This window comes from Urocitellus parryii, chromosome 10 (assembly GCF_045843805.1).
Source record: "Urocitellus parryii isolate mUroPar1 chromosome 10, mUroPar1.hap1, whole genome shotgun sequence".
Taxonomy (NCBI): Eukaryota; Metazoa; Chordata; class Mammalia; order Rodentia; family Sciuridae; genus Urocitellus; species Urocitellus parryii.
The window spans coordinates 102,605,401-102,893,758 of NC_135540.1; the positions used below are offsets into that span (position 1 = coordinate 102,605,401).

Sequence of the window (288,358 nt, forward strand, 5' to 3'; positions counted from 1 at the left end):
TTGCCCCACTTGTGTAGCTCACTATAGTTGACAAAGCACTTTTATACCTATCACTCAACATAGCATGTGGAGCAAAAAGTAGCATCTGAAATCCTCAGGCCTCAAATCCCAGATCCTGATACCCAGTAAGAGACCCAGCATTGCATGTTATTTCTACCAGAAAAAAAAAAAATACTGGTAAAACAATCTTTAAAATAGCAACATATGGTGTCAATGAGGATGCAGGGACATTGTCATTCTCTTACACTCCTGCTGAAAATACCACATGGCACAAGCCTTCTGAAGAATAATTTGGTAATAAAAGTTTTGAAAGTTTCACAATATTTCACCCAGTACCTCTGTTTCTGGGACTCTATTTTAAAAAACAGTGAGGAATGCACAGAAATATTAATAAAAATTTATGATATTCATTGTAGGACAATGTATAAGAGCAAAAACTTGGAAAGAAACAAAAGTCTAGATACTTATCAAACTGACCAAATAGATTATAATAATAATTGTAACTGAATGCCATAATTCCTCACATATCATGTTATTAGATAATAATCAAAGTTATGCAGAGTGTTCCTAATACAATTTAAGGGAAAAGGTAAGTCGCAAAATGGTATATAAAGTGCAACTTCCCAATTTTGCTTTTAAAATGTACCTATGTATAAATGTGATCAAACATAAATGCATTTAATTTTCACAGTGGTTGTCTCTGAATGAAAAAGCTATAGGTGATGTTTAATTTCCTTTATAGTTTTCTAAATTGTCTTTACTGAATATATGTCTTTGCTAATCATAAAATGTGACTTTTAATTTCTAATATTTTGTACAGAAAAGCCTCCTCACCCATTTCTTCACAAAGGGACCCCAGTTTTCCCTTTCATATCCATTCCCCAGCCTCAGATCCAGAGTAGAGCTTAGCCCCAATTTGCACTATTATCATCATCACTCCTAGTGATCTTGAAAAAATAAAGGATCTTCAAGTCCTCTTAAAACATCTGCAAGGTTTCCCAAGATAGCAATCCCGTCCTGGTCATTCTGTACTCGTATCTCAATAAGTATGAATTAATGGCAAATAAATGACCAACATTTAGTCAAGCCAGATCATCACATTTATCACTCAGCCCCTGCTGTTTCAGTAAGATCAAGACAAATATGACCGCTACATTGCATAGGACAGCTTTGTTTCCTGGTTTTCAGAGTTTCACTTGATCCCTGCATCCAGCGATTCCTCACATCCACACCTATCCTACGTCACTCAATGAAGACACGATGGTCAAGTTAAAAAGTCCCATGCCATAAAAGCAGACATGTAGAGGGTGCATGGGAGCAGGAAAGATGGTGGAATGAGATGGACATCATTACCCTAGGTCCATGTATGACTGCACATAAGGTGTGACCTACATGGTGTACAACCATAGAAATGTAAAGTTGTGCTGCAATGAATCAAAATGCATTCTGCTGTCATATCTACCTAATTAAAATAAATTAATTAATTTTTAAAAAAACAGTCACATAGACCAATAATACAGAATAGAAGACACAGAAACAAACCCACACATCTACAGTCCTCTGATCCTTCACAACAATGCCAGAAATATACCCTGAAGAAAAGACAACTTTTTTTAAAAAATTGATGCTGGGAAGACTGGTAATCCATATGTAGAAAAAGGAAACTAGACCCTTATCCCACCCTGCACAAAAATCAACTCAAAATGGATCAAAGACATGGGAATTAGACCAGAACTGCAACCACCAGGAGAAAACAGAATCAACACTTCAGCGTATAGGCACAGGCAACGACTTTCTCAATAGGACCTCTTAAACCTCAAGAAACAATACCAATAATAAATGGGATGCCATCAAGTTAAAAAGTTTCTGCACAACAAAGGAAACAATTAGGAATGAGAAGAGAGAACCTACAGAATGGGAGAAATCTTTTGCTAGCTACTCTTCTAACAGAGGATTAATATGCAGAATATATCAAATCTCAGAAAACTTAACACCAATAAAACAAATAACCCAATTAAGGCAAATGAATTAAACAGACACTTCTCAAAAGAAGTACAAATGGCCAACAAATATATGAAAAAATGTTCAACATCATTAGCAATCAGGTAAATGCAAATCAAAACTACTGAGATTTCATCTCACTCTAATTAGATTGGCAGTCATCAAGAATACAAATAATAATAAATGCTGGAAAGGATGTAGAGAAAGGGGGATGGTTTCACACTTTGGTGGGATTGTACTTTAGTACAACCACTGTGGAAATCAGTGTGGAGTTTTCCTTAGAAGAAGGAACCACCATAGGACTCATCTATATTACTCCTTAGAAGTTATCCTAAAGAATTAAAGTCATCATGCTATAGATAAATACGCATACCTATGTTTATAGCAGCACAATTCACAATTGTGAATTGTGGAATTAACAGCTAATTCCAAACTATGGAACCAGCATAGGTATCCACCAATGCACAAATGGATAAAGAAAATATGGTGTATATACACAATGTAGTTTTATTCAGCCATTAAAAAAAAATGAAACGGGGATGTGGTTCAAGCGGTAGCATGCTCACCTGGCATGCATTCGGCCTGGGTTTGATCCTCAGCACCACATACAAGCAAAGATGTTGTGTCTGCCAAAAACTAAAAAATAAATATTAAAAATTCTCTCTCTCTCTCTCTCTCTCTCTCTCTCTCTCTCTCTCTCTCTCTCTCTCTCTCCCCCCTCTCTCTAAAAAAAATGAAACAATGTCATTTGCAGGAAAATGGATGGAACTAGAGACCATTATGTTGAACAAAATAAGCCTAACTCAGAAAGTCAAGGATCATGTGTTTTTTGTTTTTTGTTTTCTCACATGTGAAAGCTAGAGAGGGAAAAAGAAAAAATGTTGGGTGTGGAAATCTCATGAAAATCAAAGGGAGATCAGTAGAGAAAAGGGATCAGAGGTGGGAGGAGAGGGGAAGGGGAAGCGCTGGGGTTGGTACTGGCCAAATGATATTTGTTATATTGTGTACATGTACGAATATGCAATAACAAACCCCGTCATTATGTGCAACTATAATGCGCCAACAAAAAATGTGGAAAGAAAAAAAGCAAAGTAGTGTTTCTACTGAAAAAAAATTCCATTTCCTCCACCACTTGTGCTATCTCATGCTCAGCCTCACAATGAGCATGTGGCTTCTGATCCAAAGTGTGGTCAGTCATCTGTCCCCTGGACACCATACTTTATATAAAGTAACAATTCAGAATCCCAATAGCTATCCCTTCTAGTGAATTACCACAAAGGGCCAGGCCCTGGGAAGAGAAAGGGGGAACGCTCACTACTATGTACCTCTGCCAACCTTTGGCCCCGTGGAGGACAGGAGGATGGCAGAATGCCCAACCGCTCTTATTAGGTGAGCAGATGTGAGCAAACCAAGAAAAGCATGGTCAGGCAGCGACCACCTGCTCATATCACCACTGAAAATCCTCAGACCCACTAATGCTACTGCAAGAAATGTACTGCACAGAGACACTTCCACATGTACACAAAAGTATACGAAAATGTCTACTGAGCACAGCAGTGTTTTAGAAAAAAAAATCACAACTTAAATGGCAAGTAACAGGAGACCAAACCTATTATAAAATAGTGTCTAGGTATTTAAAAATAATAGCTAATCCTCACATAGCTCTCATATGACATAAACCCCAACTCTACTCGAATAGTGTTACGTGTGTTCACTCATCTAGCTTGCCTAGCATCCTATGAGGTTATTACTATTAACCCCACAGTATAGATGGAGAAACTGAGGCAGATCACTCAGCTAATACATAATAGATTCAGGGTTCAGGATGGGGTTGCTGGTACTCCCAAGTGCAGACTATTAACAACTCACACAACACCAAAACATACACAGGACCCAAATCAAATACTCGGCCAGTCCGATATGTGTCCACCAGCAAGAATGAGATCATTTTTAATATACCAATATAGAAAAAAAAAATACAGTGTAAAGTAAAAAAAAAAACAAAGTACAGAACAACTACACACTGTCATTTTTACTTTTTAAAATGTAGACAGAAATAAACCCACAGACAAAAAACACCTGAAGTGACCAGGCTGCTAAGAGGGGTTACCTCTGGGAAAGGAACTGGAAAGAGCATCTAGAGGGCAGAGGAAACGGGCACAGCTTGTCTTAGACCCTTCTTTATATTTGAAATTTATGAGCATTTATTCCTTTGGTCATTTTGAAAAGAGAAGAAAATTAATCGAAGGAAGAAGGAAGGAAGGAAGGAAGGAAGGAAGGAAGGAAGGAAGGAAGGAAGGAAGGAAGGAAGGAAGGAAGGAAGGAAGGAAAAAGGAAAAGAAAAAGAAAGTTCAGAGAGGACCCATGCCCATCAAAAAGCAGATGTGTGGGTAGGACCAGTGCAGGGGATCCAACCTCCAGGATTGGGGCTGGGCTCTTTCACAAAAATAGAGAGTCATAAAAGTCACGAGCTAAGCTGAAGGGCTCCAAGTAGAGGTGCTACTCATCATCTACACAACGGGTGATGAGCCTGACTCCAGATCCACCTCGCCCAGCAGTTTTGTGGCCTGTGGGGCCATCTGCTTTAGAAGAAAGAGTTCTGCAACCAATAAAAAAAATAATAAAAAAAAAAAAAGAAAAAAAAAAAAAAGAAAGAGTTCTGTGTTGGGGTCAGAAGACCCGGCTTTGAATTCCAGTCCTACCTCTCACAAGCAATATAACCTTGGGACACTCTGCTTTCTGAGCCTCAGTTTTGTCTTCTATAAAATATAGATAAAAACTTCCTATTTCACAATGCCATTCTGAAATTCAGTGGGATGTGCCAGGGCCAACCTTCCAGGCATGTGATTGATGCTGGTTAAAGATGACTCTGTTGGTCACAGAACAAGACCAGCACCCTAATCCAGCATTCTTCCCAGGAAGCCACACTGTCCTCTTTGCCCAGGTCAGGGCATACAATGGAAGAGGCAAAGTAAGACCTGGTCAAATGAACCATATCCACATGGGGCCACATTCAAACTGCCCATGGACTTGTGCTAATTAGGCCTCAGCCTCATAGTTACCTTGAAGCTTTTTTTTTTTTCTTTTTTTGGTACCAGGGATTGAACCCAGGGGTGCTTAACCACTGAGTCACATCCCCAGCCTTTTTTTATATATATTTAATTTAGAGACAGGGTCTCACTGAGTTGCTTAGGATCTCACTAATTTGCTGAAGCTGGCTTTGAACTCATGATCCTCCTGCCTCCGCCTCCTAAGCTGCTGGGATTCCAAGTGTATACTGCTGAAGCTTGTTCTTAAAAGGGATGATAGTCACTGGGAATTAATGTAGATAGGAAGCTTAATAATTGTTATAGTTTTATATCGTACACATCCTCCAAAAGTTCGTATTTTGAAGGCTTGGTCTCCAGCTGGTGGCACTATTGGGAGGTGGTGGAACCTCCAGGAGGTGGGGCCAAGCAGCCAATTGCTTGCCAATACGATGTGTTGTGGTCCCCCAAAAGCTCCTGGTTTATGCAGGAATATTCAGAAGTGAAATGATTAGATTATAAGAACTGTCACCTAATTGGAAAAGATTAGTGTACCAGGTGGTACCTTAGGCAGGTACGGTGTGCCTGGAAGAAGTTGGCCACAGGAGGCGTGACTTTGGGATTTATATTTTGTCCCTTGTGCTTCCCCCTCTCTCTGCTTCATGACTGCCCTAATAAGGTAAGCAGCTTTGCTCAGCCACACCCTTCTGCCATAATGCTCTGCCTCACCTCTGCCCACAGCAATGGATTCAGCCGACCATGAATCAAACCTCTGAAACCATAAGCTCAAAACAAACCTTCCCTCCTCTAAGTTGTTCTGGCCAAGTACTTTGGTCACCGTGACGTAAGGCTGCCTAACATGCAATGCAAAGAGACGTGATATCTGCAACTCCCAGGTCATGCCCTTAGAAGCAAGCTGTTTTCTCCTACTTTCCCCTTTTCATCTTCCTGCCAGTTGGAAGTTGGTGGTGGGTCATTTTGACCCTAAAGGATATTAGATGAAGAAAATATGAGGTGTCTGCATCCTACACAATCTCAAGAAACAGAGCCACCTACCACCCCTAGGTCACTCACCAGCTCAGACTTCTATGAGAGGAAGAATTAATCCTCTTATTTTATTAAATCCACTGTTACTTTGTCCTTTGCTATAGCATCTGAGCCACTATCTTAAAGCATTGCAACATCCTTTGAATGTATAAATGGCTGTGCCAAGAGTGATACGGTGCTCATTGTTAATTGCATCTGCCGCCTTGAGTTGACACTCCATGTTGTCACACAGGAGTCACCATTTTATTCACCGAACCACAATTTCTGCTTCTGCACATCGCATGGGTAATGCAGCTGCACCTTCAGACGTCTTCACACCAAGCAGACTGGGAGGATTGCTCCCAGCACCCCTCTGGCATAGTTCCTTCTGTCTCTATGCCGAGAGTCCCTGACAGCCTGCTGTCTTTAACACTGAACCTTTCGCAGAGCATCAGAAAGCTTGGCAGATACCAGGTCACAGCCTCTGTGATAAGTGGCCTGCGTGTGCTCTTTTCCCAGTTCTGACTTGGAGCAAGCAAAGAGACCATCCGTTTCCCTTCCAAATAACCTTCAACCAGGCAAACAAAACATTTGAATTGAAAAGTTTACTGAGGATGCATTGGGGTTTTTTTGTTTTGGTTTGTTTCCTTTTTAATACACACACACACACACACACCTGCCACACTCAGGGAAGGAGTGCAGGGGAAAATAAGTAGGAGGCGATATCATCAAGAAACTTAAATCCTCCATGTCATTTCTCACCAGACCCTCCCTGCAGTCTACCACCCACTGCCCTAGCATTCCTGCAGTTTCCAAACTGACATGCTCCCCATCCCACACCCTGGGACTTGCCCACTTTACCATCCCCCCACAATCACCTGTTAGCTCCTACACATCCTCTGGGTCAAAGTTCTAACACCCACCCTGAGTATACCCCCCACTGGATCAAGAGGACAGATTGCATCTGCATTTGTCTGTGTCCCCATCTGGAACATGGGCATCCATGACATAGGAACTGTGTCTCATCTACATCAATATCTCTGGCACACAGTTGAGTGCCTGGCACGAAAGAGACACAATAAAAAAATTTTTACTGGATGGAGAAGGCATCCTACCCCCCAACAAATGCCTTCATCATTCTTGCTCATGAGAGGATCACACCATGTCTCCCACGATAGCCACACATAGTGTGTTGCAGAAAACAGTGAAGGTCTCAAACCAGGCCCCGAAACTTTAGGAACAAACTATCCCTGATGGATGCTATCATGGGATGAGAAAAACCTGGCCAGCTGGATTGAGCAGGGTCCACATCTGCCAGGTTCACTTGAAAAGGAATTTATCCCCTTTAGGCAAAGTGTATCCCACCTACTGCTCCAGGGTGGTAGTGGCCCTGTTAAGAGATTTACTCTGACATGTTTAAGATCTATAGAGTCATTTTTGCTGACTGCACTGCATCTAGATGCCGGATGGCTAGGCATGTTTAACAAGCACTGTTCCACTGGGGGGTGGGTTTGCAAATGTGCTACTTTAATGGCTATTCATATTAGCTCTGCGTTCAAAGGTCCCGGGTTATGTCTCCATCTAGTCTGGTGTTTGTTTAGCTCTCTGTGTTAGAATGAGTAATAAGCCCCTTAGCTTTGTGACAAATTATTCTTTAAACGCAAGACCCATCAGCACTCTGCCCTCAAGTTCCTGCTAAGCAGAGAAGATTCCCAGGGGGTAACTCCTCAGCCCCATGGGAGCTTGTAAAATGTAAAATTGGAAGTTGGTGGCAGCATAAACGAATCCGAAAATAGCTCTTGTGAAAACTCTGCCTCCGTAGTGTAGAACCCATTTCAGCTAGGGCTGGATGGACCTTCCATGGGTCCCAGGTCCCTCCCACTGAGGTTAGCGGAGGTAGGATGAGATGTAGATTTAGCGCTTGCAGTTAACTTGCAAACACCAAATTTGGATACAAGTAATTCTTTATTCTTGTTTTGCTTTGTTTTTGTTTTTTAATTCCACACCTCTGAAAAGACAGAAATAGATCAAATATTCTGACTCTTGTTTAGCAATGGAGAAAGAAAAGCATAGAGAAATTGCCGGCCCAATGTATGCAGAAGGGGTTACCTGGTCAGTCAGAGCAGTGAGGAGTCTGGAACCAAACACATGATTTGATCATGTGCTCATATGCCTGACCCAGTGCCCGGCACATAGCAAGCAGGAACACTCTAAGCATTGACTGAGTGAATGAGTGAACCATTCATGAACAAATGCAAGCAACTAAACCAGTGTCTTTCAAATTTGAATAATGTATAAGGCCCTCTTTTGGAGAAATAATAGGCTCTTGACCCCAGAGATTGACTCCAAAAATCCCAATTTGAATAATATGGTCATAAGAAATTATATTTTTATTCTTTGAAAATGCCTCTCAGTAGCAATTTTCATGACAAAATAAAATTTCCACATTTATAACTGATAAGAATGTTTTGCGGTTACTGAAGGAAAAACCCAATTCTAAAAAAATTCTCACTGAATCCAAAACCTCAGGTACTACCGGCCATTCCAAATTGAAAAAGAAGAGGAAGGAAGAAAGGAAGGAAGGAAGGAAGGAAGGAAGGAAGGAAGGAAGGAAGGAAGGAAGGAAGGGAGGGAGGGAGGGAGGGAAACAGACTAGATAGCAAGCCCTTGACTGAGGAGACAGAGTGTATTACACTTAGCTCCTTGACTTGGGGACCTGGGGACCTCTCTCCAGTTACTTGAGGATGATGCTGGTGATATAATCATGCCAACCTCCTATCCTGAAGAGGAAGGGACAATGGGATGGCAGCCAGGGAGGGCCAGCCCCACAGGAGAACTCTGGAGCCTGCAGGTTGACTGCAGGGCAGCTAAGCAGAGCTCAAGCCCAGCCGGGTGCTCAAGCAGATTCCACGGAGAAAATGGGACCTGGAACAGGAAAAGAACTTGAAGGCCCAGAAGAAAAGCAGGAGAACTTCACCCAAGAAGGAAAGGAAGTCTTTTCCTTTCCTGTTGATTTGCCACCTCATCTTAAATTGAGTTTGCCAACAAAGGCCCCAAGGTCATGCATGAGACGTCTGCCCAAACCTTAAAGTCTGGATGAGTCTTGAGTCATGCCTAACCAGGCAGGAATCACTAGAAAGATCTTTGAAAGCCAAGACACCCTAATTCCTCAAAGCAAAAAGCATCCCAGGAAACTTCAAGAAAATGTCTTCTCTACCACTCTCTCTTTCCTCCCTAGTTCTAGTATAAAAACTCCCTTGGGCCACCCAGATCCTGTCCTCTCAAAGTATGAAGTTTGCCTTTCAGGCTCTGAAGCTCCCCTTTCCATAATTATAATGCCTTCACCTACAGCCCATCAATGAGATCTTGTCTTTTTCATGGTTTTTCCCATATCCAACGGCCAGGCATACCCCAGCATTCAGGAAAAAAAAAAAAAAAAACAGTTCCCCTGTTGCTCTGTCCCTTCTCCCACACCAAAATTTACTCACAAGAAAGCAGCTGATCAATACAGCCACGTTAAGGTCTAACTAACAACGCTTAGCGTTGGCCTACTCGGGGGGTTACTTTAGCTCCAATGAAAACAGGATTGGGAGAATTTTCACAAACAGAACTAGGAGAGCACCCAAGGCTACAGAGGACATGTTCTTCATTTGACGCAAACAGGTGTATCTTATGAAGCTAACTTTGAGGCCAGTTCTTATCAAAAAGATAAAGTGAGATTTGGGCACGCTCAGACAAGGGCAGTAGAGTTGGTCCTGTGATGACAGATAGGAACTGCAAAGAGCAGCCTTTAAAAAAGAAAAGAAATAAAAGAAAAACTATAATCTACAGCCTAGGAACACTTATTAAGATGAGATTTAACCAAAGACTATAAAATCTTAAATGGTAGATAATAAGGTCAAGCCAAGTTACTATTTTCAGCCCAGCACAGATGACGAGACAGGAGGACATAAATGGAAATTAAAAGAAAAAGAGATTCAGAACAGATCAGAAGGTTAGCAAAAATAATCAATGGCTGAAATGACTTTCTGGACTCATTCACTTGTGCTGAAAATATTGGGTCATTGAAAAAGTAATGAGATGATATTCTTGGGAAATGGAATAGTTAAAATGAATGAGTCCAGATGGATCCAAAGACTTTAATCATTCTAAAGAGAAACACTTGCTGGGCAGTTCTCTCCCAAACCAAGTCGGAATTTCATTCCGGGGAGATTGGTAGGTGTAGGGTAAGAGACCCTCAGTTTTCACATTCTGTGGGCATCTGCAGCTCTTTCGAAGGTATAATGGTGTTTAATACTAAGGAATTTTTATGAATAGTGCCTCCTACAGGATCCTAACAAGAAAAATGGGGTAGGGGGGAGAAAAGGCACCCTGGAGTTTATCTCAGCCAGGCTCCCATCAAAGCCAACCTCTCTCCAGTGTTCTCACAAATCATGCATATTCCAATGCATAATTCCAGGACATGACAATCCAGGGGTAACCTAATCTACAGCTCTAATTGTTAGACAGCTACAATTTTTCTGCAGTCTTGCCTCCTACCCTTTCCCCATTGGATCTAGTCATGTCCTTCAGAGCTACACAATGTGGGTCTATTTCTATTTGTATATGGTAACTCCACAAAGGTTTTTTTTTTAATTTGTTCTTTTTAGTTATACATGTCAATAGAATCTATTTTGATATATTTATACAAACATGGCCTGCCAATGTTTAAAGAAAGCTCACACTAAGCTTTCTCTTTTACAACTAAATATTCCCATTTCCTTCATATGATATGATTTCCAGACTCTTCATCTTTCTGACCAGCATCCTTGAAAAGATACTAAATATCCATCATGCACACACGTGCGCACATACACACACACACATACACACACACACACTGGACCAAGTGCCTCACCTGGAACCTGATTCCCCAAATACCTTCTTTGATCTAGAAACAATGACTGTAGGTGCAACCAAATCTTATCAACAATGACTACTCCTCCTCCCGGCCTACGATACACCAAGTGCTGAACTAGCCACTTTACACACAAAATTGCTAATCCTAACCATGGCTCATTTAAATATTTCCATTATACAGGTGAAAAAAAATGGAACTTAGAAAGCAAATAACCTGTTCAAGATCACAGAGCTAGGAAATAGCTAAGTGGGGATTAGAGTTCAGCTCCATTTGGCCCCAACACTGTCACCCTTCCCAGAATACCATGCTGTCCAATATTTTCTTAATGATGGTCTCCCTGCTCATTCACCTCTACCTGTGGTGGAATCCCCCTGTCATTTTCGCCTTCACATATGTTAAAGGTTTGCACCCAGCATGAGAATGATATACTTTACAACATAGTGGCATTCATCTCAAGGCATGCTGGGAGAAAGGGGCTAGACCAGGGCCAGGAGGAGTTCAGGACTATGTGAGCAGAGCCACAATTCCAGGATAGGCCATTAGTGGCCCCAACCCTAATCCAAGCAAGTACCCAGACAAGATAGCCCATTTCCGGGAGTCTCAGGAAGACCTGTGAGGAGCAGGCACACAGCGCAGAGGTATGAAATATTGGCTATGAGAATGTCAAGCTAATCCAAGGTTCTACATGAAGTCCTACCTCCAACAGAGCCTCGTGGCCCCACAAGTGTGTAAGCCATGAGAAGAACAGGGATTAGCCTGCCTGGCTCAGGCCCCATGATCCAGAAAAGGGTAAAAAAAAAAAAAAAAACAGGAAAAATTATGTACCCAAGAGATACAGACAGAAGGGAGCTTGGCTTAAACTCTCAGCTCTTCTCCTGTGCAGGCACCAAGTGCTTTAACACTGCACGGTCCAAAGAAAGGGCTGGCCCTTGACTGGATCCTGGGAGATAACCGTAAGCCCTTGGAATGCCCTGCCTGAGGAGGACTTGGTATACTGGCGTCAAAGCACAGTGTTTGTGCTATCAATGCCCTATGTGGCCCTGACCATGGTCTATCTGCTTCATCTCTCTGGAGGCAGAAGACTTAGCAGCTAAAATCAGCCACTCTGAGCCCACAAGACTGAGCCCCAGACAGCACTGGAATACTCCTTCACCTGTGCTCCCAGACATCATCACTGGGGGAGTGAACTGCCGTCCACGTGATACACTGTGGGTGGTGTAGCAACTGGAAGGTCATGGCTGACTTCTCCTGGAATCCATCTATATGAGCTTTCTTCCTTTGTGGATTTTAATCCGTGTCCTGCAGCTGTATAAACTGTAACTGAGAGCACAATCGTCTTTCTGCCTTCTGTGAGTCCTTTCAATGAATCAACCTTGGGAACCCCATACACACCTCCCAACAGCAGTCTTGGGAGGGGATGGCTGTGACCAGCAACCTCGCTGGAGGACCTGTGGATTATTTCTCAACCTCTTAGTGTGTGGCCGTATGGAACCCTCGCACAACACACCCGCTGGCCCCTCGCTGGTTCCAGATCTGCCTGTAGAGAATAGGATTGTCCCTTGGAACAGCTGGGATGGATCTAAGACAACAGCAAAAATTCACACAGACCTCCCCCATGTGGTATCCATTTAAATGAGCGGGGGTTTTTTAAATAAGTTTGTTGGCAAGATCTGTGGTTCTAATTGTGAAAGTGATACATATTCATTGTCAAAATTCTGGAAAACATAACAAAATATAGAAAAAAAGAAAACAGTTCATTGGAATCTCACCACCCAAAGGTGAGCATGGCTAATATTGTACTACAGATCGGGCTAGTCAATTTCTTTTTCATGAATATGTAGCTGTGTCCCTGATGGAGACAGAATTTGATAATTTTTTTTGTTAGCAAGAAAATCTGCAAGTTAAAAGTCGCCAGCCACTTTCATGTCTAACAAGTCATCTTGGGACACATTTTTTTTTTCCATTCTGGAAACAATCATATAGGCAGTTTCTTTTAGTTTTGCAGATTTAAAACAGAGGCACTCAGCATCCAGAAGCGAGAATATTGGTCATGGGATAATATTTTGTTTTGCTCTGTTCTGTTTTGTCTTTAACAAAGTCTGCCCATCTCTTCCCCCTGGTACCAAAGTCATATGTCTTTGGGAGAAGTGGGGGCCCAAAGGTCTCCTGGGTGGAAAGAAATCAAGAGCCCCTAACTACATCTTCTGGTTTACTGGTTTTCAGCCCTCCCTGATGAGCTCAGCTGATCTTGTGCAGGAACCTGGATTACTGAATCATCAGTGTTGGGGAGATGTTTTAGACATAGCACACTGCTGAAACTAGAACCTTCCACCACGGCAGCAGCACCTGGGGACAATTTAAAAAAAAAAAAATGTGTACAAAGGCAAACTAAGAAGCTGAAACAATGGGAACCCAGGACATTGTTGGCACAAAACAGTGAGAAGAAATCTCTTCCCGGCCCCCTGAGAACTATCCTCTGAACAGCTGTGACCACCCAGACAGTGATAGTTCATCGGAAACATGTGACCATATCTTATACCCCAAGCAGATAAAGCAGAAGACCTAAACTTCACAAACTCACAATCTGCAACAAAATCGGATTACACCGCATGCTGCTGTACGTTTTTCCCTACGTAACAGTATATACCAAGCATTTCCAATGACATTAAACATACTTGAAAACATAATAGAAAATAATAACAGCTAATGCTCATGCAGTGCTTAGGTAGTGTTTACATTGTGACATAATATTATTAATACTATAATCTAGAGAAAGAAACTGAGGCCCAAAGAGTTTATGTTAAATGTCCAACAACATATGGCTAGGAAAAAAAGATGCTAGTGCTTGAAGCCAAGCAGTAGGACTTTTGGTATTAATGTTCTCAATTTTGTAAACACAGGGCACTTAATCATTGTCCCACAGTTAGGTATTTTATTTTTCCCATTTTTTCACTGTTAAAACTATGTGGTGATAAATATCCTTATGCATAACATTTTGAAAGTCAATTAAATTTTTAACCTAAATGTAGAATTTCACATTTGTTTAACTCGATCACTTTTAATTAAATCACTTTCAATTTAGACCTGTGAAGTTTTGTTGGATCTTGATTCTGCAGTTCAAATTTTTCACTCTCTCCCCCCACCCTCCAGCTGTGTCATTCAGACTTAATTGGCCTGTACTCCTCAAAGAAATCCTCTAAGGTTTGATCTGACAAGACAAGGTCCTGTGGCTTGCTTAGCGTCGCTCTCACCAGCTCATCTTACTTATTCTCTTTCAATGCATGGCCAGAGTCTTCCAGTTCCTCAACCACACCGTGCTTGCTCAGACCACAAGGCCTTTGAACATTCTGTTGCCTCTCCTACAATCCCCTCCCCTGACCTGGTGAACTTCAAGCAGTACTACACTTCTCAGATTCTTTGTTATATAGTCTCAGACTGCATTCTTCCCTTCCAAGAGGAAAATTTACACAACAGGTCATGAAAATGTTTGCTTAATAGCTGTCTCCCTAGCTCACTAACACATTCCATGACAATTAGGACCCATGTGGATTTTCTCACGATGCTATCCCAGCACCAGCATTACTCTGGACTCACAGTGAAACATCCAATAAATATTTGCTGAATGAATGGACGCATGCATGCATGGATATAATACCCTATCACACAGAACTAGAACCACTGACACTCTGTGTTGATGTGTGCATCAGGCTCCTTGAGGGTAGTGCTCCAAATAGTTAAGATGTAACATCTGCCCCTCGACCTATTTTAAGATCAACTCTCCATATTTTAACCAGAACATTCTTTTCAATTTACCAGTCCCAAAATGTCAACAGAAGACTCTAATGGGCCCATGGCTGAGTTTTTGGTCTTTGGTCAGGCCTCCTGCCTTGGCCAGGGCTAGCAAAAGGGGCTCTGGCTAGGTGACCAAGCATGAACCCCTCAGCAGGGATGGAAATACAATGGTGATTAGGTTCAGGGATGGCATCTTTAAGAAGCTCTTAGGTAAGAACACTTTTTTTTTTTTTTTTTTTTTAGCTTGGGGAAGGCTTGAGAGAGAAGCCGCAGCTGGATGGAACTGAAGAACTATTATTTAAAACTTTGCTTGATGGAAGACATTACTATTCTTCTCAATGTAACAGCCCTGAGACCATGGCTACTTTCTAAGCACTATTTCCAAGCAGCCCTTATTAGCCTGGCAAAGGGAATCAATGGGTCTGTTGCTCAAAAGAGAATCTTGGACTGGAGATTAAAAGCCAATTACGGATTTGTGATGGGTGGAGTAGTCAGAGGAGGGCGGTGGGTTGCCTCTCCACTGACACAAAGCAGTTCAAAAAGGAAGCGGGTAGAGTGGAAAAGTGGGTTGAGGAAGTTGGCCAACCAAGAACTTGGAAGTGGAGATTTTGAGAGGAGTGGACGGTCTTAGAGGAATGGATCCTCTAAGACTTAGGGTCTTAGAGGTTTCACCCAAGATGAGGTTTACTAGAAAAGATATTTAAAAGCTGATGGAAATAAGCCAGAGATGGGAAGCAGAAGAAAAAGGAAAATGGGTGAAGTGAGATCTCTATGGGAATGAGGTCCAGAGAATCATGAAAAATCCCAGAGTTCAGAAGAGGAAATGTCCCCGCCACAGGCAGCCTGGGGTCCCAAGGTCGTGCGTAGGACACGGACCTCGCAAGACCAGCCCGCCGCCTTCCTGGGTCAGCTTCCAGCGCAGCGCGTGACGACTGTGCCCCCTACCGGCGACAGCCAGCATCACAGGGCTCGCGGAGTCCCTTTCCGCGGGATCCAGGGAGCAAAAGCGGCGGGCTGATTGGGGAGGTCTTCGAAGACAACGGTCATCGCACAAAAGGAGCCTGGGAAGGAAGTCATTTGGATGGGTGCGGTTATTCTCCTCTGACCTTCTCTTTGGTGAAGGGGAAAAATTAAAAGTCAAGTAAACTAACTAGCAACGGTTACGCCTGTACCCACAAAAACACCCAAGTCTGAGTCAGCCCCATGCTGTGGATTCAGATCTGTTGTGACCTGCCAGGCGCAGACCAAATGCAGAAGGTTCGGCGTCGCAGGCACCCGGGAAGCTCCAGGACCGGAGCCTCTCTGCTGAGCACCGGGGCGGGGGAGGGAAAGAAAAAGTGAGGTTGGAGCTGAAGAGGAGGCATTGGCTGCACAATGCTGCCATCTACCGGAAAGGCCCGGGAACGCTCTACCTGTCGGTCGCTCCGCGGGGCAGCCAGGCCTGACTGCAGAGCACAGGCCATCTCAAGGCTCTGCAATAGCGGCGGTGGCTCAGACCTAGCGATGCTGGGCATCACTAGCTCACATAGCAACTCAGGATGTGTTTGGGGGTTCTGAACATTGATTTTGGATTCTTTTCCCCAACTGTAAACATTAAAGAAGCTTCTAGAAAAGAAGTTATCTCGGACAAATGAATTGAAGTCTCGGATAAGTGTAAAAAACAAAGAGCAGACCAATCTCTGGAGTCTGGAGTACAGAGGTGGGGGCAGGGCCCATGGTCACACTTGGCTTTACAGATGACAGAAGTGCATGGAAATCGGATTCAGGTCTTAACTCAAGTTAGCTTCTCTGGACTCAATTTCTTTATCGATAATATCACAATAAAGTTAGCTTTCCAAGAATACTTTGAAGATCAGATACACTAATACTTGAAAAGCTTGGAGAAGTTTGAAGGTACATGTATCACTAGATGTGATCAAGTGTGACCTCTTGTTCCAATCAGAGGTGACAAAGCAAGATGGCCAGCCCTCTTTCAAAAGTTTCTGGTATTGAGGGGAGAACCTGAGTATCATGAGTCCATTTTTCAGATACTGTTTCAATAAAACCTGACCTTCCTGAATGTTACTCTTCTGCCATACCCAGGAATGTCGTGAGGGACAATTAAATCACTTTAATTAGAAACCTACCTCTGTCCTTGGAGAACAGCTACTAGAGAATGATGAGGGCGTTTGAATTTTGGAGTTGTGTTTGAAGAACTGATAGGTGTGTCAGTCTTATTTTTAACAGTTAAGCAGAGCATAAGCTAGACATTTTTGCAGTGAGCATGATTCTCCCCATCTTACTAGGTTTTAGTCAGCTTTTTCACTGCTGTGACCAAAAGACCTGACAAGAACAACTTTAGAGGAGGAAAAGTTTGTGGGGGTTCAGTTTCAGAAACAGAGTTCCATAGACAGCCTACTCTATTCCTCAAGGCTCTAAGGAGACAGAATATCATGACAGAAAGTTGCTCAGAACCCTAAAGGCATGCCCCCAATGACCCACCTCCGCCAGCCACACCTACCTGCCTTCAGTTACCACTCAGTTAATCCCTATCAGGGCTTTAATTCACTGGTTGGGTTAAGGCTCTCATAACCCAATCATTTCATCTCTAAACCTTCTTGCATTGTTGCACACATGAGATTTGCCGGGGCAACTAAGATCTAAACCATAACATAGTGTTTTAAGGACAACTTAAGACAAATCAAATTTAACAGCGTAGTTGAGCAAAGGAATGATTTATGAACTGGGCAGCACTCAAAATTAGTCAGGGTTCCAAGAGCTCTGGTCAGCCAATGTGAGCAATGAGCTTATACAGACTGAATGTAGAAGCTAAATTGAGACATCATCTGATTGGCTACAGCTAGGCAGCTGCCTTATTTGAGCACAGTGTGATGAGTTGGCTATCTGTGATTGGCTGACTGCATATGTCAATAATAAAGAGACAACCCAACTTTAAAATGGGCAAAGCTGAATGAGATTCCTCCAAAGAGGATAAACAAATGTCCAATAAGTATATGAAAAGATGTTCAGCATCATTAGCCACAATTATATAGCATTTCACACCATCTAGGATTGCTGTAATTTTTTAAAAGCAGACATTAATAACAAGTGCTAGCAAGGATGTGCAGAAACTGGACTTCTCATACACTGCTGATGAAAATGTAAAATGGTGCTGCTGCTTTGACCCCTGAGGTAAAACTGGTAAAGGCCTAGGGGGACATTTTTCCATTCTGAATCAGACTTAGGGTATAGACCAGAGAGGGTCACTACTTGACATGTGGACCTAAGAGGGTGACCAAATTGTGGAAGATGATCCAGTGGACCAGACTCTGTGGGGAAGGCCAGAACCAAAGGGAACATGAGGATATCTAGACCAGCCTCTAGATATTTCCATATCCTTCACCACACAACTATGCCCTCCATGCAATAGCTACACAATTTTTCAGTATATAAACTGTTTATTTACTGTCTATAGTAGTCAGAGTTCTCCAGGGAAACAGGAATTATAGAAGATAAACAGATAGTAGATATATAAAAATATACATATATACATACATACATATGAGAGACAAATTATTATGCGGAATTATCTCACATGATTGTGGAGGCTGAGAAATCCTAAGATTTTCAGTGGACAAACTCAGGCCCAGGAAAGTTAATAATGTAGTTCTGGTCCAAGGGCAGAAGACTAATGTCCCAGTTTGAACAGTTCAGCCTCTGAATTTCTCTCTTACTCATTCTTTTTGTTCACTTCAGGCCTTCAACTGATCAGATGAAGACCACACTTATCTAGTACATCTGCTTTGTGCAGTCTACCAATTCAAATTGATATTTCATCCGAAAGAACCCTCACAGATACACTTAGAAAATGTTTAATCAAATACACTGGGTGCCCCATAGCCCAATCAAGTTGACACATAAAAATCACCATCACTGAGGAGAATGGTACTGAGGAATGAAATTGATCAAAAATTTTGTTACTTACATATACAAATACATCGCAATGGATCCCACTATTATAATTATAATTCACCAATAAAAAAGAGTAATAAAATTATCAACCTGCACAGTATCCATTGCTCCTACCAAACTACAAATTCCTCAAGACCACTACTACTTTCTTGATCCCAGACCATCATAAAGAAGATGCTACATAAATATTTGTTGAATGAATGAGGCATTGGGGTTAAACTGTAAGACTCCTGTGAGTACCCAATTATGACTATGCTCACATGAGTGTTAAATAACTCTCATGCTGGGAAGTACCTCTTAAATTTCAAGGTCCAAAGCAGGTGACCTACCTAGTCCCCACCAGGAACAATAAATCAAATGAAGAAGCAGACACCAAAAATAGAGTAAAGGTATTCAGGAACTTAAGTGAACCCAGAGTCATTCTTTGGAAATACCATGCAAATCATGTGAATATTTTAAATTTACTAAGAGCCATAATTTTAAAAGTAAAAAGAAGCGAATGAAAATATTTCATCACATAGTTTATATTGTTAGAAATATGTAATTGCTAAATATAATTCTTACTTAATATATCCAAAATTTTATTTCAACATATACTCAACATAAAAATCATTAATGCTTGCCTTCTTTTTTCATCCTAAGCTTTTGAAATTCACCCCACACATCTCTGTTGCAGGAGCCACATTCCAAGTGCTCAGTAGCTGCATGTGGCTAGTGGTCCTCACAGTCTGGAGAACAGCAGCACTGTCCTGATTACTTGCCAAGAAGGACAAGTGGCATCCCCTGAAGCCCTGATTACTGAATGGCACTGATCTGAGATTCCATGGGATTAAGTGTCTTTGTCCCCACATTTTCTCTAATTTGAGAAATGTCAGAACCAGGGTCTCCAAGTACTTGAAGACTACAGAGCCAGGTGAAAGCGAGACCTCCGCATCTGCCCTGCTATTTACAATGGTGAGACCTTGGGCAAGCCACTCAATCTCTCCAAGAGCTGGCGTCCTCACAAATCGAATGGAGAATTGTTGGGAAAATCGTCTCGGAGCACAGTAAAACCCTGTACTACTCATTTCTTACACAGGGCACTTCAGGATTCCAAGCTGAACTCATCAGACATGGAACTCCAAGAGGGTCCTGCTATTAGCTTTTCTGCAGAATGACTGAGCCTTTAAAATGGGGTTTAAAAAGGATTTTTTTCTAGGTCCTCCTGAGTCCCATGAAGGAAGCTAGACCATGGAGGCCACCATACAATGGATTTTATGTTTATCATGTGTTGAAGGGTCTGACAAGGTTTTCCAGTCCCTGACCTAGACTTCTAGGTCAGCCAGACACAAGAGATTCCACACAGGACACAGATTCCATGGTGCTAATTGTAAGAGGGAAGATACTCACGAAATATCCGCATGAGATGAAAATAATGCACACCCTTGGTCTCTCTGTCATTTTTTAACATCTCATTATTCATAGACCGACATACCAGGACACCTATAGATTCTGGCATCTCCATGGAATCAGTCATATGAGGAAGACACTCACAAACTCATTTGGGGCCCTTATGGTTGCTTTAGATCCTCTGCCCATGGTCTGGTTTCCTGCCGCCTACTAAATTTCAAATTTTCTTTTAAGAGCAGTGTTAAGGTTTGGATCTGGAATTGACCCCCCCAAAAGAATCACATTTTGAAATCATGGTCCCCAGGGCAGCAAAGTCCAAAAATGGGGCTTTTAGGCAAAGATTGGATGATGAGAGCTGTAACATCATCAGTGGATTAATCCACTGAATGAATTAATCATCTGAATGGATTATTGGGTAGTAACTGTAGGCAGATGAGCATGGCTCCAAACCTGGACTAAACATCTGAAACCATGAGCCTAAAATAAACTTTTCCTCCTCTAAGTGGTTCTAGCCAGGTATTTGATCACGGCAATGATAAACTGACTAACCCAAGCAGCTTCTGAATGCTATAAACATTTAGAAATCTACCGTGTTTTTGTATTCTGTAATTTGTACATTGGTTTCCCTGGCACTAACCCCTCCCAAGTGTTATCAAATTCATGTCCCCATTCATGATCTGTCAGCCTCCATCTCTCAAAAGTTAACAAAGGAAGAAGAGACTAGCCCACATGGCTCTTTGGGCTGCCCATAATGTTCTTGGAAATCTGTTAGTGAGGCATGTGAAGCCTCGTCTCCTATTGTTGGTACCAGCTGGCAGGCACGGGCTGACAATGCATTTACCAGCATCTGTTTTATTCTGTGGAATAAAGCCTGACTGTTTTCTTCCCTCTACCAACGTAAAGAGGAGTTATGGGTAACTCGTGAAGTATCTGCATGAGATGAAAATCTGTAAAATGCTTCCTGCCGAAATGGGACTGTTGGAAACAGCAGCTGAACAGGCATCACCTCTAGGGCCCTGCGGTGTGGTGACAAGCTCTCAGCACTGAGCTGAGCAGCAAGAGAAGAAGTCAGACAGAGAGTGGAAAGAAGGTGGAAAAAAGATTAAAACAAGAGAATAGTTCCGTGACATGGAGGAGACAGGCTGCTGAAGGCCTGTGTGGTAGACATGAGGATGAGCCACGCAGACTGTCCTTAGGAAGGGCCTCCTGTCCAGTTGCAGGACTGTGGCCAGCAGATGGTCTCCAGATATCAGCTCAGCTCTGCCTCTGCTGCTGAGCTGCAGAGCTGCCTCACTCAAGAGCTTGCCCTTCCTGGTGCAGTCATGGTGACAGAGAGACAGAGATAAAAGACTGACCATCTCAGGCTTCCCGGGGACAACTCAGACAGGCAATATACTCTGTGGGGCTCCTCGGATTGGCCCCGACTTCACATGACCTGCACTGTAGCTCAACTTGCCCCTTTTCTTAGTTCTATTTCCTCCTCTTTCTGTTCACAGGGGCTGAGCCCTAGTAAAGTCTTGCACTTGTACCCCATACTCCATCTCAGCATCAACTTCCAAAAACCCCAAGCTTCGATGTCCTAGATTCGATTATACTGGATACTTGACATATATCACTTCTTGTAATCTGCACTAGTATGTGATTTAGATATGGTTAGAGAAGACAGAGACTATGGTGGAGGTAGACATAGGAATAGAGAGAGAATTAGTCCTGTCTTAGTCCAGTCCCGTTGCTAAACAGAATACCTGAGGGTGGGTAATTTATAGAAAAGAAATGTATTTCTCCTGGTCCTGGAGGCTGTGATGACCAAGATTCAGAGGCTGTCATTGTCGAGGATGTCTTTGCTTGTGGGGACTTTAGGCAGAGTCCAGAGACCATGCAAGATATCATAGAGCAAGACAGAACAAGTATGCTAAAGAGAGCTTGCTTTTATAACAAATGATCCTGTGATAACCCATTAATCTCAAGTGGATAAATTCACACGAGAAGGCAGGACTCTCATGACCCTGTCCCCTCCCAAAGGTCCCACCTCCAAATACCATTAATATATGACCAACATGTGAATTCTAGGGAAAAAACATTACAATCAAAATAAGTCCCCTTTTACAACTGAGGAAACCAAGGCTCTAGGGGTTTAGTGCCTTGGCCTTGGGTTCCAGGGCAGCAGAACCAAGAATGAACTCAGCCAAAGAAGCACAGTGTGTGCTACGCCCTTTCTCCTGCACCCTACCCCCTGGGGTGGCTGATCAAAAGACCCTCCAAATGGACTGCCAATGACCTGGAGGGTACCAGAAAGTCAAGAAGGAGTGAGTCCCTCTAGAGAACAACAAAGACGGAGGAGATACAGTAAGGCCACCTTCTGGTGAGATTTCAAGTTTTCTTGAAAGGTCCCCAGCACCGAAAATATTCCTTCTACCTGGCCAGTTGCGGACTATAATCCCTTGCCTTCTAAAATCAGAGAGAAAGTTCATTTATCAATACTAAGAAGAGCATCATATTCCGTGGGCGGGTGTCAGGGCTCCTTTCTGAGTTCTTCCTATCAACCAGCCTCTGTCTGAACTCCCTATACCCAGGCTGCCTCAGTTACCTCCTGATAAACCAGCTCCTTGGGAGTGATGAAGTGTGTTTATATTTTGCAGACAATTCAAAAGGGGAGGAGGTTTAGCCCAAGTGCCAGGCCCCAGATTGGGAGGATATATTAAGGCAGTGACCTCAACACTTTCTGTCACTTGGTAGATTTGCATGTACAAGGCCAAGCACCCCTCAAAGCTGTTTATTTCTTCCTGGTTATGTTGCCCATAATTGGGATAAAGTAGATAATAGTCCTTTAGTAATTGTCTAGTGATAAAAATAGCTATTCTTTACACAGGCATGGTTAACATAGATATTTTCTAAAAGCCAAAATAGAATTCCTCATTAAGCAGTATCGTTAAGTACTAGACTCTAAAAATATAATACACAGTTAAGGTTAAGTTTTTAATAAAAAAAAAATAAAGTTATTTGAAATCTAATTTCACTGGGCCCTTCATAAAGTGTGTGATGGAGGTTTGGTTTCCCTTGGGCTGGTAGAGCATCACCCTGACTCTCACCCTGGAACACCAGCAAGGTGCTTTCGTGAGCATCGGGGTGTCACCAGCCATCATGTTTGCAAGTTTGAACCCTCTAGCCAGTGAAAGGATCCAGAATGTGCCACCCCAAAATATGCCCCCTTGTCATAAAGGTTATTTTTGAGCTGGACAGGGAGAGGAACATCAGGACAAGTTGGCATAAATAAGAGGCCTCGTGAAAACTACTTAGCTTCATCATCACTGGGCACTAACCAGCTCCTTCCTTATTATTTGTCCTCCCTTAAAGCCCAAGCCACCCTTCCTTTGTTAATACTCTAGCCCTGGAGTCTAACCACTTGTTGTTTAGCTTCCCCCTCCCCCCTCCTCCCCATCCCCCTCCCCCCTTCTCCCCTCCCCCTCCCCCTCTCCTCCTCCTCCTTCTTCTTCTTTAACGAACTCCCATACACCTAAAATATTCATATAACTGGGCTGGGGGTATAGCTCAGTGGAACAGCACTTGCCTAGAATGTGTGAGGCCCTTGAGCTCAATCCCCAGCTCCACGGGAAGGAAAAAAATAATAATGAAATAGTTTGTTCTTTTTCCTCCTGTTAGTCATCTATGTTAGCTTAATATGCAGATATCCAGGCACTAAATCTAAGAGGGTAGAGGAAAAGTTTTACAGGCACCTCTTTTTCCAAGTCATAGAGTCTTTTACTTATTGTTGGCAGTGTCCCTCTGTCATGGGGCTCAGGAGTCACTCTGCCTAACAGTGAAGACTCTCCTTGTTCTCTGCTTCAGAAGGAAACTCTTTGAAGGATCTGGTTCCTGAAAGAGAACCCCACAACCCCCTGGTGCATTGCTTCTCTCTCTAGGAGACCTGGGGAGAAAGCACCAAGACACCAAGATTCTTTCCCGATCCTGCTCCATGACCTTGGCAATAACAAATCTGGATCTCGGTTTCCTCCCTGAGAGAAGTGAGAGGAGAGAAGGGGCAGGGGAGGAAGAGGGCAGAGAGGGAAGCAGAGAAGCCAGGGAAAGAGCCAGAAGAGTTGATTCTGGCCCCAGTTCCTCTGATGGAGAGACTCTCAGAGTATCTTGCTAACTTCAAGAAACTGAAAATAAAATTTGCATTTAGTCATTTCCATAGCAACCTTAACAAAACCATTAAGATGCTTTTGTTCTTTAATACATCTGTTGTTGTTTTTTTTTTTTTAGATACTACCTTTCTTTCTCAGCTATGAATCTAATCTTATCTAAGGATAACCCTTAAAAGCCATTCAGTGTTACATAATTATAGTTCCAACCAACAATGCAAAGGATGTCGTTTAAGTGTTCCCACCTAATTGGTCCTCTATGGCAACTCTCCTGCAGACCCACTCTCAGGATGGAACTAAACCTAAGCATTTGAAACCAAGGAAGGAAACTGCCTCCACAGTGCTCCGCCCACCTGTACTGATTTCACATCCTATGCATTGACTCTACTTCCACAAATAGCTGCCAACTTCAAATTGTGAGCAATCCTGCCCACTCTCAGCCCATGTCATTCTGATGTAACAGCCAGCTTCTAGATTTGGCCATGAAAATCCTGTGAGGCCCTAGATACTAACTGGTTCAGAGATGAGTACATGTCCCATCAAAGCCAATGAGACACTGACTGAAATTTATGGGGCATGATCATGGGATATTCCTCATGGAAGAGGACCTGAAGTCATGAAGCCTAAACCTCCACAGTTGTTTCAGTATCAGGAAAAGGACCAAAGAGATGAAGCTACCAAAGAGGAAGTAAAGCTGACAGGCCAGGAGAGAGAAACCAGAGTCAGACAACCTGGTTTCTGAGCCTGTATTCAGCCATGCCTGAAACCAGGAACCCTCTGTACCTTTCAGATCAAGACCCATTAACTTTCCTTTCTCAACTCTGAGTTGACTTTCCTCCCACTGACCCCCAAAACACTTTAAATTGGTGATGCTCTTCCAAGCAGAAGCTCACTTGCCAGTCTCAGTGAAAGTATCATTTATGGTGCTGTTGGGGTTCAAATCTATGCCAACAATTGGCCTTGCCAGCAATCTCATAACCACGCAGCTCTGGTTATGAGTACAAATTGCTGCCGCTTTTAGTTGGCAACTGGTCAGTGTCTATAAAAACTTTTTTTCATGTGCATAACTCTTGTTCTAGAAATCCTACTTCCAGAAATATATTCTTCAGAAATAACTCTCACAATTATGGAAATATATGCATACAATCAAGAAGTCCATTAAAGTATTGTTTGCCACAGCGAAGGATTGGAAACAACCTGATGTCATTCAAGAGAGAAATGGATTAATAAATCATGCTACATCAGTAACATGGGATATTAAGAAATATCCCGTCTGACATAAAAAAGTCAGATTCCTATTAAAAGTAAAAATAATCAGCCTCAAACTATATTTCTAATACTATATCTGATGTAGTAGGGATGCATGCAGGAATTGAAAAGGTCTGAGAGAATCAAATCATCACCAGAGGTCATTTCTCTGAAATGGGATGAAGGAATGTAACTTGTAAATCATTTTTATATTGTCGAATTTTTTACTTCAACCATAAATTACTTTGACAATTAACAAAACCCAAAAAAGAACAAAAAGACAAAATGCTACAATACCTCTGAGTAGTGCTTGAAGCAGTAAGCCTGCGATTAGTGCCACTGAGTGCCAGGCTGTATGCCAGACACTGGGAATGCAAAGACAAATTGTGGGGCAAAGACAATCCCCAGGAAGTGCACCTGGGGCCATAAGGTCACTGTGCCCATGATGGATCACAGAATTCACTGATCTCTTTATTTATTTATTTTTCAAATTAATATGTTAGAGATACACATAAAGGTGACACTTACTATGGTATATTCATATATACATATAGGACTGTTTGGTCAATTTCATTCTACCGTTTTTCCCTTTTCCATCAGTCCTCCCTCCTCATTGAGCCCCTTTCTCAACTGCACTAATCTCTCTTCTATTTTCATGGGATTCCCACCCACTCATTCCCCCTACTCCCTTTATTTCTTTTTTTATTTCTTTCCTTTTTTTTTCTTTTTTTTTTTTTTTTTTTGGTCTAGCTTCTACATGTGAGAGAAAACACTTGACCCTTGACTTTCTGGGTCTGACTTATTTTGTTTAGAATGATGCTCTCCAGTTTCAACCATTTACCAGCAAATGCCATCATTTCATTCTTCTTTATGGCTTAGTAAAACTCCATTGGGTATACCCACCACACACCATATTTTCCTTATCCATTCATGTGTTGATAGGCATCTGGGCTATTCTATAACTTGGCTGTTATAAACATGGATGTGCCTGTACCTCTATAGTATGCTGATTTACTTTTAGATATACAACATGGTGTAGGATAGCTGGGTCATATGGGAATTCACCAATTTCTTAAAAGTGAAATCATGGATTTTAGAACAATGTGGGGTCAATTTAGTGCCACCAAGTTACCATTAATGCTATCAGGAAAAGTTTTTGGTTTCCTTTCATATAACTTAACTAGTCTTGCATGAGCTCCTAAAAACCCCAGAGCTGCGTGGTTATGAGATTGCTGGCAAGGCCAATTGTTGGCATAGATTTGAACCCCAATAGCACCATAAATGATACTTTCACTGAGACTGGCAAGTGAGCTTTTGCTTGGAAGAGCATCATCAATCAATGGGACTACCTGTGCTGGGCTGAGACACCCTCTAAAAATTTACCTGAGACCACCAACTCACATCCCAGATACCGTGAAACACCACTTGTGAGGCAAGAGTGTGCAGTGGACTCCAGGGAACGCTGGATCCATTCCCACAATGGGGAGGCCACAGCACCCCGTACTAGTGCCACTCCAGAACAACCCAGTTTGTATAAAGTGTGTGACATCTACCACTTTCTTGATTATTTATCCAGTCATTTATTTAATTATGGCCTTTTCACTGCAATGCAAATGCAAGAGGAGGACTCTGTTTCCCCTTATATCCCCATCTCTAGCACAAGGCCTGATCCATAACAGGGGCTCAATGGGCATTGTTGAATGCATCAACTAGTTCTTTAGAAAAACAAACTTTTACTGTGAGATGAACAGTGCTTTCACTTTCCTTCTCAGCGGTACTACAAGACTAAGAATTACAGATTAAGGAAGAAGCAAAGGAGATGGTGTTGTAGAAGCTTCAAGAAGTGTGGTTTAGAGAACTACATAAATGTTAGCCATCATCATTACCACAGTCCTGAACAGTGCTCAGGATACTGGTTCATTACTGAGGAATGGCCCTCTTTATATTCCCAACTTGGTTAATAATTTCAAAAAAAAATAGGCAGCAGTTATCACTTCAATAAATGGATTAAAGTATATTTGTGTTTTGGGGGGTATGTGTTTGTTTGGAATACATCCAGAGGTGCCTTACCACTGAACTACATCTCCAGCCCTTTTTATTTTGTATTTTGAGTCAGGAGCTCACTTAGTTGCTAAGGCTGGCTTCGAACTTGCAATCCTCCTGCCTCAGCTTCCCAAGTCACTGGGATTACAGGCGTGTGCCACCATGCCTAGCTGTGTTTATGCTTTTTAGAAACCTACATCATTTTACGAATTTATAAAAATTCAGAGCAAAACACAATCCTAATAATAGACTCAAAGACCTTAGACCTAGAAGGGACCTCAGGTCAATACTCTGTCTTTTCTCCTTACAGAAACAAAAACTAAAGACCTAAGAGGTAAAGTAACTTGGCTAGTGTTGCACAACTAATTCTTCAAAGATCCAGGACAAGATTCTTTGTCTCCTGGAAGGCTCTTTTCCTCTACATCATGCTAGGTCTGAAATTCTGATTGTACCAGTCATTGTTAATGACTGGTGTCTGGCTTTTCATTGTAAAGTCAATACCCCCAATGCTAAAGTTAAATTAACATTGCACTCAGTGTTAATGATAACAAGTTAAGCTGTTTCAAGCTAACAAAATTAGCCTTTCTTTCTTTTCTTTTCTTTTTTTTCCTTTCCCTTCCCTCCACTCTCCTTCCCTTCCTTCACAAACTCACATTTGTCCCATACACCCCAATGCAAAATGGCCGTTCTGAAAACTCTAGCAACTAAATGCCAGCAGAGCCAAGCCCTGTTCTCAGCTACAGTAGCACACAGTTGAAAACTTGCTGTGCATTCAAGTCACCAAAGGTATGATTTCTGCCTGAGAATGTCCGATAACAGAAATGAATAATGGTTCTTTACCTGAAAATACATATTGATTGTTGGCTGTGAACTTCACCATGGATAATGCTGAAGTCACCATCCTTCAAATGCGCGTGAATTGGAGTTAATGTTACCTGATCTTTGCAGGATGATTTGCAGCAAGAGACAAGACAAGGCAGGAGAAATGTCTCCATCCAGTTCAAGCTGGATGTTCTCCAGCTAATATTCCATCCTGGATTATTTGATCGTCACACCTAAGGCCCCAGTTTATAGCACACAAAGGACAGAATGATTGCCAGCATTTGACTAAGATGAAGGCACCTCCTTGCTCTTTAATCTTGCACAGAACTGAATCCTTCAAAGATCACCCCATCATCCCAGGCCCGAACAGCTTGAGTCTCTGATGACTCATCCTACCCAGGATGTACTCACTTTCTGCTTGCTGTGAATGGCTCTACATGGAAAGCAGCACATATACCAGGTGTCATCGTCCCTCCACAAACCAGACCAAGCTTTATCCTAGCTCCTAAAATGTAGCAATGATTGTCTTTTTCACTTTCTGATGTTTAAAGCATTAAGCATTATTACCTAATTTGACTATGAGAATATTCTTAAATCCTGCAGGCAGAAGGTGGTTGGTTGGTTGTTGGTTAACAGTGGAAGAGAACAGTGTGCCTGAGAATTGACTTTGTGCTACATTAAAGCCCTGGCAACAGGACATCAAGTCTGGTGACCTCAGAAATTCTAAGTATGAAGCTTCTTACAAGGTAGAATTCAAGGTACACCTAAAAGTTTCTGATATCCACAAACACTTCCCCAGCATCCAATTTGAATACCTAAAATATCACCCTTAAAGATTTGTTTCAGTCAAGCTCAGCTTGGGTTCTCTAAATAGCCCTCACAAAATCCATATAGAAAATTCTATAGAACCACTGAGAGGGCTAGATATTACCTCCACCTTAGCAGAGATGATGTCTCCAGGGTTGTCGGGCAATGAGCACAAGGCTTCAAGAAAAACAGAATCAGATGAGGGAGAGAACAGGAGGGTCACAGAAGAGAAGGAAGGACAAAACAGGGGCCACATCCCCAGTTGGCCCAGAATGGGCTCGAGGAGAACACCAATCCAGGTGAGAAGAGAAACGGGTCCCAGAGAAGCATCCAAGAACACAAGTGGTACAATTCCACACCATGTTCCTAGAAGCAGAATCCGTTTTTCCTGCCTATTCAGTCCCAGAACTCACATCATCAGTGCCACCAGGAGCTGATCAGGGAAACATAAACACACTTGAGGCTTGGAGGACTTGAGAGAAGAAATGTACCACTCAACCTAATTGAGTGTCATTAAAAAGATTTTTAATGCTTTATATAGTCAAGCAAGACAAATCAGCTGACTTCACCTTCTTTTATTTTTTTAAATTATAAAATATTATCATTAGACCTGCACACAAAAAAAAAATCCCCTTGGATGTACCAATGCTTTATCATTGTCGCCAGCTTGTGCATTGTCTAATGACTTAATCATCTTTCTTCCTCCAACTTAATCATCTTTCCCCTTCTCCCAAGTTACAGCAGAGTCGATATCCTTGTGCTCAATGGATTCTTAGACCTCAAGCATAATCCTGGCCTCTTTACTTCTCTTCTCAAGAAGGTTTCCACTGACAAATTCTACTCTAAATGGATCCTGTCATCTCCCAGACATCCCATACTCTCAACCTTTTTTTTTCTGGTTTGCCTTACGTAACTTCTATAGATAAAGGTGATACTGTGCCTTCCCTCTCCCATCTCCACGTGTATCTATTTTACTCCCTACAAGTACTACTTCCCTCTGATTCTAATGGACTCGCTCCTCGGCCTTCCAGCTGTGTCTGAAGTAGGACAGCATAGTGGAAAGGGCACAGCAGGCAGATCTGAGTGTCTGTATAAGTCAGCTTGACATCACTATAATGAAATACCTGACGCATGAGTTACTTACGAAGAAAAGAGAAATTTGTTTTGGCTCATGGTTCTGGAGGTTTCAGTCCAAGAACAGCCAGCCCCACCAGGCCTCTGGTGAGGGTGGCATATAATGGTGGGAGCACAGGTTGGAGCATGTGCACACTGACAAGCCGGGAGGCAGAGAGGATGAGCAGCATTCAGAAGTCCCTTAGGGTACGCCCCTAATGACCTAAGAACTTCCCACTAGACCTTTTAAAGATCCATATCACCCCCCATAGCACCACCCTGGGACCAAGTCTTTAACATATAGACCTTTGGGGACACTCCCCATACTCAAACCATAGCAGTGTCCTTCCCAGCTCCCCCCGCCCTTCCACCTGATCTATAAATACTGTGTGCAGTTGACAACATAATGGGATTCTGCACAGAGAACCAATGGGACTTTTCTCTCTCCCACCTTCAAGGATAGGAGCCATGACCCCGAACATCTTCGAATCAATCTCTAGTGCTATGAGAAATGCTTGAAAATATAATCCATGTTTGTGAAACTAACATGCAATGGAGATAACTGAAGATAATATGCAAGGTAACATTAGACCACCAGGGAGGTAGAGGCCAGAGGACGGAAGTGTCAAGTCATCCCAGGAAGTCAAAATGGATAAGAGGGAATGGTTAAGGAGGGAGAAACAGTAATCACCATGGGAAAAAAGGCAAGAAACAGACATTGCCAGAACAAGGGACTCTGACATTTGGTTCTGTAGTCCTTTTTAAAGAGGGATACTTCATTTTTTTGTTTTGTTTTGTTTTTTAAGGAATGATTCTACCGTATTCATATGGGCCTTTTTAGTCATAAAATGTTTCTTAAGTCAATTCTCTCTCTTATCAATAAAGCAGCAGGGCTGGAGATGTGGCTCAGCGGTAGCGCGCTCGCCTGGCATGCGTGCGGCCCGGGTTCGATCCTCAGCACCACATACCAACAAAGATGTTGTGTCCGCCAAGAACTAAAAAATAAATATTAAAAATAAATAAATAAATAAATAAATTAAAAAAAAAAAATAAAAAATAAAAAAAAAAAATAAAAAAATAAAGCAGCAAAAGGGGCTGGGGTCGTGGCTCAGTGGGAGAGCACTCGCCTAGCACATGTGAGACACTGGGTTTGATCCTCAGCACCATATAAAAATAAATAAGTAAAATAAAGGTATCGTGTCCATCTACAACTGAAAAGAATTTTTTTTTTTTATTTTTTAGTAAGCAGCAAAAAAGCTAGGCACAGTGGTACAAGCCTATAATCCCAGCAATTTAGGAGGCTGAGGCAGGAGGATTGCAAGTTCAAAGCCAGCCTCAGCAACTTAGCAAGGCCCTATTTATAAGTAAAATATAAGAAGGGCTGGAGATGAGGCTCAGTGGTAAAGAACCTCTGGGTTCAATTCCCCAGTACCAAAAAAAAAAAAAAAAAAAAAAAGCAATGAGAATTTTCAAATTATTTGGGTTAGGTGCAAGGAGAAGAGAAGGAGTAAATTTGGAGAAGGGGTTAATCATCTGAAAGAACATCACAGAAATGCATCAGGCATGGAATTCCAGAAATTGAAGGCATTTCTCCATGGGTCCAAACAGGAAGGAATGCGCTTCCAAAGGAGAGGTTTCTTCCAACCCTTTCAAAAGAAATTCAAGGAGAAACTGCCACTATTATAGCCTTTCATGTTTAAAATCATATAGAATTTTAAACTCCAAAAAGTTTGTGAAATATTTATTTTGGTGAAAAAGACTTTAGAGAACCACCCAAAGGAACTCATACATGATTTGGAACTAGAAGTTCACAATCATTTCAACTAAAGATGTTTGATCAATTCTCTGGGTAATAAGGAGTTCCCTCTCACAGGACAAAAGGGAGGTTTTAGCCTCTGGAGATCTCTGAGATAGTACCTAAAGCATCAACCACAAGTTTCAAACACCAGAAAGCTTTTAGCAGAAGCATCATGGAAGAGGCTAATGTGGTGGTAACACTGCTATCAAGAGAGGCCAACAGCTAGTCCTTGTCTGCTTGGAAAGATCACCCTGTGCTTTCTGACATGCCTCTGGCAATCAATGAATGTTAAATACTATCTTTACCATGTTTTCAAACCTAATATACTCCAAAAGTGGGCTTATGTAATTTTAGAATTTTCTTCTTCTTTTCTTTTTTTCTTTTTTTTTTTTTTTTTTTTTGGTACCAGGATTGAACTCAGGGCCACTCCACCATTGAGCCACATCTCCAGCCCTTTTTGTGTTTTATTTAAAGACAAGGGCTCACTGAGTTGCTTAACACTTCACTAAGTTGTTGAGACTGGCTTTGAACTCAAATCCTCCTGCCTCAGCCTCCTGTGCCACTAGGATTACAGGTATGAACCACCGTACTCGGCTAATATTTTCTTCTTTACAAGCTAATTAAAACTGGGTATTTTATAGTAAATCTCAACCCAGACTTGCTTTTAAAACATCCAAAGTCCAAAAGAAACCACTGAAAAGTAATTTACATATTTACAAAATTCTTCTGATGAGAGTGGGAAGAGGTCTTTGATGGCATGATGCTTGGGAAAATATCATTAAAATCTTTATGGGTCTTTTGTGGTCCTGGGGATCAAACCCAGAGTCTGGTGCATGCTAGGCATGTGCTCTACCACTGAGCTACCCGCCCAGCCAAAATTTTTGTTTTGGTATTTCTCTCTCAGTCTCATGTGGGCAGCTCCAAACAAAATTCCATCCTTGGATCTGGAGACTATCATGCTAAGTGAAGTAAGCCAAACACAAAAATCTAAAGGTCAAATGTTCTCTCTGATATGCAGAAGCTAACACACAATGGAGGTGGGGGGATAAAAGTTCATTGGATAAGCCAAAGGGGAATGAAGGGCCCAGAGGGGGAATAGGAATAGGAAAGACAGTGGAACAAATTGGACATCACTTTCTTATGTTCATATATGAATACACGACCAATATAACTCCACAGTGTGCACAACCACAACAATGGGATCCTAATTAGGATAAGTTATATTCCATGTATGAAAATGTCATAGTGAGCCCTCGTGAACAGACAGAAACTACCACAAACATGACATTGACTCTCCTTGTTGCTGCATCTACAATATCCACCATCCTCTTATACTACTTTATTTTTCTTCAAAGTGTTTATCCTACCTGCCATGATATTATGGACTTGATTTTTTTTAATAATAATTTAAAAAAAAAAACTCCTTCCTTCTTCCTGCTCCTTCCCCAGCAGCCTGCTGTGGGATTTATTCTGTTTTTCCAATTTCTCTTGGCTCTTTTGACTAAAAAAAAAAAAAAAAAATCAGCCCAGTCTCTCTTTCTTGCAGTTTCATAGCCTCACATTTTCTCAATTAACATAGCAAAAATGAAATCCTATCTTCCTTAGAAAGCTGTGATTATGTAAACATTAATACTTTTCAATGTTATAGATTCCATATTTGTACTTTCTAAGTTTTTAATAAACACACACAAATTTTCAATCAGAAAAAAAGTCATATGTCCTTTTTTCAATAAAATAAAATATAAAGCATCTTTAAAACGTACTTTAAAACATTAAGTACAAATTTTAAAATCTGGATACCAGATGTTAGAATTTTATAAACAAGTACAATTTTAATAAAAAAAATATTGCACACTAAAGCAGGGCTAATAATTTTATAAGTTATTCAGAAAAGGGATTTTTAATAGCAATTACCATAATTTCATAAGAGGAGGAATACTGAGACAACTCTAAAAGTAAGGCAGGGCTGGGGATATAGCTTAGTGGTAGAGGACTTGCTTAGCATGTACGAGGCCCTGGGTTCCATTTCCAGCACCAAAAGAAAAATAAATAGGCAAACATAATCTCATAATAAAACAAAGTGATTTACATAGAATAAATTTGACTTTCAAAATCTCACTTAATTGCGCTTATGTTTTCTTCTACCAATCACCATCTAGGACTATGAACTTCACTAGGGACAGGTGTCCCCCTGAATACTGGCTTCGAGAATCACCAGCTTCCGGGCAGTCAAAAAGCCAAGAATGGAATGAGAGTAGTCCAGGGAATACAGAGAGATGAAGGTTAGGAGTCTTGGGACAATGACCCAATAGAACAGTGGTGTTCAAATCACTCCATTAAAGATGCTCCAAAGGAACTACAAGGACTGGGGAAAAGATCAGAGGGTGAGCACAGATCAGGAGGAGGCAGGAGGGGAGGGCAGGTAAGTACTAGGAATGAGGTTGATCACACTATGCTGTGTGCACGTTTGAATCCCTCTATTATGCATGATTATAACATGCCAATAAAAAAAATTTTAATAAAAAATAAAGATCTGAATCCCAAGAAAACAAAGGCCAAATCCTCTCTCTGATATGCAGATGCTAATATATGATAAGGGGGTGAGGGAAGAACAGAAGTACTTTGAATTTGACAAAGGAGAATGAAGGGAAGGGAGAGGGGATGGGAATAGGAAAGACAGTGGAATGAATCGGACATCACTTTCCTGTGTTCATATATGAATTCAGGACCAGTGTAACTCCACATCATGTACAACCACAAAAATGGGAAGCTATATTTCATATGTGTATAATATGTCAAAATACATCCTACTGTCATGTATAACTAAAAAGAAAAAAAATTAAATGAAACAAAATAAATAAAGCTCTGAGGATGTGGATCCCTGAGTTCTTACTTCAACCAGAGGGGCCCTACTCTTATTCAACATTATAATGGAATTCCACGTAGTCAGCCTCGTTTGAGGCACATGGATACTCTAGCTGATAGTTTGTGCCAATTCTTTAAATATTGATTCAACATCATTTAGTGAGAGTGCAGAGAAACCAACCGACTTCTATTGACAAGAATTATATGTCTCTTTCTTTATGTGCAGAACAAGAGATAATTGCATACACCTATCATTAGCATAGTTTTTAACTTATTTGTAATTGTCTTTCGTTTCACTGATTTCCCATTATTCCTAACTACAAAGCACCATTCACTCAGTCTCAGTCTCTCAGCGTCAATGTGCCTTACGTGGCTTTTTTTCAGTGTGCTTTCTTTGTGTTTGCTTTTGTCTCTCTGTTAACAAAACATTCTCTCTTTTCGGAAATGTGTGTTCTTATTTAAGATGTTCAAGACTTTCCAAATCACATACATTTGAGGAGACCAATTAAAAGATTTTAAGTTTATATGATAAAATAAACCATTTGTTCTGAGTAAGCAGGACTATGATGCACTGTGGGGTTTCAGAATTTCAGCTGACTGCAACTGCCAACCTCAGGCTGCAGTCGCTGGCTTGCTGGGGTTGGGGCAGACTGAACCGCATGCCTGCTGGACTCATCAAACCTTCAGATAAAATTGGCCGCCACCATCAGAGAGCATTCTGTTTTTGTTTCTTTTTCCACATAAAGGCCTTACTTCATTAGGGCTAGAAACTCTATATATTTTGATGCTTTCGAAAATAATAACAGGTGGAAACCTGAGCTTAAAAGCACCATATTTCTGAGTTATTCCAACATCCCTTAGAGTCACCTCCCTAAGAGTAGCTCAGATGACCTGCTGCTTAACCAGATCTACAAAATTCACTTGTCTAAGGATTTGACTTTCATGTAAAATCTAAAGACCACAAAAGAATAAGCATGTGCATCAGAGACCACCAGAGGGTTACAATACAGAGCTGTAAAATGAAGAGTGTCTTTGAAGTCTCACATAGTTATTGACTACCAACCTATTTCTCTGATGACACATCATCCAGCCCAAACTGATAGCAGTTGCTTTGCTTTTGAAGGTCAGCTTTGATTGCGGCCAGACAGAGAAAGGAAAGGGGAAGTGAAGGGAGGGGAGACACCAGGTGATGACTGACAGTATATCCTCTCTTCACCCCATTCCCAAGCACGTGCAGAGAGATCAGACTCATCCCTGTCCTCTACCATTTCCCCATTATCGATAGAAAAAAAAGTTCCCTTGCAATTTATGGGCCCCAGAGCAGTCCCTTTCCTCTTCCCCTCACCAATCTGTACCCAATTTTTTTTGCATATGGACATAGACAGCTCATTTAGTGTGCGGCGGAGAAGCCCAGCTCCATGGGGCAGCTGGCAGCACACGCACACGGAGGACGGGAGATCCGGGCCGGCAGGACTTGGCATTCCCTGAACTGTCCTCAGAAGCTCATCCAACAATCCACCCCTCTGAATGCAGGAGGTGTGGAGATAATGACTATTTCCTGAATATCACGCTGTTTAAACAGCCCTGCTGTGGTGTTTGGAGAAATTCAGGATGTTTTTGCATCCCAGGTGCTGCTGGAGCTGCCTCGCTAAGCTAAACACCCCACACAGGCGCTGAGAACAGGTGGTGGCTGGCCAGATTGCTGGCAGCCTGGGCGGTGGTTGTTTTTCTTGTTCCAGCCGTTGGCAGAGGAATGCAGGCTTCAGTGCAATCAGTAGCTTTCCATCCTCAAAAAAAAAAGGAATGTGTTTTCCCTGACACCAGAGCAGGAAGACACTCCACACTGCTCCTGAGCCCTCTCTGAGACAGATCAAAGCCCAACACCATCCCTCAGAAACTTCCTCAGTTTATCCCTGGTTTTAAGCACTCTGGCATGCAAAACTCAAGACTCATCAAGCTAGCTCCAGAGGGTGTGTGTGAGAGAGAGAGAGAAAGAGAGATCAAAAGAACACAAGGGAAGAAATAACTCTGAGACTCAAAAGAACGAGAAATCAACCAAGAATCTCCTGGGGCTCTCTAAAAAATCTCTCAAGATCTCTCAAGAATGCAACTCCTCCATCTCCAGTTTTTTTCATGATCTCAGCCCCCTCGCCAACTATTTTCCTATTCGTTGGGCTTGGCCCTCATCCCACTAGCCTCTGTCACCTTCTTGGAATGGCCCTTTCCTCCTTTGATGAAATCAGTTCCAACTATACTCCATCAAATGGCTCTCTTCACCCATGGCCTTGTTAACCTGGAAATGTTCTCCCATATCTACTTGTTCATTTCATACTCTAACATAAGCTCCATGGGAGTAGGACTGTGTCTTGTAGGTCACCACCACCAGGGGCCCCAGAACAGCACAAAACAGATGTCAGCACTGAGTAAATGCATGATCCTTCACACCCAGTGCCCTCTACTAGGAAATGTCTGTGGTTCTTGGTTGGAATTTCCAAGACAGGTCATCTGACTGGTTCTCTAGCCAACAAATGGATTTGTGTCTTTAGCTTCAGCAATTGTCCTCAGTCCAGTCTGCCAGGTCATAGGCTTTGCCCTTTCTAAGAATTATTGGTGGCTCTGAGTCTTTCTAGGGATTTAAAGATAAAGAAGACTCTGAAGCATGTCTCAGAGTGGACTCAGCAGTCTTTGCAGCTACCTCCTCCTACACACGTGTGGGCCACATACCCACTACCCCATTCGTGTGAACCCCTCTCCATCAAGACATCTGGCTCGTGTTAGACTGAATCCTGAAATAGGCTATAACACCTGTAGACTGATAGTGTGGATGGCACAAGGTGGGGGTGAGCCTTTCTGGAAGAAGGGGAACAGCATGAGGCAAGACCTGGAAGCAGGGAACCCCTCCTACTATTGTTTTCAGAAATCAGTCCAGTCTTTACTCCCTGCCCAGATTCTGCCATTTTGAATTAGTCGTTCGTTTCTCCAAATTCAGAGACCACCTTAGTTAATCATCTGGGGACTAACCCTAGGCTTGTTTTTTTAAGAAAAAGCTAAGAATCAGACAATAAAATGCCACACAAAGACGCTAGCAGTGAGAACCCAAAGTTTTATTCACAGTAAGACAGAGCTAAAGCACAACATCCATGCCAGGTGCAAGAGGCATGTGGAGCAGGCTCACATGGAGAACGCAGGCTCTTGGGGAAGACCAAGAAGTGTGCCATGCAGCACAGGACAACAGAGTGACGAAATGAGAGTGATGAGGACAGACTTGGCCCACCCAGCAACCAGGAGAAACCAACTCTACTTCAATACAGACTGTTTCGAAAGTTTACCTAAGGCCAGTGGTTCTGTCTGGGCTGTGTGTTAACATTACCTATGGTACTTTTGAAAAATACTCATGTCCTTGGAGGAAATACAGATCCACTTTGCAAAGTAGAAGAAACCAATCTTTAAAGACTCTATACTGTATGATTCCAACTCTAGGAAGTTCTAGAAACCGCAAAAGTGTCAGCTGTTGACGAGGGTTAGTGGGGAAAGAGGGTAAATAGAGTGCAGAAGGTTTTTCAATGTAGTGAAACTACTCTGTATGATGCTATCATGGTGACACATGTCATCATGCACTTGTCCAAACCCACAAAGTGTCTGTCCAACACCAAGAGTGGACCCTGATATAAAAATGGACTCCAGGTGGTGTGCCAACGCAGGCTCATCGATTATAACAAACATACCCCTCTGGTGAAAGATGTTGATGATGGGGTACTTTATGCTTAATCTAGCTGTGAACTGCTCTAAAAATAAAGTCTATAAATATAGCTCTATGTCCAGAGCCCACCTCAGGATTGTGACTAAATTGCTCTGGGATGGGGGACTCAGGTACTGAGAACTATATCATTGAAGCTATATCAAAATGCATAGCATAAGAGAAAGATGAGGGCCTGGGTCCCAAAGCAGCCCAAGGGCAAATCCCAACTACACCATTTCCCAACCTGGCCATCTTCTGAGAGTCATTTAAAATCTCTGAGCCCTGGTTGGGCTGGAGGTGTAGCTCAGTGGTAGGGCACTTGCTTAGCCTGTGCAAAGCCCTGAGTTCAATCCCCAGCACCTCACTAAATAAATAAATAAATCTCTGAGCCTTTCACTTCCAAACAAGTTCATGTGTTAACAATTCCTGCCTTGCACAAATTTATTGTAAGGATCAGGGAAAATATGGAGGAAAATAGTCACTTGGCAGGCAGATATAACTACACTCCTCTGAAAACTAACAGACTCCAGACTTTTCATCAAGGCAATAGCTTCTTAATAAGTGTCATTCATGTCAGCAACTTTAGACCAGGAGGTAGTGAATCTGCAACTGATATAGAAGTCAGTAGCTGCACTTGAATGAGAATGCTGTGTCCGCAGAAGGCAAAGGCACCGCAGACACATCACGTGAGTGTGGGGTCAGGCACTTTTCAAGCATCTTTGTATGAGAGAAAAACTATCATCATGCTCAAAAGACAAGGAGAAATATCTTTCCAATTTTTTATTAGCAAAATAATAGTATCCGGTTTCCAAATCCCATTAAACAAATGCTTCTCGGCTTTTTCACTGAACTTGACCCTCTTCTCACCGAAAACTGGAACTAAATCAAAAATGTAATAGTATCAAGATGAGAATTTGCAATTTGGCCTAACTTAAGTCAAGTTTGTGTGAAAGATTAAATGTGTTGCAGTCAGAGTCTGAACCACCAAAGAGAAAAACAGCAAATTTTAATTAGGATAATTATTTGACAACTTAATTTAGACTGTGGAAATGTTGATGAGCCTGAATCCCTAGTTTAAAAATAGAAGATGTGTGAAAAAATCCTAAGGTGGGAATTAATTCATATAAAATATTGTAAGACAAACAAAAATATATATTTATAGTAACATAAGTATATTCAGGACCCTAATTCACCAATTGACCTGTTGACTTTTCTCAGCCATAAACATTACCTGGCATTTGTTCATTATCCTTGATAATAACAGTTACCAAACTACAGCCCATGGGTCAAACATAGCCCACTGCCTGTTTTATTACCTATAAATAAAAATATTATTAGAAGGAAGACAAACCTGATTGTTTATGTATCATCAATAGCTGCTTGGATTTTCCAAAAGCAGGGTTGTGTAGTTGTGAGAGGATGGCCCAAAAGTTGAAAATATTTACTATCTGACCCTTTACAAAGAGTTTGCCAAGTCCTACGCTATAGAAACATGGCATAATATCATTTCTCTACCATAAATACTTAAGCTAAACCTGATAGCAAGAGTAAAAATGTATCTAAATATGTATTTGAAGATGTATGCTTTATATAAAGTACATGGAATCACAAGACCGTGTTTATTATTTGTTACTTACCATTTGAGAAAAATTACTAAGTAAAAATAGCTTATACTACTGTCTATTTTTATATAGATAGATAAGAGTTACACTGAAAGTAAAGATTTCATTTCAGTCTTTATTAGCAGTCACTTGATGGTTAGTTATTTTCACAAATCCGAGAAACCTGGAAAAGAAATACAAGTCATATTATTTCTGTATTAGTTATTCCACATATTAAATGTAAAAGGAAATGGAACTGGCGTGTTTAATTCAACTCAGCACTTTCTAACAGAGATGAAATAGTGTCAATTACATGCACTGCAGTTGTTTTAAAGCAAACTGAAACATAAAATATACTCAATTTAATTAAAGCATAAAAATGAAATGAGGTATCAATAGTAAAATAGTGAGAACAGCAGTATTGGTGTGGTAATCTTATTTATGCATCTCGATTTACTGCATTCAAAATTGTGTGGGTTTTAAACAGTCATTAATGGGAATCCAGTTAAAATAGAGCAACAAAGGAGGGGGAAAAACAATTTAAATAAGTGACATTTTTCTTTTTTGCGTTTAGCCATCTCCTAGAGAAGGGGCTATTAAATTTTTAAATCAGTTTTTAATCAAAGTTTAGTGGTACAATATTTAATTGAAAACAACAGCAGATGTTCTTTATCAAAACATCTTTCATAATGGTTAAATCAAGGTCTGAGGAGTTATTTAATGAGATAACTGTTGGCCTGCGAATGCAGCAGCAATTTTATATATATTTGTGACTTTAAAAAACGCAGGTTTGGGATTGGCTGGGTTCTTTCGGCCATTTTCTTCTTCTCCTACCATTCATTGTGTGGTCCACACAAAGATGAGTGTTTCAAATACTGAACAGGTTTTGGGCTCAAATTAGACCCAAGGATGAAGAAGATAAGCAACAGAAAGCCTACCAGTGGGAAATGTATAGAGAAATCACTCATTCATTCATTCATTCATTCATGATCACTTAAGATGAGTGTCAGAGATACAGCCATGCTAAATCAGTGTTTTAAGTGAGTCACTATTCTTGAGATCTCACTGCCTGGTGATTGGATACAGTGCAGTAAAACTAAGATGGAGAATGTACCAAGGGGGTGCCAGACCTGAGGGCCAGACAGGACTCTTCCAATAAACAGAGGTGTCTGCTCTGAGCCCTGAAGGTGAGCAAGGATGCTCTGGGAGCCAAAGCAGATTGTCTTTGCCCTTTGGGAAAGGTTTTTGCTTCCTATTGGCCCTGAATGATTTTTAAATAGACCTCAAAGAGAGAGAGAACAGGATAACCATATTCCAAATGAGCTTTGTCATAGGGTTTATTTTCCCTCCTAGACTAAAAGCCCCTAGGGAAAGAGAAGAGACTTGGCAAAGGCAGAATATGGCCAGCCATGTGGATGGATTGGGAAAGGCTGGAAGCAGGAATTTGATGGGCTCCAAATAAGGAAGGGAGAGAGGGAGGGAGGGAGACCCAGTCTAGAAGTGGGCGAGCACAGCCTGGCATGTGGACAGGTATTGGAGGACATGACTGGAGACAAGTGCCCACCGTCCAAGCATCAGTCAAACGCAGGCGGCCCAGCAAGAGGAGCTGACTTCCTGAGCAGACGCTTGCAGACCAGGCAGGCATCCACAAGTGTGGGAGTGGAGTCAGGCGGGATTCCAGGCTTGGCCCGGGTTCACAAGCAAGATTCCCAGAAGGGAAACAGGCAAAGGAGGCAGGGTTCCGGTGGTAAAGAAAACAGGGCCTGAGGATGAGGTAAATGCTCAGTTTCTCCAGGGAATGCCACACAGAAGAAACGGCATATGAGAACTGTAGAGAGGGGCAGATCAGGGAGGTCCACTGGGAATCCAGCCATGCGACCAGAGGATAGGTTTTTTACCCCTTTATTTTAAAAACTGTAAGAAACCTGGATTTATCTGGATATTGTCAAACCCAAACAAAAATAGAAAGATGAATCTCCAAAGTTAAGAAATTTTGTTTGGGAATAAAACACAGTTAAGATTTCACACATTCACATTGGCTCAAGACAGACCTGGAAACAGGTTTGCTTTGAACCCCAATGAGCTTCAAAAACACTAATGGTATAAAATGTGACCAAAAATATTTAGCAAGATGGTTTCTGAGAGGCACAAGAAGCTGGAAAGTGTCATTTTCCCATAGTAAGTTCATTTCCTAGATTTAAGAGTGCTCATCACCTCATTTCATGGCCAAAGAGGTAGAAGGTTTTCCCAGACAGGTGTCATTGCCGCCACATAGCCCCTCCTGAAACCTCTGCAAAAGACCTCACAGAATACCTCTGTGGTCTACATCCTACCTGTTCAGTCCTCCACTAGAAGCCCCCTCCAATCCCCTGGTTGTACACTAACCTGCCCCATGGGTTCCTAAAACCAAGCCCACACAGGACTCTAGAGATTACACTGAGCCCCCAAGGAGTAATTAGTTTATTCAGTTCATTCCTCTTGGAGCTGTATCTTCTCTCCCCCTTCTTGAATACCTCATCCTCAAATCACCTTGCCTACAGTAAGAAAGCTACTGGGCAACCTGCCCACCCCTGAAGACCTTGACATTGAAGCCAATTAGCATCTCTATGGAGGCTTCACGTGGGCTTTCCGGACCAAAGATTAAGTGCCATGAGGACAAAATGTCACCTCTGAACCTTGGAGAAAGTTTAAAGATGTTGCCTCTTCAATAAAACATAATGCATCCCCATGACCTGTGAGAACGCCACTGAACACGTATCAAAAAGAAGAGGGGCTTAAAATTCTCCAACATTCCCTTTATTCTGACATGTCAGCATTTCTCTTTCAAAGCAAGCGTTTTAGTAACCAGTGCTATGAGAAGGCAGTGCTGAGGCAGGTAGGTTGGCATTAAGGGATGGATCTGAAGCGTGATGGCGTGAGAGTCGTCGGAGTCAAAATGGAGACACTTCCAGTAGCACAGAGGAAGGGGACAAAGGGGAGGCAGGCCGGGAGAGAAAGAGGCAGCACTGGGGACTGAAATGGGGCAAATTACATTTCATGCATGTCTGTGTCAAAATGAGTCCCACTGTTATATCCAATTACTATGCACAAAAAGAAAAATGCTATTTTTTAAAAATGGAGTCACTTGTGTCAAGTCCTAACAAAATTAATTAATTGATTGATTGATTAATCGAAGAAAAGCTGATTGTGAAAGAGAAGATCTCATGATTAATGAGAACTGTCACCAAAGACTGCCAGAAGCACAATCTTACACAAAGGCTATTGCAAACTTACACACACACACACACACACACACACACACACACACTTCTGCAAGGACATCTGCCCAACAACTAACTGTTTATTCTTGGACTGACGCCACCCTATTATTGTTCCTTGTAGCCAAGGATTATTGTTTCAAAATATCTTATGTAATCCTCCTCACTTGGCCTTTAATACTTCCCCCTGCCTTAGCCCCCTTGAACAACTCATGGTGTTCACTGCAGAGCTCCCCTGTTCCCAAGCAGACGTCATTACTCTTTAGAGAGCCTCCCTCTGCTTGTTATTTAGGATGACAATAGCTATAGACTGTGACAATGCTGGAATTAGCTTGTTATTCACCTAAGAGGCTGACACACCAGCCAGGTAGCTACACCTCAGAAGCTGATAAAGTAACATCTGTGTCACTCTCCTATCAGTGAATCTTTTTTTAAAGGTGAATCTTTAGCATCAGTTAAATAAATGTTACTATTGCAGCACTTTAACAAGCTTCCAAACAAACGGCATTGGTGAAGGAATGCTGTGACTCAACATCTCGCCCTCCCAGCTGATCCTCTGCTCAGAAGGGACAGAATCAATGCTTTCTGGATAAACACCTTCACAAACTTGCAAAGGCATATGAGAAAACCCTTCTTGGGCACATTTCACTCACAGTTAAGTTTGTGACTGAACCACTGAAATATTTTATTCATCCTGATTTGATGTTCTGCCAGACTTCTTACAATGATAAGAACATTTTTTTTTTTAATTTTTCTATTTGGCCAAGGTGAATTACAGAATCCAGCAACTGGGAGATTAATACAGGGCACTGCCTCACTTACCACCAAATGATCACATCCTTCCCCCATAACAAAAGAAGGATGGAGTCTAATTATGGAATAGCCCAGTCACATTTTTTTTAAACTTGTTGTCACAAAAAGAAATGCTTTCCAATTTATTTGATAGGGGAATGAGAAAGTGAAATCTGTGCTAATTCAAAGTTAAAGTGTAAAATAATGAATTTTAAGCCAGGAAATGAAGCTCTCAGAGGTTTAACAGCCTCACATGATATATGCAGTATAGTGAAGGTTAGAGTTTAGAATCTAAATTTTCTTTGCAACTGTATATATTTGGAAGTTGGCTATTATGCAGTGACCTTCTGAAATCCTCCTGGTGTGAAAGGCTGTCATATAATGAAGCAGAATACAAGGCAGACCACATGCACACACAAAAATCTTCCTTGATGATCCCTAAGAGTTCTTCAGGTATTTCTGTGACGTTGATGTTTTAGGATCAGAGCTCATGGCATGCTCCAGTGTCACTTAGCTCTAAATGACCTCTAGAGAGTCCTTCAAGTCCTCTAATATTGAATTTTATAGGCTATTAATGCCTTTTCAATTATATCATTAGCTATTTCCCAGCATGGCAGGAGCTCTTTTAAAAGAGCAGATACAGAATACTGATAAGAAATCAGCTTCTGTCCTTTATGACGCAATGAGAATTTATCATTGAGGGACTTTAAGAACAGGGAGAGAACAAACATCAAGGGCTTACTCTGCCCTGCCACGTCTCTACAGCCATGTGATATGATCTCTAGGGAGGTCCTCTCTCTTCCCACTTCAGAATTGTATCAAGGGACAGACTTGATTTTTTTTTTAATTAAAAAAAGAGTACAAAAGTCAGGTTTGACATCTCCCCCCAGCACAAACTGGCTTGAGCAGCTCTCTCCCCCAGCCCCCAAGATAAGAAATTTCAGGGTTCTCTTGACTCCTTCTCACAGCCAGTGACCTTTTTAAGGTCTGCATATTCAACTTTCTTAAAATCCCTTCTCCATGTCTTCTCCTTTGTTTAGGGTGTTCTATTTATTGACCAGGGCAATCCATGCCTATTGGCCCAGCATAATTAGGAACAGTTTCCCCTCCACTCACAAAACTGTCTGGGTATGGACAACGCATGAGATGATCTCTGCCTACATTCCCACTGCTGATACTGGCTTCAGGCTTGCACTGATTCCTACCGGGGGGCGGGGGGGGGGGGGGGTGCTGGAGGTTGGCAGGTCTAGCTGTCCAGCTAATATTCTCTTTTTTTTTCCATTTACTTTTAAACTTTATAATTATGTATCAATTCTTTTTTATGACCATTGCTTCTTTTATTTTTTTTTATTTGTAAAGTTTAAGAATTTGGGTGGGGAGAGGGGTAGTAGGGAATTGAGTGTCAATTCTGTATTCAATACAATGCTGGCACAAGGTGATGCTTCCCTGTAGGGTTGTGCCATTTGTATAGCGCACAAGGGCACCGGGCCCAGGGAATGAGTGAGCCTATAATTCAACCCTGTATCTATCTGCTAGACCATGTTTTCTGGTGCAGGCGAGGTCCACTTCCCAGCAGGAAGAGGTGGCTTTTTCCTTGCATGAAAGCACAGCCTGCTTGCCAAGTCTTGAACCCTCTGTGTGGCATCTACCCAGTGGAGGTGCTTTTTGCTAACTCCCATAGAGGTACTGCACAAGCTGTGGAAATTGCCCTTCTTCTTCAAATCTATCCCTATCTGAATTCATTCCCCTCTTACTTCTGTGATGACCTTCCTACACTACAAACCTCATCTTGCCTCTCCCCTGAATCCTTCCCTAGCTCATTCTCCTCTATTAAGACCCAGTCCAAAGTCCTAGGCAGGGTGTGCAAGACCCTTGAACACAGGGCCTTTGCCCTTCCTCAGACACTGCTTATCTGGGCTGAGATGATCACCACACCACACCCACCACTCAACAATCTCCTAATCACTATTGATGAGGATGAAGATGATGATGATGAAGGACACAGGGAGGAAAAAATGAAATGATGATAAAGATGACATGTAACTAGTAAATACTATAACAGACCATTAAACACAACATTTTCCTTGCCTTAAAAAATGGCACTAGGAACCACAATCCAAAACCACAGGTGCTGTGTGTCCTTATATTCTAAAAACAGCCGTCAAGAATTGGACCCAAACTGGGCATGATAGTGCCTGCCCCACTTGGGAGGCTGAGGCAGGAGGTTGGAAGTTTGAGGCTAGCCTCAGCAACTTAGCAAGACCCTAAGCAACTTAGGGCTGGGGATGTAGCTCAGTGGTAAAACACCCCTGGGTTCAATACCCAGTACCAAAAAAGATGAAGAGGAAGAGGGAAAAGAAGATAAAGAATTAGACTGGAATATCCCTAGTGCTACATGTCCCTGTCACAATCAACCCCAGCCCACACACTACACACACACACACACACACACACACACACACACCAAGAAGGATGCTCATGAAGTACAAGGACTCATCAGTGTGCTATGGGTTGGGGTGGGACAAAGATGAGCTGACTTAGGATAGAATGCTGAAACTGGAGGGCAGATTTCTCATGTGCCCTTCAGTCAAAGATCACCAGGAACACACCCAAAGTTGAATAAGTCAAGTTTATTACTCATAGCCAGGGAGAATGGATACCGTATAGAACCATGGGGTTTCTCTGAAAAAAAAAAAATGTTAGGAAAAAAATTGTTACAGTATTTTTTACTTTGGCTGAGAAATTTGGGGGAAGGTCTAAGGAAGCAGTAGGTTGCCGTGGATTGGATGCAGTCAAAGATCAAAGACAAGAATGGTGGTGCATACCTGTAATCCCAGCAACCCAGGAGGCCAAAGCAGGAAGATCAGAAGTTCAAGGCCAGCCTCAGCAACTTGGCAAAATCCTCAGCAAGTTAGTGAGACCCTGTCTCAAAATTTTAAAAAAATTAAAAAGGACTGGGGATGTAGCTCTGTGGTAAAGTGCCCCTAGGTTCAATCCTCCAGTGTGAGAGAAAGAAAGACAATTCCATGACTGAGCACAGTCTGCCATCTGCAGATTTGCTTTGTACAGTTTCAGATACCACAGTCAACCAACGTCTAAAAATATGAAATGGAAATTCCAGAGATAAACAAGTCATAAGGTTTACTATCGAATATAGTTACAATTATTCTATTTTATTAATATTACTATTCTCTTACTGTGCCTAACTTACAAATTAAACTTTATTGTCAGTAAAAACATGGTATATGGAGGGTTTGGTACTAACTGAGGATTCCGGCATCCACTGAGGGTCCTGCAGTGCATCCCCTGTGGTTAAAGGGACAACCATTTCTCTTACGTAGAGAGAAGGCAGAATGGAACAAAATACAGCTGTACCTGACAAAGCCACAGCCTTATGTGAGAAGGGAAGCAGGTACTTGGTGTTTGGTGGTGGCACAGTGACCTTGTCTAAACTAGATGTTCTGTGAGATTGTTCATGTCCAACAGGCAAACAGCATGGCTTAGCTGTAAGCATCAGATGCATTTGCAATAACACTGAGACCTAGCTGTTAATGTCAGGTCAATTTTCAGTAGCACTGTGGTCCAGCTGTGAGATTGGATCAGTTCCTGGACATCAGGGGCTGCTTTTGTCCTTTCCCATGTACAGGGAACTGTGCGGTGAAGTAGTTCCAAAAGATCCTTCAAGGAATCGACTCTTGAGCCCTACAAGAGAGTTAGTCTTTGGAGATCAGCTTCACACCAATTACCCACAACGAGTCAGATGAACCAGAAGAACAACAACAACAACCAATAGCACATAAGTGTCACTTCCTTTCCTCCCCAGTCCTCCTCGGCCCTAACTTTGAAATTAGGCAAGGGAAGATGGGATGATGTGGGGAGAAAGAACAGGCTCTTTATAGCTCCCTAAAGTCACTAGGCTGGCAGGTTAGGAGGTGGGTATATTAGTTGCTTAGGGATGCTATAACAAAATACCACAGACTGAGTGGCTTAAACATCAAAAATTTATTCTGTCACAGTTCAGAAGGCTAGAAATCCAAACTCAAGGTGCAGCAGGTTTGGTTCCCCTGAGGATTCTCTCCTTGGCCTTCAGATGACTGCCTTCTCACTGTGTCCTCACTGGCCTTTCCTCTGGGTGCACATCTTAACGACCTCCTCTCTTCTTGAAGAGTCTTCAATATGAAACCAGTCATATTGGACTAGGGCCCCACCCTGATGACCTCATTTTAACTTGAATATCCCTTTTAAAACTCTGTCCAAATGAAGTCATATTTTGAGGTACTGGGGATTAGGACTTCAACAGATGAATTTAGGAAGTGAGGGACACAATTCAACCCACAACAGGTATCTTCATATTTTCTATTTCTTCTTGAGTCAGAATCAGTGATTTGTGCATGCACAAAGGATGACCATATGAACAGGCAGCAAGAGGATGACCATGTGCAAACCAAGGAGAGAAACCTAGAATAGATCTTTCCCTAGGGCCCTCCAAGGAAACTAACAACTGCCAGCACCTTGGTCTTGGACTTCTAGCCTCCAGAACTGTGAGAAAATAAAGTCCTATCATTCAAGCCACCCAAACTGTAGTATTTCATATACAGACTCATAACTGTAGTAGTTCATATGTGAATACAGACTCATAAGAGATTAAATCAATAACCAAAACCTTCCCACGGAGGAAAGTCCACAACCAGATGGCATTGCTGGTGAAATCTACCAAACATTTAAAGAAGAATTAATACTAATTTTTCACCATCTCTTTCCAAAATGGAAACAAAGGAAATATTTCCTAACTCATTGTATAGGCTTTACCCTGATATCAACATCAAAGATACGACAGGAAACTAGAGACCAATATTTCCTACGCATATAGGTACAAAAATTATCAACAAAATACCAGCAAACCAAATTCAGAGACATACAAAAAGGATTATACATTATAATTAAGTGAGATTTATCCAAGGAATGCAAGTTGGGTATAATATTCAAAATAAATTAATGAGATATGCTATATCAATAGAATAAAATGCATTTTTAGTGATCATCTCAATAAGTCAGAAAAGGCATTTGACAAAACTCCACCCTTCATGATAAAAACACTCATCAAACTGCAGATAGAAAAGTATTTCCTCAACCTGATAAAACCATCTGTAAAAACCTTACACTCGGCCCGGAACAGGCCCAGCGACCTGCTGGCGTGGTAGTCACGTCACCCCAATTGGAGTAGGGGCAGAGCAGAGCCACCGCCTGTACCCAGAACAGGCCCAGAGAGCCGCTGGCGTGGTAGACAGATCACCCCAATTGGAGGAGGAGCACAGCTGCCGCCTGCCCCTGCAAGGGAGACTCTTCAACTACACAAGAGCAATATAAAAATATAGGGGGAAAATTTCAAAAACACAACAGTTTCACCAAGCAGAAAGAAACGCGAGCAGTATGAAAAGACAAGGAAAGAAAGGACCACAAGCAATGCAGGTCAACTCAACTTATAGAAGAGGTAATACCTGCAGCAGATGGAATGTCAGATAAAGAATTCAGGATATACATGCTTCAGATGATCTGGAGTCTCAAGGAAGACATTAGACAGCAAAATCAGACAATGAAAGATCTCTTCAACAATGAATTACATAAACAAATCCAAGAAGCAAAAGATCAACTATACAGGGAGATAGAGGTTATAAAAAACAAACAAACAGAAATCCTAGAAATGCAGGAAGCAATAAACCAACTTAAAAACTCAATTGAGAATACTACCAGCAGAGTAGAACACTTAGAAGATAGAACATCAGACAATGAAGACAAAGTATTTCAACTTGAAAAGAACATAGACAGCTCAGCAAGACTGTTAAGAAACCATGAGCAGAACATCCAAGAAATATGGGATAATATCAAAAGACCAAACTTAAGAGTCATTGGGATACAGGAAGGCACAGAGCTCCAAACCAAAGGAATAAACAATCTATTCAGTGAAATAATACGAGAAAACTTCCCAGACTTGCAGAATGAGACAGAATCCCAAATCCTAGAAGCCTACAGGACGCCAAATGTGCAAAATCATAAGAGATCCACACCTAGACACATTATAATGAAGATGCTCAATATACAGAATAAGGAGAGAATTTTAAAAGCTACAAGATAAAGGAAGCAGATTACATTTAGGGGTAAACCAATCAGGATAACAGCTGATCTTTCAACACAGACTCTGAAAGCTAGAAGATCCTGGAATAACATATTTCAAACACTGAAAGAAAATGGGTTCCAACCAAGAATTGTGTATCCAGCGAAATTAAGCTTCAGGATGGAAGATGAAATTAAAACCTTCCACGATAAACAAAAGTTAAAAGAATTTGCAGCTAGAAAACCATCTCTTCAAAACATCCTCAGCAAAATATTACAGGAAGAGGAAATGGAAAATAACAATGAAAACCAACAGTGGGAGGTAGGACAGTAAAGGGGGGAAAAATAATCAAAGAGGAAAACAAACCATGTTTAGTAACATAAATAAACAAATATAGCTGGAAGAACAACCCATATCTCAATAATAACCCTAAATGTTAATGGCTTAAACTCACCAATTAAGAGACACAGGCTAGTAGAATGGATCACAAAACAAGACCCAACAATATGCTGCCTACAGGAGACGCATTTGATAGGAAAAGACATACATAGACTGAAGGTGAAAGGTTGGGAAAAATCATATCACTCATATGGACTTCGGAAACAAGCAGGGGTGTCCATACTCATATCAAATAAAATAGATTTCAATCCAAAGTTAATCAAAAGGGATAAAGAGGGACACTACATACTGTTCAAGGGAACCATACACCAACAAGACATAACAATCATAAATATATATGCCCCAAACAATGGTGCAGCTATGTTCATCAAACAAATTCTTCTCAAGTTCAAGAGTCTAATAGACCACCATACAATAATCATGGGAGACTTCAACACACCTCTCTCACCACTGGACAGATCTTCCAAACAAAAGTTGAATAAGGAAACTATAGAACTCAATAACACAATTAATAACCTAGACTTAATTGACATATATAGAATATACCACCCAACATCAAGCAGTTACACTTTTTTCTCAGCAGCACATGGATCCTTCTCAAAAATAGATCATATATTATGTCACAGGGCAACTCTTAGACAATATAAAGGAGTAGAGATAATACCATGCACCTTATCTGATCATAATGGAATGAAACTGAAAATCAATGATAAAAGAAGGAAGGAAAAATCATGCATCACTTGGAGAATGAACAATAGGTTACTGAATGATCAATGGGTTATAGAAGACATCAAGGAGGAAATTAAAAAATTCTTAGAGATAAATGAAAACACAGACACAACATATCGGAATCTATGGGACACATTGAAAGCAGCTCAAAGAGGAAAATTCATTCCTTGGAGTTCATTCCTAAAAAAAAGGAAAAACCAACAAATAAATGATCTCATACTTCATCTCAAAATCCTAGAAGAAGAGCAAAACAACACCAAAAGAAGTAGAAGGCAAGAAATAATTAAAATCAGAGCTGAAATTAATGAAATTGAAACAAAAGAAACAATTGAAAAAATTGACAAAACTAAAAGTTGGTTCTTTGAAAAAATAAATAAGATCGACAGCCCCTTAGCCATGTTAATGAAGAGAAGAAGAGAGAGAACTCAAATTACTAGCTTACGGGATGAAAAAGGCAATATCACAACAGACACTTCAGAAATACAGAAGATAATCAGAAATTATTTTGAATCCCTATACTCCAATAAAATAGAATATAGTGAAGGCATCGATAAATTTCTTAAGTCATATGATCTGCCCAGATTGAGTCAGGGGGATATAGACAACCTAAACAGACCAATATCAATTGAGGAAATAGAAGAAACCATCAAAAGACTACCAACTAAGAAAAGCCCAGGACCAGATGTGTATACAGCAGAGTTTTACAAAACCTTTAAAGAGGAACTAATACCAATATTTTCAAGCTATTTCAGGAAATAGAAAAAGAGGGAGAACTTCCAAATTCATTCTACGAGGCCAACATCACCCTGATTCCTAAACCAGAAAAAGACATTTCAAAGAAAGAAAACTACAGACCAATATTTCTAATGAACCTAGATGCAAAAATCCTCAATAAAATTCTGGCGAATCAGATACAAAAACATATCAAAAAAATTGTGCACCATGATCAAGTAGGATTCATCCCTGGGATGCAAGGCTGGTTCAATATATGGAAATCAATAAATGTTATTCACCACATCAATAGACTTAAAAATAAGAACCATATGATCATCTTGATAGATGCAGAAAAAGTATTCGACAAAGTACAGCATCCCTTTATGTTCAAAACTCTAGAAAAACTAGGGATAACAGGAACATACCTCAATATTGTAAAAGCAATCTATGCTAAGCCTCAGGCTAGCATCATTCTGAATTTAGAAAAATTGAAGGCATTCCCTCTAAAATCTGGAACAAGACAGGGATGCCCTCTCTCACCACTTCTGTTCAACATAGTTCTCGAAACACTGGCCAGAGCAATTAGACAGACGAAAGAAATTAAAGGCATAAAAATAGGAAAAGAAGAACTCAAATTATCACTATTTGCAGATGACATGATTCTATACCTAGCAGACCCAAAAGGGTCTACAAAGAAACTATTAGAGCTAATAAATGAATTCAGCAAAGTGGCAGGATATAAAATCAACACGCATAAATCAAAGGCATTCCTGTATATCAGCGACAAATCCTCTGAAATGGAAATGAGGACAACCACTCCATTCACAATATCCTCAAAAAAAAAAAAAATACTTGGGAATCAACCTAACAAAAGAGGTGAAAGACTTATACAATGAAAACTACAGAACCCTAAAGAGAGAAATAGAAGAAGATCTTAGAAGATGGAAAAATATACCCTGTTCATGGATAGGCAGAACTAACATCATCAAAATGGCGATATTACCAAAAGTTCTCTATAGGTTTAATGCAATGCCAATCAAAATCCCAACGGCATTTCTTGTAGAAATAGAGAAAGCAATTATGAAATTCATATGGAAAAATAAAAGACCCAGAATAGCAAAAACAATGCTAAGCAGGAAGTGTGAATCAGGCGGTATAGCGATACCAGACTTCAAACTATACTACAGAGCAATAGTAACAAAAACAGCATGGTACTGGTACCAAAACAGGCGGGTGGACCAATGGTACAGGATAGAGGACACAGAAACCAATCCACAAAACTACAACTATCTTATATTTGATAAAGGGGCTAAAAGCATGCAATGGAGGAAGGATAGCATCTTCAACAAATGGTGCTGGGAAAACTGGAAATCCATATGCAACAAAATGAAACTGAATCTCTTTCTCTCGCCATGCACAAAAGTTAACTCAAAATGGATCAAGGAGCTTGATATCAAATCAGAGACACGGCATCTGATAGAAGAAAAAGTTGGCTACGATCTACATACTGTGGGGTAGGGTTCCAAATTCCTTAATAGGACACCCATAGCACAAGAGTTAATAACAAGAATCAACAAATGGGACTTACTCAAACTAAAAAGTTTTTTCTCAGCAAAAGAAACAATAAGAGAGGTAAATAGGGAGCCTACATCCTGGGAACAAATCTTACTCCTCACACTTCAGATAGAGCCCTAATATCCAGAGTATACAAAGAACTCAAAAAATTAGACAATAACAAATAACCCAATCAACAAATGGGCCAAGGACCTGAACAGACACTTCTCAGAGGAGGACATACAATCAATCAACAAGTACATGAAAAAATGCTCACCATCTCTAGCAGTCAGAGAAATGCAAATCAAAACCACCCTAAGATACCATCTCACTCAGTAAGATTGGCAACCATTAGGAAGTCAAACAACAACAAGTGCTGGCGAGGATGTGGGGAAAAGGGTACACTTGTACATTGCTGGTGGGACTGCAAATTGGTGCAGCCAATTTGGAAAGCAGTATGGAGATTTCTTGGAAAGCTGGGAATGGAACCACCATTTGACCCAGCTATTCCCCTTCTCGGTCTATTCCCTAAAGACCTAAAAAGAGCATACTATAGGGAAACTGCTACATCAATGTTCATAGCAGCACAATTCACAATAGCAAGACTGTGGAACCAACCTAGATGCCCTTTAATAGACGAATGGATAAAAAAAATGTGGCATTTACAAACAATGGAGTATTACTCTGCATTAAAAAATGACAAAATCATAGAATTTGCAGGGAAATGGATGGCATTAGAGCAGATTATGCTAAGTGAAGCTAGCCAATCCCTAAAAAACAAATGCCAAATGTCTCCTTTGATATAAGGAGAGTAACTCAGAACAGAGTAGGGACGAAGAACATGAGAAGAAGATTAACATTAAACAGGGATGAGAGGTGGGAGGGAAAGGGAGAGAGAAGGGAAATTGCATGGAAATGGAAGGAGACCCTCAGGGGTATACAAAATTACATACAAGAGGAAGTGAGGGGAAAGGGAAAAAAATACAAGGGGGAGAAATGAATTTCAGTAGAGGGGGTAGAGAGAGAAGAGGGGAGGGGAGGGGAGGGGAGGGGGGTTAGTAGAGGATAGGAAAGGCAGCAGAATACAACAGACACTAGTATGGCAATATGTAAATCAATGGTTGTGTAACCGATGTGATTCTGCAAACTGTATAAGGGGTAAAAATGGGAGTTCATAACCCACTTGAATCAAAGTGTGAAATATGATATATCAAGAACTATGTAATGTTTTGAACAATCAACAATAAAAATTAAAAAAAAAAAAACCTATACTCAACCTCATACTCAGTGGACAAAGACTAAAGTTTCTCTCTAAGGTTGAGACCAGGACAAGGATGTCCATTCTTACTGCTTCTATTTAACATAGTACTGGAGGAGCTAACCAGAGTAATTAAGCAAGAAAAAGAAATAAAAGGCACCAAATTAAACAGGAAGTGCCGGGTTTCTGTTCTCTCAACTAAAAGGCTCAGGGTTTACTCCAGTTGAACTGGGCTAACTGGGCTGCACAAAATAACTACACAAGAGACACAAATACCTTTTTCTTTGGGGTCGCTGTGAAGGATCCTCTGACCTTAAGGGTCCACAGGAAGAGAGAGAGCGAGAGCATGCGCTGACCCCTTTTATTGAGGAGAAGCTATTCAAATGAGGCAAGGGGTCAGGTTTCAGGGGGCTGAGTATCTTCATGATATCCACTGTCAGCAGGTTGACGGACACCTGGGTAGGCCACACCCAAGGGCACCGTAAGAGAAGGGGTCACACACAAGGCACATGGAAGATTCTATCCTAAACAGGGCAAGGGGTTATATTACAAAGGAACATGTGAGCAGAGCTCCACCCATGGGGCTGTAGCAAGACACACCCATGCACAAGACACAGACCCTCGACCCTCGAACCCAAGAAAGGTGGGGAAAGCTCTGCCACATTTCTGTGTCTGAGCGCCTCAGCACCCAGCCAGGGACCCTGTGTGACTCAGTCACGTGTAAGGTTGGTCTCCCACAAGGAAGAAATAAAATCATATATATTTACAGATGACAGAATCCCGTCTCTACCTCCAGGCTCTTCATCTCACCAAAACTAAAGTTGAGTATGTGACAACATATTCTTTCCTGTAAGAAAGAAGTTGTCAGATTTCTCTTTAATTTCCCTTTTCCTACTCTTTCTCCTATAACTACTTCTCTTTCTGTTTTCAAGTCCTCCAGCTTAACTGACACTATCCAGACTAGGTAAAGGGAACCTTGACTGCTGCTTTTGCTTACTTCACAGTGAGGGCTTGACTGTCCTACAACCTTGAATTTTCACTCCTGGCTCCAATGCATGCTTTAGCACACCATGCAGGACAGTAGTGATAGGTTCAGCTGCTCTCAGAGCCTGTTCACCTGCCCTGCACACACAGGCAACTTGTGAAGCCTGAGGGTTTCATCCAGCTGCCAGTATAAGCACCTTGATTTGGCCTCTTTCCATCCTGCTCAACTCACATTCATTCCAGTCCCAAGAGGAATGTCCTGATGTGACCACTCAGATAAACTACTTGTCCTGGAATCCTTGTCTCAAGGGCTGCTGCTGGAGAACCTAAAACTATGTAAGAAATTATAGTAGATGTGCAATCAATTTAGTGGATCCTGACTGTTGAATTAATAAAACTGAAATAAAATAGTTAACAAGGTACTCTCTGCAATTGTTTCAATTAGGACTGTTATCTCTTACTTTGAGACAAAGGCAAGAATATTTTTGTTTTTGTTTTTGTTTTTGTTTTGCCACCAGGGATTGAACCCAGAAGTACTTAACTACTGAGCCACATTCCCAGCCCTTTTTCTTTCTTTCTTTCTTTGTTTTTTTTTTTTTTTTTTTTTTTTTTTTTTGAGACAAGGTCTCACTAAGTTATCTAGGATCTTGCTGAGTTGCTGAGCCAGCTTTGAACTTGCAATCCTCCAGCCTCAGCCTCCTGAGCCACTGGGATTACAGGCATGCCCCCATTATATCCAGATCATTGTTTTTTAAACAATGTAATGTCAACATATGACCTTTTTCAAAAGGTGCCAATTTTCCAGAATACACTAAATAGAAGACAAAAAGCAGAATCAGGTTTTCTAGATAGAAAGGTGTTTGTCCCCACCCCCACCCCCCAATTTTGTGATTAATTTTCAAAAAGCTTTACAATAATAATCCCAGGATGACTACCAGAGTGAGTTCTATACATTGCTGATGGCATTGTGAAACAAATTTGTCTTCTCACTTTCGGTTAGCAAACCTACATATTCTTGGATTTATGCCAAGAAAAAAAGAATACAAAAGAACTAACATGTGACAAGCAGAATGATGTCCTCTACAATGTTATAGATTCAATTTAAAAATGAAAACTACTTCAATATCTGCAGAGAAGGGGTTCTAAGGGCCAACATTCTTGAAAAGCCTTAAAGTTGAGTTTGCAGAGCCCTTCACAGAAAGATTAAAGAATCATTCAGGTCTCACCCCTCATGAGAACGCTGGAGAAAACTGGGGGTGCTTTAGGTGCTTCAGTGGCACCTCCCCTGATGAGCTGGGCTCCCTAGTACCCCAGCTCAGAGAGGTTTGATGGAGGTCCAACGTAATGTAGTGTGAATTTAAGACATGACACGCCTCTCATGGATTCCAGCATCAGATTTAAAACTTAACATAAGACAGTAGAATGAATGGGGCATAACTTTCCTATGTTCATATATGAATACATGCCCAGTATAACTCCACGTCATGTACAACCACAAGAATGGGAAGTCACACTTTATATTTAAAAATCCATCCTACTGTCATGTATAACTAACAAGAATAAATTTTTTTTGGGGGGGGACTAAGAAAGTATAGGGTTTTGTGCAGTATGAGAGGTGGACGACTCTAAAGAGCCTAAAAGAAAAGTAGTGGGCAAAGATTTGTCCTTTCAGCTTGTCACCCAAGACCACAGTGAGGACACAAAATAGGCATTTTTCTACTTTTTCTTAATGGCTTGTTCTTAAAAGAGCTTCCCACGCCACAGAATAATCAACACTCAGGCAACCCAGGACGATGGCGAATTTATTAGATCCTAGGTCATCTCAAAGTTTTCGTTGTAGTTTAAAAGTGTAACTATCTGGACCAGGAAGGTGAGGCATCAGCGGGTGAGGGAGCCATTCGCTCCGAAACGCCAGCACAGAAGGGCTGGGGAGGCCCCGCGGGGACGGCGGCTGGGGACTGAGCGGGAGCCAGCGGGGTGCTGCGGGGCGAAGCTGAAGCCCTGCTGGGCAGGCTGGAGACCGAGCGCCGCCCGGGCCTGCGCGGACGCTGGGGGCGACGCCAGCACCCGCCGAGCGCCCCACCGCGCCCCGCCAGCAGGAGCGCGCGCTGGCCCCACGGGCCGGGAGGGGCGGGGCGGGGTTCCTGCGGTCCGGCCGAGCGGGCGGGGCGGCGGGTTTAAGGCGCCGGACGGCCAGACCCGGCTCACTCGAGCTCCCGCCGCCGCCACCCCACCATGGAGCGGCCGCCGCTGCGCGCCCTACTCCTCGGCGCAGCCGGGCTGCTGCTCCTGCTCCTGCCCCTCTCCTCTTCCTCCTCTTCGGACGCCTGCGGCCCCTGCGAGCCGGCCACCTGCCCGCCCCTGCCCCCGCGGGGCTGCCCGCTGGGAGAGACCCGCGACGCGTGCGGATGCTGCCCGGTGTGCGCCCGCGGCGAGGGCGAGCCGTGCGGGGGCGGGGGCGCCGGCAGGGGGCACTGCGCGCCGGGCATGGAGTGCGTGAAGAGCCGCAAGAGGCGGAAGGGTAAAGCCGGGGCAGCAGCCGGCGGCCCGGCAGTGAGCGGCGTGTGCGTGTGCAAGAGCCGCTACCCGGTGTGCGGCAGCGACGGCACCACCTACTCCAGCGGGTGCCAGCTGCGCGCCGCCAGCCTGAGAGCCGAGAGCCGCGGGGAGACGGCCATCACCCAGGTCAGCAAGGGCACCTGCGAGCAAGGTGGGCACGAGCGCTTTCCCCGCCTACCCGGTGCGCGCGGGCTGACCAGACCCGGCGCCCGGCTGGTACCCATGACTCCACTGGAGGGCATCCCTGGAGAAAGAAGGGAGGGGAGGAGTTGGCAGCCGCGGGATGCCAGGAGCCTTGGGCGACGCCTCCCTTCCCTTTTTTTGGTGGTTTTGAATTTAGTGCGTGAGCCAAGAAAATGAGAACTCCCAGTACCGGGTGTATATATAGAAAAGATTTTCCGAGACCTCAGGCTCCTGCATCCCCAACGCTCTCCAACTCTTACCAACAGCTGGCAAGTCCATTAGCAAGAGATGGTCCCACTCCTTTGGGAACCCATTTTCTCGTCATTCTTTCTTGGCTGGGGTGTGTAAAGAAGTGACATGGAGAAAGGAGAGGGAGTTTGACAAATTTGAAAGTAAGGACTTTCAGAAAATTGTTTGTTTCCTCCTTAATTGGCTACATTGTAAGAAGTTTTTAATGGGATTTCATATTTTTAATGTTCACTTACTGGAATTTATCAATTTTCAAACAGTAATCTGGCTGACTAATTATTATATGGGCAAAAATAAAACACAAACTCTTTGAAGAAACTTTTTATGATGTAATTTATATTGTGAGGCTTATGACAATTTTTTTTCATGATTTGTCCCAGCATGCACTACATTCAGCAGAAATATTTCTAAGATTATGTTTGTTTATTTTATTCCACACAAGTTCAAGATTGCCATAAATGAAGTGGGGAAAATAAAGTCCGGACTTGCAAAAATAAATAAATAAAAGAACAGATTTTAACTCTAATGCCTGAAATAACATTTTCCATGGGCAGTAGTTTCAAGGGAAAGTTAGAAGTCCAATGGTTGGCAGCTCCTCTCCTGGTCCCAGCCAAGGTAGAAAAGGGAGGGGAGACTATTCTACCAAGATCTCAGAAGCCATTTGCTTCTTTAATGCAGTTCATACTTTCTCCAAAATTTCTGAATAATATTTCTTTCCTTAGAGATTTTTCCAGAAGTCCATATACTAATAGGTTGTATATCATTAATTTCAAAGTTTACTGTGGAAAGTCTTAAATCTGTAATTCATTGTTAACTATTTATAGTATTATCACCTTAAGCTTAGAAATTAGGACCTATATAATCTATATATGTTTCTCACTGAAACAGCCATTGTTTCTTTGGATCTCATTTGTCATTTACATCATGAAAATAAAAATGTACATCATTGAAGAATTCATTTCAAATATTGAGATTTTCTTATAAACATTCCCAGGGAAATTTTCCCCCCAGAGTCTTTCAAAATGACTGATACTTTCCTTAGAGATGAAGATTGGCCTGGTGATTCTTCAAATGTGATTTTCTAGTTTGTAGCTAGTTTTATCCTTTTCTCTCCTGTTACTTACTTCTCTCAATAGTCACACAGGATATGGTAAAATATTGAGACTAAGGGTCAAGCAGAACCAGTCTTCCTCATTACTCTGGACACTCCATTCCTTGGTACTTCTCTAGACGGCAAACCCCTTGAAGGTACAAACCTGACTTTTCTTTATGTTTGGGAAAATGTTAGGAGAAATAGCATCTAAAATTATAAATCCTGACATAAGCTAGCCTTTCTTCTCAACCTCAACTAAGAGGTACCAGGTCTGATTCCTGAGAGGGAAAATGCCCAGAGAAAACAGAAGAGAATACGAGGATGCTGCCCGGTGTGCGCCCGCGGCGAGGGCGAGCCGTGCGGGGGCGGGGGCGCCGGCAGGGCACTTTTCATAGCAGAGATGGAAAGGATGAAAACCAAGTCTCCTGATATATTATTTCTTCTCACTTATGCATGTGTTTTGACAATTATAGAAACAAATGGGACAGAGTACCCTTTATTTTTGTACCAAAACATAGGAAATGCATTTTCTAGCTTTCTCTAGTCATTTCTGTCCTCAAAAGAAACTTGAATAATGCTTGAGTACTGAAGGTGAAGAGGCATTGTGGAACTTAGCCTCAATGATCTGGTTCAGTCTGCACTCTGTTCTTTTGTTCTTATTTAATGAGCAGCTAGCTACAGTCCATATTGTGCTATGTGCTGTGGTGCACAGAACAAATCTCATCTTGTTGATCAAAAATAAATAAATAGGTAGATAAATAAAAGGTCGCATAAAGGCTAGGGGTGTGTAGCTCAATGGTAGAACACTTGGCTAGCACAGGCCCTGGGTTCAATCCCCAGCACTGTCAAGAATAATATTGATGATGATGATTAAATAGAAAGTATGAGTACAAGTTGCAAACTTCCAGAGCACTTTCCCTGACACCCTGGAGCCACTCCCAATCTTTAGTGAAACCACTTCACTCACCCTCTTGGAGAGATCTTGTTCAGCTTATTTTCTGGTCCTCTGCAAAAGAAGTCAAAGCCATCTGCTTGAAAATCTGACAGATTATGAGCTAATAATCCCAAATCTGAGAACTGTCATCATGGATTTAGTGACATCACATCTTTTTGAGGCTCCTGCAATCCTGGGTAATTGGAAAGTGGAACTTGACAGTTCCATTTAATAAAAAGAAGTTAATAAAGAGAAGCAGAGGTGTATAATGAAATCTCGCTGTTGGAAGAGAACCTGGTATTCCTCTATTCCAATTCCTAGTTACCCCTTTTATTGGTGATCCTTTAAGTCAGGTCCTTGGCAGTCCTATTTTGGTCACCGTGATCCTGCTGGTTACTGTTCCCTCTTTTCCCTCAGAGGAATCAGTCACTCTTAAGATTCTTCCTTCTCAGTGCATTTAAGACCAAGTTCAGACTGCCCACCAGGGAGGGTCAGGAGGCTCTGCATGGTGTGACTCAGTCTGCTGTTTTGGCCCCTTCTCTCCAAAGTCCTTGATGCTCTAGCCACAGCACATGGTTTCTGCTGTTCTGTTTTCAAGGCATCCTATTTCTTCGGCCTCCCATCTCTGTAGATGTTGTTCTTTTGCCTGGAATGCATAATCACTCTCCCTGGCTTATCTTTTCACCCTTTGAACTCTTATCTGCCCTTCAAGGACCTTTCCACTTTCTCTGTGAAGCACCCTGACTCTCCCCTGCCCCACCATGATGTTCTTGTTCTCCTAGCGTGTTCAGCAGAACCAGACTCCCTGGGTGTGGAGCTTAAGCTACCACTTACAAAGGATAGCCTTGAGCAAGTTACTTTGCCCAGGAGTTTCTGCATTTGTAAAATGGGGATGAGCACATACCTAATTAGGGTTGGTGTGAGGATTAAATGGCACAAAGATTATCCATAGAAGGCACTTGATAGATATTAATCGTACTCATTATTCAACCAGAAAGTGAGCTCCAAGAGGGAAGAGAGTTTTGTTCCCTCTTATCCCCATGGGGATAAGTGCCTGGAGTATAGTACTCACACATCAGGTGAATGAATGAATGAGCATGTGAATGGGCCAGCACTCTTCTAGTCTCAGGGTCAGCAGCCTTGAATAAAACAGACAAAGCTTTAGACTGAAACAAGTAGAAGATATTTTCCCATGATTGAAGATGCTGTGAAAGAATTTAAAACAGGGAAGTGGGGGAGAGGCTCGAGATGAATAAGCAGTATTCATTGAGGTTGGCAGAGCCATGCCAAAATGCCAAGAACATGGGTGAGGACTTCAGAAAGGGACCAGCAAGACCACGGACCTGAGAGGAGAACAAGCCCCACTGGTGTAGACCTTCCCCACTCTCCAAAAGGCTCCCTGACTATCTCTCTTCCCCATTGGACTGTGAGCATCACAAAAGAGGGACTCTATCTTATAATTCCTTACACATACAACAGCTGGCTAATAGTTAGGCATTTTGTAAATATTTGTTGATTAAACAAAGGAGTCTTCTTAAGAAAGTGCCTTGCCATGTAGAAATGCAGGCAGCTGACCCTCTGGCCTGTCTTCTCTTGTTACATATTCTGCCTTCCTGAAGTCTCAGCCAGGAGACTCATCTGGCATTGACTCACCTTCCGAACCCAGCTGTCCCACACTCTGATAGTCACCTTTCCACCCAAATCCCAACATTTCCACACTCTGTTGCTGGCTAGATTTAGATCCAGAAGTCTCTTTGCAATTGCAAAAAGCTTCAATAAAAGATTTTGATTTTCAGAAAACCTATTTGATGAATTTTAAATATTCATTCTTTCAGAAGATCATTTTAGACTCATTTTTAAGTTTGATAAAATGTCATTTAAGTGTCCATACCTATCAATATCCTTCAGTGAATCTATGAGCTTCATTGAAAGTTAAAACAGGGGAGTTCCAAAATTAAATGAAATTGTTAATGGTCTGTTTTATCTCGGGGAATGTCAAGTCAGAGCTAAACTCAATCCCACCATGAAAACAGGGGGCCCAGAAGAGGGGATCCAGAGCTGTGGAGGAAGAGCCAGGAATGACTTCAAGGAAGAGTGATGTCCAGACTGAGGCAGGGACAGAATGAATTGGCAGGAGAAGTGGTGCTACTCTGGCTGTTGGCATGGAATTTTAAGAAAGAGGAAAAGAAAATGTAGCACATACACACAATGGAGTACTATTCAGCCTTTAAAAAGAAGGAAGTCCTGTCATTTGTAATGACACAGATGAACCTGGAAGATATAAGTGAAATAAGCCTGACACAGAAAAACAGACGCCACATGATCTCACTTATACCTGAAACCTAAAAAAGTCCAAATCATAGGAGATAGTGAAATGGTAGTTATCAGAAGCTGGGGTTGGGGAGATGTTGGTCAAAGGACACCAAATTTCAATTAGGAGAAAAAGTCCAAGAGAGCTGTGGCACATCATGGTGCCTATAATTAATAATATACTAAATCTCAAAAGCTGCTAAGACAGTTGATGCTAAATGTTCTCACCACACACACACACACACACACACACACACACAAACAGTGTTATGAGAGGGAACTGGTATGCTACATAGCCTGCTTCAGCCATTCCACAGTGCACACATACATCAAAACGTCATGTTGTATACCATTAATACATACAGCTTTACTTGTCAGTTAAAAATAAAGGTTCTTTAAAAGATGGGAGATAAGCAGAGCATTGTAAGCAGAAGGAACAGCCTGTGGTTCCCCAGAGCCGCCTCGCAGCAGGAGGGCAGAGGCGGCAGCAGAACACTGCACAGAGCCAGTGAGGGTGGACCTTCCAGCCACTAGGGTATGGAGACGCCAGCACCAGGGCAGTGGGAGCCACCAAGTGATATAATTGGATTTGTGCCTTTAGGAAACCTCGGGAAGGGGCAAGACTGCAGAGATTCCCACCCGGAGCTGTCACCATAACCCAGTAGAGAGGTCTAGGTTCCTTCTTGACAAGACCTTCAGTGTTTCTCAGGTCTCAGACCCATGACAAGTACAGGTCCTTGTTCATTTCAGGAGATAGATTCTTTCCCCACTCTGACCACCCACTATTCAGATCAAAGAAGGGCGGGGGGACATATTCCTAAGAGTCTGCCCCAGCGCAGTAAAATGTTTTTGAAACTTTTCTGACCTCACTTGCCCATCTTGAGCATAGAAACGTCTAGAATGGTAAATGACTCACCTGTTCCTTATTATCACTTTACCCAGATTTTTTCCCCACATTTTCTTACTGATGCATTGTAGTTGCAGGTACTGATGGGATGTTACATATTCATACATGCGCTCGATGTAACAATATAAATTGGCCAATATCACCCCCTCCCTCCCTGCTTCCCACCACTTGGTCCCATCCCTGTACCGATCTCCCTTTGATTTTCATGAGATCCACTCCCACCTTTGTTTTCCTTTTTCCTCTCTAGTTTCCACATGTAAGATGAAACAGACGACCCTTGGCCTTCTGAGTTTGACATATTTTGCTTCACATGATGGTCTCTACTTCCATCCATTTTCCTAAAAATGCTATGATTTCATTTTAATTTATGGCTAAATACAACTCCATTGTGTATCTACACCACATTTTCTTTATCCATTCACTCATTGGTGGGCACCTAGGCTGGTTCCATAGTTTGGCTCTTGTGAACTATGCTGCTGTCAACATGTTACCCAGTTTTAATCTCCACATTGTAGGGGGAAGATTTGAGAACCTGAAGAGGCTTTAGAAAAGAAGAAAATGGGCAGCCTTGAGGCAGGGTCTTAAAGGACCAGATCCTTTCAGAGAAAAGTAATCCAAAGAATGAATGAATGTTCCTTCATTGTTCAGAAATTAGTTATTGAATCACCATTCTTCAGGGAACTAGAATTTTAAAGTCTGGAATTAAATAGACCCCAAAGCACATTTGAATTATACACCAGGAAGAACTTTTTAGTAAAAACTGTCAAATACTTTAACAGGGTCATGTGGGAGTCAGCAGAATCTCAGCAGAAGAGCTGAGAAATATGCCTGTGGGGGAGGGGGAGGGAAGCAAGAGGATTTTAAAACTTGGAGTCTTCTGCACCGTACTGGGTGACAAAGCGGAGCATTTTCTGACATCCTTAACTGTGATTCCCCTCCTGTCCCTAGAGCCTGCCCTCAGGGTCCACTGCAGCCTTGCCTTCTAGAAGAAACTGCCTTATAAGGTTCTCTTTTGGATAGTTCAATGACAAAACACCCTTGGGTGATGTCCAAGGCCAGCCGGCCTCTCTCACTCTAGATTCCTCCTCCCAGCGGATAAGATCGGGGCGCTTCCTTCCCCCTCAGCTACCCCACACATCTGACCTCAGCTGTGCTTTTAACTATAGAACAAACAACATTTTGTTCTTCATAACTGGTAGAAAGGGAAACCTAAGTTATTGTTGGTATTTTTTTTAACTATTAAGCCAGAGGATTTATGAATGCAATTTTATTTTGTAATTTAGGAGTGTCACAGTTAGAAAGCTTTGAAAGGGAAGGAGACTTAAGTGTACGTAAATCAATGAGCCTGTTTATTTTATTAAAGATTTCCTTGTACTGTGTATGGGTGGGGGACACTAGAAATGTCCATGAAAATCTTCCTAAGCAGGTTCTACATGGATCTTCCAGGTCAAGCAAGGCCATCCTCTCCACACTCCACCCGCAGGCCTTGGAGAGAATGTGGGGTTATCATGAGCAGAAAGCAGAGTTGATAAAGTAGGGGGGGGAAACTGTTTATTTTTTATTAAAATTGATGTGTTAAAGAGCTGTTTTATCCCCAAAGTTAGATTAATGGCAAATAATGTATCCTTTGAACAAGCATAATTTATGGAACTGCCTTTTCCATTCTATTAAGGAAGGCAGGGCGAGGTTAATTCGAAACAGCTGGAGCTAACAGCCCTGTCCCTTCAATGTCCCCACCAGGCACAGAGGGTTACCCTGGAATGTCCAGGAAACCCAGGGAGGGGACCCTGTTCCCCAAAGCAGGCCAAGGCTGCAGAGAAGTTTTGCTTCTGAAAAATAAGACAGTTCAGACCAGGTAAAATAGACCTAGTAACCCAGTGTTGACAAAGCCCCATTTATAGAAGATGAAGTTACCCACGGTAAGTGCTGAGAAGGCCAAGGGCAAGCCAACAGGTTCAAAGAAGACTTGACCACTACGAAAAAACACTGCTCACAACTTCAGGAAAATGTTTGTAATAAATGAAGGGGAATGTAGTCTGCCCGCAAAAGATCATTGCCAAGGTCAAATCACATAACAGATAGGAAAGCACTGTTCAAACTATAGGGCAACAGATGCCTGTGAACTCCTCAGGGGCAAGGACTCTGTCTACATTGTCTGCCTTGCAGTGACAATGGTAGCTGACAGAGTGCTTTACAGTGCTTTAGAGTTTGCCAAGGGCTCTGTTAGATGGTCCTGGACTTGCCGTGCACAACAACCCCGGAAGGTAAGAGGGATGTATCCCAGTGTCCAGAGATGGAAACTACAAGTCAGCCATCACACAGACATATATACACTTCTGCTACTTGAATCTCAGTTTTTTTGACAGCCTTGCTGTTCTGCGTGTTACAGAGACCAGTAGAGTTGGCTATCTGTCATGTTTTTCTCTTCTATGAATCTGAAATCACTTCAAAATAAAATGTTTTTTAAAAAAGTGATTCAGCCAGGCGTGGTGGTACATACCTATAATCCCAGCAACTTGGGTGACTGAGGCAGGAAGATCACAAGCTCAAAGCCAGACTCAGCAACTTAACAAGGCCCTAAGCAACTTAGCAAGATCCTGTCTCAACATAAAAAATATAAGGAGGGCTGGGGACATGGCTCAGTGGTTAAGCACCCTTGGGTTCAATTCCTGATACAAAAAAAAAAAAAAAGTAATTCCAAAGTCAAACCCTTAGATATGAAAGTTTTGGTAATACCTTTATGATTTATTTTGCACTTTTTTTCTCATGAATTGACAAGGCGGATATGATACCTTCATGTCTAAATAGGTCTAAAAAAAAGCTCTTGCACTGAACATAAAATAGAAACCCTGTACAAGAACAAAATTTAAGTCAGTTTAATTGACTTTGTGTACACGTGGTACACCTTATAATAATGCCATGCTACATTCAGTGGAGGACAGTATTTCTTAAATGAATGAATGTGTCCCATGGAGGGGTGGATGTGGTCTGACTTCTTCATACAGGTCCCTTTTTCATACAGTCTAACATCAGGCTTTCTGGGGCCATACTGGAAACTGGTGCCCACCTCCACAATTGTAATCAGGAAGCACATAAAGGATCAGTGTGCTGGGGCAGATAATAAGTATTAGGATCCTCTTGGAGCCTAATACTTCTGTGAGCTCTTTGATCAAATGTGGGGCCTTTCCATTAGCTCTTAGCTGTGGAGGAGAGAAATCGCTAGCTGTCCACATGCGGGAGGTATTCACTTTCACCAAGGTTTTAACCTTGAGTATTGACCTTGACCTCTGATCCCAGCACTGCTCTAGGTCAGCCAACAGGTTCGAAGAAGCCTTGCTTTCCCAGCTTTAATGTTTATACTAAGGTGTAGTAAACATGGTAAGGTCTAGACCATGGTAGGGCTTCTCTCTTGAAGAAATTTGAATTTTTAGTAATTGAAACAGCCTCTTTTTTGTTGTTGTTGTTGGCCACATGAAAACTTGCAGAAGAAAAATCCACGTAGGGATCTGAGAACTCAGTTAAGGATAATACATTTTGACTTTCTGGGAGGGGAAAAGAAGAGCACTTTAATGTCCTAACAGGCAGAGACAGACGCAGCTGACTGCAATCACCCTGTCCTTTCATGGCATTTTGCTTGAAGAAGAGACTTGACAGGGGCTTGTCTTTTCCCCTGAGTAAAAAAAGGTTCAAAGGCATTTCATTTGCATCACCTTAGATTAGCAGGCCGGTGGTCAAGTGGCAGGACTGGGAAAGCTTTAGATCTGACATCTGCTCTGTTCTCTTCTGGCTTGACCCCAAGCCAGGAAGAGAAAAATCATCAACAAATAGATCTCCTGGAACTGGCAGAAGGTTTTGAAAGAGACCACACAAAAAATGAGGCTTCAGGATTGTGTCAGGGTAGCCTGAGCCTGCAGGATGCAATGCCCGTTCCTTCTCCATGGGAGCTTTCAGAACTTTCTGCTCAGGGATCCAAAAGTGCATTTCAATGTCTGCTTCAGCAATTACATAGCAACCTTGGCTTCCAAAGGACCCACCTCAGGAAGCCATCCAGCTTTTGATGGAGAATGGAACGCACACACAGCACCACTGCTCTGAGTTAGACACGAGGGATCCATGCAGTGTGGCTGCTTATTAGAGATGCTCAGCCCAGCTGGAGAGGGCAGCTGGGGCAGAGATCAAGACGCTGCCAAATATTTGACAGGCCAGGGCTTCAGGTCCTCTCTGCCCAGGTGTACCTCAGATCAGAGGCTCAGAGCAGGAGGGAAAAGTTGATCTGACTTGGCTCTTTCTGCACCACAGAGCCTTTGGTTCACTAGGAGATAACTGGCAGGGCAGGACAGGCCTTCCCAGAACCAGTCATGATGAGGTAAAGTTAACAGCCCCCTTCTTCACTCCTGCCTCCTGATGCGTTCTCATCTGAGGCCTCTTTCTCTTTGCCCATCCTGCCTGACCTATCATTGCATGCTGCCGCTTTTTCTGATCTGGCTGAGCTCAAAAGAAATCTGGTGTTCTTTCTCCACCCCCTAACCTTTGTGAGGTACAGAGCTGAACCAGCAGCTGTATAAATGGCAAGTTCTGTTCAAGGCAAACCCTCACTGCATCCTCAGACTCGTGAGCTGCACCTGCCATATCCCCATCAGAGCACAAATAAACAAAAACTTGACGTGCTCCCTCTGAAAGGTAGCCAACTCAGTCCATGTCATCCAGGAAAGGTGGCTGTCCCTTTTCGTGACACGATATTAGGATGAAGTTTTTTCACATATCTTAGTTTCATCCACTTCACACATCAGCCCAAACTTATTGCCCCACTCAGGACAAGCCTAAAGGATATCTATCCCATGGTGACCTTGGGCTGGATGGTTCCCCAAGGCCGATCCCAGCCCATCCCTACCAACGGCCTTCACTTTTGTGGTGTGTTGGGTCCACCAGCTACCAAGACTTAGCTGCTGTAGGTGAGGAAACAGAGCACAGTTGTTCCAGATGTACAGTTGAAGACAGATTACCATTCGGCCACTTAACTATTTGTATGACCTTAACTATAGTTTTCTTATCTGCAAAGCTGGTATAATAATAATGTCTGCTGCTTAGAGTTGTTGAGAAGCATGATAATTCATGAACAACATTGGGACCCAGTATTTAGAAAGGTCTCATTAAATTCTGTTTCATTTCAATTTTTATAATTAGCACTATAAAACCAAGTATGAGTTAGTTTATAAATACCTTTACTTTGATATGTTTATGTCTTACTTCAACCAATCCAAACACAGTATTGCCCCGTGTGTCTCCTGGTTGGAGCTAAAGCCTGTGTTTAGGTCTATGCAAAACAATTGCAGGTAATGTTCTTATAAATAAATTCCTGGAACCCTCCACCTTGCTCTGCAAGGATTCTAGGGCAAGAAGTTCTACCCTGTCTCCTGGGAGATCCCAGGGCACAGCACAGTCTATTGGGATCTATCCAGGAAGCTGAACAGACAGTATGTTTTGCTTTGCAGCGTAGAATATTTCCATCTCCAGGCTTAATGTCACATATGCTATTTTCTAATAGTACCTTTTAGAGGTGTTCAGATACAGAGGTCACTCACATTCAGTAATTATTGTCCTATCTCTATCCTGCATATTCTCTCTGTATTTTGTACATTGGAATGATCAGTCATTTTTTGGTTGGTTAGTACATTTAAAACAAAGTATTGGCTCTGAAGAGAAATGTGAATCAAAATCATAGTTTGGAAAAAGAAGAATATAATTAGTACCCAGTAGGGACATGTTAAGTATTATCTTTGGCTGGTGGAGTCTTATTGATGGAAGTAATAATTTCTTTGCTGCAATCCATGTGTCTGTTCTTTGGCTTACATGTGTAGCCTCAGCTTAGCAGGAACTCATTTTAAAAATCAAAACACTTAACTATAATGGGCAAATTTAGACTCAGGAGGTACCCACTTAGGTTGGCTCTTTGCATCGGAGAGATGATAATGTTCACCTCTCAGTATTGGATGGAGAGTAAAAGAAATGAGGGCACAGAAAGCAGGTTCAAGAAAACGAATTAATTTTCAGATCTACCAGCATCAGCAAGTTTGAGTGAAATTGGCAGAACATTGGGACTAACAACTGTCCACTCACGAGGCACTCCATCACCCTTTACAGCAGTGTTTCTCCACCTTGACTGTACATCAGAATCACCAGGGGAGTTTTACAAAATGCTAATGCCCACTTCCACTCAGCATTTTGATTTAATCAAACTGGATGTGACCTGGGCAGCAGGATTTCTGACGCTTTCCTGATGATTTAATGTCCTACCCAGGTACAGAACTGCTGTTTTAAAAGAATTTCCAGGGACTCTGGGGGTGTCACATTCCCTAGGGACTTTTCTAATAATGATGGGGCAATGTTTGCCCAGTTTATTCAACATCTAGTACTTTGCAGCAGGAAGACTTTTCAGAATATTGAGTTCACCTAAAGCTCAGGAAATAATGCCAAGAATTAATAAGTGTGACAGCATCCAATTAAAAAGCTTCAGCACAGCAAAGGAAACAGTGTGAAAAGAGAATGGGAGAAAATCTTTGCTAGCTAATATTTTAACAAAGGAGGAATATCCAGAATATATAAAAAACTCAAAAATCTTACCACCAAAACAACAATACAAAACAAATAACCAAGTCAGTAAAAGGGCAAATGAACTAAATAGACACTGTTCAGAAGTACAAATGGCCAACAAATATATGAAAAATTGTTCAACATATTTAGCAATTAGGAAAATGTAAATCAAAACTATATGGAGATTTCAACTCATTCCAGTTAGAATGGCATCCATCAAGAATACAAATAACAATAAACTCTGGCGAGAATGTGTGCGGAAAGGAACACTTTTACACTGTTGTGTTGCAAATAAGTACAACCACTACAGGAAATCGGTATGGAAGTTCCTCAAAAAAACAGGAATGGAACCACCATATGACCCAGCTATGGCCAGGCATAGTGCTACATCCCAGCGACTCTGGAGGCTGAGGCAGGAGGATCACAAGTTCAAAGACAATCTCAGCAATTTAGCGAGGCCCTAAGCAACTTAGCAAAACCCTGCTTCAAATAAAAACTAAAAAAATAAAAAGGGCTGGGTTATAGCTCAGTAGTTAAGCACCCCTGGCTTCAATCCCCTGTACCAAAAACAAACAAACAAACAAATAAAATTTAAGACAGAATACTATGACAATACATGCATATCCCTGTGTATACCAGCACAATTTACAATAGCAAAATTATAGTACCAATCTAAGTGTTTGTCAGTGGATGAATGGATAAAGAAAATGTGCTATATATACATAATGAAGGTTTTTTTGGAGGGTACCTGGAATTGAACTCAGAGGTGCTCAGCCACTGAGCCACATCCCAGGACTATTTCGTATTTAGTTAAAGACAAGATCTCACTGAGTTGCTTAGTGCATTGCTAAGTTGCTGAGGCTGGCTTTGAACTAGCAATTCTCTGCCTCTGCCTCCCGAGCTGCTGGGATTACAGGTTTATGCCACTGTGCCCAGCTCACAATGAAGTTTTATTCAGCTATAGAGCAGACTGAAAAAAATATGTCATTCGCTGGTAAATGGATGAAGCTGGAGAACACCATGTTAAGTGAAATAAGCCAAAGTTGGAGGTCATATATTCTCTCATGTGAAAAAGAGAGGAAAAAAAAAAGGACTAAAAAAAGAAGGGAGATCATGAAAATAGAAGGAAGATCAGTAAAATAGAGGAAGGGGACCAAAGGGAGGGAAGATGGGGAGGAAAAAGGTAAACAAGGATGAAATGGACCGAGTGTACTGTTACCTTGTCTGCATGTACAAATGTAACAGTGAATCCCACTGTTGTGTATAATTATGATGCACTAATAAAAAGGGAAAAAAGAATATGAAGTCCACCACCCAAAGTGGATGTCCTGGAACACAGGATGGCTTCATGTCAGGCAGGCAGTGTGATGATCTGGCTACTTTTTTGTTTGTTTGTTTGTTTTAAGGTACTGGTGATTGAGCCCAGGGGCACTTAACCACTGAGCCATATCCCCAGTTCTTTTTAGTTGTTTTTTTTTTTTATTTTGAGACAGGGTTTTGCTAAATTGCCTAGGGCCTCACAAGTTGCTGAGGCTGGTCTCAAACTTGTGGTTCTCCTGCCTCAGCCTCCCAATTTACTGGGATTACAGGCATGCACCACCATGCCTGGCTCTAGTCTGGCTACCTCTTAACTCCTTGGCCATTTCAGAGATCTTACCTACATCAGGCAAAATAAAAGTATGTTTACATCTATCAGTATTGTTGGTATTTTTAAATTTTGAGAAAACACAGCACTTTGAGAAAAAATATTTACCTAAAGCCACATGATCCATTCTTTCAGTTATTTCTCCAGAGCACACATTCCTTGAGCCTAGTGTCTTTATCTGTTGTTCACCACTAAATCCCCAGTGTCAAACAGTCCCTGGGCCTGGGAGGTACTTAATGCACACTTTCTGAGTAAATAAATGAACAGTTAAAGGTGTACTTATTATGTGCCCCGTTGGAACCTTCACAGTGATAGGAGGCCACCTTTCTCTGTCACCTTTCTGGAATCCTAATAGGATGAAGATGCTCTGTTCAGCTTATAGGTCCCTTAACCTAAAGGAGAATCTCTTAGCACTCAGCTGATACCTTTCGTATTGGCATTTTCTCAAATTCTCCCTCGCACTTACTTTCTATTGCCAAAAAACTCTGAAGGGGGTGCATTGGCACACACCTGTAATCTCAGTGACTCGGGAGGCTGAGACAGGAGGATCACAAGTTCAAGACCAGCCTCAGCAACTTAGCAAAGCTCCAAGCAACTTAGTGAGACCCTGACTCAAAATTTTAAAAGCTAGGGATGCGGTTTAATGGTGCAACACCCCTGGGTTAAATTCTCAGTACAACAACAACAACAACAAAATTAAAAAACCTCTGAGACTGAGAACGATGTTCCATTCAATTTTATCATTCCCGAGTATTTCCCAGGCAGTGTGTATGATGTTCTACCACAGCCACAGGCTGTGTGAGGTTGGGAAATTTACCTAACCTCCCTGTGCATCAGTTTTCTCATCTCTGTGAAGTCAAAGTGGTACCAGCCTCACCGGCAGATTTGGGAGATACATAAGTTAACTTTTTTTAAATGCTTACCATAGTGTTAGGCCACCACTGGCCTTCAATAAAAGTTAGTCTAGTCTGCTTTCCCTTTCAGTTAAATAGTTGTGGAGGAAACCCGAGTATGGTGCATTCTTGTTATCTGCGGTAGTTATATTCTGGAAGTCTCTGTGAGCGCTGAATTAACAAACACTGAACCACGGCTCCTGGGGTGATACAGTTAGAACCCCAGGGGCCTCTGACCACAATTTCATCAACCTGTCAGACCTAACTTTGTTTCGTGTTTCTGTTTAAAGACACCTCATTTAATATATGTTAGGATTCTCATTCACATTGAACTCACAGCCAGCAGCACCAGAGCATGCCTGGATGAGGCTTATCAGACACATTCTCTGTAAGGCACATCCCAGCCTTCTTGTTCCTGGGGACACTACACAGCACTTCAGCACAGCACTTGGAGGCCATTCCAAACAGCTAAATTGCCAATAGAAAGCAAATACACACAATATAAGTGGCACTAAATAGATTGCAAAAGGGACACCTGTTCACAGTGAGACCTGAAGCCAGGAGGCAAAATGGCACCTCAACTGGAAACTGCACTTTGAGTGACTCGAATTTCTGGATGTCTTGCAAATGATCCGGTATGGGGTTTGCAAATAAGTGTTAGCAAGTGGGAGAATTGCAAATGTAGAACCTGCCAATGAGGATTGACTGGGTTTGGAAAGGGCCAGGGGATCCACAACCAGCTTTAGGGGACTTCCTAAGCTTGAAGGCAGAACCCATGTGTGGACTGTGCTTCCTGGGTCTGCCCCAAGACATATGACATTGTTCTGGGCACAGCGCAGGTCTTCAGGGAATAATTCATGCATCGACTCTTGCTTCAACTTAAAAACACATATGCTATCCCTGTTTGGGCTAGCCCATTACAAATCTTTTTTGCCCTCACCTCCTGCAAACAGGACTCCCGGGGCATTTCCTGGGTGCCCGTAGGGAAGGTTCATGGGATGACGCCCAGCTGCTTTCCCTCCCCAGCCTTCCCCCGCAGCTAGCTGAGGAAACGAGGTGACCGTGGATTTCAATACCAGTGGAAAATTCTCAGAGTTCCCCTTCATTCCCATCAAGTGCCTGCTGTTTGCAAAGCTGTGCTGGGTCCATAAGGAAATTTAATCTGATGAAAAGATAGTGGTTCCTTCTAAGTGGTTCCTTCGAATCCGGTGGTCCATGTGTGTGATCTGTGAAGTGTGAAAAGACAAAACAGGCCGTTGCTCCTGGGTAAGTCAACTCAAGAGAAGGGCTCAGGAGCAAAGGACGGACAGTTAAAACACACACGCGTGCAGCTCTCAACCCTTTATTTTTAATCACTGGAAGCATATTTTCTGTGCAATTTCTACTGAAAGAGAAAAAAATGAACAAAGGTACTTTCACAGTTGTGGCCTATGAATACATTATGATGTGATTACAGATCGTAGGAGCTTATAAATAATGTAACTCTGGCTAGATGTCAGTGAATTAGTTATTACTTCGCCCAAAGTGACATTCTAGAATGGAGATGAGTGAATCTTAGGTTTGTTTGCTCCAAATTGAACTCAGAAGAGAAATATTGCTCCAAAGGAATCTTACAGCCATGTTTAATAACCTCAATATCTGCTAAGAAAAAAAATTCACAGTTGAATTCATGTCTCGATACCTAGTTCCCTAGCAAAGGAGTAAAAGCAAAATTTTCAGTAGGTGCAGTGACATTGAAATGATAAGGATACCATATTCCAGTTAGGAATCCACAATTCATTGTCAAATGTTTCACATTTTGTACAAACCATGATGAATTTTCAATTCTAGACTTAAAAATCCATGTTCATTTAATTTCAGCTGCCATGGGCCTTCTGTGTGTCCTGGGAATGTAAGCTAATATAATTTCACTTTTTTTTTTTTTTTTTAGTTACAGTTGGACACAAAACTTTTATTTATTTTTATGTTGCTGAGAATTGAACCCAGCGCCTTGCCCATGCTAGGCTAGTGCTTTACCGCTGAGCCACAGCCACAGCCCCTTTTATAACTAGTTGTTCCCACCTGATGAAAGGAAAATAGATTTTATAAGTATTATTCCTAATTCTGCATAATTTAAGTGAACCATAATTTACTCATGTTTTTCTCTGACATAAACAAACTTTCTACTCACATCTTCAGACCTAAAGTTCTTTCCTCTAAGTGTCTCTTTAGAATAAGTTGCAAATGAGAATTACTCATTCAAAGATACAAATGTTTCTTAAAATTTTTGAAGTGTATTGACACTGGTAATTCCAGTTTAAAAAACAATTTAAACACATTTTTCCCATAAAAGCAAAAGGCTAAACGCAAAACTTCCAATACACAGCAGAAATTACCTTTCAGTTATGATCAGATTTGTTTTGAGAGTGACTATCATCAATAGAGACTGTTGATGGTTGTACCTGCATCCCAGTTCCTATTTATAAAATCGCAGCTACTGGTCAGAAGTCCAAGAGTCCTGCCAAGTTATCTAGTTTGCATGTAAGATTGCCAGACACTGGCAATTTCTATCTTAAATCATGTAGAGTTCTTCCAGCAAAAGCAGAAAGAAAGATACCTGTTTGCTGTAATACTTTTCTTTTATTAGAATTAAATTTGGCCAATCAAATATTTAAAAATAATAAGAAGATGGTAAGAATATTCCTTTGTACATAATTGGATTGAGGTCAAAAAAAAAAAAAAACTGCATCCCTAGTAGGATAGTTGAAAAGGTCTGTTATGTCAGCAGCCACGTATGTCGAATGTAAACAGTAAAAATTGAGTGAAGCTGGACGAGATGGTGCATGCCTATAATCCCAGCAGTTTGGGAGGCTGAGGCAGGAGGATCACAAGTTCAGCAACTTAGCGAGAACCTAAGCAACTCAGTGAGGCCCTCTCTCTAAATACAATATAAAAAAGAGGTGGGCATGTGGCTCAGGGGTTAATCTCCCTGGATTCAATCCCCAGTACCAAAAAAAAAAGAAAAGAAAACTGAGTGAAATTTGGAGATGTCTTTGATGTTTCTTATGGAAGGGAAAAAAAGTCTTTACTATTCTATTTAATTACAATGCATGGTATACAGTAGTCTTCTTATCCTTGGTTTTGCTTTCCAAGATTTCAGTAACCTGCAGTCAATTATAGTTTCAAAAAACTAAGTGGAAAATTCCAGAAGTAAACAATTTATAAGCTTTAAATAGCTCTTATTACAGAATATTGTCATATTTCTTGTGTCAGTCATGTCTTGCTGTAAATTATAATCTAAACTTTTTCATAATTATGTATGTATAAGAAAAAGCATAGAATATACATAGGGTTTGGCACTATTCAGTTTCAAGCACCCCCAGGAGGTCTTGGAACATAGCTCCTACAGATAAGAGGGGGACTGCCTCACATCCATGATTCTCAGCATCTCTTTGACTACTAGTTCTGTACATATCACCAAGACCATGGTTGACCACTGTGTCATCTATTTGTGAACGGTACTGTTACCCTCCACCTCTCAGGGAGAGCCTGTGCACTGCTCGATTATTAAAACCATCAAAGAATCTCTTTGCAACACTTTACCCCACACGTGCTTGGAGCCCTCCTTCAGTCCTCAAAGAGGCTGGGGAAGCCTTGCTTCTCTCTTTCTCAAGGGCTTTCACTTCCAGCATATTCAGCAACAATGGTCCTTAGGCAGGCAGCTATCCCTGTTCCTACAGTAAACAGTGCTGAGAATGTATTTACAAAATAGAGAAGCTGCATGTGATTTGGGGGTAGAAGTTTTCTCATATTTGAAGGAGAGAGAATACATCAGCACAATGTCGTTTATAAGAATTTTCACATACATGCGTAGACGTATCACCTTTTTAATTCTTAGAAGAACCTATGGGGAAGTATTGCCCCACATTACAAATTAGGCGACCAGTGCTGAGTGTGTTTGAGTGCCCATGCAGAGCTCCTGATTACTTGTGTTCCAGTGTACCTGGAATAGCAAACTGGCGTACACACAGGCACACACACATACCCACACCTCAACCCACAGGAAGCTAAACGTGGTGTCAGAGCGGTTGAACATAACAGATGATTCACTCATTCATTCATTCACAGCTCTTAGTCTGTGCATTTCCGTTTCCATTCCTAACCTTGTATCTTCCTTTAGATTTCTTGCACGGTTAATATTCTGCATTTCCACAACCTCTAATTACTCTGATTCCAGTGTGTAGAAATACATAGGCTTATGCTTGTTTTGTTAAATCATGTGTGTGGTTTTAAAGAAAAATGTCCAGAGAATCCACAGCTGTTGTTTTAGTCAATTAAAATAACTTATATCCACCTTTTGGCCATGGCAGTTTTCTAACAGCATGATAAATTTATTCCCCAAGTTCCCATGGTCAGCCTGGCTAATTGCAGGTGATCCAATTCCTAACGAGTACACACTGCCTGGGTCTGTTAGTTCTGCAAAACTAAAATAAATAACCAGTGTGTATCGTTTCATTCCCTGAGAAAAATGCAAAATAAATTAGAATAGGTAATCAGATAAATCACCACTTTCGCTTGCATTTTCTAAAAATAAAACCTATATCACTGAAGAGCATAAGAACTCTGTGAAGAACAAATTACGTTTTCAATCAGCTCAAATAAAATTGAGTCCTCTGGGGAGATGTGCTCTTTGTGTGTATGGGCACGTGTGCACAAGCATATTTCAGCTCTACAGAATAAGAATGGGACCACTGAGTGCTTAAAAACAGCAGGGTGTATCATAAGAACTGGAAGACCTAACTTCATACACTGCCAGAAAAAGCAGAAAGTAGTGGATTTCTCATGGAAGCATGACATTTATCTCAGACTCAAGAAATTCTTAGGAGAATGAGGTGAAGGAATATTTCATGACAATTTTCTGAATCCGTTGTATGATGATATTTTGGTTCATCAATGCTTTTTAGGTATATAAGTATGTACCTGATGTAAAGGTACTGTATAGTTTACTCGGTATATATAAAGAGATGATTGCATTTGGGAAAGGGGAAGAAAATAAGGATGGCCAAAAAGAACAATAGCTGGTCTATTCATAAGGAATATGTTTGGCACAAATAAAAGGAAACCTGGTTCCAGTGGCTTGTCCCAAAGGGGGTTTATTTGCTTGCAGAGCAGAAGTTCAGGAGTGGATAGCCACTGGTATGGGTTTAACTGCTCAGCAATGCCCTCAGGGACCTGGTTCTTTCTGTCTTTTTGCTTTACAATCTTTTGCATGTTGATTTTTGTCTTCCTACTTCATGGTTGCAAGAAGGATGCTGTGTGTCCAATCATCAAGCCCTCAGTAGAGACAAAGGGATGGTGAAAAGGGAAATGCCAGCCATGCATCCCATTCTATCTGGTGAGAAAATGTTTCTCAGAAACCCCCTACTCTGCAATTTTCTGCCCACTCTCATTGGCCAGGGAAAGGTCACTTGGCAAGACAGAGAACAGGGGTGGCGAGGACTGGGGTGGTATCTGCCTACCTGGTATCTCCTTAGCTGGAGGATAGTTCCTCTTTTTAGTATTCCATTTCAGACAGAGTGGCTGAAGGTGAATTGAAAGGGTGACTAGAAGTTTAGTGTTTAGAGACCACGGACCCCACCAGATGTCAGTGAACTACAACCATTCACTTTTGAAAACCAGGTGATCAATTAGGTCATGGTGGGTGAGGGGGTTGGTAAAAAGTTTTGTAGCAAAATACAACATTCCCAAAATTCAGTGGGAAGAAGTCCAATCCAAAAGATGTCATAGATCTGCCTAGACAGTGTTCTCAAAGGAATGACATTTCACTCTTCAACAGTTTTCTTCACCAAAATGATGGCTAACAGTTTGCCATGAAAAAAAAAAAAAAAAGTGGTTCACTTTCATATGTGGAAAGAGATGATTTTTTAAAATAACCTAAGGCCTGGAGACGTAGCTCCGTGACTAGCACTTGTCTAGCGGGCTTGAGGCCTTGGTTCAATCCCCAGCCCCCCCCCCAAAAAAAAACCTCAAGCTTTTGTGGACACAAGCTGTGAAAATGCTTAGAAAATAGCATACTTTGATTCTCCCATATCTTATAAACTTTCTTTTTTTTTTTTAAGAGTGAGAGAGGAGAGAGAGAGAATTTTTTTTTAATATTTATTTTTTAGTTCTCGGCGGACACAACATCTTTGTTGGTATGTGGTGCTGAGGATCGAACCCGGGCCGCACGCATGCCAGGCGAGCGCGCTACCTCTTGAGCCACATCCCCAGCCCTCTTATAAACTTTCATTCATCCTCTAACCTAAGTATGGTGGTGTTTTCTGTTCATTTAAAGCATACATATTGCACAGATTAATGTTGAGGAGAGTATGGGGTTCAAATCACCACTCCCCAACCCAGTGATTGCATGATCTTGGAAAATGACTTCTCTGAACCTCAGCTTTGTCATCTGTAAATTGGGATTAATATTTCTACTCAAAGGGTTGGTGACAGTATTAACTGATAGGAGACTTCAAACATGGTCCCTGGCACTTGGTGGGACCTCTCAGTCTGGTCATTGACTTTATCATTAGTAGTAGTGGCTAATGCTTCTGGGACTGCCCCCAAATGTGCCCTGGTAGTGTTAGCTTCATTTCTCCCTCGTCCTGCAGCTACCCAGAGACATGGAGACACGAATGAAGGCAGAAACAGAAAGTGGTAGCAGTGACTTGGGGGACTGTGTAGAGAAAATGAGGGCTGTTCTTGCCCAAGCGAGTCCTGAACTTCTATGTTTTTGTGTATTTGTACTCCATGTCCTGCCTTCTTCCAACATGGGATTTGAGCAGTTCATGTCACCACACCTCTTCAAATTATAGAAACATTGCCAAAAGCACTAACTTGGAAGAGTCTGAGCATAGATTAAGAGTGATCAGGAGCACATGACTTAAACTCTCCTCCCGTCCCTTCCTTCACCTGTGAAATGGAGCCATCAGGGCCTGCATTAAAGGGTCAGGATTAGGGTTATAGAAGAAGTAATGGATGTGAGAAGTAATGGGTGTGAAAACCTTAGAGACTATGAACCCTGTGTGAACGAAGTCCTTATTCTTTTGACTTTGCCCATTATGAGAACAACTCTCCATATGCTCGTTTCATTAGCCACATTCTGTACGTCATATCAAACGTTTACTTTTAAGTAGACCACCCAGGGTACATCTAGGCTGCCCCCTCCCTTCAAATCACTACAGCAAGTAGAACCCAGGACCCTCATCACCTTAGCCTGAACCAAACAATTAGTAAGGAAATCTTCTACAACGTGTTCATATGTAGCAAACTATAAGTACTTGAACGTCAGCATCATTTGAGCTAGTCTGTTCCTCTCCTGCCCTTCATTAGCTGGGTAACAAGAGCTGGCAGCCTTCTCCCATCTGGAAGCTCCTGTGGCACACTGACCTGGAAGGTATACCAATGGCAGCCTTTATGTTACCCACCAATCACTTCAGTGAGTACAAGAAACCATCCTATCACCTGCCAAAGGCATAGGAATTAAAAATGTCTCATTCCTCAGTTAGGTACGGGGGCTGTTTCCTGTGAGTCCGGTGCCACATGGGCACGGTGGGGCACAGAAGACACACTCCAGTCTCTGGGGAAGTCCAGTTTAATAGAGTTGTAGCAGCCACAGTTTGTCCATCTCCCTCGATTCAGTTCCCTCATAAAAACAGGGCCACTAGAAGCGTGATTGCCAGCATGGGGAAAGCAGGGGGGGGAGTTGTTTAATGAGTCTAGAGTTTTAGTTTTGCAATATGAAAAGATTTCTGGAGATCAGTTGTACAAGAATGTGAATATACAGGAGCTTCTCAACTGACAGCTGGGTCACATCCTGGTGAATATAACATTACGTGTATATATATATATATATATATATATATATATATACACACACACACACACACACACAAAGCATATATATGTGTATATATGTATGTATATAAACATTATAAATTATATTTTATATATATATATATATATCTCCTTTGTACTAATATATCATCTATACTGGTATAGGGGAATTTAATCCAGGGGTGGATTGTCACTGGGCTACATCTCCAGCTTTTTTCCTTTTTTTCTTTTCTTTTTTTTAAATTTTGAGACAAGCTTTCACTAAGTTGCTGAGGGCCTTGCTAAATTGCCCAGGCTGGCCTTCAACTTGCAATCCTCCTGCCTCCATCTCCTGAGTTGCTAGGATTACAAAAAAAGTAAAACTAATAAGAGAGTTACTCTGATAACTGAGAAATCATAAAGGAAAATATTGATACACTTAGCTACATTAATTTGTGTGTGTGTGTGTGTGTGTGTGTGTGTGTGTGTGTGTGTGTGGAGTGCTAGGGATTGAACCCAGGGCCTCAAGCATGATAAATAAGAGCTCTACCACTGAGCTACATCCCCTCCAAGCTACATTGAATTTTAAAGCTTTTATACTCATTCATTCATCCACTCATTAAGCAATTGTTTTATTGAGAACATACCATGTGCTTGGCACTGTTCTTTTTTTTTTTTTTTTTTTTTTTTTTTTTTGTACCAGGGATTGAACCCAAGGGCACTTAAACATTGAGCCACATCTCCAGCCATTTTTTGTTGTATTTAGAGACAAGGTCTCACTGAATTGCTTAGGGCCTCGCTAAGTTGCCAAGGATGGGTTTGAATTCACAGTCCTGCTGCCTCAGTCTCCTGAGTTGCTGGGATTACTGGCATGCGACACTAGACCTGGATGGGAATGTTCGTGATGCTGGGGATACAGCAGTGTATGTACCAAGTAGCCTTGCTACTCTTATGGAGCTTATATGCTAAACGGCAAAACTGAAAGACAGTGCTATCCTGGAGAAATTTGCAAAATGTGTGGTAAACAGAGTAAATATCTGTAAAGAACAGAGCTCATATAAATTGACAAATAACACAATAGGAAAGTGAGGAAAAAATATAAACAGTGAATAAAAACAGGAGCAACTTCAAATGGCCAATAAACATGTGAAGAGTTGCTCAGCCTCACAGATAGTCCTAGAATGCAATTAGAACAACAGTAATCGACAATGTGTCCCCCTTCAGCTTGGCCTAATTTTGGAAAACGACTAACTCCCACTGCTGGGAACTGTATGAGAAAATGAGAACCCTCAGCCTCTACTGCCACGACTATGAATTCCTAACGAGCTTTGTGAAAGTCATCTAGCATTCTCATACCCTTTGACCCAGCAATCTCACTTCTTGGAACCTATCACAGAAACAGAAGCATTACTACATAAGGACTTGTGTGCAAGAATATTTATTTCATTATAGTCTGTATATAGAAAAAAATGGAAACATCCTGAATGTTCTTAAAGAAGAACATTCTTCATGTTATAGAACATTTTGCAGCTATTAAAAATGAATTTGGCCTACATGCTTTGACCCATGAGTCTATACTCTTATAGATCTAATAAGATCATGCATTGACCTAATAAGATCAACATATGATATAGTTCTTGTTCAGTGAGAAAAGGCAATTTGCAGAGTAATATGTTTAACATTCTTCATTTTAAAAGAAAGAAAATGAAAAAAAATGAATGCATATACAGTTATATAAGTTATTAGTGGTAGGATTATCATGGAATCAAAATAGGCAATTTACTGCCATTTTACATACTTTTATATTGTTTGAATCACTACAATGAGCATGTACTTTTGTATATTTTTAATACCAAAAAAATTTTTTAAAGAATACATTCCTATTACATCATTGCTATTCCCCACATAACGTGATAAATGCTGCTAAAAATATGAAAGAATTTTCTCTTCCTCCTTTATTTTAAAAATACTTTTTTAGTTGTTGATAGACCTTTATTTTATTTATTCATATGCAGTGCTGAGAATTGAACCCAGTGCCTCACACATGCCAGACAAGTGTGCTAGCACCAAGCCCCAGCCCCAGCTCTATCTCCTTTTAATTGCCAGCAGGTTAATTAAAAAGTAGAGTGTAGCCCAGCATAGTGGTGCATGCCTGTAATCCCAGTGGCTCAAGAGGCTATGGCAGGAGGATCAAGAGTTCAAAGCCAGCCTCAGCAAAAGCAAGGAGCTAAGCAACTCAGTGAGACCCTGTCTCTAAATAAAACACAAAACGGGGCTGGGGATGTGGCTCAGTGGGTAAGAACCTCTGGGGTCAATCCCTGGTTTAAAAAAAAAAAAAACAGTTAAGAGTATAGACTCTAGAATGATTCTGGAGTGATGTTTTAATTCACCGTTAACCTTCCTCAGCCCACTTCCCTTATGTTCTGTCAGTCTAGGAAGCTTCACACATGACAGCTCTTCTGGACACCAGAAGAGTTTCTCTCAGACCTCATTTTGAGACCCATACTGATGTGGAGAGGAAAATTCTAGAACATTCTTTGCAAACTCAGGCTTACTCTCAGGAAAGTCTGTGACGGATATCTCCTGGGCTGAAACTTACACCTATTACCTCCACTTCAGATACCAAGACAAAGAATCCAAAAGAATTCCAGACCCCCAAAGGACCTCCTAGATCACTGCTTCAATCTTCCCATTTTAATGATGAAATAACTGAGAACCAAGTGAATATAGTGAGAATTGAAGCCAAAGCCCACTCACCCAGCTGCCAGCCAGTGCCCTTCTGATGCTCTTGCCTAACTCTCTGACACACCAGCGTCACCTCATTGGCTCGACATACAGATTCTTTTACACTCCATCCACAGTCTGTTGGATGCAAACTACTTACATAGAAACCCCAAGTGAACTAATTTATCAATGTCAAAGGACCAGGAAGGCAAAGTGATTTGATTACAACCCCCAAAAAGAGCTTTTCGGAGTTGGGATAAAACTCTGCTTAGTCCCTTGTTTTGTGCTGAGGACCTGGAACTTCCAACTTTTTCCCCCTCTGGATCCAGGTTTCAAGATCCCACAGAATTAGAGACTAAGAGGCATCCCCCTGCCACCCGGAAGCCAAGGTCTTCATCAGCTTCTGCTTTTATTTCAGCTCAAGGAAAATCCCTGGGTGGTAGTTGACACTTCCAGCCAATTGGTTTCTGCACAGGGTCCAAGCATTCCTCATGGCCCCATCAGAGGGTCACACCACACACCAAGAAGGATGTGACTAATAAAGAATGTGACTTCAGAGACTCCACAAGTCCAGACAGCTTCTGATAAACATTGAAACACAGGTCAGGAATGTTTTCCTTTCTGAGGGGAAAATATGTGGTCTATGGTGTGAGTGGGAGCGGGGAGAAGGGAATTAATCTAAACATCAGCTTCCTCCCTTCATAATTCTTAAGCATCTGAGCAGCCATCATTTTCAATACCTTGCCAACTTTCATATGCAGAGCCCAGAACTGAGTAGGGCTAAAAGAGAAGACCGACTAGGAGCTGTGAACAGCAGGCAATTCCAAAGTGATTACCAACCAAGTTCAAAACTAATGTGGAGGGGGGTGGTTTCCCAGCCCAAGGTCAGGAATTTCCCAGAAGGTATCCACTCAAGGTCTACTTTAAGTACCCACGTTGGGATTCTCACTTCCTGTTCTGACAAAAGGGGGAAGCCCTGTAGAGGAAATGGGCCTTGACTTCCAGGAGAGGAAAGTTGAGATGGATCAGATGGGCATCTCCCAGCATCCTCAGCCACCCAGGGGATTCCTGGAGCTTTGGCAGGGGAAAGAAGGAGGGACTGAAGAGTAGGGCGTTGGCATTGACATCCCCTTGACAGGAAAAGAGTGCAGCAGATAGTTTTTGTAACCAAAAGCACGTTCCTTGGTGCGCTGCTCCGACGAATGTCGTGTAGCACTCTCCTCCGGGTTGTCTGTCTGGTTTGTCTTCTCACATCTCCTGAACCTGAGTGTGTTGAGGGGAAGGAGTTACAGGGAAGGCTGTCATCCCCTCAGATCAGTGCTAAATCAAAAGTAAGGAAAATAAATGTCACTCAGAAATCTTCCCATAAATGACAGGGGTGGGAGGGTCAATATTGATAAAGTTTTGATATTAATACTTCATGTTTCTAAAATTGAGATTCTTTTGAACATTTCATTTGTGCCAACCATTACCACATAGCCTGGAGCACTCAGGACAAATGTGGGTAGAATGGAGTCAGTAAGTAATGTTCTTCCTTGAATCTTAGGCAGGTCTAGAAATGATCTTATTTTGAAACCAGAAGGATTCCCATACTCGGTTTTGGATGTTTGTGTTAGGCAGATTTCCATCAGTGTGACAAATGCTTGAGATAACCAATTTATAAAGAAAAAGGATTTTTTTTTTTTGACTCACAGTTATGAAGGGTTCAGTCCATGGTAGGTTGGGCCCATTGCTTATGGGTCTGTGGTGGAGAAACACATAAAAGGAACAAAGCCACTCACCTTAGGATTAGGATATCAAGAGAAAAAAAAAAAAAGAAGAGGAAGGTGGTGGGGTTCCATTACACCATTCAAGGGCACGCCCCCATTGACTGGAAGACCTCTTAAAGTTTGTACAACCTCCCAGTAGTACCACAAGCTGGAGACCAAGCCTGTAACACGTGAGCTTTGGGGGAATACTTAAAATCCAAACTATAGCAACATTTCTTGCTTTTGCCACTGAGATAAAGTATGGTATTTTGAAAATCTGGTCTTCAGAAAGCACATTCTCTTTGTTTGTTGGTTCTTTCATTCTTGTAGTCACTCATTCATTCAGGTGTCCACCAAGCCCTATGGTGGACTCTGAGGGAGTGGAAAAGGCCATGTCAAAGGACCATAACTCAGAAAACTAGCCAGGTACAATGGCCCATACCTATAATCCGGGCAACTTGGGGAGGCTGAGCAAGAGCTCTATCACTAAGCGACATCCCCAGTGGACTGGCAAGGCTGAGGCAGGAGGATCACAAGTTCAAAACCAGCCTCAGCAACTTAAAAAAAAAACTCTGTTGCAAAATAAAAAATAAAAAGGGCTGGATATGTAGCTCAGTAATAGAGCACCCCAGTTCAATCCCCAGAACCATAAGGGGGAATAAAAGAGAGAGATTATTTAGAAAACTCTGGGAATCCTCGTCAAGATGGATGTTTTAGGATCATACCTACCCTGGAATCCTGGCCTGCTGCTGCTGAGCTCCATGAATCTGTCTAAGTTATTCAAACTCTCAGAGTTTCCAATTCCTCATCTGTAAAATGTGCCTAATAATATCTCATTAGATTCTTATGAGTATGAAACTGAGACACCCTATGGAAGAGCTTGCACTTTGCCTGGGAGATAGTCAGCTCAGTAATTGGCAGTAGAAGCAATGCTAATGGTGGTGGTAAGGGCAATGGTCATTCTTATTATTAAAAGTTATTATTATTAATGAGAAAAATAACGATGATAAAGGTAAATGAGATGCTGTTAGAGGTCAGCAGCAGGGAGATTTTCTGGGTAGAAGGCACCTATGAATATTTCACACTGAACTTGCTAGCTCCTTCCCTGAGCTCTTTTGTTTATCATTATTTTTTAATTACAGCTTAGTGGAGAAATTGGGAAATTCCCCTTCCTTTTGCACTTAGTTTCTATTTCATCCCTGAAGATTGAAGCTTCAGTATAGAATTCATCTGAAGCTGCATCCCAGCATTTACATTGGCCTTGAAGTGCCAGAGTAATTATTCTGTCAATTATTTGACTTTTTGCAGTACGCCTACCTTGAAGAACCTGGCAAAGGAGGAACTTGTTAATGTGTAACATGGAGATAAGCAAGGCTCTGCTCTTTTTTTATTATTATTCTTTTTTCATGGCTGTTCAACTGGAAAACTGAAATGGTTCTATTTGCATCTCATCAAGCAGTGTTGAAAGGTGGGGGAGAAAGGGCTTTTGCTAATGAAGTACATGGGAAATTTTAGCAACACTAAATGCAATGAATCACCTGCAATTTGTAGTTTAAAGAAAAAAAGAAATCACAAGACAATGTAAAGCTGCTTGAAGAAATGATGATATTTAAAAAGAAGACAGCAAAGAGGACCGCTTTTGAGTTGAGAGGAGTAGATAGGGATTGCTTTTGTGGGTGGAGTGAATGCTACTAGCTTGCATAGACAGCGCCTCATTTGCATAGACACAATGGAAGGCATTTACCATCAGCCCTAGAGAATCTCATCCAGAACACTCAAAAAATGAGCACCTGCAGCAGGAGGCATTAAATAAGGCCAGGACGAGAGGTGACCCCAAAGCAGGAACCAGCTCTGCCCAAGTAGCAGCTCCCATGTTGACAGAGGTGGGTGGTGGCCGGACCGGTCCTCTCCACCCTAGCAGCTGGACTGGGAACTTTCCATTGTGAAAAAGACCTCCTAGTTATCATCCAAGCGCATTTCTGAAATGCCTGACTGTGCTGGGAGCTCCAGCCCTCCCTGGACTCAGTCTGCATTGAAAGCAAAGATCAAAAGATCATGGTAGAGCCATATATTTTTAAAACCCTAAGCTCACAAGTGAATGAGAAATACATATTTATATCTCTGGCCCATCAAAGGTAAGGGTGTCTTGTGAAAGGTGAGGAAGAGGAATCAATAAGTGGGAATGAAGCTCTTAGAATTGGTGCTAGAGGAACAGCATGGAAGGCTGAGACGGAAAGCAAACACTGGATCTTTTACCACTTTCCCATCAGCTCCAAGGAGTTTACTTGTCCGTTATTTAGTTGTTGAGGCAGAATTTGAGGTCACCTACGAGATACATTGGCACAGTGGTTAGGATCCGGGATTCTAGAACCACACTGCTAAGTTTTTTATCCCAGTTACATCTTGTGGCTTTGGGCAAGTTACTCAACCTCTCTGTGCTTCAGTTTTCTCCTCTGTGAAAAGGGAGGCAGCCCCAACCCCACAGGGTTATTGAGAAGGATGAATTGGTTCCACACGTGAGTGCCCATAGTGAGCAATCAGGGAACAGGTTTTGCATTTGGTTTTGTTAGGTGGGCACTGGTGGGGATGGGAGCAGGAGTCAGTTGAGGGTGGAAAAAGCAACATGGAACAGGATAATAGAATAGGATGGCTTATAGGGACCATGAATGTCATCTAGTCCAGCCTCCCCTCACCAGGGAAACAAATCCTGTGGCATTTTTAAATAATTCTTTTTGAAATCCTAAGGAACAGTGGCTGTTTATTGAGTGCTCCCTGGGTGCAAGGCAGCATGGGAAGCCCTGTGCTTGCATTGAAAATCACTCTGCAAAACCAAGTGCTGTCATTATCTTGTTTTATAAATGAATAAACTGAGGCTCCAAATGGTAAGTAGCTTGCCCTGGGTCACCTGGATTTGAACCTAGATCTGTTTGAGTCCAGAGATTTTTTTATTAACATGTCACATCTTTGCCTTTGCATTCCATTCTCTATTACATTCCTAAAGACAAAGGCATCAGTGCAGAATTCAGCTGAAGGACAGGTACACAATATTTGCACTGGATCTGCACTGCCAGAGTGATTGTTCTGTCAATTATTTGCCCTTTTAATGTGTACTTGCCTTGAGGAATCTGTGCAAAGGAAGGACTATTTTAATCCTTTCATTTTTTATTTTGAGGCATGGTCTTGCTAAATTGCCACGACTGGCCTCAAACTTGAGATCCTCCTGCCCAGCCTCCCTTACAGCTGGGATTACACGGGCTTGCCACCACACCTAAGAAAGTCTGCATTTTATTTTTCTTTCTTTTTTGAGAAGGGTTCTCATCAAGCAAATATATAATACCTATCATATCAGTATGGGCCTTATTCTTCTTTTATTTCTTTCATTCGGATCCAGAACACCATATTTTGAAAACTATTTTAATCCTGTTGATCTTGAATAAATCATTTTCCAATACTAATGAGGTTAGCTGTTTAAAAGTAATCATAATAACATTAAGTAATTTTTAAAATTATCTTTAGAATCATCCCATCGCTTGATTCGATTTGATTGAAATTGTGAATAAATGAAAAGATACATCCCTGATAACTCTCATCTTTCACTCATGTCACCCCTGCATTGGGTTCATCTTGAACAGACCCAGTGCCGCAAGACTGGTCAGGTCAGAACAGGACGCAATGGAACCTCATATGTTCACACAACGCAGACCAAGAGGGCTGGATTCTCAGCCTCATTGAAGTCAGGGAGGTTCCACAGTTAAACATGAAGCAAAGGGACAAGTGGAAGCCAAGGAAAGAACTCCCCCAACTGTTTCAGAATGGTCCATGGTAGAGACTTCATGCCGTGGTACTGGTTGCATTTCATATTGGGTCTAATAAAGAGATCTGTGATGGGCTACATGTTTGTTTACCCAAAATTTATATTTTCAAGCCTTACTCCCCAGTGTGATGATATTCATGTGGGGCCCTTAAAAGATGATTAGATCATGAGGGTGGAGCCTTCATGATTGGGATTAGTGCCCTTATAAGAGGAGTCACAGAGAAACCATGTCTCTCTGTACCATATGCAGACACAGCAATAAGGCAGCAGTAAGCTAAGAAGCAGGCCTTTACCAGAACCCAGCTATGATGGTGGCCTGATCTTGGACTTCCCACCACTTGCCTGAATGAGAAATAAGTTTCTTTTTTTTTTTTTAAGTTTTTAAGTTTTTTAAGTTTTCAATTTTTTAAGTTTGTCAAGTGTCTGGTATTTATTACAACCGCCCAGGCTGAAAGACCAGGTCCTCAATATTCAAGATTTTTCTATGAAATTTCTGAATTCTCAGATAGAAAGAAATTTCACAAATAAAGAGCTGCTTCTTCTTTTCAAGATAGAGCCCATTTGAAGTTATGTGTACAACAATTCCGTGTTCCAAACAGACAAACATGAGAGGAAAGGGAGATTTTTAAAGTCAGATATTGAAACATTCAGGTGGTTTCATTATGACCTGCCTCCTAGAATATTCCGCCTGTGTCTGCCCTTTTTCTCACATGTGAATATTATTGGGACTTGATATTCTTGCTTGTCAGTTCTCTCGAGCCTTTTTAGCTGCTGCATTGACCTTTTCTCTCCTTTAGAGGCATTTGGTTATTTTTTTTTAAATGTATTTGCTTCACTGAAGCTTAGTGTGCTTTTTTATGGTTTTATAGTTACCTTGCAGAAATCTCGTTAGGAAAGCACTTTAATATATTACTTGGCAACCAGACATCTGACAATGTTCTAGTTCATTAGTTAGGAAACCTCCCTGAGCTTGGAGGAATAGACATTCCTCAGTGAATGGGGAAGCTTGGGTCCCTCCTGCAGGGTCCAGGATTTATTTTCATGCATTTTAGGGAAGGAGGAGGAAGTATCCTGCACCTGGCAAAATAAAAATAACACTGATTAAGAAACCAGTGAAACATCCTTGAAAAAGAAACGCACTTAGGTGACTATTATTCTATTCTATCTCCTGAGTCCTTTGAAGAAAGTGTTCGTATTAGAAAACGGGTCTCCTTTCCTGGGCAAGAGGTTAGTTAAGCAGCGTCACACCAGATCACAGATTACATTCGGATGATCCTAATAAGGATAGACTCTTCAAAGCTAGATTCATGTTACCGTGAATAAATGGATTCAGGTCTTATTCGTGGCTCTTTAATTTTCAACTTTGAATTTGCAAACTATCAAATTCCTTCAAAGCTGTGGTGTGCAGCGAAGGCTCTGAGTAATAGGATTGCTTATTTCTAAAGGAAGATGCCCCTCAGCAAAAGCACTAGGCTTTGAAATGTGATCAGTCAAGGGTCTGATGGGCCTGGATTTCCCCACATGAGGCTGTTTTTTTTGTTGATTTCCAACCAGATTTAATATCTCTCCCACAAAACCCAACTCTACCCTGAGGGTACCTAGTGCATCTGAAGTAAACATAATGCTGAATTGTTTTAACACAGATTATGCCAAATGAAGTATAATTTAAATTCTTGAAGCATGACAGTACTTGGGTGTTGGTGGGTTTTTTGTTTGCTGTTGGTTTTTCTTAAAACAAGCAAACTGTCCGGTGCGGGGGCGGGGGGTGTTTAAAAAGAGCTCAGTTGTTAGGGTGGTATACATAGGACCCAAAGCAAGGGGTTTATAAAGGAAGGACCTTCGTCCAACTCTAAGAGGTAGAAAAAAAAGGCGGTGCAGAGTTTGGCAGAGTGACTTTAGCTCCTGATGTGAGTCTGGAGAGTCAGTGGGCGCCTCCTGTGGAGAGTAATGAAGAGTGGGCCTGCGTGAATTACTTACAGATTCACCTGAAAAAGAAGCAGAACCCAAGCGCCAGTAATGGCTTATTTTTATTTTTTTAACACATTCAGAGGCAGGAAGGAGAGAGGAAGGGAGCATGACTTAGCTCCTTTTAGCTAATAATATAATATCACCGACTGGTACATTATAAAGCAAAGAGGGTCAAGGTCAAGGGGCCACATTTGGCGATGAAGTTCTTGCTGGCTAATGTCCCAATGCAGGGCACGTGGAAAAAGACAGCACCTGAGAGACCTGGCCAGATTGGCTTTTATAGTAGATCCAATCTCCTGACGACCCATTAACCCACTAATCCATTAATCACAGGAGTGGGATGAACCCATTCATGAGGGCAGAGCCCTCGTCACCTCTTAAAAGTCCCACCTGGTCCTGCTTCTTCATATCTCATAATGGAGATTAAATTTCAACCCAGGTTTCAGAGCAAATCATATTCAAACCATAACAGAAGGGGGGAAAAAAAAAACGATAAAATGATTTTGCTCTGGAGTAGAGATGTATTTTTCAAAGAGGAAACAGAAAGAGCATTTTGGAGACTTGCTTTCTCCTGCCAGGACAGCTGCTGTGTGGGCTGCCTGAGCTGCTGGCCTTGGGCAAGTTACCAGGCCTTCAGTTCTGCCTTTTCCTCACCTTTGTGCAATGGAGATCACCACAGCCCCCAGCAACTCCCCAGGGCTCTGCTGAGGGCTGGTGCCTCGACACTCAGAGCCTCTCCAGGTGCTGTGTAATTGCGGAAGCTTAGGAGAGTGTCCTTTTGGATATTGGGCAGCCCAGGTCTGACCTCATGAACCACAGACCCTGGTAATCTTGGGCAGTTCTGGGACAGTCTTACAACCTCCTCCCTTCCTGGAGCCAGAATTTGTAATCCTCTGTGGGAAAAATGCTACTGAAGACAAATGCTCCAAAGCAGACCAAATATTTTGAAAGCAGGTGTGGACCTGCTGTCTTTCTTGGCCAGGTCTGCCACAGGGTACCAATGTGACTCCCAGGGACCTGCTGTGAGACTGACCAAGGCCAGCCCCTCTGCTGGGCTAAGTACGGGGACTAGGGCCAGGGACCTAATGTTTCCACACATGCTGTTGGAGGACCTCATCCTCACAGTGACCACCCAGGGAGAAATAAAGAGACACCATCTTTCCTTCTGTGCTACAGCTTGGCCAGTGCTGGGGAGGCAGGGCTGCTTAGTCTACAGCTAAGGAACTGAGAAAAAACTACAGTGCCAGATTGAAAGCAAAGGTTGGTCAGCACAGAAGAAAGGGGGAAACAGACATGCTAGATATGCAGGACCCTAGTAGGCCTCCTGCTGATGGATCCTCTCCTTACACAAGCAGGATGTTCCTGATGTGATGACACATGAGTGCTCAGTGGCAGCACAGAATGGAGTGTTCGACTAGAATCAGCTTTCCAGAGGCTGTAGCAGGAGAAACATTCTTTGTGAATACCAAGCTAGTCCTTCATACCCCAAATATATCAAAAACGGTGCCTTCAGTAAGACCGAGAAGAAAAATGCTTTAATGGGTGTCATTTGGGGCCAAAATATACTCATGCTGTACCATCTAGCAATTCACACACAAAGACTCTTGTAACTTCATTAATCTGGGGGCCAGGTATGTTCAAAGCAAGACAAATAGGAAATAGTATACAATTAACAGATACAAAGAGACTCCATCCTCAAATGAACTGCCTTTTTAATTAGCAGCTTAATTTCTATAAATGCATTGAGATTTCTATCATGCATGGAAATGAGTGTGTTGTACCATCCAACAATGCCACACAAGACTATTTCCATTAGTCAATCAAATTAGGAAAATACCCCAAGTCTCCCCTGTGCATTGAGTGCTTATCACCTCTTCTCGAAAATCGTGAACTGGCTGTTTTCTAGACATTCAAAAGAGAAAAGCAAAGGTTTTCTTATTTAAGGTTTTGGTTTTGTCTTTTGCATGTATGATTCTCGAGAACAATTATGGTTCAGCCCTACAGTAAGAGATTGAAAATGCGACATCATTATAAATGTGGCCTGGAGTGCCCACCTCATTTAACTGGATAATACAGAGGAGTGATTTGGGACTGACTTCTCCCCATAAACTAATCTTTTTAAAGGGCTTGCACTTTTTTCTGTCCCCAAAGCAATTTGTTAAATGTGATTTTTTGGCAGGAAATATACTTTTTTTGATTTGTTAGCCATAATGGAAATGCATAGATAAACAGAATCTGTGTTAATATAATGAGACAACCTGATTTTTTTTTTCTTGAGTTAGGGGGTTGGGGAGGCAGGCTAAAGGAAACAGAAAAAGTTCATCAAGCATGAAATGAGCTCTTTGGCTTTATTTTTATTCCGTCCCCTCATAAAAAATTACCTTTCCTCCCCTTCCCTTTTTTTTTTTTTTTTTTGTCAGGTGGGGGGTTACCAGGAATTGAACTCAGGGGCTCTAGGCCACTGAGCCACTTCCCCAGCCCTATTTTCTATTTTATTTAGAGACAGGGTCTCATGAGTTGCTTAGAGCTTCGCTTTTGCTGAGGCTGGCTTTGAACTCACTCTCTTCCTGCCTCAGCCTCCCGAGCTGCTGGGATCATAGGTGTGGGCCACCAAGCTCAGCTTCTTCTTTGTGAGGAAAGACTTATTTTGGCTCATGGTTTCAGTCCATAATCAGGCAATTCCATTACTTTGGGCCTGAGGTGAGGCAGAGCATCATGGCAGAAGGTCATGGCAGAGAAAAGCCTCTCAACTCATGGAGCAGGGAAGGAAGGAAAGAGAGAGCAAAATTACTTTCTTAATAAGACATTGTATTATATGAGTACAATCAACATTCTGAGGGGGAAATGGGAAAAAAAAAAAAGGTCACGCTCTGGAAGGACTTCTAGATGAGAGAAAGACTCACCCAATAAATATTCCCATAGGAAACCTACAAAGAAGGGTGCTAAAGGGTCCTGGCCAAGGGAGGGCCTTCTGTATTTGTTTTGTTATGAGGGATCATAAACAGCCTGGAAAGATAGAAGTGTCAATACTGTTGTCCCTCAGCATCCACAGGGGATTTTCCAGGATACCCCACAGATTACAAAATCATAGGTGCTCAAGACCCTTATATAAAATGATGTTGTATTTGAATATAACCTATGCATATTCTCCCACATTCTAGAAATCATCTCTAGATGGCTTCTAATACCTTATACACTGTAAATGCTCTGTGAATAGTTGGTTTACTGTATTGTTTAGGGATGACAAGGAGAAAAGTCTGTACATGTTCAATACTGACACAATTTCCCCCCAAATATTTTCAATCTTCAGTTGGTGGATTGGTGCATGTAAATCTGTAAATGCAGAACACAGAAAATCAACTCTAATTCAAAGCTCCCACTATGTGCTGATGCATGACTCGGCCTAAATTCTCTCTGCTTATTTGTCTTTATTCTCTCTGCTTATTTGTCTTTATTCTTCCCTGGGCTCCTTCCAGTCCCACAAATGGTTCAAGACTTCCAAGTGGACAGTCAAGCTTCCCTGACAATTTGAATGTCAATTTACTGGGAAAGTCTGGATGTCAGAGTGAGAGTCTGTTTTGAAACAATACAAGGGACAGGCATAAGATCTCCCTCCTCCTGACTCCTGGAAACAGCCAGGGGTGGGCCTGGGAGTGGAGGCCCATGGAGTTGATCCATCCTCCAGCTCAGATCCCCCTCTAACATCCACAGAAGAGGCTCAGAGCTCTTCTCGAGTCTTGGTCTAGAAGACTTCCAAATAGCTTTTCTCTCACATCCTTCAGAAGGGCCTGCACCCAGAGTGGTCATCAGGAACTTCCCAGAATTAGCTTTTTTTCCCTGGTATTTGACATTGAACCCAGGTATACTCTACCACTGAACTACATCCCTAATCCCACCCCCCGTTTTTGTTTTTGTTTTTTTGCCAGGGTAGGGGCAGGGGACAGGATCTTACTAAATTGACCAGGCTGGCCTCAAACTTGAAATCCTGCCTCAGCCTCCCAAATTGCTGGGATTACAGATGCATAACACCCAGAACTCTGTTTTAATGTAAAAAAAAAAGTAGCATATTAAGGAATGAGTGAATGACAGTATGCTCCAGCTACCCATCAACTCTCAAGGTATTCATATATTTCTAAATTTAAGCATAACTTGACTTTATAATATCCTTGTCTTTATGATATCCAGAGTTCCTTTCACTTCTCCTGGTGCCTTCCACTAATCCCGTTCCTTGTTTGCTAAATGGCAATGACAATTATATACATGACAGTGAAGGTCTCCTATGCCATTTCCCATTTTCCATATGTTCTTTCCTTCTTTCTGTGAACGCCAATGTGTTCTCCATTTCTCCCAAGGCACTAAAGTCTTCTTTATTTTCCTCTGTCCTTACTGATGTAACTCAAGGCCCCTCTTATCTGTGCATTAGCTCACTGCTGGCTTCTCTGGCCTTGATCCTTTGGTGTTTGTGACCACACATCTTTGCTATATGGAGATATAGATAGTGAACTGGTGACATCCGTCTTTTATTTGGGATTTTGCTATGTAAATGCTTTTTTTTTTTTTTAACGTCCACTTCTTTTGAAACTTCAAGTATCTCCAGATCAGTGATTCCAAACTTCTTGGAATTGTTCACATCCTCTTTCTTTGGTTTGTGTGACATCCACTTTCTTCCATACCCTGCCAGTTCTCCTAGAAGAAGAGAAACATTTGGCTTTGAGAGAGTTTTGAGACACTATAACACTGTCGGAGAAGGATGGGGAGTTGCAAAAAAGAAATCTCTGGTTTGAATTTTGGAATAAGGTCATTTTAGCATCACTCATTTTTTTCTTTATTGTGGTTTAAAAAAAAAAAACCCATAACAGAAGTCTACTCTTGACACATTTTGAAGTGTGTAGCACAAAACCGTTGGACAGCAGATCTCTAGAACTTTCCATCTTGCATGACCAGGACTCTATACCCATTGAATAGCAACACCCATGTCCCCATCACCCCTGCCCGGCAGCCACCATTCCGTTTTCTGCTTCTATAACTTTGACTACCTTAGATGACCTCCTATGTGTGGAATTGTGCAGTATTTGCCCTTCTGCGGGTGGCTTATTTCCCTTAGCATAATGTCCTTCAGGTTCATCTGTGTTACAGCATGGCAGGTTAATTTCACTTACTATTCCTTAAAATGTAAATACAAGACTAACAAGGTGGGGGAGTGCCCTGTGTTCTTTATAGGCTGTTTAAAGTTACAGATGCTCACAGTAAAGACTTTTCCTTTGGGGAGATTGAAGAGATACAAGTTTTGGAGGTTTTTGCATCTTGAGGAAGGTAATGTAACAGCTTCTAGGATGGCAGGTACAAAGGACACACAGAGAAAAGCCCTTGGAAATAGATATGATCATCATTTCATTGCAGACATCTCCTTGCAGGCAAGTCATAATCATAACTGTCCTAAACCAATAAGTATCCATCCGTGAGGACCTTGTATAAATGTGTGCTGTTGATGCCTTATTTTGTTTTGTTTTAGTTTTTAGTTTTTACCCTAATCCTTGGGGGAAGGACTTTATGACCAAAAACAGACAATAAAAAGTCATTGTTATACTAAGACAGGTTATGATTGCCAATTAAAGTAGAATACTTGCTGATGATAGGGAAAGTTTAAAGAAGTTGTAATTGTATTGGTTATTTATTTAGTGCCACATAATAAATGATCCCAAATTATTCACAGCCAAAACAACAATAAATATTTATTATCTTACATAGTTTCTTCTGTGGGTTGGAAATTTGGGAGTAAACTAGCTTCATCATTCTGGCTTGGGCTGTCTCATGAGGTTGCAATTGAGATGTCAGCAGAGCTTTTGGTCTTCCAAACTGGCTCATCCAGATGACTGTTGACATGAGGATGTGGTTCTTCATCACAGACTTTCCTTTGTGCTGTTTGAGCATCCTAACAAGATGGCGGCTGACTTCACTCATAGCTAGTGATCCAAGAGAAAGCAAGAAGGGTGCTGCAGTGCCTTTTATGACCCAGTCTCAGAAGTCACACATCATCACCCCAACACATTCTATTCAACTAAGTCACTAGAATAAGTCACTAAGTTCAGTCCACACTTACTTAAGAAAAAATGGCAGGGAGGGGGGACTGATAAAGGGACGGGAGATCAGTGCATCAAAAGGGATGAATAGGACTTGAACCAGACACTTTGGTGACAAAGGAAGAGAGGAAAAATAAGTAAACTCACATCTATGGTTGGTGGAGGGAATAGGGAGCAGAGGCAGGAAGTAAGGGGAACAACTGGCCATCCAACACTGATCAGTCTTCTGGAAGCCAGGACGATGGAGCAGAGACAGAAATTAGGAAGAGATCCAGCAGTCCCACATCTGGGTATTTACTCAAAAGCTTTGAAATCAGTATGTCAAGGAGATGTCTGCGCTCTTACTCATTGCAGCACTATTCACAAAAGCCAAGTCAAGGAATTTACCTAAGTTTTCAGCAGTGGATGAATGAATAAAGAAAATGTGGTCTATATCCAGGTGTGGTGGCACATGCCTGTAATCCCAGTGACTCAGGAGGCTGAGGCAGGAGGATCACTAGTTCAAAGCCAGCCTCAGCCACTGTTGTGGCCCTAAGCAACTTAGCAAGACTGGGCACCTAAAAAAAAAAAAAAAAAAGAGTGTCTCAGTGGTTAGGTGCCCCTGGGTTCAATTCCCGGAAAAATTTTTTTTTAAAATGTGGTATATGTACACATGGAATACTATTCAGGCTTTAAAAAGAAAGTTTATCAGTTGAGACAACAGAGATGGAATAGGAGAACATTCAAAGTGAAATAAGCCAGGCACAGAAAGATGAATATAGCCTGTTCTTACATGTGGAATCAAAAACAATTGAACTCAAAGAAGAAAAGAAGGGTGGTTACTAGTTGTTGGCAGGGTGCTGTGGAATGGGGAGACAATGGTTAAAGAATATAAGCCTCAATTAGGAGGAATAAGGTGTTTTTTTTTTTTTTACTCTAAGTATATTGCACAACTATATGGCAAATCATAATGCATTTGATTTCGCATCCCTAAGAAACTAAATTTCAAATGTTCTTGTCACAGGAAAGCAGAGAGCTGAAACTCCAAACCTCGATTCTTGTGTTCTGATGAAAGAAAATTTAAAGTCAGACACCAAAAGTCACGCAAGAGAACTCTATGAGAAGTGAAAGTGAGGGGGAAATAAAGTAAAAGAAAAGCACCCTCAAGGGAGAGAGTGGGCCTCTCCAAGCAGAGAACGACAGAGGAGACAAGGCTGTCCCCAGTTTTGTGACTGTCTGATGTTTACCAGGGGAACCTTCCATACTCTGCCAGTCAGGTGTTCAACTCCTCATTCACCTTAGGTGGTGGATTTTTTGATCTTCCTTGGTCCTCTCTGGAACTGTCACAGTGGCCATCCTGTTTAGCGGAACTTCATCAACAAGTCAATCCCATGTTAATGTGGGCCCTGGGGTCAATTGCTGGCCAGAGGTTACCTTAGTGCGCCTGCGCTCCTAAAGGAATCCTCCTTCCCAGACCATTGGAGACCCTTATAGCCATTATTCCTAGCTTTATGTCAACATTAATGGACCCTGTCAAGACTTAGTCCCATTAATCCTTTTCTCTTGACATATTTCCCAATTAGCTCCTTTTTCTCCTGTTTATCTTCTACAAATTAACAACCACCCTTTGCTTTCTCATCTACTTTGGAAGTGGCTTTAAAGAAGGGCCCTAAAGTAATTTAAAGAACACTTGTGACCTTGCCTACACTTCACTGCTCATTGCTAGCTACTACCTAACATTCTCACCACAAAAGAAAAAAAAATAGTATTGGGGTGATGGGTATGTTCGTTGCCTTGGCAAGGTTATTCCACATTGTACATAAATCACAATGTCGTCTTGTGTCCCATAAGTATATACAACTATCATTTTTCAGTTCACAGTTAAAACACACACAGGAAGGGAGTAAATCATTGAAAGATATGTCAGAGATTTCCTGAGACCCAGGGCCTGCCAGAAAGTGATACGATAGGGGCAGTGACTTTGACCCAGGAGCAGGGGGGGATGCTCCAGACCAGTCCAACCACCATCTACTAATGCGAAACTGAACGGTGACGTGAGGTCCTCTTCCCCACCAAAATGCTGCTCCAGCTCCCAGGAGAACTGGCCAGGAACCCAGAGCCACATGTCCACGAGCGGGAGGAGCTGGCCTCTCTCATGCTGGCCTCTGCAGCTGCCCGGGGGAAGTGTGCCTGTTGGCACTTTCAGTACTCTGCCTTTGAGAGCGAGCCCTGTCTCTCCCCATGGTGGAGAGAGACCCGGGAATGGCATCTGTGTTTTCTCCAGGGCCCCTTTCCAAAACCAGACTTTTGTTTGCTTCCTAGATCGCCCTCCTAACCTCCATAGCCTGAGTTTATTTGTCTTAATGGATGAATCAGAGTCCCAAACCCATCTCCCCTGCTCCAACTCTCTTAGCAGAGAACACAGGAAGATAGGTTTTTGCTTATGTATGTGTTTTGGGGGGAATTTTTTTTTCTTTGTTTTTCTGTTTCAACCACAGGCCCTGGGTGAACCAGCACCTGGGACCATAATGAGCATGTGTGGGCTGTCACATGGAGAGTCCTATCCAGTACTGTTTGTGATGTTCCCGAATTCCAGAGGAGGCTGCAGTTTTCCAATCCAAGACTCAAGGGAACTGGGGAAATTACTTGCCTAGAGCCAGTCTTATCTGATTTGTCCATGTCTCATTCATGCAAATTGGAAATATTCCCACAACAAAACTGTCTGCTGACCATCTGCTCAGGAAATGTAGCTGTGGGTGTATAATGGCTTGTCTCAGCACCTTTCTAATCTCCCAGCTCTGCCCTGGTTAGAGGTTTCCAGCTGATACACAACAGAGTAAGTCTTCACTTTGTTATTAATCAAGTGCAAGGAGATGAATTCGTATAGTTCTAGTTCCTTTTCTGCCCTTATCTAGGAATGAGATTAGGCAAATGTATAATCCATCAGGCCTCATCTATAAAATGAATGGACAGGAAGGATCTTAGGGCCCTTCTAAGTCTAAAGTTTATTGGCTATGTGATGATTTTAAAATGTGCAAGAATTAACAGGGAAGGATTTATTTCCTAGAAGAGGGGAATCTGTACATGCTTTCTTGTCACTCAGCCACTTGGAAAGTTCTGACCCTTAGTGAGAGATTTCCTTCTACTTTATGGAAATCAGCAATTCTTTCTTCATGTTGGGAAACAGATTGCAACTTGATGTTCTTCACTTAAAACTGCATATAACTGTATATTACAACTGGGGCTTAGTGCCTTGCTAATTTTTTCTTTTAAGTCATATAAATGACTTCTCATCAATGTAAGCTAGCACTTCTGCATTATTAAATAGTTGCCCCAAACTTCACTTTGATTCCCCCCCCCAAAGGTCTGATTACTGAGCTCCAATTCCTGGATCTTATAAATTAACTAATAAAAGAGTATTTTGGTACAGAGCTAGTCTTTATCTTCGTCTCCTGGGATTAAACTAAACTTTTAAATGGAATGGCTGCTTTCTTTAAATAGATTTTCAAATGTGGTCTATGTTAGTATAAATTGTAAAATATAGACAGTAACTCTGGCCATTTTACTATTATAGTTAGGTAGCTGACTCAGGAACCTAGGAGGGTGTACCCAAACATGGACTTATTTGTAGCTACAAACAGCTGAGGACCAATTTTTAAATAGGTCACAGTTAATCAAACTAGCATTTGGGAAAGGTTAACATAAAGATTTTGATTAATTGTGGCCCGTTTCACCAAACTACTCAGCAATTTGTTGATCACCCATTCAGTGATGGGCACTGGGACACAGAAAAGAACTAGGGAGAATCAACTGTCCACCCCTTACCAGAATTGATCTAATGGAGTAGGCAGACAGTTATAATGTACTGGGAGAATGCTAGGCTAAGAATAAATGTGAAAAGCCAGATTAGAACCAGGAAGGAGCTGGGTACAATGATACATGCCTATAATCCTAGCTGCTCAGGAAGCTGAGGCAGGAGGATTGTGAGTTTGAAAGAGTTGAGGATGTGGCTTTGTGATTGAACACCCTTGGGTTCAATCCCTGGGCCAAAATAAATAAATAAATAAATAAATTAAGGAAAAAAAATAAAACAAGGAAGGAGGCTTCCATTCTAAATGGGGGTGAGACACACAGGACCCAGGAGTGGAGGGGCAATAAGAAAGAATCACAGGAGGTGTGTGATGTGGTGGCACACACCTGTAATCCCAGTGGCTCAGGAGGCTAAGGCAAGAGGATCGGTAGTTCAAAGCCAGCCTCAGCAACTTAGCGAGGCCCTGAGCAACTCAGACCCTGTCTCCAAATAAAATATTTAAAAAAAAAAAAAAGAGGATGGGCTGGTGATGTGGCTCAGTGGTTAAGTGCCCCTGGGTTTAATCCCTGGTACCAAAAAAAAAAAAAAAAAAGTCATGGGAAGTTTGTCGAACAAAAAGCTAACTAAGATGATATCTAAAAGATACCTAGAGACTAACCAGATGAAAAGAGGGTGGAGTGGGAAATGGGAGAGTATTCTAGAAGGACTGGCAGATGCAAAGTCTAGGGAGAACAGGACACATTTGAGGAGCCACAGGAAGTTCAGAGTTCAGAAGAGACATGGCAAGAACAGAGGCTGAGAGAATACTCAGAACCAGATCTTATTCACTCAGGGTTTATAGTTGAGTAAATAAATGTCTTTATTCCAAACACTTATATCCTTCCTGGTAGTTGTAAAGTTTTTCTCAAGATGAAGATGTAAACCTAACACATATCTAATGCCAGAGAGAAAACATGCTCACTAATATGAGAGTTCTCTAAGTGTTAACATTGACTTTTAAAGTTTTCATAGGATTTCTGCCACCAAAGGTGATTTCTATGAATACAGCACCTTCTCAATGATTGGCAAGACAAAATGCAAAGCATGTTTTCAAATAATGATTTTCACTCTAAACATTAAATGAAAACATTAAAAGCCAATAAAAAGGACTGGAGTTTACAGATTTATTTTTTATTCTAAGATGTGGGTAGGACTCAAACCATTTGATAGAGGAAAAATCTGCCCAGCATTCAGTGGAAGGAGGATGTTTCTTACTCATCTAGGTTGCAAGTCCAAACTGCTTATCCAGAACCAATAAACACCTGTGAAACATTTCAGACCAAAGTGGAAATGATAAACCACAACCCCACTATGACTCCTGCAATTACGAGACCTTTTCTCCCAAAATATACTAATGTCTTTGTTCTCCCTGCTGCATCCTGATAACTTGTGGACATAACTAATCTCTTTGGCTTGACATTGGAAACCTCTGCCATCGAGTCTGGCCTCTAATTCTCAAGAGTCCATTTTCTTCCCCAAACGCCCAAACGCCTCATTCTCTAATGAAACAGAACAAGACAAAACATCACGTCCGTACCAGACTGTGCAGAGAAGCCCCGAAGTTGTGTAGGGAAAGTTCTAGGTTCGGAATCTGAAAACCTGGACATGTGTCCCAGCCACACCACTTGAAATCTGTGTGACCTCATATAAGACACCTCACCTGGTTGAAACTCAGTTGTTCTGTCTGTAGATGACTTGCTTATCTCAAAAGATTGCAGTTACCCCTCTGTGGCATATAAATCCCCTGACAAAATAAAGTATTATTAAACCTACCACACATGGCACCCCAGCCTCTTCACATCTTTGTACATACTGATATGTCTTTATCTACCCCTACTCACACCAATCTTTTTTTTTTTTTAAAGAGAGAGTGAGAGAGGGGGGAGAGAGAGAGAGAGAGAGAGAATTTTTAATATTTATTTTTTAGTTCTCGGCGGACACAACATCTTTGTTGGTATGTGGTGCTGAGGATTGAACCCGGGCCGCACGCATGCCAGGCGAGCGCGCTACCGCTGAGCCACATCTCCAGCCCTCACACCAATCTTTAAATTTTTTTTTTTTTTTTGATACTGGTGATTGAACCCAGTGGTGTCTAACCCCTAAGCAACATCCCCAGCTCTTCTTCTTTTTTTTTTTTTTTTTTTTTTTTTTTTTTTGAGGTAGAGTCTCACTAAATTCCTGAGGCTGACTTTGAACTTGCAGTCTTCCTCCCTCAGCCTGTGGAGTCTCTGGGATTACAGGTGTGTGCCCCTGCATCCAGCTACCATTTTAGCTACTCACCTTTTGAGAGCCCTTTCCTTTCCATAAACTCAGTTCTAACCTACTCAGTAGGAACATTTTTTATATTTCTATTTCTATTGGAGGGCCATCCACACTCTATCCACATTATCATTGCTTACAGACTTGTCTGTCTGTACTATCCCTCATGTCACCCTACATAGCACTTCATTCCTAGTGGCCTTGAATGAATTCATCCATTTCATGTTTTTACCTGAAGATTATTTTGGTTGGCATTATTGTGAACCTTCCTCTACTTTGATACCATCTTTCCATTGGAGTATTCTCTTAAAGAATAAATTCAGGGGCTGGGGTTGTGCCTCAGCAGTAGAGCGCTGGCCTAGCACGTGCGAGGCCCTGGGTTCGATCCTCAGCACCACATAAAAATAAATAAATAAAATAAACATATTGTGTCCAGGTGCAACTAAAAAATAAATATTAAAAAAAAAAGAATAGATTCAACTAGGCAGTGGTAGAAGATGGTATTCTAAATATAGGGATGGATATATTTTTTAAATATTTATTTAGTTGTAGATGAACATAAAGTATCTTTATTTATTTTTATGTGGTGCGGAGGATCGAACCCAGTACCTCACACATTCGAGGCAAGCACTTTACCACTGAGCTACAGCCCCAGCCCCTAGGGATGGATATTGAAGTGATGGTGATTATGACTTTTTCCCCCCTTATATCCTTTAGTTATTATGAAATCAATCTCTGGAGAGTCCATGCTTACATCTGATGATCACGACATTCTAGAAAGATCCGTTCTTTAATCATCTTCTGAGCCTGTTACATGCTATTTGGGGATGACTCCCTGGTGCTGCCACTACAGAACATTTATGAAGTCGTTGTTCCTCATCTTTACTGTATAGGTTCAAATGCTGTTTGCTTATTCAAAAAAAAAAAAAAAAACAGAAAAGAATTACCCAGTTTCAGAGTGAATGTTTTTTCTGGTCCTTACAGAGGTCAAGCTCCCAGAGATATGTGGGCAGAAATTTGGATGCAGGTTGAGTGACTGACTGGCCAACATCATTCCATCCCAAGGGCCTTGTTCTTATTTTCTCTATTTGAGTTTATTTTGTGTTTTCTCCTCTTCAAGTGTCAGTTCAACTCATTTGCAGGCTCAGAGGCCATTATCCTTTCCCATGGACTGGATAAGCAAGCTGTACTGCTTTTCCACTTCCTCCCCTTGTTCCTGAGCAGCGGAGGCTGGTGAGCAGCATGCCCCTGGCGTCTGAAGCCCGCCAGCTTAGCCGAGTTCAGAGATCCAATTCATCATCTTTGAGCCCCTGATGCCTAAAAGGATCACACGCTTTGCTAAAGAGACTCCCTGAGAACGAACCCAAAAGGCAAAGACGGGGGAGGCGGACGCAGCAGCCTCAAGGCCAATTTCAGTAGAATTGAGGACATGTGCTTCGCTGTCTTCATAAAAGAATTGCCTACTTTTAAGTGTGGCTGCTCTGAAAAGACACCATGTTCCCTTTTTGAGGAGGGAATTATTTTCCCTTACCTAAAAAGAACTAAATCTTCAAGGTTGGAGCTGATGATTGCTCTGGAAGGAAAACTGTGCAGGAAAAGGCTGATTCTACCAGGCTCAGCTGACCTTGGATGCTCCCCCTGAACTTGGGTGCTTCCACAGCCCTTGGGATCCTGGGCACGTAGTCATTCCCAGTCCTTGTGAAATGCAGTACCCCTGCCTTTAAATCCAGTCTTCTATAGAACAATGAAAGCTCCTTTCTTTGTTTCTCCTACACTGTGACAGGAATTAACAATTCAAGTAAGACAAAACTCCAAGAAAGCAAGCACCATGAAATACAGAAAAACAAAAACTGACTACAAATAGCCAAAGTACCAGTGCAACAATGTCTAGTCCTTTAAATACCAACAAGAGCAGCAAAGAATGTTTCCCTGCTCCCAAGATCCCTTAGTCCAGGGTAACCATGCCCCAGGTGTGTTGGCATATCTTTACTTTACCTGGCCCCCATTTCTGATGGCTCTCACCCAACAGGATGGGTTCTGTGTTGTTCCCCAGCCCAAAGAGAGCAAGTGTGTCTTGCTTCCCTAAATGATAAATACAAAGTACACGCGAAGTCCACCAGTTCCCAGTTAGGGAGGTCCTACCACACATGATCAGAGAAACATACCTATTTTCCTTATTGTCAGAGCAGTAATATTTGGCCCTTCTGAACTTCATTGAACAACTAGCTCTTCCAAGCACAGATGTGCTCACATCTAGCACTTTCTATAGTATGAGATTCCTCTCAGGAGTCAGAAAAACTGTTTTGTATTGGAGCACCCAGTAAGGTCACAGAGGCACCCAAAGCAAGCATACAGGAGCATTCCTCGTAAGTATCCAGGACACACAAGAATTGGCCCACAAGAGAAAAAAGAGGGCTGTTCTGTTCCAGGTTGAGCCTTAGGGCAAGAGTAAAAATTATAGAAAATGGGAGAAGAAATACCAAATCTTATCAAGAAGCTGGGAGAAAAATCTGAAAACACTCAGCAAAGAGGAGATAAACAAAGGATGTGACTTGGGGCAAATAACTGAGAGATTTGGGGTCTATGGACATCACAAAAGGGTACAGAAAATAACCAGAGGGAACAGGCTGGGAGGGGAAATACATGGAGAACAGGGGGAGCTCAGTTATGCGGGGCTGATTCATGTCTGGAGTTGTCTGCCAAGGAGGCAGGCGGCTGTAACCATGAAAGTGCTGAACGAAATCAAGGCTGGGCTAGAGGGTAAAACATCCCCAAGTACCAAGGCCACATGCCCGGCAGCAGCCAGCTGGCCCTAGGCTGTCCGTGGACGCCTAGGGGTCCTTACTCACACAGGTCCCTCATCTCATCCTGCCCCTCGCCCCCTCAAAGCCAGATCCAATGTGTCCTCATAGAGGTGACCTGACAAGAAATGAGCAAAGACGGGGTCCCCAGGGAGCATGGTTTTAAATTACACCCAAAGATTTAAGAGGTAGAACCACCTCTCTGTTGTACCTGGCCTCCCACCACCTCCAAATACCCAGGGCCCTTATTTCTCCAAATCACTCCTCTCCTCCTCTCTAACTTTCCACCTGACTGTCTTCCTCACCATCTGAGTATGTCCTGCCCTAAAGCCATGTTCTAATTGTGTGCTTCTACCTGGGAGTTTTTTAACTCCCAGTGCCAGACCCGACACCCACAGAGACTCTGGGCAGGTGGCCCAGCCTTGGGTGTTTTTTAAACACACCCAGGTGAGTCCAGTGTGCGGCCAAGATTGGCAGCCCTGGTTAAGATCCTGCAGGAAGTTGGCCAGGTAGCTGGAACTTCTCTTGTGGGCTCCGTGTGCCCAGCTGTATTTTCTGCAGACAACCCTTTGCAAGGTCTTTTCCAAGCCAGAGACCAAGCAAGCCTCTGGTAAGTCCTCATCTGAGATAATACTGCACTGTCATACCCCTCAGACTGCTTCCAGAGATGCCAGTGTGACATGGAGAATTTGCCAGGAATCTCATACTTGGGCAGAAAGTGGTGCCCAGGGTTTTTCTACTAGTTCTCAGCAGAGGAACATCAGTCTTCTACTAAACACCCGGATGTTTTTCTCCTTGGTACTCCAGGAATTCAGGCCTCAGCCTTCTTGAGTTCTCTACTAAGTTTAGCAAGTCCAACGCTCCCAAAGTTGAAGGCTACTTGGGAGTCCTGTACATTCCTCTCCTCAGGGGCCCGGTGTAAGAATGTCGATTTCTAACCAGACTGCAGCCCTTGTTGGCCAATCCAGAGCCTCTGCCTGGAGACGAAGCTCTGAGGATGGATGAGCCTCCAGCCTCGGGAAAAGATCCTCCTGAAAGCCTGCTCATTCCCCCCAGGCCTGGGGATGCCAGGGAAAACAGGCCTGGGCACGGACTCAGACGCAGCCTCCTGGGGCACTCACCATCTAGGCTTCTAGGAATCCAAGAATCAGGTGGGCCCTTCCAGTGGTCTAGCGATAAGCACCCTCCTGTGGAAATATCCCCTCCCAATTTAGTGCTTGTGGAACAGGGAGGAAAAAAAAGTGACCAGAAATTTTAATATGTTGGATTTAAGGTGAGTCATAGTCCAGACAGAACAGGCCCAGGATTGGCAGAAAGAAAGCATTTCCAAGGCTACATTACCATGAAGAAGAAACACCCTGGTAACTAGGGAGTGCCCCTTCAGGAAAGCACTCTATATAAAGTCAATTCTTCCATATGCTCCAACCAAGGAAAATCTAGCCTGCTAATTTAACTTGTGTGGACATTTGTCAGTCTGGTAATACGATGGTAGTTTAGATATTCCAACATCTGTGGAGCTCTCCTCAATAAATTGGCCCATCCCTTGGTATTGCTGCTGGCACAGGCCTGTATTAGCTCATCTGCTACACCCCTCCCAGTGAGTTCAGCACCTCAGGCACCTGAACAGTTTACCACATGCAGGGTCCCTCCAAGGATGACGCCAGACCACATGTGCCAGAATCACCTGTGGGTGGTAACCAGAGCCTGCATTCAGACCTGTAATCAGTACCCCACTTTTTCTCATACTAGATCCATCAAAAGAAGGGGAAAGATACAAAAAATGTCATCCACTGAGATTTTTCTTGCCAGCAACAAACTGTAAGAAGCAGCTTTTGTTTATATCCTGTGGTTAGTTCAAACCTCTGGTAATAATTTTGAAAGATTGTAAGATTTACCCTCTGAAGAAAGACATCTGAAAACTATCTGCTTGAGAAAAGGGAGACAACTGTCCTCTAAGGAGCATTGAAGACTGGAGCCAGAATGGGATGTCTAGTGCAGAGGCAACCAGGAGTCAGGCAGGAAATGCACTTCACCATGTCCGTGTACGCAGTCACCAGGGCTGCGCCATCATGGAAATCCTGTCCTCGGGAAGACCACCCAGCAATGGGAGGCTGGAGGCTGAGCCCGACCTTAGTGACCCACTTCTCTGCCTTATCCAGGCCAGAGTGGGATGGGCTGAGTGGTCAGCAGCAAGTTGAGGGAGTTCCCTTGGGAAAGGGAGAGCAAAGCTGTCTTCCTTCCACAAGAGGGAACCCACGTGGCCTTCCCAGGGATACCATGGAAGCCACACAGCGTTTGCACCACTGGTATCTCTGTGAGTCCCCCCTCCCCTCCCCATGGAATCCAACCCATCCTCATTGCTAGGGGATCCCTGGAGTTCAGCAGAGCCAATCCCAAGTCAGTCCTTACCCCTCCATTCCAGCACCTTCTTCAGATCTCTGCTTCTGTTCCTGGTGTGGCAGTGTCCTCTAAAATGTTAGGCCCACAACCTTGAACTTATCCTGTGCCCCCACATCCAGCTGGCTCCTGGACAGGGTCAGTTCTTTCTAAATGCTCTCTCATCTCTCTTTCCTCTAGTTCCCATCACTACGACCTTGATTTAGGCCTTAAAATCCCCACCCTGTCCCGATCCTGTGGCAAAGACATCCAAACTCATCTCCTGAAATGCCACCTGGGTAATGTCACGCCCACATTCAGAGATGCACTGGAATTTTGAAATAAACAGCAGAAAAGCTCGTTTAGGGAATTTTACCCCATGCCAGGTACTGTGCTAATTGCTATATCTTGTTTGATCCTTCTGATAATCTAATTTCTTAGATATCGTTAACCTGTTTCACAGATGAATACACTGAGAGAAGTAAAATCAACTTGGACAATATTGCATGACTCCGAAATGGTAGAACAGAATTCCCGATTCCAAAGTCCATACTCCAAAGTGGCCATAGTCTATCATCTCCCCAACAATTTTTGTTGATAGTCTAAATGTGCTGACTTTCCACCACCCGAACCAAATAGATTTTTTCCCAGAGACACTTTATTTAGGAAAGTAGGTACACATTCAAGGAGGAATGCAAATACAGATAATCTCAAGGGAGAGACATCTTTTGGGATAATATACACATTCAAGGGAGAAGGCAGGCTAGCTCCAGAGAGACAGACAGCCCCCAATAATTTATTTCTCCAGAAGATGAAGCAGTTGTGTACACTTTTGCCCCAGACAATGTCTGGCAGTATCCCATCATTATAAACTGTTGATTCTTCATTCAGACTAAAGTGTAAATGACTAGTAGTGGCTCCTATAACCATATGAATTTTGAATCTCTGAATTGAATCTGGCCTATACTGCTTAAGATTTAGTACTTTCTTCTCTTCTCCTTGTTGTTCTCTGAGACAGTGCTAGATTCCCATACAAGGTTCAGCTGCTACATCATACCATGTCTGAAAGTTTCCAAAATGACTTGCCTTGGCAGATGACTCTGCTCTTTAATTAGCTGTACAGTTGCTGCTTCCCTTAATTTAATATCAGGAAGTTTCTACTTGGTTCATCCCCTTCCCCCTCCTGGCCATAGTGCCTTCCTACTATTCTTTTCCCATTTTATACTTTTGTTTGGGCCTTTCCCCTTCAATGAGTTATCGGAATCCCATCTCAATCGAGGGACATTTGCCAAATTATCTGAACTCCTTAGCTCCATATGTGGCATCTGAAATCTTCCTTAAACCCCTCTTCCCCTTATTTGGTAAGAATGCACACACTCTGTATGAACTATTCCAAGGCCGAGCACCATTAAGAGTCAAGTTGAGTGTGGTTTGCAAATCTACCCTAACTTGGAGAAGTCCTACCCTCAGCTATGTCAGCCATGTTCATAAGTTTTCTGTGAGCACCACAATATGAAAAATAGAACCCAGCATGGCACAAGATCCTTTCTTTTTGGTGAGAGGATAATTGATGAGTCTTTCTCCCCAACACACCTCCCTTCACCGTGGGATTTGCTTTGTGTGATAGATGCTCAAATACATTTGCATCCTCTAGGATGTTGATTGGTAGGTGGGTAGCAGCCAAGAAGCATTGCTTATGGCCAGAGAAAGTCAAGTGGAAGATTAAGTAAAATCATGATAAATAATCCCCATGCTGATAAATAAGACATAGCTATAACCCCAGTTTGGTTAGATAACTTGGCATTGGCACACTGGTGCATTTTCAAGATGGTAGCTACCTTCTTAGCTCTGTTTGACTAACTGTGTTTTTTGGAAGTTGCTGATGTGCTTTACCTGTTGCATGTAGTCTGGGCTCTCCCTCCTTCCAGTTCCTGGCTCAGTTCTGACTCCATCAGAACACTGGTGTGCTTAATCAGCCTGGCAGCAATAACATTAGGGAACAATGATGCACTAAGCTGTATGGAACAAACTCCGAACCCGGAGCAGAAATAAGTGGGAACTGGGACATTAAATTGTGAAAGAAAGATGAAACTTTAATTTTAAAACCTCAAATAAAGAAAATGGAATAGGCAAGAGATAAGAGGAGGGAGGACACAGTCCAAGGAGGCAAGTACATCAGTGTAAGCAAAGGTTCTGGAAATGGTAATGAGCACGTAATGATGGATGGACTATCAGGAGCAGAGAGAGATCTTGGGTAGAGATGAGAGTGAGTTTTTAGATTTAAAAAATTAGAGATGATGGTGGCTGGGGCTGGGGCTCAGTGGTAGAACATTTACCTAGTACATGTGAGGCACTGGGTTTCATCAGAACCACCTAAAAATAAAATAAAGGTATTGTGTTCATCTACAACTAAAAAAAAAAATTTTTTAATTAGAGATGCTGGAGGAAGTGAGAAAAGTAATAAAACAAAACATATATAGCTGAATATAATGTTGAAGTATAAACATTACGTTTGGGGAGAATTTTATTTTTAACCACTTCCTAGGCTCTGTGGACTATATTCAGCTTCAAAAACCTGACTTCTCCTGACATCTTCTACCTAGCTCTTCTAGATTAAAATATTGGCTAAGTAGGTAACTGATTATTTCTTTGTAAGTTCTGCTTTCTCATCTCTTGGAAATGAATTTTGTTCCGAGTCACACTGGTAGATGAGGAGACACATTGGACTCAAGACTCCAGAGCTAGGCAGTGGAACCTCAGAACCTTAAGGATATCGGTCAAGACACCTGGCAGCTGTACTCTGGGACATTCATGATAGGTGCATTCACTCCCACACTCAAGACCAGCCCTGGCCTGGTTTCTTAATCTGTAAAAATGACTAAAGTGTTTGTCTAAGCATCTAGGATTTGGCAAGAGTCCAGAGCCAAGCATTCTCTCCCCAGAGAGTTCTGTCTCTTTTTTAATAGTAGCCTGATGGAGACATCTCAGGTCATGGCGGGCAAGGGCTTTGTGCTCTACAAAAGACTAGGAAATTGTTCACATATGTTGTTAGCATTATCCCTTCCTGTTCCTATTATAGGATAATGAACTTTAACTCTGTCCTCTCTATTACAACTTTATATGAAATCAACTTGAATGAATTGCTGGCCAAATTCAAGATCTTCCATTTTAAGGTCTTTTTCTCATGTCATTTGTGTGTTTTGTGAGAACTCCCCTTCTTAGCCCCTTCAGAACCAAGTTGAAATATTCCAAATTTAAATCCATGCTTCTGCAATTTTGCTTTTGCTATAACTTTAGTGTTTCTCAGGATATAGTATACCTAGATTAATGTTGAATGTTTCTAAAGAAATCTGGTAGTCTGTGGGTCAGTTATCTAGAACACAATTAAAAGGGGCTAAGGAGGAGGATGAAGACTTGGGTGGAGATTCCATAAGAGGCCTCTGTCTGCATCTAGGTAGCATTAAGGTGTCGCTGACTCAAGAAATTGAATTTTAGTTTCCTTCCAAACTTAAACCTTTCTTCTTACAACTTCATTTAGGATCTGGCTGCCTTACTTTATATCATTTTTTTTCTTTCTTCTCCTCCTCCACTTCCTCCCTCTCCTCTTTATTCTTCTTTCCCTTCATTGAATAATTACAAAGAAAAGCCTATGTAAGAGTATCGAGTAAGAGTTATCAAAAATAGGGGAACAAGAAAATGAGCTTGGAAGATAGACACTGACTTTGGGAAAGAATTAAAAGATTGAGAAAAGACTAAATGAGGATTAAATGAGTTGTGTAAGGTAAGAGAATAAAACAAGAGAGCCTCTTTCGGAGGCAGTCATGTGAAACAGAAAACTCCAGATGGGTTTGACGTGGGGAAACCTAGGGCAGAGGTTCCTTGCACCAGCCAGCACTATGGGCAGTGTGGTTGCTCCCTGCAGATGTCTGGGTGAGTAGGCGACAGAGAGGGACAGTGGACAGAATTCTACGGACAGGATGTTTTCTAGACAGATGTTCGAGCAGACTAAAGTCCTTAATGGAAAAAGGCAAGAATAAACAAATAATTGGACCTAACTTGGTGTCTGTCCCTATACATTTAAAAAATCCTGTGACTTGTTTTAATTGGAATCCAAACAGTGAGCCTGATTTAGATGGCAGTGTCATAACTCTTGGTCTGGCCTCAATTCAATAATCAATTTTGAAGTTTTGTGTGAGAAAATCAGCTCAGAGTGAATTAAAAATTTTCTTTATCCTTAAAAACAGAAATAAATTCTGGATCTAGTGCAGCCATCTTGAAAGACAGGCTCTCACTGAGTTGCTTAATGCCTCACATTTGCTGGGGCTGGCTTTGAACTTATGATTCTCCTGCCTCAGCCTCCTGGCTGCTGGGATTACAGGTGTGCGCCATTGTACCCAGCTAAAATATATATTTTTTAAAAAGGTCTGGGATGTGGCTCTGTGGTTAAGCATCCCCCATGACATGAAGTAAGGCAGCCAAATCACACCCCCCAGTTCAGTCCCCAGTACTAAATAGAAAGAAAGAAAGAAAGAAAGAAAGAAAGAAAGAAAGAAAGAAAGAAAGAAAGAAAGAAAGAAAGAAAGAAAGAAAAAGAGTGGAGAGGGTGAGAAGTTGTTTGGTTGTTCGTTAAAGAGTTATAGAGTTGAGTGCTCCCCTTAGGTAAAACAGAACTTTCCGGAATTGTACTGTGGGACCTACAGGCAGTTCAAGAGAATGGTTAGCAGTGAAGTTGCTTCCCAGTGGGATTCATGGTGATGGGCTTTGGAGTCGGGTGCAGCACTGTTGTGGCTGCCTAGCAGCCAATGGCTCTCTCACCTTCTCATCCTTCCACACATGACTTTAAGCTCTTGGAGTTCCTGCGGGTCACCATGAAGCCTCTCCCTCCCTCCCCGCCGCGTTCATCACTCAGCTCTCTGTAATGCTGCTGTGTTCTGCTTTTTATCAAGAGTCCCCCCCCCATTCCCTCCGCTCATGCCCAAGGAATTTCCAGACCAGGTGGGCAGCAGAGAGACAGGGAGAACCCAGGAGGGAGATACCAAGTATCAGCTCAGAACAAAGTGAGTGCAGAGAATGCCAGGCTGCTGCAGATCCCTGTCACACAGTCAAGTTGAGGCCAACCCGCCTCTACCGACTCTGTGAGGTCTATTGATCACTCCAGTATTTGCCTGATCATCCATTGATATGACCTCCCTTTGCAAGAGGGTACGTCTCAAAACCTAAAGGCCATTTTATAGTTCAGCATTTTTTATCAGTTTAGAAATTATTCAGTTTAGAAACTTCTCATTGTGCTATGGAGCCCAACCTTTGTTCAAGAATATTTGAAATAGCCCACATTCCCTCCTCTGCCTTTCCATCATCACCCCACAGGAGATAGAAAATAATACTGATTTTTTTATGGTATAGGATTCTGGCAGAATTCTAGACATAACCTGGTAGTAAGATGGACAAATTACTTTATGTTTTTAGAATTGTCTAACTGTTGACTTAAGCCCATTTACCTAAATTTTATATGATTCCAAGGGTTGGGAGAGAAAAAAGGGACCTCACAACCTGGTTTGTCCGGATCTTGAACCCCCTGGAATGGCTCTAAGTATTCCTGGGTTCAAGTGTTTTTTTAAAAATTCTTGCTTCCCTGGAATGTTCTGATTCTTGACATAATAGGAGGGTTGGAGAGAGAGAGAAATAATAGGTCTGCTCTCTCTTTAGTGCTTCAATTTTAGCATAATTAATTCTTACATTATACTATGGTTGCTGGTGCAAGAAGAGATGCACAGACCAATGGAACAGAATAGAGTGCAGAAACAGACCCACACACATATGGTCAATGGATTTACTAGAAAGGCATTAGCAATTCATCAGGAAAAGGATGGTTTTTAAATAAATGGTGCTGAAGCAATTAAATGTCTACCTACCTCACAGAAATTAATTCAAGAGGAACCAAAACCTAAATGTAGAAAAGAACTTATGTGCAAGGTTTGTAGAAGAAAATAGGACTAGGCAAGTTTTTTAAACGGGATACAAAAAGCACAAACCACGAGGGAAAAAAACGTGATAAAGTGATCTGTATTAAAATGAAGAACATTCACTTAAAAATTATTCCATGGAGCTGGGCATAGTGGCTCACGCCTGTAATCCCAGGGGCTTGGGAGGCTGAGGCAGGAGGATCACAAGTTCAAAGCCAACTTCAGCAAAATCGAGGTGCTAAGCAATTCAGTGAGACATGTCTCTAAATAAAATATAAAATAGGGCTGGGGATGTGGCTCAGTTGAGTGTCCCTGAGTTCAATCCCTAGAACAACAACAAAAAAAATTTCATGAGAAAATCCGTGGCCTGTGTTCAAGGTCTCTGACAATGTGCCAGGCTGGCGCTCTTCCCTGTGCAGCCTAGAGGCTGCCCCTGACCAAGACTGAGAGCTCTGCTGCCACTAGGGAGACCAACACAGGTTAAAACAAGTGGGACTTTGCAAGGTGAAGCAAAACCTCAGAGCAAAACCGCCTTGCATTCCTTGTGTGGTTTTGAGACGTGAGAGGAAGCTTTGTTCCTGAGCCCCTCCAAATCTCTGAACACTGGTGTATTCTTCCCAGAACAATCCCTGGAGATCCCCTGAGCTTTGAGGTCAGGCTGCCAAGTCTGTGTGGGAAGGAGGACCGAGCAGCAGGGGGCCTTCAGAGACGAGGGTGAAAGTAGTTCAAAGTCCAGCCAGATCCGGTGATGTGGTGTCCAAGCCCTTGGGGATCCCAGGACCCTGGAGGAAGCCCAGGAGAGGGTGTGGCCCAGCCCTTGGTTCTGTATTGTGCCTTCAGACTCGGAAACATCTGAGACTGAGCCAGAAAAATACATAAATAGAGCACAGCTAGGCCCCCAAATCCACCATTGCAACAGAAGAGCCAAGACCCCGCGTCAAGATAGATGCTTCCTATTCAGACCTACGGTTTGAAGGGAAGGAAGCAGAAAATATATTTAGAGCTTTCAAACTTTGATTGTTTTGCGCATTCTTACAAAGGGGGAAAAAGAAGAAAAATATCCTGAGGGATTTTAAGAAAAAAAAAAAAAAGAAAAACTTCTAATACTTTAGATGAGTGGGAAAATCTTTCTGGGGTCATTTCCTTTCTGTTTTGAGAAATTAATATGTGCTGGAAATAGCCTGTTGCAAAAGGGGAGACTTCATGTCCTTTGAATGCTGATTATGCCAGAAAACTTTCCAGCCCTGAAGGAGAGGTTGTCCTTTCCCAGGACCCTGATGCGGGATGACCTTGCAGTTAGATATTTGACTAGACTAGAAGACCCCGGGGGCCGCCAAGATAAGACATTTAGAAGGAATAATTAACTCATTCATTCGAGAAACAGTGTAGAGCAGAGGAGAGGCCACAAGGGGCTCTTTCTGAGTCTATGTCCTCTCCCCTGTGGACCGTTTCAAGTCTCTTGGATAGTCCCTCATGGCTGGACCCTGGTGCTCAGAATTAACAGAAGTACAATAGTAATTACCACTAAAGATAAGTGCATGTTTCTCCCCCCACCCCCAGATGTTGGGGCAGCTGGCCTCTCCAGAGGAGGAAGCAGTAGTAAGCACACACTCTTTCAATATCATCTGTTTGCTCCAAAAGTGCGTGTGTCGGGGCTGAACCAGAAATCAGCCAGTGTATATGGGCATCTATACCCCAGGATTAAAGTTCTGAGCCACTCCTTTGATCTTATTTAGGCATCCGTCTCCCTTCAGTTGATTAGAGCAAGAGTTGGTAAATTTCTTCTGTGAAGGGTTAGATCACCGGTATTGTAGGCCACCAGGTCTCAGATGTAACTGCTGACCCCTGCCATGGTGGCACAAGTGGTCATGGATGTGTCCAGTGACACTTTATTTTACAGACACCAAAACCATTTTTACATGCCATGAAATATCAGCCTTCTTTTAATTTTTTTCCAACCATTTAAAAAGCGCAAGGGCCTTAACTTACAACCTATAAAATACAATACTGGGCTGAGGGGGGTGGTGGGCAGATTTGGCTTAGGGATCACACTTTGCCAACTCTGTGACCAGAGAGACAAGTCAGTAGTAAGAGGATGCACAGTGTGGGTGCTGACCTGAGTAAGGGCCTCCCTGAGGAGAGCTATGGGAGTGAGCGCTGGCTTCCAGAATTAAGGTCATGGGGAAGTGTCATTCTACGTCTGCTGACTCCATTCAAGCCATACCTTCAAGATGACCCCACTCACTGTGTCCCCTACCAGAGACCTGGACCCTGAGGACTCTGGGAATGAGCCCTCTCCTTGGGGTTCCGGTCACAATAGGCAGTCACTGTTCTTTACAAATTGCATTGGAAGAAAGACCCTCTATCATCTTCCTTGATGAAGACCTGGTGCCCTGGGGACCTGATTACCTTGTACCTGTCAACCTTCAGCTTCCTGAGTCAGGGCTGGGTGTTCAGCACACTTTGAAATAACCTCTTAGATTTTTTTTTTCCTTTGACTCCCCAAAGGGCGTTTGGTTGTTTATCCCCCTCCCCCGAAATAGACATACTGATAAACAAATGAAAGAAGACATTAAATTTTTGGAACTAAAATTAATGGAAAAATCCCAGATAATGCAAAACAGCTGGTAAATTAAAACACATTTAAGCACAGTTTGGGAAAGAACAGATTTTTCTTCCTAATTGTTTTTGTTGGTTTGCTTGTTAAGATTCTTGCATTCCCAAAGTGGAGACTCAAATTAGAACTGGTGTCAGGAAGAAGCCAGACTAGTCTTTGAAATTTATTTCAAATATCCTCAGAGAAGACAGCTTCATAAACATCAATATTTAGCTCCTAAGATGCCAAATAATGTTCAGAGCTATTAAAAAATTGGTTTGGCTTTGTGCCTTCTCTTGTAGGTCCTTCCATTGTGACGCCACCCAAGGACATCTGGAATGTCACTGGTGCCCAGGTGTACTTGAGCTGTGAGGTCATCGGAATCCCAACCCCTGTTCTCATCTGGAACAAGGTCAGTGGCACAGATTTCTGGAAGATCCTAGGGTAACAAACTTATCTCACACTGCCCAGGGACCATAGCCATGTGAAATCCTCTACAGGCCCATTCCCTGCTATTTCTTCAGAGTGCAGAACACAGCAGCCTGAGACAGCGAATATTTTACTGACCTCCACAACAGGCCCTGCCCTACTTTTGCTAGGGAGCCTGAGAAACCAGAAAAACAACAACACTGAGCACCTTGACCTATCCCGTCTGTGTGTATGCGTGTGTTTGCACGCAGGGGAGACGGCAGCATAATGGTTAAGAGTGTGAATTCCTCTCTTTCTGCCCAAAAGTGGATCCCCCAACTATTTGCCAAAGCATCAGTCTCCTCACTTAAGACTGAGGTCCCCAACATTTGACTCCTTTGGATCCTGTCTGCTGAGAGACCTTGTTCACATTCTATAAGGAGGAGGTCAGGGGTCTGGCCAAGAAGTTAAAGGAAGCTTTGTGAGCCTGCATTATTCTTAACAGATTCCCACATGTTGGAAAATAGGATGAGTAAATGTTAAGGACATGGGAGTGGGTGGAAGGAGTGAGGTGCCACGGGGTCCTGTTAGAGACAGGAGAGTCTATTCCAGAACAGAGCATTTAAAAAAGAACAAGGGAGGAACATCAAAGGAAAGATTTTTCTCCTATTTGAATTTTGCTGAATGCTACTTGCAAGTGGAAAACCATGATATTTTTAACAAATAAGCTTTAAAAAGACTTTCCAAATGGAAAAATAAAGAATGTGAGTTCTTCCACCAGGTCAGCCGGGTTCTTTATAAGCCAGGGTTTCTCAGCCTCAGCACTATTGCAATTTGGGGACAGATAATTCTTTGTTGTGCGGGCTGCCTGTGCTTTGGAAGATGTTTAGCAGCATCCCTGACCTGAACCCACTAAATATCAATAGCACCCTTCCACTGTCCTCATGTGACAATTAAAAATATCTCCTTTGGGGCTGGGGATGTGGTTCAAGTGGTAGTGCGCCCGCCTAGCATGCGTGAGGCACTGGATTCGATTCTCAGCACCCACATAAAAATAAAATATATTGTCCACCTAAAACGAAAAAATAAATATTAAAAAAAAAATCTCCTAACATTGCCAAATGTACCCTGGGGGGAAAACTTCACCCCAGATTGAAAAACGCTATTGTGGGCTGGGGGTGTTAGCTCAGTGCTTCCCTAGCATGCGTGAGGCCCTGGGTTCCACCTCTGGTACCCACCTCTGGTACCACAGCCAGGCAGGACAAAACCCAGAGGAAAGAAAGGGTTTGCCCTGCTGCAATGCAAAAATCCCTCTGTAAGCGTTTGAACAGGTCGGGTCACCTGCCAGCCTCTGGCGCCCCCACGTGGCCACAAGAATGTGGCCACCGAGAAAGCACCTGGTTTGAGTAGAGTCCCAGTAGAGATACCAGAAAATGCCTGAGGCCTAGGGGTGGGTAGACAACACCAGCTGTACTACACTGCCCTTTACAGCTGAAACTCCTGTTTTAGGAAGCAATGAAATTTAACCTCAATTAAAAAAAATCTGTTTTTAAAAGGAGGGTATTAAGAGAAGAAACGCAGCCCCAATGTGTTCCTTTGCCTCTACTGCACAAGCTGCCGACATTCCTCATTACTTATTTGGATCTCACTGGTTTGCCCTGTGGGTGGAGAGGTGGATTCCCAAAGTGTGAAGGGAATTCCCATAAAAAGCTCTGTTGCAGTTTTCTACAGCTCCCTAGGGATAGTTACACAAGAGAAACCAGAGTGCCCGAGTATCCTGGGGCATAGAATCCTATTGCCAAATCTTGTCAGAGAGTAATATCTTCAGTCCTTGCTCTGCCATGCCCCAGCTATCATGCACACGTACCAGGGAACAATTTGCCTTGGAACTGTATGGGACAGATCGATGGAGAGGGCTGAGTGAAGGGAAGGGAAGGAGTAAAGGTAGACGGAAAAACATACAAAATACGTTTTCTCAAATCTTGCTAGAAAGGAGCAAAAGCCCAACCATAACGCTCCACTGATTTCCTTTGCCTTCATGATGTGAGGTCACTTGCATGACCTAAAGCAAAAGCTTTCAAACTGCAGACCATGACTCACATTAGTGAGTCCTGGAATTGGTGCAGGGATCACAACCAGCATTTTCTTATTTTAAAAAAAAATAAAATAAAAAGACAAAGAGTACAGAAAATATGTTAGGGCATATTAAGGTATTTTTTGGTAAAACTTTCCTATATCCCAAATGACCAGGTGAAAAGTACTTCTTCTTTAGGCCATGGCAAAAACTGAGGAAGTCACTGACCTAGATAATCAAACAGGCATTTGTTTCTCTCCGCTCTCCTGAAACCAGGCCATGAAGAATACAGACAGATTTAAGATCATATATTATTTCAAATCCAATTTAAGCACAGAATCCTTTGGATAGAAGTGAACGTTAGAATCCTTACTTATTAAACAATGCACCTGACTCAGAGAAGGCAGTGTTCTTTGTGACTCAAGGATTTAGCAGCAGCAGTACTAGGGGACACAAATGACTTCTCTCTAAGCCATAGGAGGCTGCAGCAGCAATTTTTGTGGGGGTCCCAGCCCGGTGAGTGGGCTGTTTTGATCATTCCTGCCATTAACCATTCTGCACCTTCTCAGCAAACCCATGAGCAATATTTTTAAATGGGGACATGAACTGAAATAGCCATATATGACCAGACTTATCTGTAAGTCTGAGATAATGCAATGAAATTTAACTTCTTCCAGACATGGAGGTTTCTAAGAGGCTGTCCATTTAATTCTTTTCCTGTCTGGACATTTCTTTAGATTATGGCTTGAATAGCCTCTAAGAATGTTGTTGGTTTTTTTTTAATTAAACACAGTGATAATGATAAGAGAGGAAATATCCAAAGATATATAAAGAAAGATTTCATAATCCCTCCTCTGCCGACCCCTGAAATAAATACCCAATGTGAACTGCCCTGGTTTGTGCCCTTCTCTTCCCCTTTTCAAACATACAAAAACATACCCCCTAGCATGAGCGGTAAAATGAAAACAGTCTGCTAATAGATTCGTTTGGATTTGCTTTTCTCAATAAATACTTCATGGACATCCCTTAAGCCTTCTTCTCAGTAGCTATAATATTCCACAGATGGAGGGGCCATGATTTATTAAACCATTCCTGTATTGTTTTCATTTTTTTTTTTTTTTACATCTTAAGCAATGTTCCCTTAACATCTTAGTACACATCTCCTATACACTATTGCTTCCATTTCCTTAGGGTAGATGCCCCCAAAGCTACAGGACTAGGTCAAACTACCTGTGTTCGTCTTAATAGACATTGTCCAATTACTATCTAAGGATGGCAGTAAGTCACTCTCACCAGCAGTGTGTGTGGGGGGGTGCCATTTCCCTGCAGCCACCCAGAACTGAATAACTCCCTTTTCAGTTGGGTTAATACATCTCATTATTGCTTTCATCTTCTTGACTACATTAAGAAGATTTTCATGTCTGGGTTTTCTCATCTCTGAACCACCCTCTCATTTGCCTTTTGCCCACTTTATATTGCAGTGTTCCTTGTTACAATCAGCCTGTGGCTTTTTTACATTTAAGATGTTGACCCTTGATCATGTATTACAAATTTTTTTTTCCCAGACAGCTGTTTCATCTTTTATTCGTTTACAGCGACTAGGGATTTGAATGTTTTAACAGAGATGCACATTCTATTTCATCATAAAACTCTTCTGAAGATTTGCCAAAAAGCAAATATGTTCTATAATACATAAATGTCCTTTAAAGTTTCCCAGAAATCGGCAAACTCTTGAAATCTTTTAACCTACAAGAATCAGACTAACCTGATTCTATAAACACTGGAACTTTGTCTTATTTATTGCTCATTACAATAACAGGATTCAGGAAGACTTTGTTGTAACTAAAGTACAACCAGAAAGGCTGAAATAACTTCATGGGTCAGCCTCCCATGGTGATTGACAAGGCAGTCTCTCCTGCCTGCACTTCAACATTAAGACTCTGAGCCACTTCCAGCCTATTGAATATCTTCAGAATTGTCTTAGAAACCACTTTTCTCAGGCTGCATCATTTTTTAAGTAGAAAAAATACATATTTGTCAGCATTTAAACTCTACTTATTCAAGTAAGGGAGAGTTGCCACATAAAAATTCCAGGCATTTCCATGTTTTCTACATGGTGTATAACTTTTTATAATGTGTTAATTAAAAAACATTATGAGTCCTGTTAAATATTGTGTTGAACAAGAACAATTTCTCCATGCATAGTGGATTGGGTTAATTAGCACAAAATGCTTTTTACTAAGCGCTACATGATCTAAGGATCAACCACTCAGTTGCTAAGATCCAGTATATATCTGTGCTGAAGTGTTTTTGTTTTGGTCACACACAAAACCTTTATACGAGTACTTGCTTTGGCAGCACATATACTAAAATTGGAAGGATACAGAGATTAGTATGGCCCCTGTGCAAAGATGACGTGCAAATTCATGAAGCATTCCATATTTTTTTACCAGTTAATAAAAAAGATGAATATGTTTTTTATCTTCACTTTCCCAAAACATTAAAATATATTTTTCAAAAGCAAATCCCCTCCCAATTTTTTATGATTCTGGGATTTCATAAATAAAAGCCAGAGATATTACCTTTAACCATGAATCAAATTAATACTTATCCCAAAATATTAAGAATTATTATTAACATGTGTGTTGTGTTGCGTGTGCTGGGGACCAAACCCTGGTCCTTGCACATGCTAAGCAAGCACAGTATACCACTGAGCTATACTGTCGGCTCCAAGACCTTTTTTTTCTTTTTTTTTCTTTTTTGTAGTTGTAGATGGACAGCATGCCTTTATTTTGTTTCATTTTCATGTGGTGCTAAAGATCAAATCCAGTGCCTCACACATGCTAGGCAAGTGCTCTGCCACTGAGCTACAGCCTCAGTCCCAGCCCCAAGACCATTTTTAAGTAACTATTTCAAAAGCTGCTGTTTCTACCAGCTATTTGGAGAACTGAAGGCAAAACATTCCAGTTATCTGTTTTGTCTTTATAGCATTCATGAGAGAAAGATATTGAATTATCTGGTTTTTTCTAATGGTGGCAATGTGGGGAAATTCCATTTAAAAAAAATTAACTGGCTTTGGCATAGAAGAAAATTAAAAGGAAACTACCTTTCTGATGTTGTAAATCCTTCCTAATTACAAAGATACTAACAGTAAACATTCACTTGGTTCTTAAAAGAGGCCTAGGATAAAATGAACAAACATTACTTCCTGTACCTTTTTTTAAAAAACTTAAAAATTTTGGGTACTCTGAGTTGCTAAGGAGTACACATGGAGGGATTACAAGTAAATTTCTTCTGTGTATTTTCCAAAGCTTATATAATAAACTTTAAGATGAAGGGGAAAGTAAGGACGATATTCATTAAACCAACTGAATTTCCTCTTAACTCATCTTCTGAATCCCATCATGACATGCACAGAAATAGGCAGCAAGTTTTGCCATAAGAGAACAAGAATAGTGGCATGTATTTGACAGGTCTTTTTGACCTCAGGTCCTCTGTAAATCATTTGATGAATACTTAGCCCTCCGAACAAAGTAATAGAACTAGCTTTGGACTCTAGCTACTATTTATCCATTCATTAGGCTGTTACAGGAAGAGCCCCCAAGGACCCCAAGCATCAAACTAGCACTAGATGACAGTTTGTCAGTCTAACATGGCCTGTTAGGCAAGAAAGGCCCAGTACCGAGGAGCAGGATTTCTAAGGGCCTGGGTGAGTGATAGCAGCCAGTGGCAGGAAAGGCTGGCCTCGTACATTCTCCAAGCGTGTAGAGAAGCACATTATTTTTGTTTAAAACATGCTGCTTATAGGGGAATAGAGGAATTAAGAGGACTTCTGTTTTACAAGTATTTGGGTAAAGGGAACTTGTAAAGTGCTGGGTTTAACCCAATGAGAATGTCTGATGACCACCAAGAGCAATTTTGGAAATGTAGTCATTTCCAAGTTGATGTTTTGATGCAGAGAGCTGACTTTCCTTGTGTTTTTGCAGGTACAAAGGGGTCAGTATGGAGTTCAAAGGACAGAACTCTTGCCTGGTGACCGGGACAACCTGGCCATTCAGACCCGGGGTGGCCCAGAAAAGCATGAAGTAACTGGCTGGGTGCTGGTGAGTACCAAGAGCTGGCAAGAATTTTGTTCTTAGGATTCGACACTCAGCCCTGGTAAAGGTAACCAATGTCCTGCCAGCCTGAAAAGTACTTCCTCTTCCACATCTCTGGAACAGCCTGACCAAGGAGTCAGTCACTGGACCCATTTCAAAGGGAACTAAATAAAAGAAGAGTTGAAGTTGACTGGATGTTTTAGAAACAACCAATGAATTAATGAGAACTCAAAAAATTTTTTCCTAAAAGTTCAAAGCAAGGGGCTGGAGATGTGGCTCAGCGGTAGCGCGCTCGCCTGGCATGCGTGCGGCCCGGGTTCGATCCTCAGCACCACATACCAACAAAAATGTTGTGTCCGCCGAGAACTAAAAAAAAATAAATAAATAAATATTAAAAAAAAAAAGTTCAAAGCAAAATTCTTACGGGAAACTAAATGACCCAAGCATTATTTTAATTGAATAGTGACTAATGAATATTTTACTTTACATTTGATATTCAGATACTACTTAGAAATATCAAGGTTTCCCTAACATTGGTATGTGCACCTATCTAGTTTTTCAACAATATTTCAAAAGTTGCCCATGACATTTCCTCAGAGTATGAATCCTCTCAACAGACCATAAGTCTTCCAGCACAGGACTTGCACTACTTATAATAGTATCTTTACTAAAATTCTTTGGTCATCTTAGGAAACTATGATATAATGGAAGCTACTAAAAGGAAAAAAAAAAAAAAAGACCACCACAGAATAACTAAAGATCCTTTTTCTCCCCACAGGTATCTCCCCTAAGTAAGGAAGATGCTGGAGAATATGAGTGCCATGCATCCAATTCCCAAGGACAGGCTTCTGCATCAGCAAAAATTACAGTGGTTGATGCTTTACATGAAATACCAGTGAAAAAAGGTATGTAATCAATCTCACAGCCACTTGAAAGAATAACTAGTGATTTGCTTAATAAACAGAACCAAGAATCAAAGCATCAAACATATCATTAGGGGGCTGGGACTATAGCTCAAGGGAAAGTGTTTGCCTCACAAGTGTGAGGCACTGGGTTGGATCCTAGGCAGCACATAAAAATAAAGATACTATGTGTTCATCTACAACTAAATAAATATTTTTTTAAAAAAACTATTAATAAAAATTCAGTAAAGTCAGGAATCCCCAAGGGCATTAAATATGCCATTAAAATGTAGAATACATGGTTCCAAAAGAGTATTTGGATGGTTGATGAAGGCCAATATTATGACTTAGAAGCTTTCACCTTATCTTCAAGTAGAGTCAAAACTCAAACCTGACTGGAATTGCTTGTATTTCCCATAATCTTTTCTATCCACATGGCATTTATTTTTTAATAAGAGCTGGACCACGAAGCTAAGTTCCTTAACCTTGTTGGACCTCAACATGGTGTTTGTGAAATGTGCTCTTCCAGGCCTATAATAAGGTCCTCTTTTGTACATGGAGCAATACAGCAGAACTGCCTTCCACATCTAACATTGTATAGCTAAAATTCCCAGGAGGACCTCAGCATATCATTTATACTATTACCCAATATATCCCTTATCCCAAGGTTTTTGTTTTGTTTCTTAAGAGATGGAGTCTTGCTATGTTGCCCAGGCTGGCCTTGAACTCCAGATTCAAGAGACCTTCCTGCAAAAGCCTCCAAAGTAACTGGGACAAAAAGTGCAAATCACCATGCCTAACCCTTTATTTATGCATTTTAGCATCTTTATTTATTTGGAAACACTGAACTAAATGCTAATTAGAAAGTCAACCATGTCAATACATGCAACTAATTTTTATCTTTTTATCTTTTTAACAGGTGAAGGTGCTGAACTATAAACCTAAAAAAAATATTACTCAACAAGAGCTAAAAGTAGTCACAAATAACTACAACCCTGTTCTTGCCTAGTAACAAGTTTCTCTAATCCAATTCACTAATGCTTTAGTTATAGTCACTTGTTTTAACACAGGATACCAATTAAAGACAACACATCAAGACTATCTACAAAACTTTATTGTCTATTTACAGAAGAAAATCATGCATATCATTAAACAAAACAAATAAAATGCTTTCTATCGCAACTCAATACACTGTCATTTTTTAAAGCCATATCATAGAAGTAAAACAGGGTTTTTTTGTTGTTGTTTTTTGTACTGTGGATAAAACCCAGGGGTGCTCCAACATTGAGCTACATCCTCAGTCTTTTTATTCATTTATTTATTTGTAGATAGATACGGTCTAGCTAAATTGTTGAGGCTGGCCTTGAACTTGCCATCCTCCTGCCTCAGCCTCCCACATTGCTGTGATTACAGTCCTGCACCACTGTGCCCAGCAAGACATGGACATTTACAACAATGTGGTTGAGAATCCTTTAAAAGATTTAAACACTCATCATTCGAGGTGCAATACTCATAGACATAAGTTCCTGAAACAACAGCTTGCAAGCATAAGGCATTCGCACCAAAGAAATCTGAAAAGAAAAAATAAATAGTAATTAGCAGACTATATGCAAGTGACCCCATTTCTCTACCCGAGAAACAGGTTAAGGATTTGGTACTGTAGATGGCAAATGAATGAGCAGCACTGAAATGACCACCTATCTTGCCACCTTGCTTCATGGTGCTCCTTCCTCCTAGCAGGCTGTTTTGTTTCTTGCTATGTTGCCCAGGCTGGCCTTGAACTGTGTTGTTTTGTAGCTTTTTTGCCAGACACAATTTGTATTCACCTCCTCGAACGGTTTAAGAAAAATTGTTTAAAATTGTTAAAAATTGTTTAAAATTCCTATGCAACGCCTTATTATTTCAAAGACATGAACAACTTGGATAGATTATCAAACTTTAGCTGACTTGGAAAAATCTAAATATTTTCCTTCTAAAACTAGGCATCTCTCATTCTGCTATCATGTATATCTAATTGGAACAAATTTAAAAAAAAAAAAAAAAAACTAGGCATCTCACAGAGGTATGTTACCAAAATTGTGAAAAGGACAATCTGTCCCACCACACTCAATCTGCCTGGATAAACAGCCTGACATGATTATATCCTTAAAAAAATGATCAGGGGCTGGGGTTGTAGCTCAGCCATAGAGCGCTCGCCTAGCCCGTGTGAGGCCCTGGGTTCAATCCTCTGCACCACATATAAATAAAAAAAAATAAGGCATTGTGTCCACCTACAATTAAAAATTTTTTTTAAAAAAAGCCCACAGTCTGAGTTCCTTTCCTTAAAAAGAAAAAAAGATCAAGTCTATACACACCTGGGTTTTATTTCGACAGCCCCTGCATTCATATGTATGGGTCCTGGTGTTAGCAATTGCCATTATTCCACAAAGATTGCAAACATGAACTTGATATGGATCTGATGCCTCAAACAATCTTTCTCTTAAAAACTGGGCTGCACCATGGGCAATCTGACAATCTCGTTCCATTTCTCCAAAACGCAGGCCACCATCACTATTGAGGGGAAAACATCAGATTATTTTGTGCTTATCTTAAATTATAAACACCACCTTGACTAACAGCAAAGGTTAAGAATGATATTAGTAAACAAAGAGAATCCAGCTTTAATTTATACATCCTAGTGTTATGCTTTAGATGTGGTGTCCCTAAAAAACTCTTGTGTGAGACAGTGCAAGAAGGTTCAAAGGAGGAATGACTGGGTTGTAAGAGTCTTAACCCATCAGTGAATTAATCCCCTAAACAGGGATTAACTAAATGGTAACTGAAGTGGTAGGGTGTGGCTCAAGGAGGTGGGAATTAGGGCATGGCTTTGGGGTATATATTTGTATCTGGCAAGTGGATATCTCTCTCTCTTTGCTCCTGATCACCAAGCAGGCCAATTCCCTCTGCCACACTCTTCCACCATGATGTTCTGCATTACCTTGAGCCCCAAGAAATGGAGCCGGCCTTCTATGGAATAAGACCTCTGAAACCCTGAGCTCTCAAATAAACTTTTCCTCCTTTACAATTGTTCTGGTCAGATCTTTTAGTCACAGCAGCAAAATAGCTAACTAAAACACCTAGCATTCTCTCTGCCTGGTAGGAGAGAAAGAAGCCTAACAACATTTGATGTTCATTAAAAGGTACCCAAATGGAAGATAACATTAGATCTCAAGTATAGCATATAATTTTCCTCAGAAAATACAAAGTGTATAGGCTCATCATGTTATCATTTAACTTTCTAGAATTCAACTGTATATTCAAAAGTAAATTAAAAAGTCAATCTAAACAAAGCAGCTTCTCAATGAATGAGATTCCCAGGAAGGAAAGCCTGAAATAAAAGCAATGTTGGCAACTGTAATAGAAAAACAGGTTTCCCCAACACAGAAATGAAACACATTGTACAAGTGGATGATGGCAATTTTCATAACATAAAATACATAAAATAAAACCAATGGGTTTATTATAGTATTACCAAAAAAAAAAAAAAAAAAAGTTCCTGCTGAGCCAGGTGTGGTGGTGCACACCTGTAATCCCAGTAGTTCCGGAGGCTGAGGCAGGAGAACCAAGAATTCAAAGCCAGCCTCAGCAATTTAGCAAGAAGCCTAAGCAACTCAGTGAGATCCTGTCTCTAAGTAAAATACAAAATAGGGCTGGAGATGTGGTTCAGTGATTGAATGCCCCTGCGTTCAATCCCTGGTACCCCACCCCCCCCAAAAAAGGTTCTCCTGATAGGCAGAATCACAGCCTCTGGGACAAGAGTCCCCTGTGTTTCTTTAAAAAAAAAAAAAAAGTCATTGTTCAACTTTGGAAAATGCTAAACAACCTTTACCCTGCCTTTACCATAAGAACTACATAACAGGTAACTAGCTAAAGAAAAATGAGAAGTAGTCCAGCTAATGAAGAAGGAATGATAAAAATTAGAATCTCATCAGTTTGCAATCCCTTTTTCATCAAGGGCTTAAGGCAATGATCATCAGTAGCTACTAAAATCATAAAAAGAAAGGCAACCAGACATTGGAAGTACATAATACCACCTAAGAGGTATTACTGTAGAAATCTCAAGCCTGAGGCCAGGCATGGTAGCACATGCCTGTAATTCCAGGAATTTGAGACACTGAGACAGGAAATTATAAGTTCAAGGTCAGCCTCAGCAATTTAGTGAGACCCTGTCTCAAAATAACTTAGGGGTATAGCTCAGTGGTACTGCACACTAAGTTCAATCCTCAGTACATTTAAAAAAACAAAAACAAAAACAAAACAAAAAACCTCAAACCCTAAATATCAAACTTTTTGATCAAATTAGCTATTTATTAAAAAACACAGCCCTGAGATGTAATCAGCAAAATCCAGACTAATTAAAATCTCCAAAATAGTCCCATTTCTTCAATAACCTAAGAGAAGAAAAGGATGGAGGTCAACTTATAGATTTATTTTTTTTATTTAAAGAACTTAAGAAACATCAATTTTAGGGCTAGAATTGGGCTCAGTGGTAGCCCTTGCCTAGCTGTGAGACACTGGGTTCAAGTCTCGGCACCACATAAATATTTTAAGGATCCACTGACAACTAAAAAATAAAAAAAAGAAACATCAATTGCAAAACATGACCTTATTTGCATCCTGATTAAAAACCAACAAACAGTTTAAAAGAATTATGTAATAATTACACATTTGAACTCTTTGAGTATTTAATAATATTAAAAAGGTTTTGTGGGCTGGGATTGTGACTCAGTGGCAGACAGCTTGCCTCACAAGTATGAGGCATTGGGTTCAATCCTCAGCACCACCTAAAAATAAATAAATAAAATAAAGGTACTGTGTCCATCTACAACTAAAAAAATATTTTTAAAAAGGTTTTGTGGTTAGGGTCTTTTTAAAATATACTAATCTTTTAAAGCAGAGTCTCTCAAAGTAGACCAGTAGACCGCCTGGGGGTCAAAAGTATTTCTATAATACTACTAACAATGTACTATTTGCCTATTTCACTGTGTTCATATTTGCACTGCTGATGTAAAAGTGAATAAAAACCAGTGACACCTTAGCACAAATCAAGGCAAATACAACTATACCAGAAGTTGTATAGTTGTATTTGCACTCTAAGTAAAGGTCAGTTTTACTTAAGAAAATCTTTTTTGTGTGTGTGTGTGGTACTGAGTATTTAAACAAGGGCCTCACGCATTCCAGGCAAGCACTCTACCAACTGAGCCACATTCTCAGCCCAAGAATGTCCTTAATGAAATAGTAGAAATGATTATCAAACCTGACCCTTTTTAATATTCCAAACAAAAAGGAAGTCCTCAAAAAGCACATCTGCTATATAATGAAGTTGGCTGTCTTGGCAGAAAAGCACCTGCACAATTCTGAACAAGTCACTTTTCTCATAGAGCATACTTTTTCTACCTGAAAGCCAGCTGACACCAACCATGTTATCATCAACATTCACACCAACAATGTTAATTCAAACTTAGATATCTGGCAGACAAAGAAATGAAAGAAAATGAACTTTTCACTCCAACAATAACAATTTTGAGCATCTGTTGAAAATCATGACTAAAAATTTGACCTAAGCAAAAAAAAAAATCAGAATTTTAGAAAACCACCCACAACCACAGGCTTCATACTTCTCAGTGAAGGCTTTTCTAAATGACATCAGCGGTGATATTAACAAATGCAATTCTTTAACACACACACAAGTGTGTGTAATGAAATGTGTCAACATTTGAAATTCTGTATACCTCAATGAACCAATATTTTCCAAATGACCAATCATGATGCTTCAATACATTTGGAAAATAACTGCAGGGCTGGGGCTGAAGCTCAGTAGTAGAGTAGCACTTGCTTCGCACTAGGGATTTAACCCAGAGGCACTCTACAATGAGCCCTATATCCCTTATTTTTATAAAATTGTTATAGCTCTTTTTGTTTTTAAAATTGTGAAAGCTGGCCTTGAACTTGCAATCCTCCTGCCTCAGCCTCCAAGTCCCTGGAATTACAGGTATGTACCACCATACCTGGTCCAGTTTTAATTTCTAACATAATAAGTATTAATATATACCTGACTTGCATGAACAAAAGCTCTCTAGGGTCACAGGATCAAGAAATTTGAGAACTACTCTTTTATAAATATAACTGAAATATTTTAAAAATAAATTATATGATGTCTGGGCCTAGTTTAAAAATAATCATGAGTTATTCCAAGTGGGGAGATGGATATGGTTATAAAATTGGTCACGAGTTGATAACTAGAAGTGGGGTGACAGGAACATTGGCATTTATTATACAACGATCCCTATTCTTACATATTTGACATTTTTCAAATAAACAACTAATTAATAACAACGATGATGAAGAAGTGGTCTTACCGAGATCTCCCCTCCATGGGCTGTCTATTTAGGATCTGAATAGGTCCCCTAGCACGAGAATGAATTTTGTCATCCACCATATGTTTCAAACGCTGGTAGTAAGTCGGGCCAATAAAAATTTGTGATGTGATTTTTCGACCAGTGAACCCATTGTAAAGGACCTGAAACAGACAGATTTTTGAAGCACAGAATTAAATATATTAAACAAGTTCAAAGGACATATGTACATGTACTATATAATTCCATTTGTAAAATCAAAACAGACAAAACTAATTATAATGTTAGCAGTCAAGAGAGTGGCTAGCTTGCAGTGTGGGTGGGAGATAGTGACTAGAAGGGAGCTTCTAGGCATAAAACAGTAATTTTCCTTTCTAGATCCTGACATTAGTCATGCAGGTGTTTGTTTTGTGAAAATTTATCAAGCTGTCCATTTATGATTTGTGTACATATTTGAAAATATGTACTCTACTTCAATAAAAGGTTTGATTTTTTAAGAATAAAACTACACACACACACAAAAAAAAAGAATACACATAACAAATTACTACAGTAATAGAAAATATACCTCATTTCCTCTGAGATGGTAGCCATAATCAGACAAAAGATTAGAAATCTTCTGTACATTAACAGCATCATTAAATGGAGTGGCATCACCAATTTCACCCTTGTTAGCTGATACCTTTGAAATAAAAGTATTGAAAATGCTACTTCACACCAATTAAAAAAGAAATCTTAATAAAAATGCTGCTTCCATTTTGTTTCCCCTTAGAAGTTATACATTAATAAAAATACATTCCACTATAAAAACTCTTTCTGTAGTAAGGAAAATTTAGGACTTAAAAGCTGTAAAATATCAAGACTCATTTTATTAATATCTTCCACAAAATATTCATAACAAATCAATTAACCTAAAGAGGAAAAACTCAAATTATAAGCCTTCAAACACAAATCTACCCATGGGCTAATGTATAAAAAGAGTTAGACTCCCAAATACTTTTGCTGGCTCAAGGAAAATGACATCATTCATGTATAAGCCTATAGCCGTTCTATCTTATTAAGACACTTAACATTAGAAAACCTCCACGGAAAGATAGATGCACAGCTGAAAATACAGCTATAAAATTACTTAGTTCACAATGAACTAACTACCAATAAATTAATTCTTCCATCTGTAGAAAAGAACCAGTTAATAAGATAACCATCTATGTAGATAGAAGTTAACGTGTCTTAAAAAATTCTTTCTTAGCCATAATTTTGCAAATTAAAAAAAAAAAAAAAAGAAAGTGGAGGAAGGCAGAATTGTAAATAATTTGAAAGCAAGAAAATAAGTATATAGCTTTAAACAAAGTGCCCTGGCTCAAACATAAGAGAAATAATCTATCATCATTTTGAAAAAAATCATCATTGTACAACCTGTATTTTTCAAGACAATCTCTTACCTTCCCTTGAAGACATTCAATCAAGTGACCAATAGTCATACGAGAGGGAATGGCATGGGGATTTATGATGATATCAGGGGTAATACCTTCACAGGTAAAAGGCATATCCTATAAAGAAAATATTTTTAGTAAAAAAACTTAAAAGAAACTGAAAATCTTACTTTTATTTTCAAAACCAAAACTGACATCGCCCCCAAATTTTGCATGTCCTAAATCTGTTCAAGGTGGTATGTTCACATTCAACACTAAAATTTAAGATTTAATTAAGTTAAAGATTATGAGAAGTACTGCCCATAAAAGAAAATAATTAATAAACTACACTATGTTTAAAAAAACTGTGATTTAATAAAATGTTCAACAAAACTTTGGGTTAGGAGTGAGTGAGATCAAAGATACATACCTCTTGTCTATACTGAATACCACAGGTACCCTTCTGACCATGTCGACTAGCAAATTTGTCTCCAATTTGTGGAATTCTAACAGAGCGTACCTAAATTCACATAAAAATAGGTGAAGTGAAGTTGGTTTATTTCCTAAAACCAGTTACACAGAATGAATAAAGCTATACTCACCCTTATTTTACAAAACTTATATCCTTCCTGGTTGAGAGTTACCATAACCTGATCCACAATGCCTGTCTCGCTGGTTCTAAGGAAAGTGCTACAGTCTCTCTTGGTATAGCGTCTGTTGGTGCTCTCCAATTCATCTTCATTTTCAGGCAAGGTGACTGTTTTGCCTATAATAACATCATCTCCAGATACACGAACTCCTGGAGCTATCAAACCATCGTCATCCAGCTTGTCATAAATGGCATGCCTCATACCTGTGAGAAACAGACATAGAATTTTCTGAAATGATATTCCCATACAGAAAAGTAATGAAAACGTCCCACAATCCCCAACAAAGATTAAAATTCACACACATCAACAAGTTCTAAGTCGGTGGGAAGTTCACAGAAATCTCTACCATCACAAATCATGTTTAGTAATAAGTCCTTATTGAAAATATTACAAACTATGCTGAATTCTGTAATGCCTCATTTTTAAAAGAAAGTCTGTAAGGAAAAAGAACACTGGACTGAGCAGATGGTCCCATGACAGACATCTACTGAGTGGCTTTGGGTAAGTGTGTGTGTTGCCATCTCCACATCATATGAGACAAAGAAAATCTGTGTCCTCTGCACATGTCCTCTCACAGAATGATGAATTCCATCTTGTGCTGTCTTAACTCCACTAAACATCAATTCACTACCACATAAAACACCCAATGCAACAGGAACAAACCTAAGGAAATGGAATGTTTACCTTTATGCAATGCCTATGAGAAGTCAAAATTGTAGAAGACACCACATCCCCCTGGGAACATCCTATCTATCCCACTGTATAAGTAGTTTTTACATATCTATGAAAATAAATAACAACTAGAAAGTAAATTTGAGTTTTCCATTAGAAACAGCAAATATTGATATGTTCTCATTTATTTTTTAAATGTTTACAAATATTACAGTCACACCTCAGTCTGGGAGAGAAAAGGAGAGCTCCCATGAAAATGTACAAACTGAAAAACAAGTATAAATACAGAACAGTGAGAACAGGGCTACAAGGTACAGCCCATGAATTACGTAGCCTCTTTGATTTTTTTTAAATTTCCTCCCCTTGCAGGATGACCATGAGGGAAAGTCTATAATAGGAACATTTTTTGAAGGTGCAAAGAGTTTGGGCAAATACATCATGAATCCTAAGAATAACTTGAAAACACATTCCCATATTACAAAATAAGGGGGGCAAGGGGCACAACCTGGCAAAATTACTTAAGAAAACTACAATAAACTAAATTCCACAATTTAAATGTCAGTATCACTTACCTTGGCATGTTTCACGTGTAGGCTTCTCAAAAACCTCTTCTTGATCAAATCCTTTTTTAGACTCCTGTTCTTTGTATGAGCGATAGAAAACAGACCTAAAAACACATGGTTTGAAAGATAACTCCCATTTTTCTATTAAATAAAAGGACTTGGAATATACCAACAATTTTTCATTTAATTTATATTTTGGGAGATTATCTAAGCCATGGATCTAGGGACAAGAGTAACTGCACTAAGGATCAAAGTTCAGTCTTAAATGGGCTACACACATGTAGCATTTGACTCAAAATCTTAACCACCTGGAAACACAAGTGGGACAAGAAAGGACTCACGGTTACTGAGACCAAACTCCTACCCAATACAAGAGAATCCCCTTCATAATAAACCTGAGAGCTTGTCACCCAGGGTCTGCTTAGACATTTTCAGTAACAAGTTTTCATAGTAAGTCATAATGTTCACCCTCTGAAACTACACAGGGGCGGAGGAGGGGAGAAACCCTTCTTCCCCTCTAAAGTCTCTATTTTTTAAATAACCTTCATAGGCCATAGATTAGAGATCAATAATTTTTTCAATAAAACCACCGAAGTGAAGTATAACAGAAAACATAGTGAAAGAAAAAACACTTAGCATTTTAACAGTACTTACTGATGAGTTCTAATATTATGAGCTTTGTTTTTTTTATTTATTTTTGGTACCAGAGATTGAAGCCAGAGGTGATTAATCACTGAACCACATTCCCAGCCCTTTTCAGTTTTTTATTTTGAGATAGGGCCTTGCTAAATTGCTGAAGCCAGCTTGCAATCCTCCTGCCTCAGTCTCCCAGGTTGCCTGGATTACAGGCATAAGCCAACATGTTTGGCTCATTTCTTCTTTGTATGTTTCTATATTATCTAAATGCAAATGTGTATTTGCTTACAAAAGAAAAGACCCAACCAAAATATTAACATCTGAAAATTCAGAGGGACACAAGCAGCAGTATCCTCAGCTATCTGGACCATCAATCAGGCCTTTTGCTTTTGGGAGCAGGGCATAGTCAAACCTATTTTAACTATTTTTTATTTTTTTTTAAATAATATTTCCACTGTATATCTGTTTTGACAAATTTTATAAGAAGCTGACCTGAAAAAGCCTCGGTCTACAGCTGAACGATTCATGATAACAGAGTCTTCTTGATTATATCCAGTGTATGATGCAATGGCCACAATTGAGTTGATACCTACCATGAATTTAAAAGCATTTATTAAATCATTATCCAGGGGGTAAAGAAAAAGAGCCCTTTCTTTTAAATCCATTTTACTCAATCATATTTGCCATAAATGCTTTGGGTGTTTTTAATCATGGCAATTGTCAATCTACTCTTCCTTGATTAAGAGTCTGTGAGATAACTACTCTGCTGGCTAAATGTTTCGTACAAGCAAATCCTAGCCTGCCATTCCCAATGTATCCAGTTTTATAATCAATAATTATGCACACAAGTTGCCTCATATTTATAATACCTCCCTAAGTCAAGTTCTATGATCTGCTCATAGCAACCCTATGCTTCAAACAAGGTGCTACTGAGAAGCTACCTAAATAATTTATCTATGATCCCAAAGTTAATAAGGCAATAAGCTCAAGCCCCAGCTCCTTGCCTCCTGATTTCCAGTCTTAAGTTTGAAACTGGTACTACCCTGCTCCTCTCCGTATCCCACCGAAAAAATGGCACTGTATTTCCCACCACAAAGCCTTTCTTGTTTGCTTCCCCCAAAACGACTTTGTTAAATTTATAGATAAAGTAACAAGTATTAAAGAAAGAAGACCTAGTCCCCAGGAACCAGGCACTGGGAAGGGTGGGGTAGAAAGAAAGAAAAGACAAAACAAACCCCAAACACCACACCACTATAAAACAGTAAACTGCAATATTAGAAACAAAACACAATTAACACTGAATGTGAGTGGGTTTTTAATAAACGTAACTGACATACATCAATCAATATGCGAATCACCAGATTTTCTAAGAATTAAAATTCACTCAAATCTGAACGTATAGTTAACACAGCAATACAATTTATACTTATAATTTGTACTCCACATTTGAAACTACAGAATACAAAGAACTAAAATTTAAATGACTGAATATTTTGGCTGTATGAATAAATCATTAATAGTTGCCTCCTTAAAGCTAAATTCAATTTTTAAAAACATTCATTTACTCTTTTTTTTTTTGTTCCAAGTACTGGTGATTGAACCTAGCCCTATCATTTAAGTCTCATTAAGTTGCCCAGGCTGGCCTTAACTATCAATCCTCTTGACTCATCCTCCTGAGTCACTGGAATAATGGGGTATATATGGCACCTGGCTCATTTACTCCTTTACGTGTACAATAGGGGAGCAACAATTCTAACAAGTAGAGAGGTACAGATAAGGGGTGGCAGGAACTACAGACACAAAACATAGTCACTTACTCTACGGGGTAAGTGGGTTCATAATGTAGCCATGCAGCTGGTGTCAGGTATGGCCAGGGCCAAGAATTCAACCAAGATGGGGTTATATAAATAGACTGAGCAAATATATTGAGAACAAAGAGAGCTAGGAGTCTCATGATCAGGGAATGGAATTCTACAATAAACTTCACTGTTGGAATGGGATAGGAATACTGGGATGAACCGATGGTTAATATACAGACATAAATTCCCAGCACAAAACAAAAAACAGACACAAGTATGCATATGTATATGTTTAGCTCTATCAGCTGAAAAGAATTACAAAGAATGATTTTTAATTAGCAATGAGCACACCTACCACCCAGATTCTGGTTTCTAAATACTATCTTCCACCAAAAAGAGAAATGGCTGAGTCTAGGTTTACGAGAAGAAAAGCACAAGATAAGGCAAAATGTAAAGAAGTGCTGAAAGAATGATATGGACCTATCAGAAGTCATCTTGAAGCCAGGCATGGTGGTGCATGGAAATTGAAGCAGGAGGATTGCAAGATCAAAGTCAGTCTAGGCAACTTAGTGAGATGCTGTCTCAAAATTAAAAATTTTTAAAAAACTGGGGAGGTGGCCAGGCATAGAATGCCCCTGGGTTTAATCTCCAGTATCCTGAAGGGGGCAAAAAAGAAATCTTAAAGATGATCCTACTGGCTTAAATCTGGAACAATGTGAATATCAAAGTAAGGAATGATATTGCAAGCCACCATTTGGCAGCAATCATCATCTGACAAAGAACATTTATATGATCTCAAACTATCTCCCACAAAAGACTTATAACTTACTAATAAGTACAAAACACAATTAACAAGTAAAGAAACCTGACAGTCACTGGGACTGCTGACTACCTGGGTGTCAATGTTGACCTGATGGACTAAGGACAATGTCCTTATTTTTAAGAAACATACCCTAAAGAATTAAAGATTCATGTGGCTTCCTCAACTTACTTTTACATGGTTCAGGAAAAGAGAGAAAAGGAAGAAAATGATAAGGCAAACATGACAAAATGTTAACTAAGAAATCTAGATAAAAAGTATCCAGATTATTAAGAATTGGATGCAATGGCACATGCCCACAATTCCAGTGACTCAGGAGGTTGAAAAAAGAGGATCCCAAGTTGGAGGCCAGCCTGGGCAACTTAGAGAGACCTTGTCTCAAAATTATAAAAAAGGCTGGGGATGTAGCTCAGTGGTACAGGACCCCTGGGTTCAATCCCCAGTACCTTTAAAAAAAAAAAAAAAAAGGTATGTAGGAGTTCTTTGGTCTAGTCTTACAAGTTTTCCATAGATTTGAGATTATTCATAATAAGGCTTTATTTTTTAAAAAGATCCCATTACGAAAGCATGAATAACAGAACTGATGGCCAGGCTGAAGACTCTACCAGCCATGTCTCACCACTTTACATTAGTAACCTAAGAAAGAACATTTTCTTTCAAATCCAACCATACATTATATTTCTCTTATCTAGCTAAAAGAAACTGTATTTTCTAAAAAAAGCACTGGAAGCAAAGCCCAGAGATATGAGCCTGTTGCAGAAAGCCTAATGGATTTTATTAGACAAGAGTAACCCCTTGTGGAAGATTATGAAAATAAATAATTTTAACATGAAAATCTGCTATCAGATTGTCAGAGTTCCTTTTTGAGTTAATAATTTAAAGCCACTAAAGACAAAGTTTACTAATAATATTGACAATAAAAGTTACCCAATTCAAAGCCAAATTTCTGTTAACACAATAAGATAAAGTGCCAAGAATTATTTACACAGCCTCCCCTAATATTCAACATTCTCATCCTTCAGATTTTTCTGTACCATTTTGCCTATTGTCCAGGCTGAGACTCTCCTACAAACTCCTGATTCTGCTTATTAGCTACTTCTTAGCTTCTTTCCCAATTTCTTTTCTTGGTGCTTAAAGTTCTGTATGTTTCTAGCTTTTTTATCATTCTAAATTCTCCCTAGGCAACTTCATATTAATCTATAATTATTTTTAATATAAGAAACTTCACATAGTAGAGTTGACCTTCCTTAAATAACACTGCAACTTGCGGTTGGAAGATCACTTCTTATAGCAACTCGAAATCAATGTAAACTAAACAGAATTAATGTCAAACACCTCTTCCTCCTTTTATCATGATCTCAATCTTTTTTTTTCTTTTTTTTTTATTGGTTGTTCAAAACATTACAAAGATTGCAGAATCACATTGGTTACACATCTACATTTTTACATAATGCCATATTAGTAACTGTTGCATTCTGCTACCTTTCCTATCCTCTACTATCCCCCCTCCTCTCCCCTCCCATCTTCTCTCTCTACCCCATCTACTGTAATTCATTTCTCTCCTTGTTTTTTTTCCCATTTCCCTCACAACCTCTAATATGTAATTTTGTATAACAATGAGGATCTCCTTTCATTTCCATGCAATTTCCCTTTTCTCTCCCTTTCCCTCCCACCTCATGTCTCTGTTTAATGTTAATCTTTTCCTCCTGCTCTTCCTCCCTGCTCTGTTCTTAGTTGCTCTCATTATATCAAAGACGACATTTGGCATTTGTTTTTTAGGGATTGGCTAGCTTCACTTAGCATAATCTGCTCTAATGCCATCCATTTCCCTGCAAATTCCATGATTTTGTCATTTTTTAATGCTGCGTAGTACTCCATTGTGTATAAATGCCACATTTTTTTAATCCATTCATCTATTGAAGGGCATCTGGGTTGGTTCCACAGTCTAGCTATTGTGAATTGTGCTGCTATGAACATCGATGTGGCAGTATCATGATCTCAATCTTGGTTTTTTGTTTGTTTCTTTGTTTTTCTTTTTGAAATGAAGAGATCAAATCCAGGGTTTAATGCATGGGATCTTCCATCAAGCTACATCCCAAGTTCCCAATCTTTTTAAAAGCACCTCTCCGCGATCACCCAAGCCATAAACACCAAGATATTTCCAATTTCAGTCTTCCCTCTCTTCATCACTCCATATCCAACCAATCATCAAGTTTTATCAAATGTATTGCAAATAGTGTCTCATTCATCATTCTTTTTCATTTCTTCAGACCTTACCAATTCACACTTGGACTACTGAAAAAAACCTTTAAATAATCTGCCTGCTAATGCAGGCCCTAATTCTAACCTTACACTGCTGTCAAAATAATAGGTCCTAAAACAAATTTCTAATCCTATTTGCTTCCCTGCTCAAAAATGTTGGTCATTCTCAAAATAAAATCCAACCTGCTCTGACTTTCTCCACATGTTCAGTCCAAGCTTTACCTCTATATATTTACATTCCAGCCAGACTAAACTGAAAGGACCTCTAACTATTCCCACCTTTGTGTATCTCGGCCCTTGCTCAAAACTGTCTCTCAATTTCAAATACCCACTTTACCAGCATTACTCCAATCTAAAATGCCACCATTCCATGAAATTGGCTCTACATTTTCAACTGGAATCAATAATTTTTATCACTCCGTGCTTCCAAAGGACTTTGTAAGTCTAGAATTTCCACATATCCACCTTCTTACTACATTCATGCTTTCCATCACATTATAAATTTCATGAGACTAGGTACTGTGCCATATGCATTTTTTAACCCTCCCAAGAACCCAGTAAAGTGCTATAAGCTTGGCAAGATCATAAAAAATGTAAAACAAACTGAACATACCTGCTGGCAACTCTCTAAATCGAAGATATTCCATAGACCGTGTAGTCACAAGCGGTTTTTGAGGATAATAAAGAACATGGGCCAATGTGTCCATACGTACATGGAAGTTGGTGATATACACTCCCATAGCCTGCTTACCCATAGCAGACTGGTATGTGTTTCTAGGGGACTAAGAGAAGAAATGAAAAGTTGAATCAATGAAAATTTAATCTCCAAAGGAAAAGATACTAACCATAAATCAGGAAAATAATTGGCAGAAAAAGTTCCTGGAAGACAAGTGATCACTATTTGGAATAATCAATCATGGCCCATAACAATGAAACACAATAGCAAGCATGTCAAACTACTGATTCTACAGGCGTTCACAAGCTTTTCATTAAAAGTATTTTCTCTTAAGATTACACACTAACCTCTAATTTTTATAATTTTCCCCAATTTCTTGCAAATCAAAAAAAAAAAAAAGCTACCAACCTGGTTATGGTCAGGAAAGGGAATAATAGATGCACAAACACCAAGAATCATTGATGGATGAATCTCACAATGGGTATATGTGGAACAATAAGCAACTTCTTTCTCCTGTAAATCATCTGGGGTCATTGCAAGCATCACTGTTTCTTCTTCTAGAGTATCTATATATTCTACTACCCCGCTGGCCACAAGATCTTGCCAACTAAAAAAGAATTCAGTTTCCTTAGTTCTTGATATATTTTAACTAATAAGGCTTCCATAAAAAGTATTCCTATATTTATATGTACTGCTGTGGGAAAGTTCTAATATAGATGCAAGATTGTTAATGAAAAAAGTAAGCTACTGAACAATACTATAAATTATTGTCCCATAACTATTATTAGTTTGTTTTGTGTTGAAGATACTGTACTTGTAGGGCAGGGATAAATATATAATATACAAAATAAGATCTGGTAAAATACATGTACCCAACTGTTACTAGTATTTAGTTATGAAGAGGAGAGTATGAATTAGGGGCTTTAACATTTTTTAATTTTTATATGTTGTTTAAATTTTTTAAATTAAGACTCTACATTTACATATTACTAAAAATTTGTTTAAAGAAAGTTCATCTTGGGGCTGGAGTTGTGGCTCAGTGTTAGAGCATCTGCCTGGCACGTGTGAGGCCCTGGGTTCAATCCTCAGCTATATATATATATATATATATATATATATATGTATGTAAAAAAAAAAGTTCATCTTAAAAAGTTGTGCTGCAATTGTGTACAATGCATCAAAATGCATTCTGCTGTAATATATACCTAATTAAAATAAATTATTTTTTTAAAGTTCATCTTTTAATTAAATTTCTATTATTCACATAATTATGTGTTTTTATATACATTATATTTGTTATTTTTAGAATTTGATTTTAACACATCACAAAAACTTACATACTTAAACACAATCCTATAAATCCCATGCGTTATAAAAATATATACTGGAATTAGGGGTGATGGGTGCACAAACTTGGGAACATACTATACACTTTCAAAAAATGGTTAATTTAAAATATGTGAATTCTAGCTCAATTTTTGAATGCACACATTTTTCTACTTGTTTTTTACCTGTAGTTGTTATATTCTCTCTCTTTCAATTGGTCAATATGTCTCTTCTTTAAAAGTAGCTTTTGTTTTTCCACAATCAGAAGTGGTCTACAAATACGGCCTGCATCGGTATAGATCCGAATCTCCCTCTCTCGAATATCTCTGATCATAGAAACCTATACATGAAAAGATAAAAACAATCTCATGAACTTTTACTTTCTCTATATCATAACAACTTAGCTAAAAATAAATAGTTCCAGTCAGGTACAATGGTGTACACTCATAGTACCAGACTCAGGAGGTTTAAGATGGGAAGATCACTTGAGCCCAGGAATTCAAAACCAGCCTGGACAACATAGTAAGGCCCCCTCTCAAAAATAAAATAAAAGATCTGGTATGGGGCATACACCTGTAATCCCAGCAACTTGGGAGGCTGAGGCAGGAGGATCACAAGTTTGAGGTTAGCTGCAGGAACTTATCAAGACTCAAAACAAAAAGGATTGAGGATGCAGCTCAGTGGTAAAGTACCCCTGGGTTCAATTCCCAGTACTATAAAAATAATAACAACAGTAATAATAATAAACAACATCTACTCAATTTCTGAAGCAACCAAGTATTAATAAAATGGACAAAACTTAGTTACCAATGTTCAATCTACTAAAAACCTTGGTATAATTTAAAATTCTATAAGTGAAAAATCCTAATATTGGTTAGGATTATTATTTCCATTCGTTTCTATTTTACTTTTTTAATGCGACTACTAAAAATTTTAACCTGCATATGTGGATCACATTCTTTTTTTTTTTGGCCGGGGCAGGGGGTGCCAGGGATTGAACCCAGGGGTGCTTAACCACAACTGCAGCACTTATTTTTTATTTTGAGACAGGATTTCACTAAGTTGCTTGAGGCCTCACTAAATTGCTGAGGCTGGGTTTTGAACTTATGATCCTTCTGCTTCGGCCTCTTAAGCCTCTGGAATTACAGAGGTGTGCCACCACTCCTGGCTCACATTCTATTTCTATTGGACATGAAAGTATACAAACTATATTCTTTCAATTCTGCAATAAAACATATACATTAATAAAAGTAATGCAAAATATAAAGTCAAAAAGGAAACAAATAATAATTTCCAGTGAATTATCTAGATCTCATATATAATCTTGGAAGTTGATTAATAAATGAATTGCTAATGAATTAGAAAACTGAAGAACAGATTAGTGTTTCCCCACAAATAGACCTTTAAGGGATTGGAGATATAGCTCAGTGATACAGCACTTGCCAAGCACACACAAGGCCCTGGGTTCAATCCCTAGTACTATCAAACCCTTTAAAAAGTAAATCAGATTTGAATCCTTTTACTAAAGAAAGGACTGAGTTTATTTAAGAAAGAGAAATATTTAAGTTAGTTTAAAAACCATAGTAAGTAACAAAAGTTTGATCAAAAACTCCAAATTCAGGGGCTGGGGTTGTGGCTCAGTGGTAGAGCACTTGCCTAAAATGTGTGAGGCCCTGGGTTTGATCCTCAGCACCACATATAAATAAACAAAGTTAAAAATCCGTTGGCAACTAAAAAATATTAAAAACAAATAAACAAACACCAAGTTCTTCTCTAAAATTAAAGGGTAAAAAGCCAAGAAGTAAAAAACATTTATATTCTTAGCCCATTTACTATTCATAGAAAGCAATCTAAGAATCATTATTTTTGAGCAGAAATACCATGAATGACATTCTGAAATTCAAGAAAAGATAGTGCTTTTTAACACGATTTAATAGGATGACATAAATACAGCTTTCCTCCTCAAAGGTCAGTATTCTGAGCTCCAAGTGAAAGAGGCATTCTTTAGTAGGTCTAGAGACAACTACTGGCAAGAAAGCCTACCTAACAGGTGCAACAAGTTAGAAATAACATACGCAACTCTAGTCATCACAAAATATGAAAGAAAAGAAAAAGCATTAAACACCTAGAAAATAACACAATTCTCCCATTTAGGAGTCTCCCAACATAGAAAACGTAAAGTCTCAGAAAAAAAAGGGGGGGGCATAATCAATAATCACTGACAAATTTTTCCATCACGAAAAATATAATCAGCTTTGGTTCTAGGTCCTTCTCTGAGCCTTGCCTGCCTTGGTGAGGCATTCTGTTCCTCTCTTTAAGCTGTAAATATGCCCGTATCAAATCCCAGGGCCTGCCTGATGCAGAAGACCTGCAGCAACTCAATACTCTTCTCTGCTTTGCTAGGTGTAATGGAAGCCAGCTACTGGTTAAGCATGTTACAGTTTTTTTCCAAACCCACTTTCACCTGCACAGGCCCCAATGTATGGTATAAGCATTTTGTCAGAAGTACTTAGGTAAAATACATTATATATAGTATCAGAACAGACAGTAGGTTTGGAAGAATAAAAAGTCTAAGAAATATCCCCAAATAATAATAAATAAATATCTTTTAGTATACTAAAAGACCTATTTAGGGAAGTAATGAAGTTCATACTATATTTTAATGACTGAAAAAAAAAGAAAAAAAGAAAAAACCCATCCTGATCCCAAATCACTTCAACATCCACCTAAATATAAGAGACTCTATTAAAAGTGCATCACAATTCATGATGAATCTCTGGATTCAGTCAAAGGATAAGTCAGAGATAAATATTTCCATTTTTAAAAGTAGTCTCAGCTTTAGGAAAAAATCTCCTACAAATTTTTTTAATATATAATTTGAGTTTAAAATATAACAATGATTTCAAGTTCATGTCAAAATTTTTAGGAACATGTATTTAAAGATTAAAGCAAGCAATACCTTAAATATACTTCACGCTTCAAGAAAATCTAGCTGAAAGAAAGATGCCAATATAAAAAAAAAAAAATTTCTCTATTCTTATGCCTTGTCTAAAAATCTTAGAGACCCATGCTCTCTTAGCTAATTAAAGATTCTTACTTCAGGGACTAGAGTTGTTTCCCAGTTGCTGAGCATGCACAAGACCCTGGGTTGGATCCCCAGCCCAACAACAACAATAAAAATTCTTACTTCAGACACAATGATGTCCATCTGACGCCTTAATTTCCTTAGGGTGTTCATAAGTTGTTCAGGATCTTTATGTATTCCAACCCAGCAGCCATTAACAAAAATCTTAGTCGCACTAAAATGAAAAGCCAAAAAGCATTTTGCACTTATCAATCATTTACTAAGCTATACCTAAAGAGTAAAAATTTTATTTAAAAAGAAAACTCCATCTATACACACTCAGCAATAGCTGCAGGAGAAATTTCTTCTAAATTTTCCATACTCCATTCTTCTAAAAATTCCAGAATTGGAGAAGGTTGAGATCCAACTGAAATATAAGCCATCAGTGCTAAATTCTTCACAAGTCCTACAGCATGGCCCTAAGGAACAAATCAAGTAATTACTCACATTGATTTTACATATCTATACAAATTCTTTTCCATACACATTTTTTCTTCAACTTGATTTCAAGATTTACTTTCTAAGAACAAAATGGTTAATAATATCTTAGGTCTAAACCACAATGTATAATTTAATATAAAATGCCTTCTTAATTATGTCCTATATAATCACTAGCAGGCTTTTTGATCTGAATATAAATTCTAATATATTACCTCTGGGGTCTCAGCAGGACAAACCATTCCCCACAACGTATTATGCAACTGTCTTGGTTTTGCTAGTTTGCCATCTCTACCAATAGGAGAATTTAAACGGCGCAGATGAGAAAGAGTAGATGCAAAAGTCAGGCGGTTTAATACCTAGGAGAAAAATAACGTCATTAAAGTTTGGGCATCTCTGTGATGTGTTTATCTTTAAGTGGTGCTATGATTGAATCCAGTGCTTCACACATGTTAGCCAAGTACTCTGCCACTGAGCTACAGCCCCAACCCCATATAAGACATTTTAAGCAAGATAAATAAGATAATATTTAGTGAGGGAAAAAAACAAGCAATCCAAGCCAAATATACCTCTAAATAATTACCCCTCACCCAACCCCAAAAAAACCCAAACCTCATCCCTCTTCCTAAGTCTCCTATCATGGTTAATGTCATCACTACCTAACTTTGATCTCCCAACCTAGAAATCTTAAAATAATTTTTGTCTCTAAGTTATTCTTTCTACACATCAAACATTATGTTGTTGATTCTATCTCCTTCCACACATCTATAAATATAGCCTGTAAATTCAATCTTCAAATTTTCTAAAATATCTAGCTCTCTCATCCCAAAGTTACAGTAGAACCTTGGATCAGCTATTTACCTCACATGTATATATCCCTGCCTTGTTGCCTCCAATCTACCCTCCTCAGTTTCCAGAATTACTAAAACTGTGTCCATATCATTCACCTGCTTAAATTATTAAACAGGCTGACCTGGCTTCAGAAGAGCAAAATATTAAAGGCCTTCTTAATGAAGACCCAAACACTTTACCCTACCAGTCTCCCAACTTCCTGTACTCCACTGACATTGCCACATACTTTCACCTCCTTGCCCTGGACCATGCTACTGCCACAGAATGGAATGCACTTCTCTACTGTTTTGTCTGACTCAGAAGAACTCTCATCCGGGAAGAACTCTTCTCTTTACTATACACTATGAAACTTTCCGTCATTCAACTAGTCAACCACAAAGTCTTATAAAAGCTACTTCCTAAAAATTTCTCAAATTTGATCCCATTATTCATCTCTACAAAACTGCTCATTGAGACCCTAATAACTTCTTATTCAGGTTGTTATAATAATCTTCCTGACAACAACCTTGTCCTTCTTATATCATTTCTCCATACTGCCAATTACTATGAATGTGTCTAAAAAACAAAAATAACCATGCCACTCCCCCTCTACAATCTGTTTCCAACCCCCCTTTCCAACTCCACCTAACCATTTTAATTTGAAAATCTTGAATTGCTCCAGCTCCAACACACATACCCTCTTTATGGCTCCATCCTTCTGTTCAGGATATTAAGAGTTTTCTGCAGTTTTTCTGTGAGAGGGTGGTTCCACCCTCCTCTCCACCAACTGTGCTTTAAGATTCAGTCCAGGTATTATCTCCTAAACCCTCTAAGGCTATGATAAAGCCTTTCTCTAGCATTCTCACCCAGCAGGTGTGCAGGTCTCTTATTATGATACTGTACCATCTAGCTACAAGTATAGTAATAAATGACTAAAGATCAGAAATCTTATTTTATTCATCTTTGTATGTCTACAATGTAGCAGAACCTATATAACTCTATATCATGTACAACCAGACGAATAAAAAATTATATTCCATTTATGTATGATATGTCAAAATGTATTCTACTGTCAGGTATAACTAATTAGAACAAATTAAAAAATATATTTAAAAAAAATAAAATGTTGGGCTGGGGATGTGGCTCAAGCGGTAGCGCGCTCTCCTGGCATGCGTGCGCGAGTTCGATCCTCAGCACCACATACAAACAAAGATGTTGTGTCCACCAAAAACTAAAAAATAAATATTAAAAAATTCTCTCTCTCTTTAAAAAAAATAAATAAATAAAATAAAATGTAGCAGAGTACCTGGCACATCAGAGGGCCCAATAACAATTCACTGAACTGACTTTGCAGTGGCATCTTTTATCATACTAAAGCTCAGAGTATAGGAGCTATATATAAATGAATATTACTCTGCTAAATGCTGATGAACTCCCTGAGAGTTGGTTTGGAGTCTCATTCAAGTTGTGAACCCAGCATCAAAAACATCAAGTATACCCAAAAAATCCTTAATGAATTAAAAAGAACTAAAAATTTAACTTTGCTATCAGCTGTATCCTAGAATTTCACACAGCATCTAGGGTTTAGGAACTTGAATTTGCTATCTGGATGCCAAATCAATCAGGTAATAACAATATTGGCTAGTTTTTTTGTTTTTTTGTTATTTTTTAAGATTCTGAAACCAGCAATTTTTTTTTTGCTACATTTCTTGCCTGATTTCATTATTCATAGTCTTGCTTCTTTATAAATATTTTAAACTTTGACAATATTGGCTAGTTTTAAAGAGAATGGGGAGATCCACCTCAAAAGACCATAAAGCCCATAAATACATCACAGGTTTAAAATCTCACAGGAAAAGACAATAAATATGGCATCATGGTGCAGGCTTATAACTGCAGCAACTTAGGAGGCTGAGACAGGAGGTTCTCAAGTTCAAGGCTAGCCTTGGCAATTTCACAAAACCCTGTCTCAAAATAAAAAAGGGTGCTGGGTGCAGTTGCACATGCCTGTAATCATAGGGACTTGGGAGGCTGAGGCAAGGGGATCCCAAACTCCAGACCAGCCTCCTCAATGTAGCATGGCCATATCTCAAAAATAAATAAATAAATAAAATAAATAAATAAATAAATAAATAAATAAATAAATAAAAAGTGCTTGGAATATAGCTCGGCACCCTGAGCTCCATCTCCAGTTAGCAAAAACAAACAAAAAAAAAAAGTAAAGCAAATATAAAAAATTATTTAAAAAATAAAAATTTCAGGCTGGGACATTTTTATTTTTTTAAAATAAATGGTAGAGTGCTTGACTTGCACATGTGAGGCACTGAGTTCTATCCTCAGCACCACAGGAAAATAACAAATAAATAAAAGGTTTCAAAAAATAATAATAATAATAAAAATACCTAATGAGCCTTTTAAAAGCTTTTCCCTAATATTCCACCTGAGATTAGCTACTGCATTCACATTAAAAACTCAGAAGTATCATGCATTTTCTAACAAATGAAGGGAATATCTACTTATTCTCTGGATTAACTTCTAAAATGGAACTTTTAATTATTTTTATATTTTGGAGTTTTTTAAATACATAAAGACTTTGCTAACACATACTGTCTGACTTCCCATGTAGCCACTCTTATTAACCATCTTGAGTTTCTAAACTGTAAGCCAAAAACTTAAGTTCCTCTTTGTTATGCTAATAGTTAATTTTTAAAATTTATTTGATAATTTAAAACCCCCAGTGATTTCAATTTGAGAACAAAATAAAAAGCAAAATAACCTGCTTTAAATAAATTAAAGAAATTACTAGTCCTATAACATTTTTCCTATGAATCCTACAGTCATAGTTGATACCCTTACCTGAGATACTCCAGCTCTGGCTTGATGAGCTTTCTTTTGGTCACCCCAGTTTCCAGTAGCTAAAGAATATTTTAAGCCATCAGATATTATCCGTGTTTTAATCGCCAACTCCAAGTTAAAGTCCTTTCCTCGATCAATAAACTTCTGTGCATAGATTCGTACTTCTTTCAGTAAATTCTTAAACATACTGCCAAATAAAATGGTATTATTTTAAACATGTAAATGTCCACAAAATGCACTCTTAATAAAGATAATACTGCCCACAAGGGGGCAAAAATGATTGTGGTAGGGCACACATACAAAAAACAAAACAAAAAAACCCACACATATAGTATATATTCATATGTGGCAGACAAAGCAAATACGAAAATGTGCCAAAATAGTATCATGGGACAATAATATAAAAGGCTGAGAAACACTAATCTATAACACACTAACCAAACGTGCAAAATACTAATGTTAATAAAAAATAAAATTTAAACCAGGTATGGTGGCGCATGCCTATAATCTCACCAACCTGGGAGGCTAATACAGGAGGATCACAAATTCAAGGCCAACCTCAGCAATTTAACAAGGCTCTGAGCAACCTAGTGAGACTGTCTCAAAATAAAGAATTAAAAGGGCTGGGGATACAGCTCAATGGTAAATATCCCCTGGGTTTAATACCTACCTAGTACAAAAAAAAAAAAAAAAAAGAAGCAGCAGCAGTTGGGCACAGTCACCCACGCCTGTAATCCCAGTAGCTCTGGAGGCTGAAGTAAGAGGATCACAAGTTCAAGGCCAGCCTCAGTAACTACCAAGATAAAAATAAAAAGATCTAGGGATGTAGTTCAGTAGTAAAGTGACCCTGAGTTCAATCCTCAGTATAAAAAAATAATAATAAAAATAAACAAACATAAACAAGAAATACACTCACTGTGCTCACAAATATCATTCCCAGACATGAACTTAACTAAATCTGAGCAAGTAGCAAAGAGAACATAGAAAACACAGAAGTACATAATGTAATACCAAGATGGCTTAGCAACTCCAGTCTAAGATTAGTCTTAGATTGACTAATCTACAGTCAATCTCCCTACTCAGAGAATAGGAGCTATATATCTTACCCTCTAAATAAGAATGCAAGTAGTGGCCCAGCAAGATCCAATCTTTTGTTTCCATAGTGATCTCTGTCATCTAGTTCTCTTCTACCCAAAGCTGCCAGAAGTAACCTATGAACCATATATCTAAAAAAAAAAAAAAAGAAGTGAAAAACACTTGGTTTTGGTTTCTTCCCCAAAATATTTACATCATTCTTTACAATTTTAGCTTTAAGGAAAACACTATCTCAACTATATCTTGGTATAGAATTTAAAACAATAAAATTTAACATACCCCAAGAAATATGCTTTTTTGGTCTCACAAAAATCACTAACACCAACATGAGGAAGCATTTCTTTTTGTAAAACTTCTTTTGCATACTTAATTCTTTTCTCTTTAGTAACGCCAGGCTTTGCTCCTCTTGAACCAATGAAATTTAATGCCACATTCTGTTCTTGAATGACAAAAGCTTCATCAAGAGAAGGTTTAACCTGTCAAATAATTCATATAAAAATTATCTTCAAATTCATATTTTCACCTCAAAATGAGTCAGCTGTCATTTAACTTAATAACATGCCAAATATTCCTATAAACCTAATTAAATACATATGTGTTTTTAGAAAATCAAGGAATTATAAAATCTTAGAACTAGAAGAACCACCTCAAAGATCTAGAGATCTCGAACAAAATCCATTCATCAGTACAGGCAATTTTACTTTCTAGATAAAATAAAATACAAATAATTCCGCTATAAAAAGAATAATGTGGGTTTTTTTGTTTTGTTTTTACAGTTTAATAATCAATGGCAAATAATAATAATAATAAAAGTTCCTTCCAGATATCAAAAATATTTAAAGAAGTTCTGAATCCAATAAAAATTTACTGAGCTACAAATAAATAAATGTGTCAACTGTTTTCAATCTTGGTATTAATCACAAGTATTGGGATTGAACCCAAAGACCTCACATATGCTAGGCAAGTGTTCTACCTGTGCCTAAATTGAATCTAATCATGAAGAAATATGTCAATTCCAAATAAGGGCAATTCTACATTTAAAAAAAAAAAAATGGCCTAGGGCTAGGGTTATGGCTCAATGGCAGAGCGCTTGCCTGCACGTGTGAGGCACTAGGTTCGATCCTCAGACCAAATAAAAATAAAAGTATTGTGTCTCTCTACAAATTAAAAAACAAAAAAAAATTTTTTAAAATGGCCTACCTTCTCTTCACATTTAAGTGTTCTAAAAGACAGAGAGGGGGCTGGGGATGTGGCTCAAGCGGCGGTAGCGCGCCATGCCTGGCATGCGTGCGGCCCGGGTTCGATCCTCAGCACCACATACAAACAAAGATGTTGTGCCCGCCAAAAACTAAAAAATAAATATTAAAATTATCTCTCTCTCTCTCTCTCTCTCTCTCTCTCTCTCTCTCTCTCTCTCTCAAAAAAAAAAAAAAAAAAAAAAAGAGAAAAGGCAGAGAGGGCTAGTGTGGTGGCTCAGTGCAAGAGCACTTGCCTAGCCTATTTGAGGCACCGGGTTCAATTCTCAGCACCGCATATTAATAAATAAAATAAAGGTCCATTGACAACTAAAATAAAGGTCAATTAACAACTAAAAAAATATTGTAAAAAAAAAAAAAAGACAAAGAGAGGCAGATGAAAATTTAAGAGAGACATAGAAAAACAAAATGCAAAAGGGCACAGTGATCCATGCATGTCATCCCAGCAACTGGGGAGACTAATGCAGGAGGATCACAAGTTCAAGGCCAGCCTTGGTAACTTATCGAGGCCCTCAGCAACTTAGTAAGATTCTATCTCAAAATAAAAAATAAAAAGGGCTGGGGATATAGCTCAGTAGTAAAGCACCCTGGATTAAATCCCTAGTACCAAAACAAATAAACAAAAAAATGCAATGAATGATCCTGAATTAGATTCTGAACTAAGAAAAAAAAATGCTACAAAGGATATTATCGGGGCTGGGGTTTTGGCTCAGCAGTAGAGTGCTTGCCTACCACATGCAAGGCTCTGGGTTCGATCCTCAGCACCACATAAAAATAGATAAAATAAAGGTATTATGTCCAACTACACTAAAAAAAAAAAAATTTAAAAAAAAGATATTATAGGAGCTGGTGGGGCACCTTGTAATCCCAATGTCTCATGAGGCTGAGGCAGGATTCCATTTTCCAGGCCATCCTGGGCAACTTCACAAGACTGTCTCAAAATATAAAAAACAAATATGGGAGTTCAGGATATGGCTCAGTGGTAGAACACTTGCCTAACATGCTCAAGGCCCTGAGTTTGATCCCTAGCACTGCATACGTGCATGCACATACACACACACAAATGGGGCTTTGGCTCAGTGGTACAATGCCCCTAAGTTCAATTCCCAGTACAAGAGGGAAAAAACAAGATATTATGGGAACAATTAGTAAATATCTAAGATTTCATTTCACCCCAGTCAGAATGGCAATCATCAAGAATACAGGCAACACATCATCTACAACCAAAAAAATGAAAAGTTGTGCTGCAATTGTGTACAAAATGCATTCTGTTGTCATATATACCTAATTAAAATAAATAAATTAACTTGAAAGAAAAATAAGTGTTGGCGAAGATGTGGGGGAAAAGGTACATTCATACACTGCTGATGGGACTGAAAATTGGTGAAACCATTATGGAAAGCAGTATGGAAATTCCTCAGAAAACTTGGAAGAGAACCACCATTTGATCCAACCACCCCACTCCTTGGTTTATACCCAAACGACTTAAAATCAGCATACTACAGTGATGCAGCCACTTCAATGCTTATTGCAGCTCAATTCACAATAGCAAAACTATGGAACCAACCTAGGTGTCCTTCAATAGATGAATGGAAAAGAAAATGTGGTATATATATTCAATCAAATATTATTCAGCTTTAAAGAAGAATGAAATTATGGCATTTGCCATAAATGGATGGAGTTGGAGAATATCATGCTAAGCAAAATAAGCTAATCCCCAAAAATCAAAGCCCAATGTTTTATCTGATATGCAGATCTAATTCACAGTGGGTGGGGGCAGTAGGGAAGAATAAAATTACCTTAGATTAGGTAGAGGGGACTGAAGGGAGGCAAGAGAAGGAGATATGGGGATAAGAAGGATAGTAGAATGAAACAAACATTATTACCTCATGTATGACTGCATGACTAATGTGATTCTACAACATGTACAATCAGAAAAAAATGAGAAATCATCTATGTATAATATATCAAAGTGCCTAAATGCATTCTACTGTCATATATAACAAATATAAAATTTATAAAAAGATCTACATATTAATAGTATTACATCTACATTAAATTTCTTGATTTTAGTAATTATACTATGATTATTTAAGTGAACACCTTGGTTCTTAGGAAATAGACACTGAAGTGTTAGGAGTAAAGAGGCATTAATGCCTGTTAACTTACTCTCAACTGATTCAGAAAAAAAAAAAGTAATGTAAATACATAAACAGAACAAAAAGCAAATGTGGTCAAGTTAACAACTGAATCTGAGTGAAGAATACACTGAGTTCTCAGTACTACTCTAGCAATTTTTCTATAAATTAGAAATTCCTGCAAAACAAAAAAAGTGGGATTTTTTTCCCTCAAAATAAAAGTTTTGTTTTTTTTTTTAAGGTATCAACTATTCATTTTTCCTTTTTACTAAATTACACAAGACTAGTGTGTGCTTTTATAATTTTCTTTACTGCTTTCTTCAATGGGGCTGCCATTGAACTTTTGACTGTCTCTACTCTTCATGTCTATTTTATACTGAACTGTTAGGAGAGAGGCCTAGACAGGAAAGGTGGTTTTCACTACATGAGATTTGTTTTTTTGTTGTTGCTGTTGCTGTTGTTTTTGTTTTGATATTTTTTTTAATTTATTTTTTAGTTTTAGGTGGACACAACATCTTTATTTTACTTTTTTTTTTTATTTTATTTTATTTTATTTTACTCCGTGCATGCTAGGCAAGCACTCTACCACTGAGCCACAACCCCAGCCCTATACATGAGATTTGTAACAGCCAAAAAAATACTTCTCACTACAGTTTTCTGCTGTTTGGGGGTTTTGGAACCGGGGATGAAATCCAGGGGTGCTTAACCACTAGGCCACATCCCCACCCCCCTTTTTTTTTTAAAGAGAGAGAGAGAGAGAGAGAGAATTTTAATATTTATTTTTTAGTTATCGGCGGACACAACATCTTTGTTTGTATGTGATGCTGAGGATCGAACCCGGGCTGCACACATGCCAGGCGAGAGCGCTACCACTTGAGCCACATCCCCAGCCCCCCCACCCTTTTTAAAAAAATCTTTTTCTATGTTTTTCTAGTTGTAGTTGGACACAATAGCTTTATTTTATTTATCTATTTATATGTGGTGCTGAGGATCAAAAGCAGCACCTCACATGTGCTAGGTGAGGGCTCCACGGCAGAACCACAACTCCAGCTCCCCCACCCTTTTTTATATTTTATTTAAAGACAGGGTCTCACTGAGTTGCTAAGTGCCTCACTAAATTGCTGAGGCTGGCTTTGAACTCGTGATCCTCCTGCCTCAGCCTCCCAAGTCACTTGGATTACGAACATGCGCCACCACACCTGGCTTGAATTTTTATCAGATACTATGAATATATTCTGTTTTCACATTACCATTTCCATCATTTCTGGATCTTCAAAATCATAAATAATATGTTCTAGGATATCTCTATCAGACACAAAACCTAATGCTCTAAACACAATAATGATGGGAACTTCTTGCTTGATATACGGTAGAGTTGCCACGATGCGCTGACCAATAGCACTCTTTTTTGCACCCTAGAAAAATAAAACACTATTAGAACACAAATATACAAGAGCTCAGAAATAAAAAAGCACCCAAAAAAACATTTAAATTTCAGCTACTCAGAAAGCTGAGGCAGAAAGTTTATAAGTTTGAGGCCAGCCCTAGCAAAGTCCAGACCAGTCTCAGCAACTTAGTGAAACCCTGTCTCAAAATCAAAAATAAAAAGTGGTAAGCTCAGTGGTAAAGCACCTCAGAGTTCAATCCTCGGTACCACCAAAAAATTAAAAAAATGGAGACAGCAAGCAAACCATTTACTTTCATGTATTTCAAAAAAACCATGCCTCCCCATAATCTGAGGACCTCCTATGACTGCTTTCCAAAACTACTGAAATAAGTTGACTAATTTTATGGACAGCCTGGTCATTTAAACCATATAGAACTTCCATTCTTTTCCGCCAGCCTGTCAAGATTCCCTAAGAATTAACCAAATACCACATTTGGAAATGACATTTTGGCTGCCAAAGAATATAAATACAACTGATACCTTTCTGTCCCCTCCATCTTGGGGTCTGGGGAGGACTTTGGAAGAAAGAAAAAGATGAGGGGTAAAAGCACGGACATGAATAAACAAATACAGAAAAGGCTAAGTACAGAATAAAAGCTAAATATTAGATCAGAGTTGATCTGTGAGGTATCTCCTTATTTGAATAATGCTTCAAAATTAACAAACAGCCTCTTACATTTAAGCTTCTTATTTCCAGCTTCTTCCTCTTTAATTTTATGCACATACAAAAACAAAGTAAGTGATTAGCCTACACTGGCATACCTGGCTGCTTGGTTTAGTCATACTTCTCCATTTTAAATTCACCTTACCTTCTCTTGGCCTCACAACCCTACATTTTGTTCAGAGTTGCCAACATAATATCCTTAATAAATTTTATTCATATCTTGGCCCTCTCCAAAATCCTAGCCAATTATTCCCAAAAGAATGTACATGACAATCACCTGAGGACCTTTTTCCAACTACTTATACCTAGCCCCTATTCCACCACTGCCACCATCCCCATAATTTGGTCAAGGGGCGAGGGTGTCGAATCTTTTATACTTCAGAGTCTTAAGATTATTGATGTGAACTTTTAATTAAGAACCACTAATTCAAATTATCTACTCATCAACTGCTATTCAATCTATTCCATTCAGCTCGGCCAAAGGCTGTCTTCTAGTCTAACATGGCAGCACATGCCCACAATCTTAGCGGGTGAGAAGACGGCAAGTCTGAGGCTCGTCTTGGCAACTTAGAAAGACTGTCTCAAAATAAAAAAGAGCAGGGATGTGAAATGCACAAAACTATGTTATATGAATTTATGAATAAGTCAAAATGAACTTCACTATATGTATAACTATAATACACTAATATAACTTTTTAAATTAAAAAAAAAAAGAAAAGAAAGAAAAAAACTGGGCATGTAGCTAATAGTAGAGCATTCCTGGGTACATTCCCAAGTACCACAAAGAAAATCAAAAATTTATGATAGGATGCTGCTTCTCTAAGTAAGTTATAAAAGACTGGTTCCATCTTGCTTTTACTCTCTAGGTCTTCTGCCAGCCCCTCTTCCCCATACCAAGGATTACGTGGGAGGTCTACCACATCCTTAGCACCACCCCTTTCTTTTTTTTTTGAGACAAGGTCTTGCTAAGTTTCTCAGGCTGGCCTCAAATTTATGATCTTCCTGCCTCAGCCTCCGAAGCTGGTGGAATTACACACAAATGCCTAATTCTATGGCTTTTTGTGCTTGCTCGCTGTGAAGAAGAAAGTTTTCTTATTGTCAGCTACTGAATGGAGAGGCCCACATGACAAGAAACTGAGAAAAGCTTCCAACCAAGAGCCAGCAAAGACCTGAAACTGTACAATGGCCAGTAAAGAACTGCATCCTGTCAACAATTATGTGACTAAGCCTTGAAATGTCTGTAGCCTAGGCAAATACCTAATGAGAGAGACTCAGCCAGAGGACCCAGTTAAGCTGCACCCAGATTCCTGACCCACAGATACTACATGATGATAAGTGTTGCTGCTGGGGGAATCTGTTACATGACAATAATAATAATATCTAACATGTAACACCAATATGTTCCCGAGAAGCTTTTTTTGACTAAGAATTCCATCTGATAAATTATGAAACAAGGCACAAAGGAATAAACAAAAACAACACATAATATCCCAGACCTTACCTGCCCTCCTCTTGCCAGCATGCTAACCCATATAGTACTGGTAGGTCGGGAAGAATTCTCCAGACATGACCTACACTCTCCTGTGTAGGCATATTTAGAATCCTTTTTGGCAAACACATAAACTGTGTTTGTTGCCATTTTCTCTTGGGCAATCAGAACCTATATGGGCAATAAGGAAGTTACAACCATGAAACCCAAAAGGTCATTGACGTATGAAAAGTAAAATGTGCACCTTAATTTAACTTGATCATAAAGGCTCACAGAGAAACATCAATTCTTGAACTTTACAAACTCCATTTTGCATAAATGCTTCATAGAAATATATCATTTTAACCTCTACTTTCTGGTTACCTTGTATGAAAGTCTACTTTTTAATTTCAACTTTAATGATTTAAATTTAACTATCATTTTGTAATGTTTTAAAATAATGTTACTGTACCTTTTCAGATCCATTAATAATAAAATAGCCACCAGGATCCAAAGGGCATTCATTTAACTCACAAAGATCACGATCTGTTAAGCCATTCAACAGGCAGTAAGTTGAACGCAACATAATTGGAATTTTTCCTATAAAAGTTTTCTGATGCTGAGTCTGAAGTTGTTCTTCACCTTCTTTAATGACTGTTTTTGTTATGTCAACATAAAGTGGAGCAGAATACCTTTGAAAATAGAAATGGGTCACAGCTGAGCAATAGTAAGGTATTTGCTAAAATGCAAATCCGTAACTGGTTTCTATTTCAGTATCAATTGATTACAAGGAAAAAAAATCTTTCTTACGTGAGATTTCTTAATCTGGCCTCATTTGGCATCATTGGTGAAGGAGCACCATCTCTTTCCCAATGGGTAGGCTTGGAGAGGTAAATTTGTTCAAATTTTAACAAATACCTTGGCTGAAATTAAACAAGAAACATGAAAAAGGTAAATAATTTTTCCCATAAACATTTTAATTATTCCATTTTAACTGACATTAATATTTTAAGTAAAATTAGCTCTTCAAACTGGCAAAATTAATCTATTTTATTGATATGAGGACTCTTCAAAGTCAACAAACTATATGTATATAGTTTTATACCTAATTGCTTTCTTAAGGCAGAAAAAAATGATTTAATATGCCATAGGTAAATAAAAAGTATACACAGGTTTTTTTGACTAATATAAACTAGTATGAATTTTATTAATGACCTATACAGTTTCATACCCTCTCTTTGGTTAGGATCAAAAGTAGAAAATGACCAGAGAACAAAAATAAATTGACATTTTGAATGGTGTTCAAATCTAATCAATAGAATATTAGAAAAAAATAAATCTAACTCTTCCATTAAACATACCTTTAAAAAAAAAAAAAAAAAAAAAAAAGCCGGGCACAGTGGCACACATCTATAGGCCCAGCAACTCAGGAAGCTGAGACAGGAGGATGGCAGCCTCAGCAACTTAGGACTCTGTCTCAAATTTTTTTTAATTTTTTAAAAGCCTGGGGATATAGCTCAGTGGTAAAGCACGCCTGGGTTAACTCCCCAATACCAAACATACACACACACACACACACACCCCCCAAAAAAATCTTAATCATTCTCATTCTATGTAAAGTATTGAGCACTTCCAATCCTGGCTGACTATAAGCTCAGTCGACAACAAAATACAAACAAAAAAGTTCTCTTGGGCTAGGGTTGTAGCTTAATGGTAGAGCGCTTGCCTCACATATGTGAGGGCCCTGGGTTCGGTCCCCAGCACCACATAAAAATAAACAAATAAAACAAAGATATTATGTCCATCTACAACTAAAAATTAAAAAATTATTTAAAGAAAGTTCTCATTTAACATCTGCTGCCTAATAAACAAGATCCAAGAATATAATTTTTCAAAGAGAAACAGATAATGGATTTCTCTCTACATCAAATCTCATAGAAGATGGGACTAAGCAGACACTTTCCTAAGGAAAAATTATTGATACTCAAGGCTTACAAGCTAGAATAGGTAAAGGGAAAAAAGAATTGGCAGGAGTATTGAACCAAGGGGAAGAAACCCTCCATCCATCACTCCTATTATCACTCTAGTTTAGGAAATCATCTTAGACTATTCTAAAATTTTCATTTGCTTCCAGCCTCTTTCCCTTCTAAGTAAATACCATTTCCAAAGTGACCTTTCTTAAGTTATAATACTTTATGAATATTCTCTGACAACCTTTCAACAATCCCTCATATCATCCAAAACCTCTGATGACTCCTTCCAATAAGATCAAAAACAGAAACTGTACTGTGTAGTAGTACACACCTGTGATCCCAGCTACTTGAGAAGCTGAGGCAGAAAGACTACCTGGGCAACTCACTAAGGCCCTATCTCAAAATGAAATGAAAAAGGACTGGGAATATAGTTCAGTGGTAGAGGACTTGCCTCACCACAGATGAGGCCATGGGTTCAATCCCCAGTATGATTGGGGGAGAGGGATGAACTAAAATTCATAGGTTTTTTTTTTTAAATATATTTTAGTTGTTGATGGACCTTTATTTTATTTATTTGTATATGGTACTGAGATCGAACCCAGTGCCTCATGCATGCTAGGCAAGCACTCTACCACTGAGCCACAAGCCCAGCCCTAAAATTCACAGGTTGATTGCTGATCCCCATCTCCTTCACAAACTAAAGTATTTTCTTGTGGAAATGCCTCAGCATCTTTCTCCTCTGCTCTTCTTTTCTAAGCTCTGATAAGTAAGCTTTACAAATTGCTTCTACTGGCACTTTGAATACACTGTTACACTATTATCTCTCTACTTATGCATAAACCATGAAGAAAAAAATGACTGAGATAAAAAGAAACCTTATGTTCCTTTTTCCATCACAGTCCCTGAAAAGCCAATTACTTTTACTCTTAAAGCAAAATTCTGTGTAGCATGTCAAATTAGAATGAGAACAAACCAGCCCTTTAAATAAAAGCTATGGAGAAATATGACTGAAATGGCTGGAAATAACCACCTTTCGCACTAACTCACTCTATCTCACTTTGCTTTACAGTTTTCCATGCCAATCAAAGCCCAACAATTATCCCACAGCTGCCTCTCTACTTTCCTAAATCTGGGTCATTATTTGGTCATTATTTACTTGGTCATTATTATAAATCAGTCATTATTTAGATTTCTTTTTTTTTTTTTAAGAACAAAATGGGTATATTTCTATTGAACTACCTGATACAGAAGATAGTGTGGTATGGATGGATAGTATGAATGACAAATAATACAAATATATTTTATTTGAAATAAACAAAAATGCTTACACAGCATTCACTTGGAAACAAACTCTTGCTTGACTGTATTACTGAGCAAAGACAAAGCTGAAGCACAAACACCCTTCTTGTTTCACATGTATTTGGAGACAGGTAGGAAGACACTACTTGGTTTTAAAAAACTGACCTTCCCTTAAGGCCTGGTCATAGAAGTGTAAACAATGTAAATGAATCCACCATTACCAGTTGTCCTATCATATCTATGTCACCTGTGTATTCTGAGATCACACACATACCTGCCAATATACCTAGGAAGGGTTGCTATATCACAGTTACACTTTATTTCTTGGCAGGCAGGACTGAGGAAGAGTAATTTGGAACAAGTTTTACATCCTATTTAGAAAACTCTAGTATTCCCTTAAATAACAGGTTACAGTAGAAAGATACTGCCTGGAAGTTACCTTTTCACTTTGGTTCATCTTAAGTTTTTGTGATTTACAGAGTTGATTCATTTGCTTATAGTACAATCCTGCCACAAAGTGTTAAAGCACAAGATACGTATTATTCCTTCAGCATCTGCATTTTTAAGTTTTATACTCTACTACATCCACAGTATATCCGTAGTTCTTGGATACTTAAAAAAAATAATACATGAATAAAACTCTTCTAAAAATGCAGATGTCTATAACTACAATGGTACTAAGTGGGAAGAAGACAATGAGGGAATGAAGAAAGCAAACATATTCCATGTGCAGGGAATGTGGTTCAAGTCTTTGGATTTAAAAATGAGTGCCCCCCAGAGAAGCTGACTGTCATGGAATTTCCAGAAAACTTCCTTTGCCCCCCAAAATGGACCTGAAAAGCCTCAATCCAAACTTTTGAAAACTATAGTTATGAGATGCTATAAATGACGATCAAAGCAGTCAGAGGGAGAAGGATGAATGTGTCTTCCATTTAGCTACGATTTGTAGCAGAGCCTCCTTGGCTGTTGGTGGATCAGTCAAAAGCACTGAAGTACCATAAGTGCTTTGGAGCACAGGGTAAAAGTACTGAGCATATTATCTGTCTAAATCAGTAACAGGACTTCATGGCTAGGAAAATTTTCTAAAGAGTAAAATGACCCCAGAATAGATGGATCTTTCTTCAACACTAATTGTAGCAGAATTAACAAAAAGGAAAAAAAAAAAAAGATTTACAAGTAGATATAGTGATAACAGAAAAATACAAGGCAGAGAACACAAAAAGATGAAGTCAATGCTATAGGTTCAACAGTATTTCATGAGGCTAAAAAAATCTGTTAACTTTGAAAGCCCTAGCAAAATATCACTCTTGTTTATAAATCACTTATTTATCATATGACCACATGTTGAATCCTTTTCTTTCTACATACTGAAGAATCCTACAGTCAGCCTTTAAGCATTCTGCATTTCTTTGCCAATCTTGTAGCTGAGTATCTTGTTCCAGTCAATTTTGGTGCGGGTAACTGGAAGCTGCCGGCGCAAGGCCTTGAATGTGGTGTCTGACATTGTTTGGTAGTTTTCACTAATTGCAGTCTGATATTCATTTTCTGCACTCTCTATTTTAATAAACTCCTTGGCAGTTTGGACTTCATTTGAAACAGTTACTAAATCTTATACATCTTTATGACTAACCAACTGAACATTTCCATCTTCATAATAGTGAACCTGAATCTTGAGTACTCCAACCACCTGGGCTGTAGGTGGTGTAATAGTGAACTTCCACTCTGATCTCCAACCACCATTCCAGAAGTTTTTAGGCTGAAACTGGTGGCTTTCAATACATGCAATAATAGTCTGTTGCCCATCTATAGTTTTAGCATAAACAGTACAGAAGCCGCTGGAATAATGATCTTTCACATAGGCTCTTAAAGCATTGTCACAGGATTCTCTCCAAGACTTCAAACCTCCCTCTACTTCCTCTGGTTGAGGGTCACTTGCTTCTTTCCGTAAGTGATCAAACTTAAAGGAAATTTTGTTTCTTGGATCTAAAAATCGGCTATTACCCAGGTCACCATGCTCTGTAATTAAGACCTGATCTTCATATCCTTCTATCTTCACAGGTGTGAACTCGTCCATGTTATATTGGGCAAATGCATGTGCTGCTCCTTCCCTGAGGAGATTGTCATTGTTAAGTAGTAGCCGGACATCACTGAATACTTCATTAAACTCCCCTGGGGGTGCATGAGTGATGAATTTAGCAGCTATACGTACCTTCTCCTCATCCGACACCAGATCCTCGAAGTCGGCCATCTTGGGCTGCTCTCATTATTTAGATTTCTTTACAATGATTATGTAAAACTAAACTTATAAATTCAACAATGTTATAATTTTAACAATGCTTAAAACATGCACATATGTGAATAAAACTTAAGTTTTGATGCTTTTCCTTTGTCTTTTGTTTGTACTTTGAGAAGGGTCTACTTATGTTACCCAAGCTGGGCTCAAACTGGAGATACTCCAGCCTCAGCCTCTGAAGTAACTAGGATTACAGACAGGCACCCCCACACTCAGCTTGTGATTTTCCTTTTTCAAATCTCATACTGTTATAATAATGCATCCCATGCAATTAGAAAAAAATATCAAGAAAAAGTCCTCCTAACACTTTTTCTTATCTAGGTGTAGTGGCACATGCCTATAATCTTAGCTACTTGGAAGACTAAGGCAGGATGGTTACAAGTTTGAACTCAGGGCCTTGTGCATGTGAGGCAAGCACTCTACCAACCGAGTTATATTCCCCGGCCCAAGAAGTAGGATTATTTAAAACAATTATTTCTGGCTTGCTTCTCTTAGTTGTTCATCTTTGAGTCCCTTCTTCCCAACTATTAAATACCCACCATCTGCACAAGGATTAGGATTTTTATTTACTTACAAAAACGTATCTCTAGTAAGAATAAATCAGAAGTTGACTGAAGATGCTGTAAGTACACTCTAAAAATTCTTACTGACTTTTAACCTTTAAGCCAAATGCAAGAAGGGCTGAAATTTCAAAATATCATCTATCCATGTAACTTTATTAGAATAACTATCTTACCGGTTCTTCAACTTCTCCACTAGCATGCTGAGCTTCAGCTTGTAGATCAATAGGTGGAGCATCTTCCACAATTCTTTGAACAGACATCTGAATAAACTCATCAAAAGAATCCAACTGTTGTCTGACCAAGCCTTTTTCATCAAAATAAGAACTAGGAAAATATTGAAGTCCAAAATCAGTTTCAACTTGGTTTGTTTCCTAGCACATTTCTCCATTCTCATTATAATTCAATTCAAACACTCATAAGTACCAGCCACTATATGCCAACCACTAAACAAGATATTATGAGGTACCTAAAAAAAATGAATAATGTCACAGCAGTAAGTATTTTATAGACAAATTTTATTCAACCTTTTTGAAACATTTCTTGAAAAAAGTTTCAAAATAAAATGGAGAGTGAAAAATAATAATAAAATTTTTAAGGGCTGAGGATATGGCTCAGTGGTAGAGTATTTGCTTGGCATGAATGAGGCCCTGGTTCCGATTTTCAGCACCACAAAAATAAATTAAAAAATATTTTAATTTGAGTAAGAGGGACCAGGGTGATATCAACAACTAAAAGAGAGGCTGGAATGGTGGTACATGCCAGCAATCCCAGTGGCTTGGGAGGCTGAGGCAGGAGGATCCTGAGTTCAAAGCTAGCCTCAGCAACTCAGTGAGGCCCTAAGCAACTTAGAGAGACCCTGTCTCTAAATAAAATACAAAAAAGGGCCGGGGATGTGGTTCAGTGGTTAGGCACCCCTGGGTTCAGTCCCCAGTACAAAAACAAAAAATTAAAATAAGGAATGAGGAATGTGTGAGACATTAATTTTAGGTTAAAAATCATTAGTTCTGGGGTTAAGCGGTATTGCTTGATAGAATATGTGTAGAATATATACATACAAGGTCCTGGGTTAGAACCCCAGCACTAAAACAATAACAAAAACAAAGATCATTGTTCTCTTTAGAATATGTTAGTATGTTAAATGTTAAGTCATTTAAGTGAAAATACTCAACAATGACTGGTATTAAAAATGAAGAATTCGAGAGAGATGAGTTAATAGTATAGATAAGAGTTATTACAAGGTGAAGTCCTAGAGAAGGATGAACCTTATTGTTCACAAGGAACAGTCAGGCACTTTTTCAGTAGAGGGATAGGGAAAAAAAACACATAATAAGACAGAAAGACATAAAAATGCAAGAGAAATGTCAGTAGAACACTCCCCACTACCACCCAGGAAAGCTGCACAGAGAGGCTAGAGAGCTCCGAGATGGAGCATAACCCTAAGAACTGGATTGCCTCATCATCCCTCAGAAGAAGTACTCCACCACCACGTCTCAACTCCCCGGCCTTGTAACCCCACCTTAGCCTCTACTCCCCTCTTCCTAGTAATTCTTTACTGATTCTCTTGGCTCCACACGTGAATTTTCTGATATGACAGCTCAACTAATCACCAGCCTCCCACTGTGGCATCATCAAATCACCTCACAGGTCATTAGCAGGCCTACAAAATGGGTGCCTTTGTAACAAGGTCTCAGCCTGATCCAATCAATTATAACCACCTGTTGAGAGCCACAGCCAAAGGGGCCCCAGCAAACTTCCAGCTGCTAGCAAACTTCCAGCTGCGGCTGATGATTGGCTCACAGTGGCCCCAGCAACATCTAGCTGATTGGCTCCTCTGCGGTGATGTTCATTGGGCTATTTCCCTGCCCTTCAGACTGCCAGCTGATGATTGGCTCACAGCGGCCCCAGCAACATCTAGCTGATTGGCTCCTCCAAGGAGCTGCTCATTGGGCTGTTTCCCTGCCCTTTCAGACCATGGAGCTGCTCATTGGGGGACTTCTTTGGCTCCGCCCACGCGACCCAGCCAATCAGCCTCAAGAACAGGAGGATTGTAGGAGGTGGTGAGGTTGGTGGGGGTGAGAGGCTTGTGGAAGCCGGTGGTGGCAGTTGGGCTCTGAGGGTTTTTTCCTGAGGAGCTGTTTTGTTTGGCGTTTGTAGTTCTAAAAATAAAGTTAGTTTCTTTTGACAAGTGGCTCCTGAATTGTGCCCAGCCAGACTGCAGCAACCACCAATATTAAAAGTTAGGTCCATTTGAATCAAACTGTGAAATATGATGTATGAGGAACTATGTAATGTTTTGAACGACCAAAAATTAAAAAAAAAAAAAAAAAAAAAAAAAGTTAGGTTCTATGGTACAGAATAAAGCATACAACCACCCTGTATAAAGCAACCTGAAGAATTACTCAGGCATTTTCTTTTCACTTTTTTTTTTTTTAGAGAGAGAGAGAGAGAGAAGGGAGAGAGAGAATTTTAATATTTATTTATTTATTTATTTATTTAGGTGGACACAACATCTTTGTTTGTATGTGGTGCTGAGGATCGAACCCAGGCTGCATGCACTTGAGCCACTTCCCCAGCCCTTCTTTTCACTTTTTAAGAGAGGCTAGTGATTGGGCCATTTTCTTTCAGCACAGACTGTTGGGATAGCAGGACAAAGAAATTTCTCAACTATTTGGGACACCTACTGATATGTAAAAATCACATGGAAAGCATTGCCTAATATAAATAACAATGGTTGCTATGGAGAATTTAAGATAAAAAATCTTCATGAAACCACAGAAATGTTTCATTACTTCAGGACACTAATCATAACTACTTTTGCTAAAATCTTTAGAACAGTTCTTCATTAAAATGCTGTTCTGTCGGGCTGTGAATGTAGCAGTAAACATTTGTCTAGTACATATACAGCCTTGGATTTGATCTCCAGCACCCTCCTCACCAACACACACAACAATCTTCAACTAGCCAGGTGCAGTGACATGCACCTGTAAGTCCTAACAACATGGGAGGCTGAGACAAGAGCATCACTTGAGCCCCTGGAGTTTTAGGTCAAACTAGGCAAACAGAAAGTGATAGAAAAAATGCCTGCATGCATGAGGCCATAGGTTTAAACCATAGCACCACTAAAAAAAAAAAAGACAGAAAGTAGTTGACCTATATGTTTAAAAACTGTCAAGGTCAAAAAAATTGAGATAGAGACAGATTGAGAAACTGTTCCAGATTAAAGGACACAGATAGAATAAGAAGCCACAAAAACAAAACACAATATGTGGTCCTAGAATGGACCCAGAATCAGATAAAGAAAAAGTTTTTTAAATTTTTCCATAAACTTCAGTAGGACAACTAGCAAAATTTGGGCAGTCTATGACTAAAGAAAATTATTACACCAATACTAATTCAATCCCTGTGTTGTGATCATGGGAAAGATTGTTCTTATGTCTGTAACTTACAAATGTTTCAGAAAAAAAAATATGTACAGAGGAAAAAGAGACCAAGAAAATGTGATATAAAGGTAACATTTACAGAATCCAGTGAAGTGCATAATTGAATTCTTTATGTGACTTTTCTTTAAGTCTGAAATACTTAAAAAATAAGTTAAGGGCTGGGGTTGTGGCTCAGTGGTACAGTGCTCGCCTAGCATGCTTGAGGGACTGAGTTCGATCCTCAGCACCACATCAATGTAAAATAAAGATATTGTGTCCACTTAAAATTTAAAAAATAAATATTAAAAAAATAAATAAGTTAATAAAAACTCTTTCACAACATATTCATAGAGAACATCTACCTATTAGGAATAAAAAAAGCAGAAAAATCCCCTTATGCTTTATAGTGCCTTTTAAAGCTTATTCAGTTTTGTCTAAAAAATTTACCTGATTACAATCCAGCATGCTTCTTGCCATAAATCTGGGGTGATTTCATCATCATCCTCATCATATTGCATATCTACAAAAACAAAAATATTACATGCAATAATATACCACTAGCTTACACCTTAAGCAAACTTAAAGTCAGCTCAATAAAAAGCAATATTTACCCCATTTTCCTAAAATTTCATCTAATTACATAACAGAATAATACGACTATGTCACATATTCTTCCCATATACAAAGAAATTTTATTACAAATTTCAATGTTATTTTGCATGAATTTGTAAGTTTTTCATCTTCTCAAGAAAGTCCACAAAATTTTAATTTATAGCTTATGATAATGATAAGTAGAAGAAAGCTCAGACATTGTCCTCTAACCAACAAGGTCCTCAGAGAATGAAGCAGATCAGGTTAAGAGGATAGAACTAGAAAAAGGTTCCAATACCTTTGCAACACCCTAAGGATGGTCTATTAGAGCAACATTTCATACACATACAGGTACGACAGACTATATTTTCCAAAGATGGCCACAACCACATTTCTCATTCCACCTGCACTTCCATGATGTGATCTACTATCAAGATACAGTGGTCTATGTATCCTCTCCTTGAATCCGAGTGAATTTTCAACTCTTCTGTAATAAGAGAATGCAACTAGAGCAATGCTGCATGACTTCAGAAGTCACATCAGAAAAAGCAATACAGTTTTCGTCTTGTTTGCAGAAACAAATGGAGCCCTGAACTGCCATTAAAAAGTATTACTACTCTGAGGCTGCTATCCTGTGAGGAAGTTCAGACAAGAAGAAGCCACTTACAAGAGCAATCCTAGTCTTTGAGTTCTCCTAGTCTGCCAGACATGTGAGTAAACCATCCAGATCCTGTACACACACACACAGACTATCAAGTCAACACTAAGGACTTGGCATCTTCCCTGTTGAACCACCAACACTGTGGGGCAGAGACAAGTCACACCTAATGCCCTGTTCAAATTCCAAATTCACAGATTCCAAAAACAGTAATTTTTAAGCAAGTTTTGGGGGTAGGTATACAGCCAATAATAATTTAAACAACAGGCACCGGGAAAATCCTTATGCACTGGTCCTCAAGTATTAGTCCCATTTTCTTCTATAAAAGAATAAGTGTGCTATACTTTGGGATTTTATTCTGATTTATACATACAGTCTATAAAATTTATAAGCTTTAGATTAAAATTCTGATACATATCCACCCGGGTGCACAGGCACCCACCCCAATCCCAGTAGTTCAGGAAGTTGAAGCAGGAGAATATCGAGTTCAAAGCCTGCCTCAGCAATTTAGCAAGGCCATAAGCAACTCAGCAAGACCCTGTCTCTAATAAAAAAATATAAAAACGGGGATGTTGCTTGGTGATTACACCCTCTTGGGTTCAATCCCGGGTACCAAAAAAAAAATTTTGATACATCGACAAAATAAAACTTAAAAAAAAAAATACTAATCCTTATGCATGAAGGGGGAGGAGGTGAGGTTAAGACAGTTATAAAAAATAACAGATTTCTAGCTTTGATAAGAGATTAAAGGTTAATATCACTGCCATATAGAAGTACATTCAAAGACAGAAAAAAGAGGAAATGAAGAGGAAGGTTTTAGATATATCTGAGATCATATAGCCCTTTAAATATTTTCCATAGGTAACTAGATATAAATATGAAGCTCAAATAAAAGTTTCATGTCATAAACAAAGTTGAAATCTTGAACAAATGGTTGAGAAAATAAGGGGAATTTTCATAAGGAAAAGACTGAAGACAAGATATTAGGGAATACCTGTTTAATAGTCATGTGAAGGAAAATGAACCCATGAGGGAGATTCATGTATTAATTTATCTATTAAATTAATCATCAAATATTTGAGCATGAGCATCTACTATAGCCCAGGCATTAGAGACACCACCCTCAACAAGATAAATATAGCTGTATCCTTGGGGAGATTATGACTTATTGGGGAAATACAGACAAAGTGAAATCAATAAAGCCCAAATGATGTGGACATTTCTAACCAGGATCTGAAGAAGTCAGGGAAGACATCTCAAAAGCTGAGCTAGCTGGGTGTGGTAGCAGCCCATGTCTGTAAGCTAGCCACTCGGAGGCAGAGGCAGGAGGACCACAAATTCAAGGCCTGCCTCAGCAACTTAGTGAGATCCTAAGCAACTTAATGAGACCCTGTCTCAAAATAAAAAATGAAAAGGGGCCAGGCACGGGGACACATGCCTGTAATTCCAGCAGCTTAGGAAGCTGAGGCAGGAGGATCACAGGTTCAAAGGTAGCCTCAGCAACTTAGTAAAGCCCTGTCTCTAAAAAAATATATATATATATAAAAGGGGTGGGGATGTGGCTCACTGGTTAAGCGACCCTGGGTTCAATCTCTGGTACCAAAAAAAGAAAGCAACTCTGGGTTCAATCCCCATCACCACCAATGTATGAAGGGGGAAAAAAAAAAAAAAAGCTAAGCTAAACACAGACCTCATGTCATGAATGGAACAGTAAATTTGGCAAAAATGAGATTGTGAAGGTAAGGAGTAAAGAAGTATTTCAAGCGGTAAAAAAAGCTTGTGCAAAAGACTCCATAATGAAAGACGTATGGCATATTCATGGAAAGAAGGCCACTAAAGCAGGAGAGTGAAGTTGGAAGGGGAGTGAGACAAATCTGGTTCACACCAACAGAGGTTATGAGAGACCACTCTAAGATTTGAATAGGGGTATGGCTAGATCAGATGTCACTTCTGAAAGATCACTATGCCCAGTGTGCAGAGTAGCTTGGAGAAGACCAGAAGAACACATATCAGGAGTGTTCTTGCCAAGAGCTGGTGGTAGCATGAACAAGAATGTGGCAATGGGGACAAAGAGAAGTGACTCAGATATGACATACTTAGAAGACTCTGATCATCAAAACGTGATGGTTAATTAGATACAAGAGCAACAAACAGGAATTAAAACTGATTCCCAAGGAGTTCAGAGCAGTTATGTGTGCCTCTAATCCCAGTGATTCAGGAGGCTAAGTCAGGAGGATCACTTAAGGACAGGAATTTGGGGCCAGATTCTCTAAAAACAAAAATACAATGCCAAGGCTTCTGACTTCCACAACCAGAAATAAGAGGGTAGTACCATTCACCGAAATGGAAGACACAGAAGGCAAAGGCTTTGGAAGGAGACTGGATAAAAGAACACAGTGACCTCAGTTTAGGCAGGGATGAGTTTAAAGAGCCTGGGTGACATCCCAGATGTCTAATAGTAGTTAGTATGCAGAATATCTGAATTGGGAATACATATCTAAAAGACACACACATACAGGCAGTAACTGAAGTCATAAAAGAATGGATAAGATCACCCAGGAAGAATGTGAATAGTAGAAGAGAATGAGAAGGAAAGTCAAATAGGTAAGAAGAATCAAGTGAAAGTGATGTAGAAGAAGAGATGAGTGAATTTCCAGGAGGAAGTCTGTCAACAATGTTGGATACCACATAGTTATAGATAAGACTTTTTAAATGACACTTTAAATGCCCATCTGATTTATCAACTAAGAAGTCATAAATAATCTAGTAAGAGTTGTTTTAATGTAGCAGCATCAGAAGAATCAGACTAGCATGGGTTAAGGAGACCTGAAAGATGGAAATTGGAAATAAGGCAAAGCTTGGCTGCGATGAGAAAAACAAAATATTGGAAGAAAAAGCAAACAATGAAAAGAGTTTAACTTGTTTTCCTACAAACAAGTGAGATTTGACATTTTCTTTTTTTTTTTAAATATCTTTATTAAACTGAAATATCTTTATTTCATTTTTTTGAGAGAAAGAGAGGAGAGAGAGAGAATTTTAATATTTATTTTTTAGTTTTCGGTGGACACAACATCTTTGTTTGTATGTGGTGCTGAGGATCGAACCCGGGCTGCATACATGCCAGGCGAGTGCGCTACCGCTTGAGCCATATCCCCAGCCCAGATTTGACATTTTCACATAGAAAGAAGCCAGGTTGAAAAGAAGTAGGTGAAAACTAATAAGGATATACCTAATAAAGATTTTGGAGGAAGGTCTGCACAAATCAAAGGTAGACTCACTGCTGTAGTAGCTTTGATAAACTTACTTTCCACAGGATTACTAAACACTGATGAGAATGTAAATTAGTACAATGTAAATTAGTAATGTAAATTGGTCACATGGCACCATCTAAAAATTTTTTTAACACACATATCATTCAACCTGACAATTCTATTATCTAGGAATCTATCCTACAAACATTTGAGAAAACTGATTATGTACAAGATAATTCACTACAGTACTGATTATTAATATCCTTCAATAAGAGACTACTTAAGTTATGGTACATCCATACACACTCAATAGCTTTGGGGTGATGAGAATACTCTCTATGTAGTAATAGGAAAACCCCTACTCATATTACAAAAACCAAAGTGCTGAAAAGTGTGAATGTTACTTTTTTGTTTGTAAAAAGGGGAAAAATAGAACCCAATTTATATTTGCTTAAATATGCATAAAAAAACAAAAAAGTTAAACTTTTTTTTTTTTTAATGGCACTGGGATTGAACCCAAGGCCTCATCCACACTAAGTAAGTGCTCTACCACTGAGCTACATCCCTAGGCCATAAAATAAATGTCAAGAATCTGAGAACAGAACAAGCCAAGCATATAATTATTCTATTCTATTCACCTATAATCCCAGCCACTCCAAAGGCTGAGAATAGGAGGATTGAGAGTTCAAACCCAGCCTCAGCAACTTAGCAAGGCCCTAAGCAACTCAGTGAGACCCTGTCTCTAATATGAAAAAAGGGCTGGGGATGTAGCTCAGTAATTAAGTGCCCCTGGGTTCAATCCCTGGTACCAAAAAAAAAAATCTAAAAACAGTATCACCTGTGGAGAGGGTTCAAACTGGGCAGATGGAAAACAAAAATGAGACCTGATACTTTTCAACACTCAGCTTGTGAGTGATGAGAATATATTATCCACTCAAAAAAGTAAGCTATAAAAAAACTTCTCTTGAATTTTTCTTCCACTGAGATAGTAGTTAAAAAGCAGAGAATATAAGATTTCTGGACAAAAGCTATAAATGAGACTGAGATGTTTCAGCAACTTTAAAAGTTTAAGTTTTTGCTTCTATTTTCTTTATGAGGTGGCTAAGAGAATGAGAAATGTGAGAGGCGGCCAGAGAATTGGGAGCTTAAAAGAGAAAAGAGAAAAAAAAAGAAATCTGAAATAATAGAAGTGGAGACGGGAGAGGGAACTTTAAAAATACATTCAAAGACAGGTGTGGTGGTGCACTCCACGAAGCCCAGTGACACAAGAGGCTGAGGCAGGAAGACCTCAAGTTCAAAGCCAGCCTCAGCAAGTTAGTGAGGCCCCAGACAACTTTATGAGACCCTGCCTCAAAATAAAAAACGGCTGGGGACTTGGCTCAATGACTAAACCATGGACACCCCATCCCAGGTACCAAAAGGAAGAAAAAAAATACATTAGGCATGACTAAGAATAACATATGTGAAAAGTAAAAAGATAAATTGGCCCTGTTCAGCGGAATACATATAACCTGAGAACTATGTTATCCTGTGGGAGATTTAAAGGCCATTTTTTAAAGCAATTTACTTAAAGACTAATAGACAAGAAGGAAAGCCAAACTAGACCAACCCTCCCCCTCCAAAATCCTTTGTCCCCGCTGTATTTCCAGAGCCTAATACAATGTGAGGCATAAGACTGGTGCTCAAAAATCCAGCTATTCAATAAATCGACTGCGACCTTTAGGAAAACTGAAAGGCAGAGGGGAGATCCTTCAAGTTCAAATATGAAAGGTGATATCAGATTGGACAGAAGGAGACGGTGGAAAGGACCAGAACAAACCCGACTGGAAACATGAACACACGTTCCCTGACCCTGCGCCTCCCGCAAGCCCAGCTTGGTTCCGGGCCTGGGGTGCGTGGGGAACACGACAAGGGGCTGCCTGCGGCGGACGAGGGAGAGAGCCTCAAAACTCCCTCCACCCAGTAACCCCCGTTTCCCTTCTTAAATGAGTCGCCGCGAAATGTGTTTTGAGTGTTCACCTACCCTCGTCTGCGTCATACATATTGGCAGAAGGCTTTGGAGCTCCTAACTCGAGAAATCAAAGATAGGCGCACAACCGCCACCTGTACCCGCAGCGAGAAGCGAAGTAATTTCCGTCTCCGGAATTCCCAGAATGCTCTGCGTGCCGCAGCAAAGGCCGCCCGCAAACGCCAACGTAAGATTTGCGCCTGCGCGGACAGTAGGGTGAAGTTTAGCCGAGGAGAGTTGCTGGCGAGCAGATTGTGTTAAGAGGATAGCTCGTTTAGGCCAAGAGTTGGTTGCTGCGGGTCAAAGCTTTCGGTCTGTTTTGTTTTTCACTGTAGTTGCACAAACAATGACACCCGAAAAACAATCAGTGTATTAATGAAAGGTTTTGGTTGTGGACGTGAGTCCGCAGCATTCTATGCCAATTTTCTGCACTTCTAAAGACAAAATGTGATTTATTAAGGACGACTTGTGGCACGTCGTGCTTGACGGTACCTTGTTCACTTTAAGTGGGCTCTAAGGCCTCAGAGTTTCATCGCGAGAACTCACGGGGTTTTACGCGTGGTGGACATTTCCCAAGTACCCCCGGGCTTGGGTCTCGGGTTTCCCGCGGGTCTGGAACCCTGGGACACGCCTGCGCTCGTGGCTCCGCCCGGCTCTTGGTGGCGCCCTTCCCCATGCTGCCCATAAGCCTGGCGCATAGGCTGCTGTGGCGCTTCTTGCAGGGATTGTCGCCCGCCGGAACGCGCCATGGCCTCCGGGATCCGATCCTGGAGAGGAGATGCGCAGCTGCCTTCTTCCAGTACCCATCCCTCCTGGGACGTGGGCTTCCTCGTGGCCCCTCGGCCACTGGGAACTACAAAGAAACCACTGACACGGAGGAGCATTTTGTGTTCCCGGAATATGTCCCGAAGCCCCCGAGGGCACCGAGTCCGGAGGAGCAGTTGCGTAAGGTGCTGCAGCTGCAGCAGGAGAAAGAACGACAACAGGATCAGCGGAAGGAGGAACGACTCCAGCAGAAGGTACGGGCCAGCCGCCGCCCGCGCCCGATCGTAGAACTCCCGGACCCGACGGTGCCTCCTAGCGGCCTGAACTGCACGGGCTGCGGGGCGGAGCTGCACTGCCAGGACCCCGGCAAGCCCGGCTACCTCCCCAGCGAGAAGTTCTCCAGCGTGGCCCAGGCGGACGGCGGACCTGTGCGGCTCGTGTGCCAGCGCTGCTGGCTGCTGGTGCACCACCGGCGCGCCCTGCGCGTGCAGGTGAGTCGCGAACAGTACTTGGAACTGGTGAGCGCCGCGCTGCGGCGGCCTGGGCCAGCCCTGGTGTTGTACATGGTAGACCTGCTCGACTTGCCCGACGCCCTGCTGTCCGACTTGCCCAAGCTGGTGGGTGCCAAGCAGCTAATCGTGCTGGGGAACAAAGTGGACCTGCTCCCTCAGGATTCTCCCGGCTACCGGCAGCGACTCCGAAACAGGCTGTGGGACGACTGCATCCGTGCCGGACTCCTGCCGGCCCCTGGCCACCGAGGACCACAGCAGTCCAGCGAGGACAAGCCAGGGGACGCGGAGGAGAATTCGAATCCGTCGGCCTGGTCGCGCACGGTGGTCAGGGACGTAAGGCTGATCAGCGCCAAGACTGGCTATGGAATTGAAGAATTGATCTCCGCACTTCAGCGCTCCTGGCGTTACCGTGGCGATGTCTACCTGGTGGGCGCCACCAACTCTGGCAAGTCCACTCTTTTTAACACACTCCTGGAGTCTGATTACTGCACCGCAAAGGGCACCGAGGCCATCGACAGGGCCACCATCTCCCCTTGGCCAGGTGAGGCTTAGGAGGCTCCCATGCTGAGAAATTGGACATCTGGTCGTGGCACAGGCACCTACTGTTTCTTTGCTTAACGACCAAGTTAGACTGCATGGAGGCTTCCATTTAAAAATCCTCTCATTTGTTACACCCCTCTTCTGTATCACCTTACTGCGTCGAAATTAAGTATATGTTGTTTTCAAACAGAAAACACACCAGGGAACAAACAAAGCAAAGTTCCCACTGTCTTGGAGATTTCCCTTCCAGTTTATTTTCTTTGAATGTTTTTCTTGAAAATTGTGCTTCCTTTTTTTTTTTTTTTTACCGCTCTCCACCCCTCAGTGTTACTGTTCACATCCTGAATTTATTCTTGACACCATACATACATAACATCTGAATAATTCGTTAATGCAATATGGTGTTTGGCTTTGTTTTGTGACTTTAAGAAACTTCTGTGATGGGAAACTGATTTCTTCTATGACCCTCTTCATTATTTAAGTTCACAAAACTAACTTCCCCATTTGTTCCCTTGAAACCAGGGTTTAACTGCATTTGGTTAGAGCTTTTTGTTTTGTTTTGTGTTTTTGTTTTTTGCTTTTTTGTTTTGATACCAGAGATTGAACCCAAGGTGCTTTACCACTGAACCACATCCCTGGCCCTTTATTTTTTATTTTGAAACTGGGTCTCACTAAGTTGCTAAGGCTGGCTTTAGCAAGTAGCAGAGTCCTTGTCTCTAAAGGGTCTCTTTTCCAGAAGAAGGAAATTTCCTTCTGCCTTGGCCTTCCGCAAGGTTGTGATTACAAGCATGTGCCACCATGCCTTTCCTGGCCCACTGTTCTCTATCTTGCACTTTCAGTTGAAATATACTCAGAACTCTCTACAGCCATGTCATTTTGAATGTACCAAATCTCATCTGACTTATACACAGAATTGTTTTTGTACTGGATAGCCGTGTGGAAATGGGAATAATCAGGTTCCAGATTTTGGATTCAAATCTGGGTTAGCCTTTGAGCCCATCTTTAAGATGATTTCCTCATTTAAAGTGACAATAATTTTATAGAGGATTGTCATTGAGGGAGATGAATCACAGCCAACATAATGTAGATCCTAAGAAATGTTCATTTTCCTCCCCTTGATCCCTTTTCTGAAAACACTATTGTTATTTCAGGTACCACATTAAACCTTCTGAAGTTTCCTATTTGCAACCCAACTCCTTATAGAATGTTTGAAAGACAAAAAAGACTTAAAAGTGATGCAAATAAAGCTGAAGAAGATCTTAGTGAACAAGAACAAAATCAACTGAATCGCTTTAAAAAGCATGGTTATGTAGTTGGTAAGTGCCCTATTTGGGAAAACCCTTGTTGATTCTCTGTTAAAATTCTTTGTTGAGACCTACAATACAGCTGTCTTAAGCTAGCCAGTTTCTGTAGGTAGAGACTTACTTCCTTCTTCTGGAACAGACCCTTTAGAGGCAAGGGCTTTGCTATTTGGAAACCCACACCAATACAAGTGGTAATGCTCATTGATTCTGTGCAGCAGCTTTACATTAGGTTACCCTTCTCTCCTTGGTAACTTTTTCAGCCTGGCTTTAGTGAAAACTGAATTCCAATGCCATCTGCCTGAGTGTGCACAGCTAGCCTTGCACTTTTATCATTTTAAAAGTCTGACTCTCATTACCTTTGTGGGGAGTCCCACACAAGTATTATTGCAGTCTTACTTCCATACCCTGTAGTTAGTCTGAGTGACTTGTTTGAGAAAAACATAAAAATTGTCTGGAAATCAAAAGCATTAAAGGAGCAACTGATAACCTCAATATCATTCATTTTAGGAAGAGTTGGAAGAACATTCTTATATTCAAAAGAACAAAAGAAAGAAGATACTTTTGAGTTTGATGTTGATTCACTTGCCTTTGACATGGGAAATGAACCTGTCATGGTTGTGGAGAAATCCACCAAACGGATAGAATTGACTCCTCAAGATGTGAAAGATGCCCACTGGTTTTATGACACCCCTGGAATTACAAAAGAAAATTGCGTACGTTTTTGGTTTCTTTTAGAAACATTTACTTTCAATTGCAGAAGTACTGTCTTAATTGGTAAAAAGCAAGAAAGGTGCTATACTTCCACTTTAGATTTAGTTCTGATTCATTCATAAAGCAGTTAGGAGGCAAATCTATATGTCATCAAATCTCTACTTTTTTGGTAGACAAAAAATTGAAGACAATCTACTTTATTTTATTTATTTATTTATTTATTTATTTATTTTTAAAGAGAGAGAGGAGAGAGAGAGAGAGAGAATTTTCAATATTTATTTTCTAGTTCTCGGCGGACACAACATCCTTGTTGTTGGTATGTGGTGCTGAGGATCGAACCAGGGCCGCATGCATGCCAGGCAAGCGCGCTACCACTTGAGCCACATCCCCAGCCCTTGATTATATTTATGATTGTAGTTAGCTTAATTAGATGTTTACAGGATCCTAGATTTTGAGGTTGGAAGAAATCATAAGTACCACTGCAGTCCAGCTCCCTATTCCATGTTCGAATTCCCTATGTAACATATCCATCACAAGGATATCCAATTTGAACTAAAATAGGGAGTGATTCACTATTAGGTGAAGCAGTGTCACATAACCTCCTACAGTAACCCATTTGGTCTTTGACCCAATGTTTGTATTGCACTCAACAGTTTCCCTATAACTTGTACTCATTTTTCCTCAAAACTGTATGGAATCAACATAAACTTATTTCCCTTGAAATATGTTAAATTGTAAGTCCTGTCAAATGAGCATAGTTTAATTTTTTCCACTTTTTTTGTTTTTATTAGATGAGCATAATTTAGAATAGAATTAAGTGAACCTGTCTTGCCTTTAGGCCTCTTTTTTTTAATATTTATTTTTTAGTTGTAAGTGGACACGATATCTTTATTATTTTTTAAGTGCCTCTGGCCATTTATTTATTTATTTATTTATTTTTAAGAGAGAGAATTTTTTTTTTTTAATATTTATTTTTCAGTTTTCGGCGGACACAACATCTTTGTTGGTATGTGGTGCTGAGGATGGAACCCGGGCCGCACGCATGCCAGGCAAGCACGCTACCACTTGAGCCACATCCCCAGCCCACAATATCTTTATTTTAATTTGGTGCTGACAATCCAGTGCCTTGCACATGCCAGGCGAGCACTGTACCACCGAGCTACAACCCCAGCCCCTAGGCCTCTTTTTAATCCAATTGCAGCATCTTATGGGTAACTTTCATTTTGTTTTAATTAAATTCTTTGATTTTGTCTTAATTATTTTGTTTTGTAACAGACCTATTGAATCTCACAGCTTTTTATTATTTGCAGTTTTGATCTTTATCCAAATCATTGGCTCAAGTGGGCATCTGGGATACAGCCTCACAACAGTTGTATTAATCTCTTCCTTTGAGTCTGGCTACTGCCAGTTTTTAATTATCCTAATTATCTCATACCTCCCTGTGAAACAATACCGGTTTCTTAGGTACTTTCCTTTACCTTATCAGGTTCAGTTACTATTTCATTCTCAGAATCATATACTCTTTGGTGTACCACATCATAAACATCAGTTTAACATTTATTGCTCTCCTAGAGTAATCACTCATGCTCAGTCTTTTCTGAATAACTGGACTGCTTTCCAGTGATGTTCTATTAGTGTAACTTCAACTAATTATTTCCTTTCACACTCATTTAGGTCAAGATAGTCATTACTTTAGTCATGTACCCTCATGTGAAACAGTTGAGTCAGAAAGTCAAGGATTTGCAAAATATTCTAGCTAGCAGAATTAAGTCCCTCAGGTTTTTTTAATATAAAAATCTGTCAGATAGCCAGATGCAGTGGTACAGACCTATAATCCCAGAAGCTCAAGAGGCTGAAAGATAAGAGGGTCACAAGTTCAAGACCAACCTCAGCAACTCAGACCCTGTCTCAAATTAAAAAATAAAAAAGGACTGGGACGTTTGTGTATTTCCTGGGCACTGGATATTGAAGCTAGAGACTCACATGCTAGAAGCACTCTACCACTGAGCAATATCCCCAGACCTTTTTATTTCTTTTTTTTTTTTTTAAGAGAGAATTTTTTAATATTTATTTTTTAGTTTTCGGTGGACATAACATCTTTATTTTATTTGTATGTGGTGCTGAGGATCGAACCCAGCGCCTCATGCATGCCAGGCGAGCCTGTTACCGCTTTAGCCACATCCCCAACCCAGACCTTTTTGTTTCTTGAGACAGGGTGTCACTAAATTGCTAAGAACCAAATTCACAAGATTTTGTTTTGTTTGGGGTGGGATGGGGGGCGGGGGGGATTGAACCCAGGGGCACTTATCCACTGAGCAACATCCCTAGCCCTTTTTTATTATTTATTTTGAGATGGGGTCTCATTAAGTTGCTTAGAGCCTTGCTAAGTTGCTAAGGCTGGCTTTGAATTTGTGATCCTCCTGACTCAGCCTCCTAAACTGCATGAATCACTATACCCAGCTGAATTAACAAGATTATTTGCCATTTATGCCCTTCTTTTCTTCCTGTGCTAAGGATTGAACCCAGGGCCTCATGTGTTACGTAGGCAGGTATTCTATCACTTGCCTACACCCCCAGCCCTCTTTTCTCTTTTAATCTGATTTTTACCTCTTAAATCTTATCAGAATCTTATACTTCCTATTTTTCCTCTTCTATTTTCTCTAGTCTTCATTTTTAAAGACTTGGTGAATCTTTATTCACCAAGCTGTAATCCCAACTACTTGGGAAGTTGAGGCAGGAAGATAGAAAGTTCGAGGCCAGTGTAGGCAATTTAAGTGAGGCTCTGTCTCAGAAAGAGATCTGGGGATGTAGCTTAGCTATAGAGTACTGCCTAGCATGCATTAGTCTCTGGGTTTAATACCCAGTACTGCCAAAAGAAAAAAGAAATCTTTATTCTTATATAAGCCAGAGGAATCATAACTTTTTCTCAGTTTGTGCTGAATATTCAGGGGAAATAAGGATATTGAAGTCCAGAATTTAGAAAGGTTCTTCAAGCTGTTGACCTCTGATGCATACATGCTTAACCACTAGGACATGAGGTTGCAGTCTATTAATTTAAGCTGGAAAATACTGTTCCCCAGAAGACCTGAGCATATGTTTTCTCCCATGGTATTGATCCTGAAACATTTTCAAGTTCATACCAATTTTAACATTGTAGTATAGTGATGACATAGAAAAATATCATATACCTATGAAGTTATTTTGCCACTGCCCAAGACTCAGTTTTGAAATGAGTATAACCACCAGTAAATTGAGATTAATTTAGACAGAGTTTATATGTGACTAACTGACATAATTTGGTTTATTTTGTAGTATTTTCTCATCACTTTTTATAAGTGAATCTCAAAATACCATATTTTCAGTAAAAGTAATTCTCTATTAAACTTGCCATTTGCCTTACAGATTTTAAATCTTCTAACAGAAAAAGAAGTAAACATTGTTCTACCAACACATTCCATTATTCCAAGAACTTTTGTGCTTAAACCAGGAATGGTTCTATTTTTGGGTGCTATAGGCCGCATAGATTTCCTGAAGGTAAGAAAAATCTGTACCATTAAAAACTACTAGGTATTAGGATGTACTTTAAAGAAGCATTAACATTATGAGTAAGACTGTCAAAATGTTTATATAACTAAGTCATGATTTTATATGTTTGGAAATTTCCATAAAAGCTTGGGAGAGGGGCTGGGGATATGGCTCAAGGGGTAGTGTGCTCGCCTGGCATGCATGCCGCCCGGGTTCGATCCTCAGCACCACATACAAATAAAGATATTGAATGCCCTATAAAACTTAGCATTTAAGACCAGATACTGAGCCAGGAGCTGTGGCGCACGCCTGTAATCCCAGCAGCTTGGGAGGCTGAGGCAGGAAGATCACTAGTTCAAAGCCAGCCTCAGCAAAAGTGAGGTACTAAGAAACTCACTGAGACCCTCTCTCTAAATAAAAATATAAAATAGGGCAGGGGATGTGGCTCAGTGGTCAAGTGCCCCTGCATTCAATCCCCAATACCAAAAAAGAAAAAAAAAAGATGAAATACTATCCCTTTCCTGTGCTCTTGTTTCACAAGGAAATCATAAGATTAGACCTCTTGATCCAGAGCTAGTATGCATTGAAGTAATTCAGCACTTCTTTATATCCCAGATATTATCTTTTTTATATGTTCTTTTTGCTTGGTATTCATCTGTATAATACCATTTTGGGGATTTTAGAGCATCTGTAGAATCATTCTTCATTTTGCCAAAGTGAAAAGAAGAAAGGAAAACAAAACATAGATATGTCCACCAACATGCAACTTACAAGTACATTGTTATAGTACATTCCTTGGGTTTTGTGTTTTATCATACTTTGTTGGAAATTTTAGTCTTACACATCTAGAACCCTTGTATATTAGATTTTTAATTTTTTATACCTAATTTCAGTAGTATCAACAAGTCTGCAAAAGTCCTAGTCTTATGATTTACATGAATTGTAAAATGCACTCCTTCCATATTGTGCTCCCTTTTTTTTTTTTGATATTTATATAATTTGATTACAGCTGCTATTATTACCCATTCTTATGAAGAGTTTTCTCCTTTTTTACTATACCTTGTAATCAAGTTTTTCATTGGGTAAAATAATTTCTCTCCTCCTTTCTTAAGGGAAATCAGTCCGCTTGGTTTACAGTTGTGGCTTCCAACTTCCTTCCTGTGCATATTACTTCCTTGGACAGGGCAGATGCTTTGTATCAGAAGCATGCAGGTCATACATTACTCCAGGTGAGTCAACCGGCTTGATGATTGCACAGTTAGAGCTGGTACACCTTTGATGGTCCTACCGCCCTGCCAAGAAAGCCTGTATTACACTGGGATTGTGACTCATAGAAGTAGATCGCTCACCTAACATGCGTGAGGCACTGGGTTTGATCCTTAGCACCAAATAAAAATTTAAAAAATAAATGTATTGTGTCTTCCTACAACTAAAAAATAAATAAATATTAAAAAAGAAAGAAAGCCTGTATTGGACAAAACTATCTGTTACATATCAGCTAGCTAATCTTCCACCTCATTCTCTCTGAGGATTCTGGGTATAAAGCAAAAGGGGTTCTATATGAAAAAGAAGTGATTTCTAGAAAAGCCACAGAGCTGTATTTAGACTACAGTGTCCAAAATGGTAGCCACATATACATATGCCTACCTAAATTTAAACACATTAGTTAAAATCAAATAAAATTTAAAATATGGTTACTTAGTCACACTAGCCATCTTTCAAGTGCCCAGTAGTCACATCATTGCATAGTTATACTAGACAATGCTGAGTGGAGAGAAATTACAGATTTTGTCACAAATAGGAGATGCTACTGACATCCAGTGGTGAGACTACAGATGATGCTAAACATCCTGTAGTGCACTGCAGATCCCTTCACAATAAAGATGATCTGGTTGTCAGACATAGAAGTTCAAGACCAGCCTCAGCAACTTAGCAAGCCCCTGTTTCGAAATAAAAATTAAGAAATAAAAAGGTAAGCCTGGCACAGTGGCACATGCCCATGATCCCAGCAGCACGGGAGGCTGAGAAAGGAGGATCCCAAGTTGAAAGCCAGTCTCAGCAAAAGTGAGGCACTAAGCAACACAGTGAGACCCTGTCTCTAAATAAATAACAACAACAACAACAACAAAAAATAGGGCCAGGGGCTGGGGATGTGGCTCAAGCGGTGGTGCGCTCGCCTGGCATGAATGCGGCCCGGGTTCGATCCTCAGCACCACATACAAAGATGTTGTGTCCACCAAAAAGTAAAAAAAATATATATATTTTTTAAAAAAAAGGGGCCAGGGATATGGCTCAGTGGTTGAGTGCCCCTGAGTTCAGTACCCAAGAAAAAAACAAAAACAAGAAATTAAAAGGTAAAATTTTGACTAAAGAGTAAAAAAAGAAAAAGGGAAAAAGCTGGGGAAGTAGTTCAGTGTTAAAGCACCCCTGGGTTTAATCCCCAGTACCAAAAAATACATATACTCATAAATAAATAAAAGGGCTAGGAATTAAGTTTACAGTAGAGTGCCCCTGGGTTCAGTCCCCATTCTCAATCTCAGATACCAATTTTAGCTTATTGCTCCTCTTCTTTCCTGCTATCCTAGCTCCTTTTTTTTTTTTTTTTTTTTTTTTGCCTATATATGCATTAAAATTGTTTTCGTCTATTTAAAAAAAAAACTGGGGAGTGTCCTGCTCACTCCTTCTCTTTACAGACCTGCTTGTTGCTGGCTCCCCGTTCCCCATCCCTGAAGTAGTCCCCATTTGGCCCTTACCATGCCATTGAAATAGTTCTTAAAATTCTCCAAAGCCCATTTGCCTGAGTAGAGACTGTTTTCAGCTCTTTTACAAGATATACCATATTTATGATTGGATAGTATATGTTGTATATTGGTTGTATTTTTGGAAGCTGGGCACAGTGGCACCCACTGTAATCTTAGCAATTCTTGAGGCTGAGACAGGAACATAACAAGTTTCAGGCCAGCCTCAGAAATTTAGTGATACCCTCCATAATTTAGCAAGACCCTATCTCATATAAAAAGGACTGAGGATACAGAGTGCCCCTGAGTTCAATCCTCAGTACAGAGGGGAAAAAAAAAAAAAAAATTTATTAGAGCCAGATGCTTTGGGTTGAGCTGCAGACACAACCCTACATTAGACACTTTTTATAAAGCAAATTTAGTAGTCTAACTGACTTGAGTGTATTTTTCGACATGTGCCTTATTTTAAGGAATACATGCCAGTAGCCAGGGCCATGACTCAATGATAGAGCACTTGAGGCCCTGGGTTCAGTTCCAAGTACCAAAAAAAAGGAATACATGTCAATTTATTTAGATAATGTGACCTATTCTGAAAATAACTTTATGCTTTTCACAAATGCATTGTATGCTTTATTTCCTTTTTTTAAATACTGAGAATTTAACCCAGGGCACTTTACTGCTTAGCCACATCCCCAGCACGTTTTTTTGTTTGTTTGTTTGTTTGTTTGTTTTCAGTACCACTAAATAAATAAATATGAAACAGATTTAAAAAGGCTTAATCCCAAAATTGTCATTCCACAACTGAGCTGCATCCCCAGCCCTTTTCATATTTCATTTGAGACCAGGTCTCCCTAAATTACCTAGGCTGGCCTGAAACTTTGTGATCTCCCTGCCTCAGCCTCCTGAACTGCTAGGACTATGGCATGTGTCACTGTACCCAGCAAAAGGATTCCATTTTTGATCCTGTACACAATTATCAGTGATTTATGTAATATTACAGTTGCAGGGAATTTAATTTGTAGTAGAAACATCTTCATTATATTTCAATGGAAGGTTCCAATGGGTGGAGAAGAACGAATGGCAGAATTTCCTCCTCTTGTTGCCGAAGACATAACATTAGAAGAAGGACTTGGGGGATCTGAAGCAGTGGCTGACATCAAGTTTTCATCTGCAGGTAATTTTACACCAAGTACTTCTCTCCCCTCCACCCCCATGCTTGGAATTGAATCCAGGGCCTTATATATGCTAGGCAAGCGCTCTACCACTGAGCTGCAGCCACAACCCTACACTAGACACTTTTTATAAAGCAAATTAAGTAGTTTTACTGACTTGAGTTTATTTTTAGACATGTGCCCTATTTTAAGGAGTACATGCTAGTAGCCAGGGATATAAATGCTCAATGGTAGCGCACTTGAGGCCCTGGGTTCAATTCCCAGTACCCAAAAAAAGGAATACATGCCAGGTTTTTTTTTTAGATAATGTGACCTATTCTGAAAATAACTTTTATGTTTTTTACAAATGCATTGTATGCTTTACTTTTTTTTTTTTTTTTTTTTTTTGTGCCAAGGATTAAACCCAGGGTGCTTAACCACTGAGCCACATCCCTAGTCCTTTTTATATTTTTTTAGAGACAAAGTCTCACTGAGTTGCTAAGTGCCCCACTAATCTGCTGAGGCTGGCTTTGAACTTGCACGCCTGCCTAGGCCTCCCAAGTTGCTGGGATTACAGGTGTGTGCCACTGTGCCCAGCCACATCCCCAACACTTTTTACACCTTCTTTTGAGAAAGGGTCTCACTGAATTGCTGAGATTAACCTCTGCGACTTGTGATCGTCCTGCCTCAGGCCACCGTGGCTCTTAACTTTTTGAGACAGGGTCTCACAAAATTGCTGAGGCTGACCTTGAACTTGCAATCCTCCTGCCTCAAGAATCCCAAGTCACTGGGATTACAGGTGTGCACCACTGCACCTGGCTCCGTGTTCTTAACAAGGTAGTTGCTAACAGCATTTTGTGTTCTGTCCCATGCTTCATAGGTTGGGTTGCAGTAACACCTCATTTTAAGGACAGATTACATCTCCGAGGCTACACACCTCAAGGAACAGTTCTGACTGTCCGGCCTCCTCTCTTGCCATATATTGTTAACATCAAAGGAGAGCGCATCAAGAGAAGTGTAGCCTATAAAACCAAGAAGCTTCCTTCCCTTGTGTCCAATCTGCAAAAGAAGAAAAAAACAACAAATGTATGACATGGACCTGGGTTCACACTGGATATTAACTATATTCCACATGGTAATATACATTAATTTATATTAAATATGGCTATAATAAAGCCCCTGATGCTGTCATCCTTCCTGAAAACCTTAGGTTTTTTGACTTTTTAAAACTATTCAGCACTGGGCTGAACTATTGATAATATATTGAGCCTATATAACAAATTGTTTTTTGCAGTTTATGTATATGTATGTACCTGTGACCTAAATATATATAAAAAGAATTAATAAGTCCAAATTTTTATTGAACCAGATTTCATTTATTTTATTTGGAGTCTATAGTTGACAGGGCAGTTAAGGAGTCAGCATATGAAAAAATGGCCAAAAGTCCTTCTCCAAAATACTTTGGCTGTACTCCATGTAATCAGTCATCCAAGGATCCATCTGGTGGAACTTTACCTGGCTTCCATCTCTGTCCAAGGAGGCCATTCAAGTTGTCATCCTTTCCCAGCAAGTATGAAGAGAGGGTAAGAGTGGGCAACAGGCAGCTTCCCTAATTAATTAAAAGGAGGAAGAAAAGCAGAATGGTGAACAGCTCACAGTCCATTGGTCAGCCATCACATGGCTACAAGGAAGCTGGGAAATGGGAACCATTTTAGGTTTTATCAAGAGAAGAAGGAGAAAATGAACTGGAAGACAAGTAGAAATTTACCTTGCACAGTTTGAAAGTGCCTGAAAATCTTAAAAAAGAATTCAGGCTTTATATTTCTAGCATCTAAGGTCAGTTCAACAAATAAGAGAGAATTTTAACCACTTATTAACATTTGCCTGTGTATAGCTGAGAAACATTACATCAGTCAGAAGTCTTTACTTTTTGTTATTCTCTGTAAGTAGTACTGTAACTGCATCAGGTGACATAGCGTATGTTGAGATAAAGGCCAGTGGAATGATAAGCTGGGCTGAAATGCTGTTAAATCCATGAACTTCCTAATAGACCTATTCTCGACCGTGGCCACACAGGTGATGGAAGCTGGGTTCCCCTGTGTGGAGTGGGCTAGCTGAAAAATACTGTGAAAAATCACACAACCCAGAAAATAGTTTTAAGGGGTGGGGGTGGGGGGTACAGAAAAGCTCTTTGACCTTAGGGGTCGAGCTTCCACGCTGGAAAGAGAGAGTGCACGTGTTCTGCTTTAGTTATCATAGGAGAATTTCAGAGACTTTCTACAGAATGTTATTGGCCAATTAAGGTAGGGGGTGAGCTGTCTAGTTCCCAATGGGCCATGCCCAACTTCGGAGATAGAAGCCAGTCTTCCTAGCCAAGCGAAGACTTAAGTCGAATGTATTGTGTAATCCATTCAGGGGGAGGGTGCACAAAATAGCTCGCAATGCCAGACCAAAATCTCCTTGGCTCAAGGCCCCATGAAGACGCTAAATAGCTCAGGAGTGGCTTCCCACAACCTGTGTTCTCTCCCACCACATGGGAGCCCTATGAATTTCACACTCATGTCTTCTCCCCATCCCTTAATCTCCCTCCCACCAAGTCCCTTAGACTAAATAGAATGGAGTACTTCAGATGCAAGACGTAACTTGTACATTTTACTTTCATGGTATTTCAAACGGAGCTACACTGGTACCTGGAAGAAGGTGGTTCTTCACAAAAAAACTGCATTTCAGTAGGTCTGGCATCCCTTGTCCCCAGAAACTAACACCAGTAGCCACTCCCCCAGACCCCTCAGTTACACCCCAAAAGTACCCCCAACATTTCTAAATACACCTGTAGAGGGCAGTAACTTCCCAAGATGAAAAAAAAAAAAAAGCTTGATTTCTAGTGGGTTTTTTTATCTTGGGGAGAATGCAACACCATGACTTTTTTTTTTTAGGTTTTATTTTATTTTTAATGGACATAGTAATTGTGTATATTTATGGGATACAATGTAATATTTCAAAATATATATTGTAGAATGATTAAATCAAAGCAATTAACCTTTCACCTCAATTATTCATTTCTTTGTGGTAAGAACAATTAAAATCCTTTTAGCTATTTAGTAAAAACACATGATACATTGCAACCCCTTGCCCCTGCTCCTGGCAGCCACCACTCTAGTCTCTACTTCTGTGAGTTTGACTTTTTTTTTAAGTTCCACATATAAGTGAGATCATATGGCCCTTGTTTCTCTGTGCCTAGTTTACTTTGCATATCTTCTAGGTTCATCCACATATTGAAAATGACAAACTTCCTAATTAAAACACATTCTTAGCCAGCTGCACAGTGTGGCACACCTGTAATTCCAGCAGCTCAGGAGGCTGAGGCAGGAGGATCACAAGTTCAAAGCCAATCTCAGCAATTTAGCAAGGTCCTAAGCAACTTAATGAGACTGTCTCAAAATAAAAAAGCTGGGAATGTGGCTCAGTGGTTAAGCACCCTTGGTTTCAGCCCCTGGTACCCAAAAAATAAAACATGTTTTTGAACTCATGAATCTAAGAAGAAATAAAACATATACAGTGACAATGCATGATTTAAAAAGAATAATAAACTGGGCACCATGGCACATCTGTAATTCCAGCAACTCAAGAGGCTGAGGCAGGAAGATCACAAGATAGAGGCCAGCCTCTGCAATTTAACAAGCTGTAAGTGACTTAGACCCCATTTCAAAATAAAAAATTTTTGAAAAGGGGATATATATAGCTCAGTGGTAGTGCACCCTGAATTCAATTCCCAGTACCAAAAAGATTTTTTTAAATAAAAATTTTTAAAGAATGATATAAATCAATACAGATGTAGCTAAAAGTATATATTGATAATCGTGTCAGTTTAAATAGATTTTTTTAAAGGAAAAACTGAAAGAGTTAGTTGGGTGTGGTGATGCATGTCTGTAATTCAGAGGAGGCTGAAGCAGGAGGATTGCAAGTTTGAGACCAGTTTCAGCAACTTAGTGAGGCTCTAAGCAACTGAGTGAAATCCTGTCTCAAAATAGAAACAAAAATGTGAGGAGGGAGTTGGAGATGTGGCTCAGTGGTAAAGCATCCCTGGGTTTAATCTCCACTACCAAAAAAAAATAGTGAGAACTTGTCTCAAAATAAAAAGGGCTAGGGCTAGGGCTCAGATGGTACAGCATCCCTTGGTTCAATCCCCAGTACCAAATATATATATATTTATCTTTAACTTGGCATTTGCAGAGGAACTGAGTTTTAGAAAACAGAACATGCCCTCTTTTTACTTTTCTCTCTAGACTAATAGATTTTAGGCTTTTGGACTAATAAAGATTTTTTAAAATGTTCATATTATCAGGAGTCTAAAATTCAAAAGTTTTGTTTCATAAAGCATGACCTAGGCATATCTAAATTATTCCCAGGTAACTTGCTAGTGGTTTGAAACAGTGCAATTTACTAAGTTCCAATTTCATTATCTTCATCTCCTTGGATTTTTGGTTTTTCATCTGTAAAATGAGTTACACTAGATTTTTTTTTCTGAAAAAACAGGAGAGGAAGTCAGCAAAGGATGGTTACAATGCCTCAGACAAAAAAAAAAAAAAAGGTACTCCATGCTAGACTTGGTAGAGAGGTGGAGGGTTTCTTTTTTTTTTTTTAATTATTTTTTATTCTAATTTGTTATATATGACAGCAGAATGCATTACAATTCATATTGGGGTGGAGGGTTTCTACTAAGATCTGGTATTAATTAACTCCATATTCCTCCAACCCAGTGAAGCCTAATTGCCCCACAATGGATCTTGCTTGGACAAGTTCCTGTTACTGTGTTAATTCCTGAGCTTTTGTTAGTTACTGATACTTCCTTAGTCCATTCATCTGAGAATGGAGATTTCTCTTAATCACTTATACTATGCAGGGTGCAGGAGTCAGTGAGCGGGGTGGCCAGGCAAGGAAGGGAAATTAATGGTAAGGTGTCAGGACAACCCCTCACTTCCACAGAACAAAGAGCTGGACAGTGGCATACATGGTAAATTCACAAGTTCAAGGCCAACCTGGGCAACTTACTGAGACCTTGTCTCAAAATAAATAAAGAAAGAAGGGCTGTGGATGTGGCTTAATGGTAGAGCACCCCGAGTTCAATCCCCAGTACCACACACACACACCCCATACTGGGCATGGTGACAAGCCTGTAATCCCCAGCAACTCAGGAGGCTGAAGTAGGAGAATTGCAAGTTTAAGGCCAGCATCCATGATTTAGCAAGACTCTGTCTCAAAATATAAAAAAGGACTGAGGAACATAGTTCAGTGGTAGTGTGACCCTTGGTTCAATCCCTAATATGGGAGCAGGGTAAGGAATAAGAGCAGAAAACATCTAAAACAGTTTTTACTAGAAAGTTTACCAAATTCTGTAGCCTAATGGTACATGTCACCTCTTTTGTTTTGAAGAAGTAAAACTATGCACCATCAAAGGGCTTTTTTTTTTTTTTTTTTGGATGGGGGAGGAGGGTAGGAACAGGGATTGAACTCTGGGGTACATCCCCAGCCCTATTTTGTATTTTACTTAGTGACAGGGTTTCCCTGAGTTGCTTAGCACCTCACTTTTGCTGAGGCTGGCATGTGTCACCATGCCTGGCTCAAAGGGCTTTTTAACTCCTATGTGACATTAGGGTCATTAAGCTTTTTATTTTGAAGAGAGACCTAATCTCTCTACTTTTCCCTTCTCTAATAAAACTAAAATAACAGCATCTCCATCAAACTAGAGTTGTAGACATTTTCTATTTTTATTCACCCTAAATACCAAGCTCTACAACCATCAGGGCTGTACTGTGTTGTTTCTAGAGTATGAATTTGTTACTTGAGATACTCACTTCCCTGACAACCAAGGAGAAGTGCAGCACAGATGCAATCTTTTTTTTTTCCTCTTTTTTTAACTTGTTCTTTTTAGAAATACATGATAATAGAGTGTATTTTTTAATACTTTTTAGTTGTTAATGGACTTTTATTTTGTTTATTTATACATGGTGCTGAGAATCAAACCCAGTGCCTCACACATGCTAGGCAAGCGCTCTACCACTGAGCTACACCCCAGCCCCCAGTGGACTGTATTTTGACATAACAGATGCAATCTCTTTTGTGTGTTTCCTGATCAAACACTTCTCACAAAATGGAGAATGGAGGCTGGTTTCCTGCAGATGACTAACTTGGAGCTCCAGCCGTGTCCCCCGTGACAGAGTTGTTATTGCTCGCTGAGTAGGCACCCAGTGCTCAAGCTGAGGCCAGCCGTTCCGTAGACAGCCTCTGATCATTTACCCTGGCTTCCCGCCCACTTGGCTCTGTGTTGTGGAGCAATAGAATCATTTCCATTCTTTCTTGGGCTGTTCCATTTTCTCTTGGCTGCTTTCCTCTTCCCAGGGGGATTGTTTTCTCTCAACTGTCAAAGAATAATGCTTAAACATTAAAAACAAGACTTCAGACTCATGTAAATCAAATAAATAGCACCTCTGCCTGCTTCTGATGTCTCTCCCTCATGTTATGTGCCCCACTAATGCCGTGGAGTGGGAGGAAAATGGTGTGACATTACTATTTTAACATCATGTTGGAATGTGCCTCACCTTTCTTTTCACGTCAAAGAGCACTGTTAGTTGTGGCCAGCCTGGGTAACATGGTGAGACCCTGTCCCTTAACTCTCAAAAAGAAAGTTTAGCCAGGTGTGGTGTCTTACACCTGTAATCCCAGCCACAAGGGAAGCTAAGGTAAGAGACTTTATCTAAAAAAAAAAAAAAAAAGTTTCATGATCTAAATACTCCTAAATATATACAAATCATCTTCAAAACATCCCCTGCTCCAATTCCCAGGTTCCTGTTTTTCAAAAGCTGCCTTTTACTTCCCAAATAGTTCTCAGAACTTAACCTTCTGGGTAGACAGTTTAGTGGAAGAATTTTTTTGGCCTTAATGTTCTCACTGGTAAATGCAATAGTAGGTATGAAGTTTAATCACAGACGTGGTGGGAAACTCTGGCCAGTAGCTGTGGTGAATCTGAGAAAACCGAGGCCCCAAAAAATAAGCAGGATGCACTAGAGAGCACATCATCACATGTCAGGGGATTTTGGAAATGAAAGACTGCTAAGATCCTGCCTAACCTTTCAATAAGCCCCTGGAAAATTGCAGGCATTCAATGCATGAATGAATGAATTAGTAGAGTGAAGGGATTTGGGGTTGGTTGGTTGGTTTTTGCCTTCCCTGGAAAGCAGCCAAAGAGAAGATTTAAATTTGCTTAGTAGCATTTACACTTAACCCTTCTAGAGTTTCTTCCTATCCTGCAGAAAGGCAGAATCTCATAGAAATTGTATTTCAGGCCAGGAGAAGTGGCACACACGTGTAATCTCAGTGACCTGGGAGACCGAGACAAGAAGATCACAAGTTTGAGGCCAGCCTCAGCAACTTAGTTATAACCTATCTCAAACTAAAAAAGGGGGGAAGGGTTGGGGCTGGGGGTTGGAGTGTAGCCTGGGGCTGTAGCTCAGTGGCAGAGCACTTGCCTGGAATGTGTGAGGCACTGGGTTCAATCCTCAGCACCACATAAAAATAAATAAATATATATATATATATATATTATATATATATATATATATATTATATATATTATATATATATATTTATATATAACATATATAATTATATATATATATATTATATATATATGATTTTTTATACTACCTATGATTTTTAAAAAAGGACTAGGGGGACTGGGGTTGTGGCTCAGTGGCAGAGTGCTCACCTAGTGTGTGTGAGGCACTGATGTTCAATCCTCAGCACCACATAAAAATAAAATAAAGACATTGTGTCCACCTAAAACTAAAAATATATTTTTTAAAAAAAGGACTGGAGATATAGTTCAGTGATAAAAGACCCCTGAAGTTCAATCCTCCTTACCCCAAACAAGTTTTTAAATAAAAATAATTTTAAAAGTAATAGTTCAGGCTACTCATAGTTACTCTCATAAGATATCCACACACTCTTTGTACCCCTTTATGTTCTTATAATAGCATATGATATGTCTGACGCTTTTAATAAGTGCTTTACATATTATATATTCTGAGTCCTTACAACTACATGCAAGAGATACTATTACTACTTGCATTTATAAATAAGGAAACTAAGCCACAAGTAACTTGCCCAGGAACACAATAAATAAGTAATGGCTTTGTGATTCAAACAAACCCACACAGTCTTGTTCCAGTATCCACGTGGGAAGTTTTGGTTTGTACCAGGGATTGAACCCAGGAGTGCTCATCCACAGAGCCACATCCCCAGCCCTTTTTTTAATATTTATTTTTTAGTTATAGGTGGACACAATGTCTTTATTTTACTTTATGTGGTGCTTAGGTGCCTCACGCAGGCTAGGCGAGTGCTCTACCTCCGAACTGCAACCTCAGCACCCCCAGCCCTTTTTTTGAGGCAAGGTCTTGCTAAGTTGCTTAGGGCCTCACTAAATTGCTGAAGCTAGCCTTGAACTTGCAATCCTCCTGCCTCATTCTCCAGTCACTGGAATCACAAGTGTGCACCACCACAACCAGCTCCATCTGGGATTATTTTTACTTACACAGTAAAACAGCCTTTTTTCCTTTTCATGTGTAGTTCTATGGATTTTAACATATGCATGGATTTGTTGACCATAATTAGAAGACTGCTCAGTCACATCAGCACAATTTTTCCTTTTGATTGTAAAACCCATCACAAGTCTAAAGATGAGAACTCTGAATGTAGGAAGGAAACATCACCACCTCAGAGAAAAGAAACCCATTTTGAAACATCCAAAGGAAATGATAAAATTTCCTTGGAAATTCTGTTCCTAGCCGGGCATGATGGCACATGCTAGTAATACCAATGACTCAAGAGGCTGAGGCAAGATGACTACAAGTTCAAGGCTAACCTCAAAATTTAAAAAACAAAGTGTGGGATGTGTGCTGGGAATACAGCTCTGATAAGGTGTCCCTGGGTTCAATCCCCAGTACAAAAAAAAAAAGAAAAGAAATTATTACTACCATTTAATTCTCTTTTGAATCCCACCATATACAATTCCACCCTGAACATATTTCTCTGAGCTCTCTCTCTCTGTGTGAGATGTGCTGCATGCACCCTTGCCGTCTGACTTCAGCAATGCTGTCCAAACCTGAAAGAGTGTCCCAGCGCGATTTCCATTCTGTCTCACCACCTCAGATAGTTTCCTATTGCCTTTGCTTCCCTGGCTGCCTGGGAAACTCACATTGCTAGTGAGCTTGCCAAGTACCACGGACAGATCACAGCATGAGTGGAGATCCTGACCCACAATTCTAATCAAGAAAAGAATAAATTAGATACATTGGGAATTTGGAATTCAAACGTCCAAATTATACCGCTAAACTATCATGGAAGGGAGACTGTAATTTTAAATACTTATCCTATTAGTGTTATTAGAATTGGAGGAACTGTAGCTCTTTTTGACTTGCAAATCAATCCCTTCAAACACCAAACTGTTAATTTGGCTGTGAACTTGTTTAAACGATCCTGCCCTTTCTACTTGTATAGCACTCATACCATTTCCTGTTCCTTATAACATCTTACTTTTACTAAACGGGGGTTCTTACTTGCCTAATTAAAAGCTGTTATCACCAGTTTTTCTCAGCATTTGGCATATGGCCTAAAAAGATTCCTTTTTTCCTTAAACTGTATTGTGAACACGAAGGCAAATTAGAGAAATGGGAATCGCTTTCCTTCGAAATACTAGATAAAAGATGTATTTTTTATTGAGACACTAAAGAAATGTCTTTTTTTATTGGATAAATCAAGCTTTGTGTAAAGCTAATTCTAAGAAATGTGTTAAAATTTTTCAGCATAAGAACTTGGACAAGAGGCTGTTCAACAAAGGAGAACAATGTGTAACTGTCCATTTACCCACTAACTCCCCCGTTGGGCATGGGGTAAGCCACTTCTAGGTACAGTTGCTCATTTGTTAATTGAAAAATTTTATTAATGGAATTTGAGGACACGATTACATTTATGCCCGTAACTATTGCTTAATAAAAAACCACCCAAAACTTAGTAACTTTGAGCATTTATTTATCCCATTCTATATTTTGTCAACTTAGTCTGGGATCAGCTCAGTGGTTCTGCCCTACAGGACATGCAGGCTGACCTCATTCACTGGAGCTTCGGCTGAGATGGATCCAACAGCTGGCAAAGCCAGGCCTCTTCCCGCTGGTGGCTCTCTACCTAGGGTCTCATCAAGTAGGCTCCTTCAGGCTTGTTCACAAGTGTTGAGAAAGAACACCAGAATAGAGGCTACAATCCCTCAGGAGGCTGAAAAAATCACTCAGCATCAGTTCTGCCACATTCTATTGGTCAAAACAAGTCCCAGATTCAAGCCAAATGTAAGGGCTGCAAAGCATTTATGGATTCTTTTGGGGGGAGGGAGGTTACCAGGAATTGAACTCAGGGGCACTCAACCACTGAGCCACATCCCCAGCCCTGTTTTGTGTTTTATTAGAGACAGGTTCTCACTGAGTTGCCTAGCACCTCGCTAAATTGCTGAGGCTGGCTTTGAACTTGCGATCTCTGCCTCCAGAGCCACTGGGATTACAGGCGTGCGCCATTGTGTCCAGCGATTTTAAAAAATTTTTTAGTTGTCAATGGACCTTTATTTTATTTATTTGTATGCAGTGCTGAGAATCAAACCCAGTGCTTCACATATGCTACGTAAATGCTCTACCACTGAGCCACAACCCCAGCCCAAATTTGTGGATTTTTTAATCCACCATGAAATTTCAGTGCGTTGATGACTTTGGGGATAATACAGTCTAAGATTGCAATTTCTTTGTTTGTTGGTTTTGGTGATACTGGGGATTAAACCCAGGATCTATCCATCCCTGCTACATTCCCAGACCTTTTTATTTTTTGATACAGGGTCTTGCTAGATTGTGGAGGCTGGCCTCAAACTTGGGATCCTCAGCCTTGGCCTCCCAAGTAGCTGGGATTACACGCGTGTGCCAACATGCCAACAAGCGCCAACCAGAATAGAGGCTACAAACTATTCTTATGACCTATATAAAAAGAATGCAAGGTATACCTATCAAATAAGTTTAATGATATTCTAAATTTACCTCATATAGCTGCTGTATGTTGTGGACTTATTTCATCATAAATCCTGTTGGTATATTTTGTGTTTAACTATGTGTGTATGTTACTTTGGTAGCTTTCAATTAAAAAAAAAAAAAAAAAAAAAGCAGCTCTCAGATTTATCCTAGGCTATCTCTATCCCCTGCCCTCCCTGGCAAGGCAAGCAGTGCTTCTACTAGCAGAAAGGAAGCCAGCTACCTTGAATTCTCTGAGGTGGGGAGGGTAACAATACCCAAATGAAGAAACTTTCTATCTCAAAGCAGTATCCTGTGCTCTCCAAGAAGGAAAGGGAGTTAGGATAGAATTCAAGAAGAGGGCTGAGGCCTTGTGGCTGAAAGTAATTTCAGAACCCTTGTCACACTGGCAATCTACAGTTGTTTGGGGTTTTTGTTTGGTGGTACTAGGATTTGACCAAGGGGCACTCTACCACTAAGCTGTATCCCCAGCTCTTTATGCTGAGACAGATTCTTGCTAAATTGTCCAGAATGGCCTCAAACCCTCCTGCCTTATGACTACCTGGGATCACAAAGTGCATGCCACCACGCCAACAACCAGTACTTCTCATTTCTGTCCCTTCCCCAAGCCCTCTCATCCTGCAGGGCACAGTGGGCTCAGAGGGAGAAGCCAGGAGCCGCATGAGTCACTGAGGAGGTAGGTCTCTGTCCCTAACCCAGGCTTCAACTCAGGGTTTTACTAGAAGCTTTAATTCTGGGATGTTTAGACTCGATCAATTATTGAAAATCTAAAAGCAACAATTTGAACAATCCTCGCCAGTTAGTGTGAAATCTCATCAAAATGAACATTTTTGTGGTAGTAAGTTGCAAAGAGAAAGAAAGTTTTAAAAGCTTTATGAATTCATTTCATTAGACATTACAGATTAACACATTCAATGAAAGTGACCAAATATTCTGGCAGGATTTAAAATGCAAGGAGATTGGGGCATAACAGCCTCAGATTTCCTAGGCTCTTAACTGCAAAGTACATTTCACACATACAAGAGCACAGCCTAGGGCTGGTGATATAGCTCAGTTGGTAGAGTGCTTGCCCTGCATGCACAAGGCCCTGGGTTCCACCCTCAGCAACAGCAACACACCAAAAAAAAAAAGGGAGCAAAAAAAAAAAGGGAGCGAGCAAGTGGGCAGAGCCTAAGGGACCTCCAGAATGATCCCATCCTCTGGAGTTCACCAACTTGGGAAACCACAGCCCTGAGATAGAGGTCTACACCCTCTGATCTCATCTGAATGGGCTGGGTTGAGCTGGGCTGCCTGCTAGCAAGCCATCTGCTGACCAGAGATGGAACTCCGGCCAAAATCAGCTCAGAATTCGTGTTGTGAGCACACATACTGCACTTGAGAAACACCAAAAAGATGTCCAATGAAGAGAAAATGTCTGTTACTATTATTGCCATCAGTGTAATGACTGCTGTGACTGCATAGAGACAGGATGTGGGAGGACAACACAAAGAGCAGCTTACATCTAAAAGGTTTTGTTTTTGGGAACCAGGGATTGATCTAAGGGGCATTTGACCACTGAGCCACATCTCTAGCCCCTTTTTGCATTTTATTTAGAGACAGGGTCTCACTGAGTTGCTAAGTGTCTCACTTTTGCTGAGGCTGGCTTTGAACCCTCCATCCTCCTGCCTCAAACTCCCGAGCTGCTGGGATTACAGGTGTGTGCCACCATGCCCAGCAATTTTTATAGTTTTATTTTTCTGCAGTATTGGAGATTGAACCCAAGGGTCCTCTACCACTAAGCTACATCCCCAGCACTTTTTAATTAATTAATTTATTTATTTGAGATAGGATCTTGCTAAATTACCCAGGCTGACCTCAAACTTTTAATCTTCCTGCCTCAGCCTCCTGAGTAGCTAGGTTTATAGGCAGGTACCACTGTGCCTGGCCATTTTTTAAAAGTTTACAAATTAAGTGAAATTCAATTCCAACCAAGATGACTAATCATTTGGGATGTGTTGCTCCCCTCATCCCCTTCTACCCTGTCCTGCTGCTTAGAGAAGGTAGTCCATTGTGTTCTCACCACTCCAGTGGATTCCAGGAAAGTGGGAGATAAGGACCTCCAACAATAAGTGGACCAAACAGGACAATTTGAGAGGCTTATAATACAGGAGAATTACAGGGCCCAACAGCATTTTCAAACAAATCCAAACCTTAGAACTGTGACACATTCTTACAACCTTAAAGAGCTAGCCACATAACATAGTGGCTTAAAGTTCCAGTTTATTCTATATTAGATCTGCATAAATTGAATCAGGGGACTTTTAACCCAGTTCACTTTTATCTCAAGGAAGTGAAATTAATCTGGCTTGCACTGATAAACTCCTGTCTTTAGTAAACATAAACTGGTAGTTAGATGTTATGATAAAGGGACCAAGGTAAGACAAACTCCTTGGTAACTCATCATTGTCGTTGCCAAGAAACATTAAGCATACCAAATATATACATCTGTGCAAAACAACTTTGACATTGTAGGACCTGGGTACTATTGGCAAACTTCTAACTTTAAAAACACAAGCACAACTGAGTATAGTGGTGCATACCTGTAATCCCAGAAGCTCAGGAGTGTGAAGTAGGAGGATCACTTGTTTGAGGGCAGCCTCCATAACTTAAGTGAGGTCCTAAGCTACTTAGGGAGACCATGTCTCAAATAAGAGCCAGAGATGTGGCTGAATGGTAAAGTGCCCTTGGGTTCAAGGCTCAATCCCCATTACAAAAAAGAATGCAAGTAGAGGAGGACATGGTGGTACAGACTTTTGATATCAATTTTGTGGGAGGCTGAAGCAGGAGGATCACAAGTTTGAGGCTAGCCTCAGCAACTTTAAAATTCCTTGTCTCAGAAAATAAAAAAGGCTGGGGATGTAGTTCAGCAGTAAAGAGAACCCTTGGGTTCAATCCCCAGTTCTACCAAGACAAGAAACACAAGCATAAACAAACTTAGTCTTGAGGCTAAAAACAAATTACTTCTGGGTTGTCAGTTTTGGTAATGAGAATGCCTCTATAATAATAATAGACATTAAAGTTATTGGGCTGGGGTTGCAACTCAGTGTTGGCCTCACATGAATTGAGACCCTGAGTTCAATCTCATTAACTGCCAAGAGAAGTCACAAATAAATGAAACAATTAGGAAATTATTCCTCAAGATCACCTCTTCAGTTGACAGAATCTTGGCCACTGATAAATTTCTATTTTCACTTATCCCATAAGACCTCCCATCAAGTTTCCATAAATTAAAAAAATTTATAGTGCTGTCATGACAAACAGAAGTGTGATTTACATGGGTTTCAATATATTGTTATAAATGGGGCCCTTCAGAGTATTAACAGACTGTAAGTTACCCCAATCAGGGAACTACAAAGGGCACCCACGAACAATCAGTGGCTAAATTAGGTAAAAGCACATGACCATTGCTGATCATAATACATGAATCCAGCTAACAATCTCAAGTCTACACCAACATTCAGTAGTAAAATAAGTGGGGGAAAGGGAACATTCTTGACAGAATGGCAGCTAATATACAGGGTATTTTAACAATAATAGAATTGATTCAAATAAAAATCAACAGATGTTACAAACACTGGTTTTGAAGAATAAGATAGTTTTAATGTGTCTTTCCATAGAATGTTGATTATATAGAAAAACAGAGCAGAGAAATCTGGCAGAAAACATCTTAATTAAATGAAAAAAGTTAACATAATCAGGTTGGCTAGAAATATAGCTGTGTGGTGGAACACACACACTAAGGAGGCCCTGGTTCCATCTAAAAGTAAGACAGCAAGGTGACTCACACCTGTAGTCCCAGTTGACTCTGAAGGATGAGGCAAAATGATCACCAAGTGTGAGGCCAGCCTCAGCAATTTAGCCAGGCCCTGTCTCAAAATAACAATAAACAGGTCTAGACATAGCTCAGTGGTAGAGAGCACTCCTGGGTTCAATCCTCAGTATAAACAAATAAATAAATATGTAATTCTAGTGTAGCAGGTAAAGCATGAATGTATAGTCCATGTAAAAACAGGGTAAGGATCTGAGGACACAGCAAAGGACCAGAGGAAGACTCTGGTAACAACTTTTGTATATTAAACATAAATTAATGACTTAAAAAATATTTTAAAAAATAACATAAGATTACCAAATCAGACTATCAATAGCATTTACATATTTAAAATAAACTTGCCACATATCCCAGTCAGGTATAAACTTCTATTTCCCTTGTCATAGATTCTACTATTCCAATAAAAATTAATGCTTTAGAAATTCATTGTGGGACTAGGGATGTGGCTCAGTGGGCAACACTTGCCTAGCTAGCATGCACAAGGCTCTGGGTTCAATCCCCAGCATTGGGAGGGAAAAAAAGGCAGTTCATGGTGCTGTTAACTGTACATATCTGTAATTCCAGCAACTTTAGAGGCTGGGAAATGATGATTCCAAGTCCCAGGCCAGCCTGCTAAATTTAGACCCTGTCTCAAAATTTAAATATTTTCTTTTTTGCTATTAAGGACTCATGGGCGAGGGTGGGGTGCGACAGTGAGTAACTTAGACAGTGAGTAACTTACCAATCCAAATACCAAGTATCTCTTTGCTCATGATTCAGGACTCTCAAGACTACTCACAGCATCTAGACAAAATACCATCACAATGCCTTGTTGCTTTGCATAGCCAGGGTTTCCTCAACTCACTCTCCCCTCTCTGAACTGCACAAACAAAAACGCCTAATGCCTTAACCTATAGCTTGGACTGTTTCTTTCCACTTCAGTGTAAGCGAGTCTAAGAAGATGATGTATCACCAACCCTGGGGTTTCATTTTCTTCCTTTTTTAAAAAATATTTTTAGTTGTAGATGGACACAATACCTTTATTTTTTGTAGTGCTGAGGATCAAACACAACACCTCACTTGTTCTAGGCAAGGCTTTACCACTGAAGTTATGACCCCAGCCCCTTCATTTTCTTTTATACATGAAAATGTACTAATCCCAGGCCTGCCACTAAAGAAATATGAACATTTAAACTGTATCCTTACCTGAAGTAGGAAGTGATTACTATGTAAAACTAGTGAATTTTTTTTTGGTTTCTTCCCTACCTCCACTTCCCAAAATACAGCACATCTGATTACAGGTGTTGGACTGCTACCCACAGCACTGTTACTCCACACAATAAAGATTGCATGACCTTTCTACCTACAATTTTATCAGTTATATTAAGTTCAATTTCCTTGACTCTTATACCAATAATAAACAAAGGCATCATGCTTTTTAAAACTTTATTTCAACATAACTATGCTTACAGAAATACACTCACATTGGTTAATAGAATGCAATTTAAGTTTAACTTATCCTACACAATTTCAACCAAAAACTTGGTACATGGTTTAAGATTTTAAAAAGAATTTGCAATCTGGCCTATTTTTATCTATTACAAATGTATATAAAAGATCCGCCATCAAATGCTGCTAAAGAAAGCAGCAAGAACCTTGAGAAATATACCTTTGGTTTGCCTCAGAAAAATAACACGTATTGCACTGTAAAAGTTTATAAAATTGGTGCAACAAAACATTGTTGTTATGTTACAATGCCAGTTCAGAAAGTTCAGTAACTAATGGATGCAGAAGGGGATGGGAGGGTGCCTATGTACACATGTGGTACTGTAAAAGCTATCTGATTTAATTAATATAGTATGTAGATTACAAATCTACACAAACCAAGATTCAGATATTTTCTTAAATCTGAATTAATACTATCAGCTCACTTCATCTGCTGAGGTCAACAATTGAACTTGACACACTGGCTTTAAGTTTTTTTGATATATGCAAAGTAAATTTCCTCCCCCAGCTTTTCAGTCCAAAAGTGACAGTATACTACAGGCAAGGAATTCCTTCCATCTTCAACATTCATGGAGTGACATGTGATGAGGTTAACTGGGGTTTTAATTTGTATCAGCATGCAATGCAAACGGCCCCCAAAGTCAATGACCACATGCCGTTATAAGTGACTACTTTAAAAAATAAAATGGCCCTTCTTGGAAGACTAGAGCAAAACATCCAGCTACAGTTATAAGAAGCCTTATCAAAACATTTTAGCTCCTTATGAATGACACCTCAATAAAAATAAAAGTAGCCCCCGAATAAGAAGCAGCTCTGATAAAGAGGAAAAATATAACTTAAATATATTGGAAACCAATGGGAATACAGGTTCAAAAATAATTAGATTTTCATGACTACCTAGGATTAGGCTTATAATGCATTCTAGTATTTCAAGTTTACCACTAGTTACTAAATACCAATTTACAAATAACATGTTTATTGTTATCAAAAGAGAAAGTTCTAGCTTCAATTCTATTGTGGGGAGGGCACTAGAAAATACAAAGATTCAAACAGTTCCATACAAATATCACATTTTTCAAATGGAAGAACTCCCAACTGGACCAGAAGTTCCAATTACTAATATATTTTTCATTGAAACAATTTTTAAAAAGTACAAATACATGGCATTAAGGTTCAGGACCTAATATAGGCCTGATAATCAAGTCCTTGTTTTCTGGAAGAAAGGCCTCAAGTCCCAATCAATTTCCAGTAACAATGTTTTTACACATCAACTTAATAAGGGGTTTTAATTTCCTTCATATTTTTGTTTTCAGCATTCTAGTCTTAAAGGCTAGATTAGAAATTAGTTCGATTCCCCAGAAGGCAAATTTCTTTCCTTTACAGTATGAAAGAATCCAGAAAGACCTCTTCCCCAAGCAGATTCCCAATCTCTAATCTGTGCTTAAAATGAATCTTTTTCAATATACTGTAAAAGGTAACTTAGGTAAAATGTGCTCATTAACATTAAAAACTAGCTGTTAGGAAGACTTAACTAGCTGTATAATTTAAGGTTTAAAACATAAATATTTGCAGCTTGATCTCCTGCTGACAATGATTGTCGGAGCCTATAATTCAACATTTATAAATTCCCATTCATACACGCCAAACACACCATTATCACACAACTTACTCATGTCTTGAGAGAATCTTCTTAAAATTCTTTGGCCTCCCAGTCAATTCCAAGTTTGAGCAACTTTTAACTCAAACCTCACTCTCAGATTAACAAGTTTTCCACCCATACATTAATGCTTGTCCTAATCTTTCATGTTGTACTGCCAAAATCTGAAACCTACCTCAAAGAGATCACCAGGTAAAAGAAAATTATCAAAATATTCATGAAGGGGGTTATTTCAAAATAGAACATGGGAGGTTGGAATTCAAGATTCCCTACTGGGATACTTTATTTTACTGAAATGAACTCTTAATGTTAATAAAAATCCTATGTTGGATTCTTTCATACTCTCTGGCAAATAGCCAAAGAACCTACAGAACAGTTTCGGAGTACACACCCTTTTTCATACAAAGTGCCCCTATAGGCACATCAGGATAGCTGCAATTCACTTGAGGCCTCACCTGTAGAAGAGGCTGTCATAGGGACAGCCAGGACACCCACTAGTTTGTGGAGATCCCTGAGAAAGTATGATTTTTAAAATCTGGACTGTACTGAAGTTCACCAGCCTTCTTCACTGTATTCACAGGAAGCTGCAGCTGACTTGCCAGAACTCACGCCATCTCTCATTCTAGATTTGCTGTATAATAGCTATGGCTTTGGAATCTCACAAGTGATGTCCCATACAACTTGAAGGAATGATTACGTCTCCTAATTCTAGGTTTGTAATTTCCAAATCTCAGTTACAGTTCTTTATTCAGCTAAGTAGCCACATGGACACCAACCATTTAAGAGAAAAAGTTCTCCCCAAAGATAATATTACAGTTAAGAAGTAACTGTACCATAACAGGCAAGAAAAAAAATTAAAAAATAATGTAACTGATGGTTGGTATTTGAGATAAAAATGTGTTTTAAAAATAAAAACTTCTTGGTTTATTTATTGCAAAATCAAGAAAGAGAGCTGTGAATTTACTATATTCATTCAAAATAAATAACTTAATGTGAAATACAGATTCTGGCATAGGTATAAGATATGAAAATCATAATGAATGGATTGAACCTGCATGTTTCATTTGCTCACAAACTTGCACACACTATTATTCTGCAAAAAAGACAATTGCAGCAAAGAAAATAAAAACTGCCCTTTTGCAAACAAGCCTAAAAATATTCCTCTGACGAGGCCAAAATAAACATGCATATATATGTATAAAGTGTTACTGCTCAACACAAATGCTATTTCTAGAAAAATATAACTGCATAGGTTAAAAAAAAACAAAAAACAAAAACAATGTGCAACATCTTAAGCCATTAAAGCACCAAAATAAAAAAAAAAAAAACACCAAAATCACTGTTTTTATGACAATTAACACAAAATATTGATCAAAACTCAGGAAGTAAATACCTGGACTGATACAATGTCCACTGTTGGGCTAATTTTTCTTCAATTTAAATGTCTTTTTTCATCTCTAAAGAAATCTTAAAGTGCTAACTTTATATAAAGCAGGCAAATTGTTCAAGTAATTTGCTATTAAGCCAATTTTTACAGAGCTAAATAAAAAAGGAAAAGTAAACTAAAGTGATTGAAGACAGACACGGAGAAAAAAATGACGTTGTAAATGGACAAAGCAATAGAATGCTATTATATCATCATGGCCTTCTCGTTTCAATTGAACATATAAGCTAAATAGATTTAGGTATCTGCTGGTTTTTAGTACACTAACTCCCTTGAATTTGCTAAAACTTATACAACAATCAATAGGTATATATGAAGTCTTAAGGAAAAGGATGCCTCTTAAAAATCAATACTCGACACTAATTAAAGCAATCTTAAAAGGTTTTTCTACTATTATAAATGAATATAAAAATTAATAGCTCTTACAAACTAAGAACTGGAACCTTGTCCCAATCTTTAATTATTCCTGCCCTTTAGCTGCTTTTTCAAGGAAATACACATTAACCAAATGGCGATTGAGGTGTTTGCTGTAATCTTTTTCTTTCCTAAAAGAACGATCACAGAAGATGCAAACAAAATCTCCCCCAGTCCCTTTGCCTGCCAAGGCTTCTTTTGCATCTTTTGTACTAGCTTCTTGTGGAACTGGACGAGCCCCATGCAATCCAGAATCATCACTACCCTCTGACATGTTGTCACTTAGGTCACTTCCGTCATGACTGTGGATACCTTCATCTTCATCAATTTCCTGAGACTCATTTACTGCCACAGTAACAGGAGGTGAAGCCAGCACAGTTTGGGATACTGCTTCATGTTCGTCTATTGGTGGGGGAAGAAGCAATGGTGAAACTGGTTCTCCAACTGCTGAGTCTTTATCAGGGAGATTCTTTGCTGGGTTATGATCAGTGTCCATTTCCACTTCACAAAGCATAGCTGAGTCAGTCTGATGCTTATCAGCTAAAGTTTCACCCCCTGGCATATTCAACTTTTGTCCAGAAGATGAAACACTAGTACTAGATTCCTTGGTACAGGAATCAGCTACACTCTTCTCTGCTTCTTCTGTTCCTACTTTCAGAAAAGGATCTTCTTTGTTTCCTTCACTTTCTGAGAGTAATTTTTGGTCTTCTGACTCCTCCTCTCTTAAGTCTTCCTTTGGCAGTGGTGTTGATGATGCCAAAAGTTCCTGTGTGCTTTTATTTTCCTTTAGAATCTGGCTACCTTTAACAGGCACTAAGCCTACTTCAATAAGGACTTGCTCCTTACGTGTCATTTCACTCTGCATATTGGACCTTTCCTTTCTGTTATCTTTTCGGGGAGAAGTCTTTTTGGGAATTGGCTCATTGTGAAGAGGAGGATCTATGGGAGGAGATAGCTCCATCTGAGCAGTCTCCTTCTGAACAACTTCCATCTGAACAGACTCCATGTTAACAGGCCCCATCTGAACAGGTTCCATGGGTAGAGGCAACTCTATCTGCAGAGGCCCCTTCTGAACATCCTCTGTAAGAGGAGATTCCATAGGAGAGGGCAGCTCCATCTCAGCAGGCCCCTTCTGAACCTCTTCCATATGAGCAGACTCCACAGGAGGGGGCAGCTCCACGTGAGAAGGCCCCTTGTGAACAACCTCCTCCATGTGGACAGTCTCCATAGGAGGGATCAGCTCCATGTGAGCAGACTCCTGGTGAACCACTTCCACCTGAGCAGGCTCTACTTGAACAAGCCCCTTCTGAACCACCTCCATGTGAGCAGGCTCTACTTGAACAGGCCCCTTCTGAACCACCTCCATGTGAGCAGGCTCTACTTGAACAGGCCCCTTCTGAACCACCTCCATGTGAGCAGGCTCTACTTGAACAGGTTCCATGGGTAGAGGCAACTCTATCTGCAGAGGCCCCTTCTGAACATCTTGAACAGGCCCCTTCTGAACATCTTGAACAGGCCCCTTCTGACTAGTCTCCTTTTGAACAGGTTCCTTCTGAGAGGTGTCTTTCTGAGAAGGCTTGCTGCTTTTTTTACTTTGTTTATTTTTTAGGGTTTTCTTCTTGGTATTTTTTTTCACGCAGGTATTTTGTTTTTTATTCTCCTCCACTTTGTTATCACCCTTTGGTACTTCCTGGCTATTTTTGGATTTACCTTCTATCTTCCTTTTCTTTTTTGTCATAGATTCCTCATCATTCACAGGATCATGCATGGAATGGGCTTCAGTTTCCATCTTCCTTTTGCTTTTCTTGGCTTTACAGGATTTTTCTGAATTATTTCTTGTATGCACATCCAGGTCTTTAGCTTCTATTGCTGACTTGCGAGTTCTGGTAGTGACCTGAATCATTGAAACATTGCTACAAGGTTTTTTCTCTTTTGAAACATTATCTTTTTTCTCCACTTTTACAGACCTCTCATTTTTCTTTCCAGCTACATCCCCCTTTATTTTCGTTTGCTCTGTTTCTGTTTTTTCATTGGTAGTACTGTTATCAAGTAAGTCAGCCTCTCGCTTTTTGGTTTTCTTTAATTTCACTTTTGACACATCCATTGTTTTATTAGGACAAGTAGGATGCTTAGACTTGAAATGATACTGTAGATTACACTTTTTGGAAGCTGCATAGTCGCATACAGGGCAATTAAACTGCCGTGGGTTCACATGTAGCTCTACATGTTTTTTGAAGTTGCTTCTATCTGCTGTTTTGTAGTCACAGTGGGGACAATTAAGAGGTTTAGGCCCATTGTGAACCTGTCTTGCATGGCGGGTTACTTCATGTTGATTAGAGGCCACATAACTGCACTGATCACATTTAAATGGCTTCTCACCTAAAGATAAATAAGAGATGTTAGAAGACAGATTAAAACAAATTCAAGATTTAAATATGCTCATAAGAAATTGTACATATAAAATAATCACAAACACTATTGAAAAGAATGTATCATGCACCTTGCATTTACTGTATTTATTTGTATGGCTTTTCTCTATCCCTTGACACTGATTCTCAAACCAATAGAGGAATAAATTATCTGTCCACCATCATCTTCAAAAAATGTTCCATAAAGCTGGGCACAATGGCACATGCCTATAATCTCACTGACTTAGGAGGCTGAGGCAGAAGAATCTTATGTTCAACTTAAATGAAGGGCTCAGCACCTTGGTGAGACCCTGTTTCAAACTAAAAAATTAAAAAGAGCTGGTGATGTAGTTCAATGGTTAAGTACCCCTGGGTTCAATCCCCAGTACCCCATCCCTCAAAAAAGTTCCATAAAGTTAAGGCTCTGAAGCACCATTAAACAACTGAGATTCATCAAGAAATGGAATTACTAGAAAAAACTCAACCGGGGGGTGGATGTTAATTTTGAGGCAATGTCACTCAAGAGAAAATAATTCTAAACTTTTTTGTTAAGGGAAAACAAATGTATATGGAGTACATTATAAAATTCCCACACATTTTCTAAGATAAATCTTGGGAGAAATATCTTTTACTCTGGGAAATACTCCCAGACCCTAAGTACAAAGGTTTTAAAATTCTGCTGTAGCCTAACATAAAGAGGAAAAGGTTTTCTCTTGAAATTTAAACCTTTTGTTCATTATGGCAAGAGCTCAGTAAGTTTTACTCAGCATGCTTTCTAATGCCAAAGCTGCTATTTTAAAGTAAAAATATAGCTAAGGTAATTATTCAGAAAACTTCTGTGATTTTTTTCCTCTCTTACCTTTTCTATAAAATGGGCACTTAAAACTAGATACACGAGAAGCTGCATACAAATAGATACTGTAACACAAGCAAACAGTCATAATCACAGATACATACAAAACCAGAACCACCCCCATAACCCAAATTAAAGGCATAAGAATAACACATTCTACCTGAATACATACCCATCTAGATCACTTTCTAGTAAATATTATCAAATGGTATCCATACCCCACTGGTCCAATGGAATGCATAGTAGAGAAATGGAAATTAACATTTATGAAAATTCATCTCTCAAACATTCTCAAATTCATATTAATCTTATAAGTTTTTCATAAAGCAAAAATTCAGAAATGTAGCAAAACCATGTAGATGTTAAGCTTTCCATGATTAGAAAATTATTATATAATACTAAATCACAAAAACATACTTCTCCAAGGTATGTCAGATTAGGTATGTCACTAATTAGACAACTCTTTTTAATATCAGAATGTGGTTTCCACAACATGCTACTCTATAGTTGACCTTACAGGGTCATGAATGATCTAAATGGAGACAACATTTCCTTAACATATGTAGATACAGTTAGGCCAGGTGAGGCATGCCTGAAATCCCACCCACTCTGTAATCCCACCCACTTGAATGGCTGATGCAAGAAGATACTGGGTTTGAGGCCGGCCTAGGCAATTTAACAAGACCCCGTCTAAATAATTAAAAAAAAAAAAATTGCTGGGGATGAATCTCAGTGGTACAGCACTTGTCTAGCTAGCATACACGTCTGGTTCCATCCCCAGGACATCACAAAAAAAGAGGGAAGGGTTGTTTTCTTGGTTTTATTCAGGAATACTCTACCAGAGCAACATCCCCAACCCCCCTTTTTTTTAAAAAAAAAAAAAAAAAGGTGAAGTCAGTGATGGATCACCCCTGGGTTAAACCCCTAGTATCACAAAAAAGAAAAGCAAGCAAAATACCAAACATCTGGTAAATTCAAATATATTTGTTTCATGCAAAGATACTAACTCAGCAGGTACACAAGACACCATAAAAAGGCAGCAGAAAGCTAATATGGCCTCCTAGGTTAATACTGAAGATTATAATTATAAAATGTAAACTATAGCCAGATGCAGTGGTGCACACCTATAATCCCAGCAGCTCAGAAGCCTGTTTTAGGAGGATCACGAGTTCAAAACCAGCCTGAGCAACTTAATAAGGCCCTAAGCAATTTAGCAAGACCCTTATCTTAGGCTAGGGTTGTGACTCAGTCAGTGGTAAAGTGCTCGCCTAGCATGCATGAGGTACTGAGTTCAATCCTCAGCACCACATAAAAACAAAATAATGTGTCCATCTAAAACAAAAGATACATAAATAAATAAATATTTTTTAAAAAGAGCCTTATCCCAAAAATGGGTTGGGGTGGGGCGTAGTGGCACATTCCTATAATCCCAGTGGCTTAGGAGGCTGAAGCAGGAGGACAGTGAGTTCAAAGCCAGCCTCAGCAAAAGCCAGGCACTAAGCAACTCAGTGAGACCTCTCTAAATAAAATACAAAATACGGCTGGGGATATAGTGGCTCAGTGACCAAGTGCCCCAAGTTCAATCCCCAGTAAGCCCCTACCCTGCCCAAAATGGGTTGGGGATGTTGCTCAGTGGTTAAGCACCTAAGTTCAATTCCTATACAAAAAATAAATAAATAAAGTGATCAGCCCTCTATATCTAAAGGTTTTGTATCCATGAATTTAAACAATTCCATATTTAAAGTATATAAGAAAAATATTATGTATTTACTGAGTAGGTAGACTTTTTCCTGTCATTATTTCCTAAACAATAAAATATACTATCAATTTTAAAAAGACACCATAAACATTTAATGAGTATACAAAAAGGACACAAGTGTCATAATCCTAACCCAGTGACCCTTCACCACAATGGGTCCACTAGATGTGGCTTCAGATTAAACACATCCCAAGGTAGACTTCAAGCATTTAATTTTCAATTTACAAGTAATACAAAGAAGCTGAACGCAGTGATAGACGACACCCCTGTAATCCCAGGAACTTCAGAACCTAAGGAAAGAGGATTGCAATTTTGAGGCCAGCCTCAGCAACTTGAGACCCTGTCTCAAAAATTGAAAAGGGGTGGGGATGCAGCTCACTGGTAGAGGGATGTTAAGTTAAAAAATAAAATAAAAAATAAAAAAGGGACAGAAGAAAAGCAAAATGACATCATAAGAAAGCAATCAGACATCTAGAAGAGAAGACATTCCACAGGAAAAATGGCCATATTTCTTCAATGCCTTAATATTGCCTTCTGTAAGATGAGAACAGTAGAACTTTACAACATAATAATATTTATAAAGCTAAGATGAATTAACCTATATAAAGCACTTAAACATTTTATGTGTTGGCTAGAGTACAGCTATCCACATGACACAATGTCTACCATTAACCAAGCCTGATATTAAATCCAAGTTACCCTTGGAGAATGAAGTCAGGAAGTGTTCAGAAGTAATAAAACAAAAATTCTGATTAAGGGGCACAACCCGATAGCTCAGATTTAGAAGAACCCAGATGTAGGGGTACATGCTTGTAATCCCAGCTATTTGGGAGGCTGAAGGGGGCCAATCATGACAATGTGGCAAAACTCTGCCTCAAAATAAAAAATGTAACAGACTAGGGATCTAGGTCAGTGGTAAAGCATTCCTGACTTCATCCCCCAGTACTACAACAACAAAACAAACCAAAAAAATCCTCCTAGAAAAATATGCATATAGAAAAAAAATATATTCCGTTTCAGGAGTCCCACCCACAGAATTCAGGTTAACAATCCCCATTTAAAGCCAGACACAGTGGTGCATGCCTGTAATCCCAGCAATTTGGGAGGCTGAGGCAGGAGGATCTCAAGTTCAAGAGCAGCCTCAAAAACTTAGCAAGACCCTGACACAAAATAATAAAATAAAAAGGACTGGAGATGTAGCTCACTAATAAAAAGCACCCCTGGATTCAATCCACAGACTCAAAAATACAGCAAATAAGCAAGCAAGCTGGGCATAGTGAAAAAAAACCTACAATCCCAGAGACTCAGGAGGGTGAGTCAGGAGGACCTTAGAGGATCACAAGTTTTGAGGCCAGCCTGGGCAATTTTTGATACCATCTCAAAATAAATAAAGCTGGGCATGGTGGTGCCTACAGCTTGGGAGGTTAACTCAGGGAACTGTAAGTTTGAGGTAAGCCTCAGCAACTTAGCAAAACCATGTCTAAAAATTTAAAAAAAAAAAAGGCTGGGGATGTACTGTAGCTCAATGGCAAAGCACCCCTAGGATCAATCCCCAAAACTAAAAATGATAACAAAAAGAACTTCTTTATAATAGTACTTTCTAAAAAAATAACATCAGCTTACTGAAAATGGTGGGAAAGTTCCCATTTTCTACCAACCTGAATGAGTACGCATATGTCTAGTTAGATGAGTCTTCTGAGAACTTGAATAAGGACAAAGTTCACATTTATATGGGCGTTCTCCTGCAAAACAATAACAACGAACAGTTTTTAAATATAACAAAATAAGTCAAATACATTGTCACTAACAATGTAACAATATTCACTACCGACCACTATATAATAAAGACTTTTTTCCTCTTATTTCTAACAGAGCCTCAACTTATCAAACATCAGAAATATAAATGGTTCATTTTAGAATTTACTATATATATATTTTAACTTTGCTGACAAACAATACTGTTGGCTTTCTGAATTCTTATAGCCCTTTTCAATTTTTAGTGAATATATATATCTCCCATCCCCCATACCACTGAGTCATATCCCCAGCCCTTTTTGTCTTATTTTGAGACAGAGTCTTGCTAAATTGCTGAGGCTGGCCTCAAACTTCCAATATCCTCCTGTCTCAGTCTCCTAAATCACTGGGATTACAGGTATGAGTCACCACACCTGGCACAATGTCAAATACTATTACATTAAGAACTAAACTACTGGGCTGGGGATGTGGCTCAGCGGTAGCGCGCTCGCCTGGCATGCATGCGGCTCAGGTTCGATCCTCAGCACCACATACCAACAAAGATGTTGTGTCCGCCGAAAACTAAAAAATAAATATTAAAAAAAAAATTCTCTCTCTCTCCTCTCTCACTCTCTCTTAAAAAAAAACTAAACTATTATCTGGCTAATGTATCAAGAAATATTTAACAAGAATTATTCTTCTGCCAGGTATGGTGGCACACACCTATAATCCCAGCAACTACAGAGGCTGAGGCAGGAGGACTGCAGGTGCAAGGCCAGCCTCAGCAACTCCGTGAGGCCCTAAGCAATTCATCCAGACCCTGTTTCAATATAGAAAATAAAGAGGGGTGGGGATGTGGCTCAAAAGTTATGTGCCCCTGGGTTCAACAGCATGGTGGTTCATGTCTGAAATCCGAGAGTCTCAGGAGGCTGGTGAAGGAGGATCGTAAGTTCAAGGTAACCTCAGCAACTCAAAGAGAACCTGCCCCCACAAAATAAATAAATAAATAGATAGCTGGGAGTGCAGCTTGGTGGTAGAGCAAATACATTGTCACTAACAATGTAACAATATTCACTACTGACCATTATATAACAAAGACTTTTTCCCTCCTCTTTTCTAGCAATTGAGACCTAGGGTTCATTTCCCAGCACCAAAAACAAAAGAAAAATATTCTACTCAAATATTCTTTTTTTTTTTTTTAAAGAGAGAGAGGAGAGAGAGGAGAGAGGAGAGAGGAGAGAGAGAGAGAATTTTTAACATTTATTTTTTCTTAGTTCTCGGCGGACACAACATCTTTGTTGTTATGTGGTGCTGAGGATCGAACCAGCCGCACGCATGCCAGGCGAGCGCGCTACAGCTTGAGCCACATCCCCAGCCCCTCTACTCAAATATTCTGATGCTACTAGTTGGGTACTTTTTCTGATCCTTATAAATGATGAATCTACCATTTGAAATCACTGGCTTAAAACAATAATATTCAAGTGAGGATGAGCTTGCTTTAAACTAAAAATGCATGTGGTGATCATTACATTTATAACAGCTATGTAACCAATTCTGAAAGAAATTATAAAGTCTAAGAACTGAAGTTAAGAGCCCAGTGATTTATTATTAAAGAACTTAATACTTGCGGGGTGCAGTGGCACACACCTGTAATCCCACAATTTGGGAGGCTGATGCAGGAGGATCACAAATTCCAGGCCAGCCTCAGCAACTTAGCAAGCCCTTAAGCAACACAGTGAGACTCTATCCCAAAACAACAACCAAAAACCCTCCACAACAATGGGCTGGGGATATGGCTCAGTGGTTACACACTCTTGCATTCAATCCCCAGTACCAATAATAATAGTAATTTAATACTCCCTGCACATGGTGGCCCATGCCTGTAATCCCAGCTATTCATGGGACTAAGGCAGAATGATTGAGTCAAGTCCAGCCTTGAGCAACTTAGTGAGACCCCACCTCAAAATAAAACGAAATGAGCTGGGATTTCAGATCAGAGGTAGAGAATTGCCTAACATGTGCAAGGCCTTGCGATCAATCCGCAACACAGGGAGGAGGGTGGGGAATGTGGGCTATTCAGGGCAGTGGCCCATACCCGTGATCCCAGTGTTTCAGGAGGCTAAGGTACAGGGATCTCAAGTTTGATACCAGCTTCAGCAATGTAATGAAACCCTGGGCAATTTAGCAATACCCAGCCTTAAAATAATTAGGACTGGGAATATAGCTTAGTGATAAAAATGTGCCTGGATTCAATCCCCAGTATAAAGAAAAATTGTTTTCATTAGCCTCAGGATAATAATTATGATCTTAGGCAAATTACTTAGGAGCCCAATTTCCAGTTTCCTCATCTATAAAAATATCAGAAGCTTCATTCCCGTTATAGTGGTGTTTTTTGATTGTTTCTTTGCATTCTTGGGGACTGAACCTAGGGGCACTCCACCACTGGGCTGCATCGCCAGCCCTTCTTAGGCAGGTTCTCACTAACTTGCTGAGGCTGGCCTAAAACTTGTGAGCGATCCTCTTGCCTCAGCATCCCAAGTTCCTGAGATTACATGTACCAACCAGCAAAGCTATTTTAAGAATTTGGATATTACATGTACAGCATTTAACACTGTACTTTGCACATGTGAAGCCCTAAATAACTATCCGTTACTGAGCCTGTGAGGCACAGTTCAGTGTCGGAGCACTTCCTTGGTATGCAGAGGCCCTGGGTTCCATCCCCATAATGGGGGGAGGGGGATATCAGTTATTAACATTGCCTACACAACAAAAACAGGACAAGGAAAAGATGGCATGAAACTAAAAATGGAAATGGACAAAAAACATGTTCCTAGTGACCATTCCATTGTAATTAGCTGGCAGGCTGGAGAATACATGGGTGGATGCTTAAGAGGGTGAGTGGACTGACTACTGCAGAGATGGATGAACAGAACCTTTGGTTATCAATCCACAATGGTTATCAATGCCCCTGGCGTACTTGTCTACCTAAATGAGATGGCTAGAACTCTCATCTGAAGGAAAGAAGCAATGCCCACCTCATCCTAATGAGTTTCTCATTTGCATTGGAACTCCTGATCCCTTCCAGCACTTCCCAATCCCCTGGATTCTCTCTTTGCTCCTTTACTTCTATAATCACTTATTGGTCATCCACTCAATAAATAGGCCAGAAGACACAGGTCATGGGCGCTTTTGCCTGTGTGCATGGGGGGCCTGTGTGCATTTTCAGATATGGAAACCGAAGCTCAGAAACAAGCAAGCAGCCTATATGCTGTATAGATGGGCTCACTATTTTCCCTAAGCCCAGAATGGGCCGAGGACCATCAGGCTTCCACACCTAAGCTGTGCTGCAAAATACCAGGCCCCCACATGGAGGACCCCATAAGGTGGAAACAGTCATCTCTCGCCAGAACTTCCCATCAAGGTCTCCACAACTGACTACCCCACACCCCATCCCCCTATAGCTCTTGATTCCAGGGAAGAATTAAGATAGTTTAAAGAATGTTGGGCTGGGGATGTGGCTCAAGCAGTAGTGTGCTTGCCTGGCATGCATGCGGCCCGGGTTCGATCCTCAGCACCACATACAAAGATGTTGTGTCCGCCGATAACTAAAAAATAAATATTAAAATTCTCTCTCTTCTCCTCTCTCTCTCACTCTCTCTTTAAAAAAAAAAAAAGAATGTTAATGTATTTCTACATAGATATATAAATAGCCAAAGCATGTGAAGAAATGCATATCATCAATAGAAAAGAAAATCAAAACCACAAGATAGATATGCAAGTGCAATGGCACATATCTATAACCCCAGCAATTAAGGAGGCTGAGGCAGGAGGAGCACAGGTTGGAGGCCAGCCTCTGCTACCTAGCCAAGCCCTGGCCCTTGGCATGTTACTAAGACCCTGTCTCAAAATAAAAAAATAAAAAGGGCTGTGGGTATGGCTCTGTGGTAAAGTGCCCCTAGGTTAAATCTCCAGCGCCCAAAACAAATGAAAAAAAAAAAATCACAAAAATGAAGATTTAATTCTTACAAGAATAGGTTATAACCAGAAATACAAAAATTTGGGTTTTTTTTTTCCCCTGATAGTACCAGGGATAGAACTCAGGGGAGCTGGGCTAGGGATGTGGCTCAAGTGGTAGCGCGCTCGCCTGGCATGTGTGCGGCCCGGGTTCAATCCTCAGCACCGCATACCAACAAAGATGTTGTGTCCGCCAATAACTGAAAAATAAATATTAAAAAATTCTCTCTCTCTCTTAAAAAAAAAAAAAAAAGTAAATTATCCTCAAGTGATCTTTCATGTTAATCTATAAAGATGTTTTCTTTTTCTGTTACCTTTGTTTTGAATTACATCTTTTTTTAAATATTTACATCCCAAACAGTTCCCTAAATTACTGAGGTTGGCCTCAAATTTGCAATACTCCCCTGCCAAGAGGCTGGGATTATAAACTTGCACCACCCCACCCCCAGCTTTTTTTTTTCCTACTGGGCACTGAACCTAGGGGCACTTTACCACAGAGCTACAGCCCTAGCCCCCTCACTTTTTTGGGGGGATAGGGTCTTGCTAAATTGCCCAGGCTGGCCTTGTATTTGCAATGCTCCTGGCCTCAGCCTCCCAAGTCACTAGTACTTTTAAGTCATTTCTAATATAGAAGAATATGGAAAATGTACAATTGCACAAACTAAACATAACTCTTCTAGAGCTAGGCATGATAGGACATACCTATAATCCCAGTGAACCCAAAGCAAGGCTGAGGCAGGAGGATTTCTAGTTTGCGGTCAGTCTCAGCAAGTTAGTAAGGCCCTAGGCAACTTAATGAGACCCTGTCTCAAAATAAAAATAAGGGCTGGGGATGTGGCTCAGTGGTTAAGTGCCTCTAGGTCAATCAAAAGTACCAAAAAGCCAACAACAAAAGCCTACTCTTCCAGAAAGCTTAGTTAAGCACTGATTTTTCAGTCACACACACGGAACAAATAAATTACCTTTTAAGTTAGAACTTGTAAACTGGTTAAATATCATAAAATTCAATTCCCAGTACAACCCCGCTCAAAAAAAAAAAAAAAAAAAAGCAAAATTAACAGTTTTCATATAAGAGGTCAGTTTAAACAAAAAGTAATCCCTAGTTGCCCTCCCCACAACAATGATAATTACCTGAAGAATAATGAGATTTCTGACCTTCTATATGACCTCAGGCACAGCATTCAAATCTATGGTTTTCACTATAAACATGACTATTACCATATAGTGTTCCCCAATGGAATGTTCAAGATTAGCATAGGAAAAAGGGCCCAATGGTGTGTACTCAGTGAGAATGGTATAAATTCATTAAGTCAATCTGAGAACTAGGCTACCTAATAGTACAGAGGAAATAAATGATTCCAGCACTCATTTTCTCTCTATTCTAGATGAATTTTTTTATAAACATACTTTGAGAATGATACATTTCATACAATATACTCTCAGAATTTATATAATCAAACTATTATCCTTTAATTCATGTATTAAACTAAAAAAAAAATGTAAAAAAGAAAGAAAGTAAAAAAAAAAAAAAAGAAAAGTACCATGGAGGAGGAGATCACAATGAAAGTAAATATGAGGGGAGGGGAAAATCACTTTTCTCCTTTTGCAGTACTTTTGAACCCAGGGAGACTCTACCACCTCACTAAGACCCCGGAGTCATTTTATTTTTGAGACAAGAGTTTCACTGAAATGCTAAGGCTGAAAATTAATTAATTAATTAATTAATTTAATTGATGAGTTTGGCCTCCAACTTGGGATCCTGGTCTCAGTCTTCCCAGTCACTGGAATTATAGACACATGCCACAAACTGCCAGGAAAAAAAAAAAAAGTCACTAAAAAAAAAAAATGTAAGGCAAGATGTTCCAGTGACTCAGGAGGCTGAGACAAGAGGATCCCAGATTTGAAGGCCAACCTTACTAAAAGTGACCCTGTCTCACTGAAATGGGTGCGGAGGTGGGGGCGGGGAGACCAAGGGTGTACTTCAGTTGTAGAGCCCACTGGGTTAAATCTACAGGATCCCCCTATAGAAACTGAAGTTAAGTCAGGTGCAGTGGTGCCTTGCTATAATCCCAACTATTAGAAGGGTGAGGCAGGAGGATGACAAGTTGGAGGCCAGTCTCAGCAATTTAGAAGACCCTATTTCAGAAAAGAAATTAAAAGGACTGGAAATGTAGCACAGTGGTAAAACCCCTAACTCAATCCTCAGAACTGCACCTCCCTCAAAAAAAAAAAAAAAAAAAAAGAGGGGAAACAGTTACAGATGATACAGTACATGCATAAAATGCAGTAATTACAAATTAGTCATCATGGCTGGGGACGAGGACCTGGGTTCAATCCCCAGTACTGCCAAAACAAAAAACAAAAAACAAGAAATGCACACCAACAGCAAAACTTCCTGTTCTCTCCTTATTCCATTTTTTTGCCTGTCTAAAACTGCTCTTACATCAACAAAGTTAAATTTGCTGTTTTATATTTTAAAAATATGTATTTAAAAATTTATATTTTTAGCTTTTGGGGGAAATTGTCAAAATTGTTTGGTAACCCAACATCTCTAAGGTTAGTCATTACCTATGGGATCAACATTATCAGTTTTTGCTTGTTCTTTTAAGAAGGGTCTTGCTATGTTGCCCTGGCTGACCTGAAACTTCTCTGGCTTCAATGATCCTCCCTCCTGAGTAGCTTGGACTATAGGTGCACTCTATAGATAAACAATCTTAAATTAGAATCTGAAGTTCCAGAAAAAACTGTTAAATGAATATGAAGTACCTATGAATGAAGAATATACAGTATTTGGGTTTAAAGGTGAGGGGCTGGGGATGTAGCTCAGTGGTACAGTGCTTGCTCAGCTAATGTGAGGGCCTGAGTTCAATTCCCAGTACTACAAAAAGACTGATTGTAGATGAGGTTAGTTTAGTCTAACCCTTTGTCTAATACATACTGTAAGTGATGAATGGGGTAAGATTCCCAAATAACTTCCCTCCCCTATATTATGTATTTTTGTAATGTTTGAACTTCGCATTCATTCATTCATGGTACTGGGGATTGAACCTAGGTGTGCTTAACCACTGAGCCACATCCCCAGTTTTTAATTTTTATTTTATTTTTGTGGTGCTGGGGATTGAACTCAAGGGCTTGTGCATGCGAGGTAAGCACTCTACCAACTGAGCTGTATCCCCAGCCCTTAATTTTTATTTTGAGACAGGGTCTCACCAAGTTGCACAGGGCCTCACTCACCACTGGCCTCGAACTTGCAATGCTCCTGTCTCAGCCTCCCAAGTTGCTAGTATTACAGGTGGACGCCACCACACCCAGCTGAACTTTACTTTTGAATGGAATGGTTACAAAGCATGGTGACATCACAGGTTACAACAAATTTCAAAGACTGGAAAATTTTTCCTGGACTACATTTTAAATCTTTCAACACATCTGCTGGGACCTGGAAATCTTTGAGGTCCTTCTTGCAATGGAATTTCTGTGGCTTTTATTATTGGTACTGGGGACGGAACCCAGGGTGCTCTACAAATGAGTTAATCTCCAGCCCTTTTTTCCTTTTTGTGAGGCAGGGTTTCTTTATGTTGCAGAAGCTGGCCTAGAATTTAAGAGTCTCCTGCCCCAGCCTCCCAAGTCCCTGAATTACTGTATGAGTCACCCACCATCATGGCATCCACAGCCCTTATTTTGGCACAGGGGCTGGCTGAATTGCCCAGGCTGGCCTAGAAATTGCAACCCTCCTGCCTCAGCCTTCAGAGGAATTACTAGCAAGTACCCCTGGGCACATGGAATTGTAATTGTAATGGAATTTCACCTGCAAGTTTTAATTAAACCCCATTTTACCTATGGGATTCTGTTGTGTGGGGTGCTAACCCTTACAAAGGAAACCGGATATAGACAACACCCCACAGCCCCTTTTCATCTCTTATCCAAAGAGTACAATACTAGGTTACTCTTTATCCATTTTGTTCAGACCAGTCATAAGCCTCAAAACTAATAACTTTTACCAAGAAAATATAACAGAAATGTAAAAGTTAAACAACAAAAAGAAAAGGGAAGGAAGGAATGTGAAAATTAACTATTGAAAGACATTTTTTTAATGTCATTTTTTTTAAAAAAATGGAGACCCCACAGTAAGCTGGGCACAGTGGTGCACACCTATAATCCCAGTAGCTCAGGAGGCTGAGACAGGAGAATCGAAAGTTTAAAGGCAGCCTCAGCAATTTAGTGAGGCCCTAAGCATTTTATCGAGATTGTTTAATAAAAAATAAAAAGAGCTGGGAATGTGGCTCAGTGGTTAAGCCTCTGTGTCAATAGCCAGTATTAAAAAACATGAAAAGGACAAGGCATGTAGTTTACTGGTAAACACCCCTGGTTCAATCCTCAGTACAAAAAAAAAAAAAAAAAAAAGAAGTGAATAATTTGAGGCAGTTGAGATTTCAACTACCTGAAGAGTTGGCAGGAGGATTCCAAGTTTGAGGCATGGGCAAATTAGGAAAACTTTTTCTCAAAATAAAAAGGGTACTGGGGATGCAGTTCAGTGCATGTGTGAGGCCCCAAATTCAATATCCTGTACGAGGGAGGGAGGGAGGGAGGGAAGAGAATAGAGAAGAGAGGGCAGGAAGGAGAATAATCAACAGTGTTGGAGAGAAATGGGAAGTGACTGCTAAAGATGAGGGTTTTTCTGATTAAAAAAAAAAAGAAAGAAGTCCTAAAACTGACTATTTTAGGTGATGGCTGCACAACTCTGAATACACTAAAACCTGAATTCAACTCTCTACCGTATTATATTAATTCAGGTTATTAGTGAGTATATTCCAAAAAGTCACCACTTAAAAAAAAAAACTCAAACATGTGAAATGTGATAAAATAGTGAAAACCATTGAGAGTAGATAATGGGTACATGCTTCTTAGTATTTTCTTTACTTCTGTGGAGTCTGAAATGTTTTTCTTTTGGAGGGCTGGAAATTGAATCCAGGGATGTTTTATCATTGAGCTACAACCCCAGTTACTTTTGTTTTTTTGAGACACAGTCTTGCTAAGTTAACAAGGAGACTGGCCTTGAACTGTAATCCTCCAGCCTCAGCCTCCCAAGTAGCTGGGATTACAGGCGTGTGGCCATTCCCCTGACAACTTCTCATATTTTTAAGAAAGTTCAACACTTCTTAGTGCTAGGGATCAAATCCAGGACCTCAGGCATACCAAGTAAGCACGTGCTATACCTAGTTACACCTAGTTCCACCGGTGGCTGGGAAGATAACATCAGAGATTTAACCTAAGAGTACTCCACTACTGAATACACTCCCAGCCCATTTTATTTTTTATTTTAAGACTGGGTCCAGGGCTGGGGATGTGGCTCAAGCGGTAGAGCGCTCGCCTGGCATGCATGCGGCCCGGGTTCGATCCTCCGTACCACATACCAACAAAGATGTTGTGTCCACCGAGAACTAAAAAAAAATAAATATTAAAAAAAAATTCTCTCTCTCTCTCTCTCTCTCCTCTCTCTTTAAAAAAAAAAAAAAAAAAAAAAAGACTGGGTCCAAGTTGTCCAGCTGGCCTGTAACTTGCCATCCTCTACCCTTAGCCTCCCCAGTCACTGGTTGATTATAGGAATGCACCACCACCCCTGGAGAACCTCCTCAATTCTTGATAGAGTTGTACTTAGGGACTAGAAATGTTCTCTTAACCTGAATGCATTAGAACATGGTACATATAACTGTTTCTGAAACAAAAAAAATAGTTCTATATCCACACTTGTTTTCTTAGGAAAATGATTTCAATCGGAGATCTCATACATCTTTTAAAAACTAATTTCTCACTAGACATGGTCATGCACACCTGAAATCCCAGGGACTTGGGAAGCTGAGACAGGAATAAGTTCCAGGCCAGCCTGGACAACTCAGCAAGACCCTATCTCAAAATAAAAAACTCCAGGGAGGCTGAGGCAGGAAGATCACAAGTTCAAAGCCAACCTCAGCAATTCAGCAAGGCCCTAAGCAACTATGGCTCAGTGGTTAAGTGACCCTGGGTTCAATCCCGCCTCTCCTCAAGGCTGGGAATGCTGCTTAGTGTTAGAGCACTCTTGGGCTCAATCATTAGAATCTCAAGCAAACAAACAAGCAAAACCTAACTTCTTATATTTCATGGTTTTAGGGAGAATTTTCTGGGGTTTTTTGTTCTGCTTTTTTGTTGGTACAAGGGATTCAACCAAGGACTTAATGCCATGTTAGACAAGTGCTGTATATCCCCAGCCTCTAATTTCTCACATTCTGATATTTTGGGAATAAAGACAAGTTGTTCCACTTAGGAACTCAATACCACAAGTCAAATGCTTTTACAAGTGAGGTTTTTGTTAAATGCTGCTATGAAAGATTAATTATTGGATTTTCCTTTTGTATAAGCCCTCAAGTCTTTTAGGAAACTATGCTACATCTTAGCTGTGTTCAATGTCACATACATACATCTAGAAACTTAAAAGCAGTCTAATTTAGGGAAATAGTTTTTAGAATATAAACAATTTGTCCAAGGTTGCAAACAGAGGAAATGATGCAACCTGCATCCCTTTTCTGAAGCACTATTTAGCAGACCATCAAATTGGAAATCAGAAACAAGAGTTAAATTTATGGCCTAGAAAACGTCTCTTACCTGTATGAGTTCGAACGTGCTGAACGTAATTGTTTTTTCTGTCTGAAAAATAGTTGCATTTACCACATGTGTATACTTTCCTTGGAAAATGGTTTCTTAAGTGTTTCCTCCAGTGATACTCGCTTACTGTTGTGTAAGTGCAAATGATGCACTTGTAGACTCGCTCGTTATCTCCAGCTCTTGTGTGGTGTTTCAGGTGCGCAGTATAGTGATCATATCTATTGGTATTGTAGCCACAGCGGTCACAGCGAATGGGGCCCTTAGAGAAATCTCCCTCTTCAGCAGTGGAAGAGCCAGATTCTCTGGCTTTTGCTTGCTTCTCTGCACTTTCTTCCACAAAAAACTTCTTGGCACTATGAACTCTGATATGATGCACAAATTGTTCTTCAGATTCTGCTTCATATTGGCATGGCTTACAGCGAAAGGGTTTGGTCTTCAAGTTCTTGCATTTGTCCTCTGCTCCAGGTGTTTCATTAGGAAGATCTTTATTTGAGCTGTAAATTTCTGGGGCAGCTGATGCCTCAAATACAGGCTGTGGTTCTACAACATTGACTTCCAAACTTCTCAGTTCCATGTTTTCGAGTCCATTAGGTTCACCTTTTATTTCAGGAGATTCCTCAAGTCCTTCTCCATCACTATCTGAAAAGTTGTTATCCCCAACAGGCATCAATTCTGCCATCTGTCTTTCTTCACCAACCAGGTAATCACAGCAGCTGCCATTCACTTCCCCAGTTAAGGCCACGTTTGCTAGCATGATAAGCTGAGGAGCAGCCAGTTCAGCTTTGGAGAGGTCATGCAAGTCATACATGTCGTTGGGCAAGGCCATGCCAATGTTGCCACTGCCAGTGAACAGCCCTCCTCCTCCAGAAGACTGCCCCATCACCTGGGTAGCCATAACTGTATTCTGAATTAGGAACAATAACAACAAAAAAGAACACAAGAGCAACAGTTTAAGCACAATGCTTAGGAGCCTAAAACCAAAGCATCATTCTAATTCTGGTCTCTTTTTTTGGGGGGGTGTGGGGAGGTACAGTACTGGGGGATTGAATCCTAAGGTACTTTATCACACTGAGCTACATTCCCAGTGAGACTGGGTCCCGTAAAGTTTTAATTATATTATTTAATTATATTATTTAATACTGTCCATTTGCTTTTTCTGAGACTGGATGCGGCTAAATTGCTTGGGTCCTCCCTAAATTTCAGAGGCTGGCCTTGAACTTGTAATCCTCCTGCCTCAGCCTCCCAAGTGGCCATGACCCCCAAAGTTCTATTTCTTCCTAACTGAAAACTACATAGTTCTCAATATAACCTCCAAAACTCAAATGAGTTTTGATAACTTCTAAAAGAAACCTTAAAATAGTTTTGTTAATTCCCAATCCTCTTACTTGAGTCACACACACAAACTTCCTCTACCCCTAAAGAAAATTCTGCCAATTGTTTAACATAATTCATTCATCAACTAGGTCTACCACTGACAGGCAAGTGCACTTTTTTTTTCTGGTGGTGGTGGTGAAACCTACATTCATTTTTTTAAAAAATTATTTTTATTGTAGGTGGACACAATACCTTTATTTTGTTTATTTATTTTTATGTGGTGCTGAGGATCGAACCCAGTGCCCCAAGCGTGCCAGGCAAATGCTCTACCACTGAAGCACAACACCAGCCCCCTACACCCATTTTTAATGTTAATTAAAAACTGTTTAAGCTCAGTGTTGGTGGCATATGCCTGTAAAACCAACTACTCAGGACTTAAGGCAAGAGAATCGAGGTATGACACCCTCTGAAAATAAAATGAAAAGGGGGTAGGAAGTAGTTCAGTGGTAGAGCACTTACCCACCATGTGCAGTGCCCTATGTCTGATTCCCACTATAAGAGAAAAAAATATAATTTTAAAAACCCAACACACTAGTAGTAAACTATTTTCGTTCCAACTTTCCTCTTCAATACTTCAATGGCCTGAATTAGAAAGCCAAGAAATTAACAAGCCATTCTGTGCATGTATAAGTACACAAGTCTGGAAGGAAGCCTATAATAACTGGTCAATTTAATTGAATTTCATGTGAACGCAACTAACTTCAAAAAGAAGAAAAAAAAAACTGCGAGACAGTACCACTTAGTCTCAATTTTTTGATGACTCCCCACATTTAAAAGCGGAAAAAAAGTATGGGCCTCTTTTCCTATGAAAAGGGAAGTTTGGTTTATTCGAAACTTCACAAATGAAGGTTAACATTTTTTTTTCAAACCCCCTAATAAAACAATCGCACAACTCAACGCCACAATCAGCAACTTTCTTCCATTGTGCTTGACTTGGCCTACTTGCCCAGTGGAAGCCATTACAAGATCACCTTCCTGAAAACAAGTTGGGTTTTTAAATGATCTTAACCAAGTTACTTTCCAGTCTAAAAGGTGCTAGTCTCCAGCCCGTGTCTTTCTGCAAATCAGAAAAAGCAAAGACACAGAACTAAATAATAAAGTTAAACCGAAAGATAAAAAGCAATCCATTCCACCCAAGTGTATAAACCCGTTTAGTTATTTGCACCAACAAAAGTTGGACTCAAATGCCATCACAGAAAACGGAGGGCAAAAGCAGTTCCAAGGCTTAACAGCGCAAGCTATTCGGAAATTTAACCCAACATCGACCTTCCAGATTCCCCAACCCACCCTACCCATGACTCTTACAGGAATTTTAACATTTGTCAGGAAGACCGTTTGGGCACTGCCTGAAAGCCCAACGTGTTGCACGAAATTCCTATGTGCTGCTGCCACCGGCGCCTGCCTCGGCGGCGGCATTCCTAACTGAAATAGGCATTCGGCCATTTTCTCAAAATACCAAACACAAAGCAGCTCTCTGCAAACTCGGGAGCTCTCGCTTCCTCACCGCTCCGCCCGCTCCCTGCACACATTCGCCCACCAACTCACCGGGCTTGCCCCCACCGCTCGTCCTGAACCTCTTCCTGTGCTCCCCCAATTCAAACGGTGGAGGTGAGCAAACTCGGGGCTCCGATCCCCAACTGAGTCCTTCCCGAGAGAGACAGCCCCCTCCGCGGCCCACGGGCCAGAGTCCGGGAAAAGGGCGGAAAGTTACCGTGTGGCCGGCGCCCGAGCTCCGCCGACCGCCCGGCTCGCCCTCCGCGGAGGCTCCGCGGGCGCCCTCCGCAGGCGCGGACCCGAGAGCCAGGGGGCCCCACGCGGGCCGCCCCCGCGCCCCGGAAGTTTGCTAACTTCACTCCCCCACGGCGCCCGGCGGGACAAGCGCCCCGGCCCTGCCAGCGCGGGCCGCCGGGCGCACAGGGCCGCGTCGCGGGGCAGTCGGAGCGCAGAAATCGCTGTCCAGCCCGCTGGCGGCACCGCCCGAGCCCGGGGGCTGACTCAACCCGCCCCGCCGCACTCAACGGCGCCTTCCGGCGAAGCGACAGGCTGGGGGAGGGGGCCCAGAGGGCGGCGGGCCGGCGCGGGGCTGCGGCGGGACCCGGAGGCTGGAGATCAGGAGGAAGTTTCAGGACTAGGGCCCCGAGCAGCTCCGCTCTTGGCCTGAAAGTCTAGACTGGCAGGGCGTGCGGGCCCGCGCGGAAGCGGCGGCCTTCCTCAAATGGGGAGGGGGTCCCGGAGACGTGCAGCTCTCCACCAACGCCCCCGGCCCAGCCCCGGGCCGCCGCCGTGTAACCCGATCCCGCTCGGCCGCCCGCCCCCGCCCGGCGCGGCGGCCGTCGCCGGAGCCACAGTATCTGCAAATCAGCCCTGGACAGCGCCTCGCTCCGCGTCCTTCCGCGCCCTCCCCCTCCCGCGGCCGCCGCGGCCGCCTGGCCCTCCCCCACCCCGGCCGAGCCCCCAGCCCCGCGCCGCGCTTACCGGTCTTCCTCGGAGAGGGGGAACTGGCGACCTGGCGTCGCCACCCCTCCGCCGACTACTTTTCTTTGTTGTTGGAGTTTTAGGAGAGGGGGGGAGGGGTGGAAAAAGTTGGGCGCTTGGGCTGTCGAGGCCCTTAAAGGCCAGGAGCGGGGCTGCAGAAAGTGCTCAGGCCGCCAGCCCTCGCCCAGCCGTCCGGGCTGCCGCCGGGGTCTGAGGCCAGGGGCCTCGGCGGCGCTTGGCCTGCTGCTGCGCCGCGAGCTCGCGGGAGCCGCACATTCCAACACAGGACGCTGTGCCGCGCACCAGCCCGCGCCGCCGCCGCCCGCCTGCGGAACACGCCCCCTCCGCCGCCCGCGCGCGCCCGCGGGACACGCCCCCTCTGCCGTTCGCGCGCGTGGCCGCTAGGCGCGCCCCGCCCCTCGGAGAAGGGCAGAGCTCCTGGCTTGGGTCGGGTGGCTAGGGGAGCGCCCAGGGGGGAGCCGCACCTAATCCACCAGGGCGCTCACTCCTGCCCTGAGGTCAGAAAAGGGGCGGGCCCCTCTCCCTTTCTCGATTTCTTTTATAAACAAACAACAAAAGTTACCCGGAGCCCTGGCGTGCTTGCATGAGAATAGAGCTGTTAAAAGAAAAATGTGCAGGCTTTGACCATTCTTTAGAACCATTGTCACCGGCCTCTCAAGTCGAAAGCGCTCGAAAATACCCTTCAGAATCTTTTTAACTCTCTACCCACCCTTACCTTAGCTAATTAAGCTTAGTTTTAAGCTTCTGGAGTAAAATGCCTTCCAAATTTCAAACTATAAGCGGGGACGGGGGAATGCGATCATTTTGTGAGTTACGAGAAGAACTTGTTTCAGCAAGGACTCAGAACAGTGAGAATGAGGATTGGGGGGCACGTTCCTAGACGGGTCAGGTAGCGGATCGCTTCTGAGCCTGGAAAGCACGATTTGGGTGGAGGAATTACTCTCACGTTACAGAAGGTGGAGAGAGCAATGAGGAACCAGAGGCTGCCTGGGACCACGGTGTCCCGAGACTAACCTGACTTCCGCATCATGCAGCCAACGACGATCAAGCCTAATGCCTGGCACAAAGTAATATTCTTTTAAGGAGAAATTTCGTATGCCCCTTCCTTTCTTTTCTCACCTGAAATGCCTTTTTAGCCTGCCCCCCCCCACCCCAAAAGGGAAAAAAAAAAACGTGGAGAGGCTTTGTTTAAGGTTTTGGTTTTGGTTTTGGTGAGAATTTTGTTTTTTGGAAAGAGGCATTTGCGATACTGGGGATTGCTAGGCAAGTGCTCTATCACTAAACATCTTTTTGTTTAGTTTGGTTTTGAGATAGCTTCTCACAAAATTGCCCAGGCTGGCTTAAAACTTGCCTCAGCCTCCTCAGTAGATGGGATTACAGGCCTACCCCACAACTCACACTTTAAAATGATGGTGTTACATCATGCATGTTATTGAGAGGTTTGTTTTGTTGTTGGTTAGTTGGTTGTTTTTCTGGTGTTTTTGCCCCATTCAAACTTTACTTCATGTATTCTTTGCTGAACTAAAATCTGACTTCAAACTACATGGCTTTTTTAGTTGCTGTAGCCTAAGGTACCAAGACTGTCAAGGAACTGTTTTCTTTGCATTCCATATCCTAAATTAAGGTAAAAATGAACACTTCCCCTTCCCGGCTCCTAAACATTTCTTTTTAAGCTTACTAGATAAATGTCCTTGCTTTCCTCAGTCTGACCACTTATTGGAAATGTTCTATTAATTGCGAATTTATTCCCACATATTGTGATGCAAATAGAAGAATAGCAAATGGGCAGCTGCATTCATTCAAAATTAGCAGAGGCCCTTGTTCAAGGGAGGGCATATTCAGAGTGACCCAAATTATAATGACATGAAGGCCACAGGTCATATCCAAGGCCGAATTACAAATCAATAGGTTTACTTGGGAGAAGCTGGTGTTATGAAATTGAATTCTTTTTTCTTTAATTTAAAAAAAAAATCTAACTTCAATTCTTGTTTTTCAAGAAGCTATATTCAATTTGCTGCATCTAAAATCTATGATATTCTGCAAGATAAAGTCTTTGAAATATGAATGAGTTCTCCTTTTTTTTTAATATGGGTTCTTTCCTACATATTGAATTCATCTGTATTTTAAAAATGTAATTATCATATGTTCTTAATCATATTTTTCTCTAGAGGTTTATTTCAAGAGTTTGGCAAAATATTGTTTTGAGCTTCCATGTGCTTTTTATTTCTAACCATGTTTCATTTTTTTCTATAGAAAAGAACTTAATTTTCCTGAATCCACATTAATGTTACATTGAAGTTCAATAATCTGCTGTAAATGTTATATCTGACTCAAGTACTGATTAAAAATTAGGGTACAAGCCAGACACAGTGGCAGACATCTGTAATCCTAGTAATTGGGAAGCTGAGGCAGGAGGATTGCCAAGTTCCAGGCCAGCTTTAATAACTTAACCAGACACTATCTCAAAATAAAAAAATAAAAAGGGCTGGGGATATAGCTTGGTGGGAGAGTATCTCTGGGTTCAATCCTTAGTATCACAAAAAAATAAACAAAATATTTTGTGTTCTCTGTAACTTTGTTATGAAACTTTCAGTAGGGTAGAAAAGGTTGTGATAAAATAGAAAGTGTGATGGACAGGGAATCAGGAATCTGCTTATTTCTTCCCTCCATTGCTTTGAGGAATCACTTATTTGAATTTTGTCTGCAAAATAAAGAGGTTGGACAAGTGATGTGTAAAATTCTCAGAAGCTTAAATACTTGTGGTGTTTTTTATTCTGCTTAAAATTTTGAAACTTATGCATGTATTTCCTATCACAATTAGAAAAATTTTTAAGTTCACATTATCTGGCATTCTTGGTTTCTTCTCTATAGTTATTTGATATCTCTGAAGACACATCAGCCAATCCGGAGAAGTATTGGCCTCAAGATTGATTATATCACCAAGCATGGTGGCACAAGCCTGTAATCCCAGCAACTCGGTAGGCTGAGCAAGAGCATCACAAGTTTGGGGTAAGACTGGGTAACTTAGTGAGACCCTGTCTCAAATGAAAGTTGAGAAGTGATATGAATGTGATTCAGTGGAAGAGTATTTGTCTAGCACGTGTAAAGACTTGGGTTTAATCACTAGTAACACCCAAGGGGGGTGATAAAAAGACTGAAGGTATCTTAAGACATATATTTAAGGCCTGGTTTGGTCTGGTTTAATGCAGCATCATCTACCCTTGATCCCAGTTGACGCTGACCTTTAGTTCTGTTCTGATAACTGGAGCACAGTCTCCTATCTACCCTGACATCAACAGCTCCAGGGAAGGAGGCAAACAAGGAACTTGGAGTCTGAGCTGGGCCTTTCCTGCCTGCTTCTGGAGCCCAAGTTTGGAATTGCTCTCCTTATTGTCTTCCATTGGGCCACAGCCTCTTTGAACCCAGGCTACCTCCTCTGAGATCCACTGCTCTCATTGCTGTTCCCCTTCTGAAAGACTGTGCAGTACCCTTCTTTCCCTGTTGCTCATTCCTTCCCTTCATCCATGTAAATACCGTCTTCTCAGTGGCCCCATGATTTAAAATTATAACCCCCTTCCCTTTGCATCCAATTTTAATTACCTTTCCCTACTTTGTGTTTTTCTCTAGCATTTAACACTAACATGCTAGGTATTTTGTTTTATTTTATTTTTTGTGGTGCTGGAGACCAAACCAGGGCCTCTCAGTCATGCTAGGTAAGTGCTCTATCACTGAAATACTCCCCTAGTGCCCTCCTCCCCACCCCCTATATATTTTTCTTGGTCCTGGAGATCAAACCCCAGGTCTCAAACATGCTAAACTAGGGGAAGGACTGCCATAGAACTGCACCCCTGGCTCTGTTATTTTATTTGCTTACACTATTTATTGTTTGTCTTCCATCACTGGAATTTAAGCTCCAGAGGGCAGGCAATTGTGGCTTTATCTCCAGTGTCTATGACTTGGTAGTTGCCCAACAACTATGGCTACAGAATCCTAACTTGGTATGACAGTCTTTCCAAATGAAGATCCTCCTTAACCAATGTTGACACTCCCAATTGTTTCTTGAATGCAGAAATAAATTTTCCTGATCCCTATGCTCTTCCTCCTGTCACGTTTTGAATTATTCTCCTTATTGTCCTCCATTCACAGCCAGGCTGCTCTCCACTCAGATCCACTGTTCTGATTGCTGCTTGACCATCTTCTGTGTGCCTTGTTCCTAGCACACTCCTAGTGGTACACATAAATCTCTGGTTGGATTTTCTTTGCTCGATATTAACAGTCTTTTTGGTCCTTAGGTGTCCCTCTATTTTCTCTTTTCGTTTGTTTTTGGTATGGGAATCGCACCTAGGGGTGCTTTACCACTGAAAGACATTTTAGAGACAGTCTAGGCTCTTGTTTTATAGATGAAAGGAGACAGGCTTCCAAGCATTCAGCTTGTCCTGGTTTATGGGAATGGTTATAGCAAAATCAGGAGTAGGATACAAGCTCATATTTACAACCAATCCAGTACCCTGGCCCAATCCTATCCCCTCCCCATTGAACCCAGGGGCACTTAAGCACTGAGCCACATCCCCAGCCCTTTTTATTTTTTATTCTGAGTCAGGATCTCACTAAGTTGCTGAGGTGGGTTTCGAACTTGTGACCCTCCTGCCTCAGCCTTTCAAGACACTGGGATTTCAGGTGTGCATTACCATGCTCAGCTCACATCTCTTGTACTTTCTCCAGTGTTCCCTTTGCTCTACCCTGACTGCTACAGCCCCATTCCAGAAATTAGCTTTTATTCCTATGAGCCCTATGAGTCACTTTGTTCAATGGCTTTAAAGAAAGTATATATTTGGAGTTAAGGGACTCTTCTTCCATCTACTGGAGATTGATAACAGGGCCTTTGGAAGAACCAAACCACTGAGCTACATCACTAAATGCTTTTTTTTTTCTTTCTTTTTCATTCCTTCTTTAAAAAAAAATATATATATATATATATAAATATAAAATATATAAATATATAAATATATATATATACATATATATATATATATATATATATATATATATATATATATTAAAGTGATTGAACCTAGGAGTGCTTACCTACTGAGGCACATCCCCAGCCCTTTCTTTTTATTATTTATTTTAAAACAGAGTCTCACCAAATTGCTTAGAGACTCACTAAATTGCTGAGGCTAGCTTTGAACTTGTGATCATTCTTCCTCAGACTGGGAGTCACTGGGATTACAGGCTTGCACCACCACACCTGGCTTCTTTACTTTTGTTCTTATTCTTTTTTTTTTTTTTTTTTTTTTGTCTTTCTGTACTGGAGATTCAACCTAGGGCCTAGTGCATACTAGGTAAGCATCACCACTGAGCCACAAACCCAGCTCCCCCTTTTTTTAAGATAGTGTCTCACCTGGGCACAGTGTCACTCTGGAGGCTGAGGCAGGAGAATCAGGAGTTGGAGACCAGTCTCAATTTAGCCAAGCCCTAAGAAACTTAATGAGATCCTGCCTCAAAAAAAAAAAAAAAAAAAAAATACACACACACACACACACACACACACACACACACACTACAAGAGCTGAGGATTTGGCTCAATAATTAAGTGCCCTTGGGTTCAATCCCCAGTACCAAAAAAAAAAAAAAAAAACCACCCACAAAAGATAGGGTTTCCTTAAGTTCCTTAAGGGCTCGAATTTGCAATCATCCTGTTTTAACCTTCTTGAGAAGCTGGAATTTCAGGCATGTTGCCACCATGCTGGAAAGGAGAAAAAAATGTCATATGTCCATACAAGTGTGGTGGCTACTGGGGAGGCTGACACAGGAGAAATGCAAATTTGAGGCCAGTTTGGGCAATTTAGCAAGGCCCAGTCTCAAAATGAAAAGTTGGGGGTGTGGCAGTAATAGAGGGGTTAGGGATATAGCTCAGTGGTAAAGAGCTTGTTTAGCATGTGTGAGGCCCTGGATTCAATCTCCATTACTGGCAGGAAGGAAGGAGAGAAGAAAAACAATAAATATACAATCAAATAATAATGTTCTAAGGAAAAATCTCTCTCCCTCCCCCACATCTCTTTTGGTACCAGGGATTGAACCCAGAGGTACTGAACTACTGAGCTACATCCCCAGCCCTTTTTTGTATTTTATCTAGAGACAGGGTCTCACTGAGTTGCTTCAGGCCTCACTAATTTGCTGAGGCTGGCTTTAAACTTGAGATCCTCCTGCCCTAGCCTCCTAAACAGCTGAGATTACAGCCATGCCTGGCTTCTACCTTTCTTTTCTCTTTCTTTTTCCCCACTACAGATTGAATACAGGTGCACTCTACTGCTGAGATACATCCCCAGCCCTTTTTATTATTATTGTGTATTTTATACAGGGTCTCACTAAGTTGCTGAAAGACTGGTCTTGAATTTGCCATCTTCCATTTTCTGGAATCACCAGGATTATAGGCAGGACCACTGTGTCCTGTTCATAAACCATCTTAATAGGAGAAGGGTAGGAAGACAGGCACCTAAAGGATTTCTGAATGACAGAAGAGAAGAAAGGTCACCTATGAGAAAACAAATGGCTTATTTTGGGGGCAGTGCTCAGGGTGAAGCCAGGGCCTAGAGCCTGCTGGGCAAGAGCTCTATTTCTGCACTGTACCCTCAGTTCCCAAGTGATGTTTTCGTTGTTTGTTATTGTTTTGTCTTTTGAGCCCAGGGGCACTTTACCATTGAGCTACATCTCTGGCCCTTTTTATTTGAGACAGGGTAGCTGAGGCTGGTCTGGGACTTGCAGTCCTCCTGCCGCAACCTCCCCAGTTGCTGGGACAACAGTGTGCACCACCTCACCACCTTCCAGGGCCCCTAGGAAAATAGATGATTTGCAAAGATGTGTTTTAGGTGTGCTATGGAGACTTTCATTTCTGGTGATGAGGGTCAATTTTCTTTATTTTTTTAAAATTTTTATTTGTTTTACTTAGTTACACATGACAGTACAATGACCTTGACATATCATACATTTGAATCAGATGGGATATAATTTCTCATTTTTCTGCGTGTACAGGTTGCAGAATCACATTGGTCATGTAGTCACTTATATACATACAGCAATAATAATGTCTATTTCATTCTACTGTCCTTCCTTTCCCCCATCCCCTCCCCTCCCCTCCCATCACTTCTCTCTACTCAATCTAAGGTGATGCTATTCTTTTTTTTTTCTCACATCTTTATACATGTATTTTGTATAAGTGATAAGGGTCAATTGTCCCTAGTTGTTCTGTGGAAAGGGATTTATAACAATTGAGTTCTTTTGAATTCTCTGGGAGGGTCTGCTTTTAGTGAGATAAGAGATTTCAAGAAGTCAATGCCTTCTGCTCAAAGCAATTTTTTATGTCAAGGTTGCATGTTTTGCACTCCCTCAATAACAATAAAAAGGAGCTGCAGATACCTAGGGCTACATAAATGAATCTCAACAGCCTTAAACCAAGTGAAAGAAGCTAAATACAAAAGGTCACTTACCAGAAAGAAGAATTTTTTTAGAAAAGGATCTCCTGAGAAGAGAGTACAGTGGAAGAAAGGAAGAGGATAGTGGGAAGGAGACAGGGGAAAAGGTAGAACTACAGAATGAAATTGACCACACTATGCCCTGTGCACATATGAATACATCACAGTGAATTCCACTTTTATGTAACTATAATTATAATGTACTAACTACAAGATAAAATAGCCAGGCACAGGTGGCTAAGTCCCCAACCATTTTTATTTTTTGTTTTGAGATGGTCTTGCTAAATTGCCTAGCATCACTAAATTGCTAAGGTTGACCTCAAACTTGCAATCCTCCTGCTCAAGCCTCCCAAATGGCTGGATTACGGGTGTGCACAGAAAAATTATGGATCCAGAAAAATTAAAACTGTTTTAAAAGGGTCACTTAGCTTATGCTTTCATTTATATAACATTCTGGAAAAGGCAAGATAAGATACATGAGTCCTGTCAGGGGTGTCTGGAGCTGGCAGAGAAAGTGAAGGAAGAGGACTGACCACAAAGCCTGAAAACAAGGGCACAAGGGAATTTTGTGGGCAACATAAATGATCCATATCTCAGCTCTGGCAATGGCTACACAACTGTAGCCATCTCTCAAAATTTGTAGACCTGAACAGTTTCAAAATCAAATTTTTACTGAGTACAAATTATACCTCAATAAGCCTTATTTTTAAGAAACATAATTGTTGGGCCAGGTGCACATGTATAATCTCAGCTACTGGGAGCTGATACAGAAGGATCATGAATTTAAGGTCAGCCTAGGCAATTTAAGGAGACTCTGTCTCAAAATAAAAGAAAATAAAAAGGCCCAGGAATGTAGCTCAGTGTCAGAGTACCCCTGGATTCAATCCTCAGTTGAGGGAAAAAAAAAACTATTGGGGGGTAGGTATGGCTCAGTGGTGCAGTGTGGGCTTAGCATGAGGGAGGCCCTGGGTTCAATCCCCAATACCCAAAAAAGGAAGGAAGGAAGGAACGAATGAACGAGGGAGGGAGAAGGAAAGAGAGAAAACAATTGTGAGCAATTGATGCTAGTTTTAGTTATTTGTAATACTTAAGTATTAAGTATTACAAGTAAATGCTCAATTTCTTTCATAAAATGTCATTGTCTGATAATAATGTCTTTCCTCCTCATAGAGTCTCTATTAATTTATACTTAAAAAAAATCACTTCCAGCAGAGCACAGTGGCACAGGTCTGTAATCACAGCAATTTGGGAGGCTGAGGCAGGAGAACTGCAAGTTTGAGGCCAACTTGAGTAACAATTGGAGACTATCTCATTATAAAATGGCTAGGGGTGTGACTCAGCAGTAGAGAACCTCTGGGTTCAATCCCAGTACCACACATCATCATCACCATTATCATCATTATCACTTCCTATCCTTAAAGCTGTTAAGGTAAAATAGTGGTGTGTAGGTAGGTAAGGTAGTTTAAAATGGGTTTGACCTTCTCCAGTTTATAACCTAATTGAGGAAGTGAAATATGTTCTGCCTAAGTAAACACATGGGCAGTAAGAGCTTTTAGTGTTCCAAGGAGAACTTGCTTCCAGCCCAAGGATGAGCAAGCTTCAAGGATTTTGCCTTATTGGAAACTAAGCAGTCTGTGGGCACAGTTTACATAAAGAGTCCAAAGTGCAAAGATCAACTCCTTTAAGGTCCTTATGAATGGGCTGGTTCAGGAGGGACAGAGATTGGTCCTTCTGAAAGATGAAGATGCAGGAGAAGGGTTCCACTAAACCAAATTGGCAAGACAGCTAGAGTTAGAACAAAATAGGACTGAAGCTGAAGAGCCTGGGATCAGTATGGGACACATACCTTTTTATAAAGGGTGAAGAAGTCTCTCAGAAAAGCACAATCACAGGACTACAATCCAATTAGAATCCTGGTTGATAGTCAAGCTTTGAGCTAATCAAGTGCCCCAGATGAAGTCCAAATTCCTGTATTGTGCTTTGTGCTTTTTTTTTTTTTTTGGACTGAGGATTGAACCCAGGGCACTTTACCACTGAGTTACATCCTCAGCCCTTTTTACTTTTATTTTAAGTCAGGATCTCACTAAATTTCTTAAGATCTGACTAAATTGCTGAGACTCACCTCAAATTTGTGATCCTCCTGTTTGAGCCTCCAGAGTCATTGGGATTATACTTGTAAACCACTATGCCCAGCAAAGAGTGTACTTCTATAAGAAGCTAGTCTGCATGCATTCTGGAAAGGAGAAAAATAACAAGGGAAAAATTGGCACTATTCACTTAAAACTGTCCAGGGAGGATTGAGATACTGAATCTAGCAGATAAAAATGTATAATCTAGGTTTAGGACAAGGACAATTCACATGGATTTTCTATGGTTTTATAATAGATGTCCACGTTACTTATCTCTCCTGACATTAAGTTCATGCTCACTGAGTAACATAATGGTGAATATAACTCCCCCATCCTTTGATTTAAAGCCATAATTAAGTCATTTATAAATTAGCGCTTTTTTTGGGGGGGGTACCAGGGGCTTTGAATTTACCATCCTCCTGCTTCAGCCTCCCAAGCCACTAGGATTATAGGTATGCACTATTGCAACAGGCTATTGGTTGGTATTCTAAAGTATGCATCTCCATAATGCCAGCCATAGTCTTATTCCAAGGCTTTACAGATGCAATTAAATTAAGGACCTTAAAATGAAGCGATCATCCCAGATTATGTGAGTGTGTCTTAAATCCAAAGACAAATATCTTCATCAAAGACACAGAGTAGAAGGCAATGCTGTTTTATTCAACAGGAATTTATTAAGCACTTTCTCTGTTGAAAGCACAAGGATGGTGTGGAAATGGGAGTCAGGTACAGAAACATAAAATCTTTCTGGTGCTAGGCATGGTGACTCAGGAGGGTCACAAGTTCCAGTCCAGGGGCTGGGGATGTGGCTCAAGCGGTAGCCCATTCGCCTGGCATGTGTGCAGCCCGGGTTCGATCCCCAGCACCACATACAAAACAAAGATGTTGTGTCCGCCGATAACTAAAAAATAAATATTAAAATTCTCTCACTCTCTCTTTAAAAAAAAATATTTAAAAAAAAAACAAGTTCCAGTCCAATCTCAGCCATTTAGCAAGCACCTATCTCAAAATAAATAAATAAATAAATCGAAAAGACTAGGTATGTAACTCAGTGGTAAAATGCCCCTGAGTTCAATCCCCAATATGAAACGTGGAAAAAACTTAAAATTACAAGTTGACTTGCATTATATATGTATTTTTTTTTAATCGGTGCTGCCCTAGAATGTTATTTTCCTCTATGGGATTCTATTAAATGGCTGAGCAGCTTCTTTCCCTGAAAATCTCAACTCTGCCTTCTATAAAGTTAAACCAATACATTAGTCAAGTGTTGTGGCACACACCTATAAATCCAATGACTCAGGAGGCTTAGGCAGAAGGATCACAAATTCCAAGCCAGCCTGAGCAATGTAGTGAGACCCTGTCTTACAATAAAAATTTTAAAAGGACTGGGGATCAAGCTCAGTGATAGAGCCCTTGCCTAGCATGCACGAGGCCCTGGGTCCAATCCCCAGTTCCACTACTACTACCACCACAACAACAGTAGCAGCAGCAACAACAAACCCCTGTGGATACCAAAATCTGAGGATCCTCAAGCCTTTTATATAAAATGACAGTTTTCACATATAACCTACACACAAACTTTTTTTGTTGTTGTTACTAGGGATTGAACCTAGGTTCACTTAACCACTGAGCCACATTCCAGCCCTTTTATGTTTTATTTTTTATTTTATTTTATTTTTTTTTAAAGAGAGAGTGAGAGAGGAGAGAGAGAGAGAGAGAGAGAGAGAGAGAGAGAGAGAGAGAGAGAGAGAATTTTTAATATTTATTTTTTAGTTCTTGGCGGACACAACATCTTTGTTGGTATGTGGTGCTGAGGATCAAACCCGGGCCGCACGCATGCCAGGCGAGCGCGCTACCGCTTGAGCCACATCCCCAGCCCTTATGTTTTATTTTGAGACCTGGTCTCACTAAGTTGATTAGGGCCTTGCCAAGTTGCTGAGGCTAGCCTCAAACTTGCAATCCTCTTGTCTCAGCCTCCCAAGTCACTGGGATTACAGGTACACACTACCATGCCCAGCCACACAAACTCTTGGATTTGTTATACCATTCTAGATTACTTATAATACCTTATAATGCAATGTAAATGTGCTGTAAATAGCTGTTATATTGTAATGTTCAGGGAATAATGACAAGAGAAAAAAGTTTCTACATATTCAGTATAGACATAGTTTTCTTTTCTGAATATTTTCCATCTACTATTGCTTGAATCCATTGGTGGAGAACATGAGCATATGGAAGGTCAGCTGTGTGATTCTGGGAAGCAAAGTAATACAGGAGAGAATGTACAAACTGAGTCAGACAAGCCTGGGTGAAATCCTGACTTTGCCATTTACACTTCAAGCCAGGTGTGGTGGCACACACCTGTAATTCCAGTTACTTGGGAGGCTTAGGCAGAAGGATTGCAAACTAAAGGACAGCCTGGTCAACTCATGATACCTTGTCTCAAAGTAAAAAGGACTGGGTATATAGTTCAGTGATAAAGTGCTTGCTTAGCATGTGCAAAACCATGGGGTCAATCCCCAGAACAGTAACTTAAGAGGCTGAGACAAGAGGATTGCAAGTTCAATGCCAGCCTCAGCAACTTAGCAAGACCCTGAGCAACTTAGCAAGACCCTATCTCAAAATAAAAAATAAAAAGGACTGGGGATGTGGCTCAGTGATTAAGTACCCTGGGTTCAATTCCTGGTATGGGGTAGATGCACCTTAAGCAAACCCCTTAAGTCCTCTCAGTTTCAGTTGGTTTTTGGTTTTGTATGAAATAATTGTTTATTTTCAGAAAAGGATATAACTCTCATGGTTAGATCTACAAAGAGACATCTAGTTAAAATTATTTTTTAATTTTATTTACATTAAGATTTAACAGGCACCAGATGCGGTGGCAAAAGCTCATAAACATAGTGGCTTGGGAGACTGAGGCAGGTGGCTCTCAAGTTCAAAGCCAGCTTTAGCAATGGCGAGGTGCTAAGCAACTCAGTGAGACCCTGTCTCTAAATAAATTACAAAATAGGGCTGGGGATGTGGCTCAGTGGTTGAACTCTGTGCCCCTGAGTTCAATCCCTAGTGCCAAAAAAAAAAAAAAAAAGATATAACAGGCTTGCATAACCAATTTCTTAGCTTTTACTGTTATTATATTTTCCAAACAACTCTATGAGATATAAACCAAATATTCATATTTCCCAAATGCATTAAATGAGGCAAAAATATGGACTGACTTGCTTTCCTTCCTGGACTTACCATGGAGTTATGACTGGGAAAACCCATCTTTTTCTTGCTAGTTATTTTTGTTTTGTTTTGTTTTGTTTGTTTGTGGTGCTGGGAATTGAACTCAGGGCCTCCCCTGTACTCACTACTCGTTCTACCACTGAGCTACGCCCCAAACCTCAGTTTCTTAGTCTGGAGAATCAGATTAGTAAACAACTTAACAAGGCTGATGTGTGAATCAAATATTATCACAGAGAGAGAGCACCTGGCAGAGTGCCTAGTATACTGAGTGCTCAGTAAATGTCTTCTACATTTCTTTGGTCCCAGTAAGCCATGATGTTTAGAGACTGGGGAAGAGGAGAACAGTGAGGCCTTCGCCTTACACTGGATGGTACATTACTGTTTACAGGTGTTTAATTTCATTCACTTTTGCTCACGACAGCTCTGTGATGTAATTATTACTGTCAATCATTAACCTCCCAAAACACCACCAAAAAAACCTTTGATCGAGTGAAGACAAGTTTATCAGGATGATGCCACAAGAAAGAATGGCACCTTGGCAGAATTTTAATAGTCATAGGAGAATAATTATAGGTGTTTAGGCCCAGATTGGATGACTTTTAAGGCAGAGAACTGAATGGGCAAAATTTATAACATGAGAGTATAGGATTGGTGGGCATAGCCAAGTGAAAGTCATGAATATCTTCTCTGTATATCTTCTATTTGGTACTGGAGATTGAACCCAGGGCCTTGCACATACTAGACAAATAAATCCCTAGTCCTTATTTTAATTTTTTTTCTTTTTTAAAAATTTAATATTTATTTTTTAGTTTTCGACGGACACAACATCTTTGTTTGTATGTGGTGCTGAGCCACATCCCCAGCCCCATTAATTTTTATTTGGGGACAGAATCATACTAAATTATCCAGGCTCACCTCTAATTTATGATCGATCATCCTGCCTCAGTTACCCAAGTAGCTGGGATCATAAATATAGGCCACTGCACCTGGCTGTTTGTTTGTTTGTTTGTTTGTTTTGGTACCAGGGATTGAACCCAGAGGCATTTTACTACTGAGCCACATCCCCAGCCCTTTTTATTTTTTAATTTTGAGACAGGGTCTCTCTAAATTGCCAGGGCTGATCTCAAACTAGTGATTCTCCTGTCTCAGCCTCTAGAATCCCTGGGATTATAGGATTTTTATTTATTTAATGAATGATTCCCCAACCAGACTATAAATTCCATAATGTCAGTTTTTGGTTTTGTTACCATTGTAGCTTCAGCACCTAGATGGTGCCTGATACAGAACAGATTTTCAAATGAATATTTGTGGACAAATGACAAGTTAGGAATAAAAAGAAGTTCACAATTTAGGGGTGAGCGCAGACTGAGAAGTCAGGGGAAAGATGAGAGTGTGTTCTGGAAATGCTAGCTAGGATGGACAGATGGGGGCCCTGGCAGTCAAAGAGACCCATTACATCGGTACCTAACCCAGGCTGGATCAGAACATGCTTCCTAGAGCAGACAGTGATTTGTGAGGAAATCAGAGTTCTCTGTAGGGGTGGGAGGGAACTGTCCCACTGAGCTGTTGAGATTAGATGTTAAGATCTCTACTTGATAGCCCCTGATGCACCTGGCCTGTGGTGAGGTGCTACATGATTAGAGGATAATCAGTGAAAATTTTCCCACTAACAAGTATTAGGTCCTCTTGAACTGAAAGTCCACATAAAATGGATTTTTCACACTTGGATGGAAATTTGTTGCAGGGGACACTGGGTGGGCATTGAACCCAGGGGTGCTTTACTGCTGAGCTACATTCCCACCCCTTTTTTTGAGACAGAATCTTCCTAAATTGCTGAAACTGACCTGGAATTTCCTCAGCCTCCTGAGTTGCTGGGATCACAGACATATGTCACCCGGCTGGTCTCTGCCTCTATGATGCATTTGTAATATGTAGTTTCAGGAAAAATATAAAACTTCTCCACTAACAGAAGGAAGGTCTTTAAATGGAGATAAGGTTTGGGGGTTTTCTTTGTTTTGTTTGAGGTTCTGGCATTAAACCCACATGCCTTACCATGTGCTAGGCATGTGCTCTACCAGTGAGTTACACCCCAGTCTGAGATATGGTTTGGGTTGAAAAGATAAGCTTAAGAAATCTGCTTGCATATGCAGATTCCTTCAAAGTGACCTCTAAAATTCCCTTGAACCTGGTTTTAATTTAGACAGGGATGCACTCTGCACTCCTTAATGTCTTATCAGGAAACCTGATTGAAAATACCACACACATTTTCCTTTCAAATTAACACATTTTACAGAAATTTTCTTTGGTATTTAGTTGTTTTTTTTTTTTTTTACATGTTTTAGGAGTTAAAATTTTCATCTCTGTGCCAGGAGGTGGAGAATAAGGTTATAAGGCCCTTGCTTAGCATCTGGATGGACATCTTAAGTGACAGACATTTTAAGGAAAAAGTTTTGCTTTCCTGCCCAAGGGCATTTCTGAGAAAGGCTCACCACTTCCTCATACAAGCCCAACCCCTAACCACCCACATTAGGACCCACCTGGCTCTGATTCCTGAGCCTCTTCCATAAAAGTCCTAGAACTCAAGCCTGTTTTGCCTCTGTCTTCTGTAGGGAGAAGACCTTTATTTGTCAGCTCTGACAAATAAAGTGTATCTCTGCCTGGTCTCCCTCTTTCATTTCTCGCTTACCTGTCTTGTTCCTCACTTTCCCTTCAAAGGTGGTCTGATTCTCTCTGTAAAACACGGCTATGGCTGATGTGAGGGATTAGGGAAGTGACACAGCCTAGATGAAGTTTAAAATACACAAAGGTTATTTCTCAGCTCAAAGCCCTTCATCTCATACAGGGGTGCAGTTGGTTAATTCCCAATGTCCCATAGCACAGGGGGGATACTTGTTAACTTCAATTAATTGTATATTTCAGGGGCTGGGGTGGTGGCTCAGTGGTAGAGCACTTGCCTAGCATGTGTGAGGCACTGGGTTCGATTCTCAGCACCACATATAACAAATTCATAAAGTTCCATCAATAACTAATAATTTTTTTTTAAAAAAATGTATATTTCAAAGTAGCTAGTAAAGAGGATTTTGGATGTTCCCACTGTAACAGGGATTCACTTGATGCTTGACTGTATCCCTTGTCACTTTGAAACTTACATGTTTTTTTCTTTTTCCCCAACTTCTTCTCACTAACTTTCTCCTTTCAGATTTTCTCCTCCCTGATCTTCTTTTCCCTGATCTTCTCCTTTATGATCTCTCCTCCCTAATCTCATTTTCTCTGAATCACCTCTATAAAAGCCCCCTGGTTCCTACTGATGGGCAGAATCACAGCCTTTGGGACAGGAGTGCCTTGTGTTTTTCCTTTGCTAGCAAAGCGGAAAAAAAACATCTTTTTCCTTTTTCTAAAAACCAACTCCTCGTTATTGGATTGCTATTGGGGACAAGGACTGAGCTTTCAGTAACACCAATACAAAGAAATAATAAATGATTTAGGTAATGGATATTCCAGTTGATCTGATCAGATCATTACAATCACATAATATTGAAATATCACTGTACCCCATAAATGTGTACAATTATTATGCATCAAATAAACCTAAAAATATAAATTAAAAAACCTTCACAAGCTGTGGTGGTGCTCATCTGTAATAACTCAGGAGGCTGAGGCAGGAGGATTGAAAGTTTTGAGGCTAGCCTTGGCAACTCAGTGAGACCCTCAGTACTAGGGAGAACCTGACTCAATCTAAAAAATAAAAAGAGCTGGGGATGGAGCTCAGGGGTAGAGTGCTCTAGGTTCCATCCCCAGTTCAAAAACAAACAAACAAAACCCTTTATCTCAGAGCAGAACCAAAGAGGGACAGGGTTGTTATTATTTATTATTATTTTCATTTTTATAGGTGAACAGAGTCTCTTCATAGTGCCCATAATACTGGTTGTTGTTTTGTTTTGTTTTGTTGTATTTTTCCCCTGGCACTGGGGATTGAATCTAGGAGTTGCTTTACCACTGAGCTACATCCTAGCCTTTTTATTTTATTTTATTTTTTTAATTTTGAGACAGGGGTCTCACTGAGTTGCTGAATTTGGCTTTGAATTGTGATCCTCCTGTGTCAATCCCCCAAGTTACTGGGACCACCATGTCCAGTTTAAGAACAATATTTTTGGAGATGAGATCTGTACCATGCATGGTTGTGCAAGCCTGTAACCCCAGTAACTCAGAAGGCTGAGACAGGAGAATCTCAAGTTTGAGACCAACCTCAGCAACTTAGTTAAGACCCTGTCTCAAAAATAAAGAAAAAAGGTTGGTGTGGTAACACATGCCTATAATCCCAGTGGCTTGGGAGGCTGAGGCAGGAGGATTACGGATCAAAGCCAACCTCAGCAATTTAGGGAGGCCCTAAGCAATTTAGTGAGACCCAGTCTCTAAATAAAATATAAGAAAGTCTGGAAACATGGCTTAGTGGTTAAGTGCCCCTGAGTTCAATCCCCAATACCAAAAAATAAAATTTAAAAAACAAAAAAGTTTGGAGGTATATGTGCCTTAGAGATAGAGTGGCCCTGGGTTTAATTCCCAGAATCACAAAAATAAAATAGTTAAGAAACCTGAGTTTAGACCATAGAGAAACCACATTTTTCTTATCTATATAGTGGGATTGATAATTCCTGTTAAATATAATAGAATTAAGGTGTATCTCCCAGGCATAGTGGGCCATACCTGTAATTCCAGCGACTTGGGTAGCTGAAACAGGAGGATCACAATTTAAAGCCAGCCTTAGCAACTTAGTGAGGCCCTAAGCAACTTAGTGAGACCCCCTGTCTCAAAAAAAAAAAAAAAAAAAAAAAAGCCTGGGATGAATGGTAAAGCACCCCTTGGTTAAATCCCTGGAACCAAAGTACAAAACAAAATAAAACATAACCATACAAACCATGGATCACAATCATTACTCAATAAACGATAAATGTTAGTTCTTTCCTTTGATACTGTCTGAAATATCTTAAGTAAGATGCCTGAGTGTAGAAAGTGGAAGTGGTTTATGAGAGACAGCCTCCAGGGCAGGATCATCACTCCCATGAGCTGAGGTTTCCTCTTTCCCGCCTCTGAATTCCCCCGCTGTAATATTAAGAATCATCTTGCACTCAGTTGGGAATCTGGCTGAGATCTGAGATGGAAATGCCCCCTAACAAGGTGTGATGCTGGCCTTATACAGTGGAAAGGAAAACCATGTATTTCACTGTGAGCCGTCTGACCTCAGGGCCTCCCTTCTCCCCCGGTATAGCCCTCAGCAGTGCCTGCAGCCTTTGGCTCCACTGATAGGAGGCTGGGCGGTTGTTACCGAGGCAATAGTCTCCATTGTTGTGGGCCACCTCCCAGGGTAATTGACAGCGACAGGGGTTAGGCAAGGGAGAAAGGCCACAGAACAGACATCAAAGGCAATTATCGTAAAACCCAGCTTGCTGTGAATGGAGGCAGCCACTCAGAATGTCATCCTGGAGATAAATTCCTTAGACAGATTAAAAATTTTGATAGTCACTAAGGTAAAAATGAAACCCCAGGGCTTTCTATGAAAAAGACGTTTTCACCTAAAGCATACCAGCATCTGCTTCCTGGGGTTGGTTATTTCCTGGTTTGCAAATACACTCCTCCCCAGTACCTCAAACAGGGTTTGATTACACTTTGAAGTGGTCACATCTGTTTTCCATTCCACAGTAAAGTTCATACATTCCTGCCAGCTTGCAGCAAATACAAATAGTTATGCAGCACCTACTATGTGCACAGCATTGCATCAAGTAATATGAAAATTTGACTACAGCAGGGGAGCATATGAATGTAAACTAGAGATTTCACATTAATTATCAATTATTATTATTAATATTATTATTATTGTCAGTTTTGGCTTCAGTCCATCAGAAAAATTCTTCTCCAACTGGCCATTAAAAAAATCATGTAAAAAATCATATATATATATATATATATATATATATATATATATATTTTTTTTTTTTTTTCCTTTTTGTTGGTGGGGATTGAATCCCGGGGTGCTTAACCACTGAGCCAAACCCGGAGCCCTTTGTTTTTCTCTTACTTTGAAACAAGATCTCACTGAGTTGCTTAGGACCCCACTAAATTAATTGCTGAGGCTGACTTTGAACTTGTGATCCTCCTGCCTCAGCCTCCTATCAAGGAACTACAAGTGTGTGCAATCATTCCAGGCAAGATCTTTTCTGTCAATGAATATCTAAATCTGCAGGGCTTTTTTTTTTTTTTTTTTTTTTTTTTTCATATAGTATATCACTAGCTAAAATTAAGCATTCTTTTTATTTTTTCAGCACTGGAGGATTGAACCCAGAGACATTTTACCATAAGCTACATCCCCAGTCCTTTATTTTTATTTTGAGACAGGTTCTTAGTAAACTGTTGAGGGTCTCACTAAGTTGCTGAAGCTGCCCTTGAATTTGAACTTGTGATCCTCCTGTCTCAGCCTCCTGAGTTGTTGGGATTACAGGCATGTTCTATGGCACCAGGCTCTTTTTCTTTAGTTGTACTGGGGATTGAATCCAGGGCCTCACATGTGCTAGTCAAGCACTCTACCATGGAACGACATCCCCAGTTCTTTTCAAATTTTATTTTTAGCTGGGTGTGATGGTGCATACCTGTAATCTCAGCGATTTGGTTAGGCTGCGGTCTCTCTGTCTCAAAATAAAAAAATAAAGATAAAAAGTCCTGCCAGGTGTGGTGGAAAAAAGCGAGAATAATGTTTGTTTCCTACTTAGGGAGTTGGGTTTTTGTGTGTGTGGCGGGGGAGCAGGTATTGAACCCAGGGGGTACTTAACCGTTGAGCCACATCCTCAGCCCTTTTAATTTTTTAATACACATTCTTAGGAACCTTTACTTCAAGTTGGGCATCATGGTATATGCCTGTAATCCCAGCATCTCAGGAGGCTAAGGCAAGAGGATCACAAATTGGAGGCCAGTCTTGCAAATTTAGCAAGACCCTGTCTTAAAAAAAAAAGAAAATAATAATAATGATATGAAGGACTGGGAATGTAACTCAATGATAAAGTGCCCCTGAGTTTAATCCCCAGTACCAAATAGATAAAGATATAAATAAGATGTCTGGGGCCAGAGTTTTAGCTCAGTGGTGTGTATAAGTTTGGCACTGCCCTCCCCCAAAGCTATTCTAATAGATTTAACCAAAATAACTGGAAATATAATACAGTCTTTGCAAGAAGTTGTCATAAATCTTCCCATGAATGAAATTCAAAGAACTTTGCTTCTTTTTATGGCACTGGGGATTGTACCAGGACCTTGCATGCTAAGTGCGTGCTCTACCACTGAGCTGCACACCTGGTCCAGGAAATTCAAAGAACTTGACCACCTGAAAATATCCAGTGCAGAAGTAAAGTTTGACTTGCCCATCAACTCCGATGGATACCTTGATATTTCTAATACTTAGGGTCTCGCTAAATTGTTGAGATTGGTCTCCTCCTGCCTCACCCTCCCAAGTCTCTGGGATTACAGGCATGTGCCATCTCACCCAGCTGAATGTGGCTTTACAAAACAAAATTTAAAAAATAAGGAAAAAAAAAAAGTCCTTCAGAGAAAAGGAGTTTTCTCTTGATGTTAACAAGAGTTTACTTCAGGCACTGTCAAAGTGCAGTAGAGAACTCAAAGATGTCATGACAGGATCCCTATCCCAGGTCCCTGCCTTCATAATTTGAAAAGCAGACTCAGTAAAAATGAAAATATGGTGTGCATCAGCTGTTTATTTATTTAGGGACTGGGGTTGTACCTCTGTGGTAGAGCGCATGGCCGTATTTGATCCCCAGCACCACACACACACACTCAAAAAAAAATAATAATTTCAAGAATGACAACAGAGTATCAAGCCAAATACAAGGCATTGTATACAAGTTGTACCAAGCCCTTAAAAATGGGGCTTGGGGGCTGGGGATGTGGCTCAGCGGTAGCGCGCTCGCCTGGCATGCGTGCAGCCCGGGTTCGATCCTCAGCACCACATACAAACAAAGATGTTGTGTCCGCCGAAAACTAAAAAATAAATATTAAAAAAAAATGGGGCTTGGTACAACTGTATATGTTGCACATCCATGAAGCTATTCCTGAAGAAAACCATTAATAAGATAAAGACCATTAATAAGATAAAAAAAATGAGTTGGGCACAGTGGGCACATCTGTAATCCTGGTGGCTCTGGAGGCGGAGGCAGAAGGATCACCAGTTCAAAGCCAGCCTCAGCAATTTAGCAAGGCCTTAAGCAACTCAGTGAGACCCTGTCTCTAATAAAATACAAAATAGGGCTGGGGATGGGGCTCAGTGGTTTAGTGCCCCTGAGTTCAATCCCTGGAACCACCTCTCCCAAAAAGAAAAGAAAAAAAAAAAAAAGAAAGAAATGTTAGAGAAAGTTATATCTTTATGGGGGCAAAGAGGTGTGTGTATGTAGCTTTGAATAGGAATTTATAAATAAAAAGAGAGATATCAATCCAAAGGAAGTGCCCATAAAGCACTGAAAAAAGCACTCAGGAACAGTTGAACTCCTGAGGAAAGCAGTCCTTGGCTGGCACCCTTGACCCAAGCCCCTTTCTGCAAACGTAACACAAGGGCACTGCACAAGCTCTGGGAAAACTGGCACCAAATCATGTAGCTCTAATGCACCTGCATCTGTCCAGCCTAGCAACCCTCCCTCTATAAATATTAACTCCCAACACCAGTGGGTTGCTGTCCCTCCCTCTGGAGAGAGTCCACATTCTCCCTTGAATGAGTATTCCTTGCTTCATCTAAAAGACATCTCTTTCTTGAAATCACCTCCATTTTCCTCTCAATATTTACCTACTTTTCTTATTTTTTTTGGGGGGGGGTGGTGGTGGAGGTGGGTACTGGGTATGCTTTACAACTGAGCTACATCCCCAGCCCTTTTTTCATTTTTGACAGGGTCTCACTAAGTTGCTTAGGGCCTCACTAAATTGATGAGGCTGGCTTTGAACTTGCAATCCTCCTCCCAAATTGCTGGGATTACAGATGTGGGCCACCACGCCTGGCTGTATCTACTTTCTTAAATAAAATTCTGTCCATGCCTTTGGAATGTGCTGAAATTCTTTCAGGTCACATATGACAAGAAATCCCCTGGTCCTGAGACAAGTTCTCCCTCCTCCAGGAACTTCTCCAACCCTTCTCCAGAGACATCTCTTCTGCATGACAGTCCTGGCTACTCCAGAGGCTGGGGTGGGAGAAATGCCCATGGTGCTCAGGAAGTAAAAAGAAGCAATTAGATATCCCATAATATAAAGAAGGGGCTAAAAGATTATTCACAATATTTCTAACACTCATTGCAAGGGCTGAGGAGAATGGGGAGTTGAGATAGAGTGATTGTTCTGTGAAGTTGTATATTGTTTGAATCTTTTGCAGTAAGTCCCCAGTTTGAATCTTTTGCATTTGTAATTTGAATGATCACTGTCCAAGGAGCTCAAGTTAGAACTTACCATTCCTTTGACACTTATATTAGCAGTCAGGAGGGAAGCAAATCTTTGGAGTTAGTTCTCTGTTTCTTTTTCTTTTCTTTCTTTCTTTCTTTTTTCTTTTTCTTTTCGGTACTGGGGATTTAACCCAGGGGCACTTTACCACTGAGCCACATTTCCATTCACACACACCACCGCTTTCCTTTTTAAATTTTGAGACAGGGTCTCACTAAGCTGCTTAGGGGTCCTAACTAAATTGCTAAGGCTGTTCTTGAACTTGTGATCCTCCTTTCTCAGCCTGGGTTATCAGGCATGCTCCACTGTTTCTGGCTAGTTCTCTGTTTCTGCAAGAAAAATATATTAAAACTTAGTGGTATAGCTTGATACAGTAGCGCATGCTTGTGACTTGGGAGGCTGAAACAGGAGGATGGCAAGGTAGCAAGACCCTAAACAATTTAGTGAGACCCTGTTTCAAAATAAAAAACAAAAAGGGGTGGGGAAGTGACCCAGTAGTAATGTGTCTCTGTTAAATCCCCAGTACCCAAAAAATAAAAAAATAAAGAATTTGGTGACATAAAGTAACAACAAACATTTACCAGCTCAGGTGATTTCTGTGGGTCAGGAATTTGGGAATGACTTAGCTGAGTGTTGCTAGTTTCATGGTCCCTTATGGAGGTGTAGCTGGGACTGCAGTTTCACCTACAGGCTTGGCTGGAGATAAAAGATCACTTAGGAAACAGCTCACTCTCTGGGCCTGGTGGTGCATGCCTGTAATCCCAACAGTTTGGGAGGCTGAGGTATAAAGATGTTTAGTTCAAAGCCAGCCTCAGCAATTTAAGGAGGCCCTAAACAACTCAGTGAGAACCTGTTTCTAAATAAAAAAATAAAAAAGGGCTGGGGATTTGACTTAGTGGTTAAGCGCCCCTGAGTTTATCCCTGCTACCAAAAAAAAAAAAAAAAAAAAAAAAAAAAAAAAGAAAGAAAGAAAGAAAATAGCTTAATCATATGGTGGCTCACCTGATGCTGGCTGTTAGTAGAGGCCTTTCTCCCCATGTGGACCTCTCTATAAGACTCAACTGTCCTTATGACATGGTGGTTGACCAAAGAAAGCAAGTGAAAAGTTGCCATGTCTTTTATGACTTCGACCAGTATTTGGTAAACTATAAGTGACTAAAAAAGCTAGCCTACCAGCAAATGTTTTTGTAAAGGAAATTTTGCTGGGCATAGTGGTGTTTGCCTGTAATTCCAGAGACTTGGGAGGCTGAGGCAGGAGGTTAGCAAGTTCACTGCCAGCCTCAGCAATTTAGAGGGGCCTTAGCAACTTAGTGAGAGCCTGTCTCAAAAAAATAAATAAATAAATAAATAAGGGCTGGGATGTAGCTCAGTGGTTAAGCGCCTCTGGGTTAAATCCCCAGTACTCCTCAAAAAAAAAAAAATGTGGAGGACAACTATAGAATACCAAGTGGCAGGGTCATTTAGGGCTATCTTAGAAGCTGGCTACCTAATACTTCCCCTCCTAGGGACTCTTTAACAGCTCTTTCATTATACCAAACACCTCAGGTGGTAATCATCTGCTCCTGGGTCATTCTCCCACACTGTACTGCTAAGGTGCCTGGAGGTCTTTGGCCTTGTACCAGCACAGCAGCAGCCGTGGCTTAATAGTTGCAAAAACTCAATGCATGTTTGTGCATAAAGTTATCATGTACTTGATTGGGAGTGGCAGGAAGTTCCACTTTATTGGGCAGGGGGTGTTTGAACAAGTCTTGAAGGAGCAGTTTGATTTGATTTAGAAGAGGGTTTTTGTTTGTTTAATTGTTCTTTCAGTGCTGAAGATTGAACCCAGGGCCTACATGTATGTCAGGCATGCACACTACCAGAGAGCCACATCTCTAGACCTAAGAAAAGGGAGAAGGCAGAAGGTGATAGAGGAAAGAAAAAATTATGTGCTGTAAGGAGCAGTATAGCAGCTGATTATATTTTGTTTGTTTGCAGTAATGGAAAATGAACCCAGGGAATTTTTACCATGGAGTACATCCTTAATCCTTTTTATTTTGAGTTTAAAAAAGGGTCTCACTATATTTGCTGAGGCTGGCCTGGAACTTGTGATTTTTTCTGCCTCAGGCTCCCAAGTCAATGGGATTACAGGCATGTGCTACCATGCCTGGCTTATCTCTTTTCTTGATGAATTATCATTATATGCTTCTTCTTCCTTCCTTCTGTGGTACTAGGGGATGAACCCAGGGCCTTGTGAATGCTAGGCAAGTGCTCTACCACTAAATTACCCAGACTTTTTTTTTTTTTTTTTGGGAGAGGGTACTGTGGATTGAACCTAGAGGCACTTTACCATTTAGCTATATCCCTCCAGACCTTTCTATCTTTTATTTTAAGACAGGGTCTCACTGAGTTGCTTAGGGTGTCGCTAAATTGCTGAGGCTGGCCTCAAACTTGCAATCCTCCTGCTTCAACATTCTGAGCCACTGGGATTTCAGGCGTGAACCACTGCGCCCAGCCCTAGCTTTTTTTTTTGTACCAGAGATTGAACTCAGGGATACTCGACCAATAAGCCACATCCCCATCCCTAATTTGTATTTTATTTAGAGAAGGGTCTCACTGAGTTGCTTAGTGCCTCACTTTTGCTGAGGCTGGCTTAGAAGTCATGATCCTCCTCCCTCAGCCTCCTGAGCCACTGGGATTACAGACGTGCACCACTGTGCCTGGTTCAGCCCTAGCCTTTTTTTTGTTTTTATTTTGAGAAAGTTTTTTTTTTTTTCTTGTACTGGAGATTAAACCCAGGCTTTGTACATGCTAGACAACTGCTCTACCTTGAGACAGGGTCTAGGTAAATTATTGAGACTGGCCTCAAACTTTTGGTCCCCTGTCTTAGTGTCTCGAGTTGCTGAGATTACAGTGTGCAGCACCACACTTGGCCATAATCTGCTTTTCTTAAAAATCTGTTTGTCAGGATCTTGTTGCCTACAATGGCAGAAGCCCACCTAGTGCTGCATGCCTGTAATTCCAGCAGCTCAGGAAGCTGAGGCAGGAAGATCGCAAGTTCAAAGCCAGCCTCAGCAATTTAGCAAAGCTCTAAGCAATTTAGCAAGACCCTGTCTCTAAATAAAATATTTTAAAAAGAGCTGGGGATGTGGTTCAGTGGTTCAGTGCCCCTGGATTCAATCCCAAGTGCCAAAAAAAAAAAAAAAAGAAGAAGAAAGAAAAAGAAGCCCACCTAGAAAGAGAACCAGGGATGGATAGAAGTGTAAAGTGGGGTCTCAAGGCTGCCCTGGAAGCAGACTAAAAGATTATAGGAGTCTAATTCTCCATATTTCCCTTGCTCCTCTGTCTGTTCATGGGCTAAGTAGGCCCCAGGAAAAGACTATTTTTTTTATTCTGATTAGAAAAATTCTAGGAATGGATTCTGATGGGCTGGATTGAGGCACAGGCCCACACCTGTGATGTGTATTAGGTGTTGGTGGAATATAGGGAACTTAAGTTAGAGGTGCACACAAGAACCCCTGACTCAAGTCAGAAGAGTGTTACCCAAAATAAGCAGGATGCTGTCACCAATAAAGAGGAGTACTGGGTGGTACAATGGTAATATCAATCCTATCAGTGACTCCAAATCTTGCTGACTTGGATAATCAGCAAGAAAAACATTTAGAGGATGTAGCTCAGTAGTAGAGGACTTGCTAGCAAGCGTGAAGCCCTAGATTCAGTCCCTATCACCACAAAGAAGAAAAACAAAGAGAAATGCCTTTTATCATTGGGACTCACTATAAAAGTATACAGTAGATTGAGTTCCCTGGAGGCAGAGCCGAGAGAGAATTGCATGCACTGAGTTTATTGAGAAGTACTCCAGGAGGAGCACCTGGAAGAGGAGCTTGCAACACATGATCTAGTTTGATATTTCCTACTTTCTCATTTTTTTCCTTTCCTTTTTTCTTTTCTTTCTTTCTTTCTTTCTTTTTTTTTTATTCTACTGGGGATTGAACCTTTTCTGTCTTTATTCCCTAAACAACACAGTATAACAATTATTTACATAGTACTTACATTGTACTAGGTATTATAAACAATCTAGAGATAATTTAAAGTATATAGGAGAGGTTGAGGCAGGACGATTGCAAGACCTTCTGTTTCAAAACTAAAAAGGGCTGGATGTGGTGTTGGATTTCTATAATCCCAGCAAGTGCACAGGCTGAGGCAAGAGTATCACACATTTGAGGCCAGCCTCAGCAATTTAGGGAGGCCCCAAGAAACAAAGTGAGACCCTGTCTCAAATTAAAAACTAAAAAAAACCCCAAAACGGTCTGGGGATGTGACTCAATGGTTAAACGCTCCAGGGTTCAATCCTCAGTACAAATAAATAAATAAATAAAAATAAACAAAACAATATATGGGAGAATGTGTTTGTACCTTTTCTATAAGAGACTTGAGTATCTATAAAATATCCAAGGTGGGTCCTAGGACCAATCCCCAGAAGATATCAAGGGACAATTGTACGTAATCTGAGAGTCTTCTCAACCCAGGCACAGGGAATGTTCCAGCCCCCCTCATCCTTGAGTCTTTTAGCCAGGGCCCAGACCCATATGGAACAACCTTGTCATGGCCTTTCCAAATTCTTGACTCCTAGAATCTGTGAGCATGAGAAAATTATTTTTTTTTCTCTTTTGCAGTGCTGGGGATTAAACCTGGGGCCTCCCACGTAGTAGACAAGTGTTCTACCACTGAGCTCCTTCCCCAGCCTCTGTTTGCTCTCTTTTCTTTTTGTTGCCTAGGCTGGTCTTGAACTCACGGGATTAAGTGATCCTCCTGCCTCAGCCTCCTGAGAAGCTGGTAAAATGTTTGTTCTTTTACACCTCCACCTATAATGGCCAAAACCTGAAAACACCTCATTGCAGTCCATGCATATGATGAAATGCTCTATAACTATCACTATACACAACATGGATGATTTCACAAAAATAATGTTAAGCCAAAGAAACCTAATGCAAAGAATACTTACCATATGGTTTATTTATATTAGGTTCCAACAAGACAAAACTTCTCTCTTTTTTTCCCATGCTGGGTGTAGAACTCAGGGCCTCATGCTTCCTGGGCATGTGGTCTATCCTAAGTTATATCCCTGGCAGTGGTTAGCTTTGGAGGGAGGTAGGAACTTGGAGACCACAGAGGAAGGTTTCTGAAACGCTAATAATAGTCTGTTTCTTCACATCAGGATGGTTATGGGGGTATGTTCATTCTGCTAAAATTGTTGAGCTATACCCTTTTTTCTGGTATATTGCTGGGGATTGAACCCAGGGGCACTCAACCACTGAGCCACATCTCCAGCCCTATTTTGTATTTTATTTAGAGACAGGGTCTCACTGAATTGCTTAGTGCCTCGCTTTTGCTGAGGCTGGCTTTGAACTTGTGATCCACCTGCCTCAGCCTCCCAAGCTGTTGGGATTACAGGCATGCACCACCACGCTCACTTATCCCAGTCCTTTATATTTTTTCATTTTGAGACGGGGTCTTGCTAAGTTACTGAGGGCCTACTAAATTGCTAAGGCAGCCCTCAAACTTGGGAGCCTCCTGCCTCAGCCTCCTGAGCTGCTGGGATCACAGGCATGCACCATTGTGCCCAGCTGAGGTGATAAGTTTTCTGTGCTCCACGATCCACATTATGATGTACTTCCTTGCCACAGGCCTAAAGGGAATAGGGACAAGTGTCCATGGACTGACACTTCTGGAACCATGAGCCAAAATATCTTTCTTCCTTAATAGTTGATTTTCTTAGGTATTTGTCACAGCAATGTTAAGCTATATTATTTGTATAGTGTGTGATAGTTCTTATATTTGTTTACAATCTGGAAACCATTGTTTCAGAGAATTTCCAAAGTTCTGGTGATAAAGTCATTTATCTCTTATAAAACCATTCCCTATTCTTGAGATCTACTTTTTATATATTCTGGGGAGAGGAATGAGGAGAAATATGACTATTTATTTATTTATTTATTTTAGTACTGGAGATTTAACCCAGAGATGCTTTACTACTGATATACATTCCCAGCTATTTTTAAAATTTTTTAATTTATTTTTTTAAATAAAAAATACAATATCTTTATTTTATGTGGTGCTGAGGATCATACCCAGTGTCTCACACATGCTAGGTGAGCGCTCTACCTCTGAGCCACAACCCCAGCCCTCTTTTTAAATTTTTTAAGACAGGGCTCACAAAGTTGCTTAGCGCCTCAATGAGTTGCTGAGGCTATCCTCAAACTCGTAATCCTCCTGCCTCAGCCTCCCAAGCCACTGGGATTACAGGTGTGTGCCACCATGCCCAGCTTGAATATGATTTTTGTAAAAACCAAAAAATCTATTTGCATTTGAATTGCCTTACAAGATTGTGAGATGTTTAAATATAAGCTGCAGTTTTGATTATAAAGCCTGCCAGAGTTTTCCCCAATGGAGTGGATTTTTTAACAGCGTGTCCATCAACACTGCAAAATACATTTCTGTTGAAAAATCTTACCACATAGAAAGGAACTGATTTTTTAAAAATTTCCAAAGACTAATTTAAACACAGGTGAAGCCTTATTTAGATTGCTTTACCATTATGCTTCTTTTCTAATTTAATACTGGATAAGATTGTAAATTGTAGAAGAATGAGTTATAGGTCATTGGCCAGAGGGCTGGATAAGAAAGAAACTAATGTTGTGGAGGCTGACAGCAGTAGTAGAGACATGTTTTAAGACCCCCAGTGGATGCCTGAATGATGAAAAGTGTTGAGCCCTAAATACACTATTTTTTCTATATATCCATACTTATCGTGAAGTTTAATTTATAAACTAGACATAGTCAGAGGTTAGCAATAAAAACTAGTAATAAAATAGAGCAATTATCACAATGTACTGTAATAAAAGTTGTGTGGATGTGTTCTCTCTCAAAATATCTTACTGCACCCATCCTTCTTGTGATGATATGAGATGATGCAAGGCATGTCATGAGATGAAGGGAAGGTGACTGACCCTGGCATTATGACATAGCCACAGACTATCATATAAGGGTTACCTGCACACAGGCCCTGGAGATGCTGGACAAAGGGATGATTTGTGTCATGAGCGAAATGGCATGGAATTTTATCATACTACTCAGAATGGTTTGCAATTTAAAACTCATAAGTATTTATTTTCTGGAATTTTTCCATTTAACATTTTTGGAACAAAATTGACCACAGGTATCTGAAACCATGGAAAGTGAAACAGCCGATAAGGGTGGACTATTGTATTTGCAGGACTGTGCTAGGCACTGAGCCGATACACTTAACTTCCTTGAATGGTCACTCATCACTGCAAGGCAGATGGTATGATCCTAGTCTTATTGGTGAGGACCCTTTGTTCTAGCAGCTGAACTAACTCAACTGCAGTTCCTGCAGCCAAGGAGGGAAAAATCTTGGAAGAGGTTAAAGTGCATCTGTCTCCAAAGCCCACCTTCTTGACTAGACCAGACTGAGAAAGAACAAAAATGAAGAATGAAGGATGTGAGCAGGAGATTAACACTAAGGAGCCTTGGCATTCGACTCCTCTGTCTTAGAAATACCTGGGGGTGATTCATTCTTTTGTATCTCCATTAGACACCCGCACCGAAAGACTCAAGTCAGAGGTCTGATTAGAGTTTCAGATCCTAATTTGAGCTCTCAGATGGTGAACATTCCTTATGGAAATGGCCTTGCAAGGAGTTTTTCCAAACCTGTCTGTGGGAGCAGTCAAGTTCCAACCCCATTATGATTGCAAAGGTCTGGCTGGCTGGCCACACCTCCATGGGAAAATGAAACTGACAGATGAAGGGAACAATTCCAAGAATAATTCTGGCACTTGATTTAAGTCTGGAAAATAATTTTCCTTCTTATTTGGGCAAGGAAAATGTCTCAAGGACAGTAAGAACCTTCAGGAGGGGACCAGCTGAGAACCCTTTTTCCTCTTCTCCTCTGCCAGGCTCAGGTCTGTAAAACAGTTGAACTATTTGCCACCTTCCTGAGTCTTGTTCTCCCTAGTTTATAGCTGAGCTGGAAATATGCACATCATTAAAGAAAAAGATTGAGCCAAATAGCAAGACTTTGGAGTGAGAGAAACAGTCATCTTTACAAGCACAAGAATTTAACTAAAATTCCAGCATCATCTATGAGGTAAGTTTTTTGAGCCTAAAGAATTTTTTATTTTGCAATATTGAAAGAATCACTTTTGGAAAAATCATTATTTTGCAATCTTCTGGGAGTAATTGAAAATTTCTTTTTCACTTAGCCATTGCATAGAGTACAAAAGAGATAAAGGAACATCTGTGCTAAAATGTATTCCCTGTAAATTGGTATAATTGCTATGGAGTCTCCATGATATTTATCAAAATCACAAACTTTTGTTGGACATGGTGGCCCACACTTGTACTCAGGATTGTAATCTGTACCAAAAAAAAGGATTGCAATCTGGGAAGCTACAAATTCAAGTAATCTTAAGAATGTGTTCAGAGGTTTTATAAAATGGCAGCTGTATTTATAGTTTTAAACCATAAGGGGGTAATTATATCATGTTAGTTAGACTCATGGCCAGTGCTGGAAGTAAAATCATCTAGTGAGAAAGGAGTTGGGTACACCTCAGTCTCTTGGAAGGGGTCCCTTATACTGAAGTTGAGGTTAAAAGTTTCTAAGGAAACTCATATGGGATGTGTGTTTCTGTTTCTAGTTCAAATGTTCAGTTGCAGAGTCTGAAATCTGATTAGCAATAGCTTCTGACTTCATTTTAAATGCCCTGAACCAATGCTACTTCATTTTGACTTTTTTCAACAACCCCAAACATCTACCATATAATAATGTATTTTCCTCTCTTTCATCTTCCCTTATGAAATGACAAGCTCCTAGGGAGTAAGAATGTCCGTTTTGTTCATCTTAGAATTTTTAGTCTTCCAAAGCTTTAGGCATACAGTAGACTCTCATAAATGTTTTTCAAATGGACAAGTATGAATGAGGATGAGTCTTACAAACTAGACATAGAAGTGAAAAGAAAGAAGGCATTCATTAGGCTGGGTGTGCCTTTTGGAGAATGTGAAATTTCAGACACACTTCATGGAAGGGTCAGGCTTGGCAGGACTTTTTTCACGCTGGAAAACAGGAGCCAGGTCTGTGGAGACAAAGGTGAGCTTAGGAGGCTAGGGTGGGAAGCCTACTTAAGTTGGGACAGTGGTTATAAACAGGAAAAATGTCAGGAAAGTATGGTAGTGTGTGTGTGTGTGTGTGTGTGTGTGTGTGTGTGTGTGTGTATGTACTGGGGATTGAACCCCTGCTTTACCACTGAGCTATATCCCCAGACCTTTTTAATTTTGAGATGGTGTCTTACTAAGTTGCTGAGAGTCTTGCTAAGTTGCTGAGACTGACCTCAAATTTGCAGATCCTCCAGCCTCAGTCTCCTGAGTTACTGGGGTGACTTGCATGTGTTAACATACCCAGCAAGAAAGTAGAAAGCTTTTTATTTATTCATTTATTTTTTTGCTTTCTGAGTTCTAATTTTTTTTAGAGAGAGAGAGAGAATTTTTTAATATTTATTTTTTAGTTTTTGGTGGACACAACATCTTTTATTTTTTATTTTTATGTGGTACTGAGGATCGAACCCAGCACCCTGCACATGCCAGGCGAGCACGTTATCGCTTGAGCCACATCACCAATCCTGAGTTCTATCTTTAATATCAATTTTTGATGAAAATACTTATGATCTTCTTGCTGCCTCAGTCTCCTGAGATTGCAGGCTTGAGTCACCAGTGTTCAACTTCTTCAAAGAACCAGTGTTAGAGCTGAGCATGGTGATGCACACCTGTAATGCCAGCAGTTTGAGAGGCTGAGGCAGGAGGATCATGAGTTCAAAGCCAGCCTCAGCAACTTAGCAACACTCTAAGCAACTTATCAAGACCCTCTCTCCAAACAAATAAAAAGGGCTGGGGATATGGCTCAGTGGTTGAGAGCCCCTGGGTCCAATCCCCAGTACCAAAACAAACTAAAACAACAGTATTGTCACCTCATATTGCTTGGGTGCTACTTCCAGCATTGTTTCTAGAATTTTGGCCTAAAAGTGGAATGCTTTGATGATGGAGAAATACAGAATGCTTAACTAATTGTGAGGAAAATTGGGAATTAGGGGCTGGGGATGAGGCTCAATTGGTAGTGCGCTCGCCTGGCACGCGTGCAGCCCGGGTTCGATCCTCAGCACCACATATAAACAAAGATGTTGTGTCCGCCGAGAACTAAAAAATAAATATTAAAAAAATTAAAAAAAACAAGAATATACTAAAAAAAAAAAAAGAAAATTGGGAATTACATATGTGTACCTTTCCCAAATTGTGCTTCCACAGAAAAGTGCTCACCAGGAATCCATGCCCATGTTCTCTCTGAGTTCCATAGGAGAGGCACAAAGGTCCTTTAGTGGTCAAGACTGTAAGATCCTTGAAGCTCAGGCTATGTCCTATTTATTCCTGAAGCTGCCACACAGCAGACACTCAACAAACACAGTTGTATATTTAGTAGAAAAGTTGCCACTCACATTTTCTGGAAAGATTTCTCCCTCATGCCCTTTCCTTTCCTGGTAAATCCATGAACTCTAGGCTCACCCCTGCAAAACCAAACCAAACCAAACCAGCATCCCTGGAAGCCATCCCTCTCCCTACTCACTTCCTCTCCCTTGACCTTGCCATCAACCTTTGACATTCCCGACTATTCTTTTTCTTTCCGGAATAAAAATGAAAGTGATTAGGTCTACTTTCATATTCATTCCCTCCTTCCCAACGTTATGAAACCTGCTTCCAGCTTCCATAGTTATTATTATTTGGCACTAGGGATTGAATGCAGGGGTGCTTAACCACTGAGCCACATCCCCAGCCTTTTTTATATTTTATTTAGAGTCAGGGTCTCCCTGAGTTGCTTAGGGCCTCAGTAAATTGCAGAGGCTGGCTTTGAACTTGTGATTCTCCCTCCTCAGCCTCCTGAGCCACTGCACCCAGCCCAGCTCCCATTATTTACAGACTTTGTGCTCTCCACATTCATCTGTAGCTTCTCAATTTAGAAGCCTGCTGGGTCCTTTTAGTCTCTTAGCTTATGTTACTTGTGTACCTGGTTAGCACAGATAGTAACCAATAGCTTGGTACTTTTCCAATACCTAATTAGCATAGATAGATATTGATCAATCCCCCTACCTACTAGCTATATAAACCCCTAGACTAGTACACTTAGGTGGCACGATCAGCCATCAATTCCCCTCTCACCCAATGAGAGCTGTGCTTTTTTTTTTTCTCACTTAAATAAATCCTACTCCTTTCACTCTCACCTTCCATTGTTCATGAATTTCATTCTTGGAATTCGTGAGATAAGCACCTGAAAAGAGAATGTTGGTAAGTTGCTGGAGTCTGCTGCAGTGCTGGGGGGGGGGGGGGCTCGTAGCTCATCACTGAGAGCTACAGCATAGCTGTGATAGCAGAGAAGAATCAGGCTCTGCTGGCTGTGACCCTCAGAGGTGACCATGGTAGGCATTTCCCTGATGTGATTAGCTGCTAACACTAAAACAGGCTTTTTGGGGGGGTCAGCGGCGGAGGGGGGTGCTGCAGAGGTCTGTAACTTATGCAAACCCCACCTGCCCACCAGGAAGGAGAATCTGGTTTCCTCTCAAACTCTGGTTTCACTGGTTCTCCAAGGATGTTTTTAGGCCACTTTCCCTCCCTCCCTTAGATTCCTTCAGAGCCTCGTCTTATTCCCTTCCCCACAATAAGCACAAGCATTGCCAAGGGTCCTGTCCCCCCATACACCCCTATAGGGGATTGATTGAACCCAGGAGTGCTCTACTACTGACCTGTATCCCTAGCCCTTTTTATTTATTTGTGAGACAGGGTCTCCTTAAGTGGCTGAGGCTTGCCTTGAATTTGTGATTCTTTTGCCACACCCTCCTGAGTCACTGGGATTATAGGCATGAGCCACCCCACCCAGCTAGGGTCATGTTAACCTAAATTTGGCCAGAGTGTTCCATACCTTGACTTTCTACATAATGAACCGCAACCTAACTTGTATATAAACTAATGGAAAGCCTAATTTAGGACTGAACTTTCATAACAAATATATGGGTCTTAGCCAATCACAGCAACAAAGTTTCAGTCCACCTCAGACCATGTCCAAAAAAGACAAATGCTGAGTTGTAACCAATAAGCCCTTTCTGTAACTCACGTCCACTTCCTGTCTGTAAATGCTCCCTGGTTGGGCTTTTGCGGAGTGAATCTCTCTGAAACTGGCTCTGACAGCTGCCTGATTGGTGAATCATTCTTTGCTCAATTAAACTCTGTTACATTTAATTGTCTAGAGCTTTGTTTGTTTGTAGTGCTGGGGATGGAACCCAGAGTCTCACAGATGCTAGGCAAGTACTCTACCACTTCCTACTGCCCAGACCAGCTCTCTTGAAAATAGTTCTAAAATTGATCCCCCCACCCCCATTCGAAAACCTTCCTTCTCAAAGTGTGGTCCACTTTGGTTTGAGCACTGTCATTACTGAAAGCTTGTCAGAAATGCTGAATTTTTGGCACTAACCAGGTTTTCTGCATCAGAACTCACATTTTTAAAAAATCAAGATCCAGTACTGACTCATTTGCAAGTCAAAGTTTGGTTGGTTTTTTTTTTTTTTTTTTTTTTTTTTTTTTTTTTGATGATACTGGGATTGAACCCAGAAGTGCTCTACCACTGATCTACATCCCCAGCCCTTTTTAGTTTTATTTTTTTAGGTACTAGGAATTTAACTCAGGGGCAATTTACCACTGATCTACATCCCCAGCCCCTTTTATTTTTTATTTTGAGATATGGTCTCACTAATTGCTTAGGGCCTCACTAAGTTGCTGAGTCTGGCCTTGAACTTGAAATGAGGCTGGCCCTGGGTTCAATCCTAGTACCCACCCCCACACCCCTGCACTCCACACCCCCACCTCTGCAAAAAAGAAATAGAATTATGGTTTGGAGTAAGCATATCAAATATGAATTTGTGAGATGAAATTTTTAATAAGTTTTCTTCTTTCTACCTTTCTGAATATTCATCTTCTTTTTTTTTTTTTTTGTATCAGAGATTAAACCCAGGGACACTTTACCATGTGCACATTCCCAGCCCTTTCCATTTTTCATTTTGAGGCAGGGTCTCACTATGTTGCTTAGGGCCTTGCTGAGGATGGCTTTGAACTTCTGAACCTCTTGCCTCAGCCTCTCTAGCCACTGGGATTTTCAGGCTTGTGCCACCACACCCAACTTGCATTCACTTTCTGTTAAGGACAACCAAGCCAGACATGGTGGCATAGGCCTGTAATCCCAGCGACTTGTAAGGCTGAGACAGGAGAATCACAAGTTCAAGACCCACTTGAGCAATTCACTGACGCCCTCAGCAACTTACTGAGACTCTGTCTCAGAATAAAAAAAAAAATTCAAAAAGGGCTGGGGGATGTGGCTCAGTGGTTAAACATAGCTGGGTTCAATTCCTAGTACCCAAAACAAAAAAAGGACAACCAAGGCCCTTCCAGGACCTTGTTCATGCTAAGCACGCGCTCTACCACTGGGCTATATTTCCAGCCTTCAAACTAACTTTAGAAAATTGCTTACTGGTTGGGCATGTGGACTCTAGGATAAAAGTTTGAAGTTCCAAATCTGGCTATGCTTTTCATTAGTTGGTGACCTTGGGTAACTTGCTTAACTCCTATGTACCTTGGTTTCCTCATCTATAAAATAGGGATCATAATTATACTTCATTATGTGATTTTGTGAGGATTAAATTGATACCTGCACAGTAAAATGCTTAGAAAAATGTCAGACTCAGGTTAAGTGTGGTGTCGATGATATTTCAGCAACACATACCTCATCCTATGCCGAAGTCTGGCTGGGCACAATTCAGGAGCCACTTGTCAAAAGAAACTAACTTTATTTTTAGAACTACAAACGCCAAGCAAAACAGCTCCTCAGGAAAAACCCTCAGAGCCCAACTGCCACCACCGGCTTCCACAAGCCTCTCACCCCCACACCAACAACCACCTCCCACCATCCTCCTGCTCTTGAGGCCGATTGGCTAGGTCGCGTGGGCGGAGCCAAAGAAGTCCCCCAATGAGCAGTTCCGTAGTCTGAAGGGCAGAGAAACAGCCCAATGAACATGACCACAGAGGAGCCAATCAGCTAGATGTTGCTGGGGCCGCTGTGAGCCAATCATCAGCTGGCAGTCTGAAGGGCAGGGAAACAGCCCAATGAACATCACCGCAGAGGAGCCAATCAGCTAGATGTTGCTGGGGCCACTGTGAGCCAATCATCAGCCGGCAGCTGGAAGTTTGCTGGGGCCCCTTTGGCTGTGGCTCTCAACAATCCTAGCCCTGAGTTTGAATCCTGATGCTCCCACTTACTAACTGTTGAAGTTTGGGCATGTTTCTTTAGTTCTCTAGTTTTCTTTTCCGTAAGTGGGAATAATAACATAGGTAATACTAGATGATTTGGGGAATAAATTAAATCATTCACATTTAGCACCTGGTTCATAGTAAGTACTCAACAATATTAAAATTTTTCTTCTTAATTAAAATGAACTGGAATAATAATGTCTACTTCATGGGTTACTATGGAGATAAAACAAGAGTGCTTTGAAAGCTAGCTGGGTATATATGCCTGTATTCCTAGTGACTTGGAAGGCTAAGGCAGGAGGATCACAAGTTCAAAGCCAGCATCAGCAACTTAGTTAGACCCTATCTCAAATTAAAAGATAAAAAGGACTGGGGATGTGGCTCAGTGGTTAATGGCTTCTTGGTTCAATCGCTGCTACCAAAACAAAAACATAAAAAACAAGCAGTAATATTAGAGAAAAGAGAGCCTCTTCAACAAATGGTGCTGGGAAAACTGGAACTCCATATGCAACAAAATAAAATTAAACCCCTCTCTCTCACCATGCACAAAACTCAACTCAAAGTGGATCTAAGACCTAAGAATTGGACCAGAGACCCTGCACCTAATAGAAGAAAAAGTAGGCCCTTAATCTTCATCATGCCGGGTCAGGCCCATATTTCCCTAGCAAGACTCCTAAAACACAAGAAATAAAATCAAGAATCAATAAATAGGATGGTTTCGGACTGAAAAGCTTTTTTTTAGCAAAAGAAACAATCAGTAAGATGAACAGAGACCTATAGAATGGGAGAAAATTTTTACCACACGCACATCAGACAGAGCACTAATCTCCAGGATATAAAGAACACAAAAAACTTAACACTAAAAAAACAAATAATCCAATCAATAAATGGGCTAAGGAACTGAACAGACACTTCTCCGAAGATGATGTTCAATCGATCAACAAATATATGAAAAAATGTTCAACATCTCTAGCAATTAAAGAAATGCAAATCAAAACTACTCTTAAGATTTCATCTCACTCCAGTCAGAATGGCAGTTATTAAGAATTCAAGCAATAATAAGTTTGGCGAGGATGTGGGAAAAAAGGTACACTCATACACTGATGGTGGGACTGCAAATTGGTGCAGCCAGTCTGGAAGGCAATATGGAGATTCCTTGGAAAAGTTGGGATGGAACCACATTTGACCCAGCTATCCCTCTCCTCAGTTTATACCCAAAGCACTTAAAAACAGCATACTACAGGAACACAGCCATATCAATGTTTACAGAAGCACAATTCACAATAACTGAATTGTGGAACCAACCCAGATGCCCTTCAGTAGATGAATGGATAGGAAAACTCTGGTATATATATACACAATGTAACATTACTCAGCTTTAAAAGAGAATAAAATCATGACATTTGCAGGTAAATGGATGGAGTTGGAGAATATAATGCTTAGTGAAGTAAGCCAATCTCAAAAACACAAAGGCCAAATGTTTTCTTTGATATGAGAATGCTGACTCATAATGGCAATGGGGAGGGGAGCCTGGGAGGAATGGAGGAACTTTAGATAGGGCAAAGGGGAGGGATGAGAAGGGAGGGGGCAAGCAGGTAGGAATGATGGTGGAATGAGTTAGACATCATTACCCTAAGTACATATAAGAAGACACAAATGGTGTGAAAAATAGTTTGTGTACAATCAGTGACTTGAAAAATTGTGCTCTATATGTTTAATATAAAATGAACTGCATTTTGCCATCGTCTATAAGAAATTAGAATAAATAAATAACTTAATAATAAAAAAGCATACTACTGTGATGTAGTCATATCAATGTTTATAATAAAAAAGCATACTACTGTGATATAGCCATATCAATGTTTATGGAAGCAATCTATATGCCCTTCGATAGATGAATAAATAAAGAAACTGTGGTATATATACACAATGGACTATTACTCAGCATTAAAACAGAATAAAATCCATGGCATTTGCAGGTAAATGATTAGAGCTGGAGAATATCATACTAACTGAAATAAGCCAATCCCCCAAATCCAAAGGCCGAACGTTTTCTCTGATAAGTATATGCTGATCCATAATGGGTGGGGGTATGGGAGGAATGGAGAAACTTTGGGTAGGGCAAAGGGAAGGAAGGGGGAATGGTGGGGGTAGGAAAGATGGTGGAATGAAACGGACATCATTACCCTAGGTGCATGTATGATGACTTGAATGGTTTGACTCTACTTTGTGTTCAACCAGAAACATGAAAAATTGTGCTCCATTTGTGTATGATGAACTGAAATGCTTTCTGCTGGCATGTATAACAAATTAGAACTAATTAATTAATTAATTAATTAATTTTAAAAAACCCAATAAACCCAAGCTCTATTGTATATAAATGAGCACTAGCTATATCAATCTGCTTCCACTAGAGGGCAGTAGACATCATCAAATAAGGCTTTGCTCAACTGGTATTGGAGAACAAAGAGTTTTCAAGAAGGGATTCACTAGTCTTAATTCTGTGATTATACTGGTTGGAATTCATATATTATTTCACACGAGTGCAAGCCTGTTTGATGTGGACTGTAAAAAAAAAGATCATTCTTATTATAAAGCCTGTTGCACTTCCACCCTCCTCTCCCCAGTTTCCATTTTTGTCTCTAGACAATGGCAAAGGCACCTATGCTCTAGCCTCACCTCTTGTTACGCAAAGCCTGGTCCACAGAACAGCAGTATCCCCTTCACCTGGGAGCTCATTGTCATGCAGAATCTTGAGTCTCACCCAAGAGCCACAGAGTAATAAAATGATAACCTTTGGAGTTATCTTTTCTATATGACAAACCAGTTGCTGCTTATCTTCTGTAAGTTAACATCTAATCTTATAGACTCCAGGCCCTATCAATAGTAAATAAATTAAATAACATCCTTTAGGATTATATGACCTCCATGCAGACTTCCTAGACAATATTCTAATAATTTGACTAGAATACTAGCAATATTTTGTCTGATATCATTTTTTTCTTTCTTTCTCTCTTTTTTTTTTTTGGGAGGGGGAATGGGTGAGTACTGAGTATTTAAGCCAGGAGTGCTTAACCACTGAGCCATGAAGCAGATCCCCAACCCTGAGCTGAATGGAAAACCTCATAACACTAGGTTTGTTTTTTTTTTTTAACAGTGCTGGCTGGGCATTGAGCCCAAGGCCTTGTGCTAGGTAAGCACTCTACAGTTACATCTCAGTCCTTTTTTTTTTTTTTTTTTTTTTGGCAAATTTTATTTAGAGACAGGGTCTCACTAAATTACCCAGGCTGGATGCCAACTTAAGATCTTCTTGCCTCAGTCTCCTGAATAGCAAAGATAATTATCTTCATCTTTTCAACTTTTCCTCTCTGTAAATTCCAAATTATAATCCTGTATTGTACCAATGTTATTTCAAAGGAGCTTTAAGAATGCTTTTGTAGGGCTAGGGTTGTGGCCTAGTGGTAGAGTGCTTGCCTAGCATGTGTGAGGCACTGGGCTCGATTCTCAACACCGCATATGAATAAATGAATAAAATAAAGGTCTATCAACAATTAAAAAAATTTTAAAAAGAATGCTTTTGTAGCTAGATGTGATGGCACATATCTGTAATTCCAGTGGCTTGGGAGGCTGAGGTAGGAGGATCATGAGTTCAAAGCCAACCTCAGCAACAGTGAGGCGGTAAGCAACTCAGTGAGACCCTGTCTCTAAATAAAATATAAAATAGGGATGGGTGTGTGACTCAGTGGTCGAGTGCCCCTGAGTTCAATCCCTAGTACAGAAAAACAAACAAAAAATAATACTTTTGTAAACTGGGTATGGTGCCCAGTGACTTGGGAGGCTGAGGCAGTAAGATTGCTAGTAAAGAGGCCAGCCTGGATAGCTTAGTGAGACCCTGCCTCAAAGTAAAATTTAAAAATTGCTGGGGATGCAGCTTAGTGGTAGAGTGCCTGCCTAACATTTAGATTCAGTCCTGTTACACACACACACACACACACACACACACACACACATACACACGCACAGTCTGAGAACCATAGGTAATAAGCTAGCAAAACTATTTTTGATAAATTGTTTGGCCACTGTATTTCACTAGCTTTTTTTTTTTCAGCTTATTGGAAGTACATAGAAATCCCAAACACCCAGAACCCATTGTAATTTTACAATATTCTGTAAAGTAGGGCAACAAAGTTAGGTTATATTAAACATGGCTCTTCAGGTGTTGTGGTGCAGCACTGGGAAGGCTGAGGCAGGAGGATAGCCTGAGCCCAGGAACTGGAGACCTGCCTGGGTCACATTGTAAGACCCCTCCCCAACAAAAACACAAAACCCATTATTCTAAGTCATACAGTCATTTTGTGATGACCATATTTTGTAATCAAGATATATACTTTGATAAAAGATTATTTTTTTTTCATATGAATTTGTGAATATTTTGGTTGAAAGCCTTACAAAAGCCTAAACATTAGATCATATTACTTCATGTTTAAATTACCCTTTCTTATGGATAATAATACAATTACATATCCTCAACACACAAATTTAAGGGCACTACAATTTGCTAGATCAATATTAATTATTCAGGTTCATTTAGCTTAGGGATAATGTTAATTAAAGTAAAGAGAATATATATGCTCAGAATATTTAGAATTATCTTCCTTAACTCTTCTGGTTCCTCAAGTAATTTCTAGGCCTTTATAATTTTTTTAGTTTATAATTTATTAATTTTTTAAATAGTTTTTAAAATTAATTTTTAGTTGTAGATGGACACAATACCTTTATTTTATTTATTTATGTGGTGCAGAGGAGCGAACCTAGTGCCCCATGTATTCAAGGCAAGCGCTCTACCACTGAACCACAACCCCAGCCCAGACATTTACTTAAAAAAAAAAAAAAAAAACACTTTAGATTTTGAGATAATATAGATTTTTGCATTTGCAAAAAACACAGTCATGTATCACTTAAGGTTGGGGATACATTCTAAGAAATGTGGTGCTAGGTTTTTTTCATCATTTTACAAATATCATAGAGTGTATTTATACAGAGATGGCCAGGACATCACTAGGTGATGTGATCCTATGGGACTACTTCATAGATGCTGTCCATCATTGACCAAAACACTGTTATGTGGTGCTTGACTAATACAGAGAAATCCCATATACTTTCCCACCAATTTCCCCCAGTGGAAACATCTGCCACACTATAGTGCAATATCAAAAACATAAACAGAAAACTGACATTAATACAACACATCAACATTATTCAGATTTCACCCATGTTACCTATACTCATTTGAGTTTGCTTGTGTATTTAGCTGTATATGATCATATCAAATCTGTAGATTCCTGTGTCCATCAATCCAGGCAGGATACAGAACAGCAGCCAGGCTTGGTGGTGCACACCTGAAATCACAGCCACTCTGAAGGTTGATGCAGGAGAATCACAAGTTCAAGACTGTGAGACTTATTGGGGATTGAACCCAGGGCACTTTACTACTGAGCTTTTTTTTTTTTTTTTTTTTTTTAATTTTGAAACAGGGTCTTGCAAACTTGCTGAGGGTCTTGCAAAGTTGTTGAGGCTGGCCTCAGACTTGTGGTTTTCTTCCTTGGCATCCTGAATTTCTGGGATTTTAGGCATGCACCATCGTGCTCAGCTATTATTATTATTATTTCACAGTGCTGGGGATTGAACCTGGACCCTCGCACATGTTAAGCAAGTACTGTACCTCTGAGCTACATCCCAGTTCAAGAAAATATTTTTATATGTAAATATATAATATTTATATATATAATCACAACATATATACATATATATGTGTGTGTGTGTGTGTGTGTATATATATATATATATATATATATATATATATATATATATATATTCAATCTTTGATAAGAATCTTGAGCAAAATAGAGCATCTCCATTTTATGATCTTTGTTCAAAGAACTTAACATTATGTGACTCAGGTAAATATTAACCTTCGTTCCAAACATGTCCCTGGTCTCAAAAAACCTGCTAGCCAGAACTTAGTCTTGCATGATGCTTGATAGAGCTTGAAACTGCACATTGTCTTCTTGTTCCAGTACTTTATAGTTTCTAAGGTCAAGGGGTTGGGTATAGAACTATGCCAGTCATTAGGTTATTCCACCTGAGGGCTAAAATGCTCCCACACTCTGGTTTGTGATATCTGGACTCTGCAGTTTTGCTTTGCCAGCTGGTTTCCTGAAGTTTCTGTTACAGGATGTGTGACAGGGTGTAGATAGCAGGCTGTTCCCTGCTCTGAGTTACTCCATGATATACAGAACAGTAGGCCTCACAGGCTGTGCCTAGCCCTGAGCTACTCCATTTTATAAAGCAGAAGTTTGCCATGAGTTACTGAGGTGGAATGGCTCTATACCTTGTTTGTACAGGAAAACAACTACCATCTGAATAGCACATCCATAAGGCACAAAGTGATAATCATGCTAATAAAAACACCACCATGAACTTATCAAATTATTCAGAATCACCCCCATATCAGAAAAACGAGGCCTATGAATTTATCAAACATACAAGACCACTGAATGGAGCAACCTCCTCATTTGAGACCCATAAAAGGAGGAGTAACCTAAGACTGAATATGGTGGTACCATGATCCTGTCACCTGGTCACTTGTGACAACCATACATGAGCACTTTCAGCAGCCACAATTCACCAAATACTCTTGAGTCACCTGACAGTCATAAGCCGGGCAATCACAAATTCTTTTATTCTAGTCTTAACTGCTGATATCTAACACTCAAGTCATATATCACACCTTACACACACACACACACACACACACACACACACACTTCTGTATATAAATTAAATAGAAAGGCTAAGGAAGAATTAATACATAATAGGGGGCTGAGAAGGCTAAACTGAGAGCAAAGGCAGATACAATGCAGTCACTCTAGGTGGTAAGATTAAGAATCATAGCTCAGTTGGTAGAGTGCTTGCCTCACATGCCCAAGATCCTGGGCTCAATCCTCAGCACCAAAGGAAAAACAAATCAGCCTCACCCTAAGCAATTTAGCAAGACCCTATCTCAAAATGAAAAATAGAGCTGGGCGCAGTGGTGCGTGCCTATAATCCCAGTGGCTTGGGAGTCTGAGGCAGGAGGATCACCAGTTCAAAGCCAGCCTCAGTAATTTAGCAAAGCCCTAGCAACTTAGAGAGACCCTATCTCCAAATAAAATATAAAAAGGGGGTTGGGGTGTGGCTCAGTTGTTAAGTGCCCTGGGTGCAATCTCCAGTACTGAAGAGGAGGAGAAGAAAGGAGAAGAATAAGAATCAGCCTGAGCTGAAGAACTTGTTGAGGGCACAGAGCTGTCAAAGCACAGAAACTTAGTTTTTTTGTTTCTGGGGATTGAACCCAGCCCTTTTTATTCTTTATTTTGAAACAGGGTCTTGCTAAGTTGCTTAGGGCCCCACTAAGTTGCTGAGGCTGGCTTTGAATTTCTGATCCTTCTTCCTCAGCCTTCCAAGTCACTGGGATTACAGTTATTCATCACCACATCTGATGCACAGGAACTTATTTTAGACCAGGCAGCTTCAGAGCGTCATCTTGGAGAGTCACCTTTAGATGTCAGCTTGGAGTGGGCTGTGTGCAGTTGTCATGGGCAGGAGAAATCATCGTGCTCTACTAAAGCCTGAGGACAGAGTCTTGGAGGTTTTTCCCTATAGTGATTTTCCTGGACAAGACTCGTGACGAGTGTCTAGGTGATGGGTCCGGGTGTCACCATGTCCAGGCGTCTTTTTTGTGTCTCAGATGAGAGAGTTGCTTCTTTGGGTGGTCTGATGTGTTTGATAAGCTTATGGGCCTGATATTTCTGATATGAGTTTAATATGCTTATATATTCATGTGCTTCTGATTAATTTGATAAATTCATAGATTATATATGTTGGTACCAGGGATTGAATCAGGAGCACTAAACCACTGAACTACATTCCCAGCCCTTTTTTGTATTTTATTTAGAGACAGGGTCTCTCTGAGTTGTGAAGCGCCTTGCTTTTTGCTGAGGCTGGCTTAGAACTCATGATCCTCCTGCCTCAGCCTCCAGAGCCACTGGACTTACAGGTGTGTACCACTGCACCCAGCTTGGTGATCATTTTTATTGGCATAATTATTTATCAGCTTGTGCCTTGTGGTGGTGCTAGTAAGATGGTGGCTGTTTATTTGTAGAAACGAGGTATAGGATTATTCTATCTCAGTACTTGTTCTCAAAATGGAGTAACTCATGGCAAACTTCTGCTTTATAAAATGGAGTAGCCCAGGGCTAGGCACGGCCTGAAGACTTCTGTCTATACCTCTCAGAGTAACTCAGAGCAGGCAGAGCTTTCTGCAGAGGCACACTGGAAGGCAGGAAGAAGAAGGGGCGTGTTGCTACATGCCTGCTGTTTCTTTCAGTGCATGCAGGAGCCCTAGTAATGACCCATCACCCTGGCAGAAGGAACTGGCTCCAGTCTCCAGCTTTTCATACACTCCCAGAGCCATCAGCATCAGCCATGCAGCTGTACCTTCTCAGAGGTCCCAGTTTTCCAGGGCCTCACCTCCAAGTTTTTAGATTCTGTAATCCCAAATCTATTCCCTGTGTTTCCTCAGACTTTGGGTGATACCCGTCTCCTGGAGCTACTATCTCTGTGAGCTGCTTTGTTCTCCCTTTCTGCTTTTTCCAGTTCTCCATCATGGGGATAGCCAATTCCTTTTATTAAATTCTCTCTGGTGAAATACCTAGTGAACCTTGTATTTTCCAGACTAGATTCTGACTGAGAAAGGGAGTAGGTCATGGGATCAATATTTGATATATAGACTTAAGAATCACAAAATAAATGGTTCTGTTGGTGCACGAACTGGCTCAAAATTTTCCTCTCCTCTAAATGTCTCACAAAGTGATCAGTAAATATGCCAAAGGAAACATCTCAAGGAAGAAGAAAGTGCAAATATTATTCTCAAATACTGTACGAATTACTTTTGGAGGGCTCTGATATATGTGTTGCTCTCAGAATAAGCTTTCTTTCTTTATTAAATTTTTTAAGTTTTATTTTTTTTTCCATACTGGGGATTGAACCCAGGAGCCCTTTACCACTGAACTACACCACAGCCCCCAGCTTTTTAAATGTAGAGGCAGGGTTTTGCCTTGAACTTGTGAATCTCCTGCCTCTCCTTCTTGAGTCACTGAGACTGTAGGTGTGTATCACTGGCCAGACTGAGTGGTTTAAACAACAGAAACTTATTTTCTAACAGTTCTGGAGGTTGGAAATCCAAAGTCAAGGTACTTGCAGGGTTGGTTTCTCCTGAGGCTTCTGTTCTTGACTTATAGATGGTCATTCTTTTTTCTGTGTCTTCACATGGTCTTCTCTCTGTGCTTGCCCATGTCCTAATCTCCTGTTATTATTAGGGCATCCGTCATGTTGGATTAGGCTTCATGCAACACCCCCATTTTAACTTACTTAAAAAAAATTTTTTTTAATTGTAGATGACACAACAATTTTATTTTATTTTTTTATGTGGTGCTGAGGATCGAACCCAGTGCCCCACACATACTAGGCGAGCGCTCTACCACTGAGCCACAACCCCGGCCCCTTAACTTACTTTTTAAAAGACTCTATCTCTCTGGGTGTGGTGGTACACACCTGTAATCCCAGTGAACCAAGAGGCTGAAGCAGGAGGATCACAAATTCAAGGCCAGCCACAGCAAATTAGTGAGGTGAGGCCCTAGCAATTTAGCGAGACCCTGTCTCAGAATAAAAAATAGCTGGGGACCCTGTCTCTAAATACAGTCACATTCTGAGGTGCCAGAGTGTAGGACTTCAGATAAGATTTTGTTTTGGGAGAGGACACAATTCAGCCTCTAACACCTGCCCTCAGTCAGCTGTTTGAACAGCAGCAGTCAGGGGCTCCTAAGCTCATCCTGCCTCATTTTCCAATTAAAAAAAAATTTTTTTAAATTCTTATTTGGGTATTTGCCTTCACATCTTTAAATGATATAAATTCCTCTTCTTGATTTTTTTCTGGTGTATTTTTCAACTCTTGGTTAAGCTGGGAGAGATGGCACATGCCTGTAATCCCAGAGACTTCAGGAGGATTACACATTCCAGACCAACCTCAGCAATGTAGAGAGACCTGGTCTCAAAATAAAATAAAAAGAACTGGGGATGCAACTCAGTGATAGAGGGCCTCTGGGTTCCATATTTAATTCCACAAAATAAATTAGTTAATTAAAAAATAATAATAATAATAAAAGAGCAAGAGGTAGCTTGTGGTAGAGTGGTAGAGTGCCCTGGGTCATCAATCCCCGGACAGAGGGAGGGGGTGGAGGAGGCAAGGATCACATTCCCTTGCTTATAAACTTCCACTGGCTTCCTAACAAATTCCACCTCCCTGACCGCGGCCTCCAGCACCATACCTGATCTTGGCCTTCTGACTCTATCTCCCTCCCCTGCCCACTGCACCCACGAGGCTTCACCATGGTCCAGCCACAGTGGACCTCTTCCAGTCCCCTGAGCACCCTGAACTGGCTCCTGCCTTGTTGGCACTTGCTTTTCCTTGAACCTAGAATTCTTTTTCCCACGTTTTCACCTGGCTTCCTTTTTCTCATCTCTCAGCGCTCAGCTCAAAAGTCATCTCTGAGTTGCCTTTCCTGACCTCCCCGAGGGAAGCCTTGGGGGCCCTCCCAGTTTTAAAAATTATTTTATGGATTCATCTGTTTTGGAATTTCCCGTGCCCAACATGTGCACACTGCCTGGGACACAGGAGAGGCTTAACAAGAGAAGCAGGTGGATAAGAGCCCACTCGGGCTCCAGAGGACTCCCCGGGATCCGACCAGGTTCTGGTTTGCTGGAGGTGGGTCTCCTCCCTCCTTACTTCCAACCTGGCGGGAGAGAAGGGAGAGAAGTTCTTGCTAGCCCACCCACTCCTCCCTCTTTCTCCTTCCCGTAGCTAAGTCGTTTCCCGGTATCCTTCCTCTCTCTGGCCCCTGCCACCGCGCCCTCTCTACCTCTGCGTGTCCAGCTGGCCGCCCACTCCTCTACCCTCCCCGCTCCGCCCCTCCCCTCCCGCCGTGTCGCGCGCCCGCCCCCGATGTCCCCTAGCCGGCAGCGCCCTCGGAGCTGGCACAGGAGCAGATCAGGAGAACAGCTGCGCAGGGAGGATGGCTTTCGTGGCGCTGCGCTTGGTACTGTTGCTCCTGGCGGGGGACTTCGCAGGTAATGAGGACCATCGAAAAACGATGGAGAGAGAATCCGCCCGTGGCTGCTCCCTTCCCAAGTCTAGGTGGCGTTAGCGGTGTCCCCAGCACCCGTTACTGACGGTTCCAGCAGGGGTCGAGGAATGCCAACTGGGGCTTGTGGGGTGGCTTTGTAGAGCCATTGACCCTCTGTTCGTTGTTGTTTGGGCTTCGCTCCCAGCTGCTTTTAAGTGACACAGGCCCTCTGCCCTTTCTCTCTTTAAGTAGATCTGTTGCTGTCCAAGATCAGGCTTTGGGGTTTCTGTACCCGGGATCCTGCTGAACGTCCCCCGAGATGAGCGGCCCCGGGAACGCCTTGAGAAACGGGCTTTCACCTGCCCAGACGCGGCACATGGAGTTAAAGTGCTCATCTCTAACATTAAATTTTGTGTTTATTACCCCAACCCACAGAGGAAAAGACGATCACCTACTGTTCTGACTTTTGTAACTTCAAAGAACTTTTCCAACCAAACCTAATAGGAACAGAACAAAATGTTCGTTCCATGTGCCCGTTATAAGTGCCAAGGGCTGAAAATTGTCTTTTTTCTTTAGAGGGTATGGAGCAGGGTGGTTCCAAGATGCCTTAGACATCAGAGGCAGTGGAAGAAAGTGTGGATAATCACAAGATGGGTAAAACAAGATCAAAAAAACCTTTATGAACTTTAATCATACATGGTAAATTATGTTTTCTTCTTGCAGCCTCTTCGGATGCTGACCCTTCAGAGTATAAGACAGTAAGTACACATTGTTTCCGCTTGCACAGGGAAACCCTCAAAGCCACTTTCAGAAACTTGAAAAAAAAAAAAACTTTTTTTTTTTTTTTTTGTGGTGCTGAGGATTGAACCCCCAGGGTCTTGTCCATTTGAGGCAAGCAGCAAGCACTCTACCAACTGAGCTTATTCCCCACTCCCCTTCCCCTTCCCCTCTCCTCCTCCTCCTCTTCTTCTATAATGGTGATCTACCCCCTTTTTTTTGTAATGGGGTGCTTTATCACTGAGCTACATCCTGAGCCCTTTTTTATTTTTTATTTTGGGAGGAGGCCTCACTAAGTGGCCCAGTCTAGGCTCGAATTTGGAATTTTCCTGCTCCAGCCTCCTAAGTTGCTGGGATTGCAGTTGTGCACCACTGTGCCCAGCTACATTTTGTGTACTTTATCAAATTAAATTCTGTGAATGTAAATGATGACCAAATGAGAACAAGCCGAGGCTGTCCAGAGCTTGCTATAATAGTTGGCCTAGAGAAGCTTTGGTGTGGAGCAACAGGGAGCAGGGGGCATCCTATGGGATTGGCTAGGGGTGCACATCATGTTTTCCGTTGTTGGTCCTGAGTTGGAATTGAGGATCAACGTTAGGGAAACTGTCAGTTATTAATCAAGTCCTGGCTATTTGGGCTGCTTGTTAAAGGGCTTATTGTTTGGTTTCTGGATTGTCACTAGAGGTAGCAGTCTGACTTACTACCTGAGTTAAGCAGGCTGGCCCCCTAAGGATAGTTTGTTAACAGCAAAACTCACACAACCACCTTATACTTAAGCTATTTGCAAACAAATGCCTTTCTCCTTTCTCTCTAACCAATTCCTACAGCATATTGATCACTTACTAGTTGTAGACTATTCTGATGCCTGCCAGCAGACACTCCTTTTTTTTTTTTGTACCAAGAATTGAACCCAAGGATTCTTAACTGAGTCATATGCTCAGCACTTTTTATTTTGAGACAAAATCTTGCGAAGTTGTTTGTGACCTTGCTAAATTGCTGAGGCTGGCTTTGATCTTGCTATCCTCTTGCCTCAGCCTCCCAAATCTCTGGGATTATAGGCGTGTGCCACCCTGCTCAGTTCTGCCAGTAGACATTCAACTCTGTAGTTGGCAGAGTTATTTATTTTTTTGATAGTGCTGGGAATTAAACCCAGCACAGGCTAGACAAGTGCTCTACCACTGAGCTATATCCCAGCAGAGTTGTATTTAATTTACTGGAGATTGAACCCAAGGCTACTTTATTACTGGTGTGGTGGTGCCTTCCCGTAATCCCAGATATTCAGGAAGCTGGGATAGGAGGATCAAAAGTTTGAGGCCTGCCTAGGCAATTTAACAAGACCCTATCTCAAAATAAAATTTTAAAAAAGGCCTGAGGATGTAGGATATATATATCTCCTAGTTTTCCTTCTCTCTCTCTCTCTCTCTCTCTAAGTAAATGGTGATCTCTTATTTTCCTTTGGAGTAAAAGAAGTTACTCTGCCTTTGCATTGAATAAATGGAATATAACTTTCTATTGATATTATCTGGATTTCTAAAGATGTAAGCAAGGCTGGCCATTGGCCAGGCTGTGAAGTAGAGCTTCTCTCTGCTTAGCACTTTACCTAGTGGCCCACTGCATTCCTACTGCCCTGGCGCATATATATATATATATATATATATATATATATATATATATATATCCTTATAATTAACCTTTTGTTAAAGTAAGAATGTTCACCATAGTCTGATCACTGTGACCAGTTCTAGTCCTGACCTAGCTCATGACTAGTAGCTATGAGTAAGACAAATGACCTCTCTTGCTTCAATTCCATCACATAAGAAGGATGAGTTCTAGTACCCCATATTAGGGCTCTTTAACAAAGTGTCACAAACTAGGTGGCTTACCAGAAATTGTCTCATTGTTTTGGTTGCTTAGAGTTTAAAACAGGTGCAGGCAGGGCTGGTTCCTTCTGAGGGCTGAGGGACAATCAAACTTGTAATCCCATGCCTCAGTTTCTCTAGTAGTTGTGTGTAGGATGTTTCTAAGAAATCTAGGGAGACTTGGGACATTGTCCTCTCCTTAGCTATATTTGTTATAAGTGTGTCTCTAATCATTCTCTAATTTCTTTTTCTTTTTTTAGCCAGACTGTGATCGATATAGGTTACCAGGATGTCCTAGGGACTTTAACCCTGTGTGTGGAAGTGACATGACCACTTATCCCAATGAATGTACTCTGTGCATGAAAATCAGGTAACATGATTTTAAAACTGTAGACTAGCCAAGTTTTCTTCATTTCTTTCTTTTTAATTTGGTGTGTGTGTGTGTGTGTATGTGTGTGTGTGTGAGTTTGTAGTGCTGAGAATTGAACACAGGACTTTGCACATGATATGCAAGTACTCTACCACTGAATTATATCCCCAGCCCTTTTTATTTCAATTTTTATTTTATATTTTTATTTTAAGATAGGCTCTTGCTAAATTGCTGAGGTTCTTGCTAAATTGTTGAGACCAGCCTTGAACTTTTGATCCTCCTGTGTCGGTCTCCTAAATCCCTGGAATTATAGGCATGTGCCACCATGCCCTGCCCATTTCTTTTCTTTAATTTTGATTCCTTGAAGGTAGTGACTCTTTCCTTGGATGTAAGAGTCAAATGTGACATAAGTAATCCTCAGTCTTCAGAGTGACATTTAAGAAGATGTAAAATCATCAGTGCATTTTCTAGGTCAAAGTTAGAGAATGAGGTTAATGATTAATCAACTGAACATCAGATATTCAAGTTATCATGGATGCACAATTTTCCCAAATTAAGAATATATTTAAGAGCCAGGCGCTGTGGTGCATGCCCGTAATCTCAGCAGTTTGGGTGTATGCCTGTAATCTCCTGAGGCAGGAGGATCACAAGTGCAAGGCCAGCCTTGGCAACTTATCAAGGCCCTAAGCAACACAGTGAGACTCTACATGTGGGAAAAAAAAAAAAAATGGAGCGAGGAGGCTGGGAATTTGGCTCAATGAATTAGTGCCCCTGGGTTCAATCCCTGGTGCACACGCACACACACAGGCGTGCGCACGTACACACACACACACACACAGGCGTGCGCACGTACACACACACACACACACACGCACACGCACACACACACGAATATATTTGGGGGGCTGTAGCTCAGTGGTAAAGCACTTGCCTAGCATTCTCGAGGCTCTGGGCTTGATCCCCAGCACTGCACACACACATAAACAAAAATATATAATAGTTGGAATATTATATTTTCTTTTAAATTTAGAGGAGAGGCACAGGTGACCTGCACATCTGTACTACTAGTTGGGAAGTAGGATTTACTAACTACTTGGTAGAATGTAAAGAATATGTTACTTGTGGCTGGAGTTGTGGCTCAGTGATAGAGTGCTCGCCTAGCATGCATGAGGCACTGGGTTCGATCCTCAGCACCACATAAAAATAAAATAAAGATATTATGTCCACCTAAAACTAAAAAATTAATATGAAAAAAAAGAACGTGATACTTGATGCCCTCAATGTAACACATCTGACCACCCCCCTTCACCCCCCACTTTTGGTATGCTTGTTTGTATAGCAAAGGTACATTCTGTGACCTCAGGCTTCACCAAGTAATCTCCCTCCGTCTTCTCAGAGTGTTCCTAGGGGCTAGTGCCCTGTGCTCTAGGGTTAGGGGGGAAATGGCAAAGTGCAGATGGTGGAGACTTTCACCTTCTGTTTCCTAGATTTATCTTAAAACTATAAATATAGAGCAAATATAGCTCTGGAAAGAACATAATATATGATGATATGGGTCTTTTTAGCACAAAGAGTTTAGCATGATAGGTAATGATATTGTTCAATTTGCAGGGAGGATGGTCATGATATCAAGATCATCCGAAGTGAGGCGTGCTGATGGGGCGGTCTTTGGAAGAGAGGATGCATGAGACCGCCTTCCTCCATGAATAAATCCCCTCCCCCCTTTCTCTTTTCCTATGCTTCATCACCTCACCTTTTCTGAGAGGAGGTGTGGAAGAAGAGCTATGTGTATTGATGGCTAATTGTAAGAATGTCTTGTTCTTTGCTTTTGCCCTTCAGCTCAGCCAACTGCCCAGGTGACTTGTGCATTGCTTCGTTTAGTTGGAATAAATCAGCATTGAATTCAACGACTGCTGTTTTGCATTTGTGTTCATCAGCTTTGTGTCGCTGCGACCAAAATACCTGATGAGAACAGTATTAAAGATGAAAAGTTGAGGTGGGGGTTGTGGCTCAGTGGTGGAGCACTTGCCTAGCATGTGTGAGGCACTGGGGTTCAATCCACAGCACCACATAAAAATAAATAAATAAAATTAAGATATTGTGTCCATTTACAACTAAAAAACAAACAAACAAACAAAAAGATGAAAAGTTTATTTTGGCTTATGGTTTCAGAGATGTTAGTCCATCTCAGCCAATTCCATGCTTTGGGCTTGAGGTGAGGCCCAGCATCATGGAGGAAAGTTGCTGAGCTCAGCAGGGTCAAGAAGCCAAGAAGAGAGTGTTCAGGGGCTGCAGGTACACCCTCTGAGAGCACACTCCCAGTGACCCATCTCCTCCAGCCAGGCTCCTTCCTACAGTCACCACCCAACCAATTCATTCAAACTAGGGTGGACTGATCAGGTTACAGCTCTCAAAATTCAATCATTTCACCTCTGAATATTCCTGCACAGCATAACACTATTAAAAATGCTTCCCCAGTGTAGGGGAGGCAAAATTTTATCTCCATTGGGCCTGAGAATTAAACATAAGACCAATCAACAGGAGAAAAACACACATATTTAATATGAATTTTTTTGTGGCATGAGAACCTTTATATGGAAATGACCCAAAGATGTGGTACTGAGCATTTACATACTAAAGTAGACAAAGAGTAATGAATTATGAGACTAGGACAAGGTTAAGGGGACCTGGGCTGGGGTAGTTAGTTAATTGGGTGGCAAGTACCTAGGAAGATAAGGATTAGTCTAACAAGGTTTGTTTGTATAGACTTCCCCTGGCCCCAAATTCTTGTCCTTGATAAGAACATTACTTTCCTTTTGGAACAGGCCATGTTTCATATGGGAATTTCATCTGCTTTTGAGAGACAGAAGGAAGGTCCCACCTGCTGTCTCTAAAGTGCCTTTAACTCAGAACAGCTAATATGCCAGAGCAGCACCTTTGGGGTGGCATGTCCTCACCTCGATCACTCAGCCACCTCACAGTGGTCCTTTCATCCCAGGCAAACGTGAATTTCACTACATGACAAGTAGGGTCATTGCTGAGAGGACAAGACTGATCCCCTTGTTCCTTTCCCTGATTCCTGGATAACTAGTTTGTGTGTAACTGGTCCAGTGTTCCTCACGTGGCAAGAAACCATGAGACACTTGGAGCTGACATTAGCTTAAGCTGGTAAAGTAAAAAATCATTAAAGTGAAAATTTTTATTAGTTTCAAAAATCTCCCATCAATTCAATTTTCTTCTAGGATGATACAGGAATTTGGCCTTTTCCTCTTTTTTAGAGTGCTGGATCTCAATCCAGGGTAATTTCTCATCCAGAGAACATTTGTGGTGTCACATTTGAGGTATGGGTGCCAACATCTCCTGGGTAGAGTTCAGAGTGCTTCTACACATCTTACAATGCACAGCACCGCCCCCACTAACAACTTTCCAATCTAAAATGTTAGCAGTGCTGAGGCTGAGACACCTGTTTTAGAGTTTGGCACTGCATAATCAATAAAATTTTTCTTTTTAATAATTATTCTTTAGTTGTAGTTGGACACAATACTTTTGTTGTTGTTGTTGTTTATTTGTATGTGGTGCTGAAGATCGAATCCAGCGCCTTGCAGGTGCTAAGTGAGCACTCTATTGCTGAGCCACAACCCCATCCCACAATAAATGTTTTATAACAACAATAAAAGTAGCCAGGGGTTAATTTAGAATGATAGTGTTTTTTGGGTAGTGCATTGTAACACCAGGAATGGTGAGACATGAAGCAAGAGGTAGCTGGGAGGGCAACATTGCACAAACATCATGACTTTTGGGGAAGTGGTCAGCTAATTTCAGAATCATTCTGATTCCAATACCCTAGCTTCAGTTTTCTTATCTGGAAAATGGGGATGATGCTTAGCTCATGGAATCGTTGTGAGGAAACTGCATAGTGCTTGGCACATGGAAGCCACAGAAATGGGAGCTTCTGCTGTTTTAACAATCCCTCTTAGAGCCTAGCATGGTGGCCCACGCCTGTAAACCCAGCTGCTCTGGGGTTGAGGCAGGAGGGTCACAAATTCAAAGCCAGCCTCAGCAACTTGGTAAGGCCCTAAGCAACTCAGCGAGAACCCTTATCTCTAAAAAATATAAAACTGGCTGGGGATGTGGCTCAATGATTAAGCACCTCTGGGTTCAATCCCTGGTACCAATGAACAAACAAATAAATCCCTCTTAGAGAAGAAGAAACAGGTACACAATGGCAAAGAAATTTGACCAAGAATGAACATAATGAAAACAGTCTGGACTAGAAACCTGGTTCTTCAAATTTCCAGTCCTCTGTTTTCACATACACCAGAGACAATGAAGTGGGAAATGATACAGCATAAAAGTGCCAAAAGTAATGTCCTTTAAATTTTTGGCTTACAAGTTTGGTAGAAGTAGTGTATGCTTTCTGGATACTTTAAAAATTTACAGAATTCAAAATTATCAAAATTAAAAATGAAAGAGTAACATAAAATGAAGTGAATAGTAATTTAAAAACTAAAAAATGAGAAAGTTGCTAAACTCTCCCAGTGTATGTGTATAAAAAATCACACACATGCACACAAACTTGTCCTGTAAATTTGCTTTTCCCCTTAAGTATTGGGTCTGTTTTCTTATCCATATATGTCATTGTTTTTTGTTATTTATTTATTTATTGGTTCTGGGGATTAGGGGATTGAGTTGAGTTGCTTGCTGAATTACTTAGGGCCTTACCAAGTTGCTGAGGCTGGCTTTGAATTTGTGACCCTCCTGCCTCAGCCCCCAGAGCAGCTGGGTTTACAGGCATGGGCCACTATGCTAGGCTCTAAGAGGGACTCTTAAAACAGCAGAAGCTTCCATTTCTGTGGCTTCCATGTGGCCTTGCATATGCTGAGTATTCATTCTATCACTGAGCCATACCTCAACCTACTTTCTTCTTTTTGTAGATACCCATTATTTTATTATTGTGCCATACTTTATCTAATATCTATTGATCTGTATGTATTTAAGTGGTTCAATAGGATTCACTTGGTTGGAAGTGTGAAAATCCCAACTCAAATTAGGCTGAATTGAAGATGGACTTAATTAGCCCTGATGAAGCAGAATGACTAAGGGCATGGACTTGAAGTCAGAGGTGTGCACTCACTGGCCAAGTTGCTTTTTGACCCAGTTTGCTCATCTGTAGAGTGAGGAAGACAATGGTGTTTTCCTTGTACTGTTGTTGAATGTTAGAAATAAATCACCAGGTCAGTCTTGAAGCAAGACATGGAGCTTTTTTTCGCTGGCACATCAAGGGGCAGTGATCAAGTTGCCTCGGCACATCTTGACCTCTTGAAGAAGGTAGGGTATCTTTTTATAGCCCTAAACGGATAGCTACCAGCAAGTCAAAACCATAGCACATAGGAAGTGGGTCAGAATGACCCAGTTCGGGGTACAGTACACTGACCAAGAAAAATGGGAATTAAAATGAGAACATCTTACAAATGCATTTCTTAGGAATACATTGTATAAGAATAACAGGAACATTTTTCAACTGCCATGCATTGACAAATAGTGTGTGCTTAGCAGGAGGTGGCAGAGGCAGGGTTTTAACATGGGAGAAGCATTTCTTATATGAAATGGAGTCTCAGGGTAAAAGGAGTTTGTCTGGTCAAGGTACATATAGTTTGGTCCATTACAATAAGGTTGTTGTGAGGATTCAATATGACAACACATGTGACGTGCTTAAAACACACTTGAAATGTTGGTTATATTACAGAAAACTGTCCTTTAAAAATTTTTTTTCCCTCAGTCTTAGTGATTGAATCCAGGGCCTCATGCATGCAAAGTAACCACTCTACCACTGAGCTATAATCCCAGTTCTTAATTTCCTTTCTTTTTTTTTGTTTTTTTTTTTTGCTGTATCTTTTTATTTTTATTTTGAGACAGGGTCTCATTAAGTTGCTTAGGGCCTTGCTGACTTTGAACTTGAGATCTTCTTGCTTCAGCCACCCCAGTTGCTGGGATTACAGGCTTGTACTACTGTGCCTGGCCTTAATTTGCTTTTGGTCAACAATACTTCATGGAAAATTTTCCATGTCAGTATACATAGCTGTACTTTATTTTTAAAAAAACTCACATACTATCCTATAATATATAGACATATCATTACTTATTTATTTAATCCTGTATGACATTTATTTCTCATTTTCACCATCACAAATAATGTCACAATAACAGCTTTGTACACATATCCTCCTTTATTTGTGCAAATATTCTGCAGGATAAATTCATAAGATTGGAATTATTTAATTAGAACTTAGGTTTAAAACATTGGAGGACATTGCAAATGAGTGTCTGTTTCTTCTTTCCACTATTATTATTTAATAGAAGCAGTACCACCTGTCACTTGCTTAGTCAGAGTTGTACTGCAAACCCAGATTTGTATCCATCCTTTATTGACTAATTTCTTTTTCCATTAAGAATGTTCACATTATAAAAGTGATATATGCTAATCATAGTTACCTAAAGTAAATCATGAGAAATATAGTTCAGCAGTCCATGGGGAGTTCTAGAACAGAAGTCCCCTGAAGACAAGAGATCTTGGCCAGGCAAAGTGGTGCATGCCTGTAATCCCAGTGGCTTGGGAGGCTGAGGCAAGAGGATCATGAGTTGAAAGCCAACCTTAGCAATTTAGTGAGGCCCTAAACAAGTCAGCAAGACCCTGTCTCTAAATAAAATATTTTTTAAAAAGGGCTGGGGTTGTGGCTCAGTGGCTAAATTCCCTTTGGATCAATCTCTAGTATCAAAAACAAAACAAAACAAAAACAAAGAAACAACCACAACAAAAACCCACAGAGATCCTGCCCATCTTGCTTATCACTATATCTTCAGTGGCCGATAAGCCTAGCATAGTGTGTATTTGTTGACTGAATAAATGAAACAATAGCCTATGGGGCTCACAAAATATCAACAACAAAACACCAACCTCCACAGATTTCTTTCCTTTCCCAAGAACAAGCAAGATAATCTCAAACCAGGAACCCACACACCACAAGAGAAAGTAGGTTTTGACTCTTGCCTGGTGGTGAATTTCATATCCCCGCTGTCATTCTTAAAAGAACAGCACTAAATACCCAGACGATCATGAAGGGTTCTAAGAGGATACCTTGAACCTGGTTTGCAAGTTTTTCTTCCTTCTTTCTTTTTCTTTGGTACTGGAGGTTGAACCCAGGGGGCACTTAACCACTGAGCCACATCCCTAGCCCTTTTTATTTTTTTTATTTTGAGACAGGATCTCACTAAGTGGCTTAGGGCCTTGCTAAGTTGCTGAGGCTGGCTTTGAACTTGCCATCCTCCTGCCTCAGCCTCCTGAGCCTCTGGAATTACAAGCATGTGCCACCGCACCTGGGGAGAAATATATGTTCTTAAGAAAGAACTTTGTTTTGTCTTACTTGGTTTTTTTTTTTAATATAAAGTTATTTTGACACATTGAATTTTTTTTTTGATAACCAAACATATATATATTTTTTTCCTCTCTTGAGAGCCCCAAGCATAGATCACAGACTGTTTGAACTAGGACAGACTTAGATATAAATGATTCAACTTCCTCATTTTACAAATGAGAAAACCAAGGAGCAGATGAGTTAAGAGATTTGCCCAAAACAACATTGTCCATCTGGGTAGTAGAGATCAAGATGATGTTTGCAGTTTGTGACTGGCTTGGCATTAGTTTTCAGCTTTGTGATTGTCCCCGTCTTCCTCTAGAAGTGGTCAAAGGTGGCAGAGAACTAGAGAAGAGATGGGAGCTATCACTGCCCGAGTTCCTTGGGGTGTGAGACTTTTTTCTAAGAGCCTATCAGAGTGAAGGTCCTCAAATGAGATGGAAAGAGAACCTGGAAGCCAGAAGGATCAGTGCCTTGAACCTGATAAGGGTGCCTGTGGTGTGGGTTGCTTCCTGTCTCCTATGTGGGCCCCATTTTCTTACTCTGCCCTCACATACCCTAGAGTAGAGCACTCTACATTACTACTTTTATTAAAGGCTAATCAAGTTGTCTCTGGATCCTTCAAATCATCCCCATAGACTGTTCTAATATGCAAATCCCAGGGCTTCAGGTATGGTACTTATTGTTAGCATGTGGAGACACTGAGTTCTGTCCCCTGCTCCAAAAATCTAAAAAAATATACAACATATAAAGAAAAGTAAATATAATGCAGGGTGTGGTGGTGCATGCCTATCATCCCAGAGGCTTGGGAGGCTGGGGCAGGAGGATCACAAATTCAAGGCCATCCTCAGCAATTTAGTGAGGCCCTAAGTAATGTTGTGAGACCCTGTCTCAAACAAACAAACAAAAAAAAAGGTTGTGGGGGCTGGGGTTGTGGTCAGCAGTAGAGCGCTCGCCTATCATGTACCAAGGCGCTGGGTTCTATACTCAGTACCACAGAAAAATAAATAAAATAAAGGTATTCTTTCCAACTTAAACTATAAATAAATAAATAAATAAATAAATAAATAAATAAATAAAAGTTGTGGCTGTATGTCAGTGGTTAAACTAGGTTTAATTCCTAGTACAAAAAAAGAGACATATGTAAAATGCAAATTCCACTAAAATATATGAGATTGGTCTGAATGTTTGTGTCCTTTAACATTTTTATGTTGAAACCTCATCCTCAACCTCAAGAGATAGGGCCCTTTGATAAGTGACCTTCATGAATGGCATTTGTGCCCCTATAAGAGTCCTGAGGGAGCTCATGTGCTTCTGTCATCATGTGAGGATGTGGCTAGAAGCTGCTGTCTATGAACTAGAAAGTGGTCCTGCACCCAGACAGAATCCAATCTTTGTCTTGGATTTCTCAGTTTCTAGAACTGTACATTTCCATAGTTTATAAATTACCCAGCCAAAGGTATTGTGTTATGGCAACCCCAATGGACTAGGACAGATACATATTTTCCACCATGACATAGACTTGAAGCTTCTATTTCAAAGAATAAAAATGGATTTTAAAACTAGAGCCTAAGAAAGAGGGCACACATTGTAGGTGCTAAAGTCTGAAAGTTTGAGTCCCTCCAAAGTTCACGTTGAATCTTAATGCCCAGGATTAAGAGGTGAGGTCTTCAGGAAAGGAGAACTTCTTCAGAGGGTCCCTTCAAGGGCACTGTCCAGTGGACGCCAGGGGCCATGGCAGAGAGCCCCCATTAGTGTAGGCCCGAGGGGAGTCATGCGGGCTCTGAGAACTCAGGCTGGAAGAGCCATCAGCATGCAGTCCCAGCCCCGGGGAGTCACAGGCACCTGACACCAAATGTGAGAGCAGCTGTGCAGACTGTACCCAGCAAAGTCACGGAGACTAGGCTGCCCAGATTCCGAAGGGCCCAAACCAGAAATTAATAACCATCATGTTATCTGTCAGTGTGTCCAGAGGCTGTGGAGTCCCAGCAGTGTGTCCTGGGCATTAAGATTTGACATTGGATGTGCTAGATTTTGGAATTGGTCAGGACCTATCATTCCTTTCTTCTCTCCCATTCCTCCCATCCCCTCTGATGGGAATGTCTATCCTACCCCAATCCCATCGTTGTGTTTTGGAAGCACATAACTTGTTTGATTTCGTAGGCTCCCAGCCGGAGGGAAATTTCCCTGGGGATGAATCATGCCTTGAATCTCATTCATCTCTGATGCAGATAAAACTTTGGACTTCAAGTTGCTGCTGGAATGACTTAAAACTTTGGGGGCTATGGGAATGAAATGAATGTATTTGCGCATGAGGAACTTCAAGGGGCAGAATGCCATGGTTTGAATATCCATGTATCACATGTTACAGTGAAATAACAATGCTCAGATAACTAGACTTGTATTAATAGTAGAATGCTCAGTAAATCTGGGGCCAAAGTTGTTTAAGCTTACACAACATTATTTTGATCATATGATAATAGTATGTATAACACTGGCTCTTTGCAATCACCAATAGCTGGGTCATTTAAATTGCCATGTTACCTACTTCCTCTAGGCAGTCTTGGTTTTTGCCTCCAAAACCAGTTTTTAGAAAAGGAAGTTTCATTTTCCTGTGTTGAAAATGGGAAAATGTCCGTATATGGCTTTTTTAAGTGATAAGCAGAAGTAGGTGGCCCATGAACTTTCTTCCTATAGAATTTAAATTATCTCAGGATCAAAAAGATTGAGAATCTATTCCAGGGCTCCTTTCACACGCTTTTCAAACACATAGTTGGTATCAATTCTTGGCCAGTAGTCAAGTATTCTCTTAACCTTCCTTTATTGTTGTCCTTTTTTTTTTTTTTTTTTCTGTGCTGGGAAATGAATCCAGGGGCACTTTACCACTGAGTTTTAACCCTAGTCCTTTATTCATTTTTTACTTTTTGAGTCAGTGTCTTGATAAGTGGTCAAGGCTGGCCTTGAACTTGGGACCCTCCTGCCTCAGACTCCTGAGTCACTGTAGAGTTGTGTGCCACTGTGCCTAAATAAGCTTCCTCCAGTTCTCATCCATAGTTGCTCTCTGACTTCGTACAGCCACATTTAAACTTATTGCATACACATCTAGATGACCCACACAACGAATGAGACTGAAGAAAAGGAACTTGGGAAAGAAACAACCTGTCCTCAATTCCTCTTATTATACCCAGATCTAAGTCTCTGTTTTCACATTCTCCATGGTGTGGGGAAGCAATGTACCTACATGATATTTAGACATATGATTAATTGCATTTGAAAACAGTTAACAATAATTGATTGTATTAGAAAGATTACATAATTCTCACGTATCATGTTTAGATCACAGAGTTTTCTTTTTCTATGCTAAAATGAGATAATATTCAACTTAAAATATGTCTAATAGCCACATTCACTATAATATACTAAACTGTAGCATTGAAGTCACAGGCAAATTTTATGGGATCCTATGATTTAAAGAATTGCTTTTTTAAAAAAACTCTCTTTCTTAGTACTCTGGCAGATACAAAAGTTGATTTTCTTATTGTGAAGAGGATCATGTTCATATGACATTTATGATAAAATTAGATAATTAGATTCTCATAGTTCTTGTGGCTTTGTTGTTGTTGTTGTTTGTTTCCAAGTAAAATCAGATTTCCTTATATGTAGAAAGAATATTTGGGGAGGAAACACATCAGAACATTAACAAAATTAAATAAAAATATATAAGATTTCTTTAAGGAGTATATGCTGTTTTGCTAATTATAATACAATATGCCTTTCTAAAAATCGGGATGGAGGGGAGAGTAAGAAGAAAGATCATGAGTTTTAAAGCCACAGATGGAGGAAATCTTATTTGACCACCAAATTCAAAAGCCAGAAATAGTCCACTAATAATTTTTTGCAGAAAGAACCAAATATAGTTCCTTCGTGGAATCCTTCCCAGCCAGCACTGGGACACAAGAGGGCAGTGGCTCCCTGAGAACCAGCTCCCCGTGTCTCAGGCAGCCAGCAGTTAGGTGAGGCTTCTAGTTGGGAGTTACATTTTACATT

At 40.6% G+C, this 288,358-nt stretch overlaps 5 protein-coding genes, 1 non-coding gene and 1 pseudogene across 8 annotated transcripts; 4 read left to right on the forward strand and 3 right to left on the reverse strand.

The window, feature by feature from the left end:
• Window positions 1-58,252: 58,252 nt before the first annotated feature.
• On the forward strand, window positions 58,253-126,085 carry Igfbp7 (insulin like growth factor binding protein 7). Its single transcript, XM_026385955.2, has 5 exons — window positions 58,253-58,772; window positions 117,720-117,829; window positions 123,886-124,002; window positions 124,775-124,901; window positions 125,818-126,085. The coding sequence occupies exons 1-5, from the start codon at window positions 58,298-58,300 to the stop codon at window positions 125,835-125,837; spliced, it is 849 nt and encodes a 282-aa protein (XP_026241740.1). The 5' UTR covers window positions 58,253-58,297; the 3' UTR covers window positions 125,838-126,085.
• On the forward strand, window positions 122,242-122,345 carry LOC113182034 (U6 spliceosomal RNA). The gene has a single exon (XR_003300665.1). It is a non-coding gene; the product is annotated as a U6 spliceosomal RNA (small nuclear RNA).
• Polr2b (RNA polymerase II subunit B) lies at window positions 125,995-173,633 on the reverse strand. Its single transcript, XM_026385882.2, has 25 exons — window positions 173,497-173,633; window positions 167,421-167,493; window positions 163,728-163,878; window positions 158,237-158,349; window positions 157,899-158,118; window positions 157,460-157,618; window positions 155,098-155,262; window positions 150,733-150,929; window positions 150,465-150,584; window positions 149,359-149,545; window positions 145,887-146,030; window positions 145,513-145,652; window positions 145,297-145,408; window positions 142,295-142,449; window positions 141,192-141,390; window positions 140,721-140,889; window positions 135,719-135,815; window positions 134,600-134,694; window positions 133,308-133,558; window positions 133,136-133,225; window positions 132,736-132,843; window positions 131,862-131,975; window positions 131,297-131,457; window positions 127,253-127,448; window positions 125,995-126,469 (listed from the first exon to the last, which is right to left on the reverse strand). Exons 1-25 carry the CDS (start codon window positions 173,513-173,515, stop codon window positions 126,380-126,382), a joined length of 3,525 nt encoding a protein of 1,174 aa, XP_026241667.1. The 5' UTR covers window positions 173,516-173,633; the 3' UTR covers window positions 125,995-126,379.
• LOC144257284 (F-actin-capping protein subunit alpha-1 pseudogene) lies at window positions 161,803-162,950 on the reverse strand (annotated as a pseudogene).
• Window positions 173,634-174,076: 443 nt separating the features above from the next.
• Noa1 (nitric oxide associated 1) lies at window positions 174,077-187,072 on the forward strand. 2 transcript variants are annotated; one of them, XM_026386745.2, is made up of 7 exons: window positions 174,077-175,299; window positions 176,450-176,614; window positions 177,110-177,315; window positions 180,716-180,847; window positions 181,951-182,067; window positions 184,630-184,750; window positions 185,608-187,072. In XM_026386745.2, the coding sequence occupies exons 1-7, from the start codon at window positions 174,156-174,158 to the stop codon at window positions 185,817-185,819; spliced, it is 2,097 nt and encodes a 698-aa protein (XP_026242530.2). In that variant the 5' UTR covers window positions 174,077-174,155; the 3' UTR covers window positions 185,820-187,072. The 2 variants fall into 2 exon arrangements, with proteins under 2 accessions (XP_026242530.2, XP_026242539.2); XM_026386754.2 differs by lacking the exon at window positions 180,716-180,847.
• Window positions 187,073-201,162: 14,090 nt separating this feature from the next.
• Window positions 201,163-226,049, reverse strand: Rest (RE1 silencing transcription factor). Of its 2 annotated transcripts, none has more exons than XM_026387139.2 (4): window positions 225,966-226,049; window positions 222,117-223,020; window positions 211,391-211,474; window positions 201,163-207,091 (listed from the first exon to the last, which is right to left on the reverse strand). In XM_026387139.2, exons 2-4 carry the CDS (start codon window positions 223,009-223,011, stop codon window positions 204,759-204,761), a joined length of 3,312 nt encoding a protein of 1,103 aa, XP_026242924.2. In that variant the 5' UTR covers window positions 223,012-223,020; window positions 225,966-226,049; the 3' UTR covers window positions 201,163-204,758. The 2 variants fall into 2 exon arrangements, with proteins under 2 accessions (XP_026242924.2, XP_077659543.1); XM_077803417.1 differs by lacking the exon at window positions 225,966-226,049 and adding an exon at window positions 225,036-225,172.
• Window positions 226,050-273,813: 47,764 nt separating this feature from the next.
• Spink2 (serine peptidase inhibitor Kazal type 2) lies at window positions 273,814-278,556 on the forward strand. The gene is made up of 4 exons (XM_026387602.2): window positions 273,814-273,897; window positions 274,617-274,651; window positions 276,790-276,899; window positions 278,511-278,556. The coding sequence occupies exons 1-4, from the start codon at window positions 273,843-273,845 to the stop codon at window positions 278,554-278,556; spliced, it is 246 nt and encodes an 81-aa protein (XP_026243387.1). The 5' UTR covers window positions 273,814-273,842.
• Window positions 278,557-288,358: the final 9,802 nt, after the last annotated feature.

Coding starts and splice junctions, on each gene's coding strand:
- Igfbp7 (XM_026385955.2), top strand. CDS start 58,298: ATGGAGCGGCCGCCGCTGCGCGCCCTACTCCTCGGCGCAGCCGGGCTG. Junction 124,003..124,774: donor AAGTAACTGGCTGGGTGCTG/GTGAGTACCAAG, acceptor TTCTCCCCACAG/GTATCTCCCCTAAGTAAGGA. Junction 124,902..125,817: donor TGAAATACCAGTGAAAAAAG/GTATGTAATCAA, acceptor TCTTTTTAACAG/GTGAAGGTGCTGAACTATAA.
- Polr2b (XM_026385882.2), bottom strand. Junction 131,458..131,861: donor ACCATCTCAGAGGAAATGAG/GTATATTTTCTA, acceptor TGTCTGTTTCAG/GTCCTTTACAATGGGTTCAC. Junction 126,470..127,252: donor GCTGTCGAAATAAAACCCAG/GTGTGTATAGAC, acceptor TTTTCTTTTCAG/ATTTCTTTGGTGCGAATGCC.
- Noa1 (XM_026386745.2), top strand. CDS start 174,156: ATGCTGCCCATAAGCCTGGCGCATAGGCTGCTGTGGCGCTTCTTGCAG. Junction 180,848..181,950: donor GCCGCATAGATTTCCTGAAG/GTAAGAAAAATC, acceptor TCCTTTCTTAAG/GGAAATCAGTCCGCTTGGTT. Junction 182,068..184,629: donor CAGGTCATACATTACTCCAG/GTGAGTCAACCG, acceptor TTTCAATGGAAG/GTTCCAATGGGTGGAGAAGA.
- Rest (XM_026387139.2), bottom strand. CDS start 223,011: ATGGCTACCCAGGTGATGGGGCAGTCTTCTGGAGGAGGAGGGCTGTTC. Junction 211,475..222,116: donor GCACGTTCGAACTCATACAG/GTAAGAGACGTT, acceptor ATTGTTTTGCAG/GAGAACGCCCATATAAATGT. Junction 207,092..211,390: donor ACATATGCGTACTCATTCAG/GTTGGTAGAAAA, acceptor ATTTATCTTTAG/GTGAGAAGCCATTTAAATGT.
- Spink2 (XM_026387602.2), top strand. CDS start 273,843: ATGGCTTTCGTGGCGCTGCGCTTGGTACTGTTGCTCCTGGCGGGGGAC. Junction 273,898..274,616: donor CCTGGCGGGGGACTTCGCAG/GTAATGAGGACC, acceptor TTCTTCTTGCAG/CCTCTTCGGATGCTGACCCT. Junction 276,900..278,510: donor ACTCTGTGCATGAAAATCAG/GTAACATGATTT, acceptor TTCAATTTGCAG/GGAGGATGGTCATGATATCA.